At 41.4% G+C, this 288,358-nt stretch overlaps 1 protein-coding gene across 1 annotated transcript; it reads left to right on the plus strand.

The window, feature by feature from the left end:
- The first annotated feature begins 84,182 nt into the window (after positions 1-84,182).
- Positions 84,183-186,583, plus strand: LOC118359008 (BMP/retinoic acid-inducible neural-specific protein 3-like). The gene is made up of 9 exons (XM_035737132.2): positions 84,183-84,572; positions 84,714-84,770; positions 85,201-85,532; positions 118,697-118,887; positions 119,087-119,271; positions 130,763-130,868; positions 131,248-131,484; positions 139,160-139,382; positions 184,741-186,583. The coding sequence occupies exons 3-9, from the start codon at positions 85,255-85,257 to the stop codon at positions 185,855-185,857; spliced, it is 2,337 nt and encodes a 778-aa protein (XP_035593025.1). The 5' UTR covers positions 84,183-84,572; positions 84,714-84,770; positions 85,201-85,254; the 3' UTR covers positions 185,858-186,583.
- Positions 186,584-288,358: the final 101,775 nt, after the last annotated feature.

Genomic DNA, 288,358 nt, shown 5'->3' on the forward strand with positions numbered 1-288,358 from the left:
CGTGATGTTTTGTAGCAATAGCCATATGATTGCTTATGCCCTCTTGTGGGAATTTCCGGGACATGGGAAAAATGACATAAATCTTATTATTTTTGTAAAACGGAAACCGAATGTCCGACAACGTTCATTTGATGACTTCCTGGTAGGTCCGGCCCTGCCGCTCGGCCCGACGCCGTCCGCGAATTTTACAAACGATTTCGGACGTCTAGTAAGGGACCGTACATTTGCAATATGGACTTTCTCACTAACCATACAGGTACTGCCGAATTCTTCCCTTAAGGTAATGTTTTACATAGAATTAAACATAAACGTGTTATTATTGCAACTGCTGTGTCAGATTTCAAAATGCTTTACGGCAAAAGCACAATATTCAATAATGTTAGAACAGTGTTCAGCCACAAAAATAAGCCATACAGTTAACCGCCAAGTTGTGGAGTCAACAAAAGTCATAAATAGCATTATAAATCTTCACTTACCTTTGCTGATCTTCATCGGAATGCACTCCCAGGACTCCCACAAGAAATGTTTGTTTTGTTCGATTACGTCCATATTTATGTCCAAATACACACGTTTTGTTCGCGCATTTAGTTCACTATTCCAAAGGCACAATGCACAAAATCCAGACGAACAGTCAGAACAGTTCCATTACAGTTTGTAGAAAGATGTCAAACGATGTTTACAATCAATTCTTAGGGTATTTTATAATAAATCTTCAATAATATTCCAACCGGACAATAGCGTATTCATTACAGATGAAAAATAAGGAACAGCGTGACCGCGCAGTAAACAACTGATTGGTCACAGCCTAGTCCACTTGTTGAAACAGCTCTTATTCGACACCATTCCACAATAGAAGCCTCAAACAACTTTCTAAAGACTGTTGACATCTGCTGGAAGCCTTGGGAAGTGCAATCTGTCCCCATAGACACAGAATATTGGATAGGCAATCACTTAAATGAAACTACAAACCTTAGATTTCCCACATCCTGATTGGATTTGTCTCAGGTTTTCGCCTGCCATATGAGTTATGTTATACTCACAGACATCATTCAAACAGTTTTAAACTTCAGAGTGTTTTCTATCCAATACTACTTATAATATGCATATATTAGCATCTGGGACAGAGTAGCAGGCAGTTTACTCTGGGGACCATATTCATCCAAGCTACTCAATACTGCCCCCCCTGTCACCAAGAAGTTAAGCATCTCCAATCCAAAATTAAATCTAGAATTGGCTTCCTATATCGCAACAAAGCATCTTTCACTCATGCTGCCAAACATACCCTTGTAAAACTGACTATCCTACCGATCCTCAACTTCGGTGATGTCATCTATAAAATAGCCTCCAACACTCTACTCAACAAACTGAGTGCAGTCTATCACAGTGCCATCTGTTTTGGTCAGCAAAGCCCCATACACTACCCACTATTGCGACCTGTACGCTCCCGTTGGTTAGCCCTCGCTTCATACTTGTCGGCAAACCCACTGGCTACAGGTTATCTACAAGTCTCTGCTAGGTAAAGCCCCACCTTATCTCAGCGCACTGGTCACCATAGCAGCACCCACTCGTAGCACCCGCTCCAGCAGGTATATCTCACTGGACACCCCCAAAGCCAATTCCTCATTTGGTCGTCTTTCCTTCCAGTTCTCTGCCTCCAATGACTGGAATGAACTGCAAAAATCTCTGAAGCTGGAGACTCATAGCTCCCTCACCAGCTTTAAGCACCAGATGTCAGAGCAGCTCACATATCACTGCACCTGTACATAGCCCATCTATCTACCTACCTCATCCCCACACAGTATTTATTTATTTATCGTGCTCCTTTTCACCCCAGTAACTCTACTTGCACATTCATCTTCTGCACATCTACCATTCCAGTTTTATTTGCTATATTGTAATTACTTTGCCACCTGCTCCTTTGCACCCCAGTATCTCTATATACACATTCATCTTCTGCACATCTACCATTCCAGTGTTTAATTGCTATATTGTCTTACTTCGCCACCATGGCTTATTTATTGCCTTAAAACTCCCGTATCTTATCTTACCTCATTTGCACTCACTGTATATTGACTTTTTGTTTTCTTTTGTTCTACTGTATTATTGACTATGTTTTTTTTTTCCATGTCGAACTCTGTGTTGTTGTATGTGTCGTATTGCTATGCGTTATCTTGGCCAGTTCGCAGTTTCAAATAAGAACTTGTTAAATAACGGTGAAAAAAATACCCTTCAACCTAAAAGGTCAGTTTCTGCCTTGGTACGTGTGTCTGTATGTGGGTGCTTGCGTACATGCATGTGTGAGAACGTAAATTGTGCAATTAAGGCGGTTTCTTTTGATAATGCCCAGTCTGCTTCATTGCCTCTCCTCTCCTACAGCAAATGAATTACTATTTGTAATAACAGCCACGGAGGACATCTGTGAGGAGGAGTAATAAAAGCAACAATAGAGAGAGAGGGCAAAAAAAAACTCTCCCTTCTGCACAGTCTTTTAATGGACTTGACTCAAGTTACATTTCTTCCTGCACAATAAGCAATTCTGCTCCAGTCGATAGAAGGCGGCACTAAATGGTTTACTTCCCTTGCAAGTAAATCATTAATTTTGTGCTTGATATTAAGGCCTTTCCCTGAGAGCGTGTAGCCCGGGTCCTGGGTGATTACAAAGCAAACTGCTACAACCTCTCTCAGGAATCATATGGACCTCTGCACTAATTACCATCTCTCCTCTCTTTCTTGCCTCAGGAACCAGAAAATTACCCAGGTGTATTAAAGTATTGTATTTAAATGTTTGAATAAAACCAGTGGATATATAAAGCTGAGCAAGATAGGACCAACCAACCATGTGCAGCTGAGTATAAGATCTGCGTGAAGAAAACATGGACGGAATCATGGAATCCAGAAATGACTCCTTAAGAGTCATTGACCCACCCGTGCGTCAATCTAAGTAACATAATGAAAAAAATCCACATCGCAATCCGTCAGTTTAAGCTAGAGATATAATTTTTTTTTGCATGGGCTGCATGTCAATCTGCCGTATCCACCTTAGTTGGCCTTCTGCATCTGTGGCCGAGCTACAGCGGAATTTGTCAGACCATGTGACATCCATAAAATAGTTTTTCTCACAAAAACTGCTGTAGCGTCGAACGCTTTGGCCTATAAACTAATATAACCACTCTATGGGACTTGTCTGAAGGTAACCTACACAAATTAATGGAAGTACTGTATGTAGGTAGTTTTGTGCAAAGAAAAATAAGGGGTCAAATGTGTGTCCAAAATATATATACAATACCGTTCAAAAGTTTGGAGTCACTTAGAAATGTCCTTGATTTTGAAGAAAAAGCTAACATTTTTGTCCATTCAAATAACATAAATTTATCAGAAACACAGTGTAGACATTGTTAATGTTGTAAATAACTATTGTAGTTGGAAACGGCAGATAAAAAAAAAGAAGGAATATCTACAGAGGCGCATTATCAGCAAACATCACTCCTTTGTTCCAATGGCACGTTGTGTTAGCTAATCCAAGTGTATCATTTTAAAAGTCTAATTGATCATTTAGAAAACCCATTTGAAATTATGTTAGCACAGCTTTTGTGCTGATTAACCTGTTCAGGATACCACGGTTTACTACCCCTTCTGGAGGATTTGGGTACCCATATAAAACATGATACATTTTTGTCAAAAAGTTACTAATATATGCAAATAAAAATATTATCGAATAGAAAACACTCTAAAGCTTTTAAAACCGTTTAAATTATGTCTCTATGTATAGCAGAACTCTCAAAATCTGCATTTTCCCAAAATATCTATTCTCATCTGAAAAGTTGGGTCACCTTTGACCTCATCGCAAACACCCTTCCCAACCAGTCACAGCACCCGGAAGAGTCTCCACGTGTTCAGCGTGATCTCAGCTTTCAATGGGACTTCACATTGTGAGAATCGCCCGCTCGCTCGCAAGAGTTTGAGCACGCGGTAAGCTCTCAGTCACTCAAAAAACCTGTGCGCAATGGTCAAGTCCTCTCTCTTTTCCAAGATCGATTGAACCGTGCTTGTGTTTCTGTTTGTTCTCAAAATTGCTGTACACCTTTATAACATGTTAAAGCTTGATTATGAAGTTAGTTTGACAAGTTTACTGGACATATTATATATACTTTCGAAGTTTTGGTGGGCAACCATTTCAATTTTGACTACATTTTTACCAAAATCAGGCTATTTTGAGAACCGAAAGACGCAGACTTGAAAACTGAACGCTAATTTGGTGAGTATAATCCCTTACAGGTCGTTTGATGGAAGAATAACAAAGGTAAGGGAATATTTAATGTATTAATTTTGGGTTTCTGTCGACTCCAAGATAGAGGAGTCATTATGCTACTGTGGGAACGCCGACTCCATATTATAGTCTAGTGAACGCAAAATGTAACGTTAAAATTAAATGTAACAATGCAATTGCATTTAGAAGAAGTGTATCTTGCTATACATATGTAAAACATGCATATTTAGTCAAAGTTTATGATGTGTATTCCTTGTTAGCTGACGTTATCTGCCGGGGCAATCGTCATTTCTCAGGACATTTGGGTAGCATTTTTTGAACGATGCATCATTGTAAACAGAGATTTATGGATATATATAGCATATTATTGAAAAAAATGAATGTACTGTGTAACATGTTATATTACTGTCATCTGATGAAGATTTCAAAAGGTTAGTGAAATGATTTTTCTTTTAATCCTGCGTTTGTTGATTGCACATTTTTTCTACTTGGCTATGCTAATGAGCTATGTCTGCGGTGGTGGTTTGACATAAATATGTGCTATGTTTTCGCCGTAAAACATTTTAGAAATCTGACTTGCTGGCTAGATAAACAACTTGTTTATCTTTCATTTGAGCTATTTTACTTGTTAATGTGTGGAGGTTAAATATTTTTAGGAATATTTTTGCGCATTGTGCGTTATGGTAATGAGCTTGAGCTGTAGTCACGCTACCAGCAGAGGAATTGTCCTTCTTTAGACTAGTTGAGTATCTGGAGCATCAGAATTTGTGGATTCTATTACAGGCTCAAAAAAAAAAAAAAGAAAAACTTCTGAAACTCGTCAGTCTATTCTTGTTCTGAGAAATTAAGGCTATTCCATGAGAGAAATTGGCAAGAAACGGGAGATCTGGTACAACTCTGTGTACTACTCCCTTCACAGAAAAGAGATAACTGTCTTTAACCTCTCTGAGCACGGAACCCGGTAGCGGACTGAAATTCCACAACATACGGTGATCGCTACATAAATAGTCGTATTAAACATTCATGAAAATACAAGTGTCTCACATGTATCGAAAGCCTAGAATTTTGCTAATCCAACTGCGTGTTCAGATTTAAAAAAGGATTTACTAGTGAAAGAATACGATGCGATTATCTGAGTATAGAGCCCCATAAAAAACAGCCGTAACATAATCACAAACTGCATTAAAATAAATAATTTACCTTTGACGATCTTCGTATGTTTGCAATCCCAATGCTCATTGTTACACAATTAATGATCTTTTGTTTGATAAAATCTGTTTTTATAGCCTAACACGAAACATTTTGTGAACCGCTCGTGTCGTGAATTCCGTCTCATTCCATTTTCGACGACGAATTCCAGGTAAATAACCCACACAGAACTTGACTATTCCAGTCATGTTTGGTTTCAATGCAATCAACTGGTTTGTTTGTAACACAATCAAACCTGATGGGTCATTTCGTGGGACGTATTGACTGAAAGAAACCGATTTGAAGACAACAAGTAATGACATTATTGTGCACCAATGATTTGCCCTCTGTTTGGTTGATTGACTGTATTTTAGCCCAATGACCACTGATCATCTTGAAATCTAGCTGGCTAGATATCCAATGAGCTGAGGAAAATGGCAATAGGTCATGTTTATGAGTTGCAAGACCAACACATGTAGTAAGCTCCAGTGTAAAGAGAGTAATTCGCTATTGAAGTTTCATACCGGAAGGAGCAGCACATATTACGCACAGCGTTGTTTCGCATATTCAGCTGTTTATATATCAATCGTTATGGCTACTAAGTCAGGGTAAGCTAAATCTAAGTCTAGATATACAGATGTACACACAATTTTAGAAGAAATTGATTGGGAAAGTGAGACAGAGAATGTTGTAGGATGATTCATTTAGCGATTCCCAAGTGGAAGAATATATTTTGAACGGGAGAGGACATCGTTTTGGACTGGTAAGTTCTTCTCATGCTAATGCCCTTGTTTGAAATTAATAATATAAAATATTATTTGTGATTTATTTTAAATTTATTTTAGAAGCAATATATAAACATGTAATGTCATGAAATGTGAGATGCTTGTGTCTGCCGCCCCACCCCAACCAACATTAAATAGCCTATTTAAGGCTGTTGAGGGGAGGAGGGGAGGGCAGGCCCACAACAATGGCCAAAGTGAAATGGAGACAGTAGATGCAGCTAGTCTGTTGTAATACAATAAAGACAGTAGATCTAGCTGGTCTGTCATAATATATTCAACCTTATGTTCCCTGTACTCATATATATATATATATCTGTTTATTATACCTGTTGATACAGGGCTCATATGTGAAACTATTCTAACTGAACATTTTCTTTCACAGTGACACTGACTCCGAATGGAAGCCCCCATGGCCAAGGTGTCCATCCCCCACTGAAGTTGGTTCATCCAGCTCCTGCCACAAGTGGTGTTAATCTGCCCAAATGTATTTCTGCAGGCATGGATGTGCCTCAGGGCCAAAAGGGCACAGCATGGCGGCGTCGCTGTGTTCTTTGCAAAATTAAGTCCCCCATCACTTGCCCCACATGCTTGGTGACCCTCTGCTTTACAGCAGAAAGAGACTGGTATGGCACCTGGCATCAGCAGCACAATATTGTGTAGAGCTTTGGCAAAGTGGGTGGGGTTATATCCTGCCTGTTTGGCCCTGTCCGGGGGTCTCATTGGATGGGGCCACAGTGTCTCCTGACCCCTCCTGTCTCAGCCTCCAGTATTCATTCTGCAGTAGTTTATGTGTCGGGGGGCTCGGGTCAGTTTGTTATATCTGGAGTACTGCTTCTGTCTTATCTGATGTCATGTGTGAATTTAAGTATGCTCTCTCTAATTCTCTCTTTCTCTCTCTCGGAGGACCTGAGCCCTAGGACCATGCGTCAGGACGACCTGGCATGATGACTCCTTGCTGTCCCCAGTCCACCTGTCCTTGCTGCTGTTCCAGTTTCAACTGTTCTGCCTGCAGCTATGGAACCCTAAACTGTTAATATTTACTCTTGAGGGGCTGTCCTGTTGCATCCTCTACAACTACTGTGACTATTATTATTTGACCCTGCTGGTCATTTATGAACATTTGAACATCTTGGCCATGTTCTGTTATAATCTCCATCCGGCACAGCCAGAAGAGGACTGGCCACCCCTCATAGCCTGGTTCCTCTCTAGGTTCCTTCCTAGGTTTTGGCCTTTCTAGGAGTTTTTCCTAGCCACCGTGCTTCTACACCTGTATTGCTTGCTGTTTGGGGTTTTAGGCTGGGTTTCTGTACAGCACTTTGACATATTAGCTGATGTACGAAGGGCTATACATTTGATTTGATAGAGGACTGAGGGTCTTCCAAATATTGAGGGTGTGTAAATAGTTACCCATGTTATTTTATAAATGTATATATTTTTTTCTTCATATTTTTTTCCCCATATTTTTTCTCCATTTTTTTGTGGGGGTTTGTCAGAATACCATTTTGGTATTTTGTATATAGTTTTTTGTTTCAAAATGTATACCTTCACCAATTTGGGCACTTGGGTACATTTGGGCTACTTGTGTGGGACACCTGGGTGACTTCATGACAAATGTCATCTAGCACACTCATTTTGGAAGTTATCATTCTGAAAATGTTGCCATCTTGTGTTTTTCACCGAAATTGTCCCCATCATCTGAATGTTTGTTTTATCTTGTTCATTTTGAAGATGATGATACAAAAAGAAAAAACGTGTTTTTTTTCATTGTATTATCTAAACCAGATCTATTGTGTTATATTCTCCTACATTCAATTCACATTTACACAAACTTCAGAGTGTTTTCTTTCAAATGGTACCAAGAATATGCCTGAGCTACAGGCAGTTAGATTTGGGTATGTCTTCAGGCGGAATTTGAAAAAAAGTAGGGGGGTAGCTCTAAGTTAACCTCTAGTGACTCCCCATCCCGCATGCGGGAGCGTAATCATCGCCTGACACTAATTAGCAAAAATGCAACGGACATAAATATCCCTAGAAAATATTACTATTCATGAAAATCACAATGAAATATATTGAGACACAGTTTAGCCTTTTGTTAATATGTCATTTCAGATTTTCAAAATATGCTTTACAGCCAAAGCTAGACTCGCTTTTACATCTGCTAACCATGTGTATATGACAAATACAATTTGATTTGATTTAGACAAGCATTTGTGTAAGTTTATCGATAGCCTAGCATAGCATTTTGTCCAGCTAGCAGCAGGTAACTTGGTCACGGAAATCAGAAAAGCAATCAAATTAAATCATTTACCTTTGAGCTTTGGATGTTTTCACTCATGAGACTCCCAGTTAGATAGCAAAGGTTCCTTTATCCCAAAATATTATTTTTGTAGGCGAAATAGCTCCGTTTGTTCTTCACGTTTGGCTGAGATATCGCCGGGAAATTGCAGTCACGAAAACGGCGAAAAATATTCCAAATTAGCTCCATAATATCGACAGAAACATGGCAAACGTTTATAATCAATCCTCAAGGTGTTTTTCAAATATCTATTCAATAATATATCCACCGGGACAATTGGTTTTTCAGTAGGACCGATTGGAATAATGGCTACCTCTGTATTTTACGCGAGAATCTCTCTGGGAGCATCAACTGACCACTTGTGCAATGTAGCCGCTTACGGGTATTCTTCAACATAAATGCGTAAAACTACATCACCATGCTGTAGACACCTTCGGGAATACGGAGAAAAAGTAATCTGGTTGATAGCCCATTCACTGCTCAATAGGGACTCATTGGAACGCAGCGCTTTCAAAACAGGAGGTACGTCCGGATTGGATTTTTCTCAGCCTTTCGCCTGCAACATCAGTTCTGTTATACTCACAGACAATATATTTACAGTTTTAGAAACGTTAGAGTGCTTTCTATCCTAAGCTGTCAATTATATGCATATTCTAGTATCTTGTCCTGACAAAATATCCCGTATACAACTTGTTCAGGTGTTTTTTCCCCAAAAATGAAAATACTGCCCCCTAGTTACAACTTAAGGAGAGGTACAGTATATCTATAATTCCATGTGTATAACTTGTATTATCATCTACATTTATGATGAGTATTTCTGTTGAAACAATGTGGCTATGCAAAATCACTTGATGGTTTTGGAACTAGTGAATCTAAATAGCCAATCTAAACTCAGATTTTTAAAAATAAATATGAACATTATCAAACAAAACATGCATGTATTGTGTAACATGAAGTCATATGAGTGTCATCTGTTGAAGATAATTCAAGGTTAGTGATTCATTTTATCTCTATTTCGGCTTTTTGTGAATGCTATATTTCGCTGGAAAATGGCTGTGCTTATTGTGGTTTGGTGGAGACCTAACATATTCGTTTGTAGTGTTTTCACTGAAAAGCCTATTTGAAATCGGACACTTTGGTGGGATTAACAACGAGAATAGCTTTAAAAATGTATGTTTTAGGAATTGTAATTATGAGATTTCTGTGGTTTGAATTTGGCGCCCTCTATTTTCACTGGTAGTTGTCATATCGATCCCATTACCGGCATTGCAGCCATGACAAGTTAACAAGAAGTTAAGCTTTAATTTGATGTTTCACACATACATTTTCAAGAATGTTAAATATTTGAATTTAGTATTTTTGAATTTTGCGCTCTGCAATTTCACCGGATGTTTGCCAGGTGGGAACTACTGTCCCTCCTGCCCATAATAAGTTTTAAAGGTCTTGTTCACATCGGCTATGGAGAGCGTGATCACACAGTCATCCGGAACAGCTGGTGCTCTCATGCATGCTTGAGTGTTGCTTGCCTCGAAGTGAGCAGCTCGTGACTCGGTTTCCCTTTGGTGTCCGTAATAGTTTTCAAGCTCTGCCACATCCGGCGATGATATTCGTCTAAAATGAGCATTCACATCAGCTGATTTACAGTAGGCTTGCACCTACTGTGCATTGGTATATGCATTTCCTGTTTTCAATAATTTAACATCTGTGTGACCGATACAGCAGAGAGGTTTTCAATCATAGGAAGTGCATGAGAAGTTGGGCTAGATCTGGAAAATCTAGGCATATATTTCCCCCACTGAATGTCCATTTGTCTCGCTAGCTGTCCATTAATAACAAACAGGGCGTGCCAAGCTGTTAATCAGCCTAACGTTACATTCTTTATTCATATCCCATCGCTCCCGACACACACAAACATTATATTATATTCCAGAACACAGGCACACACACACACACACACACACACCTCAGTGTTCACTCATCCCCTCCTCCCTCTATTAAATCAACCTTCAGCTCCACATGTCAAGATAATTTGTCCTTATAGTGTAGGAAAATAAACCATCAAAAGACAAGCAGGCATTCATTTTTGTGACTCGACCACATCCTCATGAAATATTGAAACTATGAAGGCGAACTTACTTGTGTTGTAATGGAAATGCCACAGGCTGCGCTGGAATAATTGCGACATCACGTTCATCACTGTAGACTAGAGTGAAAAAATACAACCTTATCCGGTATGATCATTATTTAATCAACATATCTTGTTTTATCATCATGTATCTTTAATGTTCTTTTGATGACGTTGTTGGCTTCTGGAGTGCTCATCATGGCAACACACACCCCTGCTGATTAGAATCCACCTCAGAGGCAACACACACAGACACGCAAACAAACAGACGCACACACGTACTCACACCTAGCTAGGGGGATAATTACAGACTGTATGTTAGTACAGTACTTTATACCAGCGGTGGAGTGGACCACTGGTTTTCATGGCACTGTAATCTACGATGGCGGCTGGGTGGCAGGGACAGAGAGGGGTGGGTATAGGGTAGAGTAAAGTCTGGATAAGAGTTTAAAGCAGGACATGGCCAGAGGTTTCCTCCAAGGTTTTGTCAGTCACACTGGAATCGATTGACTCATACGTGCATCAATCTAATTAACATAATTGAATAATTTCCATCAAAATCTGTCTGTTCAACTTATACACATGATCATCCTGTAGGGTACACATGATCCATCTCTCTCTGACAGGACACAGGGAGGGGTTGGTGGAGTTGACAGTACTTTGAAATATAGTGGCTACATTATGAGGTAGAACATAATACTGTTATAGACATAATATAATATAAACTTTCATGGCAGCTAGTGTCAGTTAATGATTGGTATAGCTAGCGCCCAGAAAGCCATACGAGGAAATGTTCGAATAAAGTATTGCCATCGACACTCAATGGACAATTTATTTGGGAGCGATCAAAATGTACACAATTGTTACCTGGAGGAAAATGGGGGAGGGTCATGCTTTTTAAATTTCAGTTAGGTGAGGGTTTAGTATAATTTTGGGGCGGGTCCAGGGGAGGGTCATGTAATTTGTTAGCAATTAAATGTTGCCGTGTCTTTACTATCATTAATTGAAGACTATTAGTTTTAATCAAAGATTCTCTGTAGTTAGTCAGTTTGAGAATGATTTGCTTATTACAGTATCTCCTGCCCGATGATGCCCCTCATCCCTGATTCTCTGCTGGGCACCCAAAATCAATTGTGCCTAGTGTGGTCTCAATACAAATAATCCATAACCTATACTATAGGCTATAGGCCTAAGCTATTTGAAGAGCATGCTCGGAGAAGCACAGCACAAAGTTATATTTTTAAGAAAATGTACAGTACCAGTCAAAGGTTTGGACACGCCTACTCAATTTAAGGGTTTTTCTTAATTTTTTAAAATATTTTCTATATTGTCAATAATAGTGAAGATATCAAAACTATAAAATAAGTTTTAAACAAATCAAAATATATTTTATATTGTAGATTCTTCAAAGTAGCCACCCTTTGACGTGTTGACAGCTTTGCAAACTCTTGTCATTTTCTCAACCAGCTTCACCTGGAATGCTTTTCCAAAAGTCTTGAAGGAGTTCCCACATATTCTGAGAACTTGTTGGCCGTTTTTTCTACACTCTGTGGTCCAACTCATCCCAAACCACCTCATTTGGGTTGAGGTCGGGGGATTGTGGAGGTCAGGTCATCTGCTGCAGCACTCCATCACTGGTCAACTAGCCTTTACACAGTCTGGAGGTGTGTTGGGTTATTGTCTTGTTGAAAATGATAGTCCCACTAAGCGCAAACCAGATGGGAGGGTGTATCGCTGCAGAATGCTGTGGTAGCCATGCTGGTTAATTGTGCCTTGAATTCTAAATAAATCACTGACCGTGTCACCAGCAAAGCACCCCCACACCATCACACCTCGTTCTCCATGCTTCACAGTGGGAACCATACATGCGGCGACCTACTCTGCATCTCACAAAGACACGGCGGTTGGAACCAAAAATCTCAAATGTGAACTCATCAGACCAAATGACAGATTTCCACCAGTTTAATGACCATTGCTCATGTTCCTTGGCCCAAGCAAGTCTGTTCTTCTTATCGGTGTCCTTTAGTAGTGGTTTCTTTGCTGCAATTTGACCATGAAGGCCAGATTCACACAGTCTCCTCTGAACCGTTAATGTTGAGATGTGTCTGTTACTTGAACTCTGTGAAGCATTTATTTGGGCTGCTGAGGCAGGTAACAGGTAATGAATTTATCCTTTGTAGCAGAAGTAACTCTGGGTCTTAATTTCCTATGTCGGTCATCATGAGAGCCAGTTTCATCATAGCACTTGATGGTTTTTCCGGATTTACTGACCTTCATGTCTTAAAGTGATGATGGACTGTCGTTTCTCTTTGCTTATTTGAGCTGTTCTTGCCTTATAACACGGACCTTGTCTTTTAACAAATAGGGCTATCTTCTGCATACCACCCCTACCTTGTCACAAATCAAATCAAATGTATTTATATAGCCCTTCGTACATCAGCTGATATCTCAAAGTGCTGTACAGAAACCCAGCCTAAAACCCCAAACAGCAAACAATGCAGGTGTAAAAGCACGGTGGCTAGGAAAAACTCCCTAGAAAGGCCAAAACCTAGGAAGAAACCTAGAGAGGAACCGGGCTATGTGGGGTGGCCAGTCCTCTTCTGGCTGTGCCGTGTAGAGATTATAACAGAACATGACCAAGATGTTCAAATGTTCATAAATGACCAGCATGGTCGAATAATAATAAGGCAGAACAGTTGAAACTGGAGCAGCAGCACAGTCAGGTGGACTGGGGACAGCAAGGAGCCATCATGTCAGGTAGTCCTGGGGCACGGTCCTAGGGCTCAGGTCCTCCGAGAGAGAGAAAGAAAGAGAGAATTAGAGAGAGCATATGTGGGGTGGCCAGTCCTCTTCAGTTCACAACACAACTGATTGGCTCAAACACATTAAGAAGGAAAGAAATTCCACAAAATAACTTTTAACAAAGGCACACCTGTTAATTGAAATGCATTTCAGGTGACTACCTCATGAAGCTGGTTGAGAGAATGCCAAGAGTGTGCAAAGCTATCATCAACGCAAAGAGTGCCTATTTTGAAGAATCTCTAATATAAAATGTATTTTGATTTGTTTAACAATTTTGGGTTACTAAATGATTCCATATGTGTTATTTCGTAGAAAATAGTAAAAAATATAGAAAAATCCTGGAATGAGTAGGTGTCTAAACTTTTGACTGGTACTGTACTTCCTTCCCTAATTTTTGAGTTGCTAGGATGGTGTACTGTATATAAAACTAGGATACACTGCATTACACACTGCAATGGATAGACTTTCCCAATCATGAGCCCCGGACCTGCCCTGCTCTTGCTGATGTAAATCTTTGTGTGCTGCCTAACCAACCAATGACTGTGCTGTAAACGGTGGCACATCAGGAATCAAAGGCTTCTTCCAAAAATAATGTTTTAATTGTCCAAAAAATGCAATATCTGTGCACACGGACTAGGCCTACTAATTTCCTGTTCAGTTTGAGTGGGAGAGTGCGAAGATGATAGGAAGGACCAGAGGTAAGCTTGCTACGGATATGATTGATGTTAATAGAATCCACATGTTTCGTTGCCAATAATGAAGCTATTTATCAGAGTTATTGACCTCCCAATAAGCTATATTTGAGTAATTTACATAACTTACATTACTATGAAGCGGCAGGCACGAAGATGGACAACGCATGGGTGCTGAGTAGGCTAATTTGAGAAGGCCTAACTCATTTAAACAATCTTCATTTGAATTTGACTTTAGGCTATTAACATTAAGAGGGCTTTGGGATGCCTTTGGTCATGCGATGAGTTATGCATGTCTAGTTTTGTTTATTTAGCCAAGCAGATGCTCTTATATTCCCATGCTCTAATCACAGAAAACACATCTATTTCTTAACAACAATATCATGGAAAAAATATATAATAAATTACAAAATTATAGTTTCCCAAATGAACATTTTTACAAGTGCATATAGGTCTATCTGATGATATGCCTCTGTTGTGTTAAAACAAATGGCTTTTTTCTCAAATTCATTGATGATCAGATACTTCAGTTAAAAGTGATTATGTTGCTCTAATTTTTTACAGTTGATAGTCTAAGTTTGGAACAGTCCAAAAGTTGTCTCCTATTTTTTAACAATAGCTTGTATAGAAATCTAAATGTCTTCGTTGTTATGCTCTGCTGGGGTATTAAAATGGAGTCTGCTTGTCTTCAGTCATGTAAAATTACGTAGAATTGCATGAAATGCGTTTATAAAAAGCATTTATTTCTTGGATCGCAAATAAGATGATAGATTCATACAGTGCTTTTATTATAATGGATATCTCTTCACCCCTACCATTGTCCGCAGTGGTCCGCAAATCCACAACATTCTGGCTAGTTTGCCATGTAATGCTTATAAACCTAAAACTGCATGCCAACAGGATCCAGCACCTCTCAGTTTTGACTTGTTCATTCCGGGAGGTATTTGCCCGGATCCGTTACCTTCGCAGCATGATGTATTAATTGTTTCACTGTTCGCACTGTAAACATTTAGAATAACAGCGTTAAATCAAGTTGCCTCCTCATTATTTCTCCCGCCCCCAGATAGACAATTAAGTCTCCATTTTGTTGCTCTCAGCCTATAGACAGAAACTAAAACAGGAAACGCCCGTGCTCAGGTCTGTTCAAAGTTGGTCCGACCAATCTGATTCCACACTTCAAGATTGCTTTGATCACGTGGACTGGAATATGTTACGGATAGCGTCAAACAACAACATCGAAGTATACGCTGATTCGGTGAGCGAGTTTATTAGCAAATGCATCAGTGATGTTGTACCCACGGTGACTATTAAAACCTTCCCCAACTAGAAACCATGGATTGATGGCAGCATTTGTGCAAAACTGAAAGTGCAAACCACTGCTTTAATCAGGGCAAGGCGACCGGAAACATGATCGAAAACAATCAAACAAGCTAAGAGTCATAATAGAGACAAAGTAGAGTCGCAATTTAACGGCGCAGACACAAGAGGTATGTGGAAATGTCTACAGTCAATCACAGACTACAAAAAGAAAACCAGCCCCGTCACGGACCCCAATGTCTTGCTCCCAGACAAACTAAACAGTTTCTTTGCTCACTTTGAGGACATTACAGTGCCACCAACACGGCCCGCTACTAAAACCTGCGGGCTCTCCTTCACTGCAGCTAATGTGAGTAAAACATTTAAATGTGTTAACCCTCACAAGGCTGCCGGCCCAGACGGCATCCCTAGCCGTGTCCTCAGAGCATGCATAGACCAGCTGTCTGGTGTGTTTACGGACATATTCAATCAATCCCTATCCCAGTCTGCTGTTCCCACATGCTTCAAGAGGGTAAACATGGTTCCTGATCCCAAGAAAGCTAAGGTAACTAAGCTAAATGACTATCGCCACGTAGCACTCACTTCCGTCATCATCATCGTGCTTTGAGAGACTAGTCAAGGATCATATCACCTCCACCCTACCTGGCACCCTAGACCCACTCCAATTTGCTTAATGCCCCAATAGGTCGACAGACGAGGCAATCGTAATCACACTGCACACTGCCCTAATCCATCTGGACAATACCTATGTAAGAATGTTGTCCATCGACTACAGCTCAGCATTTAACACCATAGTACCCTCCAAACTTGTCATTAAGCTTGAGACCCTGGGTCTCGACCCTGCCCTGTGCAACCGGGTCTTGGACTTTTTGAAGGCACGCTCCCAGGTGGTGAGGGTAGGAAACCACAACTCCACCCCGCTGATCCTCAACACCGGGGCCCCGCAAGGGTGTGTTCTCAGCCCTCTACTGTACTCCCTGTTCACCCATATGACTGCGTGGCCATACACGCCTCCATGTCAATCATCAAGTTTGCAGTCTACACTACAGTGGTAGGCTTGATTCCCAACAACGACGAGACGACCTACAGGGAGGAGGTGAGGGCCCTCGGAGTGTGGTGTCAGGAAAACAACCTCACACTCAATGTCAACAAAACAAAGGAGATAATCTTATACTTCAGGAAACAGTAGAGGGAGCACCCCCCTATCCACATCGACAGGACAGTAGTGGAGAAGATTGAAAGTTTTAAGTTCCTTGGAGTACACATCACGGACAAACTGAAATGGTCCACCCACACAGACAGCGTGGTGACGAAGGCGCAACATTGCCTCGTCAACCTCAGGAGGCTGAATAAATGTGGCTTGTCACCTAAAACACTCACTAACTTTTACATATGCACAATTGAGAGCATCCTGTCGGGCTGTATCACCGCCTGGTACGGCAACTGCTCCACACACAACCATTAAGGCTCTCCAGAGGGTAGTGAGGTCTGCACAACGCATCACCTGGGGCAAACTGCTTGCACTCCAGGACACCAACATCATCCGATGTCACAAGAAGGTCAAAAAGATCATCAAGGACAACAATCACCCGAGCCACTGCCTGTTCACCCTGCTCTCATCCAGAAGGCGAGGTCAGTACAGGTGCATCAAAGCTGGGACCGAGAGACTGAAAAACAGCTTCTATCTCAATGCCATCAGACTGTTAAACAGCCATCACTAACATTTAGTGGCTGCTGTCAACATACTGACTCAAATCTCTAGCCACTTAAGCCTAAGCAGTAACAAGTGTATTTTACATAACTTTGTCAGTCGTCAGATAATACATTTGATGTCTAATGACACGCCCAGCTTATAAAATACTGATGTGTGGGTTTCTTTGATAAAACTAGGTAGACATTGCTTGGGCCTTATTGATTAAAATAATTATTGGTTAGATTTATTACTACTACTACGCTGCTGTTCATTGATTTCCATTACCATCTTTCTATTTATCCTGCTACTGGTCAATATTACTCCTGTTTTACATTTCAGTCATTTAGCAGACACTCTTATACAATGCAATTTACAGTACATGAGCAATTAGGATTAAGTGCCTTGCTCAAGGCCACATATTGTTCAACTAGTCAGCTCTGGGATTTGAACCAGTGATCTTTCAGTTACTGGCCCAATGCTCTATCCGCTACATTACATACATTTAAATCATTTGGCAGACGCTCTTATCCAGAGCGACTTACAAATTGGTGCATTCACCTTATGACATCCAGTGGAACAGCCACTTTACAATAGTGCATCTAAATCTTTTAAGGGGGGTGAGAAGGATTACTTTATCCTATCCTAGGTATTCCTTAAAGAGGTGGGGTTTCAGGTGTCTCCGGAAGGTGGTGATTGACTCCGCTGTCCTGGCATCGTGAGGGCGTGTGTTCCACCATTGGGGAGCCAGAGCAGCGAACAGTTTTGACTGGGCTGAGCGGGAACTGTACTTCCTCAGTGGTAGGGAGGTGAGCAGGCCAGAGGTGGATGAACGCAGTGCCCTTGTTTGGGTGTAGGGCCTGATCAGAGCCTGGAGGTACTGAGGTGCCGTTCCCCTCACAGCTCCGTAGGCAAGCACCATGGTCTTGTAGCGGATGCGAGCTTCAACTGGAAGCCAGTGGAGAGAGCGGAGGAGCGGGGTGACGTGAGAGAACTTGGGAAGGTTGAACACCAGACGGGCTGCGGCGTTCTGGATGAGTTGTAGGGGTTTAATGGCACAGGCAGGGAGCCCAGCCAACAGCGAGTTGCAGTAATCCAGACGGGAGATGACAAGTGCCTGGATTAGGACCTGCGCCGCTTCCTGTGTGAGGCAGGGTCGTACTCTGCGGATGTTGTAGAGCATGAACCTACAGGAACGGGCCACCGCCTTGATGTTAGTTGAGAACGACAGGGTGTTGTTCAGGAGCTTAGAATAGTTCTTAGAACAGGTACTTCCTATTTGAGTTTCTGCCTATAGGAAGGGAGGAGCAAAATGGAGTCGTGATCAGATTTGCCGAAGGGAGGGGGGAGGGCCTTGTAGTCATCCCAGAAGTTGGATTAGCAGTGGTCGAGTGTTTTAGCAGTGCGAGTACTGCAGTCAATATGTTGATAGAACTTCGGTAGCTTTTTCCTCAAATTTGCTTAGTTAAATTCCCAATCTACAATAAATGCCGCCACGGGATATGTGGTTTCCAGTTTGCATAAAGACCAGTGAAGTTCTTTGAGGGCCGTCATTCTAGGTCGGGTGAACAAAAGACTTGAGTTCCTGTATGTTATCACAACCACACCATGAGTAGTTAATCATGAAAGCTGATTATCTCTTTCCGTAGAGATATTTATTCCTGTCTGCGTGATGAACTGAGAACCCAACTGGCTGTACGGACTCAGACAGTATATCCCGGTAGACCCATGTTTCCGTGAAACAGACTATTTTACAATCCCCGATGTCTCTCTGGAAGGAAATCCTCTCCCTCAGCTTGTCAACTTTATAATCCAGAGACTGAACATTAGCGAGTAATATACTCGGAAGCGGTGGGTGGTGTGCGCGTCTCTTGAGTCGGACTAGAAGTCCACTCCAAGTACCTCTTCCCCTTCTGGTGATGTTTTGGGTCAGCCCCTGGAATCAGTTCAACTGCCCTGGATGGTACGAACGAAGGATCCGATTCGGGAAAGTCGAATTCCTGGTCATTTACATTTACATTTAAGTCATTTAGCAGACGCTCTTATCCAGAGCGACTTACAAATTGGTGCATTCACCTTATGACATCCAGTGGAACAGCCACTTTACAATAGTGCATCTAAATATTTTAAGGGGGGTGAGAAGGATTACTTTATCCTATCCTAGGTATTCCTTAAAGAGCTAGCTAGGTACATGATTATTAGTATGTTACCATAAGTATTTATATATTCCTGCTACCAGTCACTTTTCAGCCCTGTTTACAAATACAGTGCATTCGGAAAGTATTTTGACCCCTTGACTTTCCCCTTTGCTACTGTGGTGGATGAATCAGAATTAGTTGGGTAACATAAGTAATTAAGATGTCTTATCTGCATAATATTCTTATGCGATATACTTTTATTAGAATGTATTTCTAATGACTCTGGTGTTGGCAGTTGCATTTCTTCCCTCAGTTGTGGCTCAGTCACCTGGGGCCCAGAGAGGGAGAGGTCAGGCTTGTCTTTTACATGTCTCTGGTGCTATGCAGAATATCAGAAAGCGAAGAGGACAGGATGGAACATTGTCTTCGTATGTGAATGTGTCTTTACCTATTCTTAAACCATGTGAAGGGATGGCGTGATTAATGGGGAACCAATTACTTGTCTCCACAATGTCTGTGTGCCAGTCACTCCCTATATTAGACCACCACCGAAACAAAGACAAGAGGCAGCCATTTTGTCCCAGAAAATATAAAATTATCAAAGCAGGATTAAAAATAAATAATTCACTAACCTTTTGAAAATCTTCATCAGATGACAGTCATATGACATGTTACACAGTACATTTATGTTTTGTACAATAATATGCATTTATATCCATAAACCACAGTTTACATTGACGCCATGTTCATAAAATTATCAAAAATGTCCGGAGAAATTATGGAAAGCTACGCCAGATAACAGAAATACTCATCATAAACTTTGACTAAAGATACATGTTTTACATATAGTTAGAAAGATACACTGGTTCTGAATGCAACCGCTGTGTCAGATTTGTTTTTAACGTTACAGAATTAGTTGACTATGCAATAACCTGAGACGGCGCTCAGATGTAAGCAATATTTCTCCGCTATGTTGGAGTCAACAGAAAGACAAAATTACAACATAAATATTCCCTTACCTTTGATGGTCTTCAATCAGAATGTAGTGGAAGGAGTCATACTTACCCAATACATCGTTTTGTTTCAGTTTGTGTGTCCTTATAGTAGCATCTGCTACCACTTTCAGCTGAAATGCATCCAAAATGACTTCTGGTCCCAAACAGTTGCGTATCAAAACATCCAAATTACATATTATATGTCGACTAAACTGGTCAAACTAAGTGCAGAATCAAGCTTTAGGATGTTATAAACGTACAAAACAATTCTCAATTCAACCGGACAATCATACTTCTTCTCAGGCAAGCTGGAACAGAGGAAGGTCTGTGTCCAATTCGCACCCTAACGCACATGTATTTTCTCGTGACATCCACTCTTTTGCCTCCCAAAGGGTCAAAGCTCGCGGGATTTGCACAATTAAACACTCTACTGAATGAGGACATCTAGTGGAAGACATAGAAAGTGTCTGCAGATCCATAGCTGGTTGGGAAGGGTGGTGGCGATGACGTCAAAGTTGCCCCAAGTTTCAGGCTTCCAAAACTAGTTTGGGAGATTGCCTGCCCTGTGAGTTCTGCGACAGACATAATTCAAACGGTTTGAGAAGCTTTAGATTGTTTTCTATCCAATAATAATTATTACATGCATATATTAGCAATTTTGGACAGATTTCTTTTCAGTATACTATGGGCACGCAATTCATCCAAAGGGGGCAGTATCATGCCTAGCCTTAACACGTTAAGTAAAAGTCCCTTTGTGAAGAGTTCCTAACATCTGTGGTTCGTCATGTAAGTTAAGAGGGGTGTATCTTGGCTAAAAAATATCTTTGTATGTTTCTGTAGTCACTCTCAATGGTTCATTATAGATAGTGAATTGTTGAAAGTCAAATGCTATTACAAAGCTTACTAAAGATGTAGTTTAAGTATAACTCTGACTGGTGTGTAGTATGTAACTCTACTCATTTGGTAAATCTACACACAATACCCCGTGACAAAGCAAAAACAGATTTTTAGAAATGTACTGACACTCTTACACACACACTCACCACTTATACTGCTGCCATAAGGTTTGCTATCATTATTACTTATCCCACTACCAGTCACTTTCTCCTAATCCCTGCCTACATGCATTTATCTCAAATGGTCCAGTATCCCTGCACACTATAAAACATATTTGTTTTAATTAGTTATACTATTTTCATATTGAATGCTGCACTTGTTCATGTGAAAATTAATACTATTATGAATTCAGCTCCTCTCTCTCATACAGCAAGTCAGTTAACCTTAAGACTTTTTGCTAAGACACAGTCCAGGGATTGTTCAGTGAATTAACCAAACTCCCACCGCAGTAGTGTCAGGTAATGATTTCCCTAATTATTCTTTAATTCAATTTTATCATATATTTCTCTCTCTCGCTCTCACTCTAAGACGTTCAGTGCTGATATCTTTCCTTCATGCTCGGCCAGTGTCTGCTCTAGTATATGGCCCTCTCCGTTTCTGCTCTGGTTCATCTATCTGTTCTTCCGTCTGCTTTCCGCAGTGCAAAGATATCTTTATTTTAACAAATCTTAGCAAATGTGCCAAGGATCAGCAAACCATCTGCGACTGGGATCCTTGAGAACTACTATACTGCCTCCCTAATATAGCATCATAGAAACTGTAATAAACTCAGTTGAATGTACGGAGGCATTAAGCATACATTAACACACAGAGAGACACAGAATAAGGAACAATCTATACTTTAACAAGCAGTCTGTTTTCCTCACCCAAACCATTGTTGGGGGAATTTGCATAGGGCTAGCTGCCAGTGGATTTTCTGAAAGGCACCTCGCAGTGAGAAGAAACAAAACGTGGGGGAAAGAAATAAAGAGGGAATTCGAGTCAGGCTAAGAGAGAGAGCTGGAACAGGTGCAAATGTACTGGTCACAGAGGCCAAACAGAGCAGCCAGTGTGGAGCTAGTGGAGGCTGTGGTGTGAGGGGAAAAATAGTTTGTGGTCTGGAAACAGTGGATGCTACTTAGCCTTCACAAACATCAGTGAGGAGACTGCTGTATTTGTTCAAAGCAGAACCATGAGCTTGTGTGAGTGGACTGCAAAGTCAGAGAGAGAGACAGAGAGATAGACAGTTTAACAACCCCTTTACAATCAGACATGAAAGCTCAATGTAAACCGCTAGAACATTCCAGTGGTGTCAGCCCAGGAGAAATGGATGAGTTTATAGTAATTGTGTGGGCCAGGTTTATTCTTTAAAAAAAAGTTCATTGACGGTAATAAAAATTAAAATAAATGAACTTTGATACAACAACAGGATATCTGAAAATCTTTGGCCAGGCCTTTGGTGTCTGGCATTGTATTCTACAGGTTTAGCTTCAAATCTAAGAATACCTGCACACAGCCATGCTCAACTCATTAAAGATGGAGACCGCATCATGGGAAACAGTGCCACGGTCCACTCCAGCACCTTTGTTATTGTTTGTGGACAAAACTGAAGTGATCGAGGTGTGTTGAGCTGTGTGCAAAAAAACAAAATCACTACATATGCTGCTGTTCTATCGTGCGTGCAATTGATGTCAGAGGGGAAGAAATACTGTTCGTTGTCGGCAGTAACTTCTTTGTTGTTGTAATATCCCAAACGAACGAGGCAGTTTCAGCGTTAATTTCTTGGTGACTGGGGGCAGTATTGAGTAGCTTGGATGAATAAGGTGCCCAGAGTAAACTGCCTGCTACTTAGCCATAAAAGCTAGAATATACATATGGTATATTTGGATAGAACACACTCTGAAGTTTCTAATACTGTTTGAATAATGTCTGTGAGTATAACAGAACCCATGTGGCAGGCGAAAACCTGAGAAAAATCCAACAAAGAAGTGGGAAATCTGAGGTTTGTAGTTTTTCAACTCATAGCCTATCGAAGATACAGTGGGATATTGGTCATGTTGCACTTCCTAAGGCTTCCACTGGATGTCAACAGTCTTTAGCCTTTTTTGATGCTTCTACTGTGAAGTGGGGACGAATGAGAGAGGATTGAGCCAGGTGTCTGGCAGATTGCCACGAGCTTGTGACGTGCGGTCAAGTGAAAGTTAGCTTGCGTTCCATTGCTTTTCTACAGACTAAGGAATTCTCCAGTTGGAACATTGTTGAAGATTTATGATAAAACATCCTAAAGATTGATTCTATACTTTGTTTGACATGTTTCTACGACCTGTATTATAACTTTTTGGACCTTTCGTCCAATCTTTCGTCTGGACGCGCGTTTGATTTGTTTACCAAACACCCTAACAAAAGGAGGTATTTGGACATATATTATGAACTTTATCGAACAAATCAAACATTTATTGTTGAACTGGAATTCCTGGGAGTGCATTCTGATCAAGATCATCAAAGCTAAGTTCATGTTTAAAATTGTATTTCTGACTTCTGTTGACTGCACAATATGGCAGTTATCTTTTGGCTTGTTTGGGCTCTGAGCGCCGTACTCAGATTATTGCATGGTATGCTTTTTCCATAAAGTTATTAAAAAATCTTTCACAGTTGCATTAAGGAGAAATGTATCTAAAGTTCCATGTATAATAGTTGTATCTTTTATCAATGGTTATTATGAGTATTTCTGTAAATTTATGTGTTTCTCTGCAAAATCACAGCATGTTTTGGAACTACTGAACATAACACGCCAATGTAGAATTAGATTCTTGCATATAAATATGCACTTTATCGAATGAAACATACATGTATTGTGTAGCATGATATTCTATGAGTGTTATCTGATGAAGATCATCAAAGGTTAGTGATTAATATGATATATATTTCTGCTTTTGTGACTCCTTCCTTTGGCTGGAAAAAACCTAACATATTAATTTGGGGTGCTTTCGCTGTAAAGCCTTTTTGAAATCAGACACTGTGGCTGGATTTTGACGGGAAATGTCTCTGGAGACAAAGCACATGTAACGGCGTTCGTTTGTTGAAGGAGAGTCGGACCAAAATGCAGCGTGGTGGTTACTCATGTTCGTTAATGACAAATAGCGAATACATGAAATAACTATACAAATACAAAAACAACAAACGGAACGAGAAAACCTAATTACAGCCTATCTGGTGAACACTACACAGAGACAGGAACAATCACCCACAAAATACACAGTGAAACCCCGGCTACCTAAATATGGTTCCCAATCAGAGACAAAGAGAATCACCTGACTCTGATTGAGAACCGTCTCAGGCAGCAAAACCTATGCTACACCCCTACTCAGCCGCAATCCCAATACCTACAAAACCCCAATACGAAACACAAGAAAATAAACCCATGTCACACCCTAGCCTGACCAAATATATAACGAAAACACAAAATACTATGACCAAGGCGTGACAGAACCCCCTAAGGTGCGGACTCCCGGACGCACCTCAAAACCATAGGGAGGGTCCGGGTGGGCGTCTGTCCATGGTGGCGGCTCCGGCTCAGGACGTGGACCCCACTCCATTAATGTCATAGTTCCTCCCCTTCGCGTCCTGGGATAATCCACCCTACCTACAAAACCCCAATACGAAACACAACAAAATAAACCCATGTCACACCCTGGCCTGACCAAATGTATAACGAAAACACAAAATACTATGACCAAGGCGTGACAGCACATTCCTTTATGAATTTGGAGGGGGATACACTGGATCTCCTCTCCTGTAGTTTACAACAGGGTGTGAGTTGTAACCCCCCAACAGTTCCTTCTCCCCCCTCTGCGTGAAAGAGAGGGTCTGGCCGAAGTGATACACTGCAAAGCTGAACTGACCCATCTAGATCCTCACAGGAGAGTTCTGAATGCTGATCAATGTGTTGTCATGGCAGCACAAAGTGAGTGATAAGAAAGCGTGCAGCAGGCAGATTTTGTGGAGACGAAAAAGAGAGAAGCTCATTGAGTTCTTCTTCAGATATTTTTTTCTCTGAAATGGGTTGTGTTAAACAAAAAGGGACAGACGCTTTACTATGATGCACACCAAGCTGACAGAAATCTATTTACTATTTCCAGACAACTCTGGAACTTTGTTTCTCCCGCTGTTAACTTCATAATTGCAACCAACAGCTTGAGCAGGTAAGGCCCAGGCACCAATATTTACAGCTGATGTAACGTGGATAGGAAGTTAAACGAATGTTAACTGCATGCTAGTTTTAACAAAGTTTAAGACATTTGTCCTTGAGGAATGGTTTCTTATTTGATAATTAAGTTTTGACATTTTGTGATTGGCAATGAAGATACTTTGTTTTGTCTGTCTGTGCAATGGAGGAGTTTTTTTAGACTATTTATGTGATGATGACCTTGTTTGAAGACATGTGTTAACCCCACAAGCTAATGCCTAGGGTTTAGCTCAGGAAACTAATACCATTGTGATACTGGTGAGGTAACACATAGAATGTGGTCCAAAATTATCGACACAATATTGACTGTATAACTTTGAGCTATATTGTGCGCTCAAAAAATAAGGGAATTACATTATACTTGTAATGTACTAATACAATTGCTCAAAGAAACATTACTTTTCAATAATATTTTATTTCTAAGTTGGGGTCAAAATTATTATTATTAACACTAACGATTCTTATGAATCAAGTAATCAAAGTTATTCCTACGACACAATATCTACATCAAGCTTGTGACTCTTTGCAGTTTATTTTGGTTGTGTTCCAGATAGTTTTAAGCCCAATAGAAACAGATGGTGCATAATGTATTGTGTCATTTTGGAGTCACATTTATCGTAAATAAGATTCTAGTATGTTTCTGAACACTTCTACATGAATGTGAATCCTACCATGATAACAGATAATCCTGAATTAATTGTAAATAATGATGTCTGTAACTTACTCAGAGGGTCAAAGATCATGCTAATCTCCCCTGTTATTGGTAATAGTGAGAGGATGATTTTTGGCCCTCACTTTCTCATTCCTCATTATTCACAATTCATTCAGGATTATCCATTAAACTAAATTCAGTTAAATCCGTTGAACTGCATCTGGTTACCCACTAATGCAGCATATCATTTACCTAGCACGCTTGCATAATGCGACACGGCATGTAAACATATTGAAAGTATTAATTAATTCACTGTTCGGCAAAAGAATGTTGATAACAGTTACTTTACAAAATAAGACGCCAGGTAGCTTGCAAAATAAGTTACATTCAGTCTTAGAAAGCTAACTTTGGTAGCTATCTTACAGCTGAATCAAAAGTGAGATAACTACCCTAGAAATTAATTTGTAATACGATGCAAACCATCCTGTACCTGTCCTGCAGATGATGTTTGGATGTACCAATCCTGTGCAGGTGTTGTTTCACCTGGTCTGCCACTGCGAGGAAGATCAGCTGTCCGTCTTCTCTCCCTGCAGCGCTGTCTTAGGTGTCTCACAGTACGAACATTGCAATTTATTGCCCTGGCCACATCTGCAGTCCTCATGCCTCCTTGCAGCATGCCTAAGGCACGTTTATGCAGATGAGCAGGGACCCTGGGCATCTTTCTTTTGGTGTATTTCAGAGTCAGTAGAAAGCCCTCTTTAGTGTCCTAACTGTGACCTTAATTGCCTACCGTAAGCTGTTTGGGTCTTAAAGACCGTTCCACAGGTGAATGTTCATTAATTGTTTTTGGTTCATTGATCAAGCATGGTAAACAGTGTTTAACCTCACTAGGGGGTGTGGGATGCTAGCGTCCCACCTGGCCAACATCCAGTGAAATTGCAGAGCGCCAAATTCAAAACCAGAAATCCTAATTATAAAAATTAATGAAACATACAAGTGTTACACGTGGGTTTAAAGATAAACTTCTTGTTAATCCAACCACGGTGTCAGATTTCAAAAGGGCTTTACGGCAAAAGCATACCATGTGATTATATGAGAACAGTGCCCAGCAGACAAATCATTACAAACAGTAACAACCCAAGTAGAGGAGTTACAGAAATAGTGATACAATTAATCACTTACCTCTTGTGACTCCCCATCCCGCGTGAGGGAGTGTAATCATCGACTGACACTAATAAGCATAACGCAATGGACATAAATGTTCCTAGAAAATATTCCTATTCATGAAAATCACAAGTGAAATATATTGAGACACAGCTTAGACTTTTGTTAATCACCCTGTCATCTCAGATGTTCAAAATATGCTTTACAGCCAAACCTAGACAAGAATTTGTGTAAATTTATCAATAGCCTTGAATAGCATTTTGTCCAGCTAGCAGCAGGTAACTTGGTCATGGAAATCAGAAAAGCAATCAACTTGAATGGTTTACCTTTGATGAGCTTCGGATGTTTTCACTCATGAGAATCCCAGTTAGATAGCCAATGTTTCTTTTTTCCAAAAATATTATTTTTGTAGGCGAAATACTGTAGCTCCGTTTGTTCTTCACGTTTGGCTGAGAAATCGCCCGGAAATTGCAGTCGCAAAAACGCCGAAAAAAAATCAAAATTAGCTCCATAATATCGACAGAAACATGGCAAATGTTGTTTATAATCAATCCTCAAGGTGTTTTTCAAATATCTATTCGATAATATATCCACCGGGACAATTGTTTTTTCAGTAGGACCGATTGGAATAATGGCTACCTCTGTATTTTACGTGAGAATCACTCTGGGAGCCATCAGGTGACCAGTTGCGCAATGTAGCGGCTTACGGGTATTCCTCAACATTAATGCGTGCAACTACGTCACAATGCTGTAGACACCTTCGGGAATACGGAGAAAAATTGGATACATTTTATCGCTATTTCTGACTCTTGTTTCTCCTCTTCTTGGCTGCTAACTGTGTGTAATGATTGGTCTGCTGGGCGCTGTTCTTAAATAATCACATGATTTTCTTTCATCGTAAAGCCTTTTTGAATTCTGACACAGCGGTTGGATTAACCTTTTGTGACTAGGGGGCAGTATTTTCATTTTTGGAAAAATAACTTTCCCAAAGTAAACAGGCTATTTTGTCAGGACAAGATTCTAGAATATGCATATAATTGACGGCTTAGGATAGAAAACACTCTAAAGTTTCCAAAACTGTAAAAAATATTGTCTGTGAGTATAACAGAACTGATATTGCAGGCGAAAGCCTGAGAAAAATCCAATCCGGAAGAGACTCTTATTTACAAAGCTCTGCATTCCTATGCGTCCCTATTGAACAGTGAATGAGATATCAACCAGATTCCTTTTTCTATGGCTTCCCTAATGTGTCTAGTGTCACAATACATAGTTTCAGACTTTTATTTTGAAAAATGAGGCTGAATGTTAACATTGCATCAGTGGTCAGCTGGAGTCTCTCAGAGTGTTTTGTGCGTAAGAGACAAATGCGGCCATTAACTCTCTCTTTCCTACTAAGAAGCCTTCTGTCCCGGTTGATATATTATCGAATAGATATTTGGAAAACACCTTGGGGATTGATTATAAACAACGTTTGCCATGTTTCTGTCGATATTATGTATCTAATTTGGAATATTTTTCGGTGTTGTCGTGGCCGCAATTTCCGGTCGATTTCTCAGCCAAACGTGAAGAACAAACTGAGCTTTTTCGCCTACAGAAATAATCTTTATGGAAAAAAGGAACATTTGCTATCTAAGCTATTGAAACCAAAGACTTCCACCTCCCAAATTGCAGTTCCTATGGCGTCCACTGGATATCAACAGTCTTTATACATGGTTTCAGGCTTGTATTCTGAAAAACCAATGAGGAATAGTTGTTTATACTCAGGAAGTCCTATGGCAAAACTCGTCTCATTGAGCGCATGACAGAGGGTGTGCGCTGCGTTCTTTTCCTTTCCTATTGAAAATAGTTCACTCCGTATGAACAATTATAATTTATTTAGATATTAGAGTACTAGAATTTGGAGCTCTGCAATTTTACCAGATGTTTTCGAGGTTGGTCGCTAGCGGGACCCCTGCGCCAGAAAGGTTAAAGCGTTCTGTCAGCTACAGTTGTAGTCGGAAGTTGATATCCCATTCACTGCTCAATAGGGCGCATAGGAAGGGTCTCTTATTTAGAAACCACTGCCCCCTAGTTTCAAGAGGTTAACTTGCAATGAAAACAACTTTGACAAAATTAGAAATATATCTGAAACTGTAGCTAGACTCTTAGCCATATACATGGTTGAACGCTTCACTGCAGACTGCAACCACTTTCATTAAATAAAATGTCCTGTGTGGTTTCCTTTTTGTTTGTACAGCTTGCTTGTCCCGTTGTGTCAAGTCACATTGACTGTGTGCAATGCAATAAGAATCATCAGATATATGTCTCCTTCTGTCACGGATGCCCTTAGTTTGAAGATATAATCCGGAGACAGGTGTTTTATACAATACATAGCCTTCTGTGTTCTCTTTTCAACTCCCTCTGCATTTGCAATCTAACACCAGCATGGTATTCATCTCCTTATCATACTGTGGCTAAACCAACTAGTCTCATATTTTAACAACTTTATTCATATTTACAGATGGCATACATATTTGTTATTAAGACACATGACAGTTCAAGTGTTCTAGAAGGCATTTCTGCAAAAAAATATTATAAAAAATAAACATTCAAATGCCTCTCCTGTGAAGTGACTTGCGACATATGCCTAGTTTCCTGAAACAAGTCACATATATCATTCTGGTTCATTCTGCGGTTTAAAAAAAATCTATAAATGTCATAATTTTTATTTTGTATCTGTTTTTCCATGTATGAATGTGTCATTCAATGCATTTCAATGGACTATTGGCCAAATTCAATATTTCAAACAATAACACAATAATTGATAACTACAAGGGTCCTAAAATTCCAAAACAAATAGCTAAATGATCCATGGTATGACCAGTGTGGTGGAAGAATCAGAATTAGTTGGGTAACATAGATAATTAAGATGTCTTATCTGCATACTATGCTTATATGATACACTTGTTATTAGAATGTATCCCTCCGGACTCAGTTGCACTTCTTCCCTCAGCTGGGGCTCAGTCACCTGGGGCCCAGAGAGGGGAGAGGTCAGGCTTGTCTTTCACATGTCCCTGGTGCTATGCAGAATATCAGAAAGGGAAGAGTACAGGGGGAACATTGTTTTCATATCTGAATATGTCTTTACCTATTCTTAAACCATGTGAAGGTATGGCTTGATTAATGGGGAACCAATTACCTGTCTCCACAATGTATGTGCACCAGTCACTCCCTCCTTTGGCATTGGGGGATGTGTGTGGTAGTGTCTGGACCCATTATATGTCATATCTTATGTTCCACTTATCCTGGGATAGTGTATGACCTAGAGGCTCACTCCACTCAGTGAGCTTTTCCAGGTGTGTGGTCAAGAAGGGGTTTTACTTGAGATGGGAGTATCTGGAGTTGGCAATTGATTTAAGCCATTGGATGAGTTGGTGTTTTTGTGCTATGAGATCGGAACCTCGTCTTAGGGGCCAAACTGAACGATCATTTATAGCGAATGCTCCCTGGCTGTGGGATGCTCCTTTCTCATTTAAAAAGTCTCATCTTGTGACCTGTTCCAAACATCTGTGGTTTGTTATGTAGACTAGGGGGTGTATCTTTGCTTTAAAAGATCTCAGTAGCCTTTGTGTTGTGGCTCTTCGCTTCAAGTTCCTTGGTGTTCACATCAACAACAAACTAGAATGGTCCAAACACACCAAGACAGTCGTGAAGAGGGCACAACAAAGCCTATTCCCCCTCAGGAAACAAAAAATATTTGGCATGGGTCGTTCAAAGGTTCTACAGCTGTAACATCGAAAGCATCCTGACAGGTTGCATCACTGCCTGGTACGGTAATTGCTCGGCCTCCGACCGCAAGGCACTTCAAAGGGTAGTGCGTACGGTCCAGTACATCACTGGGGCAAAGCTGCCTGCCATTCAGGACCTCTACAGTGGAAGACCCTAGAAATTGTCTAAGTCCCCAGCCAACCCAGTCATAGACTGTTCTCTCTACTACCGCATGGCAAGAGATACCGGAGTACTAAGTCTAGGACAAAAATGCTTCTCAACAGTTTTTACCCCCAAGCCATAAGACACCTGAACAGGTAACCAAATGGTTACCCGGACGATTTGCATTGTGTACGCCCCCCACCTCCCGCCCAACCCTCTATTACGCTACTGCTACTCTCTGTTTATCATTCATATATGCATAGTCACTTTAACCATACATTCATGTACATACTACTACTACCTCAATTGGCCCGACCAGCCAGTGCTCCTGCACATTGGCTATCAGCATTGTGTCCCACCACCTGCCAACCCCTCTTTTACGCTACTGCTACACTCTGTTCATCATATATGCATAGTCACTTTAACCATACCTACATTGTCACGCCCTGGTCGAAGTATTTTGTGTTTATCTTTATTTATTTGGTCAGGCCAGGGTGTGGCATGGGTTTGTGTATGTGGTGTGTATGTATTGGGATTGTAGCTAGTGGGGTGTTCTGGTTAAGTCTATGGCTGTCTGAAGTGGTTCTCAATCAGAGGCAGGTGTTTATCGTTGTCTCTGATTGGGAACCATATTTAGGCAGCCATATTCTTTGAGTTTGTCGTGGGTGATTGTCCTTAGTGTCTTTGTTCCTTGTTCTGTGTGTATGTGCACCAGTATTAGGCTGTTTCGGTTTTCATTACGTTTATTGTTTTGTAGGTTTTGTATTTAGATTCGTGTTACGTTTGTTCATTAAACATGGATCGCAATCTACACGCTGCATTTTGGTCCGACTCTCCTTCACCGCAAGAGAACCGTTACAGAATCACCCACCACAAACGGACCAAGCAGCGTGTCGACAGGCAGGAGCCACAGGAGAAGCAACAAAGGCAGCAACAGCGGCGCAATGAGGATTGGACATGGGACGATATATTGGATGGCAAGGGTTGCTACACATGGGAGGAGATCTTGGCGGGAAGGGATCGCTTTCCATAGGAACAGGTGGAGGCACTTAGGAGAGCAGAGGCAGCCGGAGAGAGGAGCCGGCGATACGAGGGAACACGGTTGGCAAGGAAGCCCGGGAGTCAGCCCCAAAAATTTATTGGGGGGCTCACAGGGGGTATGGCTACGCCAGGTAGGAGACCTGTGCAAACTCCCTGTGCTTACCGGGGGCTAGAGAGACCGGGCAGAAACCGTGTTATGCTGTGGTGCGCACGGTGTCTCCAGTGCGGATGCATAGCCCGGTGCGGTATATTCCAGCTCTGCGTATCGGCCGGGCTAGATTGAGCGTCGAGCCAAATGCCATGAAGCCGGCTCTACGCATCTGGCCCCCAGTGCGTCTCCTTGGGCCGGCTTACATGGCACCAGCCTTGCGCTCGGTGTCTCCGGTTCGCCTGCGTAGCCCAGTGCGGGCTATTCCACCTAGCCGCAATGGCAGGGCGACCGAGAGCATTCAACCGGGTAAGGTTGGGCAGGCTCGGTGCTCAAGAGCTCCAGTTCGCCTGCACGGTCAGGTCTATCCAGTACCACCTCCACACCCCAGCCCTCCGGTAGCAGCTTCCCGCACCAGGCTTCCTGTGTGTGTCCTCGGTCCAGTACCACCAGTACCAGCACCACGCATCAGGCCTACAGTGCGCCTCGCCTCTCCAGCGCTGTCGGAGCCTTTCTCCTCTCCTGCGCTGCCGGAGCCTTCCTCCTCTCCTGCGCTGCCGGACTCTCCTGCCTGTTCAGCGCAGCCAGAGCTGCCAGCCTGCATGGAGCAGCCAGAGCTGCCAGCCTGCATGGAGCAGCCAGAGCTGCCAGCCTGCATGGAGCAGCCAGAGCTGTCAGTCTGCATGGAGCAGCCAGAGCTGTCAGTCTGCATGAAGCAGCCAGAGCTGTCAGTCTGCATGGAGCAGCCAGAGCTGTCAGTCTGCAAGGAGCTGTCAGTCTGCAAGGAGCTGTCAGTCTGCAAGGAGCCGCCAGTCTGCAAGGAGCTGCCAGTCTGCAAGGAACTGCCAGTCAGCCGGGATCTGCCAGAACTGCCAGTCGGTCAGGATCCGCCAGTCAGCCAGGATCCGCCAGTCAGCCAGGATCCGCCAGTCAGCCAGGATCTGCCAGTCAGCCAGGATCTGCCGAAACCACCAGCCAGCCAGGATCTGGTAGATCCATCAACCTGCCTGAGCTTCCTCTCACTCCTGAGCTTCCTCTCACTCCTGAGTTTCCTCTCACTCCTGAGCTTCCTCTCACTCCTGAGCTTCCTCTCACTCCTGAGCTTCCACTCACTCCCGAGCTTCCTCTCACTCCCGAGCTTCCCCTCAGTCCCGAGCTGCCTTAGTCCCGAGCTGCCCCTCAGTCCCGATCTGCTCCTCAAGTCCAGTGGGGTTCTGGGTGAGGACTACTAGGCCATGGTCGGCGGCGAGGGTGGACTATCGAAGGACGCGAGGAGAGGGGACTAAGACATTGATTGAGTGGGGTCCACATCCCGCGCCGGAACCGCCACCATGGACATACGCCCACCCGGACCCTCCCTATTGTTTTGAGGTGCGTTCGGGAGTCTGCACCTTAGGGGGGGGGGTTCTGTCATGCCCTGGTCTGAGTATTTTGTGTTTATCTTTATTTATTTGGTCAGGCCAGGGTGTGGCATGGGTTTGTGTATCTGGTGTGTATGTATTGGGATTGTAGCTAGTGGGGTGTTCTGGTTAAGTCTATGGCTGTCTGAAGTGGTTCTCAATCAGAGGTAGGTGTTTATCGTTGTCTCTGATTGGGAACCATATTTAGGCAGCCATATTCTTTGAGTTTGTCGTGGGTGATTGTCCTTTGTGTCTTTGTTCCTTGTTCTGTGTGTATGTGCACCAGTATTAGGCTGTTTCGGTTTTCATTACGTTTATTGTTTTGTAGGTTTTGTATTTAGATTCGTGTTACGTTTGTTCATTAAACATGGATCGCAATCTACACGCTGCATTTTGGTCCGACTCTCCTTCACCACAAGAGAACTGTTACATACATGTACGTACTACCTCAATAAGCCTGACTAACCCGTGTCTGTATATAGCCTTGCTACTGTTATTTTCAAATGTCTTTTTGCTGTTATTTTATTTCTTTACTTTACCGACACACAACACCTTTTTCGCACTATTGGTTAGAGCCTGTAAGTAAGCATTTCACTGTAAGGTCTACAAATATTGTATTCGGCGCACGTGACAAATAAACTTTGATTTGATTTGCAGGGTTTAAAGAGACATTATACCTTTTTTTTTATTGTTTGTACTCTGTACCCTCAGACTACACTGAAATCATCCAAACCATCTCAAATACATGCACACACTCATGCATTCACCCGTATTATGAGTAGGCCTATGCCTTCTTGATTTACCCAGTTTAATCAAGAGATTTACCATTCGAATACCATTATTACCATTTTTTATGTAGTTAGATAGTTTTTACCAAAGTCAAATTGATTGTATGATTCATTAATGCATACATTGCTGTCCCTGGGATAAGTTGACATAACATTTTTCAAATGAAATAATATTGAATATCAGCCTCCTTGACCCCCCCAAAAAAAAAAAAATAGTTATCAGCCCTAATAAAATCTACTTTGGTGGTACTTTGTCTTCAGGACTGCTGGAGGAAAATGGCAAGAGAGAGAATGTAATAGAGAAAGAGGTTTGGAGAATAGTAGAAGGGAGAAGGTGAAGTTACACACAGTTATCAGTCAGAGCACGTATACATCCATGATGGGAATGCTGTTAGAGAGAGGCCTGGCTATAGCAGAGGTAGGGTGGATGCTGTTGTCTTTAATTGTGAACTGTGCTGGACAGTCATTTTCATACCAATTTGCTATACATGACATTTTGTTATCTGGCAGGGCCTTTCTATTTACTGGATTCATATTGTTCCTTGAATGTCAAGGATATTTATTTTGCTCTTTTGGAGGAAAATAAAGGAGTGATCTGTAAATGAGATTGTCATGGCTACAATACAGACATTCATGTCCCTGTTAGTAATGAAGAAATATTGAATCAAGATTAAGACAACAAGACCATTATAATGCAAGTTACTGAAAGTTACTATGCAAGTTACTGAATGAAAACACAGAAAACCCCAAATCGATAACATGAAACATGTTGAGAAAGTTTGAGAGCACCAAGTGTTCCCATGAAGTCATGCACATCAAATACTGTAGAATCCTCAATATGGTGTGGTTGCTGGTGCTAGTGAGCCCCCCCGCAAACACACACACACACACACACAAAACTCCTCTGCTTTCGCTAGGAATACAGGATGGAGAGGAGAACCAATTCAGTTGGAAAAGCTGGTTTGCTCACCTCTGAACAGGAATGTGTACCATACAGGAGCTGATTCTTTGGCTGCTGCAGAAGCAATCCAACTTGAACTTGAACAAATAAAGACAGACAACACTCACAGTTGTTAGCCATTTTGTGAGTGCTGGCCGTCTCTGTAATGGTTGGACTCAGTGTCACATACTGATCTGTTTCACCTATCTTTGTGATTGTCTACCCCCCTGCAGTTGTTGCCCATCTTCCCCATCATCCCCAGTGTATTTATACCTGTGTTCTCTGTTTGTCTGTTGCCAGTTCGCTTTGTTTTGTGAAACCTACCAGCGGTTTTCCCCTTGTGCCTGGCTGTTCTAGTTCCTGTTTTCTAGTTTGACTATTCTGACTGCCCTTACCCAGAGCCTGCCTGCCATTCTGTACCTTGCCACACGACACTGGATTATTCACCCTTGCCTGGTCTGACCCTGAGATTGCCTGCTGTTCTGGACCTTTTGCAACCTATCTGGATTACTGACCTCTGCCTGCCCTTGACCTGTTGTTTTGCCTGTCCGTGTACTAGTAATACACTATTGTTACTTCAACACTGTCTGCATCTGGGTGTTACCTGAAACATCATACTCAGTGGCTGGTACAAAACCATATTCAATTATTGTTCAGTGAAGATCATTCCCACTACCAGTACATTAACATGTACGGGGGAAACTCAGAGTGGGGCAGCGATCCAAGGCACTGCATCTCAGTTCTGCAGATGGCACTACAGACCTTGGTTCGATTCCAAGCTGTATCACAACCGGCCCTGATTGGGAGTCCCATAGGGCGGCGCACATTCGCCCATTGTCGTTAAAGTTTGACTGGGGTAAGTCGTCATTGTAAATAAGAATTTGTTCTTAACTGACTTGCCTAGTTAAATAATTAAATAAAAAAACAGCCATGTTGTTCCTCACCATGCTAGCCCTGAGCACGACAGGCAAGATTCCACCTTGTTTTATACATACTCTTTCTAACATCCTATGGTCGCCCAACTCTATCCTCTAGTTTTATCTGTAACCCACAACCCACTGCTTCCCCCTGTTTCCTATAGTGTGAAATACAAAGATTAGATTGTAATTACAGTATACTGTATACCCCATTCCTTTAGCATCCTTGTGAAAGCCTGTTCCTCTTTATTGAATATCCAATGAAATAACATTCTGTTTGGTGGGGTTGGGACTATTTGATGTTTTTATTGCTTTTCTATGCATTGACTGGCCTGGCTCCTGTTGGAGATTATTTGATCCTATAAAAACGTACACATGTGTTATTAATGAATGAAATCAAACGGCATATCTTCTGCTGATGTCTAAACTATGAAGTTTTAAATTTGAAATAAAAACATAGCCGTTTCTTCTTTTATTAATTTACAGGCAGGTAATTCTCTTGAACTTTGTTTCCCCAACCCAACTGTTTCCCACTAGAACAGCCAGAACATACTGAGCTTAGGAAACAATTTGGGATATTGTTTTCCTGAAGCAACATATTTTTCCCAGGATATGTATCTCCCAAAAAGTATTTACATATATTGAATATCACTTGTGCTTTCAGATGTACGACTTGATTACTTGCGATGTGCATTGGAAAGTAATAAAAAACTTGCTATAATTCATATGCAAAGAAAACAGATCTCTAGTACACGTCTGCTATACTGTGTGTGGACCATGTTGTGAATATAGAACAATTTCATGCCCAAGCAAGTTTTCAGAAAGTCAGTCACATGGAGTAACTTCGAGAGAAAGCGTCAATCGAGAGAGAAGGAAGAACGAAAAAAGACAAAATGCACAAACAAAACAATATAGATGTACAGAAATAAAACTGGCAGCATTTTTGCAGGGCTGGGCCTCCATTCAAATGGTTTCCTTTGTTAATAAAAAAACGTATTGTAATTCCAAGAGATTTGCAGAGATTTGCATGTGGCAAATGCTGCAGAGATATATTAGGTACACACATCTATTACTGGGTCGGACCCCCCATTGCCTCCAGAACAGCCTAAATTCTTATGGGTATAGATTCTACAAGGTGTGGCATTCAAACATTGATCAATTGGTGTCAAGGGGCCTAACGTGTGCCAGAAAATCATTCCCCACACCATTGCACCACCGCCACCCGCCTGTACCAGTGACACCAGGCAGGATAGGGCCATGGACTCATGCTTCTTATGCCGAATCCGGACTTTGCGCTCAGCATGACTCAACAGGAACCGGAATTCGTCGAACCACGTGATGTTTGCCCACTCCTCAATTGTCCAGTGTTGGTGATCGCATGCCCACTGGAGCCGCTTGTCATGACTTCTGCCGAAGTCGGTTCCTATCCTTGTTCGGGCGGTGTTCGGCATTTTCATTTTCCATTTGTTTTGTCTCGTTTTCCACACACCTGGTTTTCATTCCCTCATTACGTGTTGTGTATTTAACCCTCTGTTCCCCCATGTCTTTGTGCGGTATTGTTTGTCTTACATGTGTGATTTAATCAAAGTTTGATATTTATATCATTTTATTTGAATTTGCCGCGCTGCATTTTCCCTGGCTTTTGTACCATAAGATGTTAAGCGGGAAAATTGTAATCAGCAACCACTGAATAGCATAGCGCCACAGTCAAATAATATTACTAAAACTATTCCTATTCATGAAATCATAAGGCAATATTGCAAAACACAGTTTACATTTACATTTACATTTAAGTCATTTAGCAGACGCTCTTATCCAGAGCGACTTACAAATTGGTGCATTCACCTTATGACATCCAGTGGAACAGCCACTTTACAATAGTGCATCTAAATCTTTTAAGGGGGTGAGAAGGATTACTTTATCCTATCCTAGGTATTCCTTAAAGAGGTGGGGTTTCAGGTGTCTCCGGAAGGTGGTGAATGACTCCGCTGTCCTGGCGTCGTGAGGGAGTATGTTCCACCATTGGGGGCCAGAGCAGCGAACAGTTTTGACTGGGCTGAGCGGGAACTGTACTTCCTCAGTGGTAGGGAGGCGAGCAGGCCAGAGGTGGATGAACGCAGTGCCCTTGTTTGGGTGTAGGGCCTGATCAGAGCCTGGAGGTACTGAAGTGCCGTTCCCCTCACAGCTCCGTAGGCAAGCACCATGGTCTTGTAGCGGATGCGAGCTTCAACTGGAAGCCAGTGGAGAGAGCGGAGGAGCGGGGTGACGTGAGAGAACTTGGGAAGGTTGAACACCAGACGGGCTGCGGCGTTCTGGATGAGTTGTAGGGGTTTAATGGCACAGGCAGGGAGCCCAGCCAACAGCGAGTTGCAGTAGTCCAGACGGGAGATGACAAGTGCCTGGATTAGGACATGCGCCGCTTCCTGTGTGAGGCAGGGTCGTACTCTGCAGATGTTGTAGAGCATGAACCTACAGGAACGGGCCACCGCCTTGATGTTAGTTGAGAACGACAGGGTGTTGTCCAGGATCACGCCAAGGTACTTAGCGCTCTGGGAGGAGGACACAATGGAGTTGTCAACCGTGATGGCGAGATCATGGAACGGGCAGTCCTTCCCCGGGAGGAAGAGCAGCTCCGTCTTGCCGAGGTTCAGCTTGAGGTGGTGATCCGTCATCCACACTGATATGTCTGCCAGACATGCAGAGATGCGATTCGCCACCTGGTCATCAGAAGGGGAAAGGAGAAGATTAATTGTGTGTCGTCTGCATAGCAATGATAGGAGAGACCATGTGAGGTTATGACAGAGCCAAGTGACTTGGTGTATAGCGAGAATAGGAGAGGGCCTAGAACAGAGCCCTGGGGGACACCAGTGGTGAGAGCGCGTGGTGAGGAGACAGATTCTCGCCACGCCACCTGGTAGGAGCGACCTGTCAGGTAGGACGCAATCCAAGCGTGGGCCGCCCTGGAGATGCCCAACTCGGAGAGGGTGGAGAGGAGGATCTGATGGTTCACAGTATCGAAGGCAGCCGATAGGTCTAGAAGGATGAGAACAGAGGAGAGAGAGTTAGCTTTAGCAGTGCGGAGCGCCTCCGTGATACAGAGAAGAGCAGTCTCAGTTGAATGACTAGTCTTGAAACCTGACTGATTTGGATCAAGAAGGTCGTTCTGAGAGAGATAGCGGGAGAGCTGGCCAAGGACGGCACGTTCAAGAGTTTTGGAGAGAAAAGAAAGAAGGGATACTGGTCTGTAGTTGTTGACATCGGAGGGATCGAGTGTAGGTTTTTTCAGGAGGGTGCAACTCTCGCTCTCTTGAAGACGGAAGGGACGTAGCCAGCGGTCAGGGATGAGTTGATGAGCGAGGTGAGGTAAGGGAGAAGGTCTCCGGAAATGGTCTGGAGAAGAGAGGAGGGGATAGGGTCAAGCGGGCAGGTTGTTGGGCGGCCGGCCGTCACAAGACGCAAGATTTCATCTGGAGAGAGAGGGGAGAAAGAGGTCAGAGCACAGGGTAGGGCAGTGTGAGCAGAACCAGCGGTGTCGTTTGACTTAGCAAACGAGGATCGGATGTCGTCGACCTTCTTTTCAAAATGGTTGACGAAGTCATCTGCAGAGAGGGAGGAGGGGGGAGGGGGAGGAGGATTCAGGAGGGAGGAGAAGGTGGCAAAGAGCTTCCTAGGGTTAGAGGCAGATGCTTGGAATTTAGAGTGGTAGAAAGTGGCTTTAGCAGCAGAGACAGAGGAGGAAAATGTAGAGAGGAGGGAGTGAAAGGATGCCAGGTCCGCAGGGAGGCGAGTTTTCCTTCATTTCCGCTCGGCTGCCCGGAGCGGAGTTTAGCCTTTTGTTAATCCACCTGTCGTCTCAGATTTTGAAATTATGCTTTACAGCGAAAGCAATCCAAGCGTTTGTGTAAGTTTATCGATCGCATGACAAAACATTAAGTACATTTAGAATCAGGTAGCTTGGTCACGAAAATCAGAAAAGCAATAAAATTAATCGTTTACCTTTGATGATCTTTGGATGTGTTCACTCACGTGACTCCCAGTTACACAACAAATGTTCCTTTTGTTCCAAAAATGTTATTTTTATATCCAAAATACCTCCTTTTGTTTGGTGCATTATGTTCAGAAATCCACAGGAAAGAGTGGTCACGACAACGCAGACAAATTACAAATAATATCCGTAATGTCCACAGAAACATATCAAACGTTTTTTATAATCAATCCTTAGGTTGTATCTAAAATATATAATCGATAATATATCAACCGCAAATGTCTTTCACAGTAGGAGAGGGAAAAACAATAGCTGCCCAAACTCTGTTGCGCGAGCGAAACTCATGTTACCACCTGACGCGATGTTATCTTTCTGGCTCATTTTTCAAAATAAAAGCCTGAAACTATGTCTGAAGACTGTTGACACCTTGAGGAAGCGATAGGAAAAGGAATCTGGTTGATATCCCTTTAAATGGAGTAATGGGAGGCTATGGAACATGGATTATTCAAAATAGAAGCCACTTCCTGGTTTGATTTTTCTCAGGGTTTCGCCTGCAAAATCAGTTCTGTTATACTCACAGACAATATTTTGACAGTTTTGGAAACTTTAGAGTGTTTTCTATCCTAATCTGTCAATTATATGCATATTCTAGCATCTGGTCCTGAGAAATAGGACGTTTACTTTGGGAATGTTATTTTTCCAAACATAAAAATAGTGCCCCCAGCTTCAAAAAGGTTAAACTGCTCCGGTTATTACCTAGTTCTGCTCTCCTCGTCTGACTTCCCTGCCACCAGTTACACACCCCTTACAGAATACCGCACCCGAATATGGAGGCAGCAAGAGCAGTGGTCTCCACTACTCGCTCTCCCTGCACCCGGTTCCAGTGGGATTTGCCTCGCCCTCCCCGGGGAGTACGATGGGACGGCTTCCCTCTGCCAGGGTTTCCTGCTGCAGTTGGAGTTATACCTGTCAACTGTCGACCCGGCTCCTTCGGGCCATGAAAGGGTGTCCGCCCTCGTCTTATGCCGGGGAGTACGATGGAATGGCTTTGGCCCTGGAGTGGGCCAAAGCCATGTGGGTGGAAGGAAATGCGGTGCTGGACCACTTTGAGGAGTTTACCCGTCATTTCCGGGCAGTCTTGACCACCCGCCCGAGGGCAGAACGGCAGGTGAACGTCTTTTCCACCTGCGGCAGGGGACGAGGAGCGCACAGGAGTTGGCTTTGGTCATTCAGACCCTGGCCGCCAGAGCGGGATGGACTGACAGGGCCCTGATCGACCACTATCACTGTTTGCGAGGATGTCCGTCAAGAGTGGGCCTGCAGGCACACCACCCTCACTTTTGACCAGCTGGTAGACCTGTCCATTCGGCTGTATAACCTGCTGGCTACCATCGGACGTCCAGATCGGGGTCTGTTGGTTCCATCTCCCCAGCACCACTGCTCCGATGCCCATGGAGCTGGGAGGTGCTGTACTCAGGGAGACCGGAGGAGGTTCTGTCTCGTGCACCATCCGACTGCTGGTCGGTGTCCGGTTGGTTCCTCTGGGGGTCGTGGCAGCAGACATGGCACTCTGGCGTCACCCCAGGTGAGAAGGCACCATTCTCACCCAGATCCCTCTGTTGGACACATGGTTTTGTTTGTAACTTTTCCTGAGTTTTCCCCTCTTTCCCAGCATAAGGCACTAGTCGATTCAGGCGCGGTTGGGAATTTTATTGAATTTTATTCCCATTGTTTAGGGATCCCCATCGTTTCTGTGGCTATGCCCTGCCCAGTTCACGCCTTAGATAGTCGACCAGGGTCAGGGTTGAGTAGGGAGGCCACCTCTCCTCCCCTTCGTCGGGAGCTGACCTGCAGGGATACCACCCCTACCCTCGACCAGCTGATGGATTTATCCATCCGGTTGGATAACCTGTTGGCCACCCGCGGACGTCCGGATTCGGGGTCCGTCCATTCCATCCCACAACACCTCCGTAGATACACCTATGGAGCACGGAGGTGCTGCTCTAAGAGTGATCGGAGGGGCTGTCACCTGCACTACCTGTGGCCGCAGAGGACACACTGCTGGTCGGTGCTGGATAGGTTTCCCAGGAAGTCGAGACAGCAGGCAGGGCTCTGGTGGATCATACCAGGTGAGTATGCACCGAACACACCCAGAGCCTCCTGTTGCGCACCTGTTTATCTATAGAATCTATAGAATTTCCTGAGTTTTCCCCGCATTCCCAGCATAAGTTGCTAGTAGATTCAGGCGCAGCTGGGAACTTTATTGACTGTTCATTTGCACTTAGATTAGGGATCCCTATTGTTCCTGTTAATGTGCCTTTCCCTGTACATGCCTTAGATAGTCATCCTTTAGGGTAGGGTCTGATTAGGAGGTCACGGCTCCACTATATATGATAACGCAGGGGGTTCATGAGGAAAGGATTAGTGTATTCTTGATCGATTCTCCTGTGTTTCCTGTTGTGTTGGGGTTTCCCTGGTTGGCCCATCATGACCCCACTATTTTGTGGCAACAGAGGGCTCTCAAGGGATGGTCACATCAGTGTTCAGGGAGGTGTATAGGTGTTTCCATAGGTGCAACTACGGTGGAAAGTCCAAACCAGGTCTCCGTCATGCACATCCCCCCTGAATATGCCGATTTGGCTCTCACCTTCTGTAAAAAGAAGGCGACTCAACTACCACCCCATCGACGGGGGGATTGTGTGATAAATCTCCAGATAGACGCAGCACTTCCCAGGAGTCAAGTGTATCAAGTGTCACGGCGGCTATGGAAACATATGTCACCGAATCTCTGGGACAGGGATACATTCGACCTTCCACTTCACCTGCCTCCTCGAGTTTCTTTTTTGTGAAGAAGAAGGATGGTGGTTTACGCCTGTGCATTGACTATAGGGGTTTAAATCAGATCACAGTGAAGTATAGTTACCCTCTGCCTCTCATAGCCAGTCTGACCGAGTCATTGCATGTGGCGCGCTTCTTCAACAAATTGGAACTCAAGAATGCTTACAACCTGGTGTGTATCTGGGAGGGGGATGTGTGGAAGACAGCATTTAGTACCACCTCTGGGCACTATGAGTATCATGCCGTACGGGTGGATGAATTCTCCATCTGTCTTCCAATCCTTTGTCGACGAGAGGGTGTAGTGGTGTATATAGACGACATTCTAATGTACTCCGCTACACACACCGAGCATGTGTCTCTGGTGCGCAAGATGCTTGGTCGACTGTTGGAGCGAGCATGACTTGTACGTTAAGGCTGAGAATTGTCTGTTCTTCCAACAGTCCGTCTCCTCCCTAGGGTACCGCCTGTCCTAGTCAGGGGTGGAGATGGAGAATGACCGCATTTCAGCTGTGATAAATTGGCCGACTCAACCACAGTAAAGGAGGTGCAGCGGTTCTTAGGGTTTGCCAACTACTACCGGAGGTTTATCCGGGGCTTTGGTCAGGTAGCAGCTCCCATTACCTCTTTGCTGAAGGGGGACCGGTGCGACTGCAGTGGTCAGCTGGGGCGAACAGAGCTTTTTGTCAACTGAAGGCAATGTTTACCTCGGCTCCTGTCTTGGCTCATCCTGATCCCTCCTTAGTGTTCATAGTTGAGGTAGACTCGTCTGAGTCTGGGATAGGAGCGCTCGGGGACCGGGAGCTGTTGGCTTTTGTCAAGGTTCTGAAAGTGTGGAGGCATTGGCTTGAGGGGGCTCAACAACCTTTTCTCATTTTGACTAACCACCGCAATCTGGAGTACATCCGGGCGGCCAGGAGAATGAATCCTCGCCAGGCAAGGTGGGCCATGTTTTTCACCCATTTTGTGTTCACTCTATCATACAGACCAGGTTCCCAGAACGCTAAGGTAGACGCACTGTCTTGGATGTATGACACAGAGGAGAGGTCCACGGATCCTACTCCCATACTTCCGGCTTATTGCCTGGTGGCACCGGTGGTATGGGAGGTTAGGCGCGCGGACATTGAGCGGGCATTACAAGAGGACCCCACTCCCACACAGTGTCCAGTTGGATGTAAGTACGTTCCGTCTGTTGTTCGTGATCGATTGATTTGTTGGGCTCATACGTCACCTTCCTCTGGTCATCCTGGCATCGGTCGGACACTGCGCTGAGTTAGTGGGTAGTACTGGTGGCCCACTTTAGCTAAGGACGTGAGGGTGTATGTTTCCTCCTGCTCGGTGTGTGTTCAGTGAAAGGCACCTAGACACCTCCCCGAGGAAATTACAACCCCTACCCATTCCACAACGGCAGTGGTCCCACCTATCTGTGGATTTCGTGACGGATCTTCCTCCGTCACAAGGGAACACTACAATTCTGGTTGTTCTGGATCGGTCCTGCCGTCTCATTCCTTTGCTCGGTCTCCCTACGGCTCTACAGACTGTGGAGGCCCTGTTTACACACGTCTTCCAGCACTACAGGGTGCCTGAAGATATAGTGTCTGAACAGGGTCCCAGTTCACATCAAGGGTCTGGAGGGCGTTCATGGAACGTCTGGGGGTCTCGGTCAGTCTTACCTCAGGGTTTCACCCCGAAAGTAATGGCCAGATGGAGAGAGTTAACCAGGAGGTTTCTGTGGTCTTATTGCCAGGACCGGCCGGGGCAGTGGTCTGTTTTCATCCCCTGGGCAGAGATGGTCCAAAACTCTCTCCGCCACTCCTGCACTAACCTGTCTCCGTTTCAGTGTGTACTAGGTTATCAGCCGGTTCTGGCACCATGGCATCAGAGCTAGATCGAAGCAGTTGCGGTGGATGATTGGTTTTGGCGCTTGGAGGAAACCTGGGACGCAGGGCATGTACGCCTGCAACGCACATCAGGCGACAGAAGTCGAGCGCCGACCACCCCCAGCAGTAAGGCCCAGGAGTATGCACCGGGAGACCGGGTCTGGCTCTCGACCCGAAACCTGCCCCTTCGCCTGCACTGCCGGAAGCTGGGTCCGCGGTTTGTGGGGACATTTAAAGTCATGAAGAGACTGAACGAGGTATGTTATAGATTATTGTATTAACCCCTCGGCCCATGTGTCTCTCCCCAGGCCGGTGGTGGCTGGTCCGCTCCAGCAGTCCGTGGTGCGGGAGGAAATCGAGGGGGTCCCAGCGTATACTGTGCGGGCCATCATGGACTCTAGGCATCGGCCTTCAGTACCTCGTGGAGTGGGAGGGTACGGTACAGAGGAGAGATGCTGGGTGCTGGGGAGAACATGCTGGACCCTTCCTTACTATAGGAATTTCATCGTCTCCACCCAGATCGCCCTGCGATCTGTGTCGGCGTGCTGCTGGTGCCGCGCATCAAGGGGGGTACTGTCACGACTTCCCCGAAGTTGGTGCCCTCGTCGTTCGGCGGTCATCGTCACTGGCTTTCTCGCTGCCACTGATCCACATTTCTTTTTCCATTTGTTATGTCTTGATTGTACACACCTGGTTCCCATTACGTTATTTATATTTCCCTATTTAACCCTCTGGTTCTCATTATGTTTTGTGCGTGATTGTTCCTGTTTTGTGTTAGTCTTGTGTGTTAGGGTTTGTTATCCCTACGTGGATATATTGTACTGTTTATTTTTTCCCCGAGTAAGGACGTTTATTTTACTCGGTTCTGTTTCCTGCGCTTGACTCCGTCCTCACCTATACACCACTGACGCTGACAGTTACTTACCCTTCGGCCCTCCCTAGACCTCTATATACAAATAAGAGCAGTCTGGAATCAGTGTGTGGCAGGATATAATAATTGCACAGAAGGATCACTGTGCTTTTACTTCAAATCAAATGTTATTGGTCACATACACATGGTTAGCAGATGCTAATAATAATAATAATAATAATGCGAGTGTTGCGAAATGCTTGTGCTTCTAGTTACGACCATACAGTAATATATAACAATTTCACAACAACTACCTTCTACACACAAGTGTAAAGGAATTAATAAGAATATGTACATATAAATATATGGATGAGCGATGGCATAGGCAAAATGCAGTAGATGGTACAGAGTACAGTATATACATATGAGACGAGTAATATAAAGTGGCATTGTTAAAAGTGACTAGTGATACATTTATTACATTCAATTTTTTTTTATTATTAACCAAATAACCACCTATCTCTGTCCCAGTGTTGGTGACAGCTGATGGGTTGTCGTACAGTCATCCTACCAGTGACCTATGGCGAATAAAGCTCTATTACAGCCTGGCTATGTAATCCCCGTCAGCATCTGGCCCAGGCTTCCACTCCCTACCGACCTCTCAGGCAGACATACTGCCCCACTGTCTCCATATAAACCCACTATATTAGACACCATAGCCCTATTACCTCCATCTATTCTCACTATATTAGGAACCATACCCCCATCTGAATGTTATAACCACACAGATGCAGTTTTACTGGTACAGTACCTCAATGCTACTAAGCCAATCAACTCAAGGGTTTGTATTTAGTTGTGTCATCATGTATAAGCCCTTGACATGGCCCGAGGAGATGTGCACAGTAAAACTAGACAATCAGCCATGGAGCCTCATATCATCATGATGGTTGGGATGACGTTATCCACAACCCAGCAAGATGTCAATGTTGTTGGGATCATGATTCTGAACAGGATGCTTGCACAAACACACAGATTGAAAATCAAAATTATATCAGGATGCTGGTAACCTAAGGTGAACTCTTACCAGATAAAAAAGAGTAAAAAACACAATCAGTTTACTGATCCAACATAATCACAGACTTCTCATGCCAGGATTATCTCCAATATTCAACTGCACCCTGTTCCTTGCATATTGAGCAATAGTCATTCAACCATTGCTGGTTATTGAACAAATGACACACACACACACACACACACACACACACACACACACACACACACACACACACACACACACACACACACACTGTATATACAACAAACCAATCAGAATATTCAACATGTTGCTAATCCCAAACAGTACAGAACAAAAATATAAGTGCAACATGTAAAGCGTTTGTACTATTTATTTTTCATGAGCTGAAATAAAATATTGCAGAAATGTTCCATACGCACAAAAAAACATATTTCTCTGAAATGTTGGGCACAAATTTGCATAAAGCCCTGTTACTGAACATTTCTCCTTTGACAAGATGTGCTATATCAAGAAGCTGATTAAAACATCTTCTGGATAGGACCCTTCATCTCAGTTTCAACTTAAAAATGACATACCCAAATCTATCCTGAAGCAAGCATATGCATATTCTTGATACTATGTGAAAGGAAACACTTTGAAGTTTGTGGAGATGTGAAATGAATGTAAGAAAATAAAACAGATCTGGTAAAAGATAAAACAAACAAAGAAACATGGGTTTTCATCTTTGAAATGCAAAATAAAGGCCATACATTGAGATAAGTAGCTGGGGGTAATTTAGATGTTGTCCACAAAATGGCAAAAGTGTGTGTAAAACGTTTCAGACTGTTATATTCAAGAATGAGAGAGCTATATAATATTTAGTATGAAGTCTCCCACGTGTCCCTCACGAGTTTGCTCAAATGTACTCAAGTGGCCGAATTGGTCAATTGATACATTTTCAGGTAGATAACTATAATGAACATACAAAAATGCTATGGTAATAAAACATTTAAGATTACACACAAAGATGAAGGGGGCTGTACTTTACAGACATGTCCATCTGAGGTCCTGGCTGATTCTAGCACAGTGTGCCAACGGTCCTCGCCCTCAGCGGTAGTTGCCGATGGTGCACTGGCCCTCCTCCGCTTCTGGGCTGGCCTCTTCAGAGCTCTAGATGGCCAGGCAGGGTTGGATGTGGAGCCAGAGACAGCAGCAGGGGTCAGACTGGAGGATCCAGTTCCTATGTTTGAATGAGTGTGGCATGGAGAACTTGAATGGGGTCTCTTTGGAGTTACCTCTACCACTATTGAGGATTTATTTTAAAACAGTTAGAACTCAAGTTCACTATTACTTATTTTTTTTGCAGGGTGAGCCCTGTATGAGTACTTTTACGGATGATCCCTGCATCAATACATCAAATACACAACACATATCTATAAACATATATATTATATAGAGTATGGGGAACACCATCACTATAATGAAAAATGTGGACCAATAGGCAATAAGACACTCAAAAACCACAGCCACAGCAATTAATTGGCAACATGACATACACATAAGCTATTCTATGCCTCAGGTCTATATATACACAGTGTGTATGTATATATAGAGTACCAGTCGAAAGTTTGGACACACCTATTCATTCAATGGTTTTTCATCAGACCAAAGGACAGATTTCCACCGGTCACTGTCCATTGCTCGTGTTTCTTTGCTTTGATGACAGTTTTCCACGTGCTTGGCATTCTCTCAACCAACTTCATGAGGTAGTTAACTGGAATGCATTTAAATTAACAGGTGTGCCTTGTTAAAAGTTAAATACTGAAATGTATTTCCTTCTTAATGTGTTTGAGCCAATCAGTCCTGTTGTGACAAGGTAGGGTTGGTATCCAGAACATAGTCATATTTGGTAAAAGACCAAGTCCATATTATGGCAAGAATAGCTCAAATAAGCAAAGAGAAATGACAGTCCATCATTACTTTAAGACGTGAAGATCAGTCAATCCAGAACATTTCAAGAACTTTGAAAGTTTCTTCAATTGCAGTAGCAAAAACCATCAAGCTGAGTTGCTATGATGAAACTGGCTCGTGAAGACCACCACAGGAAAGGAAGACCCAGAGTTACCTCTACTGCAGAAGATAACTCTAATGAACTTACCTGCCCATTAGATTGCAGCCCAAATAAATTATTCACAGAGTTCAAGTAACAGACACATCTCAACATCAACTGTTCAGAAGAGACTGCGTGAATCAGGCCATCATGGTCGAATTGCTGCAAAGAAACCTCTATTAAAGGACACAATTAAGAAGAATAGACTTACTTGGGCCAAGAAACATGAACAATGGACATTAGACTGGTGTAAATCTGTCCTTTGGCCTGATGAGTCCAAATGTGGGATTTTTTGGTTCCAACCGCCGTGTATTTGTGAGATGCAGAGTAGGTGAACGGATGATCTCCACATGTGTGGTTCACACCGTGAAGCATGGAGGAGGAGGTGTGATTGTGGTGGTGATTTCCTGGTGACAATGTCTGTGATTCCTTTAGAATTCAAGGCACACTTAAACAGCATGGACACCACAGTATTCTGCAGTGATACGCCATCCCTTCTGGTTTGAGCTTAGTGGGACTGTCATTTGTTTTTCAACAGGAAAATGACCCAACATACCTCCAGGCTGTGTAAGGGCTATTTGACCAAAAGTTGAGTGATAGACTGCTGCATCAGATGACCCGATCTCCAAAATCACCTGACCTCAACCCGATTGAGATGGTTTGGGATGAATTGGATGCAGAGTGAAGGAAAAGCAGCCAAAAGAGCTCAGCATATGTGGCCACGACTTCAAGACTGTTGGAAAATCATTCCAGATGAATCGGTTTGAGAGAATGGTAAGAGTTTGCAAAGCTGTCATCAGCTGTCGTCAAGGCAAAGGGTGGCTAATTTGATGTTTCTAAAATATATTTTGATTTGTGTAACACTTTTTGTTACTAAATGATTCCATGTATGTTTCACAGTTTTGATATCTTCACCATACCACAGACAATAGTAAAGATAAAGACAAACACTTGAATGAGTAGGTCACATCAAATAAAATGTATTGGTCATATACACGTGTTGAGCAGATGCTATTGTGGGGTTAGCGAAATGCTTGCATTTATATCTCCGACAGTGCAGTAATATCTAACAAGTAATATCTAACAATTTCACAACAATAAACACAATACACACAATTCTAGGGTGAAGGAATGGAATTCAGAATATATAAATATTTGGATGAGCAATGTCAGAGCGGCATAGACTAAGAGACAGTAGAATAGAAAACAGCATATACATATCAGATGAGTAATTCAAAATACAGTTGAAGTCGGAAGTTTACCCGCGTTCATCTGTACAAGCAATAATGTGCAAGTATAAACACCATGGGACCACTCAGCTGTCATACTGCTCAGGAAAGAGACGAGTTCTGTCTCCTAGAGATGAACGTACTTTGCTGTGAAAAGTGCAAATCAATTCCAGAACAACAGCCAAGGACCTTGTGAAGATGCTGGAGGAAACAGGTAAAAAAGTATCTATATCCAAAGTAAAACGTGTCCTATATCGACATAACCTGAAAGGCTACTCAGCAAGGAAGAAGCCACTGCTCCAAACGCCATAAAAAAAGCAGACTACGGTTGCAACTACACATGGGGACAAAATCGTACTTTTTGGAGAAATGTCCTCTGGTCTGATGAAACAAAAATAGAACTGTTTGGCCATAATGACCATTGTTATGTTTGGAGGAAAAAAAGGGGAGGCTTGCAAGACAAAGAACACCATCCCAACAATGAAGCACGGGGTGGCAGCATCATGTTGTAGGGGTGCTTTTGCTGCAGGAGGGCTGGTGCACATCACAACATAGATGTCTTCATGAGAAAGGAAAATTACGTGGATATATTGAAGCAACATCTCAAGACATCAGTCAGGAAGTTAAAGCTTGGTCGCAAATAGGTCTTTCAAATGGACAATGACCCCAAGCCTTCTTCCAAAGTTGTGGCAAAATGGCTTAAGGACAACAAAGTCAAGGTATTGGAGTGGCCAACACAAAGCCCTGACCTCAATCCCATAGAAAATGTGTGGGCAGAATTAAAAAAGCATGTGCGAGCAAGGAGGCCTACAAACCTGACTCAGTTCCACCAGCTCTGTCAGGAGGAATGGGCCAAAATTCACCCAACTTATTGTGGGAAGCTTGTGGAAGGCTACCCAAAATGTTGAACCCAAGTTAAACAAATTAAAGGCAATGCTACCAAATACTAATCAAAAGAAAGGAGGGCCAAGGCACTCTTCATATAATTAATTAAAATGCCTTTATTAGTATGGCATGTTCAATTGAAACAAAGTTTTAAAATTCTGACGCGTTTAGCCTGTATGGCCTTTGTCAGGGAGTACGAAAAAAATAATACAATGTCCTCTTTTGAACAGCTTTTCCAATTAGCCCTAATTAGAAGAGCGAGTGGTTACAAAATCTATTGGACACACCTAGTAAGCAATAATATACACATTAAAAAGTGAAATACTGTAGCTATGTTATCATAAAAATACAACTCCAAGCTAGAAGTATCAGGACACTTAGAAAGGTAGTTCTAACCTTAAATATGACTGGGAGAAGTGTCAAGGATAAGAAAGCAATATATTCCATAGTACACTAGAACACAGCAAAACATGTCTACTACATGACAGCAAATGGACCTATCACAACCCTACAGGAAGGGTGAGAAATCCTTATCTTTATTTAAACCAGGGTATTTAGTGGCCTGTAGTTTGTATATTCAAAAACTTTCCCTTTGCTTTAACTGTTGAAGACGGTCCTCTTTTCTAATAGAGGCCGGAATATGATCAATACCCATAGCTTGTAGGGAGGCAGGGTTGCCATGGCGTAAGGACTTGTAGTGCCTTGCCATGGGGTAGTCTTCATTGCCTACCCGTATGGCGTACTTGTGTTCTGCTAAGCAGTCTTGAAGGCGTCTCTTTGTCCGTCCAATGTAGAACACCTTGCACTGTGGACATTCCAGTCCATAGATGACATGAGTGGTTTTGCAGTTCATGAAATGCTTGACGTAATACTCCATTTTGGAATCTGTGTCAACAAAATAGTTCTTCTGTGCAATATTTCTGCAATGGTTACATTTAAAAGAGCCCTGTTTGTGGTCAAGTCAAGTTTTTTGTGGTCAACCCAAGTCACCCAGAAGATAACTGTGGACTAATTTGTCATTCAGGGTAGGACATCTCTTAAAGCTTATGACTAGTGGCTCAGGAAAGTCTTGGCGTAGTAGTGTATCACTTTGGATGATTCCCCAACTATTGTTAATGATTCTAGCGGACCCCCCCCCCCCCACACACACACACCATTTGAAGGATAAAATTCTCGTTAATCCAGCCACAGTGTCTGATTTCAAAAAGGATTTACAGCGAAAGCACCACAAACGATTATGTTAGGTCACCACCAAGCCACAGAAAAACACAGCCAGTTTTTCAGCCAAAGAGAGGAGTTACAAAAAGCAGAAAAATAGATAAAATGTATCAGTAACCTATGTTGATCTTCATCAGATGACACTCATAGCACTTCATGTTACACAATACATGTATGTTTTGTTTGATAAAGTTCATATTTATATAAAAAAAATCTGAGTTTACATCGGATGATATTGCAGAGAGCCACATCAATTTACAGAAATACTCAAAATTAACATTGATAAAGATATGACTATTATACATGGAACTTTAGATAAACATTTCCTTAATGCAAACACTGTGTCAGATTTAAAAAAATCTTTACGGAGAAAGTAATCCGTGCAATAATCTGAGTACAGCCTTTAGACAACAAAGCAGACAAAAAGATACCTGCCATATTGGGTAGTCAACATTACTCAGAAATAGCATTATAAATATTCACTTACCTTTGATGATCTTCATCAGAAGGCTCTCCCAGAAATCCCAGTTCCACCAAAAAATGTTTGAATTGTTTGATAATGTCCATCAATTATGTCCAAATATCTTATTTTGTTAGGGCGTTTGGTAAACAAATCCAAAAGCACGTTCAGGTCGCGACGAATGTCGGACGAAAAGTTTAAAAGGTTCCGTTACAGCTTAGGATAGAAAACACTCTAAAGTTTCCAAAACTGTACAAATATTGTCTGTGAGTATGACAGAACTGATATTGCAGGCGAAAGCCTGAGAAAAATCAATCCGGAAGTGCCTCATATTTTGAAAGCGTTGCGTTCCAATGCGTCCCTATTGAGCAGTGAATGGGCTATCAACCAGATTACCTTTTCTCCGTATTCCCCAAGGTGTCTACAGCATTGTGACGTAGTTTTACGCATTTATGTTGAAGAATACCCGTAGCGGCCACATTGCGCAACTGGTCACCTGATGGCTCCCAGAGTGATTCTCGCGTAAATTACAGAGGTAGCCAATCGGTCCTACTGAAAAACCAATTGTCCCGGTGGATATATTATCGAATAGATATTTGAAAAAAACCTTGAGGCTTCATTATAAAAAACATTTGCCATGTTTTTGTCGATATTATGGAGCTAATTTGGAATAATTTTCAACGTTTTCGTGACTGCAATTTCCGGGCGATTTCTTCAGCCAAATGTGAAGACAAACGTGAAGAACAAACGGAGCTATTTCGCCTACAAACATAATATTTTTGGAAAAAAGGAACATTGGCTATCTAACTGGGTGTCCCGTGAGTGAAAACATCCGAAGCTCATCAAAGGTAAACAATTTAATTTGATTACTTTTCTGATTTCCGTGACCAAGTTACCTGCTGCTAGCTGGACAAAATGCTATGCTAGGCTATCGATAAAGTTACACAAATTCTTGTCTAGCTTTGGCTGTAAAGCATATTTTGAAAATCTGAGATGACAGGGTGATTAACAAAAGGCTAAGCTGTGTCTCAATATATTTCACTTGTGATTTTCATGAATAGGAATAATTTCTAGGAATATTTATGTCCGTTGCGTTATGCTAATTAGTGTCAGTCGATCATTACGCTCCCTCATGCGGGATGGGGAGTCATTAGAGGTTTTAACAGAAAACTTCATTAATGTTTCAACCGGACAATTCCTTTGTCTGTACAAATGAAGTGGAACATAGCTACCTTTCATGTGAGCGTGCCAGACCACTCACTCAAAGAGCCCTTATGGGCCCCTCCTTTAGAGTAGAATCCTCAAAACAGGTTCTAAATACGGTTGACCTCTAGTGGAAGCCTTGAGAAGTGAAACATAACTAACATCACCCTGTATCTGCAATGGGGCTGAGTTGAAAAACTACAAACCTTAGATTTCCCACTTCCTGGTTGGATTTTTCAGGTTTTCACCTGCCATATGAGTTCTGTTATACTCACAGACATCATTCAAACAGTTTTATAAACTTTGGAGTGTTTTCTACCCAATACTACTAATAATATGCATATATTAGCTTCTGGGACAGAGTAGGAGGCAGTTCACTCTGGGCACGCGATTCATCCAAAAGTGAAAATGCTGCCCCCTATCCCAAAAAGGTTATGAATCTTCAGTGCTGTATTTTGTAACAAAATACACTCTCTCTGATGTATCACGAGGCACTCCCCTTCACAACAAGTTCAGTAATCCAGCCCTTTCACCTGCATATTTTAGGACCTGAACGCTGTAGCCCCGATTCAAGAAGTGATTCTCCAATTCAGCAGATTTGACACTGTAGTCTGTTTCCTGATCGCAAATTCTGCGGACTCGTTGGAATTGGCCATATGGAATATTCTCTTTTAGCCTTTTGGGGTGAAAGATTTCTGCCCTCAGAATGATATTCCCATCTGTAGGCTTCCTAAAGGTTGATGTGTGCAAACAACCTTTATCATTTTTACTAATGTTGAGGTCCAAAAAATGAAAGTTATCCTTGCTGTACTCCATAGTTAGTTTGATGTTAGGGTTAATACTGTTAAGGTATTGGTGGAAGGAAATACGTTCATCTTCTGAGGTGGACCAAAACAGGCAAACATCATCAATATAGCCTCCCCACCATATAATCCAGTCAAAGAAATGATTATTAGAAGGATCCAAAATGAAGTCATTTTACCATTTACCCAAGTACAAACCAGCATAGGAAGGGCTGTAGCTCCCATGGCACACCCTTTGACCTGTTTAAAAATACTGTCCTGAAAGATAAAGATGTTATGATTAAGAGTCCATTCAGTCAGTAAGACAATGAGTTCTGTAGGAGGCATCTCAGTTTCAGGTCGGGTACTCAAGAAATGGTGCATAGCTGCCAAACCTTGTTCATGCTCAATGGTGGTGTATAGAGACTCCACATCCATGGTGACTAAAAATGAAGCTGTACCTATATTGTTCAAATCCTTAATTTTATTCAACACATCTGTGGTATCTTGAAGATAGGCTGGAAGTGATGTCAGAAAAAGTTTAATAAATTAATCAATGTACTTAGAGATGGGTTCTGTCAGACTTTCATTACCACTAATGACTGGTCTGTCTGGAAGATTTTCAAGATTTTTGTGGACTTTTGGAAGAAGGTAAAAAGAAGCCATACGAGAACTGCCATTGAAAAGAAATTTGAACTCATTGTCTGAAATGTAGCCATTCTCCTGTGAGGATCCCTTTCAATTCAGTTTTTAGGTCCTCTGTAGGGTTAAAGGTAAGAGATTGGTAGAGTTCATCATTGTCTAATTGACAGTAGGCTTCTGTCACATATTTGTCTTTACTCCACACTACTGTAGCTCCACCTTTGTCTGCTTTTTTAACCAAGATTACGTTGTGTTTGGTTGGAGTCAATTTTACCCTTAAACAGATTCTCCACTTCAAAATTCACTTTCTTGGCAAATATATTTAGTGTGGCATTCTGGATGATGGGACAAAAGGTGGATTTAGGCTTAAAAGGTGTTTTTAGGGAAGAGAAACTGCCTGACCTGAGACACTTCAGATGTAGATTCCTGTAGAAACTACATAGGTCAATCTTTGTATTAAATTCATTAGTTGAATATGGGGGCAAAGGACAGTCCTTTAGACAATACCCTTGTGCAATCATCAGAAAGGGGTTCTCCAGAAATGTTGATCACAGCCTTGTTCTGGTCCTGCCCCGTGTGGTTGGATAGTCTTGATTTCTTCCTCCTCCTCCGTGTTGGCCTCTTCCGTGTCCTCTCCCTCTCTTGTTGAGGAACCTGCATAACTCCTATTCCTGATCTAAAAAGTATTTGGGAGGAGCTGGCCTCTGACTGTCTGGGGTGATCGTCATCGTCACTTCTTGTAAAGTTAAAAGAAACAGATCTAGGCTTTCTTCTCTGCGGATGTGATTCTGAATTCTTGAGTGTTGGTTTTCTCCAGGCAAAGACCTTGCCATCTCTATAGTCTACTTCATCTCTTCTAAATGTTATTTTCTTGTCTTGCTTCAATGTCAGAGTGAATGTGTCTACTTTCTCTTTCAACATCTCATCACATTGTGCTTTGTTAGAATTGTCACGGTGTTCTGTGATTTTCCTTTTTACTTCTTCAATTTCTGTTTGGACTACTTGTCTGTCCTTTTGAGATTATTCTATTAGAAGTAGCATTCGGTCAAAAGAACACTTGTTGAGAATAGCCTCCCATTTATCTCTAAATTCAGTTTTACCTTGTGCTCCATTAGCTGGAAACTTCATAATATGGAGCCCTCTGAAAATTAGGCCTTTCCTCCAAAAAGTCAGACAAGGTGATAGAATGGAGGTCAAGTTTGGTATCTTTCTCCATCCATCTTTCGCCATGCCTTACTCCCCCTTGCTGGTGACTCTTAGCGCAGAGAACATTGGTGCCTCTTGCTGCTTTTAAGTCCATTCCAGTATTCTCTGTGACTGTCATCTCATCTAGCAATGAGGTAGTGTCACGACTTCCACCGAAGGTGGCTCCTCTCCCTGTTCGGGCGGCGCTTGGAGGTCGTCGTCACCGTTCTACTAGCTGCCACCGATTCCTTTTTCCTTTTCTGTTGGTTTTGTCTTGAATGCTTTCATCTGTACCTTATGTGTTGTTAATTCAGGGATATTTAACCTCTAGTGACGAGCAATCCTGTATCCGGGAGCGTAATCATAGCCTCAAGCACATTACCATAACGCAATGTTTCCTATTCATGAAAATCGCAAATGAAATGAAATAAGTATATTCAAACACAAGCGTAGCCTTTTGTTAACAACACTGTCATCTCAGATTTTCAAAATATGCGTTACAGCCAACGCTAGACAAGCATTTGTGTAAGTTTAGCATGGCATAATGCTATGCTAGGCTGTGCTGGCAGCAGGCAACATTTTCACAAAAATAAGAAAAGCAACCAAATTAAATAATTTACCTTTGAAGAACTTCAGATGCTTTCACTCAGGAGAATCCCAGTTAGATAGCAAATGTTCCTTTTTCCCAAAATAATATTTTTGTAGCTGAAAACGTCACGTTTGTTCATCCTGCTTGGCTGAGAAATCGACAGAAAAATACTTCAACTATAACGCATTAGCATAACGCAACTTTTTCTATTCATGAAAATCGCAAATTAAATTAAATAAATATATTGAAACACAAGCTTAGCCTTTTGTTAACAACACTGTCATCTCAGATTTTCAAAATATGCTTTTCAACCAAAGCTACACAAGCATTTGTGTAAGAGTATTGAATGCCTAGCATAGCATTAAGCCTAGCATTCAAATAAAACCATTTACCTTTGAAGAAATTCGGATGTTTCCAATGAGGAGACTCTCAGTTAGATAGCAAATGTTCATTTTTTCCAAAATATTATTTGTGTAGGAGAAATCGCTCCGTTTTGTTCATCACTTTTGGCTAAAAAAAAAAACGAAAATTCATTCACTACAACGCCAAACTTTTTTCCAAATGAACTCCATAATATCGACAGAAACATGGCAAACGTTGTTTAGAATCATCCTCAAGGTGTTTTTCACATATCTATTCGATGATAAATCCATCGTGGCAGTTGGGTTTCTCCTCAGTAGCAAACGGAAAAGTACTTGAAGCTGGAGATTACGCAATAATTGCAACGGAGGACACCAAGCGACCACCTGGTAAATGTAGTCTCTTAGGGTCAATCTTCCAATGATATGCCTACAAATACGTCACAATGCTGCAGACACCTTGGGAAAACGTGGAAAAGGTAAGCTGACTCCTAGCTCCTCCACAGCCATATAAGGAGTCATTGCCATGAGGCGGTTTTAAAAATGCGGCACTTCCTGATTGTATTTTTATCTGGGTTTTTTCTGTAACATCAGTTCTGTGGCACTCACAGACAGTATCTTTGCAGTTTTGGAAACGTCAGAGTGTTTTCTTTCCAAAGCTGTCAATTATATGCATAGTCGAGCATCCTTTCGTGACAAAATATCTTGTTTAAACGGGTACGTTTTCAAATTAAAAGAGCGCCCCCTATATTCGAAGAAGTTAAGCCTTCAGGGCCTGCCTGATTTTGTGCGGGCTTATTTCCTTTCTGTCAGTGGATGTTTGTGTTTTGTTCCTATATGGATTGTTTGCTGTCCCGTTTTTGTGGCCATTGTGCCTGTTGTTTTGGCTTGACACAGCTTGGAATAAATACATCTCATTTGGAAACTTTGCTCTCTGCGCCTGACTCCACACCCAGTTATCGTGTCAGGTAGTGGTAATAATCCTTTGGCCCTCTTCATAGGAATAGGAAAATCTTGTAGCCTCTTAGGTAAAATCCATAGTTTGAGTTGTAAAATGTCCTCAAAAACACAGAACAAATTACTGTGGAGCTGCTTCCTCTAAACACCACCCAAGTGCTATGCTTAACTAGTAGAAAGAGGAGGAAGCGCTACTAAGGTACACAATAGTACATTTTGGTAGACAGAAGGTGCTCTTTGGTAAAAGGGGTAAGTTGGTCATCAAAAGAAAGGAGGACCAAGGCACTCTTCATATAATTAATTAAAATGCCTTTATTAGTATGGCATGTTCTATAGAAACAAAGTGTTAAAAATCCGACATGTTTCGGCTGCATGGCCTTCGTCAGGGAGTACAAAGAAATACAATTTCCTCCAAATACTAATTGTGTATGTAAACTTTTGACCCACTGGGAAAGTGATGAAAGAAATAAAATCTTAAATATATCTTAAATATATTCTCTCTACTATTATTCTGACATTTCACATTCTTAAAATAAAGTGGTGATCCTAACTGACCTAAGTCAGGGAATTTTTACTCAGAGTAAATGTCAGGAACTGTGAAAAACTGAGTTTAAATGTATTTGGCTAAGGTGTATGTAAACTTCCAACTTCAACTGTATACTGAGATCATGTGACAGATCATGTGACACTTAGATTGCACACAAGTGGACTTTATTTAACCAATTATGTGACTTCTGAAGGTAATTTGTTGCACCAGATCTTATTTAGGGGCTTCATAGCAAACTGGGTGAATACATACCTACATGGGACATGGAAATCAGAAGAGGTAGTTGACAGAGATAGGTGGGACTGAGAGTAGCTGAGGGGGCGTGTTTAAAAGCTAATTATAGGTATGACTGAAAACATTATGTATAATGTATAAGTACTATCTATTTTGATGTAACTTATCAAAATATCAAATTACTTTATTCTTGCTATGTAACTAATTTTAAAAATAATAATAAAAAAGTATCATGTATGTCAAATGTGTATAGAATGTACATGTAACAACAAACGAAACAGCTGGAAAATATGTTTTTATTTGAAGTACATTAGAGTGTCTAGTTTGAGAAATAGATGCCTCACAAGTCCTCAACTGGCAGCTTTAAATAGTACCAGCAAAACACCAGTCTCAACTTCAACAGTGAATGGACAGACAATTCTTTGAGGTGTTCGGATCACAAAGAGGAACATTTGTGAGAAACAGAAAAAATGAAAAGATACTGGAGGAATGCTTGACGCCATCTGTCAAGCATGGTGGAGGCAATGTGATGGTCTGGGGGTGCTTTGGTGGTGGTAAACTGGTAGATTTGTAAAGGGTAAAAGGGATCTTGAAGAAGGAAGGCTATCAATCCATTTTGCAGTGCCATGCCATACCCTGTGGATGGTGCTTAATTGGAACAGGACAATGACCCAAAGTACAGCTCCAACCTATGCAAGAACTATTTAGCGAAGAAGCAGTTAGCTTCTTTTCTGTCTATAATGGAGTGACCAGCACAGTCACCGGATCTCAACCCTATTAAGATTTTGTGGGAGCAGCTTGACCGTATGATATGTAAAAAGTGGCCATCAAGCCAATCCAACTTGTGGGATGTGCTTCAGGAAGCATGGGGTGAAATCTCTTCAGATGACCGCAACAAATTGACATCTAGAATGCCAAAGGTCTGCAAGGCTGTAATTGCTGCAAATGGAGGATTCTTTGACGAAATTACACAATTATTAAAAATCATTATTTATAACCTTGTCAATGTCTTGACTATATTTCCTATTAATTTTGCAACTAATTTTATGTATGTTTTCATGGAAAACAAGTACATTTCTAAGTGAACTCAAACTTTTTAACAAATCAAAAAACGGAAAAATTGGGCGTGCAAAATGATTCAGCCCCCTTAAGTTAATACTTTGTAGCGCCACCTTTTGCTGCGATTACAGTTGTAAGTCGCTTGGGGTATGTCTCTATCAGTTTTGCACATCGAGAGACTGAAATATTTTCCCATTCCTCCTTGAAAAACAGCTCGAGCTCAGTGAGGTTGGATGGAGAGCATTTGCGAACAGCAGTTTTCAGTTCTTTCCACAGATTGGATTCAGGTCTGGACTTTGACTTGGCCATTCTAACACCTGGATATGTTTATTTTTGAACCATTCCATTGTAGATTTTGCTTTATGTTTTGGATCATTGTCTTGTTGAAAGACAAATCTCCGTCCCAGTCTCAGGTCTTTTGCAGAATCCATCAGGTTTTCTTCCAGAATGGTCCTGTATTTGGCTCCATCCATCTTCCCATCAATTTTAACCATCTTCCCTGTCCCTGCTGAAGAAAAGCAGGCCCAAACCATGATGCTGCCACCACCATGTTTGACAGCGGGGATGGTGTGTTCAGGTGATGAGCTGTGTTGCTTTTACGCCAAACATAACGTTTTGCATTGTTGCCAAAATGTTCAATTTTGGTTTCATCTGACCAGAGCACCTTCTTCCACATGTTTGGTGTGTCTCCCAGGTGGCTTTTGGCAAACTTTAAACAACACTTTTTATGGATATATTTAAGAAATGGCTTTCTTCTTGCCACTCTTCCATAAAGGCCAGATTTGTGCAATATACGACTGATTGTTGTCCTATGGACAGAGTCTCCCACCTCAGCTGTAGATCTCTGCAGTTCATACAGAGTGATCATGGGCCTCTTGGCTGCATCTCTGATCAGTCTTCTCCTTGTATGAGCTGAAAGTTTAGAGGGACGGCCAGGTCTTGGTAGATTTGCAGTGGTCTGATACTCCTTCCATTTCAATATTATCGCTTGCACAGTGCTCCTTGGGATGTTTAAAGCTTGGGAAATCTTTTTGTATCCAAACCGGCTTTAAACTTCTTCACAACAGTATCTCGGACCTGCCTGGTGTGTTCCTTGTTCTTCATGATGCTCTCTGCGCTTTTAACGGACCTCTGAGACTATCACAGTGCAGGTGCATTTATACGGAGACTTGATTACACACAGGTGGATTGTATTTATCATCATCAGTCATTTAGGTCAACATTGGATCATTCAAAGATCCTCACTGAACTTCTGGAGAGAGTTTGCTGCACTGAAAGTAAAGGGGCTGAATAATTTTGCAAGCCCAATTTTTCAGTTTTTGATTTGTTAAAAAGTTTGAAATATCCAATAAATGTCGTTCCACTTCATGATTGTGTCCCACTTGTTGTTGATTCTTCACAATATCTTTATGTTTGAAGCCTGAAATGTGGCAAAAGGTCGCAAAGTTCAAGGGGGCCGAATACTTTCGCAAGGCACTGTATATATCATTTTTCGGATTAGCAACATGTTAAATATTCTTATTGGTTTATTTGCGGTCCTCGTCCTCAGGTATATCTGCATTCCACACGGAGGTGTGTGTGATGCAGAGCAGAGCAGATTGGGATTCTAGCAAGCTGTTAGCGTTACTGCTGTAATGATAATTATGACAGTCAGCCAGTAATCAGCCCAGGCTTCACTGCTGCATGGACAAACCTCTATGATAAGGTCACTGTCCTACAAGCTCACAGCTTTCTGAACCAAAGTAATTTATCACTGGGCTACCGCATTACCCAGCTGCAGCAATACTTTATGTCAGTGACCTATATGCCCCATAAACCCACACCACAGAGTAGTAAAGTCCTCCTAATGCTGCTTTTTTAACCAGAAAAATATGCTCTCAAGATGCTCTATCAGTCTGCATCCTGTTTGTTTCTGTTAAACTGTGTTTGACTCTTGCGAAAGTAGGCTCATTTCAAAATGGAAGGCTTTGGAGATGGAAAAAAATAAATAAATTACTGTAGATTTTTAGGATTCCCTCTTAAAACCACTCGAAATGGTAAATGTTTTGTTGTGCAACATGGTATGCATCCCATCCTAGAAATGTATAGGTTTCTATCCGGAGTGGATGCATTCCTTTTTTAGATTCTTCGGACCACAAATGGTGTTTGTTCCATGGTGGTTAGAATGTCTGGTAGTGGCTGTTCAACAGCTTAACCTCAGCATATTACCACAGTGTGTTTGGCCAGCCCTCAGGCCCCAATTCCCTTCCCTGATAAATGGCCAGCGGTAATTTGAGGTGACGTATTCCCTTCTGAAACATTTCATGCCTTAACTGTCAATAGATACTGCTGCTTTGTATCTGAGTGGAATCATACTGCTGCTGGGGATGAAATTTGGTTTCTAGAGCGCTACAGGACTGTAGTGCAGGGTATATGGCCTTAGAATAGAAGTGGTTAATTATGCATGGTATTTGTTGTCATGTTGTTTGCCTCAATTGTGCAATTCTAAACTGTAAATTGTATGGATCAGGTCCAAAACATCTTGTGTCCCCTTACGAAAAAACACATGATTTCACACATTTATTTATGTTACTATTTTCTACATTGTGGAATAACAGTGAAGACATCAAAACTATGAAATAACACATATGGTATCATGTAGTAACCCAAAAAGTGTTAAACAAATTAAAATATATTTTATAGGCTGGAACCCCTCCACAACATTCCGCAGAAAAGGCAGCGTGCGAAATTCAAAAGAATATTTTTTAAATATGTAACTTTCACACATTAACAAGTCCAATACAGCAAATGAAATATACACTTCTTGTTAATCTACCCATCGTGTCCGATTTAAAAAATGCTTTACAGCGAAAGCACAACATATGATTATGTTAGATCACCGCCAAGTCAAAAAAACACACAGCCATTTTTCCAGCTGAAGATAGAAGTCACAAAAAGCAGAAATATAATAATAATAATATATGCCATTTAGCAGACGCTTTTATCCAAAGCGACTTACGGTCATGTGTGCATACATTCTACGTATGGGTGGTCCCGGGAATCGAACCCACTACCCTGGCGTTACAAGCGCCATGCTCTACCAACTGAGCTACAGAAGGACAAATAAAATTACAATTAATCACTAAACCTTTGATCTTCATCAGATGACACTAATAGGACATCATGTTACACAATACATATATATTTAGTTCAATAATGTGCATATTTATATCCAAAAATCTGAGTTTATATTGGCGCATTACGTGCAGTAATGTTTTGATTCCAAAACATCTGGAGATTAAAAAAAAATACTAATAATAAACATTGATAAAAGATACAAGTGTTATTCACAGAATTAAAGATCGACTTCTACTTAAGGGTGCCTAACATTTTGAATCTGACTGTAGAGGGACTGTTTGGGGTTTACTGCAAGTGGATTCCTTGATATGTACAATATAACGAGTATGTAATTTGATGTAATGTTTGACAAAAGGGAGAGAAATAGCCATCATTATTTCTGTATCTGTTTTTGTTTAGATGATGGGTGTTGGACAGCCGAATGCTTAATTTATGCTCAACAACATCATGTGCTTAACATAGTCAGCAACTCTTACAATAGCAGTGGTCTTCTATTGTTAAAAGTAAGCTGTTTTGACCTGTAGCCTTCTCTAGGGCATCTTCAACATCTCCTGTACTCTTCTTGATAATCATTCTTTATGGAATTCTTCAAGGGCAGGTCTCCCTTGATTGTTATTCTGAAAGTATCAATTCTACTGTATAAATCAGTTACTCCTTACTCCTTACTAGTCTGAGTACCTAAATCGCTGGGTATCCAAATCCAATGTTAATTTATTAATTCATTATATTAATGTATTTACTAGATAAATACTACACTACTGATTGGAGAAATATTGTTATCTGCTTTTCCCTTTTTGTGCTTTTAATGCTAATCAAAAACCACTGTGCTTCATTGTGCAGAATGTAGCTTTGTTTGAGGTGAACTCATTGTATTGTGCACATGTTCACTCTAGTTCCCTGCCGAAGGCTTCAAGACTGTTTGAACCCTCACAGTATCTTCAGCACTCTAAGACAGGAAAGTGAGGTACTGTAGATTCATTCACTCAACTTTCCTTTTGAAGACAGTTAAAACTGGAAGGCATACATGAACTTCAAAGTTAGGCTGTACCGAGTCAGCCCAACATTGCTGATTTTGACTCACAAGTAAAAATATGTTATGTGGAACAGGGAGACCTTCTCTAGTCAATTAAGCAGAATATTTAATTGAATTATAATATGTAGGTGATTAATGGTTTGGAAAATATAAAACAATGTTGATGATATGCTGAACCTGACGATCCAAATGGCTTATTTCTCCTTGTTGAATGTAAATCCAGAGTACAGTAGGCAATGGCGCAATTAGTAACATCAAGGGCTTGACCCTTACAGAAACACACATTAATGTCACATGTGAACATATGTTATTCTGCCCTGGAATTGCGTTCTCATGCAAAACTAGACAGACAGCTAACAACTGAGTCTTCAATAAAACTCCCAAGGCGTGACTTTTCTTGAACTAATATATTGAAAACGTTTATGTTATGACACTGCAAAATACAGAAAATAATATACTTTAGTTTTCAATTCACACTGATATACTGTAGCTGTACATTATACATTTCAAGTTGAAGTTGCATAAATACAAAGCACATGCCAAGGTATCATGTGTTTGGCATGATGCCAAACCAGATAGATGATTACCATATGAGTAGCAACTAGCCAACTCCTTTCATTACTCTAATAATGTGCAAACACCTCTGTACGATAACAAAGCATATTACACTAAAAACATTAACAAAACTATAGTATGTTTTACAATTCGCTTACATGATGCACAAGCAAACTAATACAGCTGACGTCAATACATGAAAGGGAAAGCAATTTGCGTGAGTAAATGTAGCCAACTAACATTGATAAGTAATCAATTCTATCAATAAGAATATTATCATCACTAGAAATATGCTTGAATTGAACTTACAAACAAATAACAGCACTGTAGCATTGTTTTTAGCTGTTTGTCTGCGTGTCGAATATCTACCCTACTTCCTGTTTTCATGCAGTCTTTCTAAGTACCAGAAGCTCCACTAGTGGCCATAAACACCATGGAACACAATGAAAGTCCATCTTAACCACTATAATAAAATGTGACTTTAAATCTCATGTGACTTTATGTGACATTAATGTGATAGCGTGACAACATGGGACGCAATATGTGATACCATAAAACTACATGTGACAACATTTGAGCACATTAAATAAATGTGACAACATGGGGATGCAAAATGTTTACATGTGATACCATAAAACTACATGTGACAAAATGTGAAACTGCATGTGTCAAATGTAATTGAGAATATTTTACTTTAAAAGGCATAATTGACATTAATTCATTTTAAACAGTCATGGTCCCTTGCAGGTTTTCCAGGGATGTCCCCAATAACCTTTTTTAGGGCATTATTAGATGTTTGTGTCATGGTCCCCTGGAGGATTTGATATAGTTACAGTGAAAATACTGTAAATCTTCAACAAGTAACTGTATTTTTACAGCTAAATTAAGGTGTTAATGCTGTTGTATGTTCATCACTTGGGACTCAACCTCACTTGGGATTTGAAATCTCAACCTCTTGGTTGATTGCTACCTGAAGTTCATGCAGTGTCCCCAGATCAGGCCACATAAAGGCGATTGTCTTTACGTATATTATTGCGCCAACCCTCAGCTTTTCACCGTGCCAGGGGCAGGAAGCCTCATTGTTATTGTTTCTATTGCTGATTGCCACTTTAAAGGGATACTTAGAGATTTTGTCAATGAGGCTCTTTATCTACTTTACCAGAGTCAGATTAACTCATGGATACCATTTTTATATCTGCGTGCAGTTTGTAGGAAGTTGCTAACTAGCGCTAGCACAATTGTCATCTAGCATTAGCATTGGCTCACAAAACTACCTCTAACTTCCTTCATACTGGACACAGAGACATACAATTATATTCACACGTTCATATGTCTCGGTTGAAGTAGTTAAAGGGCGTCATTGCTAAAATCCGATGTATCCCTCGAACTAGGATTTGAACTTGTAACCTCTTGGTCACTAGCAAACTGAAATGTCCTGCTACACCATCAGCTTTCTGGGCATAAAAGAGATAGGGCCACAGACACAGTGAATTGGCAAGAGTACATTTCTTCCCAGAATATGCTAATGCCAGTTGAGTACCTCCTCTGACACTGTCTCTTTTGCAAACTCTGTAAGAGTATGTGTCAGTCATGAGCTGCACTGTAAAGATGTTCATGTGTATTTTCAATTAACTTAGTGGCAACGTGTTGCTGTGAAGTTATAATTTCTTAAACTGCCTATTACTCCGGTCCAAAAGCTAGGATATACATATAATTGGTAGATTTGGATAGAAAACAGTACTATAAAAAAAAGCCCAAGTCAGTTCCTAGGGCTTCCACTAGATGTCAACAGTATTTAGAAAGAGTTTCAGGCTGGTGTTTGGAAAAATGACCCAGAAAGTGTAGTTTTTCTAGGTCGCTCCCATTTAGGCTGTAGTGTTTCCTAGCGTGTGAATGAGAGCGTGTTCTTTCTTGTTTATCTCCGGTAAAGACAATAACGATTATCCGTCTTTCATTTTATTGTTTAATGGCATATTAGGATACCTAAGGTTTGATTCTAAATGTTGTTTGGGATTCATTTTATATGCATTTTGACGGAGGTAAACTGAGTGGATTATTGACTGAAGCACGCCAGCTAAACTGAGTTTTTATGGATATAAAGAAGGACATATCCGAACAAAATGACCATTTGTGATGTAACTGGGACCTTTTGGAGTGCCAACAAAAGAAGATCATTAAAGATAAGGCATTTTTTATATCGCTATTTCTGACATTCGTGTGGCACCTCCCTGGTTTGTCATGCATTTGCATGATGGGGCACTGTCCTCAGATAACCGCATGGTTTGCTTTCGCCGTAAAGCCTTTTTGAAATCTGACATGGTGGCTGGATTAACAAGAAGTTAAGCTTTATTTTGATGTATTACACTTGTGATGTTATGAAAGTTAAATATTTTTCATAATTTAATCTGAATTTCACGCTCTTCAATTTCACCGGATGTTGTCGAGATGTTCCGCTAGCGGAACGTCTTTAACTGAAATCCATTTTTCAGTAAGATATTGTAAAATTGTCAATAACTTACTTGCAAATTGTTGCCAGTAACCTACAGGCAACTTGCTGCCACTAGCAATACATGCCATTAACCTACTCTGCCTTCAGCAACATTACTTGCTAACATGTTAACTTGGAAGCTAAGATATGCATATTAATAGTAGATTTGGATAGAAAACACTCTGAAGTTTCTAAAAATGTTTTAATCATGTCAGTGAGTATAACAGAACATATTTGGCAGGTGAAACCCCAAGGACAAACCGTTCAGATTTTCTTCTTTTGAGGTCACTCTCTTTTCAATTATATTTCATTGGGAATCCAGATTTCTAATCGACTTTCCTGCAGTTCCTACCACTTCCACTGGATGTCAACAGTGTTTAGAAATTGGTTGAGGTTTTTGCTTTGAGAAATGAAGAAGTAACACTGTTCAGAATGAGGCTCGAGGGAAGTGTAATCTTTGTTAGAGGCGCATAACCTGAAAGCACGCTCCACTTTGTTTTCCTCCGGTATTGAACACAGTATATCCCGTCTTCAATTTTATTGATTATTGACATTAAAAAGTACCTAAAGTTGTATTACAAAAGTAGTTTGAAATGTTTGGTCAATGCTTACAGGTAACTTTTGAGATATTTTGTAGCCATGTTGCGCAAGTTGGAACCAGGGTATTTCTGGATCAAACGCTCCAAATAAATGGAAATTTTGGATATATATCGACGGAATTAATCAAACAAAATGACTATTTGTGATGTTTATGGGACACATTGGAGTGCCAACAGAAGAAGCTCATCAAAGGTAAGGCATGAATTATATTTTTATTTCTGCGTTTTGTGTCACGCCTGCAGGGTTGAAATATGTTTTTCTCGCTTTGTTTACTGTTGTGCTATCCTTAGATAATAGCATTGTTTGCTTTCGCCGCTAAGCAGTTTCGAAATCTGACACGTTGGCTGGATTCAAAACAAGTGTAGCTTTAATTTGGTATATTGAATCTGTGATTTCATCAAGTTTAATAATTATAGTAATTTATTTGAATTTGGAGCTCTGCATTTTCACTGGATGTTGGCCAGGTGGGACGTACCGTCCCACATATCCCAGACAGGGATATAAAGATGATCAAGAAATGCTGTATAAAATAAATAATACAAATACTGAGCTACAGTGCCTTCGGTAAGTATTCAGAACCATTGACTTTTTCCACATTTTGTTACGTTACAACCTTAATTCTAAAATGTATTAAATTGTTTTCCCCTTCATCAATCGTCACACAATAACCCATAATGACAAAGAAAAAATAGGTTTTTATACATTTTTGCTAATTTATTTAAAAAAATCTAACTGACATATTATATTTAAATTGGTATTCAAACCCTTTACGTGATTATAGCATTGAGTCTTCATGGGTATGACGCTACAATCCTGGCATAAAAAGAAATCTAGATGGCGCCAACGGAGATGGCAGAATCGCGACTAGCTCTTAAAAAACTTTGCAGTAATTTGTTGTTCTTATCTACTATTTTTTTAACATTATTAGCTCAGGAAATGTTTTGTGTCATTCCATACAGCCGGGAAGAACTATTGTATATTAGAGCAACGGTAACTCACCAGAACTACCAGCATTACGACCAGGAATACGATTTCCCTGGAGTAGGTCTTTTGTTCACTCTCCCCCAGAGAAATGGAACTTATTCCAGAGGCCAACCCGAAACATCACCGGCGGAGGAGAGGCACTCGAGGCGGCCTGTTGGTTCGATTTAGGAGGCGCGCACACCACCCACCGCTACCAAGTATAGTACTCGCTAATGTTCAGTCTTTGGATAACAAAGTTAATGACCTTAGAGCAAAGATTTCTTTTCAGAGACATCGGGGCCTGTAACATACTTTGTTTCACGGAAACATGGCTCTCTCGGGATACTCTGTCGAAGTCAGTAAAGCCAGCAGGATTCTCAGAACATCCGCACACAGGAACAAATATCTGTCTGGGAAGCAGAAGTGCGGAGGGGTGTGTTTCATGATTAACGACTCGTGGTGTAATTCTAGGAACATACAGGAACTCAAGTAATTTTCTTCACCCAACTTAGAATACCTCACAATTAAATGCCGACCATATTATCTCCCTAGAGAATTGATGATTTATATTTTATTTCTAAGTTTTGTGTGGTGCCTGCAGAGTTGAAATATGCTATTCTCTCTTTGTTTACTGTTGTGCTGTCATCAGATACTAGCTTATAATGATTTCGCCAAAAAGCCATTTTAAAATCTGACATGTTGGCTAGATTCACAATGAGTGTCGCTTTAATTTGGTATCGTACATGTGTGATTTAACGAAAGTTTGACTTTTATAGCTTTTTTTTTATTTGGCGCTCTGCATTTTTCCTGGCAATTGGCCAGTTGAGACATTTGCATCCCGCCTATCCCAGAGAGGTTTTAAGGAGAAGTTTAACTAAATTTCCATGTATAATAGTCGTATCTTTATCAATGTTTAGTATGAGTATTTCTGTAAATTGATGTTGCTCTCTGCAATATCACCGCATGTTTTAGAACTATTGAACGTAACCCACCAATGTAAACTCTGATTTTTTTATGTAAATATTATTTTTATCAAACAAAACATACATGTGTTGTGTAACATGAAGTCCCATGAGTGTCATCTGATGAAGAGCATCAAAGGTTAGTGTTAATTTGATCTCCATTTGTGCTTTTTGTGTCTCCTCTCTTTGGCTGGAAAAATTGCTGAGTGTTTCTGTGGCTTGGTGGTGACCTAACATAATCGTTTGTGGTGCTTTCGCTGTAAATCCTTTTTGCACTCACCTCTGTCATCATCAAATCAAACTTTATTTGTCTCATGCGCAAGTGTAGACCTTACCGTGAAACACTTACTTACAAGTCCTTAACAAGTCCTTGACCAAATAGAATAATGTGAAAAATAATCAAAAGTTACACAATAACATAACAATAATGAGGCTATATACAGGGGTTACCGGTACCAAGTCAGTTTGCGGGGGTACAGGTTAGAGGTAATTTGTACATGTATGTAGGGGTGAAGTGACTCTGCATAGATAATAAACAATGAGTAGCAGCAGTGTACAAAGCAAATGGAGGGCGGGGGGTGGAGGTTAATGTAATAGTCATGGACCATATGATTAATTGTTCAGCATTTTTATGGCTTGGGTGTAGAAGCTATTAACCTTTCTAGCGCAGGGGTTCGTCTAGCGGAACACCTCGACAACATTCCACTGAAAAGGCAGCGTGCGAAATTCCCAAAATATTTTTTTTAAATAAGTAACTTTCACACAAACTGGTTAAAGGGATATCAACCAGATTCATTTTTCTATGGCTCCCTAAGGTGTCAACAGTCGTTAGACATAGTTTTAGGCTTTTATTTTGAAAAATGATCGTGAAAGATAACATTGCGTAAGTGGCTAGTTGGGAGCTCTCAGAGTGAGTTTTTGCGCTACAGAATAAAGCGGCCATTGTTCCACCCGGTGTTATTGAAAAACCTACACACTTGGTTGATATATTATCGAATATGTATTTTAAAAACAACCTGAGGAATGATTCTAAAAAACGTTTGACATGTTTTTGTGGACATCATGGAGACTATTTTGAATTTCTGTCTGCATTGCTCTTTCCTGTGGATTTCTGAACATAACGCGACAAACAAACGGAGGTAGTTTGGGTATAAAAATAATCTTTATGGAACAAAAGGAACATTTGTGTAACTGGGAGTCTCTTGAGTGAAAACATCAAAGGTAAACGGTTAATTTGATTGCTTTTCTGATTTTGGTGACCAAGCTTCCTGATGCTAAGTGTACATAATGCTATGCTAGGCTATCGATAAACTTACACAAACACTTGGATTGCTTTCGGTATAAAGCATCATTTCAAAATCTGAGACGGCAGGTGGATTAACAAAATGCTAAGCTGTATTTTGCTATATTGAACTTGTGATTTCATGAATATTAATATTTTTTTGTAATATTACTTGACTGTGGCGCTATGCTATTCAGCGGTTGCTTACGAAAATGATCCTGTGACAGGGATGGGTAGCGTCAAGAAGTCTCTTGGATATTCGGGACAGGAGCATCCCACCTCAACAACAACCAGTGAAAGTGCAGGGCGCCAAATTCAAAACAACAGAATCCCATAATTAAAATTCCTCCAACATACAAGTATTTCACACCATTTTAAAGATGAACTTGTTGTAAATCCAGCCACAGTGTCCGATTTCAAAAAGGCTTTACGACGAATGCACAGCAAACGATTATGCTAGGTCAGTATCTAGTCACAGAAAAACACAGCCATTTTTCCAGCCAAAGAGAGGAGTCACAAAAAGCAGAAATAGAGATAGAATGAATCACTAACCTTTGATGATCTTCATCAGATGACACTAATAAGACTTCATGTTACACAACACATGTATGTTTTGTTCGATAAGGTTCATATTTATATCCAAAAATCTCAGTTTACATTGGCGCGTTACGTTCAGTAGTTCCAAAACATCCGGTGATTTTGCAGAGAGCCACATCAATTTACAGAGATAATCACAATAAACATTGCTAAAATATACAATTGTTATGCATTGAATTTTCAATCCGCTTTTCCTTAACCTGTTACTCCTACCCCCTACTTTTTCGAACATTCTGTTAAAAATCGCGCAACATTTCAGCGCCCTGCTACTCATGCCAGGAATATAGTATATGCATATGATTAGTATGTGTGGATAGAAAACACTCAGACGTTTATAAAACTGGTTAAATCACGGCTGTGACTATAACTGAACGTGCGTTTCATTGAAAAGTGCAGGAAAATCTGATCACTGAAAACGGAAAAATATATCCATGCGCCACTTCAACCGATTGATAAAGGTGATCCACATTAAATGGGGCCGAGGTTGCAATACCTACAACTTCCACACGATGTCAACAGTCTTGTCATTTGCCTAGGCTTTGTTTCTTGGTCAAACGAAGAAGAGACAGCCCATTTCTTCAGGTCTCCGACCGGATATTTTGTTTGAGATTTATCCGGACATTATTTCCAGACGTACAGCTATAGAATATACATCGCCTCGTGATCAATTTGATCGCTTATTAACGTTTACTAATACCTAAAGTTGCATTACAAAAGTATTTTGAAGTGTTTTGTGAAAGTTTATCGTCAACTTTTTTCATTTTAAAAAATGACATTACGTTATAAAACGCTATTTTTTTCGTTGATCACACAGTCTTCATAGATCGATATCTAGGCTATATATGGACTGATTTAATCGAAAAAAAGACCCAATAGTGTTTATGGGACATCTAGGAGTGCCAACAAAGAAGATGGTCAAAGGTAATGAATGTTTTATATTTTATTTGTGCGTTTTGTGTAGCGCCGACTATGCTAATTATTTAGTTTACATCCCCTGCGGGTCTTTTGGGGTGTTACATGCTATCAGATAATAGCTTCTCATGCTTTCGCTGAAAAGCATTTTAAAAATCTGACTTATTGCCTGGATTCACAACGAGTGTAGCTTTAATTCAATACCCTGCATGTGTATTTTAATGAACGTTTGAGTTTTAACGAGTGCTATTAGCATTTGCATTTCTAGATGGGACGCCTGCGTGTGAGGTAGGAGCAAGAGGTTAATGCAACCGCTGTGTCAGATTTAAAAAAAGCTTTACCGAAAAAGCACACCATGCAATAATCTGAGTACAGCCTTCGTAGACCAAAACAAGCCTTATAGATACCCGCCATGGTGTGGAGTCAACAAAGTCAGAAATAGCATTATAAATATTCACTTACCTTTGATGGTCTTCATCAGAATGCACTCCCAGGAATCCCAGTTCGACAATAAATGTTTGATTTGTTCGATAAAGTCCATCATTCATGTCAAAATACTTCCTTTTTGTTTGCGCGTTTAGCCCAGTAATCAAAATTCATGAGGCGCGAGCAGACAAAGTCAAAAAGTTCCTTTACAGTCCGTAGAAACATGTTAAATGATGTATAGAATCAATCTTTAGCATGTAATACATTTAATCCATTATAGACATGTTTGCGCAATGGTGAGCTTATAGGCCTGAAAAGGACAGCAACTGTAATATCAGCGCACTCATGTAGCGGAGTGCACTTTTTGTAAAACACAACAACACAAATGGCCAGTTGTGTAGTTGAGGCAATACGCAGGTATAAATGTGTACCCACCTTTTTCAGCGGGCATTGCGTATACTCACCCCTTAATCCCTATTGATGCATATCAATGTAGTGTAGTGGAGCTATACAATTGATAAATTATGTAGTCAAATAGACAAATCATGCACAAAGTAGCCTACACAATCACAAAGTACATGAAATATATTCACATGTGTGCCATACAGAGCCTAGTTTCAATGGAAGTCAGCAAGGGTGTGCAGTCAGCAAGGGTGCGCAGCTCTCAACTGGTTTAGCTAAAGTCTACCTAAAGTTAGCGAGCTAGCTAACGTTAGCCACCTAGCTAGAATTTGTAACATATCATACATTTAGCAAATTCACAACATATTGTACGTTTTACGGATCATATCATACGAAATGATCCGGTCCTCTGGCAGTCTCTATGGGGGTGCCACAGGGTTCAATTCTCGGGCCGACTCTTTTCTCTGTATATATCAATGATGTTGCTCTTGCTGCGGGCGATTCCCTGATCCACCTCTACGCAGACGACACCATTCTATATACTTTCGGCCCGTCATTGGACACTGTGCTATCTAACCTCCAAACGAGCTTCAATGCCATACAACACTCCTTCCGTGGCCTCCAACTGCTCTTAAACGCTAGTAAAACCAAATGCATGCTTTTCAACCGATCGCTGCCTGCACCCGCATGCCCGACTAGCATCACCACCCTGGATGGTTCCGACCTTGAATTTCTGGACACCTATAAGTACCTAGGTGTCTGGCTAGACTGCAAACTCTCCTTCCAGACTCATATCAAACATCTCCAATCGAAAATCAAATCAAGAGTCGGCTTTCTATTCCGCAACAAAGCCTCCTTCACTCACGCCGCCAAGCTTACCCTAGTAAAACTGACTATCCTACCGATCCTCGACTTCGGCGATGTCATCTACAAAATTGCTTCCAACACTCTACTCAGCAAACTGGATGCAGTTTATCACAGTGCCATCCGTTTTGTCACTAAAGCACCTTATACCACCCACCACTGCGACTTGTATGCTCTAGTCGGCTGGCCCTCGCTACATATTCGTCGCCAGACCCACTGGCTCCAGGTCATCTACAAGTCCATGCTAGGTAAAGCTCCGCCTTATCTCAGTTCACTGGTCACGATGGCAACACCCATCCATAGCACGCGCTCCAGCAGGTGTATCTCAATGATCATCCCTAAAGCCAACACCTCATTTGGCCGCCTTTCGTTCCAGTACTCTGCTGCCTGTGACTGGAACGAATTGCAAAAATCGCTGAAGTTGGAGACTTTCATCTCCCTCAACAACTTCAAACATCAGTTATCTGAGCAGCTAACCGATCGCTGCAGCTGTACATAGTCTATTGGTAAATAGCCCACCCATTTTCACCTACCTCATCCCCACACTGTTTTTATTTATTTACTTTTCTGCTCTTTTGCACACCAATATCTCTACCTGTACATGACCATCTGATCATTTATCACTCCAGTGTTAATCTGCAATATTATAATTATTCGCCTACCTCCTCATGCCTTTTGCACACATTGTATATAGACTCCCCTTTTTTCTACTGTGTTATTGACTTGTTAATTGTTTACTCCATGTGTAACTCTGTGTTGTCTGTTCACACTGCTAAGCTTTATCTTGGCCAGGTCGCAGTTGCAAATGAGAACTTGTTCTCAACTAGCCTACCTGGTTAAATAAAGGTGAAATAAAAATAAAAAAATTGACGGACATCCACAAATTAACACATATATTACTAAACGTAACATATACTAAATGGAGTGTCTTGGAATTATGTACAGAATGATATGAAATGTTCTGAGACCAGATTGAAGCACCGGTTCTAGTCCAAGTGTCAATACCGTTTCGCCATCTCCAGATTTTTCCATTTGTTGGATGACATGAAAATAGAACTTAGTGGTATGTTTCATGTAGAAAAGACGATGCATGAGCAAAATATAACAGTAAAATATAGTGGGGCTGTTTTGCTTCCACTGGTCCTGGGACCCTTGTTAAGGTCAACGGCATCATGAACTTTACCCAGTACCAGGACATTTTTTCCCAAAACCTGATTGCCTCTGCCACGAGGCTGAAACTTGGCCTCAAGTGGATCTTCCAGCAAATAAAGAACACCAAAGACTCATCAAATCATCAATCTACAAAAAAGGGTTTTTGGACCACATTTAAAACCTGCAGTTGAAATTGAAGAGGGCAGTCCCTAAGCCCAGACAAAGGATACCAAAGATCTGGAAAGATTCTGCATGGAGGAAGGGTCTAAGACCCCCCCCCTCCCAATGTGTTCTCCAATCTCATAAAACATTAGAAAAAGGATCAGTGTCATTATCCAGTATTGAAAGATATTGGAAACAGGGGTGGCAATAAAATTGACCCCTATCAACAAAAATCTCTATCTCGGTGCAATTCTATTGGTATAAAATAATGTAATTTTAAAAATTTTCTGAGCATACAATATAGCTCTGTATTTGCATTACTTATTTTATACAATCTTTTTTTGCTCTTCTTTATAAAGGGTGACAATCATTTTGGACCTGACTGTATGTCTGTGCAGCAGCATGACTTCAAAGGTCTATTTTGGGATGTATATTCCTTTCAAGCGTCTGTACTGTAACCACCCAGCATGCTGGCTTCACTGAACAAAAGATAAAACACATGGTACTGATCTGGATAAGCACTGACAAAAGCTGTCAAGAATCTGGCTAATTAAAATATCCTCTTTGGAATCTCTTCCTGATTGCTTGTCACAGAGACACTTCAGTGGTGTTATTGAACAGTCTCAGCCTAAAGTGAATATTTACCTCTTCAAATGACTGCTTGGCAGAGCGTCCGTAGAGGAAATAGTGACACATTATTGGAGGGTGTGCTTATAAGCTGTTTATCAAGATAATTTTTTGGTTTATTTGCCATTATTATCAAATAAATGAAAACTGACATTGATATTCCAACCGTTTTTAACAAGCCAACTTTCATATCAATGTTATCCTCACCTCACTTGCAGTTGCTCAGGAAAATGTTTTCTGCAAACAGCAACTTCTGCAACCCAAACCTATCCAGGCAAGTCCTGGAAAGCGAACCTGTGCTTTCTGTCCGTATAATGAATCCTTTTGACACACTTTGATTTCCAGCCGAGATTGCTCTGTTTCCAACTGTTATTTGCATGGTCAATAAGATCTATTAGCAATCAATTTCAAATCACTTTTGACCTATGAAAAAAAAAAACTTTAAGTTTCTCCACCATTGCATAGTTATGCCATGTGGAGACTAAATAGTACATGTCACCTTTTCTTGCACCAAGTAGAAGCAGGTGGACCGGCCATGACCAGAGCAGAATCTGGGTCTTATCCAAAGAAAGTGAAGAATCATAGTGAAGGGTCCAACATCTGTCTTATTATCAAAGGACCCCAGTGCTACAGAGTTGGCTGTGTTCCTTTGTAATAGCCTGGACACAAACAGGGCTTTGGTCAAAACTGGTGTACTAGGCGTATGGGGATTATGGTGTCAGTTGACACATTCCCTATGATAGTTTAATATCGATGAGGAAGTATTTGGTGTTATTTCAGAAGATTGGAGAGAAGGCACAACTTTAAGAGAATTCTATTTCTATGAGCTCAACTTTCTGAGAGCTGCTGACAAGTTTGAGAATCAACTCAGTCTTCCACTTCAGCCTGTGAAGAAACTGTGCTATGGGATTTCAGCTCTTCTTTGAACAGCACAGCATCACGATTCAATATTTCCTCTCTTGAACGTCTGCAGGAAGGCATAATTTCCTCTTCCCTATCTCGGTGTGGCATGCTCAGTGTCAATCGTATCAATTCAGAGGAATAGCAAAAGTAGGCTAATGTTTGAGACCTGGATTAGCTTTCAAATTAGGTCTGAATAACATAGGCCTGTAGATACACCAAAGTGGTGTTCTGATGATATTAACCATAGTCATAATCAATCCACCTCTCCGCTCACCATTGTCATCATCATGGGGTTAAGCTGTGGCCTACAGAATAAAGGAAGCATACACGTTTCTACACACAACTAGCTAGGCTTGAACACTTGTTTCTTGTATGCGCTGCCACATAATCCATCCACCCATGCACTTAATTTATTACACAGTCTTTTTCATAGCATTTGTTTTTTGGCTAGTCGGAAAATGCCTACCGGCAGCTTTATTTTGACATTGGGTCCTAGCACATCTCAATGTTATCTTATTATTGCATATTCATTACATTTTTTTTTTTATTAAATTTTACCTTTATTTAACCAGGCAAGTCAGTTAAGAACACATTCTTATCTTCAATGACGGCCTGGGTTAACTGCCTGTTCAGGGGCAGAACGACAGATTTGTACCTTGTCAGCTCGGGGATTTGAACTCGCAACCTTCTGGTTACTAGTCCAACGCTCTAACCACTAGGCTACGCTGCCGCCCCACATGTGTTTATATCAACAATAATAGTTTCAGATTTGGAAATCATATAGTTGTTATTTTAAGTAATTTATATATTTTTTGCCGCCAAAAGTTTGTCTTCGTCCAAACAGGAAGTGGCAAACCTAAATTGGGAGATTCCAAGGACATTAGTAGAAGAGTTCCCGGGGTTTAAACCAATATCCCGACATGCTTGGTTTGAACCCAGGAAACCCTCTACTACTATCCGTGGAAACTTCCCAACCCAGGTTTGTCACTTCCTGATTGGGATACGTGTCAAAGATGGTTTAGTATGAAGCTATGAAAAAACTGCTTCTCCAGTAATAACATAGTAATAACATGTGGAGTAATAACATGTTCAATGACATTGGCTCAAATCTAAGTTGTGCTTTTAGATTTTGAGAAAATTAACAAATAATACAACACCATTTGCATCTGCATTTAATAAAATCACAATTAAAGAAGATATCAGGTTTGGAAATGTTGTTAACTGTGTTAAAGCATTCTCAACAAACACTCTTTTCAGACCAGGTTCTTACTACACTTTCCAAAGTCAAGACAGAATATAATTTATTGATTGAGAGAGAGAGCAGAATTGGACATCTATCGAGTTAGACTCAACCATTACTTCCATGGTAATCATCTCAGTCGTTTACTGGCCAACAAGTTAAGCAGTAATGATCAATTAGCAACTATTGAATCTGAAACAAGGAAATTACTATCAGAACCCAAATGAATCAAATAATTTCCTGCTTCTATAAGGAACTGTACATCTCTGATTGTAAATCCACAACAAGCCAGACTAAGTCCTTTCTAAAATAATTAACAACTCCTCTTCTCTCAACAGACGAAGCCAACTCACTCACCAAATCTCATCTCAAGGAAGTCAAAAGGAAATAGAATAGCATGAATAAAGGAAAATCAACTGGATGGGATGGTATTCCCCCTGAGGTCTATTTAACATTGTGGAATCAATTAGGTCCACTATTGCTTAGCTATTCACAAAGGTTAATTTGGGAGAGATGTGAATACTGCACTGATTCTGCATTTATTAAAAAAAAGGTAAGGATGCTAAAAAGTCTTCTCACTATCTTTGATAAACACAGATATTAAACTGTTTTACAAAATGTTGTCGTCCCATCTCAAGATTTACTTATCCAAATTGGTCCATATGGACCAAAGCTGGTTTGTTAAAGAGTTTATCAGATAACCTCCTTTGACTATTACATATCTTAGATGCAGCTCTTTGGGATGTATTATCTCTCGCTGTAGAAAAAGCTTTACATAGACTAGAATTCTCATATCTCTGGTCGGTCTTGGAACATATGGGAACTGGCTCCAATTTCATAAATATGATTTTGGACCCAATTTTTTATTTCATCTTTTATTTGTGAAACATGGGACCAACACTTTACATGTTGTGTTTACATTTTTGTTCACAGCATTCGGAAAGTATTCCGAACCCTTGACTTTCCACATTTTGCTATGTTACAACCTTATTCTAAAATGGATTACATTGTTTGTACCCCCTATTGACAAAGCAAAAACAGCTTTATAGAATTGTTTTCATTTTTTTTTATATCACATTTACATAAGTACTTTGATGAAATACCTTTGACAATGATTACAGCCAAGGCTTCTTGGATTGGGGAGTTTATCCCATTCTTCTCTGCAGATCCTCTCAAGCTCTGTCAGGTTGGATTGGGAGCGTCGCTGTACAGCTATTTTCAGGTGTCTCCAGGGAGGTGTTTGATCAGTCTGGGCTCTGGCATGGCCACACAAGGGCAATCAGAGACCGAACCCACTCCTACGTTGTCTTTGCTGTTTTCTTAGGGTCGTATTAGGGAGGTATTTATGTTCTTTATTTTTAAAACATTTGCAAAAATCTTTCTATATATACAGTACAAGCTAAAAGTTGGAACACACCTACTCATTCAAGTGTTTTTCTTTATTTTTCTACATTGTAGAATAAGAGTGAAGACATCAAAACTATGAAATACAAGAAGAATCATAAAACACGGGACGAGATGTTAAAAACTGTCCATTGTGTCGATAGATGGAATGCACTCACATGAGATTTGCCGTGATGTTGACAGAGTGGCATGGGAGGTTTATTTCTTAGACTGGGGTAAGATGTCAATTTTGGGACACATCCTCAGTAGTGTGCCTTCGAATCAGTGGGTGTTTCGGCCTTTAATCACTAAACACCCTCATCAAAGGTGGCCAGCTAAAGGGTAATCAAGCCTTAGCTTGTGTCCCATGCCCAATTAAGATGTACTAACTTACATTCGCTGGGGGTATGTCCATAGGAGAATTAGGCTCCAGAACAGAAAGATCAGAAAGATCTACTGCAATATTTTTCACTGCAGTAGATCTTAAATTGCCCATGGACATGCTCCCAGCCAATGTAAGTTAGTCTTTTGTATCATTTAGCTAGCTAGTTCCTGAACATTAAGTCCTTAACTTCTTGAATCTAGGGGCACTATTTTCATTTTTGGAAAAATAACGTTCCCAAAGTAAACGGGCTATTTTGTCAGGACAAGATGCTAGAATATGCATATAATTGACAGCTTAGGATTGGAAACACTCTAAAGTTTCCAAAACTCTAAAAATATTGTCTGTGAGTATAACAGAACTAATATTGCAGGCGTAAGCCTGAGAAAAATCCAATCCGGAAGGGACTCTTTAGAAAGCTCTGCGTTCCTATGCGTCCCTATTAAGCATTGAATGACATATCAACCAGATTCCTTTTTCTATGGCTTCCCTCATGTGTCTAGTGTCACAATACATAGTTTCAGGCTTTTATGTAGAAAAATGAGCCTGAACGTCAACATTGTGTCAGTGGTCAGCTGGAGTCTCTCAGAGTGTTTTGTGCGTAAGGGGCAAATGCGGCCATTGTTTCTCTCTTTCCTACTAAGAAGCCATCTGTCCCGGTTGATATATTATTGAATAGATATTTGAAAAACACCTTGAGGATTGATTATTAACAATGTTTGCCATGTTTCTGTCAATATTTATGGAGCTAATTTGGAACATTTTTCGGCGTTGTCGTGACAACAATTTCGGTTGAATTCTCAGCCAAACGTGAAGAACTAATGAAGTTATTTCAGCTACAAAAAATATATTTTTGTCTTGTGAGTGAAAACATCCAAAGCTCATCAAAGGTAAACAATTTAATTTGATTGTTTTTCTGATTTTCGTGACCAGGTTGAATAAACTGGTCAAGCTAAGTAGAGAATTAATCTTCAGGATGTTATTATCATATATATCCAATAACGTTCCAACCGGAGCATTCGTTTTGTCTACAGAGTAATGGAATGCAAGGAGATATAATGACTACTGTGCATAACCAGGAACTGGCATTCTGCCAGACCAGTGACTCAAATAGCTGCCATCCAGTCCCACATCACACTAGAGGCTTTATTCCACCTTCTAATGACTGTTGACATCTAGTGGAAGGTGTAGGAAGTGCGAACAGATCCATATCTTATTAGGATGTGAATAGGCGATGAGTTGTAAATCAACCAGCCCCAGAATTTCCACTTCCTGTTTGGAAGTTCTGTTATACTCACAGACATAATTCAAACAGTTTTAGAAACTTCGGAGTGTTTTCTATCCAATAGTAATAATAATATGCATATATTAGCATCTGAGACAGTGTAGGAGGCAGTTTACTATGGGCACGTAATTCATCCAAAGTGAAAATGCTGCCCCCTATCCCTAAAAGGTAACAAAAATGTAGGCTTTTAGCTCATGTAAGACACTTGTATGTACCTAAATGTTTAATATCCATAATTTGGTTTGATTATTTATTTTAATTGCTCGCCCTCTGGTTTCATCGGAAGTTGTCCCTCTCGCAGGACACCTAGCCTTATTAACAAACTATAGTTTAGGCAAGTCGGTTAGGACATCTACTTTGTTCATGACACAAGTAATTTTTACAACAATTATTAACAGACAAATTATTTCACTCATAATTCACTGTATCACAATTCCAGTGGGTCAGATGTTTACATAAGCTAAGTTGACTGTGCCTATAAACAGCTTAGAGAATTCCAGAAAATTATGTCATGGCTTTAGAAGCTTCTGATAGGCAATTTGACATAATTTGAGTCAATTGGAGGTGTACCTGTGGATGTATTTCAAGGCCTACCTTCAAACTCAGTGCCTCTTTGCTTGACATCATGGGGAAATCTAAAGAAATGTAAAAACCTTCACAAGTCTGGTTCATCCTTGGGAGCAATTTCCAAATGCCTGAAGGTACCACGTTCATCTGTACAAACAAAGGTATGCAAGTATAAACACCATGGGACCACGCAGCAATCATACCGCTCAGGAAGTAGACGCCTTCTGTCTCCTAGAGCTGAACATACTTTGGAGTATAAAGTGAAAATCAATCCCAGAACAACAGCAAAGGACCTTGTGAAGATGCTGGAGGAAACAGGTAAAAAAGTATCTATATCCACAGTGTCGTGTCTTTGGCTATGCCGGATTAAGTGATACGACATGCAATTCTATAAAATCCTTTCTCTGTAATTGATATTACCTGATTGAGCTAGTCATGTAAATGTAATTAACTAGTAAGTCGGGACACCACGAAATAGTGTTTATAGAGCTTTTATCTCCCGAAAAAACTTGGCGGGATCATTTTCATCAACACCTGCTGAATTGCAGCGTGCCAAATTCAAATTAAATTACTAAAAATATTAAATTTTCATGAAATCACAAGTGCAATATAGCAAAACACAGCTTAGCTTGTTGTTAATCCACCTGGCGTGTCAGATTTCAATTCAGCTTTTCGGCAAAAGCATTACGAGCGTTTATGTAAGAACAGCTCTCTCAGTAGACAATGGGAGGGATACACGCTGCACCTGCAGGACAGAACCGCACATTCCGGTAAAGCTGCCTGCCATCCAGGACCTCTACACCAGGCGATGTCAGAGGAAGGCCCTAAAAATGGTCAAAGACCCCAGCCACCCCAATCATAGACTGTTCTCTCTACTACCACATAGCAAGTGGTACCGGAGTGCCAAGTCTAGGACAAAAAGGCTTCTCAACAGTTTTTAGCCCCAAGCCATAAGACTCCTGAACAGGTAACCAAATGGTTACCTGGATTATTTGCATTGTGTGCCACCCCCAACCCCCTTTTTACGCTGCTGCTACTCTCTGTTTATCTTATATGCATAGTCACTTTAACTATACATTCATGTACATGCTACCTAAAATGGCCCGACCAACCAGTGCTCCCACTATCTGCATTGTGTCCCACCACCTACCAACCCCTCTTTTACGCTTCTGCTACTCTCTGTTCATCATATATGCATAGTCACTTTAATGATAGCTACATGTACATACTACCTCAATAAGCCTGACTAACAGGTGTCTGTATATAGCCTTGCTACTCTTTTTTTCAAATGTCTTTTTACTGTTGTTTTATTTCTTTATTTACCTACTCACACACACACACACACACACACACACACACACACACACACACACACACACACACACACACACACACACACACACACACACACACACACACACACACACACACACACACCTTTTTTCCCGCACCATTGGTTAGAGCCTGTAAGTAAGCATTTCACTGTAAGGTCTACTACACGTGTTGTATTCGGCGTACGTGACAAATAAACTTTGATTTGATTGAACAATTCAGCATGATACATGTGGTGCAAAAATGTATTTAATTTACATATATATTTTATTTTTTGACATACAATGATGTGCTCAATTTATACCTTTAATCAATATATTCTGGACATATATGTAAATGTATGTTTAATTCCCCCGCATATATGTACATATACATTTTCTCTGGGTACTCACATTTTTGTCTGGGTAAGCACATTGACCATCGATCCTGTTATACAGCCAGACCTAAACCATGCCTCTCTTATCTCGCTTCAGCCAATGGGGAGTGGAGGAGGCTCGGTTTAGGAATAACTTGGACATTTTAATAGTGCTAGAGAGCAAGCAAGCGAATATCAGTCAGATGCATGCCACTACACTGACGGGAGTATAAGAAAGCATTGCACTGACTCGAGTGCACAGTGCTCCAAGTGAGTCTCTCCAATCAAATTTAAAAACAAATAGAAAAGAGGATCATTTGGCTTTTTTTCACGAGGAGGGGGAAAAAATAGCTATTAGTGCATGCATGCGTTGTTTATTCTATGGAACATCATAAATAACCTATTTTATCCCTGGAAAAACACAAGATTCACCTGCAGAAGGTGACATTTGTTTTCCTTCGTTGGAACGAGCGACGCGCGCTTGTTCGACTGTCGGGTGCGCTGTGTTGCCTTCTCCTTCCTTTGGATTTTACACCATCGAGGGTACCCACTCATTCAGTGAGAGAGGGATCCAGCCATTCAGGTGGATGTCGCTCACTTTGCTCATTCATCAACTTTCCGTGGCCTTATAGCAGTATGCGCATCTGACCCAGTGAAAATGTTTTTTTCTCGTTTGGTCTCCTGTGCATTGTGCTGATAACAACTTCACCTTCTGGTCTACCAGGGAGACATTGTAACAACTTCAGTGATCAGCATAGTACAACACAGCTTGCAGAATCAGGTAAACAATACTTTACTAATGTATGAAAATACAATAGCCGATTAAATGCAGTCAATTTGACACCTTTGTAGAAATTGCTATTTACCTAATTATATGAAGTAGACTGTTTATTGATGGGAAACCATTGAACATTTACAGAACACATTATAATATAGTATTTAAATTGCATCATGGTAATTCAGGAGATCATCTTAAAAGGACATCATTTTAAAAGCCTACTTGATTATTGAAACATGTCAGGAAGACTACAGTAAAGCAGAAGGTCAAGAAATAACAAGGTCCTGAACCTACATTATTTCACTAAGATCTCACACAAACACACACGCAGTGACAACATGTTAGCCTCTGTACATTATTCTCATTCCAACACACACACATATCCCCCTCTCTAACATCTAACCATCCTTTCTGTCTCCATTCTTTCCTCCAGGACACTGGGAGAGAAGTTTGGGGAGAATGAAGAGTCGTCGGGTGCGGGGGAAGCATGAGTGGCCGGTGTATCACTGTTAGACGGGCGGCTCTGATGGTTCTATGGGAGTGTACAACTCTAAGCCTCCTCCAGTGCTGGGTGGTAGTGGCGGCGGCCGCGGGGGCCAGCCGTACTGGAGTTGGGGCCGCTGCAGATGCAGGGGGCTCCAGCAATGCCACGGGGCCCTTTGCCTGGCTCCTGTCTGACAAAGGGCCCTTTCATCACTCCCAGGAGTTTTCTGACTTTACGGAGCGCTACCAGCAAGGATTCACCACCAAGTACACGATATACAGGTGAGTCTAGCTGAGGGAATTAATTAAAGATGGCGGCAAGGTTAAGTGATATACGTGTGAGATCATCAAGAGTTTGTTGAGCAGCAAGGTTCAGTGTAAAATTGACACTATGCTTTAGAGATACCTGTAAAGGTGAAATTGCTGCATGGGAGATTGTTTGTATTACAAAACAAATTGGTTTAGCCTTGCACCTACCTACGCTGGCATGTACCTCTAGTTTCAAAATAATGGGAAGGGCGAGGCAGTTTGCAAAGTCTAACAGAGTAGCCTCACATATCGTAGCTCACATCCAGTGGTCTTCATCAATAGCATGTGCTGCTCTGACTACTGACAAGGTCAGGGGTTGAATACTGGGGTTGTTTGATGTAGTGAGTGCTGGTCGCTTTCTCTCCTGTCCATACCCATAGTTTGTAGTTGTTTGTTTCCATTCAGATGCAGGGCGTGCTCATGAGTGTTTGTGCGGTGTGTCCCAGGTGCAATTGTGTGTGCGTGTGCCAGGTCATATGAATAGTGTTGAGTGTGATGTTGTTGGGCATGGCATAGCTGGAACAGCATAGTGGATGATACCAGCTGAAGGGTCCTAATTGACACACACTGGTGTTTGGCAGCCGGCTGAGGTGACACGGCCAGGCACAGATGGGGAATGTAAGACTGCACTGGTTACTCTGATCTCTCTGTCTATCTGATCAGTATATTTATCCGTCTGTCTTTCTGTCTCCCTCCCCATTCTCTGGCTCTGTGTACCTTCCCCAACACACACTCTCTGTCTTACACTCTCACACTCGTGAATATTCTCCAGTGTTCCAGTGACCTTTTTAAGTCGGGACCAGGGAAAGGGAGTCAAGAGGAGTGTGATAGTGTTAACTCTCCCTCTCGCTCTGTCTCGGTGCCTTACTCCCCCCTGCCGGTGACTCTTAGCGCAGAGAACATTGGTGCCTCTGCCACACTGCCTACTCTAGAAGTGAAAGAGGAATAGTATCTTGGCATTGCAACACCTCATTAATTCTCATCCCTTATCGGGGATAAACTCTCCCTTCTCATGTCATAAACATAGTTATTTTAATTAAGATAAGAAGTAGTAGAGACTATGAATTAACCATAGGAGTTGAATATTACTATGTAATATGTGCTTTTACATATTATATTATTATCTGTCTTTTGTATCCACATTGTTGTGTTATGTTTGTGGTTGAGCCTATATAATGTGAGACAAAGACACCCTGAATCGACTAAAGCTTTGAATGGAATATTATTGATGACATTCCTCACCCAGTCCAGGGATAGTGTAGTAGCTGTGGGTATTTGTCGAGAGCAGGGATTACTTTGGTGCTGTGACAGATTAGCTTTGTGACTGTCGGCCAAAACATGCCAACTCCTATAACATACAAATGTACAAAATTGGTAGAATTAACCAAGAGCTACTGTATTTAATTTCCTTTCATTTGTGCACATATCACCACACTTTAATTCTGACCATCGTCTCAGCTGAAAATGACCTTGAATCTGGTTGATCTAAGAAGTGATTGCGTGTAATTAGGGAGTAATTGCTGTTTAATTAGATACACAACCATGTTTGTTAGGAAGAGGCACACAGCCTTGATAAACCCCTACAAGATTGAATCATACACTAAATAGTAATGGGGATATGAATGGTAAATGTAACTCTGCATGCCACCGCCTTTATAAAAAAAAAAAAAACACGTGAAAAAAGTCTGTGGTTTTAGGACACGTGATAATATATGTTCTTGTGTCATTTTCACCAGTTAGACATGTGGTTTTGGGACACAAATGAAGTTTCATATATTTGTTTTTCACGTTTTTGCCTCATAAAACAAATCAGACAGCAAATTTTCTTCTCTGTTTATTTTTAACACTTCCCGCTACATCTAGTCTTCCATCCAAGGACCAACCAGGACCAACCCTGCTTAACTTCAGAGGAAAACTAGCAGTGGGATGCAGGAATGAATGTGCCAAAACTTGCAAAAGGAAAAAAGGCAACGAAATCAAAACCAGGGTAAAATAACCTGTCACGGTTTTCTTCCATCTCCTCCTCTGATGAAGAGGTGTAGCAAGGATCGGACCAAAATACAGCGTGGTAATTTTCATACATGTTTAATAACGAATAAACACGAACAATACAAAAACCAAGAAACGTAACACGAAAACCGAAACAGCCTATACTGGTGCAAACTAACACAGAGACAGGAACAATCACCCACGAAACACTCAAAGAATATGGCTGCCTAAATATGGTTCCCAATCAGAGACAACGATAAACACCTGCCTCTGATTGAGAACCACTTCAGGCAACCATAGACTTTTCTAGATAACCCTACTAATTCACAATCCCAATACCTACAAAAACCCAAGACAAAACACACCACATAAATAAACCCATGTCACACCCTGGCCTGACCAAAATAATAAAGAAAACACAAAATACTAAGACCAGGGCGTGACATAACCAAAGATAGGGAAAATTGCAGGAAAGAGAGTGTGTCATTTTTCTTATCGCATAATTTTTTTTTCTACTGTGTTATTGACTTGTTAATTGTTTACTCCATGTGTAACTCTGGGTTGTCTGTTCACACTGCTATGCTTTATCTTGGCCAGGTCGCAGTTGCAAATGAGAACTTGTTCTCAACTAGCCTACCTAGTTAAATAAAGGTGAAAAAAATAAATAAAAAATCATAACAAAAGTAAAAAATATATATAAAAAAATAACATTTGTATCCAGTTATGAGAGGGGGGAAAAAATCTATTATTTCCTTGAACTATTTTCTTTCACTATCAGTACTTTGGGTTTTACGTTTTGCTTTCAATATCATTAATTTTGTTTGAAATACTAAGAATTTTGTCATCGACTTCAGAAATCTTGCTTGATATTAATGGCACAAACTTAACTCACTCACTAGAGGATTGCACCATATAATAACACAATTACTTTATTACACTATTACTCCTACCACAGTTTCAGTAGGGAGCTAAGGTATGTGGCTGGAGAAATGCAACCACTCTCAAATCCATAGTCTACGCTATTGGATGCAAGGATTGACCATACATGAAATAAAGCTTTTAGTTTTAAGCATGTTTTGTAGGCTGGTTGTTTACACTTAGTTTGTTTACAAACATTGAAGTAAAACAAGCTTATATTTGGGGTTCTGATGGGGTATGAAAGTTGAACTAAACTCATGAGGCCTTTATACATTTTTTCTTCAAGAAGCAATGGGTTGATATTATTATCAGCTAATCCCTACCATTGTGTTGCAGAGTTGTCATAATGCTTCAGCAATTGTATATTACACCGGGCGTCAGTAGGCATAATTTTAGTAACCTAATGTATGTCCCTTTAACTGAATGATTTTACTGATTCTACAGCTATTGTATGCAGTAATCATGCACCTAGATGTATACTGTTAGCACTGAGCCGGTAAAGCAATGAAAGAAAGTAAGCATCCCGGAAGAAAAGTGCTCAAAATAGCTCACATTAATATATTTAGCTTAAGAAACAAGGTTCATTAATAATTTGCTAGTAAAAGATGACATTCATATCTCTGAAACTCACTTAGATAATACCTTTGACAATATAGTGGTGGCAATACAAGGTTATAACATTTATAGAAAAAATATATATGCCAATGGTGGATGTGTTGCTGTTTATATTCAAAACCACATTACTGTAAAGATTAGAGAGGATCTCATGTCAAATACTTACTTCTTACTTCTAATTAGTTAGAAGTAATATGGCTACAGGTTAAACGTCCTCACCTAATTCCCATTCTGATCGGAAGCTGCTATAGACCACCATGTTCTAACAGTCAGTATCTGGATATGTGTGAAATGCTTGAAAATGTGTGTGATACCAACAGAGAGGTATATTTTCTGGGTGATTTAAATATTGATTGGCTTTCATCAAGCTGCCCACTCAAGAAAAAGCTTCAAACTGTAATTAGTGCCTGCAACCTGGTTCATGTTATCAGTCAACCTACCAGGGTAGTTACAAACAGCACAGGAATGAAATCATCAACATGTATTGATCGCATCTTTGTTAATGCTGCAGAAATTAGCTTGAAAGCAGTATCCAGATTCATCGGATGTAGTGATCACAATATAGTAGCCATATCTAGGAAAACCAAAGTTTCAAAGGCTGGGCCAAATATAGTAAATAAGAGGTCATACAGTTTTGTAGTGATTCCTATGTTACTAAAGAATATATGTTGGTCTGTGGTGAGTAAAGATGAGCAAACAGGCACTGTACTTGACACATTTATGAAATTGTTTATTCCAGTCGCTAATACAGTGCCTTGCAAAGGTATTCATCCCCCTTGGGGTTTTTCCTATTTTGTTGCATTACAACCTGTAATTTAAATAGATTTTTATTTGGATTTCATGTAATGGACATACACAAAGAAGTCCAAATTGGTGAAGTGAAAAAGAAAACTTGTTTCAAAACATAAAAAATAAAAAAAAATGGAAAAGTGGTGCGTGCATATGTATTCACCCCCTTTGCTATGAAGCTCCTAATTAAGATCTGGTGCAACCAATTACCTTCAGAAGTCACATATTTGTTAGATTGCACACAGGTGGACTTTATTTAAGTGTCACATGATCTCAGTGAAAATATACACCTGTTCTGAAAGGCCCCAGTGTCTGCAACACCATTAAGCAAGGGGCACCACCAAGCAAGCTGCACCATGAAGACCAAGGAGCTCTCCAACCAGGACGGGGACAAAGTTGTGGAGAATTACAGATCAGGGTTGGCTTAAAAAGAAATATCAGAAACTTTGAGCATCCCACAGAGCATGATTAAATCCCATTATAAACAAAAATGGAAAGAATATGGCGCCACAACAAACCTGCCAAGAGAGGACCAAGTGACAACAAAACTCACAGACCAGCCAAGGAGGCAGAGAGGCAACAAAGACACCAACAATAACACTGAAGTAGCTGCAAAGCTTCACAGTGGAGATGGGAGTGTCTGTCCATAAGACAACTTTAAACCGTACACTCCACAGAGCTGGACTTTGCGGAAGAGTGGCCAGAAAAAGACATTGCTTAAGAAAGAAGTAAGCAAACATATTTTGTGTTTGTGGGAGATGTGGGCATGTGAGAGACTCCCCAAACATATGGAAGAAGGTATGTCTGGCGCAAACCCAACAACTCTCATCACCCTGAGAACACCATTCCCACAGTGAAGCATGGTGGTGGCCTCATCATGCTATGGGGATGTTTTTCATGGTCAGAATTGAAGGAATGATGGATGGCACTAAATACAGAGAAATTCAATTCAATCCAATTGAGAATCTGTAGTATGACTTAAAGATTGCTGTACACCAGTGGATCCCATCCAACTTAAAGGAGCTGGAGCAGTTTTGCCTTGAAGAATTGGCAAAAATCCCAGTGGCTAGATATGCCAAGCTTATAGAGACATGCCCCAAGAGACTTGCAGCTGTAATTGCTGCAATAGGTGGCTCTACAAAGTATTGACTTTGGGCGGTGAAAAGTTATGCACGCTCAAGTTCTGGTTTTTGTCTTATTTCTTGTTTGTTTCACAATAAAACATATTTTTCATCGTCAAAGTGGTATGCATGTTGTGTAAATCAAATGATACAAACTCCCTCCCCAAATATCTATTTTAATTCCAGATTGTAAGGCAACAAAATAGTAAAAATCCCAAGGTGGGTGAATACTTTCTCAAGCCACTGTAAGCATGCACCCATTAAGAAAATGACTGTAAAACTGTTAAATCCCCATGTCTTGATGAGGAATTGAAAAAAGTGTATGGTTGAGCGAGATGAGGCAAAAGGAATGGCAAGTAAGTCTGGCTGCATAACCGATTGGAAAATCGCGTGACTAAACTGAATAAAAAGAAGAAGAAGAAACTAAACTATGAAACCAAGATAAATAAAATGAACAATGATTGTAAAAAGCTTTGGAGCACCTTCATTGAAATTCCGGGATAAAAGGCTCCATCATTCATTGAAACAGATGGCTCATTCATAACAAAACCAACTGATATTGCCAACTACTTTAATGATTTTTTTCATTGGCAGGATTATCAGACATGCCAGCAACAAATTCTGACTCTACACATGCAAGTATATCTGACCAAAGTATGATTGACAAGCATTGTAATTTTAAATTCTGTAATGTTAATGTGGAAGAGGTGGACAATTATTGTTGTCAATGAACAATGACAAGCCACCGGGGTCTGACAACTTGGATGGAAAATTACAGAGCATAATAGCGGACAATATTGCCACATCTTCAATTTAAGCCTACTAGAAGGTGTGTGCCCGCAGGCTTGGAGGGAAGCTAAAATAATTCCAATACCTAAGAATAGTAATGCCCCCTTTACTGGCTCAAAAAGCCGACCAACCAGCCTGTTACCAACCAGCCTGTTACCAACCCTTAGTAAACTTTTGTAAAAAATTGTGTTTGACCAGATACAATGCTATTTTACAGTAAACAAATTGACAACAAACTTTCAGCATGCTTATAGAGAAGGACATTCAACAAGCACAGCAGAAACACAAATGACTGATTAGCTGAGAGAAATTGATGTTAAAAAGATTGTGTGGGCTGTTTTATGATGGTGCCACGGTGAAAGTCACTGCGGCAGTATGGGCCATTCTACTGTCAATGTTTCTCTGTGGAGATTGCATGGCTGTGTGCTTGATTTCATACACCTGTCAGCAATGGGTGTGGCTAAAGTAGGCGAATCCACTAATTTGAAGGGGTGTCCACATTTTGGCCATGTAGTGTATGTCTCCATTTCAATGTGATCCATTAACCTGACCCACAAAATGTAATCATTGCACTGTTCTGTGAATGTCCCGCAAAATTGTTCCCTTGTCTCACATTTGGACATTTTAGATGTGGTCACCCTAATTCTACCCGTGGAAACATTGTTTCTGCAACATATTAACACCATCTTTGCACATGTGAGGAGAATAACATTATTTGACATTCATATGTGAAAATCACATGTGGAAATGTACATCTGCAATTCCACAGTCTTTTGACATGTAAAATGGCAAATGTGATTTTCACATGTGAAACTGCAATTCAAATGAGGGGAAAATATGTTATTCTCCTTGCATGTGAAAACGTGGTGCTAACAGGTGAACTATTTTTTCACTGTTTTAAATTTAAGCTCGACATGTGAAAATAACTTTTGTTTTTTTATTAGGGATGTCCTTCTATGGCAAAAGCCACTCCACATTGCCTATATAATATAATTCTATATTGTCTTTCAAGAGGGACATCATTTTAAGACTCCTTAAAATCACCAAACATAGTCACACATCCATTTTCAAGTCACATAACATTTACTACTTCAAATGGTTAATATATAGACTCATGATGTACTGCGGAGCATGACCTCTTCTCTGCCTCAGGACAGTCACAGTAGCGTTTCCCTGTAGCTCGAGGAGTCGTGACAGGGAGCTCATAGAGCACAGGGCTTATTGTTCTTGACAAGTGCGTGATTGGGGGAAGTTATATGGGGCAGAGGTCCGTGGTGGTGTCTCCGCTGCCATGTCCACAGCCATTGCCTGTGTGTGTGTTTGTTTGTGGAGCAGAGGTCCGTGGTAGCGTTTATTCCAGATCCTGAGCTTTGTGTCGGTGGTGACAGAGCTTTCATTCTCAAGGACAGCTGAGTGAGGAGTGTTGATGGCACTCTGGTCCAGAAATGTAGCCGATACAGTACATTCATTCTTTGTAACAATTACGTCTTTCATTGCTTTAAACTAGTACCTAGTTCATCTTGATCATGTGCTGTTCCGTATCAATCAATCAATCAATCAAATGTATTTATAAAGCCCTTTTTATATAAGCCAATGTCACAAAGTGCTATACAGAAACCCAGCCTAAACCCCCAAACAGCAAGCAATACAGATGTAGAAGCACGATGGCTAGGAAAAATTCCCTAGAAAGGCAGGAACCTAGGAAGATACCTAAATAAGAACCAGGCTCTGAGTGGTGGCCAGTCCTATTCTGGCTGTGCCGGGTTGAGATTGTAACAGTACATGGCCAAGATGTTCATAGATGACCAGCAGGGACAAATAATAATAATAATCACAGTGGTTGTAGAGGGTGCAACAGGTCAGCACCTCAGGAGTAAATGTCAGTTGGCTTTTCATAGCTAAGCATTCAGAGTTAGACAGCAGGTGTAGTAGAGAGAGAGAGTTGAAAACAGCAGGTCCGGGACAAGGTAGCACATCCGGTGAACAGATCAGGTTTCCATAGGCAGAACAGTTGAAACTGGAGCAGCAGCACGACCAGGTGGTCTGGGGACAGCAAGGAGTCATCAGGCCAGGTAGTCCTGGGTGATGGTCCCAGGGCTCAGGTCCTCTGGGAGGGGAGGAAGAGGGAGAGAGAATTAGATGGAGCATACTTAAATTCACACAGGACACCGGATAAGACAAGAGAAATACTCCAGATATAACAGACTGACTCTAGCCTCCCGCCACAAACTATTGCAGCATAAATACTGAAGGCTGAGACAGGAGGGGTCGGGAGAAACTGTGGCCCCGTCCGACGATACCACCAGACAGGGCCAACCAGGCAGGATATAACCCCACCCACTTTGTCAACCACAGCCACCATACCACTAGAGAAATATCTTCAACAACCAACTTACTACCCTGAGACAAAGCTGAGTATAGGCAACAAAGATCTTCCCCAAGGCACGAACCCGAGAAGCCAAACCTGGACAGGAAGATCATGTTGGTGACTCAACCCACTCAAGTGACGCACCCCTCCTAGGGACGGGATGGAAGAGCACCAGTAAGCCAGTGACTCGTAATAGGATTAGAGGCAGAGAATCCCGATGGAGAGAGGGGAACCGGCCTGGCAGAGACCGCAAGGGTGGTTCGTCTTTCCAGTGCCTTTCCGTTCATCTTCACACCCCTGGGCCAGACTACACTCAATCATGGGATATACTGAAGAGATGAGTCTTCAATAAAGACTTAAAGGTTGAGACCGAGTCTGCGTCTCTCACGTGGATAGGCAGATCATTCCATAAAAAATGTTGCTCTATAGGAGAAAGCCCTGCCTCCAGCTTTTTGCTTTGAAATTAAAGGGACAATTAGGAGGCCTGCGTCTTGTGTCTGTAGTGTAAGGTATTTACGCAGGGCCAGCCCTCCCATTAGGTTAGATTAGGCCGCCGCCTACGGAGGCCCCTAAATTTGAGGTAGAATTTTGACAATTGGCTGCCGCCCTCCGGCACCCCTGATCGTCTACGACACCACCCGCGGCACCCCAGTTACCAGCTCATAGAGTTTCTGCAGTCCTACCACCCCCACTCCATTCCCGCTTCTCCCAAAATTCACTCCACTTTCCTTGGTAGCTATGGTGATGTGTGTGTTTAATGGGATTATCCAATTGTGAAACAATTATCCAATTGTGAAACAAAAATGAATCTGACAAATAAATTATTGTATTTTTTTTGTGTGCGACAAAGACGATTAGTGATTAAGGCAGTAGCCTAACCTAGCCTGTTAACGTTAGCTGTCTACTTTTAGCTAAAATGTTATCGACTAGTAGTAATCTATGGAGATTTGAAATAATTTGCAACCATGTCTAGGAGACAAAAATTATCAGGAAGCGAATAGTTAAAAAAACTATGAGTAAAGAGGCACAATCTCTAAACAAAATAAATTCGCTGGGGAAATGTATCAGTGTGCAGCAATGTCCATCAGCCTGTCTGGAGAATGACAAGCCTCCTTGGACAGGCCTTTCATTTGCCGAGAAAGACAAGCCCCCGTTCGTTCGTTCGCTGATTCTAGCAGCGAAGAGGGCAAACCGGAGGAGTCCTAGCCATGCACTTCCACCGATGATGACAGCTCTCTGGCTGAACAGGTGGTCACCAGGCCTAACCACACTTTAAAACAATGTCGGCGAAGACCCTACTATCTTGGACCCAGACTGAGATTCATCGCTCCCCGTCCCCGATGACAGTGGTGGTGCTGCTGCTGCTAAATCCAACTCCCAGACCGAAAACATAAAAGATCCCGGGGAGTGGCCAAAATATATGAATGTCTCTTTACTTGATATGTTAGTGCAGGCTGAGCCACATCAGGATTAAGGAGGGAATTTCCCAAGAGATGAAGGGCAGTGAAAGTTTTTGTTTGCTCACTACAATAGGAGGATAGCGAACGGGGAGAGAGTGGAGAGACCAAGGCTTGTCTATTCCAAGAAAAGCGATGCTGCCATCTATTTTTGCTGCAAACTTTTGTCACACAAGTGCAAATCTGCGCTGGTCAGGGATAGAACCAGGGACTGGAAGAATCCGTGACACCTCCTCAGTTCGCATGATAAGTCGCATGACCACCTAGAAAGTTTCCAGAGGTGGAAGGAGCTGGAGATCAGGCTGGTGTCCAAGCAGACTCAGATTTGTACTTAATGCAGAGATCAAGGCCAATGAATGGACAGCTTTTCAAAGATACATTGAATGATTCAAATCTGGCCTCTTTGTTTCCAAAGTTTTGAGGGTAAGTAAAACTGAAAAATTAACTTGAGAGTGGAGACAGAAGGGGGAAACAGATTTTCATTGACCCTGTGTAAAACAGCATCTACGTCTTCCACATTGTCATCGATAACCAATAGTACAACCTTAATTTAAACTTAAAAGACTTAACTTCAACAGAGCCTCTTAGAACCAGCCCCGTTGGGTCTAGATACATTACATGCACAGCTACCCTAGATAGTCTGGCCATTTTACCATACTTGCTTTATTGGTCATTTGCACAAATATTCTTTCACAGTGACCAACCTGACACACAACACACATATCAAAGGATGGGAGCAGCTCATAAGCACTTAGGGGTAAACTGCCTTGCTCAAGGGCACAACATCAGCAGGTAGTGTAGAGATATTGTAGTTGGTAACTCTGGCTGACGATCACTCCCTGCAGATTTCCCCACAGGCATCTCAGGCGTTTGAAAAGGGGACTGCCTTTCTAACCTCAAATCTTTGGCTATCCCTATTAATTTAGCTCCTTCCTCAATCCCTTGCATTTTTCAACCAATTGACCTGGCTTATTAACATTTCCATCAAAGTATTTATCTAGAAATGTGGGTGAAATTATCCCTTACAGTCTCCCCCTAGCGGTTAAGTCTAGCACTTAACTTCAGAGCTTTTGGCCATTAACTGATAGTTCGCTGTTTCGAATCCCTGAGCCAGCAAAGTGGAAAAATATGCCATTCTACCCTTGAGCAAGGCAGCTAACCCCCAACAACAACTGCTCCCTGGACACCGAAGACGTGGATGTCGATTTAAGGCAGCCCGCTGCACCTCTGATTGGTCTGCCAGACACATTTCAGTTTAATGCATTCAGTTGTGCAGCTGATTAGGTACCCCCTTCCCTTTTAACTCATTATTTTTCAGCAGAAGAGCTGGACCAGGAAACACTCTTGCTTTTGAACGATTCAACTTTTTTTCTTATACACGGTGGGAGATCCTCGGGACACAAATATAAATACATATATGTTGTGGACACACCAAGCTTGAACAGTAGCCGGGTCTTGCCAGGTACATATTGAAATTTTTGCTGTGTTATTTGAAAACGTATTGTTAGAAGGAATTTATAATTAATTGAATACTTTGTGCTGAAATGTGAGATGTGAGAGAGGGCAGCCCAGATGACCAAGTGGCTGAACATCATCTGGCTGGCAAACCAGGTTGCGCAGTACATGAAGGAGATTCCGATCCAGACAAGACAGAATGGGGCCACGACAGTCGAGATTGTCCAGGAGTATCCACATCTGCTGGATACTCCAGGCATGGTGTGCTCTTTTTTTTAACAAAAACATTAGACTTAAATCTTAATCTGTTTTCTGTGATTAACTAGCCTGGCTGACACCACCCACGTGACTCACAGCGCAGGGAGAGCTGTGACTAGTGATGCACCGATATGGCATTTTTTGGCCGATACCAATATCCAATATTTTCCTTGCCAAAAAAAACGATACCAATAACCGATATTATAAATTTTAGCGGCCTTTTAAGCATTCTAGTACAGTTAAATAGTTAACACACACACACATGGATGCAGCGTTCTAAGGCAATTTATCCCCAGTGTCACGAACCTCGCTGAAGAGGGTGCCTCTTCCTATTCGGGCAGGGCTCGGAGGTCGTCGTCACCGGCCTATTAGCTACAATCGATTCATTTTCGTTTGTGTTGGTTAGTGGTTAATTGGGTACACCTGTTTTGTATTAGGGTTTGATTGTGGGGTATTTAAGGGCACTAGGCCCTTAAAAATAACCACATAAATATTCCCTTACCTTTGATGTTCTTCGATCAGAAGACGTAGAAGGAGTCATACTTACCCAATACATCGTTTGGTTTCAAGTTGTGTTTCTCTGTATTAGCATATGCTAACAGCTTCAGCTGAAATGCACGCAAAATGACTTCTGGTCCCGCACTCTTGCGCATCAAAACTTCAAAATTACAAATTATATGTCGACTAAACCGGTCAAACTAAGTGCATAATCGAGATTTATGATGTTTTTAACACGTAAAACAATGATCAGCGCGAACAAACAAACCGACATCAATTGGTGTTTCTTGGAAAAGAAAGCGCCCCAAATCGGCCGCGCGCAATAGAGTGCATGTATTTTCGAGTGACCCGAACGTTTTTGCCCGCCAAAGGACGAGGGCGCGCGAGATTCTCACAATGAACGCGCCATTTGAAAGCAGACATCGCGCTGAACACATACATACAAACTGTTCCCAGATCGCTAGCTGCTTGGGCAGGGTGGGGGCGATGACGTCAAAGTTGGCCCAACTTTTCTGTTGCCAAGAGAGAGTTTGGGAGAATGGCTGCCCTGAGAGTACTGCTTTACATACAGACATAATTTAAACGGTTTTAGAAACTTTAGAGTGTTTTCTATTCAATAATAATTATTATATGCATATATTAGCAATTTTGGGAAAAAATATTTTCAGTTTACTATGGGCACGCACTTCCTCCAAAGGGGCAGTATTCAGCCCTATCTCCAAGAGGTTAAAGGCAAACTGCAAATTCCACTATTGTGCCTAATCTTTATTGTGGCTAGCTTCACAACACATAACCCATGCTTGTTGAGCCTGGCTACTGATAACGTTAGCTTTGGGCAACAGGGTTAAGTAGCTGGTTAGCTACTTATTTTCATGAACTGAAGTTCAATTTCAATAAGCGAACAACTAGTGGCAACTTAGCTAATACTTACTCACAAGGATTCCTAAATGATTGCTAAGAATATTGAAAATGAATGCAGTTTCTACTGGTCATTGTTTTCAGGCTGGTTGTATTGGTTCTAGCTAGGTACCAAGCTAAAGTTATCTACTGATCCACACAACAGTCAGAGTTATACTTAAACTTCATCTTTAATTCATATGAGCTTCACCATAGCCCTTTGACTCTCAGAACAATTCAGTGCTCATAAATTAATTCTGACAGTGCTTACAAAATAATACGAGTATATTTTATAGCCCAGATACACCCCTTTAAACTCACATGACGAACCACAGATCTCAGGAACTTCACAAAGGGCCTTTTACTTGAGAAAGGAGTATCCCATAGCCAGATAGCAGTAGCTATAAATTACCGTTCAGTTTGGTCTCTTATATGAGGTTCTAATCTCATTCTTGGTACTTCATAGTACCAACACATTACCTCATCCAATGGTACATATCAATTGTCAATTCTATATACACCCATTTCAAATACACTCCCTCCTGGATAAGCTCACTGAGGGGAGTGAGCCTGTAGGTCATATACTATGAAAGATAATGTCAACATCAGAGGGGTAATACAATGGTTCCAGACACTGCCATACTCCTTCCCCCAATGGGAAAAGGAGGGAGTGACTGGTGTACAGACATTGTGGAGCCCTTCACATGGTTTAACAGATACATTCACATACGAAGACAATGTTAAATTCTGACTTTCTGAAATTCTACATTTTACCAGACATGTAAAAGACAAGCCTGACCTCTCCCCTCTCTGGGCCCCAAGTGACTGAGCCCTAGCTGAGAAGGGACAACTGCAACTGTCAACAGTATAGTCCAAAAGAAGACACTCTAATGACAAGTATCTCACATAAGCATATTATGAAAGTAAATAAAACATCTTATTTATCTATGTTACCTAACTAATTCTGATTCATCCCCAACACAATATAGTCCAATTTATCCAGCAGTTGGGTCAAGTGCTCAACCCAAGGCACTGGGTTAGAAGCAAAACCCAAACCCGCTCAGTTGAATTGACCCAATGTTGCGTTTGTCCCATATTGACACAGCGCTGGGTTGTTGAAATTACCCAAATTAGGTTATTTTTAGCCCAGCATTTCTTTGAGGAACAATACTTCATTTTGGAAAAATAATATGAATGTCCATATTAGACGTAACTCCAATTTCTACTTTTTTTAAGATGCAAAACTCAGTAAATGTTTTCATTATCCTAATTTTATTTTGTTTTTCTGATTGTTTCAGTGCATGCATTCAACAAGCATTGGAAGAATGACTTCTCCAAATTTCAATCAAAACGGAATTGTTCTGAACTGGGTTTGATATGTTTTTTGTTGTAATTATTACAATTGTGTTAATTATCTTTTAAACTTCCATTGGTTCATCTATTGCTCAGTTATCACTTGACTCATGTAAATAATGATGTAGTTGTCCCTAACATCCTAAGGTCAACATCCCCATAATGTTCACATTTCTCACGTGTAAATGTTGTAGCTGCATTAAAATATTAAACAATTTAGTTGGGAAATATGATGATTTCAAATTATATTGGATTTATTTGCATCTGTTAAAGACATTGAATACATGTTGTTTAGTGTATTTACTACATTTAGTATGTTTCTCTGTGAAGTAAGTTAATTTAAAGTTGTGTTTAAAGTTGGTTTATGTAGATACATTCAATGTTGTTCTACACACAGTAACCAAAAACCTGATCTAATGTGTATATTCATACTGAGTGTGCAGCAAACAGATTGTTGCCACACGCTTCCCAGAATTGTTTGCCAGAAGTTCACAAGTGGCAGCAAATTGGCCAAAGGTTTGCCACAACTGACTTTTTCGGTAAGGGTACTGTACCCTATTATAAAACACCACAGGGCACATTTCCATAAAGTACGCCTTGTATTGAATAAGTTGTACATAAACAACCAACTCTTTAGAGACTCCAAGATAACAACCTGGTTGTGAGTAACCCTTTTTTGATGTGAGGAGATGTGATGTGGTTGGTCGGGGAACCAGTTGGTGGAGTGGGGGATCAGAGTTGGGTTTCCTGTGTAGAACATGGGTGGGAAAAGTGCATTTTAGCCCACCCATGTTTCAGTAGGCCTTCCCTTTCTTTACAACATTGATATTTGTGACTCATTTCAGGAAGCTAGACATATGTCGCGCATCACTTCACAGGAGTGCCTTATTAACAAACGTGTATGCCATCTGTAATTATGAAAAAAGTTGTTAAATTACGAGCCAAGTTGGTTTAGCCATGGAAAAAGCCAGCAACCGTTACGCAAGCCATGATTGGCAGAGATAATGAGTGGGCTGGACATGCAGAGAGATGAGTTCGGATTGGTCTGCCATGTAGCACGCTTCTGTCTATAACTGGTCAGCAGGTGTAGGTAATCGTTTCGAACGCGGCTTTTAAAAATAATATATCACGTAGTAGAACTGCATAAGTGTTGCTCTCCACTTTCTGTAGGACCTAGTTTTGAAATCAGTGGAATTAGAGTATTATTGCTAAGGAGATGGAGAGAGTTCTGCTGTTTTGATTGCAAATATGCAGAAGGAGTCGAAAGCGAACACACAAAAGGTTCCTTACATCTTCAAACTAAGGGCAACCATGGCATCCGAGAGCGAGATGCATCCACTGTTAGCTAGCTAGCTAACGTTATGTTTATAAGCTGTGTAGTAATATTATTTGTATCTCAGAGCCATTTGCATTGCTAGTTATAGCCTCATTTTAGCTAGCTAACATTAAACCTGGTTGGTTAGCTACCTGCAGATTCATTCAGGGTAGTAATGTTATGAGTTGGGATTATGGTTAATTGTTTAGCGAGCTAGTTAGCTACATGTCTAAACAAAATACTCCACTATGCAAGTAACTATTTCAGTAGAATGTTTATAATGTCACTGCGCCAACTGTCAATAGAAGTAGCTGGTAAAAAAATTATACTCCCCTTTCAGAGCACTCTTGTTGAATATAGCCCGTGTCAGTAAACGTTGGGGGGGGGGGGGATCATGATTAAATTGTTGCCAAGCAGCACAGTTGATGGTCACCAACGTTCTGGATAACATAAAAACAGCCTAACCAGCTCTGCTAGGGCGAGTAAAATGGTCACAGTGAGCTGTTCTCTCATTTGTGTCTGGAAGTAGCTAGCAAGCTAGCCAACGTTAGCTAGTTAGCCTGGGTGCTTGACTGTTGCTGTTCGGTCAGAACGCTCGGATCAACCTTATTTTTCAGCCAGAGCGTCCAGAAACGCTCTGAGTTTATGAACGCCCAGAGCACTCTGGCACTCCAGATTAAATTACGAACACACCTGTATATTAAACCAGCATTTAAGTTTTGACATTTTTGGTTGTTTAGTACATAGCCTCACATGTGAATCCTTAAAGAGATGGATGGGGCTAAAGCTAAAAAGGGTGTTGAATGTAGACAAAAAGCTCTCCGGTAGGTATCAACCGATCAATAGACGACGCAATCTCAATTGCACTCCACACTGCCCTCACCCACCTAGATAAGAGGAAAACCTTAGCTCAACATCTTTGTCCCCTCCAATCTCATCACCAAGCTAAGGACCCTGGGACTGAACACCTACCTCTGAAACTGGATCCTGGACTTCTTGACTGGCCACCCGAGGTGGTGAGGGTAGGAAATATCACCTCTACCACACTGACCCTCATCACGGGTGTCTCACGGGCAAATATGAGACAGCCTACATGGAGAAGGTCAGTGACTTGGCAGTGTGGTGATGGAAAAACAAGCTCTCCCTCAACGTCAGTAAGACCAAGGAGATCACACCCCCATCCACATTGACTGGGATGCAGTATACTTAAAATGGTCCAAATACATGTACAGTCGTGAAGAAGGCGGGACAGCGCCTTTTACCCCTCAGGAGGTTGAAAAGTATTGGCATTGGCCTTCAAAATCCTCAAAAATGTCTACATCTGTACAATTGAGAGCATCTTGACTGGCTGCATCACTGCTTGGTATAGCACCGCCCTCGATCACATGACACTACAGAGGGTGGTGCAGACAGCCTACTACATCACTGGTGCCGAGCTCCCTGCCATCCAAGGTGGTGTGAAAGAAAGTCCAGGAAAATTGTTGACTCCAGCCACCCAAGCCATAGACTGCTCTCTCTGCTTCCTCGTGGCAAGTGGTACCAGTACATTCATTTTGACACCAACATGTTCCTGAACAACTTCTATCACCAAGCCATAAGACTTCTAAATAGTTAACTATTGTATAGCTAGCAAAATTGCTACACGGACTATCTAAATTTACCCTTTTATTTAATTACATTTTTACACTGTCTCTATGACACTCCAACACACACACACACACACACACAAACACTCACTCCATCATTTTCAAACATACACATACACTTAATATGCATATACATTTATACTGACACTACACACACACCCACTCGCATAGAATCATCACAAACGCTGCTGCTACGCTGTTTATCATATATCCTAAAACCTAGTTACAGTGCCTTGCAAAGGTATTCATCCCCCTTGGCTTTTGTCCTATTTTGTTGCATTACAACCTGTAATTTAAATAGATTTTTATTTGGATTTCATGTAATGGACTGTCACGCCCTGGCCATAGAGAGGCTTTTATTCTCTATTTTAGGTAGGCCAGGGTGTGACTATGGTGGGCATTCTAGCTTCTTTATTTCTATGTTTTGGCCATACTTAATCATACTTAGGCAGCCTTTTTTCCTTTGTATTTTGTGGATAGTTGACTTTGTTAGTGGCACTATAGCTAAAACTTCACGGTTGTTTATACACTGCTCAAAAAATAAAGGGAACACTAAAATAACACATCCTAGATCTGAATTAATGAAATATTCTTATTAAATACTTTTTTCTTTACATAGTTGAATGTGCTGACAACAAAATCACACAAAAATGATCAATGGAAATCACATTTATCAACCCACGGAGGTCTGGATTTGGAGTCACACTCAAAATTAAAGTGGAAAACCACACTACAGGCTGATCCAACTTTGATGTAATGTCCTTAAAACAAGTCAAAAGGAGGCTCAGTAGTGTGTGTGGCCTTCACGTGCCTGTATGACCACCCTACAACGCCTGGGCATGCTCCTGATGAGGTGGTGGATGGTCTCCTGAGGGATCTCCTCCCAGACCTGGACTAAAGCATCCCCCAAGTCCTGGACAGTCTGTTGGAGGATGGAGCGAGACATGTTCCCCAGACCTGAATCCAATTGAGCACATCTGGGACATCCTGTCTCGCTCCATCCACCAATGCCACGTTGCACCACAGACTGTCCAGGAGCATCCGCCACCTCATCAGGAGCATGCCCAGGCGTTGTAGGGAGGTCATACAGGCACGTGGAGGCCACACACACTACTGAGCCTCATTTTGAAAGTTGGATCAGCCTGGAGTGTGGTTTTCCACTTTAATTTTGTTATTTTAGTGTTCCCTTTATTTTTTTGAGCAGTGTATAACAACGCCATTCAGGGAGCTGTACATTCAGAAGGGTTCACAAAGCAAAGCACTGCAGAGGTGTCTAAAATTGTATTCAAAGTTAAAACATACACTGAAGGCCATGTTGTAATGGGAGAAAATTATGACGGATACGCATTTGAAAAGATCACTGATTCTCACTGATTCTGGTCAAAGAATCACAGGTTCATTTAATTGTTGGGATGTATCAGTCTGTGTCACTGGTCGATCTGGGGCCAGATTCTCTGATTAATTATGTGTGTGTTAATGAAGATAGTCTTAGTAATTATTAACCACTATCAGTTTATAAAGTGTTAGGTTTCTCTATTGTTTCCCTGCATTTCTCAGTGTGTTCACCTTAAACCAGTGTAGGCATGGAGAGTCTTCAAGATGCAATTAAACACCAATTGCTCGAGATGGAGACAGAGATGGTGAGCTCTTTGTCAGAGCATCTGAGGGCAAGTGTTGGAGTCGAGAACATTAACAACCTTTGAATATGTTCAGCCGGAGGACATAAAATACCATTTGACGCCAATATAGTGCCGGGAATTGCTTCAGTCCTTCAACCAAAGAGGTGAGATCTTGATTGATAAATGTAACAAATATATGTAATTGTTATGAAAAAAAGGTGCTATCTTGAACCTAAAATGGTTACTTGGCTGTCCCCATAAGAGAACCCTTTGAAGATCTCTTTTTGATTCCAGGTACATGTATAACCCTTTTGGTTCCTCCCTTTCCACAGAGGGTTCTACATGGAACCCAAAGGGGTTCTGCTTGGAACCAAAAAGGGTTCTCCTTTAGGGACAACCAAAGAACCCTTTCGGAACCCTTTTTTCTAAGAGTGTACACACACACACACACACACACACACACACACACACACACACACACACACACACACACACACACACACACACACACACACACACACACACACACACACACAAGGTTAAAAAGGTTCTGTAAATAGTTAGTTTGTTTGCCCTCAAAATAAATGGTTTATGATATGAGGTAGTGAGGCATATTACAAAAACACAGAAATGTACAGAAATATACAAATGTTTCTGTAAATTGTTTGTCCTCTTGTGATGATATGGAGTGCAGCGCATAGCCTAACAGAGTGTTTTTCTTTGTGCTTTTTTGAAAGAAAATTAAAATGGATAGGACACATTCTTTTCACCAAGTTATTGCTCTGCAACCACTTCAATACTCTTGATTGACAGTCTCTAGACTCAAGCTCTCCTGAACAAGGGTAAGAGAATTGTCAACTTTTTTAAAAGCCAAAAGTTGAGAAGAGAGATCCAGTGCCTGCTGAATGAAATTGACGGTTACATAAAAGGCAATGACGATCTAACAGCCACTGCTGCCATTCTTTTGTTGATGACCCACTTCAAAGAGAAGGGCGAATCTCTGTTCCTCTTGGTAGATGTAAGGAAGTGTTTTTATACTTATAAATTGTATATGATTAATGGTGTTTATACTGTACTATTACACATTATTTGAATATTTTAGATGTGTTTTGTGATTTTAGGTCACTGCGACTCGGGTTGATGTCAAATCGCAAATTCCTTTGCCAGACACACCAAGGCTGATCATGCTTGGTAATACATTTATTTGATTTAAGGTGGAACAGAATATACTATCTATAGTATTGTGGTACCTAGAGATGTGTACACTAACACCCTTACTTTTGTGAATTATGGTATGCTCTATTTGGGTTCCACAAAATGGATGGTGTCGACCGAGGGGAGAGTGGTCTGTGTTTTGGACAGTGAGTCCAACTTTGCTGCTGCCCTCTCTATGCTCTTCAGCACTTTCTATGTTTTTAACATAGAATACCAGGAGTCGGCCTCTGCAACCTTGGAGCTGATACAGAGGCAAGCATTGAACGTTCACTGATCCAGCACTTACATTTAGCATTTGTTAGTTACATTGCAATGATATTTCTTATTGTTATTTTTTCAATGCCTCAACTGATTTAATATATTCTATGTTGGGTTGTGCAGGTTCCTGGTTCGAATAAACCCTGAAGCACAGCGAAAGCGGGAGTGAGCCGCAAGACCAGAAAGGTTGTTCAGAGGAAGCCATTGCCAATTGACCCACATGTTAAACGCTTCTCGCAGACCTGAAGGAGTTTGAGTGGAAAAACTCCAACTTGTAAGTAAACAAACACACACACCTGATGAACACAAACTTTATTTGTCATTTGTCATCTGCCTTTTTACCCAGCGAGTAACAGTAGTAGTATTGATAGTAGTAGTGATAGCAATAGTAGTAGTAGTGATAGTAGTAGAGATAGTGATAGCAATCTCTCTTTATATTTCCATGTTTATCCTAGTTGACATATCAGACCTAAGGAGGATCAGAGTTTCAAAGATTGGGGTGATAATCTGAATGCCAACGAGACTTGTTTGCATCTCTCATTCTCTCATAAATCCTGCAATGCAGGTTGGGTCAGCAAATGATCTGCTTGCGCCATCCCGGAGCCTGTGTTGGCTTGCGGTAGGTAGCGTGCTTCTCTGGCTCCAGTCTAGCCCTGCTTGCTCCTCTCTATCCATCCTTCTCTCTCAGCCCATTTCTCGCTCGATCTCTCTCTCAAAGACAGGCAGGCAAGCAGTTGTTGTTATAGTTTTTTGTACAACTGTTGTTTTCCTATTTTTCATTGATCTGTTTAGATTTTTTTTCTTATATAATCCTGTATTTACAAGAATGACCTATTCTGATGTCTTGGTTTATGTTTGGTAGATTATTGGCCAGTATTTGTCAAGGTTGATATCACTGTATCTCTCTCTGACTCTCTCTCTCCCCTACTATCTGGAGTAGTGTTGCTCTTGTCAAATGTAGATCTTTGTGGATAAAGCGCAATTCATGTCATGAATTTGAATAAATATATATATTTGTACACGTATTGTTTTTTTGTTTTTTACAATATTACATTTCAGGGAGCTGTCTTAAAAGACAACCTGCAATGCTGCTTAGTACTGTAAAATAATTGTATATTACTGTAGGTATTTCCCTGTAAATGTACAGCATTAAACTGGCACCACAGTTGCCAGTTTAATACTGTAATTTTGCTTTACATCAGTGATGCTGTAATATAGTTTACAGCATGATTTTCCTTGCTGTAAAACCTATTACAGCATCCCGCTGATAGATTTACAGCATGGATGCAGTAATATGCTATGTTACCTCATCCCTAGGTGTAAAATAAAAATAATCCAGGAGGGTTTCCAAATAAAAATAAACCAGGGCTTCCAAATAAAAGTGTCAATGTATGCAATGTATGTAAGACTTTCAAATTTCCTCTTAAGTCTGCAAACTGGATCCCTGCATAGTCTCATTGAAGATGTCGATCACTTCTCCAGCCTCTCTGGACTGTACCATATTACGTATTGGATCGTTAACTGAGATAACTTTTACAATACCCCTTTGTTCATGAACACATTATTCCATGTCTGTGGAACTTGTTCAGTTTATGTTTCAGTTGTTGAATCTTCTTATGTTCATACAAATATTTACACGTTTAGTTTTCTGAAAATTAACGTAGTTGACAGTGAGAGGACATTTATTTTTTTGCTGAGTTTATATTGTGATCACTACATCCGATGGATCTCGATACTGCTGTAAAGCACATTTCTGTAGCATTTGTAGTGATATGTCATGACTGGCTTGTTCGGGTCAGGTTACCGTGGACCACACTCCTACAAGAGACATATCTCACACCCACCAGAGGGGGGAGATCGAGAAGTATGGAGGTGAGGGGTTTTATGACACCTCACCCCCATTGTAAATCTTAAGGCAGCAGACAAAAGCCTTTGTCCTCTCAGTTTGGAGGAATGGAATGCATGATGGGCCTATGGAGAACATACCTCAGAACAATAACATGCAATAAATGGACTTAGGGACAATATGTTTCGTCAGCCAAAATGGTAGTAATGACGGTAGATGGAATATGAAAATGAATATGAAAATGAATATGTTATTACAATTTAAATGACAATATTATAACAAAAAATTGTAACTTGACGAGTTTTCACATTATGTACCTGACGTTTTTGTGAGGAAAATGTCCAGATCAAAGATAATGTTTTCATAAAGATGAAATGTGAAGTTAGTTGTCTAAATTGGATCTGAGTAAAATCCAGACCTTGCCTCGTAACTAGAGAGAACTTGCCTTAAAACCTCTTAGAGCTACCCCACTACTTTTTAAAATTTCCACCTGAAGACATACGCAAATCTAACTGCCTGTAGCTCTGGCTCAGAAGCAAGGATATGCATATTCTTGGTACCATTTGAAAGAAAACCCTCTGAAGTTTGTGTAAATGGGAATTGAATGTAGGAGAATATAACACAATAGATCTGGTTTAGATAATACATTGAAAAAAAACATGCATTTTTTATTTTTATTGTTGTATCATCATCTTTAAAATGAACAAGATAAAACAAACATTCAGATAGGATGATGGGGACAATTTCAGTAAAACATATAAGAGGGCAGCAGTACTTGTGCAAAGTTTCAGAGTGATAACTTCCAAAATGAGCGTGCTACATGACATTTATCATGAAGTCACCCCGGTGTCCCACACAAGTAGCCCAATGTACCCAAGTGGTCAAATTGGTGAAGGTATACATTTTGAAACAAATAACTATATACAAAATGCCAAAATGGTATTCTAACACACACACCCCCAAAATTGAGAAAGAAATATGAAGAAAAAAATATACATTTACAAAATAACATGGGTAACTATTTACACACTTTCAATATTTGGAAGACCCTCAGTCCTCTATCAAATCAAATGTATTTATATAGCCCTTCGTACATCAGCTAATATCTCAAAGTGCTGTACAGAAACCCAGCCTAAAACCCCAAACAGCAAGCAATGCTGGTGTAGAAGCACGGTGGCTAGGAAAAACTCCTTAGAAAGGCCTAAACCTAGGAAGAAACATAGAGAGGAACCAGGCTATGAGGGGTGGCCAGTCCTCTTCTGGCTGTGCCGGGTGGAGATTATAGCAGAACATGGCAGAGATTTTCAAACGTTCATAGATGACCAGCAGGGTCAAATATTAATAATCACAGTAGTTGTAGAGGGTGCAACAGGACAGCACCTCTAGAGTAAATATGAACAGTTTAGGGTTCCATAGCCAGAACAGTTGAAACTGGAAGAGCAGCAAGGACAGGTGGACTGGGGACAGCAAGGAGTCATCATGCCAGGTAGTCCTGACACATGGTCCTAGGGCTCAGGTCCTCCGAGAGAGAGAAAGAGAGAATTAGAGAGAGCATACTTAAATTCACACAGAACACAGGATAAGACAGAAGAAGTACTCCAGATATAACAAATTGACTCTAGCCCCCCGAAAAACTACCGCAGCATAAATACTGGAGGCTGAGACAGGAGGGGTCAGTAGACACTGTGGCCCTATCCGATGAGACCCCCGGAGAGGGCCAAACAGCAAGGATATAACCCCACCCACTTTGCCAAAGCTCTACACAATATTGTGCTGCTGATGCCAGGTGCTATAGCAGTCTCTTTCTGCTGTAAAGCAGAGGGTCACCAAGCATGTGGCGCAGGTGATGGGGGACTTCATTTTGCAAAGGACACAGCGACGCCTCCATGCTGTGCCCTTTTGGCCCTGAGGCACATCCATTCCTGCAGAAATAAATTTGGGCAGATGAACACCACTTGTGGCAGGAGCTGGATGAACCAACTTCAGTGGGGGATGGACACCTTGGCCCTGAGGGCTGCCATTCGGAGTCAGTGTCTCTGTGAAAGAGAATGTTCAGTTAGAATAGTTTCACATATGAGCCCTGTATCAACAGATATATATAGAGTACAGGGAACATAAGGTTGAATATATTATTATAGACCTGCTAGATCTACTGTCTCTGTTATAGTATGACATTTCAGCTAGATCTACTGTATTTATTGTATTACAACAGACCAGCTGTATCTACTGTCTCCATTTCACTTTGGCCATTGTTGTGTGCCTGCCCTCCTCTCGACAGCCTCAAATAGGCTATTTCATGTGGGTTGGGGTGGGGCGGCAGACACACGCATCTCACATTTCATTAGATTACATTTTTATATATTGCACCTGCAAATTAGATTGCTCAGATGTGCGAGTGCCTTTTTGAATTTTATATATTGCTTCTGAAAAAAAAACACAAATAATATTTTATATCATTAATTTCAAACAAGGGCATAAGCATGAGAATAACTAATCAGTCCAAAACGATGTCCTCTCTGTTCAAATAAATATTCCTCCACTTGGGAATCCCTAAATGAACCTGAACCAGGTTGCAGGCACTTGTTACAGTTTGAAGCTTTTTCGTGAGTGGACGGCTTGATGAAAGCCAGAATCACCCAGAAAATATACCTCTCTGTTAATATGACATACATCATCAAGCATTTCACACATATTAACTAGATGCTGACTGTTAGCACTTGGTCTATAGGAGCTTCCATAAGAATGGGCTTTAGGTGAGGCAGATTAACCTGTAGCCATATCACTTAAACAGTATTTAACATGAAATCTTCTCTTAAGTTTTACAGGAATCTGGTTCTGAATATAGACTGACACAGTCCCCATCGGCATTTCTTTCTTTTCTGTAAATGTTATAACCATGTTTTGCTACCACTGTGTAATCAAAGGTATTATCTAAGTGAGTTTCAGAGATAGTCAGAATATGAATGTAATCTGTTTCAAGGAGTTTATTGATTTCATGAATCTTGTTTCTTAGGCTACATTTGTTTATGTGGGCTATTTTTTTTATTTTTCTGGGATACTGCTTAGTTAAAAAAAAAACTTTACTGGGAAGTTTATCAGAAGTAGACATGCCAATGTTATTTATCTTTGAGCTGATATTGCAGGGTGAGCTGCACACAGTGGACTTCCTACTACGGCACACAGCCGCAGTTCTAACAGTATAACTATGGTTCATAGGCACATGATTACTGCATACAATAGCTGTAGGACCAACAGAGGCATTCAGGGAAGTTAGAGGGACATAAATTAAGTTATTTACATTGTGTCTGCCAACACCCCTGGGGCAATGTACATTTTCAGTAGCAGAGACACAATGGTAGGGCTTATCTGAGCTGGGCTTGGGTCATTGATAAGTCAATGTCTCAACGTAGCCTTGAAGTGCGCGGACAGAAGTCCAGGAGCCAAGATGATTTGGATGGACTTCGTCATTCATCTTTTGTATACAAAAGGTGTCAAAATGATCTGTAAAAATGATTCCAAAAGAGCTACAATAATGTTTTAGCCAGGTGTGTTTTGCAAGTAGCTTGCTGAATCTTTCACATTTGCAGCCCAACAATGGTACCAAATCTGAAATAATTAGCCACTTTTTGGAATCTTTCAGTGCTGGAATTGGTTCTTTAAAATACATTTTCAGACTTTCCCGAGCTGTCCTCCTAATGCCGTTTGACTCCACATGGACTACTACAGCGTCAGCTCCCGGCAACTATCGTAGAACGGTCGGAAACAGCCTCGGAACGGACGGAAACAGTCTTTCAAATGTCCTTTTGATGTTGTTGGGGGCATGTTCACTCATGGGATGATTGATTCCATTGGGATCATAGCTGTTAACCATTCCCATACTTCTCTCTTTCATCTCTGTATCCCACTTTAGTCTCTCTCTATCTCTCTTTTGTCTCTCTTGCATCTCACTCTCTTTCGTCACTCTCCCTTGCTCACTTTCATGCTCACTTTTCATCTCTCTCTTCTTCATCTCTCTCATCTCTCTTTCTCATTCGTCTCTCTTTCTCTTTCGTATCTCTCTCTTTCGTCCCTCTAGTCTCTCTTTTGTCTTTCTCTTTTGTAAGTGTTTGTAAGGGTAAGTTCTTTTGATGTTGTTGGTATATCATGTTCACTCATGGGATCATTGCTTTTGTTATTATCAAAGCTGTTAACCATCCCGATACTCCATCACTGATTTCGTCTCTCTCCAGCTCCTTCATCTCTGTCCCTCTCTCTCATGTCTTTCATCTCTGTATCCCTTGTCTCTCTTTGTCTCTCTCTCTTTCAATTCTCCATCTCTCGTCTCCCTCGCTCTTTCATTTCTGTTACTCTTTCATCTCTCTCTTTCCTCTCTCCCTCTCTTGTCGCTCTCTCTCTCTCGTCTCCCACTCTCTCATTTCGCTCTCTCTCGTCACTCTCTTTCATCTCTTTTCTCTTTAGTGTTTCTGTCTTTCGTGTCTCTCTCATCCCTCTCTTTCGTCTCTCTCTGGCATCTCTCTCTGTCGTTGCTTTCCTCTCTCTCCTCACTATCTTTTGTCTCTCTCTCTTTTGTCTCTCTCTCTTGCTTTTGTATTGATCTCTCTCATATCACTCCCTTTTGTCTCTCTCTCCCTTTTCATCTCTTCATGTCATCTCTTTTTCTCTTTTGGCTCTTTACTTTGACTTCAGGTATGACGACTTTGAAGTCTTTGCAAGCAAAAGGATCTTTCTTCCTGATCTGAAAATGGTCAACTATTCTTCTGTTGCTGATTCCACGTTGTGCACGTTGAACATTCAGAGGGATCAGTGTCAAATAATATTGAACACAGAGCACAGTAGTAGTAAAATAATATCTTCAACTTGTAAAAGAGCAAAGATTGTACAGTATAAGCTCTACTGTGTGAGAGAGCGAGAGAGTTTGTGTCCTAAGATCCCTGTAGCTGGTTCCTCCACTCTGATTTCACATTTCCCCAGCACTACTTTTCAATACATTTGAAAACAAATAATAACATAAGCTTAATTTGAAAGAAAAGTAGTTGAATATTGGAATGTTTCTCAAAATACAATTTGTAAAGTATTGGCATGTATTTACAATTACTTCAAATACATATCGTTGGAAATATTTTAAAGACAGTATTTTCAAATAAATATTTGGTATACACTACCGTTCAAAAGTTTGGGATCACTTAGAAATGTCCTTGTTTTTGAAAGAAAAGCACATTTTTGGTCCATTAATAATAACATAACATTGATGAGAAATACAGTGTAGACATTGTTACTATTGGAGCTGGAAATGTTTGATATGTAATGGAATATCTACATAGGCGTACAGAGGCCCATTATCAGCGACCATCACTCCTGTGTTACAATGGCACGTTGTGTTAGCTAATCCAAGTTTATAATTTTAAATGGCTAATTGATCTTTAGAAAACTATTTTGCAATTATGTTAGAATGGCTGAAAACTGTTGTCCTGATTAAAGAAGCAATAAAACTGGCATTTAGACTCGTTGAGTATCTGGAGCATCAGCCTTTGTGGGTTTGATTACAGACTAAAAGAAAGCACTTTCTTCTGAAACTCGTCAGTCTATTCTTATTCTGAGAAATGAAAGCTATTCCATGCGAGAATTTGCCAAGAAACTGAAGATCTCGTACAACGCTATGTACTCCCTTCACAGAACAGCACAAACGTGTTCTAACCAGAATAGAACGAGGAGTGGGAGGCCCCGGTGCACAACTGATCAAGAGGACAGGTATATTACAGTGTCTAGTTTGAGAAACAGATGCCTCACAAGTCCTCAACTGGCAGCTTCATTAAATAGTACCCTTCAAAACACCAGTCTCAATGTCAACAGTGAAGAGGCGACTCCAGGATGCTGGCCTTCAATGCAGAATTGCAAAGAAAAAGCCAATTAAAAGACAAGATTAAGATGGGCAAAAGAACACAGACTCTGGACAGAGACATGGCTTCTTCTTTGCAACTCTGCCTAGAAGGCCAACTTTTACTTTGCTTTTGGTGGGGGATCATCCTGTGTTTTGCTAGTGAACTTTGTGGCAAGATCGATGATATCTGCAGTAAGGACAGCCTTCTCAGTGGCATTGCACCATGGCAGTTTAAATTGTGGATCCAAGACTGAGGCAATCTGGTATGGGTTAATCTGCTCATAAACAGTCAGGCGCTTATCAACAACTTATTTTGACAAGCTTTTCATTGTACCTGGTAGAGCAATTGGTGAGATGTTTAGTCAGTCCTCTGCATAGGAATGATGATGTTGGCAATGATTATGTTGAATCCTTGCTCACACAATCTGTGGCAACATCAAAGGGGTTAGGATGTCCACAGCATCAGCGAGGATATACGTTTTATGCATGGATAGCTTGGTGACAGGCAGTGTGTCAACATTTTCAGTTGATCATTCTACCTTGTGACAGTGGCTGGTTGCAGACAATTCTCCCCTTCAAGGCGATCCTGTGCAAATGTTGACTTGCGTTAGTGGGAGACAATGTTAACGTCTTTGGAAACGGCTTTCATAAGGTTATATACAGACTGAAAGCAATCTTTAATGGTGAGCAGTATTGTGTGAGTATAGCAACGTTCATGCTGTGAAAAGTGAACTTCATCAAGGTCAATGGAACTTACAGGTTGCAGACCTTTCTCCTCTTCATCACCAGTATCCTCTTTTTTTTAGAGGATGTGTCAACTTCAAAATTAGCAAAAGAAGCAACCATGTACTTATAGAATTTTAAATACATATTTTATTTTTAGTCTAACTTTGAGAGCAGAGTATTTGAGGCTATTTGAAATATGTTTTGGTAAAATATGTTTGAAAGGGTTTCAAATAGTACCCCAGGAAAGTTTGTGAAAGTATTTTTGCTAGACTATTTGGTTTTTACAAATAACCATTCACATATTCAAATAAAATAAATTGTTTTGGGCTATGTATTTGAAAATACTCAAATAAGTATTTTCAATAACTATTACTAAATACACATGTATTTGAACCTAGGTCTGACACTCACAGACACACACTAGTTGGAATCCCTGTTGCTCACATACTGCCAGGGGCCAGTGGTGGAATTGCCCAGCTAACCCACCAGTATGTGTGTGTGTGTGTTTGTCCTTGATAACCTGCAGCGGAATCCATAACTGTCCATCAGAAATCCCCAGAAGCTTTGTGTCGATTACGGTTAAGCTCTCCTCCACTCCCTCGCTCATTTATTCCCTTGTTCCCTCTCCCTCCCTCCCTTTCTCCCCCTCAGCTTAGTGGAAGGAGTACCATTAATGGCCCCTCGTTATAGAGAAATCCGTCATGAAACAGGCCCTAATGAACTGATTCCCGTTGGCTACTTTATTTTTTCACTTGTTTTTTCCTCTGTGGAAATTCTCATTGGTGAGATTTTGATTGACAGTTAGCACAGACTCTTGGGGGTGTTCTCTCCAGAAATAAATGAGTGTTGCTGTGTGTGTGCGCAAGTGTATATACGTGCATATCTGCTTGTTGTAAATTCCACGACAGAACACCCAGTGTAATGGCAGTGTGTAACATCACATCAGCATGCGTCTCTACACAGCACATATGAGATCAGAATTTTTACACTCACAGTGTTTTAATATTGCAGTTTGTAAAGCTTTATTTGCATATTTTCCATTATGCCTTTCAAGTGAATGTGAGGGATACCCACCCATGACTGTGTTTGTAAGTGACAGAGACATGGTTGTTGCATTCAATACATTCTATTCCTGAAGTGTTTACCAAGTGACTTCCTAAGTGAATGTGTTTGAAGTAAAAGTAAACCCTTATGACGATATAGTATATTCTGAAAGTATTCAGACCCCTTCACTTTTCCCACATTTTGTACATTATAGCCTTATTCTAAAATGTATTAAACATGTTTTCCTTATCAATCTACACCCCATAAAGAAGTAAGCATAAACATGATTTTAGATATTTCTGAAAATGTATTCCCAATAAAATCAGAATCACCTTATTTACATAAGTATTCAGACCCTTTGCTATGAGACTCTAAATTGAGCTCAGGTGCAAACTGTTTCCATTGATCATCCGTGAGATGTTTCTAAAACTTGGGGTAAATCTAATTGATTGGGCATGATATGGAAAGGCACACACCTGTCTATGTAAGGTTCCACAGTTGTCAGAGCAAAAACCAAGCCATGAGGTTGAAGGAATTGTTCGTATAGAGTTGCACTTCTTCCCTCATATGGGTCTCAGTCACCTGGGGTCCAGAGAGGGGAGAAGTCAAACTTGTCTATCACATGTCCCTGGTGCTATGCAAGAATATCAGATAGAGAGGAGGACAGGAGGAAACATTGTCTTCATATGTGAATGTGTCTTTACCTATTTTAAACCATGTGAAGGGATGGCGTGATTAATGGGGAACCAATTATTGTGTCCACAATGTTTGTGTGCCAGTCACTCCCTCCTTTGGCCTTGGGGAAGGTAAGGCGTGACAAGATGTGTGGGGTAGTGTCTGGAACAATTGTACGCCATCTCTGATGTACAATTGTACGTCATCCTATACCTAGTGAATAACCCAGAGACTCACTCCCCTCGGGACATTACATTTGATTTATGCCATAGAATGAGTTGGTGTCTCTGTACTGTGAAGTACAAGGGACGAGATCAGAGCCGTGTCTTAGGGGCCAAACTCTGTACAATAAGAACAGTTTTCATAACAAAAGCAATCTGGCTGGGGGACACTCCTTTCTCATATATCAAGTCTCACCATTTGACCCATTCCATGCATCTGTTGTTTGTCATGTAGACCAAGATGGTGTATCTTTAATATAAAATCAATGTTTTATTATTTGTATCAGAGCTGCTCGCCACAACACTTGGGAGTGTTGAGTCGACCAGCCTCAATATTGTGGAAGCAAATTGCTCTATGCTCCCCTATTAATAAGGTTTGAATAATGCAATATCCTGATTGATGATTGACCTTGTCTCTCCTCATTATTGATTAGAATTTCCACGACAATATACAATCCATGTCTCAATTGTCTCAATTATTCTTTAACCTGTCTCCTCCCCATCATATACTCTGATTGAAGTGGATTTAACATGTGACATCAATATGAGATCATAACTTTCACCTGGTCAGTCTGTCATGGGAGGAACTGTTCTTAATGTTTTGTATACTCTGTACATTTCATAATGACTTTAGTTATGGCCTAGTTATCCTCAACATTGTGGTCTGAAACTCTTGGCTCATGGGCCACATCAGACCTCCAAGTCACAATAATATGGTTTGTGAAGTGATTAGTAATTCCCACCGGAATCCAGCCAGAGTGAGGATATCCAACAATTTGACTATTTTATCACCCACAACCTGTATTCAAAATGACTGCTATTGTGAAGGACTTGACAAAAAAAACTACCTAAACCATCTAAATTGTAACAACCATCTCAGTAACAGGTGCAATTACAGATTGGATTAGTTTAGTTCAAATAATCAATCAATGTTTATGCAGAAACACAAATATTACAATACATTTCTATAAATCAACCTGCAACAAAGTATTCTGGGAAAATGTGAACAAGGCCCCTTCCACGTCTTTTTTACTCAGAGTTAATGGAAATTAACTCAACACAGTTGAGTAACAACACCACACAGTGTTGATTCCAAAGTGATTCGTTTAACACTTTGTGTATTCACCACATGTGGTGTCAATTGCAATCCCACTGGTGTTAAAGCTGCAATATGTAACTTTTTGGGTGACCTGACCAAATTCACATAGAAATGTGAGGTATAAATATAGTATCCTTGCTGTGGTGGAACACTCACAACATGGACTGCTTATAATGGAATAATACACCTCAGCAGCACTCATGTCGGACAGTTTTACAATTCTGCTTTCTTCTTTCCATAACAGGCTTGACCACTAAACCCTGGTTATTATGGGCTATTTGAGCCACATGGTAATCTAGATAAAGACTGTTGGAACCCTGCTCTGCCAGCATGGATATCAAGACCCTTTATCCTCATCAGAGGGTCTTAGCCTCTACAGAGGACCCTCGAGAGCAGCTCATCAGCACAGTGTGTGTGTGTGTGTGTGTGTGTGCTTGCGCCCTTTGAGCAGAATGTCTTCCCCAGTGATTACAAACCAGTCCAGCCGCAGGGCATCACAAGTCACTCTACACAACCGAGATTGCACCATTGTGTAAAAAGTGTTGGGGAAGGACAGTGTTTTCACGATAGGCACAGAGTAATTATCAGAACACATTGAAAACAGCATGGTACCATTCATCTTTTAGGAAATGGCACATAAAGATCCAAATGCCACCGGAGTTGCTGTGCAGACATGATATTTTCCACCCAGCATGGCCTGAATATGAATATGAGTATTCTAATGCAGCCCAAGCTGTGTCGTTCTGTCCACTCTGCAATTGGAACAGTATAATCCTATGTTGTATTCTTCTTTCAATACTCAGAGCACAGATAAACATTGGCCTCATTCTGGGGCGGTGCCAGGGACTCTGCAGACCTTTAGACGGTCCACTCTTCATTTTGGCAGAGTTGGCACTGGGGTTGTGCGCTGGGTCTGGCTGTAACATGCTCTTGAGCCCTTTTTCTCTCTCTTCACTATGACTATGATAGAGGGTGTTTGCTAATGGAGTGTGCCCTGCCAGTGTGTGTGTGTGTGTGTGTGTGCATCCCGGCCTGTGAGCTTGTTTGTGTGTGTGTGTGCGTACTAATGTTTGTGTGTGACATTGCAGGGAGTTTGGCCGCTGGAAGGTGAACAGTCTGGCTCTAGAGAGACAGGATAACAATGGTCTGGCTCTGCCTCTGGACCCCGAGTTCCTTCAGACCATAAGGCACCTGGGCAGACGGCCCAGCCTCAGCTCTATCACAGACAGCATCATCAGGAAGTACGGAACACACTTTCTACTCTCAGCCACCCTGGGGGGTAAGAATAATAAACCTTTTATTTATTGGTGGAATGATTGGAAGGCCTATTTCTTTCCACTCAATCTTTATGCTGCTGATTCTCAGGTTCAGAAACACATTCTCTCTGTGCTGTATAGGTGTCGTGTTGGATGTGGACTATTCCCGGCCCAGTTCTCAGTGCATATTCTGCGCCGTTCTGTGCCCTTGTTTGTGTTTAGGGGAGGAGTCGTTAATGATCTTTGTGGACAAGCGGAGGTTGAGTAGGACAGTGGAGGCAAGCGAGGCCAACGGTACGGCCGTGACTCTGGAGGCACTCCACCAGCTGGCTGCATCCTACTTCATCGACAGGGAAGGCACCTTGCGCAAGCTACACCACATCCAAATAGCATCCACAGCCATCAAGGTAACCATACAATGGTTAGAATAAACCTAGCAGTTTTGCTTTGTAGTTCCATCTGTGATGTGTGCTGTAGTTGTGTCTGTTGGCGCCAGGATGAAAGTTTCCTAAATAGCAGGATGTGTGTTTGATTTAAATATCATCAATTCATTCCGTCTTTCATTCCCAGAGCTCTCTAGGTGGGACCATCATTATTACTGAATAATGAGTCTGATCGGCTGAGGTTGCCCTTTTCACAGCAGGACGTTTGGCAGTTTCCATGTGAGCCTGTGGTATATTTACATGTACCTGTGACAATGACAGGATTATCAATGAGGAATTTCCCTAGCACAGGCACCTTGTATTAGAGCGATGTTTCCCAAATGGTAGTTTTGGACCAGCTGGTAAGTCATCCCAGCTAATTTAAGTTTCTTTAAGTAATTGTATAAAACTACACTGCTGGACTGTTTTGCTCATAATGGGGCTTTGGGAACCACTGTGATGGTCGTCCCTAACAAAATTATACAACTGGGTGTTGATTCCTAACATTATCTGAGATTAATTAAAAACTCACTTGCTGTTCTGTAAGCGTCCTTCCATTTTTCATTGACTCATCCCAGTGCTATCCCATCATGGGCAACCACAGACAGATAAGGCATAGTCATTAAATTGGCAAAAGGACACACCATGGCTGTGTTGGAAGTGTCCTCGTGGACAAAGTGTTGCTAAAATCCTCTGATTAAGATGAATGGAGCAGAAGTTCTCGGGAGTTGCATTTGTTGGGAGGCAGTTTCAGGTGACTGATGTGAAATATTCACAGCATCAGCAGGCTTTAATTCAGGCCATGGATTTCTACCTCACTTAATGTGAAGACGGATGGCAAGACAAAAGCTTCTCAGAGAGAGCACCGGACAATGGCTTTTAGAGATTTTCAAGAGGAGAAAACCCTGTAGCTACTGAATTGAATTTAATTGCACCTTTATTTAACCAGGTAGGCTTAGTTGAGAACAAGTTCTCATTTATAACTGCGACCTGGCCAAGATAAAGCAAAACAGTGCGACAAAAACAACAACAGAGTTCCACATCGGATAAACAAATGTACAGTCAGTAACAAAATAGAAAAGTCTATGTACAGTGTGTGCAAACATAGTAATAATTAAGGAGGTAAGGCAACAAATAGGCCATAGAGGCAAAATAATTACAATTTAGCATTAACAATGGAGTGATAGACGTGCAGATGGTGACGTGCAAGTAGAGATTCTGGGGTGCAAAAGAACAACAACAAAAAATACAATATGGGGATGAGGTAGTTGGGTGTGCTACTTACAGAGGGGCTGTGTATAGGTACAATGACCGGTAAGCTGCTCTGACAGCTGATGCTTAAAGTTAGAGAGGGAGATATGTCTCCAACTTCAGTGATTTTTACAATTTGTTCCAGTCAATGGCAGCAGAGAACTGGAAGGAAAGGCGGCCAAATTAGGTGTTAGGCTTTGGGATTGACCAGTGAAATATACCTGCTGGAGCATGTGCTACGGGTGGGTGTTGCTATGGTGACCAGTGAGCTGAGATAAGGCAGGGCTTTACCTAGATGACCAGGAGCCAGTGGGTTTGGCGACGAATATGTAGCGAAGGCCAGCCAACAAGGGCATACAGGTCGCAGTGGTCAGTAGTATATGGGGCGTAGGTGACAAAACAGATGGTACTGTAATAGACTAAATCCAATTTGCTGAGTAAAGTGTTAGATGCTGTTTTGTAAATGTCATCGCTGAAGTCAAGCATCGGTAGGATAGTCAGTTTTATGAGGGTACGTTTGGCAGAATGAGTGAAGGAGGCTTTGTTGCCAAATAGGAAGCCAATTCAAAATTACATTTTGAATTGGAGATGCTTAATGTGAGTCTGGAGGAGAGTTTACAGTCTAAACAGACACCTAGGTATTTGTAGTTGTCCACATATTATAAGTAAGAACCGTCCAGAGTAGTGATGCTAGTCGGGTGGGCGGGTGCGGGTAGCAATCGGTTGAAGGACATGCATTTAGTTTTACTTGCATTTAAAAGCAGTTGGAGGCCACGGAAGGAGTGTTGTATGGTATTGAAGCTCGTTTGTAGGTTTGTTAACACAGTGTCCAAAGAAGGGCTAGATGTATACAGACACAGAATGGTGATTCAGAGAATCACCAGCAGCAAGAGCGGCGTCATTGATATATACAGAGAAAATAGTCAGCCCAAGAATTCAACCTTGTGGCACCCCCATAGAGACTGCCAGAGGTCCAGACAACAGGCCCTCCGATTTGCACACTGAACTCTATCTGAGAAGTAGTTGGTGAACCAGGCGAGGCAGTCATATGATAAACTAAGGCTATTGAGTCTGCCGAAAAGAATGCGGTGATTGACAGAGTTAAAGGCCTTGGCCAGGTCGATGAAGATGGCTGCACAGTACTGTCTTTTTTCGATGGCGGTTATGATATCGTTTAGGACCTTGAGCGTGGCTGAGTTGCACCCATGACCAGCTCGGAAAGCAGATTGCATAGTGGAGAAGGTACGTTGGGATTCGAAATGGTCGGTGATCTGTTTGTTAACTTGGCTTTCTAAGATTTTAGAAAGGTAGGGCAGGATGAATAGAGGTCTATAACAGTTTGGGTCTAGAGTGTCTCCCCATTCGAAGAGGGGGCTGACCGCGGCAGCTTTCCAATCTTTGGGGATCTCAGACGATACGAAAGAGAGGTTGAAGACTAGTCATTTTTTAAAATATTTTTCTTACAATTCTAGCACAGGCGTTCCGCAAGAAACATGTCAAATGAATTCCATTGGAACGAGAGCTAACTCTGTCTGGACCGCTCGTCACGAGTCTGACACTCTGCAAGACCCATGACTCATTCAGCTCCCATTCCCCCCTCCTTTATAGCAGAAGCCTAAAACAAGTTTCAAAGATGGTTGACATCTAGTGGAAGCCTTAGGAAGTGCAACTTGACCCCATAGACACTGTGTATTCGGTAGGCCAGGCTTTGAAAAACTACAAACCTCAGATTTCTCACTTCCTGGTTGGATTTTTCTTAGGTTTTCACCTGCCATATGAGTTCTATATACTCACAGACAAGACATCATTCAAACAGTTTTAGAAACTTCAGGGTGTTTTCTATCCAATACTACTAATAATATGCATGTATTAGCATCTGGAACTGAGTAGAATGCAGTTTACTCGGGATATGCATTTCATCCAAAAGTGAAAATGCTGCCCCCTATCCCAGGTTAATTAAAAAAATATTTATATATTTGGACCCTCTAATAGGTGTTGCAACAAATAATTTTAGAAAGAGAGGGTCCAGATTGTCCAGCCCAGCTGATTTGTAGGGATACGGATTTTGCTGCTCTTTCAGAAAATCAGCTGTCTGGATTTGGGTGAAGGATAACCAGGGGGGAGGGGGCTTGGGCACATTTCTGCGGGGGGTACAGAGCTGTTGGCCAGGGTAGGTGTAGCCAGGTGGCCGTAAGAAAAATGCTTACTGAAATTATCGTAGATTTATCAGTGGTGCCAGTGTTTCCTTGCCTCAGTGCAGTGGGCAGCTGGGAGGAGCTCTTATTCTCCAGTGTCCCAAAACTTTTTAGAAGTGTAACACGCCGGGTAAAAACGAAAGGGAATGAGAAAATGAAATAGATGAGGAGGGGAAGTGGTGCCTCTACAATTACGCATGAGAGACAAATCATCGGTTCCATTTCAATAATTTCTTCGAGAGCTTGCCCCATTTGTCAGCCATTTTGGGTATGAGTTAAGGTGTCTCACGCTGTCCGTAATAAATCGTTCTTTAACCTACCAGTGAGTACGGAACACAAACAGGAAACACTAAAAGCACCAGGTGGACATAAATCAGGTGGTTTGATTTACAACTCTGGTCAATTTCTACTTCTATTGCAATTAGCTTGAAAAACAACTAGCCATCGATGTGAGAAAGGATAGAGGAGTGTTTTTCACCCAATGTTCTGGTCTGCTAGGATGTGGTGTTTAGTCATTCATGTCCTGTTATGGTTCATTTGTAGGAGAATTAAGATTTGTTATGGTTAAGCTTTGGAACGCAAGATAAATATAGTGAAGAATGACAGTAGCAGCAGTTCAAGATGTAGAACGGATTTGATGGAAAAACTAGCTATTTCAATATGTAAATGATAGACACTAGTTTGCCAAGATAGTCAGAACACATCATCAAATACATAAAGAAAGGTATTATGATCATCAGACAAATTACTGTCATCACTGAATGATGGGACAACATTATTTACTTGAAGATTTATTATACTTTAAGATTTTGCTTGTTGGCTAGACTAGCTCAGACCAGGGATGGGCAGCTACACTCCTCGGGGACAGATTGTAAACATACCCCCCATCCCTAGCAAACACAGCTGATTAAACTAATTGCCTTCTAAACTGAAGATCATGATTAGTTGATTATTGGTGTCAGGTGTGTAAGCTGGTGCTGGGACAAAAGTGACACCAATCAGGACTCCGGGGACTGGGGTTGTCTACACCTGGCCAAGACCATACTTAGCGGCAGATGGCAAAGAGATGGTCTGATTGGCCTGTCTGAATTTGTTAAGGCTTGTGATTCAATGTCAGATAGAACCGTATAGAGCCAATGGGTTCAAATGGGTTTATGCAGATCAAATTTACTAGTTTTTCCTTTTTTTCACTTTACTTTTTCAAAAATCTAACTTCACAGATATATGAAGAACCATCTGAAGATATGTTACTGACAGATTTTTGACAGAAATGTCAGATAGAACCTTACAGTATTGCCGTGTCTTTACTATCATTGAATTGAAGACTTAGTTTTTATCAAAGATTCTCTGTAATTAGTATTACGCGAAACTGATTAATCAATTAATTAGGAAGTCGGGGCACCAAGGAAAAAATTCAGATTACAAAGTTATCATTTCCTAAAATAACTTTTCAGATATTTTCATATCTAATCCATAGTCTTCTGATTAATGAATTATTTACTGTACCTCACGTTAGTCTCATTCCAAACGTCGTAAATTGTTGGTTATCTGCACGAACCCAGTCATTTAAATCATGTATTTATTACTTACTAAGTAATTCACAGAAATGCATAAACAAAGCACAAAGTAAATATAGTTACAAGAAATGATGAGGGAATGTGCCCTAGTGGGCTAAACCGGCATCACGGCTTGGTGGACAAAACGGGGAGTGGGGGTCAGCTGAGAAGTCACAACAGAGTTGATAATTATAACAATTGAAATGATAATCCTTTGCGCTCACTCATTCGGGAACAATTGCAATCAATATATAAATATTTACCCTCAGTGTGTGGTCTTGATCGCTGGTGAAAAGTCTGTTTCCTTTGTAGAATTCTCTCTCTCTCTCTGGGGATAGTTCTGAGTGACATTCATTCATGTTGTTGTTGAATGGATGTTTCGGCGGTTGTCGTTCTTCGCGTTCAATGATACCGAATTACTAGCTGCAGACTAGTAATTAATATCAAAGATTGTTCTTATTCTGTCGGTATCGATAGTCTGAGATTTTAACCACGTGGTATGGTTAAAAGATTCAGCAATGGTCTGCAATCTTTGTACTCCCGTGATTGAAAGAAACATGGTCTGACTGAGTTGGGTTTTATTTGGAATTGCAGAAAAGGGGCTGTCCCAGGATGCCTGACCCTAACTGGGCTCAGGGGCGGTCCTCTGATTAAGTTCAACTCAAAAGGGAATTGGAGTTTCCTTCATTAAACAGTCCAAAATCACATTACACAATTTTACAAACAGTATCATACTCATTCATCTTACACAACAATTAGATGTAAACCTCATATATGAGGCTATTATATAAACAGCGTTATGATAATGTGGCCACACTGTCTCCCATGAGCTTTCCCAAGTTGTAACAAACAGACCAGTTTGTAGCTTGATTCTTCACCGATCTTTTATACCTTCTCCGGAACATGAAATTTGTTCGGACCTCAAGTTCTGTGAGGTGGAAGAAATTCCTTTGTTCTCTATGAATTTTCACTCTGTCTCTTATACTGTGTGGCCATGAGGCAGGGTCTTCTCCTCCGGAATTTACGACCTCTCTCTGACCACAGCAGTTTGGTTGTAGAAGCAGAGAGCGGGGGATGGTGCTCGCTGTACCCAAAGAGGGCAACGTCATGACAGTATTAAGGTCTCGATGTCCTCCCCCTCAATAAAAAGGTACCCTTGGATGCAAAAAAAAAGAGTAACTTTGTTATTTTCTATCAAGGTCATAGAATCTTGGGGAACTTTACAAATTTAGATAAAGGTATGAGCTGTAGCCAGCTTAGCTTACCGTTAAACCTCTGTCTAGGTCGTCAGTCAAGCTTCTCAATTGCAAGCTGTGAGTATACTTTAACTTTAACCAGCTCGGTTTACTCTCTGCAACGTTGTCTGGTCAGAGCACCTGAATCATTCAGCTCTGAGAGAAGGGAAGAGCAACGCTCAATCACTCCATTACTGTTACTAGTAAAGTTAATTAAAAATAGCTAGCAATGCTAATGTTAGCTAGAAAAAATTCAGTGGTCCCCTCAATCTTGGTTAGCTGGCTACATTTTTACTGCATGTAAAGTCAATCTGGCAACATCACAATCATGACAAAATGTTTTCCTTCTAATTTTCCTTCTAAATGTTATCATGTTTCAAAGCCAAATCCACGTTGCAATGAAGTAGGCTAACCTTAGCTTGTTAAGGTAGCTAGCTAATGTCAGCTCTGCTGGTGATGATAGTGTAAGCCAGGAAAACAGTGGTTTTAAAACATCTGGCCGGAATCCTCAAAGAATGTCTCAACAATCATTACATTTACATTTACATTTAAGTAATTTAGCAGACGCTCTTATCCAGAGCGACTTACAAATTGGTGCATTCACCTTATGACATCCAGTGGAACAGCCACTTTACAATAGTGCATCTAAATCTTTTAAGGGGGGGGGGTGAGAAGGATTACTTTATCCTATCCTAGGTATTCCTTAAAGAGGTGGGGTTTCAGGTGTCTCCGGAAGGTGGTGATTGACTCCGCTGTCCTGGCGTCGTGAGGGAGTTTGTTCCACCATTGGGGGGCCAGAGCAGCGAACAGTTTTGACTGGGCTGAGCGGGAACTGTACTTGAACACCAGACGGGCTGCGGCGTTCTGGATGAGTTGTAGGGGTTTAATGGCACAGGCAGGGAGCCCAGCCAACAGCGAGTTCCAGTAATCCAGACGGGAGATGACAAGTGCCTGGATTAGGACCTGCGCCGCTTCCTGTGTGAGGCAGGGTCGTACTTTGCGGATGTTGTAGAGCATGAACCTACAGGAACGGGCCACCGCCTTGATGTTAGTTGAGAACGACAGGGTGTTGTCCAGGATCACGCCAAGGTTCTTAGCGCTCTGGGAGGAGGACACAATGGAGTTGTCAACCGTGATGGCGAGATCATGGAACGGGCAGTCCTTCCCGGGAGGAAGAGCAGCTCCGTCTTGCCGAGGTTCAGCTTGAGGTGGTGATCCGTCATCCACACTGATATGTCTGCCAGACATGCAGAGATGCGATTCGCCACCTGGTCATCAGAAGGGGGAAAGGAGAAGATTAATTGTGTGTCGTCTGCATAGCAATGATAGGAGAGACCATGTGAGGTTATGACAGAGCCAAGTGACTTGGTGTATAGCGAGAATAGGAGAGGGCCTAGAACCGAGCCCTGGGGGACACCAGTGGTGAGAGCGCGTGGTGAGGAGACAGATTCTCGCCACGCCACCTGGTAGGAGCGACCTGTCAGGTAGGACGCAATCCAAGCGTGGGCCGCGCCGGAGATGCCCAACTCGGAGAGGGTGGAGAGGAGGATCTGATGGTTCACAGTATCGAAGGCAGCCGATAGGTCTAGAAGGATGAGAGCAGAGGAGAGAGAGTTAGCTTTAGCAGTGTGGAGCGCCTCCGTGATACAGAGAAGAGCAGTCTCAGTTGAATGACTAGTCTTGAAACCTGACTGATTTGGATCAAGTTGCAATGAGGTTAGTGGAAGAACAGCATCTAGTAAAGATGAGGTCGAGCGTATTGCCTGCCTTGTGAGTAGGGGGGGGAAGGTGAGAGGGTGAGGTCCAAAGAGGAGAGGAGTGGAAAGAAGGAGGCAGAGAGGAATGAGTCAAAGGTAGACGTGGGGAGGTTAAAGTCGCCCAGAACTGTGAGAGGTGAGCCGTCCTCAGGAAAGGAGCTTATCAAGGCATCAAGCTCATTGATGAACTCTCCGAGGGGACCTGGAGGGCGATAAATGATAAGGATGTTAAGCTTGAAAGGGCTGGTAACTGTGACAGCATGAAATTCAAAGGAGGCGATAGACAGATGGGTAAGGGGAGAAAGAGAGAATGACCACTTGGGAGAGATGAGGATCCCGGTGCCACCACCCCGCTGACCAGAAGCTCTCGGGGTGTGCGAGAACACGTGGGCGGACGAAGAGAGAGCAGTAGGAGTAGCAGTGTTATCTGTGGTGATCCATGTTTCCGTCAGTGCCAAGAAGTCGAGGGACTGGAGGGAGGCATAGGCTGAGATGAACTCTGCCTTGTTGGCCGCAGATCGGCAGTTCCAGAGGCTACCGGAGACCTGGAACTCCACGTGGGTCGTGCGCGCTGGGACCACCAGATTAGGGTGGCCGCGGCCACGCGGTGTGGAGCGTTTGTATGATCTGTACAGAGAGGATAAATCATAAACACATCTAGGATGTAAATGGGGATATGCAGCATTGACTAAGGCTATGCCCCAGTGATAAGAAATGGGCCGATTCTTTGGCGCTGTGAAAGAAGCAATTTCCAAGAATCGCCATTCCTTATGAAACATTACTGGCATTCCATATATTCCTAAACAGGTTGGAGTACAGGCCTCTTAATACCCATTGTTATTCAAATACATGACATCTCTGGCACATTTAGTGGCATTTTATCCTGCTTTTGTGGAATTATACATTGGTTGAATTAACAAAAGGCATGATTCTTTCAGTTTCAATGCCTCTGCCTTAGTGGTATTATAATAATATGAATGCTTCCATTTAGAAAATAATTGAGCTTCCAAGACACTTGAGGCAATGCACCATGCATATTAAAATATGAAAGGGTTGTTACTGCACTACTTTTGAGCACTTTTTCCATCCTCCCTTAAAACCATTAGCTATTCCAAAACACTAACCGCTAGTTAGACCTTTAAACAAGTCCCCAGTGGCAGATTCTTTGGCTGAGGCATTTTAAAACATCCTTGCCCGAATCAGAGGAGGAATGCATGCTTCATGAGGAGTGAGTGAAAGAATGCTGGTGCTGACTAATAGTACTGTTTGATGATGCATACTAGACACATCCCCTCCCATGGCCGGCCCTAGCCTTTTGAGGGCCCTAAGAGAGATTTGGTTGGGGACCCCTCCAGCTCATGGGAAAAACGTTTTAATGGCTCTACTCTTGATTATTTTCCCCTCTCCAGAGTAAGAAAAAGTTAATTTGCTGCAATTTGACCATTTCTTTACATGGCGATGTTAATTTGATATCATACTGAGCGTGACTAACAAAATCAATGGGGGCCTCCACAGGGTTCATGCCCTTTGTGCCTGCTTGGTAATTCGGCCATGATTACCACAAGTTCAGATAGCTGGCTAGATTAATTTACCAATCTAAAAATATATATGTTGACATGGGCTAATTGACAACTGTTGATGCACAACCACATTTTGAAATTGTACCTTGTGTATTCTACTATTCTAATTCTCAACAGTAAGTAGTTTTTTTCATTTTTTTGCCGGCCCCCTAATGACCACTTATGTCGCTCATACCTGGGGCCGGCCCTGTCCCCTCCTAATCACATAACCAAGCAACACAAACAAATGATTCCAGGAAATCCTTTAAGAGCAATCAAACAGCTACAATTAGAATGTCTGATAGTCAGCGTGATTTAATTGCACTCGATTTTGGCATATTAATATAATCCTCCCTCTCTCCACCCACTCTCCCCATCTCCAATCCATCTCATTTAAATGTTTCAATTTGTATTCAGGCAATTTCCCAGTTAATGACAGCGCCCAAATCCCCCGTAAGTTACTGTCCATACTGAAATATACAAATCACTGTTTAGAGTATTTTTTTTCTAAATCAATTTCTTATAGAAACGACTAAGTGTGCACGTGTTCTGCTCCGCTGGGTCCTTGTTGCAGATGGTCTCATTGCTATGCATTGAAAACCCAACTTTAGATTTGCATTCGGTCAATTTTCCCTTTAAGTCGGACATCTGTCTGTGTTTTGAAATTAATCTGCCCATCCCTGTAGACACATCTGGGATTTTAATTAACTGTGTCGAAGCATCAATAAAAAAAAAGAATGGAAATGCTGGCGATGGGCCTGGTAAAGTTCTGGTTCTTTTCCCCCTCTTTCTCCCACCCTCGCTTTGTCTCGTTGTCTCTTTCTCACACACTCTTTCTCTCCCCCGCTCCTCCGTTTCAAAGTAACTCAAACCTCAATGTTGAGTGAAATTTTGTATGAACATCGTGTGATTTTCATATAATGAATAACTGCTACTTATGTCATTGATAAGGTTATCATGGTTCTGGTGTCTCAATGCTTTGAAGGATAGAGAACTTTTGACACAGTTCAGTTTATTTTATTTTTCTTTCTCGTGTCTCACCCTTCCCTTAGTTTTTTCCCAGTGACCTTAAAGTAGGTGTCAAAGAAATCTGACTGTTCTGCTCACAGACGGAAAGGAAAAGTGTGTCCTTTCTGCTGGATGTACAGTATAATTACAGGTACTCATTAAGGAGCCACTGTGGTGGAAGGGGAGAACCATTTTTAAGTGACAGGGAGGGAGATGGATAAGCCTGCAGGCTGCCAGTTTGTCTTGGGAGGATGGCAGAGGAACCTTGATATACGGGAGCTTTAAATCAGCCTTTTGTCAATGATGATTGAGCTGTGATTGTGAACAATCTAACCACCCACTCAAAGAACAGAGATCCTGTCTTCCAGGTTTGTCAGCGTGAATCTAGTGATTTCTTTTCTTTCTTCCCTTTGTCTCCGAAAATGTTTTTTTTTTTTTTTTTTGGGGGGATCCACATCATCTCCCCTGTGTCAGATGACAGGACTTTTGGGTTGCATTGCTACTGTATGTCTTCACATTCTCTGAGTAGACAAACAAACCTACTCTGCACCTTTAAGCTTCTTCGTGTACCATACTTTTTGGATATAATCTCACGTGGCCTCTGAGTTTTCATATAACAGACTATACTAAATGTCAAAACGCACATCCTTGGTGTTGCGTCATACATCAAATAACTGAAATACTGTATCTAGACTATTTGTAATGTCTGTAGATGTGAACATTTAATTGTGTCTAAATAAGGTGTAATATATATAGTCCTGTGGAAGGGCAGATGGGAGAAAGTGAGTGTACTATTAGTTGTTCATCTCATTCCACATGACATTCAACTCCGCATCCCTGCATTTTTAATGACTTTAGTGGCTCTCTCTCACAGTGCAGTGGATTATTGCCATGTGCCTCTGTCTTTCTCTTTAGGTGACCGAAACAAGGACAGGCCCTCTTGGATGCAGTAACTATGACAACCTGGACTCAGTCAGCTCTGTTCTGGTTCAGAGCCCTGAAAACAAGATCAATCTGCAAGGTCGGCCATCCAGAATTGAACACACCCAGACATTCTGATGGAATTGTCACAGTTTCTATTTTCTGCCAAGCATTAGACGAGGCACCAGAGTGTCAGAAGGAATTTAGCTTCAATCTGTGTTTCAGTCTGGCATTGGAAACCAAACCACTGGATTCCAAAGTGAATCACAGGGATTGATAGACATGTATGAACAAGCCAGTGGAAATGTGTCTATAAAGTGACTAGAAAGTACCTAATTCTGTCCTATATAAACGTATATAGCAATATGCTATAGTTACTACAGTATTTGAGTCTAGTTAATATTACAGTAATTTGTTTTGTAGTTTACCCATTATTGTAAAATACGGTATAAACAGTACCATATCCTCTCCTCTGCCAGGTCTCCAGACCATCCTACCAGAGTACCTGAGGTCTAGGTTTGTCCAGGCGGCTCTGAACTACATTGGCTGTAATGAGGAGGGTCAGTTTGTGTGCCGGGACAATGACTGTTGGTGCCGCTGCAGCCCAGGCTTCCCCCAGTGTAACTGCCCCGATGTGGACCTGAGGGCAATGGAGGCCAGCCTAATGCACATCAGGGACACCTGGAAGATAGCCAACCAGGACTTTGAGGAGTCAGGTAGGGAGCATGAGATTGACGATACACTCAGAGTATGGAAAGAGTTTGTAACATTAAAGATACTTGCACACAGAGCCAAGTACTGTAGGTAGGCCACAGAACATTACACAACACAGAGATTAATGTGACATCTGACAAGATATATGGGTTCATGTCTACACTGAGTGTTCAAAATAATAGAACCACCTTCCTAATATTGAGTTCCACCCCTTTTGCCCTCAGAACAGCCTCAATATATGGGGGCATGGACTTTACAATGTGTCAAAAACGTTTCACAGGGATGCTGGCCCATGTTGACGCCAATGCTTCTCACAGTTGTGTCATGTTGGCTGGATGTCCTTTGGGTGGTGGCCCATTCTTGATACACACAGGAAACTGTTGAGCGTGAAAGTACCTTGGCATCATACTTGATTCCAACCTCTCTTTTAAAAAGCATGTGAAAAAGGTCATTCAAATAACTAAATTCAATCTAGCTAATTTCCAATTTATACGAAATTGTTTGACTACAGAGGTAGCAAAACTGTACTTCAGATCTATGATACTCCCCCACTTAACATACTGCTTGACGAGTTGGGCCCAAGCTTGCTGTACAACATTAAAACCTATTCAGTCTGTCTACAAACAGGCTCTCAAAGTGCTTGATAGGAAGCCCAATATAGCCATCATCATTGTCACATCCTTAGAAAACATGAGCTCTTGAGTTGGGAAAATCTTGTGCAATACACCGACGCATGTCTTGTATTCAAGATCCTTAATGGCCTGGCTCCCCATCCACTCAATATTTTTGTTAAACAGAAAACCCAGACATATGGCAGCAGATCCACAAGGTCTGCCATGAGAGGTGACTGTATAGTTCCCCTAAGGAAAAGCACCTTTAGTAAATCTGCATTCTCTGTGAGAGCTTCCCATGTCTGGAATACACTGCCATCAGACACACATAACTGCACCACATATCACACTTTCACAAAATGCTTGAAGACATGGCTAAAGGTCAATCAGATTTGTGAACATGGTCCCTAGCTGTGTGTTGCCGCTTTCCATGTTGTCTGTTGTCTGTAGCTTGTGAGGTGTGGAAACACTTTGTTGCTTTTATGAATTTTGTCTTGCTGCTTTTTGTTCTATGTTGCTCTGTCTGTATGCTATGTCTTGCTTGTCCTATGTTGCTATGTTGCTATGTCTATGGTGCTATTGTCTATATTGTAATTGTTTTTAATAACCTGCCCAGGGACTGCGGTTGAAAATTAGCCGGCTGGCTAAAACCGTCACTTTTACTGAAACGTTGATTAATGTGCACTGTCCCTGTAAAAATAAAATAAACTAAAAAAAATATATATATAAAAAAAAAAAACAGCAACGTTACAGTTCATGACACACTCAAACTGGTGTGCCAGGCACCTACTACCATACCCATTTTAAAGGCACTTCAATCTTTTGTCGTGCCCATTCACCCTCTGAATATTACAAATACATAATTCAAATCTCTATTGTCCCGGTTTAATAATCCTTCTTTAACCTATCTCATCCCCATAATCTACACTGGTTGAAGTGGATTTAACAAGTGACATCAATATGGGATCATAGCTTTCACCTGGTCAGTCTATGTCATTGAAATATCAGGTGTTCCTAATGTTTCGTACACTCAATATGTACTTTAAGGAGTAATTATACAAATTAAATGTTAGGTCAATATTGATGAGTCTAGAGTGTCTGCTTTGTGTCAGTAAACACATTTCATTAATATGGCCCATATGTGGGACTGAATCCACAACATTGATGTTGACAGCATTATACTGTAAGGGTGGATCACAACAAAGACGCAGAACTTTGCATTGGACCACCGTGTTAGCGCTTGTTTTCTTAAAACAATACTAAATGGGAGATTACATGCACCTGCGTGCTAATATAAAATAGCTTGATTGCAATGAAAACCCCACAAGAATAATCCAGTGATTTGAGCTGATCTTACATTGACACCAGAAATATGTAACCTTCGTTGTCTAGGATTTCAATATCCGCCCCAATGAAATAATGACCTTTCAAGAGCATCGGAAAACATAAGGCTGATAAATGGAAAATATTTATACTACTATAGGAGTAGTAGGCCTATACTTCATTCCAACATTTCATCTGAAATGGCAAATCAATGTGTGTGCCATTGGAAACATCTTAATTATACTACATTTTCATTAGATAACTAATCAGGATTGACTTGATTTATTTACACATTTCAAATATGGCGAGTGTAGGGATAATTCCCCCCGGTCTTGATACCAAATTACTATACTTTTTAAAGACATATTGTAATTAACCTCTTGGTCCTACCTGGCACGCAGGCGTCCCATCTAGAGCTCTGGAAATGCAAATGCGCTACGCTAAATGCTAATAGTATTAGTTAAAACTCAAATGTTCATTAAAATACACATGCAGGGTATTGAATTAATGCTACACTCGTTGTGAATCCAGGCAACAAGTCAGATTTTTAAAATGCTTTTCGGCGAAAGCATGAGAAGCTATTATCTGATAGCATGTAACACCCCAAAAGACCCGCAGGGGACGTAAACAAAATAATTAGCATAGTCGTCGCTACACAAACCCGCACAAATAAAATATAAAAAATTAATTACCTTTGACCATCTTCTTTGTTGGCACTCCTAGATGTCCCATAATCAGTATTGGGTCTTTTTTTTCGATTAAATCGGTCCATATATAGCCTAGATATCGATCTATGAAGACTGTGTGATAAACGGAAAAAATAGCGTTTCATAACGTAACGTCATTTTTAAAATTCAAAAGTTGACGATAAACTTTCACAAAACACTTCGAAATACTTTTGTAATGCAACTTTAGGTATTAGTACACGTTAATAAGCGATAAAATTCATCAGGAGGCGATGTCAATTCTATAGATGTCTGTTTCGAAAAAATGTCTAGGAGAGAGCTCGACCAAAACATCCGGTCGGAGACCGGAGGGAATCGATTCCCTTGATTCGGTTGGACCAAGAATCAATTGCGAATCAAATGACAAGACTCTAGACAACGTGTGGAAGCTGTAGGCACTGCAACCTCGGCCTCATTTAATTCGATTCACTTTGAACAATTCCTTGAAGTCGCGGATGGATATTTTTTTCCATTTTCAGTGATCAGATATTCCTGCACTTTTCGATGAAACGCACGTTCTGTTATAGTCACAGCCGTGATTTAACCAGTTTTATAAACGTCTGAGTGTTTTCTATCCACACATACTAACCATATGCATATACTATATTCCTGGCATGAGTAGCAGGGCGCTGAAATGTTGCACGATTTTTAACAGAATGTTCGAAAAAGTAGAGGGTAGACTGAAGAGGTTTTAAGGCACATGAAGGTTCACAGGTTCGAGAAGGCATTTCTGGAAAAAAAACGCATTCTGATTTTTAAAAATAGTTCACATTCAAACGGCTCTCCTGTGAAGTAGTGACGCGTGACATACACCTAGTTTCCTGAAACAGGTCACATACAGTTGAAGTTGGAAGTTTACATACACCTTAGCCTAATACGGTTAAACTCAGTTTTTCACAATTCCTGACATTTAATCAGAGTAAAAATTCCCTGTCTTAGGTCAGTTAAGATCACCACTTTATTTTAAGAATGTGAAATGTCAAAATAATAGTAGAGAGAAATATTTATTTCAGCTGTTATATATTTCATCACATTCCCTAAGGGTCAGATGTTTGCATGCACTCAATTAGTATTTGGTAGCATTGCCTTTAAATTGTTTAACTTGTGTCAAAGGTTTCGGGTAGCCATCCACAAGCTTCCCACAATAAGTTTTTTGAATTTTGGCCCATTTCCTCCTGACAGAGCTGGTATAACTTTGTCAGGTTTGTAGGCCTCCTTGCTCGCACACACTTTTTCAGTTCTGACCCAAATTTTCTATAGGATTGAGGTCAGGGCTTTGTGATGGCCACTCCAATACCTTGACTTTGTTGTCCTTAAGCCATCTTGCCACAACTTTGGAAGAATGCCTGGGGTCATTGTTGATTTGGAAGACCCATTTGCGACCAAGCTTTAACTTCCTGACTGATGTTGCTTCAATATATCCACATACTTTTCCTCCTTCATGATGCCATCTGTTTTGTGAAGTGCACCAGTCCCTTCTGCAGCAAAGCACCCCCACAACATGATGCTGCCACCCCCGTGCTTCACAGTTGGGATGGTGTTCTTCAGCTTTTTGTTTCATCAGACCAGAGGACGTTTCTCCAAAAAGTAAGATCTTTGTCCCCTTGTGCAGTTGCAAACCGTAGTCTGGCTGTTTTATGGTGGTTTTGGAATGGTGGCTTCTTCCTTGCTGAGAGGCCTTTCAGGTTACGTCGATATAGGACTCCTTTTACTGTGGCAATAAATAGTTTTGTACCGTTTTCCTCCATCTTCACGAAGTCCTTTGCTGTTGTTCTGGGGTTGATTTCCACTTTCACACCAAAGTACGTTCATCTCTAGGAGACAGAACATGTCTCCTTCCTGAGCGGTTTGACAGCTGTGTGGTCCCATTGTGTTTATACTTGCATACTATTGTTTGTACAGATGAATGTGGTACCTTCAGGGGTTTGGAAATTGCTCCCAAGGATGAACCAGATTACTATGAAGTCTACAATGTTTTCTGAGGTCTTGGTGGATTTCTTTTGATTTTCCCATGATGTCAAGCAAAGAGGCACTGAGTTTGAAGGTAGGCCTTGAAATACATCCACAGGTACACTTCCAATTGACTCAAATGATGTCAATTACCCTATCAGAAGCTTCTAAAGCTATGACATAATTTTCTGGAATTTTCCAAGCTGTTTAAAGGCACAGTCAGCTTTGTGTATGTAAACGTCTGACCCACTGGAATTGTGATATATATTGAAATAATCTGTCTGTGAACAATTGTTGGAAAAATGACTTGTCATGCACAAAGTAGATGTCCAAACCGACTTGACAAAACTATAGTTTGTTAACTTCTTGATGCTACCCATCCATTTTGCGGGATAATTGTCATCAACAACCGCTGAATTGCATAGCGTCACATTCAAATAATATTACTAAAAATATTTATTTTCATGAAATCACAAGTGCAATATAGCAAAACACAGCTTAGCCCTTTGTTAATCCACCTGTCGTGTCAGATTTTGAAAATATGCTTTACAGCGAAAGCAATCCAAGGGTTTGTGTAAGTTTATCGATCGCTCGACAAAACATTATGAACACTTAACATCAAGTAGCTTGGTCACGAAAATCAGAAAAGCAATCAAATTAATTGTTTACCTTTGATGATCTTCAGATGTTTTCACTCACGAGACTCCCAGGTACACAATAAATGTTCCTTTTGTTACATAAATATTATTGTTATATCCAAAATACCTCTGTTTGTTTGACGCGTTATGTTAAAAAATCCACAGGAAAGAGTGGTCACGACAACACAGACAAATTCCAAATAGTATCCGTAATGTCCACAGAAACATGTCAAACGTTTTTTATAATCAACCCTCAGGTTGTTTTTAAAATATATAATCAATAATATATCACTGCAACCTTCTTTGTCAGTAGGAGAGGGAAAGGCAATAGCTACCCAAATTCTGTTGCACCAAGTAAAACGCTCCTGGCACCCGGCCATACAATGACACAATGTTATCTTTCTCGCTCATTTTTCAACATAAAAGCCTGAAACTATGTCTAAAGACTGTTGCACCTTGAGGAAGTGATAGGAAAAGTAATCTGGTTGATATCCCTTTGAATGGAGCAAAGGCAGGCTATGGAACATGGAGTTTTCAAAATAGAAGCCACTTCCTGGTTTGATTTTCCTCAGGGTTTCGCCTGCAATATCAGTTCTGTTATACTCACAGACAATATTTTGACAGTTTTGGAAACCTTAGAGTGTTTTCTATCCAAATCTGCCGATTACAGGCATATTCTAGCATCTAGTCATATTCTAGCATTTGGTGCAAGTCATGTTCTTCACATTACTGTCTGGTAAACACACACTATTTAAAATTAAATGTATGTTTATTTGTCACATGCACAGGATACAGAAGCTGTAAATGGTTACTTGTATAGTGGATTCATTTATTTAGACAGGTAGCTAGCCAATAAAAAACTTTCTGACTAAATAGAGAAACGTATAATATCTGAAAATGTTGCTAGCTAGACTCTTACAGTATACATGGATGAGCACTTCTACGTCTCTGTCACAGATGTCATGCTTCCCCTTAGTTTGAAGATGTAATCCAGATTCAGGTGTTTTATACATCAGCCTTCTGTGTGTTCTCTTTTCAACTCCCTCTGCATATTTGCAATAAAACTTCAGAATTTTCTTAATCTCCTTAGCTATCATACTACGCTTCCACAGATTTAAAAACTCAGTGCACTTCCTCTGTGACAACAACACTGTCCATCGCTGTTCCAGAAGACTCCACAATGTCTGGTTCAATGAAAATATTTTTACTTAAATCAGGGATTTCCTCATCGTCTGACTAATTTTCAGAGTCAGAGAGAGTAAGAATGGCATGATCGTCTTCCAGAAATTGGAGAGCATTATCAACGCATTTGCAGTTTTTCGTGATATCCTTAAAAAAGAGTTGTTAGAAAGGATTACCTACACATACTGAGCAGCTCATGTTCTAGACAGAAGCATGTTACATGACAGACCAATTCAAACTCATCCATTGGCATGTCTAGCCCATCCATTATCTCAGCCAATCATGGCTAGCGGGATGGTTCTTATCTTTTTCTGTGGTTAACCTCTCTAGGATATGTGGGACGCATCCCACCTCAACAACAGCCAGTGAAATTGCAGGGCGCCAAATTCAAAACAACAGAAATCTCATAATTAAAAGTATTATACACCATTTTAAAGATAAGTCACAGTGTCTGATTTCAAAAAGGCTTTACGGCGAAAGCACACCTTGCGATTATGTTTGGTCAGCGCCAAGTCACAGAAAAACATACAGCCATTTTCCAAAGAAGGAGAGGTGTCACAAAACTCAGAAATAGCGTTATAAATATTCACTTACCTTTGATCTTCATCGGAATGCACTCCCCGGAATCCCAGTTCCACAATAAATGTTTGTTTTGTTCGAAAAAGTCCATATTTTATGGGGGACCAACTCCATATTAATGCCCATGATTTTGGAATGAAATGTTCAACAAGCAGAGTCCACATACTTATGGTCATGTAGTGTATTACAAAATGGCTAATCTGAGAACAAATGCCTATTGTAATCAGATAGAAATCCACACCACTGTTAATTGTAAATATCACAGTCACTTATTAGATTAGGTTGGATTTATTCAATGGCTATTGATAGCTCTGAAAATATTTTGGTTAATTCCTGTTATGCCCCTATTCACTCATTAAACCGGATACCCTGAAGCAAGGTAACATTTTCAGTTTCTGTTTGGCCTTCACACACAGAGATGAGCTTGATCTGCTAGGACATTTCATACACAAACCCACATTTAGTTCAGCCTCTCCCCATTTATCATATGTGTCAAATAGTATCTCTTCCAGTTTCCCCCACGGTGGCCCAGCAAAACAATTCCCATGTGCCATCTCCCTAAAGTGATCCGTTTGACTATGAGCCAAAATTAACAGAATCATATAAAGTACTAAGCGGAGCAGAACTGCAATGGAGCATTAAACCTCTTCACACCTGTCTGCCTTGCAGAGGAGTTCCAGAACTTTGTACGGAGACTACCGACATTCTACGCCCTCAACACATCTGCCATCCAGTACTTCTGGAAAATGGAGCCTGCCGTCCATCAGCGCTACAGACAGCTAGATCTCAGCAGCAGACAGCTTATCGCCAAATCCAGACGGATCGTTGACAAACTCTTCACCCTCAGCAAGAGGTGTCGGACACAGCTGACAGTCATTGTGCTGAGAAAGAGGTGAGAACATGTTATGATAAATGATAAACAGTCCCTGTGAGGAGTGAATGTCCAGTCATAATGTCTGTTCCACTATCAGATGGACATACAGAAAGTACTGTAAGGAGATCTGAAAAAAATACAATTGATCATTGGGAAAGTATTTATTTTTAGTGCAATCAGTAGAAATTTGACAAATGGAGTTTCAAGGCCCTCGTAAGACATCATAGTAAAATAGGATGTATTGCAAAAGGAAATAGTAAAATGGTGGTGTACTGGGTGTTACATTCCCCAATAAGAAACCAAAAATAGTGACCCAACAGAAAAATGGAACTAACAAATGAGCCACTGACAACCAAAAGAAAACAGTTGAGGTTTTAAAAGGGGTTCTGAAAGGGAACCATGGGGATGCTGGTCAAGCGAAATCGAGAAGCGTCTTAACACCCACCATGGATGACCACTAGATTCCCTTAATTAATAGACAAATTAAAGGAAAAGGAAAACCCCACAAATTTACCATATGGTGTAAAAACAAACATGGAGCAAACCAAACAGGGGAGACACAAGCACTGGGCAAAAAGGGTCCATAATCAGGGGATATTACATAACACATTTTTGATATTCTAAAGAATACAGACCATTTCCAATGCATATTTTTGGATATGCACTATGTCCTGAGAATTTCAGAATCCAGATGTGCCTTTTAGACATGTATGCTATTGGGATTACTCTGAATATCACACATGGACATTTCCTATGGCTGGATATGGACTCATTCAATATCCTGAAATATGTGACAACCTATTTTCTCTCATGTTGACAAATACTGACTGTATACATTGCATATCTGTGTTTTCTCAGCAAATTCAAGATATGAAACTATATTGATTCGAAATATGCTTCTCTTGGCTGTCCATATGCAAATGTTGATATGCTGAAAATAAAGATGATTTCAGAGGCATTACTGAGTTGTCACCACATACTCAATAATTGGACAAATATTAAACCCATATTTTTCTTTCATGCACAAATCACTTTTGGATTCCCTCTGGATTTCCGTATATACTGACTGTAGGCCTACATAGTATATTTTCTCAGCACATACAATGCATAGACTCTTGACTGAGGTCCATATCAGGATCTTGATATACATTTTGATATGCTCAATAAGGACAATTTCTGATGCTTATTTGAGTTTTGAGGACATGCTCAATAATTTGACAAATATTAAATCCATATAATTATTTCAGACACAAGCTATACTTTTAAAGGCACCTGCAATCCGCAAGCTAAAAAGCACTGTAACTGGTAGCCTAGCAACAACAATCACTTATTTTCAGAGTTCCAACTGTAATTTTTGAATCTGGGTGCCATAAATGAGTGTGTAAATGATGTATGGTTGACAACTGGAGAAACACAGACTTGAGAAGCTGTTTAGAAAATACTTCAAAGAAGTTAACGCTAAATTGAATAGCTAATTTGAGTTGTTTTATTTATCTTATTAACTACAATCAAGAATGTTGGTTTGACCGGCAGCCAGTAGGGCTAGCTAGATTCATAGAGGTATAAAAGCTAATTGGTCATCTAGCTAGTAAAGAATTGGAGATTATTTTTACCCCCTATCAAGCCTCAATGTGACAGCTAAGGTTTTAAAAGGTTTAAGCATATTTTGTATTACTGGTTAATACAAGCTGTCTAACTTAGCTAGCAACTTGGCTATCTAGCTAGTTAGTTAACTAGCAACTTGGCTAGCAACTTGGCTAGCTAGCTAGTTAGTTAACTAGCAACTTGGCTAGCAACTTGGCTAGCTAGCTAGTTAGTTAACTAGCAACTTGGCTAGCAACTTGGCTAGGCTAGCTATTTTGTTAGTTAGCTAACTAGCAACTAGCTAGGCTAGCTAGCTAGTTAGTTAGCTAACTAGCAACTTGGCTAGCTAGCTAGTTAGTTAACTAGCAACTTGGCTAGCAACTTGGCTAGCTAGGCAACTTGGCTAGCTAGCTAGTTAGTTAGCTAACTAGCAACTTGGCTAGCTAGCTAGTTAGTTTTCTCATCATGAATGTAGCAGGTAGAGTAGCTAAATTATACAGTACCAGTCAAAAAGTTGACACCTACTCACTCCAGGGTTTTTAGTGAATAGTGAAGACATCAAAACTATGAAATAACACATTTGTTATCATGTAGTAACCAAAAAAGTGTTAAACAAACCTAAATATATTTTATATTTGAGTTTCTTCAAAGTAACAACCCTTTGCCTTGATGACAGCTTTGCACACTCTTGGCGTTCTCTCAACCAGCTTCATGAGGTGGTCATCTGGAATGCATTTAAATTAACAGGTGGGCCTTGTTAAAAGTTAATTTGTGAAATTTCTTCCCTTAATGCCTTTGAGCCAGTTGTGTTGTGACAAGGTAAGATACCCTTATTTTGTAAAATACCAAGTCCATATTAAGGAAGGAACAGTTCAAATAAGCAAAGAGAAAAGACAATCCATCATTGCTTTACGATATGAAACATACAGAACATTTCAAGAACTTCAACACCTGCATTGCTTACTGTTTGGGGTTTTAGGCTGGGATTCTGTACAGCACTTTGTGACATCAGCGGATGTTAGAAGGACTTTATAAATACATTTGATTTATTCTGACACTGCAGTCATAAAAACCATCAAACATTATGATGAAACTAGCTCTCATGAGGACCACCACAGGAAAGGAAGTTACCCCTGCTGCAGAGGATAAATTCATCAGAATTAACTGCACCTCAGATTGCAGCCAAAACGAATGCTTCACAGAGTTCAAGTAACAGACACATCTCAACATCAACTGTTCAGAGGAGACTGCGTGAATCAGGCATTCATGGTCGATTGCTGCAAAGAAACCACTACTAAAGGACACAAAAAATAATAATGGACTTGCTAGGGCCAACAAACACAGGCAATATACATTAGATCCACAGATGATACAATCTCTATTGCACTCCACACTGCCCTTTCCCACCTGGACAAAAGGAACACCTATGTGAGAATGCTATTCATTGACTACAGCTCAGCGTTCAACACCATAGTGCCCTCAAAGCTCATCAATAAGCTAAGGACCCTTGGACTAAACACCTCCCTCCGCAACTGGATCCTGGACTTCCTGACGGGCCGCCCCCAGGTGGTATGGGTAGATAACAATACATCCGCCACGCTGATCCTCAACACAGTGGCCCCTCAGTGGTGCGTGCTCAGTCCCCTCCTGTACTCCCTGTTCACTCTTGACTGCACGGCCAGGCACGACTCCCAACATGATTAAGTTTGCTGATGACACAACAGTGTCACAACAGCCTGATCACCGACAACAACGAGACAGCCTATAGGGAGGAGGTCAGAGAACTGGCCATGTGGTGCCAGGATAACAACTTCTCCCTCAACGTGATCAAGACAAAGGAGATTGTGGACTACAGGAAAAAAAGAGGACCAAGCACACCCCCATTCTCATCGACGGCTGCATTGGAGCAGGTTGAGAGTTTCAAGTTTCTTGGTGTCCATATCACCAACAAACTAACATGGTCCAAGCACACAAGACAGTTGTGAAGAGGGCACAACAAAACCTATTGCCTATTGCCTATTGCCCCTCAGGAGACTGAAGAGCTTTGGCATGGGTCCTCAGATCATCACTGCCTGGTATGGCAACTGCTCGGCCTCCGACCACAAGGCACTACAGAGGGTAATGCGAAAGGCCCAGTACATCACTGGGGCCAAGCTTCCTGCCATCCAGGACCTATATACCAGGCAGAGGAAGGCCCTAAAAGTTGTCAAAGACTCCAGCCACCCTGTTCTCTCTGCTACAGCATGGCAAGCGGTACCGGAACACCAAATCTAGGTCCAAGAGGCTTCTAAACAGCTTCTACCTCCAAGCCATAAGACTCCTGAACATCTAATCAAATGGCTCCCCAGGCTATTTGCATTACCCCCCCCTCCCCTCTCTTTTACACCACTGCTACTCTGTTACCATCTATGCATAGTCACTCTACCTACATGTAGATATTACCTCAACTAGCCAGTGCCCCCGCACATTGGCTCTGTACCGCTAACCCTTTTATATAGTCTCGCTATTGTTATTTTAATGCTGCTCTTTAAATACTTGTTACTTGTATTTCTTATTCTTAGCTGGGGGGTTCTAAACTGCATGGTTGGTTAGGGGCTCGTAAGTAAGCATTTTACTGTAAGGTCTACAGCAGTTGTATTCGGGGCATGTGAAATACAATTTGATTTGATTTGATTTGATTTAAACTTCAAAATTCAAAAAGGCACTCGCACATCTGAGCAATAATTTTTTGCAGGTGCATGGCAACAGATGAACAAGATGAAGGAAAAAGGAAACTGTGCAGTTTCCTTTTTCCTTTGATTTGAATTAGACGGAAATCTGTCCTTTGGTTTGAATCCAAATGTGAGATTTTTGGTTCCAACCGCCATGTATTTGTGAAACACATAGCAGGTGAACGGATTATCTCTGTATGTGTGGTTCCCACCGTGATGCATGGATCATGAGGTGTGATGATGTGGTGGTGCTTTGCTTGTGACACTGTTGGTGATATATTTAGAATTCAAGTTAAGGTTAACCAGAATGGCTACCACAGCATTCTGCAGTGATACGCCATCCCATCTGGTTTGCACTTAGTGGGACTATCATTTGTTTTCCAACAGGACAATGACCCAACACACCCCCAGGCTGTGTAAGGGCTATTTGACCAAGAAGGAGAGTAATGGAGTGCTGCATCAGATGGCCTGGCCTCAACCCAATTGAGATGGTTTGGGATGACTTGGACTGCGGAGTGAAGGAAAAGCAGCCAACAAGTGCCCAGTATATGTGGGAACTCCTTCAAGACTGTTGGGAAAGCATTCCAGGTGAAGCTGGTTGAGAGAATAACAAGAGTGTGAAAGGTGTCAAGGCAAAAATACTTTTGGTTGCTACATGATTCCATATGTGTTATTTCATAGTTTTGATGTCTTCACTATTATTCTAAAATGTAGAAAATAGTAAAGTAAAGAAAAACCCTTGAATGAGTATTTGTCCAAACCTTTGAAGTCTTTGCAAGCAAAATGATCTTTCTTTCTTCCTGATATGAAAATGGAAAACTATTCTTCTGTTGCTGATTCCTCATTGTTCACATTCAACATTTCAAAAGGATCAGTGTCAAATTAGATAATATCTTCAACTTGTAAAGGAGCACAGACTGTACAGTATAAGCTACATTGTGTGTGTGTGTGTGTGTGTGTGTGTGTGTGTGTGTGTGTGTGTGTGTGTGTGTGTGTGTGTGTGTGTGTGTGTGTGTGTGTGTGTGTGTGTGTGTGTGTGTGTGTGTGAGAGTGAGTTGGTGTCTTAGAATCCCTGTAGCTGGTTCCTCCTCTTTGATTTCACATTTCCCCAGCACTCAGTGAGGTGGCTGACAGATACATATACACACGCAACGACCTGGGTTCAAATACTATTTCAGGTATTTCAATTACTTTTCAATACATTTGAAAACCAGTATTAAGATGAGCTTAATATTTGAAAGAAAAGTAGTTGAATATTGAAATGTTTTTCAAAATACAATTTGTAAAGTATTGGCAGGTGTTTACAATTACTTCAAATACATATCGTTGGAAATATTTTAAAGACAGTATTTTCAAATAAATATTTGGTATACACTACTGTTCAAAAGTTTGGGGTCACTTAGAAATGTCCTTGTTTTTGAAAGAAGAGCTCATTTTGGTCCATTAAAATAACATCAAATTGATGAGAAGTACAGTGTAGACATTGTTAATGTTGTAAATTACTATTGGAGCTGGAAACGTCTGATTTGTAATAGAATATCTACATAGGCATACAGAGGCCCATTTTCAGCAACCATCACTCCTGTGTTACAATGGCACGTTGTGTCAGCTAATCCAAGTTTATCATTTTAAAATGCTAATTGATCATTACATTTTTTTGACAATTATGTTAGCAAAGCTGAAACCTGTTGTCCTGATTTTAAAGAAGCAATAAAACTGGCATTTAGACTCGTTGAGTATCTGGAGCATCAGCATTTGTGGGTTTAATTACAGGCTCAAAACAAATAACCTTCTTCTGAAACTTGTCAGTGTACTCTTGTTCTGAGAAATGAAGGCGAGAAATTGCCAAGAAACTGAAGATCTCATACAATGCTGCGTACTACTCCCTTCACAGAACAGCGCAAAACTGTCTCTAACCAGAATAGAAAGAGTGGGAGGCCCCAGTACACAACTGATCAAGAAAACAAGTATATTAGAGTGTCTATTAGAGTGTAGAGGCAACTCCGGGATACCGGCCTTCTAAGAGTTCCTCTGCGTCTGTGTTCTTTTGACCATCTTAATCTTTTCTTTTTATTGGCCAGTGTGAGATGGCTTTTCCTTTGCAACTCTGCCTAGAAGGCCAGCATCCCGGAGTCGCCTCTTCACTGTTGACGTAAGAAAGAGACAAGTTTTGTTATGGTGGGGGGAAGCGGTCGGTCCGGAGTAGGCTACTAAGTGACTGAGAGTGAAGAGCAGAATAATCCTAACAATGATTTATCAAGAACAGTCCCCTTGTTCTTGATAAGCAGCATGAAACTGTGCTGAAATACGCGGGTAGGCTATTGCTTCAAATCCTATTATAACAATTGAATGACTTTGGGTGTTCCAGTAAGCAACAATTTGTTGCTTTCATTTGTTGCTTTCACTCCAGCACAGAGAAGAGAAAGGAGCCTTAAATAATTAAACAATAAAGCGGTTGAATTCACAAAAGCATTTGACAGTTTTTAATGTTGGCCATCAACCAAAAACACAGCATCTACCATTGTAAAAAAAACATTTCAAAATGTATGTGTTTATTAGGCTACTGTGCAGTCTGACAAGTACATATAGCCTACAGTACATACTGTAGTAAACATGGGAAAGTGCCTAATTCTTTACCTAATGGAGAGCAGGCCAGACTTTCTCATTGACCTCAACTCATAACTCGGTCTTTAATGCTTTTTCGGGTTGCATCAGTCATGGACAGAAACTTCGAGACACAGTATTAATGATGAACCCCCGAAGGTTCACTGGTAAGCCACAGTTGCTTCTGGATCCATCCTAGTTGGTATTCTGTGTCCTCTCGTATCTCTCTTTGGTTACACATCCTTGGAATAGCGGAACAGCATAAATGTCTAGACAGCCTTTGCTGTGCCTGGTGAGCAGTTCATTAAGTTCTGTTGTCAGAAGAGCAATGGAAATGTTAGGGTGAACTGACTAGTCTCAACACTAGTGCGACTTATGTCGCATACGGCAGACCTACAGTATATCTAAAATTATTTTTTAATCTCTACATGTAGGTCTCCTGATTTTAAACCCGATCAAACTTGTTTGGCATCAACTGAAAACATTAATCTGTAACTATGCGAGGCCTACAAGCAAAGATGAACTGGTGATGGCCATCAAGATGTTTTAACTTGAGAAATTGACGATACAATAATGCAACAAATACATTGATCATCTCCGCAAGGTTTTACCGTGGTCATTGAGCTGGGGGGAAGTGCAACTAAATGGTAGTTGAAATAAACATATACATTGCAAGTTTTGGGGGAATATCACACCTACAGTAGCCGGGCTATTGAATTATAATTCGGTAAATAAATCAATATATGAAGAGTCTATTGTCCTGCTAATAGCCCATCATGTAAACATTGTTTGCATGATGTGCCACACCTGCTTCAGTACACTTGTGAAAAAAAGTGTTTGTAAACATGTTTTCAAAATGCCTCCAGCTGTCCATCATTACTGTACATAAAAACACAGCATCTAAAAAAAATGCACATAATGCTTGTTTACATTCTTCATTGTTACAAATAACTGAACACACAACAGGAGCAGATCATTTTTCGTAACGGCAAATCTGGTATATGAGAATATCTAAGGGGCTTTTATATAATAATGCATGGTTAATTACAGTATAACAATAATAATCGTTGGATAACAGATCGGCTCTCGGGATCTCATTAAGAGGCGGCTTCTATCTTCAATATAATAATTCATTCAGAAGGTTAACCCTCCTGCTGTGTTCCGGTCGAATTGGCCGATTTACAAGTTCTCTCTGAAAAATGTAGTCGATTTAATCGGATTGTCATAATGTTCCATGACTTTGTCCACATAGGGCATCTGAACACACAAAATACATTTTGATGATTTTCATAAAATTTGGGGTGTTTTATTTAACTGTTATACACCTGTGGTGTTCCCGGTCAAAAATGACCGGTCATTAGAAATGAATGGGTGAGACTACAATTGGTGTATAAAATTTAGTTCAGGCACATGCCCATTCATCGGATGGACACACTTCCTCTCCCAGACCCTCACATGCATGTTTGAGCAAACACACACACACTTCACTCCCCTTCTTGGCTTCCATGGCAACCCCCACGTGAACCTTTCCCCAATAGAACCTTTCCCCCACGGGAACCACACCTGTTGGCATCCCCTCCCAGACCCTCACATGCATGTGTGTTTGAGCACATACATTCACACCTCACACCCCTTCTTGGCTTCCATAGCAACTCCCACAGGGACCTTTCCTCAATAGAATCTTTCCCCCACAGGAACCACACTTGCTGGCATTCTCACAAACAATCGCAACATTGTTTCAATAATATATAGAACTTTTGTCACAGCTCTGGTATATAAAGCTTTTTTAGGCCTTGCTCACAATTAATTCTATGGCAGCACAATAACCAAACGATATACTGTATGTGAGGCTCTTGATCATATATTTGGTGATGAGGAGAAAGGCCAGGAAACTGACAGTGAAGATGCGTTAGAGGAGGAAGTGTCAGAAGTTGAAGACAACACAGAATATGATCCAGACCAAGAGACAACCGATGTGGAACAATCCAGTGATGAGGAAGAGGGCCCTGCTGAGGTTGTTACATTCCAGTCAAAGAATGGGAATTGGTCCTGGTCTTCATCCCCACCTGAGAGAAGAGGTCGGATGTCGGCTGAAAATGTGATCAGGGTGACTGACCCCAGGGCCAACGAGATACACCATATCCCGGGTTGATGACAATATCTAGTCAATATATATATATACATATATATATAATTTTTTTATGAAATGGTTTCAAAACAAAAGTCCTTGTTAAACTTTGACACAAAGTAGTCTGATAAAGATCACAATATGTTGAATCTGAGTATTTGTTATAGTCCATACATTGTGCTTTTTTTTACTCAAAACGAGTTATATGAGCTCAAGTCAATGAGGCCTGCAGCCCATACCAAATACAAGTTCAAAACTTGTAACGTACACAAGAACTTCAGTTGATAAACATTTCTAAAACAACATTAGGTGATCTGTATTATGGATTTATAATCAGCTATAATGGAGCGGTCATTTAGGACTGGGAACACAGAATTAATTAACATGAAACGAACCCAACAGGAGGGTTAAACCCATAGGTTTTAAGCCTGCAGTAGGTTATAATAAATGGAAAATTGCGTGTCAATTCATAAAGCCTGTGCCATGGAATCGGTACATCGAAAAGCTCTTCCCAACTATGTTGCAATCTATATGGCACAGATGTCAATGTTTTGTTTCTTAAATGAAACTGTTATATTTCTATTTATCACAATTCACTTTTAAAAAATGGGTATTTTAATGCAGGGCCGACAGACAAGTTCCTTTTTTTCTGAAACCAACTTTGTATGGCTTGTTTAAAAAATAATATTGGAGATATTAATAAAGGGGAAAAGGCTATTGAACATTTTAAATAAATAAATAATTTTCAATAAAGCCAGTTTGTTATTTAGAATAATTTATTTCTGTTTTTAGAGGGAGAGAAACCAAAAGCCCACCGTGCCTATTTCAAAAATCTTCAGTCCACATGTCAAGTGACATTGCCTCATTGTATTTACCCAAGTTCGCTCAACTCCATGACCACCGACAGTTTTTGTTGTTGCCTGATGCAGGACTCTAGTGCCAGAGGAGAGACTGACTCAGAACGTCTCCATTAAATGCCACAGATTAGAATACCGATAGAACAGCATTGTGAGCAGTGTGGTGCAATGACAGAATGCCACCATCTACCACTAACGGTTGCGGCATAAGCTCGTAACATTTAAAGAAAGAACCAATGTACTAATTCAAGGGTTTTTCTTTGTTTTCCTATTTTCTACATTGTAGAATAGTGAAGACATCAAAATACATATGTGACCGACCTGCTCAAATCGGTCTTATGTAGCAAAATTAGAAATTTAGTTTTTTTTACATTGGATAAAAGTAGAGACTCAGAGCTACACAATGGTATATCATACACTGCAATTGTATGGGAAAAACATCTTGCTTTATAAGTTGATAAACTTGTAAACTCACTTTTGAATGTACTAACAATAGCAGTCAAGCACCCAAGCTAGCTACTTCCAGACATCTAAGTGAGCGAGAACAGCTCAATGAACATTACTCGCCCTAGCAGAGCTGGTTAGGCTGTTATGTTTTCCAGAGCATTGGTGACTGCAACTGTGCTATCAGATTGTCCGTTCGTAAATTCAGAGCGCACACTGGACGTCCTGGCAGATGAGTAGGGTTGAGCTGAATTGTCTGACAGGCAGTCAAGCACCCAAGCTAACTGGCTAACGTTGGATAGCTTGCTCGCTACTTGAAGACACAATGAGAAAACACCCCACTCGCCCTAGCAGAACTGGTTATGCTGTTTTCATGTTATCGTCGGTGACTAACTCTTATCACGAACCGGCTCGAAGTTCGTAACAAAAGGGAGACAGCGTAGAGATAAGGAATAAAATATATTTGTTAACTAAAGTAAACTAAATACAATTAACAATGATGTGTGTAGTCAGTAATTAGTAGAGTAAGTGAGTGTTTGCGTGCATAAATGTGATAATTAGGGGTGTTGAAAGGTGCCAAAGTAATCAACCAAAACAGCCACAAAAGTGCCACAACCAAAATCTATCAGTGTCTGCATGGAGAGAGTCTCCCGAATGGGGAAGTGGTGTATTTATCCCGGGACTCACCCGAGCCCAAGTGTGTCCCAATTTGCTGACGACCCTCCCGGCTCCGCCCACTGACATCCTATTAAGGAAAACAAGAGCAAAGAGAAAGTCAGCAGACAGAGTGGGAGGGTCATCATCCCCCCATAAAACCGGGGACCAACAAGGACCCCGGAACACCATACCAGTCACACAAACAAAATACTACCCTGTATCCTAATAGAAGACCCCCTCTGCATCCCAAATGACCCAGCCTGCATCCTAAATCCATGAGGGGGGGTACGTGTTCACACATCCACTTTCCCCAGCCAACCGCATCCTCCCCGGACCTCAGCAACCTTTGCACACAGGAAGCAACCTTTAAGAGGAAAGAAGAAAACGAGACCAGAAGGGAACAGACAGAAGTGATAGAACAGGACAATACCAAACAAAATAACTGGTCAGTCACATGGACATTCAGGAACAGGGCGCACGAGAGCGCGTCAGCAACAACATTATCAGTCCCATCCGGTTTACTGACCAAGATACATGGAGAAGCCCAACTGGAGAAAGGAGGCTCTGGTATATCACTCTTCAGCATGTACCTGACCTCAACATACAGACAACTCAGTTACTCTTAAGGAACTATATAGAACCAAATGGGTTTAGCATCTCCAACATCAATATCGTGTTCTATTAAGTTTGTACATGTAGGTGTATCAGCAAACAAATGAGGAAATCTCAGAATCAGACCGACCATCTCTTCCCGCCCGTCAACAGGTAGATAAGCGAGAAGGCTGTCTAAAATATCCAACGTCTCTGAAGTTTTCAATCTACTCTGCAGTATGCAATCGTCGGGACCAGGAACATATTCCTCCCCATGCACGGACCTGGCATGACAAGAACCCTGCGAAATAACGGTATCGGCCAAAAGAACAGGTTTACCGTCCTCTGTAGACTCCCACTGTTCGGCCTCAGGAACGTGCATAATAGGGTTTTAACAGATTTACATGGCACAGATGGTGTGCTTTTCTCCCTTCTGGAGTGGCAACTAAATCGTTTTGCTTAGTGCACACAACCGTATATGGACCTTGAAATCTTGCTTGAAAAGGAGGACCAACAATTGACAGCAGAGCAAGAACCTGGTCACCTGGACTAAAGTGACAAGGCTCAGTTCGCCGATCAAATATGCCCTTCATCCTTTCTTGTGAAAATATCTTCTCTTTAGCCATTTCACCAATGTCGTACAGGCGTCACCGGAAATCACACACATAAGATAACAGGGACTGAGGTGGCTCGGGAGACTTCCAGTCATCCTGGAGAACAGATTTGTCTAGCGCTTGATAGGTGCTAGACAAATTGTGTTTAATATGGAGCTGTTGGAGAACCTGACCAAACAGATGAGGTGAAATTAGATTCTTGATCACTCTGAATGACCATAGGGATTCCAAACAGTGAGATCAACTGAGTCAAAAGTTTTAGCATACATACTTAGTGGTGATAGACTGTAAAGGATAGGCAGCAGGAAACCTAGTGGTCTGACACATCACAGAAAACAGGTAACTAATACCCTTTGTAGAACGAGGCAGAGGACCAACACAGTCAATAATCACATACTCAAAAGGTTGGCTGAGTACAGGAAAAGGAAACAGTGGTACCAACTTAATAGCTTGATGAGGTTTACCAAATAATTGAAAGGTGTGACAAGTTAATGAACTCAGAAATATCCCTCTTTAACCTAGGCCAAAAGAAATGTCTTAATATGCGATTGTCAGGCTTCCTCCCACCCATATGTCCAGCAACGTCGTTGCGGGAAGTTGTCAACACCAACTCACAAAGCTTAACTGGTACAACAACCTGACTAATAGCCTCCCCCACAAAACAATTACCATGAGACACTGACTTCCTCATCAGGACATCCTCTTAGAGAAAATAGCCATGGGCGACATCTCCCAACTGTTCCACAGGCACAATTTGGTCATGCAACTCGTCTAATGTGGGGTCAGCCCATTGCTCCGGGGTACAGATAATGGGATAACAGGGAAAGTAGTGACAGATTTCTTTGCCATTCTCGTTAGCAGGCGTAGTGACTAGGTCGCCATGGCTCAGAACGCGTCACCGCACACACAGAGATCACATCTGGGAAAACTGTGCGCACTCTCATCAGGAATCCCTACAAATGACGGCTTAGCGGAAACCACTAGAGATGGGAACATGACAGGCAGACAGGCTCACCAGCCAAGTTACTCCCAAGGATAACGTTAATACCCTCAATAGGCAACGATGGACGCACCCCCACAACAACCTCACCTGTCACCAGTCCACAATCCAACATCAGTTTATGCAATGGAACTGACAGTATTCAAACCTATTCCCTTAATTAGAACACTACTCCCCGAATAAGGCTCAGCAAAGAAGGGTAACAGACTCAAATGATTCAGAGGCACCTGTGTCTCTCAGGATCTTAACTGGCACTAGGTCCTTACTTCCTAACATAAATAGTCTGGATCAATATGGACTTCCACATGCCCCTCGGCATGAGACAATGTGTCAGGAGTAAACTGATGTGGAACAGGTGCTGCTAACGCCGTAAGCTTAGATTAAACATAAGCGCAAGTACTGCATTTACCCCTAGCGCTGAGAACCGGACATACATTTTCCCCAATGCCCTGAACCTTGACAGTGACACTCTTGACCAAAGTCAGCTTTACCACAGAAGTCAGGCTCAACCCTAGTTGACTGAAACTCTGTCCGTGAACCAGAGTATCTAGGTGAGCCAGGCCCAAATCTCTCTAAACGCCCCCACTCACTCCGAATACGGGGCTCTACAAAGACACTTGTGTCAAAACATACTTGTCTGCCAAAACCGCAGCATCAGCAACAGTCTTTACTTTTTGTTCGTTAATGTATGTGGCTATATGATCAGGGATTTTGTCCTTAAATTGCTCTAGCATAATCCAATCACACAGCCCTTGGAAGTCATAACTGCAGAGGCGGAACACCAGCAATTAAACTGTGAAGATCATCCTTTTTAAAGTTCTAAATTGTTGGCGGTAAGCCTCAGGAACCAATTCGTAAATCTGTAACACAGCAATTTTAACCTTATCATAGCTGACACTGTCGGCTACACCTAGAGCTGAATATGCTTCCTGCACTTTAGCAGTCACACACTGCAACATTTAAATTGTGGTCAGAATCAGGCCAACTCCTAGCATCAGCAACAGGCTCAAACAATGAAAATAATGTAAATTTAGGCAACAACCGTAAGTTCCCAACAATATCAAATGTGTCCGGAGCACGACCGAAAGAGGAGCGACCCCTAAGTAAATTTGTCACCTTCCCAGAGCAAACTCTCACCCTGAGATTGTTCCTTCCCTAACCAACTCTAACCACTCTTGTTGCAGCTTGATTTTAGCACACTTCAAATCCTGTTTAAATTCCAATTCCTTTTCATACTTTACCCTATCATGCTCTAGCTTCTCACGATCATGCTCTAGCTGTAACAGAAGCAGGTTCTTACTGCTGTTCAAAAAGAAGACTACTAGGGCTTACAGATGGAGTGTCCTCAGTCCTCAGCAGAGGCTGCCCCAGTGGTAACTTCAAGAATACCACTCCATCAGATTGTCCTTCAATATCAACCTAATATTTTTTTGTTGACATTTATCACTAATTTCAACCTTGTAGTATTCCGCAATCTTCAACAGCTGTTCTTTAGTACATAATTCTAACAGTTCCTCTGATGGAAAGCAAATGAACTCGTCTACTTAAGACGCCATAGTCACAAGAAATACAAAAAAATCTCGCTCTTCCCCTCTGCTAAGCACACCAGACCAGACCACAAGAGAAATGACACAGAAGAGAGGAGTTATATATATGGAGCTTCCCTAAACCTACAATAACTCAACCCTAGTCTTCGTGCGTATTTGCGGTGGTTAGTTACACACTGTAGCCCGCTGACAATAAAAACAAAAACCAGCACGCTGGCAGATACCCCCAAGCCATGGATGTGCCCCCCGAGACAACTGCCACAAACAAAATAACCATGCGCAACGTATTCCAAAGTGAAACACGTCACTAAGCCTAACAGGGAAAATAGAAAGGCTATAGCTCCGGGTAGCAAGTGTCACTACCCTACAAAAATCTCCCACTGAGGTACACAGCCAATTGTACTCACCTCCGACCAATGTCCCAACAGTGAGTAGAGCAAGAGTTTCCAGGCTGGGCAGGGGCCTGGAAACTAACCAATGTTCCATCTCCAATGCAGCACACAATCTATTCACCACAGTGGCACGTTTACCAAACAAACAAAGGCAACCAACCCTGGGCCTACCAAATACTACAACTCAAAAGCTGTAACAAAAGTTATAAACAAAGCACCTACATCTACAGTTCTCAAACATTAACTCCACATTTTCCCCCAAACACATACTAGTAAGCTCAACGACACTAATATTAGTCCTTCATAATGCAATAAAGTGCTATATGCCAAAATGTATTTTAAGGAAAACAAGAGCAAAGAGAAAGAATTCGGCAGACAGAGTGGGAGGGTTGCCACACTGTGCTGCTGACAAAAATGTAATATTGATTATTCAACAGGTGTTGAGCGTTCTTAGATTCATCAGTTATTCTGCGCTCTCTGGCACACTCAGATGAGAGTGCTCTGAAATACGAGTAGATGGCCAGACTGAATTTACAAACGCACTGGAAATGGTTATTTGCATAGTGGTGTCTTTTTTTAAGACATGTAGCTAGCTAGCTAAACATTGAAGCATAATCCCAACTCATGACTTTACTACCCTGCATGAATCTGCAGGTAGCTATCCAACCAGGTTCAAAGTGAGCTAGCTAACATTAAGCTATAGCTAGCTAAGCAAATGGTTATGAGATATGAATAATGTCATACATGTAACATTAACTAGCGAGCCAGTCAGCTAACATTAGCTAGCTAGCTAGCTAGGTAAACAATGAACCATAATCACAACTCATGATGTTACTACTGTGCATGAATCTGCAGGTAGCTAACCAACCAGGTTTAATGTTAGCTAGCTAACATTAGGCTATAGCTAGCCAAGCAAATGGCTCTTTCAAAATTAGAAACATGTAATATCTGAAAATGTATCTAGCTAGACTATCTTACCCACATACATCATTCATGGTAGGACGCGTCTCCTGTTGGTGCCATGGTTGCCCTTAGTTTGAAGATGTAAGAAAGGTGTTTTCTCCATCTCCTTAGCTATCATATTCGAATTCCACTAATTTCAAAACTCAGTCCTCCAGAAAGTGGACAAGTGCAGTTTTAATACACAATACATAAAAATAGGGTCCAATTCTGGGTTCATTTTTTCCATCCTAAATTCTGAAATATTGCCACATGTCTTCAGGTATCTCAGCCCCAATAAAATTTGGACTAGTCTAATGTCCATTGCTTGTGTTTCTTGGCCCTAGCAAATCTCTTCTTATTATTGGTGGTTTCTTTGCAGCAATTTGACTATGAAGGCCTGATTCACACAGTCTCCTATGAACAGTTGATGTTGACATGTATCTGTTACTTGAACTCTGTGAAGCATATATTTGGGCTGCAATTTCTGAGGCTGGTAACTTATCCTCTGCAGCAGAGGTAACTCTGGGTCTTCCTTTTCTGTGGCGGCCCTCATAAGAGTCAGTTTCATCATAGCGCTTGATGGTTTCTGCGACTGCACTTGCAGAAACATTAAAAGTTCTTGACATTTTCTAGATTGACTGACCTTCATGTAATGATGGACTGTTCTTCCTCTTTGCATATTTGATGCTGAAAGACAAATTTAAGATAAAAAAATATTTTCAAATTATTAGATGAGGTTTACCCAGTTGAGATGGTTTGGGATTATTTGGACCACAGAGTGAAGGAAAAGCGGCCAAGTGCTCAGCATATGTGGGAACTCCTTCATGACTGTTGGAAAAACATTCCAGGTGAAGCTGGTTGAGAGGATGCCAAGTGTGGCAAAGCTGTCATTAAGGAAAATGGTGGCTACTTTGAAGAATCACAAATATATTGTCATTTAACACTTTTTGGGTTATCACATGATTCCATATGTGACCCGATTCAGGAAACTAGGCATATGTCGTGGGTCACTACTTCACAGGAGAGCCGTTTGAACGTTAACCTTTTTAAATCAAAATAGTTTTTTGGGGCAGAAATGCCTTATCGAACATGTGACCTTCATGTGCGTTAATAACAAACTTGTCTGGCAATGTAAATATGAATAAAATTGTTAAATTATGAGCCTAGTTAGTTTAGCCAAAGAAAAAGATAGAATCCTTCCCGCTAGCCATGATTGGCTGAGACAATGAGTGGGCTGGACATGCCGAAAGATGAGCTTGGATAGGTCTGCCATATAGCACGCTTTTGTCTATTTGAGCTGGTCAGTATGTCTACATAATCATGTCTAACGTGTCTTTTTTTTATTAAGTGGTATTGGGCTCCCGCTATGACATCATATGTTTGGGGATTGTCCATCTTTATCCCCTTTTTTGTTCCCCATTTTCAACACTTTATGCAGCATCTGCGTTCGACCAATTGACCACAACCCATACACCATCATATTTGGAATAACCCCAGGGAACAATGTCACAAATAATCTATCAGACATGATAGTATTCACATTCACATCTCAGTTAGCCCGCCGACTAATCCTTTTTAATAGAAATCTGCTTCCCCAAGACATTTTCTCTCTCCTTAAATTAGAGAAAATTAGGTTCACCACCCAAGGCACTACTGAAAAAAAGTAAAAGGTGTGGCAGCCTTTCACATTACATGTAATGAGATCCACATCTCTGGCTATTGAGTGACTGTAGATATTCATGGTCAGGCACCTACAGGTGTAGGACTACACAAAAACTATGAGTGAATAACATAAATAAACTCTCTACACAGCTATTTGTGAGCTTGAGGATATGAACAAAAAAGTATGAATGTGTATATACTGTATCATGTATAATATGTATGACTAGTTGTATATTATGTATTGTCTGCAGTGGGACCTCAGGTATTGTCTTTTATGGTTCTAAATCAATTAGACTATGCTAACTATTAGTATTATCTGTTTTTTATTTATTTATTATTTTCTATATTTACAAGAAGTGCAATGACACAAGGATTTTAACTGGGGGAAAAATATGAAATCGCGAAGGAGCAAGATTAATTTAAGTTCATCCCACCCTTCAGAGTAGGAGAGGTGTCTATTATATGTAATTTAAAAAAAATGGACTGGTTGTCCAACACGTGAAAAATCTGTTGATGTGCCCTTGAGCAAGGTACATAAGCCTAATTGCTCCTGAAAGTTGCCCTGGATAAGATTGTATGCTAAGTGACTTGAAAGTAAAACATCCAGGCTATCGAAGAAATCCACTTGAGTATCCTCTTTATAAATTATGTACAGTACTCTGCATATTGCTTTGACAGTTCTGCACTGGTGTTTTCTGTTTCTTATGTTCAAAATAGTTCAAAGGAAATCAATCAGAACATTGGATAGCTGCTCCAATTTCACCAACCCGCTTGTCGGGTAAAACTGCTGTGCTTGTAATATTTTCTCTTCATTTTCTTCTAAATGTGTTTTAGAAATGGTTTCACTTGGCAAAATCAGCACGTATTTCTTTGTTAACAATCATAGAGAACTGATTAATAAATAGGAAACTATTTCATACATTAGATATACTGTGAAAGCCTTTATTTTAATGGTGTGTCCTGTTTACTTGTCCTAGTTTATGGAGAATGTATTTTCTTCATACATGGAGAGAAAACGGTAGTTAGATTGATACTCTATAAATAAATAAAAGGGTGGTGGCATGGCCATTTGATTCTCATAAGCTTTGAAAATACTGTCACAGAAAACTAGGTCTCCTAGTACTACTGCTATTGTGGCTGTAACACAGAAGTGATCTTGTTGAAGTCTGACAGATTTGTCTGAATGGGTTTCAGTATAACAATACAAGCTGCTTCCTGCCCCTTCCATTTCAATTCTAGGTTTTCTTGACAACCTATTGTTGTTTCCCCCCTATTGTTTCATGGAGGCAATTTACAAAGTAAATCCAGTTAGTCACAGAGAATTGTGTGACAGAGCAGAGGCAAAGTAACATTTCCGGTGTCTGGCATTAGGTGTTTGTGTAAAGCGCTGACAGACCGACAGCTACATGTAACACCTCTTCAGTTGCCACCCACCTCCTCTCTCACCTCATCTCTCTTGGCAACACTACCCATGTGGGTGACAACACTCACGAAGAAAAATGTTTTATTTTCTGTATACCAGGGAGCTAGTTTCTGATGACAAAATGTTTTTAGTTTTTAGGGGTGAAACTGCATCTAGGGTATTGCGCAAGGTTAATTTGAGTTCCTCGGGTAGGTGGTTAACTGATTTTTGTCCTCTGATGTCCTTGGGTAGGCAGAGGGAGTCTGGAAGGGCATCGAGGAATCTTTGGGTCGTCTGAGAATTTATAGCACGACTTTTGATGCTCCTTGGTTGGGGTCTGGGCAGATTATTTGTTGCGATTGCAAACGTAATAAAATGGTGGTCCGATAGTCCAGGATTATGAGGAAAAACATTAAGATCCACAACATTTATTCCATGGGACAAAACTAGGTCCAGAGTATGACCTTGGCAGTGAGTAGGTCCTTAGACATGTTGGGCAAAATCCACTGAGTCGATGATGGCTCCGAAAGCCTTTGGCAGTGGGTCTGTGGACTTTTCCACGTGAATATTAAAGTCACCAAAAATGTGAATATTATCTGCTATGACTAGGACAAGGTCCGATAGGAATTCGGGGAACTCAATGAGGAAGCCTGTAAACAGTAGCTATAAACAGTAGCTATAAAAAGTGGTTGAGTAGGCTGCATAGATTTCATGACTAGAAGCTCAAAAGACGAAAACGTTGTTTTGTTTTGTAAATTGAAATTTGCTATCGTAAATGTAAGCAACACTTCCACCTTTGCGGGATATGTGGGGGATTTTTTTATTTTTTAATTTTTATTTCACCTTTATTTAACTAGGTAGGCTAGTTGAGAACAAGTTCTCATTTGCAACTGCGACCTGGCCAAGATAAAGCATAGCAGTGTGAACAGACAACACAGAGTTACACATGGAGTAAACAATTAACAAGTCAATAACACAGTAGAAAAAAAGGGGAGTCTATATACAATGTGTGCAAAAGGCATGAGGAGGTTGGCGAATAATTACAATATTGCAGATTAACACTGGAGTGATAAATGATCAGATGATCATGTACAGGTAGAGATATTGGTGTGCAAAAGAGCAGAAAAGTAAATAAATAAAAACTGTGGGGATGAGGTAGGTGAATATGGGTGGGCTATTTACCAATAGATTATGTACAGCTGCAGCGATCGGTTAGCTGCTCAGATAGCTGATGTTTGAAGTTGGTGAAGGAGATAAAAGTCTCCAACTTCAGCGATTTGTGCAATTCGTTCCAGTCACAGGCAGCAGAGTACTGGAACGAAAGGAGGCCGAATGAGGTGTTGGCTTTAGGGATGATCAGTGAGATACACCTGCGTGCTACGGATGGGTGTTGCCATCGTGACCAGTGAACTGAGATAAGGCGGAGCTTTACCTAGCATGGCCTTGTAGATGACCTGGAGCCAGTGGGTCTGGCGACGAATATGTAGCGAGGGCCAGCCGACGAGAGCATACAAGTCGCAGTGGTGGGTAGTATAAGGTGCTTTAGTGACAAAACGGATGGCACTGTGATAAACTGCATCCAGTTTGCTGAGTAGAGTGTTGGAAGCAATTTTGTAGATGACATCGCCGAAGTCGAGGATCGGTAGGATAGTCAGTTTTACTAGGGTAAGCTTGGCAGCGTGAGTGAAGGAGGCTTTGTTGCGGAATAGAAAGCTGACTCTTGATTTGATTTTCGATTGGAAATGTTTGATATGGGTCTGGAAGGAGAGTTTGCAGTCTAGCCAGACACCTAGGTACTTATAGGTATCCACATATTCAAGGTCGGAACCATCCAGGGTGGTGATGCTAGTCGTGCATGCGGGTGCAGGCAGCGATCGGTTGAAAAGCATGCATTTGGTTTTACTAGCGTTTAAGAGCAGTTGGAGGCCACGGAAGGAGTGTTGTATGGCATTGAAGCTCGTTTGGAGGTTAGATAGCACAGTGTCCAATGACGGGCCGAAAGTATATAGAATGGTGTCATCTGCGTAGAGGTGGATCAGGGAATCGCCCGCAGCAAGAGCAACATCATTGATATATACAGAGAAAAGAGTCGGCCCGAGATTTGAACCCTGTGGCACCCCCATAGAGACTGCCAGAGGACCGTACAGCATGCCCTCCGATTTGACACACTGAACTCTGTCTGCAAAGTAATTGGTGAACCAGGCAAGGCAGTCATCCGAAAAACCGAGGCTACTGAGTCTGCCGATAAGAATATGGTGATTGACAGAGTCGAAAGCCTTGGCAAGGTCGATGAAGACGGCTGCACAGTACTGTCTTTTATCGATGGCGGTTATGATGTCGTTTAGTACCTTGAGTGTGGCTGAGGTGCACCCGTGACCGGCTCGGAAACCAGATTGCATAGAGGAGAAGGTACGGTGGGATTCGAGATGGTCAGTGACCTGTTTGTTGACTTGGCTTTCGAAGACCTTAGATAGGCAGGGCAGAATGGATATAGGTCTGTAACAGTTTGGGTCCAGGGTGTCTCCCCCTTTGAAGGGGATGACTGCGGGGATGACTGCGGCAGCTTTCCAATCCTTGGGGATCTCAGACGATATGAAAGAGAGGTTGAACAGGCTGGTAATAGGGGTTTCGACAACGGCGGCAGATATTTTCAGAAATAGAGGGTCCAGATTGTCAAGCCCAGCTGATTTATACGGGTCCAGGTTTTGCAGCTCTTTCAGAACATCTGCTATCTGGATTTGGGTAAAGGAGAACCTGGAGAGGCTTGGGCGAGGAGCTGCGGGGGGGGCGGAGCTGTTGGCCGAGGTAGGAGTAGCCAGGCGGAAGGCATGGCCAGCCGTTGAGAAATGCTTGTTGAAGTTTTCGATAATCATGGATTTGTCGGTGGTGACCGTGTTCCCTAGCCTCAGTGCAGTGGGCAGCTGGGAGGAGGTGCTCTTGTTCTCCATGGACTTCACAGTGTCCCAGAACTTTTTGGAGGTGGAGCTACAGGATGCAAACTTCTGCCTGAAGAAGCTGGCCTTAGCTTTCCTGACTGACTGCGTGTATTGGTTCCTGACTTCCCTGAACAGTTGCATATCGCGGGGACTGTTCGATGCTATTGCAGTCCGCCACAGGATGTTTTTGTGCTGGTCGAGGGCAGTCAGGTCTGGAGTGAACCAAGGGCTGTATCTGTTCTTAGTTCTGCATTTTTTGAACGGAGCATGCTTATCTAAAATGGTGAGGAAGTTACTCTTAAAGAATGACCAGTCATCCTCAACTGACGGGACGAGGTCAATGTCCTTCCAGGATACCCGGGCCAGGTCGATTAGAAAGGGCTGCTCACAGAAGTGTTTTAGGGAGCGTTTGACAGTGATGAGGGGTGGTCGTTTGACTGCGGCACCGTAGCGGATACAGGCAATGAGGCAGTGGTCGCTGAGATCCTGGTTGAAGACAGCGGAGGTGTATTTGGAGGGCCAGTTGGTCAGGATGACGTCTATGAGGGTGCCCTTGCTTACAGAGTTAGGGTTGTACCTGGTGGGTTCCTTGATGATTTGTGTTAGATTGAGAGCATCTAGCTTAGATTGTAGGACTGCCGGGGTGTTAAGCATATCCCAGTTTAGGTCACCTAACAGAACAAACTCTGAAGCTAGATGGGGGGCAATCAATTCACAAATGGTGTCCAGGGCACAGCTGGGAGCTGAGGGGGGTCGGTAGCAGGCGGCAACAGTGACAGACTTATTTCTGGAGAGAGTAATTTTCAGAATTAGTAGTTCAAACTGTTTGGGTATGGACCTGGAAAGTAATGACATTACTTTGCAGGCTATCTCTGCAGTAGACTGCAACTCCTCCCCCTTTGGCAGTTCTATCTTGACGGAAGATGTTATAGTTGGGTATGGAAATCTCCATCCAAATCTCCAGAGATTTCCATACCCAACTATAACATCTTCCGTCAAGATAGAACTGCCAAAGGGGGAGGAGTTACAGTGCAGCTATTCCCTCCGCAAGGCTATTAAGCAAGCTAAGCGTCAGTACAGAGACAAAGTAGAATCTCAATTCAACGTCTCAGACACAAGAGGCATGTGGCAGGGTCTACAGTCAATCACGGACTACAAGAAGAAACCCAGCCCAGTCACGGACCAGGATGTGTTGCTCCCAGGCAGACTAAATAACTTTTTTTGCCCGCTTTGAGGACAATACAGTGCCACTGACACGGCCTGCAACGAAAACATGCGGTCTCTCCTTCACTGCAGCCGAGGGTGTTAACCCTCGCAAGGCTGCAGGCCCAGACGGCATCCCCAGCCGCGCCTTCAGAGCATACGCAGACCAGCTGGCCGGTGTGTTTACGGACATATTCAATCAGTCCCTATACCAGTCTGCTGTTCCCACATGCTTCAAGAGGGCCACCATTGTTCCTGTTCCCAAGAAAGCTAAGGTAACTGAGCTAAACGACTACCGCCCCGTAGCACTCACTTCCGTCATCATGAAGTGCTTTGAGAGACTAGTCAAGGACCATATCACCTCCACCCTACCTGACACCCTAGACCCACTCCAATTTGCTTACCGCCCAAATAGGTCCACAGACGATGCAATCTCAACCACACTGCACACTGCCCTAACCCACCTGGAAAAGAGGATAAACCTATGTGAGAGTGCTGTTCATCGACTACAGCTCGGCATTCAACACCATAGTACCCTCCAAGCTCGTCATCAAGCTCGAGACCCTGGGTCTCGACCCCGCCCTGTGCAACTGGGTACGGGACTTCCTGACGGGCCGCCCCCAGGTGGTGAGGGTAGGCAACAACATCTCCTCCCCGCTGATCCTCAACACGCGGGCCCCACAAGGGTGCGTTCTGAGCCCTCTCCTGTACTCCCTGTTCACCCACGACTGCGTGGCCACGCACGCCTCCAACTCAATCATCAAGTTTGCGGACGACACAACAGTGGTAGGCTTGATTACCAACAACGACGAGAAGGCCTACAGGGAGGAGATGAGGGCCCTCGGAGTGTGGTGTCAGGAAAATAACCTCACACTCAACGTCAACAAAACTAAGGAGATGATTGTGGACTTCAGGAAACAGCAGAGGGAACACCCCCCTATCCACATCGATGGAACAGTAGTGGAGAGGGTAGCAAGTTTTAAGTTCCTCTGCATACACATCACAGACAAACTGAATTGGTCCACTCACACTGACAGCGTCGTGAAGAAGGCGCAGCAGCGCCTCTTCAACCTCAGGAGGCTGAAGAAATTTGGCTTGTCACCAAAAGCACTCACAAACTTCTACAGATGCACAATCGAGAGCATCCTGGCGGGCTGTATCACCATCTGGTACGGCAACTGCTCCGCCCTCAACCGTAAGGCTCTTCAGAGGGTAGTGAGGTCTGCACAACGCATCACCGGGGGCAAACTACCTGCCCTCCAGGACACCTACACCACCCGATGTTACAGGAAGGCCATAAAGATCATCAAGGACATCAACCACCCGAGCCACTGCCTGTTCACCCCGCTATCATCCAGAAGGCGAGGTCAGTACAGGTGCATCAAAGCTGGGACCGAGAGACTGAAAAACAGCTTCTATCTCAAGGCCATCAGACTGTTAAACAGCCACCACTAACATTGAGTGGCTGCCAACACACTGACATTGACACTGACCCAACTCCAGCCACTTTAATAATGGGAATTGATGGGAAATTATGTAAATATATCACTAGCCACTTTAAACAATGCTACCTTATATAATGTTACTTACCCTACATTATTCATCTCATATGCATAAGTATATACTGTACTCTATATCATCGACTGCATCCTTATGTAATACATGTATCACTAGCCACTTTAACTATGCCACTTTGTTTACTTTGTCTACATACTCATCTCATATGTATATACTGTACTCGATACCATCTACTGTATGCTGCCCTGTACCATCACTCATTCATATATCCTTATGTACATATTCTTTATCCCCTTACACTGTGTATCAGACAGTAGTTTTGGAATTGTTAGTTAGATTACTTGTTGGTTATCACTGCATTGTCGGAACTAGAAGCACAAGCATTTCGCTACACTCGCAGTAACATCTGCTAACCATGTGTATGTGACAAATAAAATTTGATTTGATTTGATTTGATGACAGAGGTTTTATCTCTGGACATGCTGGTTGTAATGGGTGAGGTCACCGCATATGTGGGAGGTGGGACAAAGGAGGTACCAGGGGTATGAGGAGTGGGACTAGGGGCTCCATTGTGAACTAAAACAATGATAACTAACCTGAGCAACAGTATACAAGACATATTGACATTTGAGAGAGACATACAGCTAGGCATACAGTAATCACAGGTGTTGAATTGGGAAAGCTAGCTCAAACAGTGGGTGAGACAACAGCTAATCAGCTAGCACAACAACAGCAGGTAAAATGGCATTGACTAGGCAACGGGGCCGACAGATAAAACAAACAAGCAGAATGGAGTACCGTGATTAATGGACAGTCCAGCGTGCATCAGCTATGTAGCCAAGTGATCAGAGTCCAGGGGGCAGCGGTGGATGGGGCAGGGGGGCTGGACTGGCGAGTGTTATCCAGGTTAAAAAACTAACAATGACTAAATAGCTTGTAGCTAGTTAGCTGGTTAGCTTCTGGAGGTTCTTGAGTGTGTTCTAAAAATTAAAAATAATAGCGATTCCGTATCACATTGGGTGAGGCAGGTTGCCGGAAGGTATAAACAAATTTTTTTTTTAAATCGGGAAGAGATAGAAAGTACATATGGGCCACTGCGTGTTTGGGGCATGGCGATGCAGATGGTTAGCAGGCCTGTGCTAACAGGTAGTAGTTAGCGGACCTGGGCTAAACAAGCTAGCAGTTAGCATGCCGAATTAGCAAGCAAGGAGATAGCGAGGGCTAGAGAGTTAGCCTTTGGGGGACGTCACGATGGGGTGAGTCTGTTTATTCCTCTTCATGCGGTGTTTATTCCTCTTCATGCGGTGACATCGATAGACCGGTCGTGGGTCCGGGTATTGTAGCCCAGGAGTATGCTACGGTGGCAGCACAGGAGCTCTGGCTGGGCTAGCTTCAAGCTACGTGGGTGGAAACGCTAGCCAGGAGTAATCAACCAGGGTTGCGGTTTAGCTCGATAGCTAGTTGTGAAGATCCAGCTGAAAAATGTTCCGTTTGCGGTGGGAATCCGGGGATAAAAAAATAAATAGGTCCGTTATGCTCTGGTTAGCGTCGCGTTGTTCAAACTGGCGAGAGCTTTCCGAGCTAAAGGTTAGCTGATGACCGGTTAGCTGAAGACCGCTAGCAGAGCTGGTGGTTAGCTGCCTAGCTTCAGTTGAGGGGTTCCAGTTCATAAGTAAATATAAATACTTTAGGAAAAGTAGCTGCATTGGGTGAGAAGGGTTGCAGGAGAGTATTTGGAAGCTTAGGTTTAGCAAAATGTTTTTAAAGATATGCGAAGAAAAATATCTAAAACGAAAAAGAGACGATATATACAGAGAGACGAAACGACAGGACGACTTACTGCTACGCCATCTTGGAAAACAAGTGTAACCAGGAGGTGAGGCCTCATTTAACACAATAAATTCATCAGGCTTAACCTCATAGTCCGCCCCATCCCACATGCGGTCGCGTTACTACAGCCTCAAGCTCATTACCATAACGCAACGTTAGCGATTTCTAAAAATCGCAAATGAAATTAAATAAATATGCCTGCTCTCAAGCTTATCCTTTTCTTAACAATCCTGTCGTCTCAGATTTTCAAAATATGCTTTAGAACCAGAGAAAATCAATAATTTGTGTAAGAGTGGTGATAGCTAGCTTAGCATTTAGCGTTAGCATTTAGCACGCAACATATTCACAAAAACCAGCAAAGGGATCAAATAAAATAATTTACCTTTGAAGAACTTCAGATGTTTCAATGAGGAGACTCTCAGTTACATAGCAGATGTACAGTTTTTCCTGAAAGATTCTTGTGTAGGACACATCGTTCCGTTTGTTACTATGCATTTGGCTACCGAAACTAACCGAAAATTCAGTCACCACACGTCAAACTTTTTTCCGATTAACTCCATAATATCGACTGAAACATGGAAAACGTTGTTTGAATCAATCCTCAAGGTGTTTTGTCATATATCTCTTCATTGAAATGGCAGTCCTAGAAGCCTTCTTTGTTCTCTGATTCGGATGGAAAAATACTGGAAGCTGACTTTTTGCGCACCAATTTCCACGCAGACACCGTGCGGGACACTTGGCAATTGTAGTCTCTTATGGTCAATCTTCCAATGATATGCCTACAAATACGTCACAATGCTGCAGACACCTTGGGGAAACGCTAGAAAGTGTCCGTTCATTCCTGTCGCATTCACAGCCATATAAGGCGATCATGGAAAACGATACCTTCAGAAATCCTGTTCATTTCCTGGTCGCTCAAACATCTTGGTTTTGCCTGAAGCTTTTTGTTATAAGGCACTCACAGTGAAAATCTTGCAGTTCTGGAAACGTAAGAGTGTCTTCTTTCCAAAACTATCAATTCCAAGCATAGTCGAGCATCTTTTCGTGACAAAATATTGCGCTTAAAATGGGCACGTCTTTTTATCCAAAAATGAAATAATGCCCCTAGTGGACTAACAGGTTAAGCCATGTTTCAGTCAGGCCATTCACATCAAGATTATGATCAGTGATTAGTTCATTGACTATAACTGCCTTGGAAGTGAGGGATCTAACATTAATTATGGCTAGGAGTCCCCCAAAGTGGACACCCTCTCCCATTCAGCAGAAAAGGTGGCGTGGGAAATAAATAAAAATATTCTTTAGAAATATTTAACTTTAACACATTATTAAGTAGCCCTACTTTGAGATGTGAGGCATCACAATCTCTTTCAATAATGGCAGGAGTAGAGGAGGTCTTTATTCTAGTGAGATTGCTAAGGCGAACACCGCCATGTTTTATTTTGTCCAACCTAGGTCGAGGCACAAACACGGTCTCAATGGGGATATATGAAGCTGAACTTTAAAATATATTTTTTATTTTCTACTTTTCCACTCTCATATATTATCATGAGTTGTCCTTAATTCATCATACTCTGTTGCTGTGTGCACATATGCAGTACCAGTAAAAAGTTTGGACACACCTACTCATTCAAGGGTTTTTCTTTATTTTGACTATTTTCTGAATTGTCGAAATAATAGTGAAGACATCAAAACTTTCAAAGTAATGATGGACTGTTGTTTCTCTTTGCTTATTTGAGCTGTTCTTGCCATAATATGGACTTGGTATTTTACCAAATAGGGCTAGCTTCTGTATACCACCCCTACTTTGTCACAACACAACTGACTGGCTCAAACGCATTTAGAAGGAAAGAAATTCCACAAATTAAATTTTAGCAAAAGGTACACCTGATAATAATTTACATGCATTCCAGGTGACCACCTCATGAAGCTGGTTGAAAGAATGCCAAGAGTGTGCAAAGCTGTCATCAAGGTGAAGGGTGGCTACTTTTAAGAATCTCAAATATAAAATATATATTTTGATTTGTTTAACACTTTTTTGGTTACTACATAATTACAGTGTCTTGCAAAAGTGTTCATCCCCCTTTGCATTTTCTTATTTTGTTGCATTACAACCTGTAATTTAAATGTATTTTTATTTTTATTTCATGTAATGGTCATACAGAAAAAAGTTTAGATTGGTGTAGTGAAATTAAAAAATCACCTTGTTTCAAAAATGTCTAAAGAATGTAAAACTGAAAAGTGGTGTGTGCATATGTATTCACCCCCTTTGCTATGAAGCCCCTAAATAAGATCTGGTGCAACCAATTACCTCCAGTTCACCTGGGTGCAATCTAAGTGTCACATGATCTGTCACATGATCTCAGTATATATACAGTACACCTGTTCTGAAAGGCCCCAGAGTCAGCAACACCACTAAACAAGGGGCATCACCAAGCAAGTGGCACCATGAAGACCAAGGAGCTCTCCAAACAGGTCAGGGACAAAGTTCTGGAGAAGTACAGACCAGGATTGGGTTATAAAGAAATATCAGAAACTTTGAACATCCCACGGAGCACCATTAAATCCAATATTAAAAAATTGAAAGAATATGGCTCCACAACAAACCTGCCAAGAGAGGGCCGTCCACCAAAACTCATGGACCAGGCAAGGAGGTCATTTATCAGAGCGCAACAAAAAGTAAACCTGAAGAAGCTGCAAAGCTCCACATCGGAGATGGGAGTATCTGTCAATAGGACCACTTTAAGCTGTACACTCCACAGAGCTGGGCTTTACAGAAGAGTAACCAGAAAAAAGACATTGCTTAAAGAAGAAAATAAGCAAACACGTTTGGGGTTCGCAAAAAGGCATGTGGGACTCCCCAAACATATGGAAGAAGGTACTCTGGTCAGATGAGACTGAAATTTAGCTTTTTGATAATCAAGGAAAATGCTATGTCTGGCACAAACCCATCACCTTGAACACCATCCCTACAGTGAAGCATGGTGGTGGCAGCATCATGCTATGGGGATGTTTTTCATGGTCAGATTTGAAGGAATGATGGATGGCGTTAAATACAGGAAAATTCTTGAGGGAAACCTGTTTGTCTTGCAGAGATTTGAGACTGGGACCGAGGTTCACCTTCCAGCAGGACACTAACCCTAATCATGCTGCTAAAGCCATACATGTTTAAGGGAAACATTTAAATGTATTGAATGACCTAGTCAAAGCCCAGACCTCAATCCAATTGAGAATCTGTGGTATGACTTAAAGATTGCTGTACACCAGCAGAACCCATTCCAACTTGAATGAACTGGAGCAGTTTTGCCCTGAAGAATGGGCAAAAATCCCAGTGGCTAGATGTGCCAAGCTTATAGGGACATACCCCAAGAGACTTGCAGCTGTAGTTGCTGCAAAAGGTGGCCCCAAAAATCTACTTTAACTTCTTATAGCTGCAATCCCGTTAACGGGAGCGATTTGACAACAGCCAGTCAAAGTGTAGGGCGTCATTTTCAAAACATCAACAATCTCATAATTAACATTCCTCAAACATACATGTGTCTCATACCATTTTAAAGCTATTCTCGTTGTTAATCCCACCAAAGTGTCCGATTTCAAATATCCTTTTCAGCAAAAGCACTACAAACGATTATGTTAGTTCTCCACCAAACCACAATAAGCACAGCCATTTTCCAGCGAAATATAGATTTCACAAAAAGCAGAAATAGAGAAAATGAATCACTAACCTGGAACTATCTTCATCAGGTGACACTTATAGGACTTCATGTTACACAATACATGCATGTTTTGTTTGATAAAGTTCATATTTATATAAAAAAAATCGGAGTTTACATTGGCCTATTAGATTCACTAGTTCCAAAAACATTAAAGTGATTTTGCATAGCCACATCGTTTCAACAGAAATACTCATCATACATGTAGATGATAATAAAAGTTATACACATGGAATTATAGATATACCTCTCTTTAATGCAACCGCTGTGTCAGACTTTAAAAAAAAGTTTACGGAAAAAGCAACCCATGCAATGATCTAAAACATAGCTCAGAACAGAAGCCAAATTAACCGCCATGTTGGAGTCAACAGAAACCAGAAAATACATGATAAATGTTTCCTTACCTTTGATGAACTTCATCAGAATGCAGTCCTAGGAATCCCAGGTCCACAATAAATGCTTGATTTGTTCGAAAATGTCCGTTATTTATGTCCAATTAGTTACTTTGGTTAGCGCGTTTGGTAAACAATTCCAAAGTCACAAAGTGCGTCCACTTTAACGTGACAAAATGTCCAAAAGTTCCATAACAGTCAGTAGAAACATGTCAAATGATGTACTGAATCAATCTTTAGAATGGTGTTTACATATATCTTGAATAACGTTCCACCCGGAGAATTAGAATGACTTCAGATGACTGCGCATAGTGAAAGCATGGACTATTTCCTGTCTCATTCGACCCCCCTTCACATTAGAGTCATCAGACAAAGTTCTATTGACTGTTGACATCTAGTGTAAGGCTTTCTAAGTGAAAACACATCCATATCTCGCTGTAATTTCAAGGAGAGCTTGGTTGAAAATCTGCCACCCCCAGAAAAAATACAAACAGGAAGTGGAATTTTTCAGGTTTTTGCATGCAATATGAGATCTGTTATACTCACAGACACAATTCAAACAGTTTTAGACACGTCAGAGTGTTTTCTATCCAATACTACTACTAATAATATGCATATATTAGTATCTGGGACTGAGGAGCTGTCCGTTTACAATGGGCACCTTTTCATCCAAGCTACTCAATACTGCCCCTGCAGCCATAAAATGTTAATTCCAGGTTGTAAGACAACAAAATAGAAAAGAATGCCAAGGGAGGTGAATACATTCACAAGCCACTGTATATATGTGCTATTTTATCATATGGATTTCTTCACAATTTTTAAAATATGTTTATTTAACCTTTATTAATACAGGTTTTTGTCATTGAGAACATCTATTTTTCAAGAGAGACCTGGTCCAGTAGCAGCAGTGGGAACAACGTTTCAGACAAAACAACTTACATACACTAATGCAACTTTAAACAAAACTGCAGACACAAATACAGTAAAACAATTACAGTTGAAGTCAGACGTTTACATGCACTTAGGTTGGAGTCATGAAAACTCGTTTTTCAACCACTCCACAAATTTCTTGTTAACAAACTATAGTTTTGAAAAGTTGGTTAGGACATCTACTTTGTGCATGACACAAGTAATATTTCCAACAATTGTTTACAGACTGATTATTTCACTTATAATTCACTGAATCACAATTCCAGTGTGTCAGAAGTTTACATACACTTAGTTGACTGTGCCTTTAAACATCTTGGAAAATTCCAGAAAATTCTGTCATGGTTATAGGAGCTTCTGATAGGCTAATTGACATGATTTGAGTCAATTGGTGGTGTACCTGTGGATGTATTTCAAGGCCTACCTTCAAACCCAGTGCCTCTTCGCTTGACATCATGGGAAAATCAATAGAAATCAGCCAATATCGTAGAATGAATTGTAGATCTCCACAAGTCTGGTTCATCCTTGGGAACACTTTCCAAATGCCTGAAGGTACCACGTTCATCTGTACAAACAATAGTATGCAAGTATAAACACCATGGGACCACGAAGTTATCAAACCGCTCAGGAAGGAGATGCGTTCTGTCTCCTAGAGATGAACGTACTTTGATGCGAAAAGTCCAAATCAATCCTAGAACAACAGCAAATGGCCTTGTGTAGATGCTGGAGGAAACAGGTACAAAAGTATACCCACAGTAAAACGAGACCTATATCGACATAAGCTGAAAGGCCACTCAGTAAGGAAGAAGCCACTGCTCCAACACCACCATAAATAAGCCAGACTATGGTTTGCAACTGCACATGGGGACAAAGATCGTACTTTTTGGAGAAATGTCCTCTGGTCTGAGGAAACAAAAATAGAACTGTTGACCATAATGACCATCGTTATGTTTGGAGGGAGAGGCTTGCAAGCCGAAGAACACCATCCCAACAGTGAAGCAGGGGGGTGGCAGCATCATGTTGTGGGGTGCTTTGCTGCAGGAGTGACTTGTGCACTTCACAAAATAGATGGCATCATGAGGCTGGAATATAGGCTGGATATATTGAATCAACATCTCAAGACATCAGTCAGGAAGTTAAAGCTTGGCCGCAAATGGGTCTTCCAAATGAACAATGACCCAAAGCATACTTACAAAGTTGTGGCAAAATGGTTCTAGGACAACAAGGTCAAGGTATTGGAGTGGCCTTCACAAAGCCCTGACCTCAATCATATTGACAATTTGTGGGTGGAACTGAAAATGCGTGTGCGAGCAAGGAGGCCTACAAACCTTACATACCTTAAGGGAAGAATTCGGCAGTACCTGTATGGTTAGTGAGAAAGTCCATATTGCAAATGTACGGTCCCTTACTAGACGTCCGAAATCGTTTGTAAAGTCGCGGACGGCGTCGGGCCGAGGCGGCAGGGCCGGACCTACCAGGAAGTCATCAAATGAACGTTGTCGGACATTCGGTTTCCATTTTACAAAAATAATAAGATTTATGTCATTTTTCCCATGTCCCGGAAATTCCCACAAGAGGGCATAAGCAATCATATGGCTATTGCTACAAAACATCACGATTCACGACGGGGCCTTATCTCGAAAACTGAAAATATTTAGAAGCCGAAACTCGGTGAGCGTAGGGGGCGGCATAATGGGCAGTTATTTGAACAAGATGGCGTCTAGGCCTCAACGGTTTTTGAGTTATGGCCATTTATCTGGGATTAAAGGTCCAAAATGAAAATAGAGAAATTCTTTTTCCACTTCACGTCAAAGTCAAGGAGCCTCCGGTGTCAATAAAAAAATAACCAGCCATTTATCTATCGTCATTTAAGAGAAATCGTACAACGACACCTTGGTGATGTTCACGGATAGGTGTTTTTTTTTTTCAACGGTTACAGATCCAGTTGCAGGTTGTTCTTACGAATCTTTTTAAAGTGTGCTGCGGAGCTCTGCGAGATTTCTGTGATTTTCTATGATTTTCTGAAATAACACACACTCACTAAACCCTCTGTAAATAACTCAGTTCTTAACGTAAAGACTTAAAACTCAGGATTCTGTAAAGGCATACCCCAATCATGATATGAGTTTATTTATAGCTTCCTGTGCCAACCGGAAGTGCCTTTAATGGTGTCACAGTGGCAGTTTCCATGGGTTAAAAAGGTCAGATCTTTTCAAAACTTCATATGTGTGACTAGGTAACCCTCGTGAACTGTAAATCAGTCATTTCTCCCAACAGATGTCAAAGAAAATCTCTCACACGCACACACAGCAAGGATGGAGTGAAAAGTGCGGTTCTCAAAGACACAGAGAGCAGGCAATGGCATAAACATAATAATCTCTAGGCCGTGCCGAGTTCAACGAGATATCCCGCTTGACCGTAGCTCGCTCGGTCTAAGCGCAGCGACCATTAGAAAATTAGGCCCAAAATGAAGCCTGCCCCACAACGTCATTTGCTTTTGGGTGACAGTGAGAGAACCGTTAGGGTGAGAAGCACAATTCGACCTCAGGTACGTTCCTAAGGTCCTTCCGATCCGTGCAAGCCTAACGTTGACCGTGTGGCATTAACCCTTAATAGTTAAAGAAGGTGTTTACTTCAAAGAGTTTGCATTGACTTCTCTCCCCATAGGAATACATTGCCTTTACCCCTAAATTCAACCTGAAGTCTATATGGGTTATGAATGCCGTATGAACCTGTCTTTGGTAACAGTCCATCAGGCCAGTATGAGGTCTACCTGTGTTGATTCTAAGCTTCCTGGACCAACCGGAAGTGGTTAAAATCACCCTAAAAGTGTTTTTCCATTACCTGCCTGCAGTTTGATAGACATAGTGCATTCAACCCTGTGTAAATCAGTCAATTCTTAACGTAAGGACTTAAAACTCAGGATTCTGTAAAAGCATAGCCCAGTGAGGATATGTGTTGACTTATAGCTTCCTGTGACAACCGGAAGTGCCTTGGTGGTGTCTCAGGGGCTGTTTCGAGGGGTTAAAAAAAAGTCAGATCTGTCTAAAACTTCATATGTGTGATTAGGCAACCCCCATGAACTGTAAATCAGTCATTTTTCCCATAAAGTTTCAAAGGAAAACTAAATCACACAGACACACAACTTGGAAGGAGGGACGTATTGGGGTTTGTAGAGACAGACAGTGCCTCCAATAGTTAGCTTTGTTCGAGCTAAAAAAGAACCGTCAGACCTAGAGTTCCGAAACTTTAGAAACCTGTTCTAGACCTCGGGTTGATAGTGCGTGGTTAGTTAGGTGGCTCTAGAAGGTTCTCGGACCGAGAAATAGCCTCGTACATTTGCAATGACTTCAATTCATTTTGACCATTACGAAAATGGCGACATTTAGAAAAGTCTCAGAGACACAAGACTAGGTGCATTGAAACCGGCTCGGCCCATAGAGACGGACCCCAACGTTTCGGTCCGATAGCTCATTCAAGGACCCCATAGCAAGGCATGGAAAAAGTGGATTTTCAGCACCAATTAGGGTTTTACTCGGGCACCGAAGGACCTATCGAGCGAAACTCGGGATTGGGGTCGCCTCACATAGGCCTTCACATAATGTCCGACCTGGACCCGCAGCTAGAACGTAACTATGTGTTTTACGTTTTTATTATGTTTTTAAACTAAAGGCGCTGTGAATTATGGGCCTGCTCTGACATATATGATAGTTGGCTTCTAAATGAGTTGGAAAAGTGGGTTTGGTGTCAATTGGTATCAGTTTGGTGTCAAAATGACATCTAATTGACTGATGGACACTGACTTGCTAGTTGACTTTTGTACATTTGCAATATGTTTAAACGGAGAGGGACCATCACCAAAATGTCATTCTGAAATCAACACAAAAAATGGCATCACCATAGTCTCCAGACTGTGCCGAGTTCAACGAGACGCCCCGCTTGACCGTAGCTCGCTCTGAGTGCAGTGACCTTGAAAAAAGCAGAACCAAAATGAAGCCTGGCCCTCAATGTCATTTGCTTTTGGGTGACAGTGAGAGAACCGTTAGGGTGAGAAGCACAATTCGACCTCGGGTACGTTCCTAAGGTCCTCCCGATCCGTGCAAGCCTAACCTTGACCCTGTGGCATTAACCCTTAATAGTTAAAAGAAGGTGTTTACATCAAAGAGTTTGCATTGACTTCTCTCCCCATAGGAATACATTGCCTGCACCTCTAAATTCAACCTGAAGCCTATGTGGGTTATGAATGCCTTATGAACCTGTCTTCTATGACAGTCCATCAGACCACTATGAAGTCTACCTGTGTCGATTCTAAGCTTCCTGGAGCAACCGGAAGTGGTTAGATTGACCCAAAGGAGTTTTGATGTACATAACCTTCAAAGGTGAAAATGACTGCATTCAACACTGTGTAGATCATAGATCAGTCAATTCTTAACTTAAAGACTTAAAACTCAGGATTCTGTAAGTGTTTATGTCAATCAAGACATGTGTTTACTTATAGCTTCCTGTGCCAACCGGAAGTGCCTTTAATTGGGTCACACTGTCTGTTTTGAAGGGTTAGAAAAGTCACATCTCTCCAAAACTTCATATGTGTGACCAGGTAACCCTCCTAAACTGTAAATCAGTCATTTCTCCCAGCAGATGTCAAAGAAAAGCTCTCACACGCACACACAGCAAGGATGGAGTGAAAAAGTGTGGTTCTCAAAGACACAGAGAGCAGGCAATGGCATAAACATAATGTCTAGGCCGTGCCGAGTTCAACGAGATATCCCGCTTGACCGTAGCTCGCTCGGTCTGAGCGCAGCGACCATTAGAAAAGTAGGCCCAAAATGAAGCCTGCCCCACAACGTCATTTGCTTTTGGGTGACAGTGAGAGAACCGTTAGGGTGAGAAGCACAATTCGACCTCAGGTATGTTCCTAAGGTCCTTCCGATCCGTGCAAGCCTAACGTTGACCGTGTGGCATTAACCCTTAATAGTTAAAAGAAGGTGTTTACTTCAAAGAGTTTGCATTGACTTCTCTCCCCATAGGAATACATTGCCTGAACCCCTAAATTCAACCTGAAGTCTATATGGGTTATGAATGCCGTATGAACCTGTCTTTGATGGCAGTCCATCAGGCCAGTATGAGGTCTACCTGTGTTGATTCTAAGCTTCCTGGACCAACCGGAAGTGGTTAAAATCACCCTAAAAGTGTATATCCATTACCTGCCTGCAGTTTGATAGACATAATGCATTCAACCCTGTGTAAATCAGTCAATTCTTAACGTAAGGACTTAAAACTCAGGATTCTGTAAGTGTTTATGTCAATCAAGACATGTGTTTACTTATAGCTTCCTGTGCCAACCGGAAGTGCCTTTAATTGGGTCACACTGTCTGTTTTGAAGGGTTAGAAAAGTCACATCTCTCCAAAACTTCATATGTGTGACCAGGTAACCCTCCTAAACTGTAAATCAGTCATTTCTCCCAGCAGATGTCAAAGAAAAGCTCTCACACGCACACACAGCAAGGATGGAGTGAAAAAGTGTGGTTCTTAAAGACACAGAGAGCAGGCAATGGCATAAACATAATGTCTAGGCCGTGCCGAGTTCAACGAGATATCCCGGCTTGACCGTAGCTCGCTCGGTCTGAGCGCAGCGACCATTAGAAAAGTAGGCCCAAAATGAAGCCTGCCCCACAACATCATTTGCTTTTGGGTGACAGTGAGAGAACCGTTAGGGTGAGAAGCACAATTCGACCTCAGGTACGTTCCTAAGGTCCTTCCGATCCGTGCAAGCCTAACGTTGACCGTGTGGCATTAACCCTTAATAGTTAAAGAAGGTGTTTACTTCAAAGAGTTTGCATTGACTTCTCTCCCCATAGGAATACATTGCCTTTACCCCTAAATTCAACCTGAAGTCTATATGGGTTATGAATGCCGTATGAACCTGTCTTTGGTAACAGTCCATCAGGCCAGTGTGAGGTCTACCTGTGTTGATTCTAAGCTTCCTGGACCAACCGGAAGTGGTTAAAATCACCCTAAAAGTGTTTTCCATTACCTGCCTGCAGTTTGATAGACATAGTGCATTCAACCCTGTGTAAATCAGTCAATTCTTAACGTAAGGACTTAAAACTCAGGATTCTGTAAAAGCATAGCCCAGTGAGGATATGTGTTGACTTATAGCTTCCTGTGCCAACCGGAAGTGCCTTAATTGGTGTCTCAGGGGCTGTTTCGAGGGGTTAAAAAAGTCAGATCTGTCCAAAACTTCATATGTGTGATTAGGCAACCCCCATGAACTGTAAATCAGTCATTTTTCCCATAAAATTTCAAGGAAAACTAAATCACACAGACACACAACTTGGAAGGAGGGACGTATTGGGGTTTGTAGAGACAGACAGTGCCTCCAATAGTTAGCTTTGTTCGAGCTAAAAAAGAACCGTCAGACCTACAGTTCCGAAACTTTAGAAACCTGTTCTAGACCTCGGGTCGATAGTGCGTGGTGAGTTAGGTGGCTCTAGAAGGTTCTCGGACCGAGAAATAGCCTCGTACATTTGCAATGTCTTCAATTCATTTTGACCATTACGAAAATGGCGACATTTAGAAAAGTCTCAGAGACACAAGACTAGGTGCATTGAAACCGGCTCGGGCCATAGAGACGGACCCCAACGTTTCGGTCCGATAGCTCATTCAAGGACCCCATAGCAAGGCATTGAAAAAATTGGATTTTCAGCACCAATTAGGGTTTTACTCGGGCACCGAAGGACCTATTGAGCCGAAACTCGGGATTCGGGGTCGCCTCACATAGGCCTTCACATAATGTCTGACCTGGACCCGCAGCTAGAACGTAACTATGTGTTTTACGTTTTTATTATGTTTTAAACTAATGGCGCTGTGAATTATGGGCCTGCTCTGACATATGTGATAGTTGGCTTCTAAATGAGTTGGAAAAAGTGGGTTTGGTGTCAATTGGTATCAGTTTGGTGTCAGAATGACATCTAATTGACTGATGGACACTGACTTGCTAGTTGACTTTTGTACATTAGCAATATGTTTAAACGGAGAGGGACCATCACCAAAAGTGACATTCTGAAATCAACCCTAACGAGCCATGGAGATGAACCAGAATCACTGCCCAGCTATCCCGAGTTCATCGGGCCAGTCAATTTCACATTCCTGCAGGATTTTTATAGCATGACAAATTCGTGATGGTACCTGCCCATTGAACCATATTGCAAATGCACAGTGACTTTGCAAAAGTGAGAAAACATAAACAAATGGACATGATGAAATCAACACAACGAGTGATGGAAATGTACAACTATCACTGCTCGGCCATCCTGTGTTCATCAGACCAGTCAATTTTGCATTTTTGAGCATGTCAAATTTCATATGGTAAATGCACATTGAAACATATTGCAAATGCACGTGCACTTACAATATGATTCTATAGTGAAAAAACATCACCTAATGTTCACGATGAAATCAACACAACGAGTGATGGAAAGGAACAACTATCACTGCCCGGCCATCCTGTGTTCCCATAGCGGGCATTAATATCAGAATGACCGGTAAATGCATTCACAACCATATTTTCATTTTTGGGTTACCAGGTGCCTATTTTCAATCACCAGTTGCACAACAATGCGTATCCATCAGAATATTTTAAACAGTCCATAAAGCACTCCGGACTGCCCCCATAGATAGAGGGCCGTAGTAGGGTACTCCCATAGCGGGCATGGATAATAGGAGTCCCGGTAAATGCATTTACAACCATATTTTAATTTTTGGGTTACCAGTTGCACAACAATGCACGTGCATTTGCAATATGATTCTATAGTGAAAAACATCACCTAATGGACATGATGAAATCAACACAACAAGTGATGGAAATGTACAACTATCACTGCTCGGCCATCCTGTGTTCATCAGACCAGTCAATTTCACATTCCTGCAGGATTTTTATAGCATGACAAATTCGTGATGGTACCTGCCCATTGAACCATATTGCAAATGCACAGTGACTTTGCAAAAGTGAGAAAACATAAACAAATGGACATGATGAAATCAACACAACGAGTGATGGAAATGTACAACTATCACTGCTCAGCCATCCTGTGTTCATCAGACCAGTCAATTTTGCATTTTTGAGCATGTCAAATTTCATATGGTAAATGCACATTGAAACATATTGCAAATGCACGTGCACTTACAATATGATTCTATAGTGAAAAAAAATCACCTAACGGAGATAATGAAATCAACACAACGAGTGATGGAAATGTACAACTATCACTGCTCGGCCATCCTGTGTTCATCAGACCAGTCAATTTTGCATTTTTGAGCATGTCAAATTTCATATGGTAAATGCACATTGAAACATATTGCAAATGCGCGCGCACTTGCAATATGATTCTATAGTGTAAAAACATCACCTAATGGACATGATGAAATCAACACAACGAGTGATGGAAATGTACAACTATCACTGCCCGGCCATCCTGTGTTCCCATAGCGAGCATTAATATCAGAATGACCGGTAAATGCATTTACAACCATATTTTTATTTTTGGGTTACCAGTTGCACAACAATGCACGTGCATTTGCAATATGATTCTATAGTGAAAAAACATCACCTAATGGACATGATGAAATCAACACAACGAGTGATGGAAAGGAACAACTATCACTGCCAGGCCATCCTGTGTTCATCAGGCCAGTCAATTTCACATTCCTGCAGGATTTTTATAGCATGACAAATTCGTGATGGTACCTGCCCATTGAACCATATTGCAAATGCACAGTGACTTTGCAAAAGTGAGAAAACATAAACAAATGGACATGATGAAATCAACACAACGAGTGATGGAAAGGTACAACTCTCACTGCTCGGCCATCCTGTGTTCATCAGACCAGTCAATTTTGCATTTTTGAGCAAGGTCAAATTTCATATGGTAAATGCACATTGAAACATATTGCAAATGCACGTGCACTTACAATATGATTCTATAGTGAAACAACATCACCTAACGGAGATGATGAAATCAACACAACGAGTGATGGAAATGTACAACTATCACTGCTCGGCCATCCTGTGTTCATCAGACCAGTCAATTTTGCATTTTTGAGCAAGGTCAAATTTCATATGGTAAATGCACATTGAAACATATTGCAAATGCACGTGCACTTGCAATATGATTATATAGTGAAAAAACATCACAAAATGGACATGATGAAGTCAACACAACGAGTGATGGAAAGGAACAACTATCACTGCCCGGCCATCCCGAGTTCATCAGGCCAGTCAATTTTGCATTTCTGCAGGATTTTTGAGCATGTCAAATTTCTTACGTCATTTGGCCCACAAAAAAATTCCTTATGCACAATTTAAAAAATATATAAAAAAATATGATAATAAAATTGGACAAAAGTATATTCATACAGTTCTTACACATGATGTAATTGACAAAAAAATGAAAGAATTTCAAAAAACGGTCCAGAAAGCACTTTTTAAGGGTGTGTGAAGTTTTTACAAAATTGACATTTTTGACTTTTGACTTCCTATGAAATCATATTGGAATTGGACAAAACATATTCCTTATGCGCATGTAAAAAAATAAAAAAATAATGATAATAAAATTGGACAAAAGTATATTCATACAGTTCTTACACATGTGTAATTGACAAAAAATCGAAAGAATTTGAAAAACGGTCCAGAAAGCACTTTTTAAGGGGTGATAAGTTTTTGAAAAAATTTCATTTTTCAAAATTTTACTTTTGGACATTGACTTGGGTTACATATCAATATGAAAAACCCAGGTGGAGCGCATTTGCCCCCTGTTGAATTTTTAAAGTGTTACAACTGGCAATTGCCATATGGCATTTGCAATACACTTTGCATGAATCAACGCCGAATTGGGTGGTATTGGCCAATGTGTATATGGTTTGTCCGATGCCAATGACTTGCCATTCATTTTTGTCCAATACAGGGGGACTTCCCTTACTCAGTTACACCAGCTCTGTCAGGAGGAATGGGTAAAAAGTAATCTAACTTATTGTGGGAAGCTTGTGGAAGGCTACCTGAAACGTTTGACCCAAGTTAACTTTTTGACGCACCCCATCCCGTTAGCGGGATCATTTACATCAGCACCCGCCAAATTCAAATAAAATTGAATGAAAATTAAAAATATTTAGTACTCACAAATGCAATATAGCATAACACATCTTAACTCTTTGTTAATCCACCTGTTGTGTCAGATTGTGAAAATATGCTTTACAGCTAAAGCAATCCAAGCGTTTGTGTGAGTTTATCAATCACTAGACAAAACATTATGAACACCTAGCATCAAAGTAGCTTGGTCACGAAAATCAGAAAAGCAATAAAATGGATCGCTTACTTTTCATGATCTTCGGATGTTTTCACTCACGAGACTCCCAGTTACACAATAAATATTCCTTTTGTTCCATAAAGATCATTTTTATATCCAAAATTCCTCCATTTGTTTGGCCCGTTATGTTTAGAAATCCACAGGCTCGAGCGGTCACGACATCGCAGACGAAAATTTCAAATAGTATCCGTAATGTCCACAGAAACATGTCAAAAGTTTTTTATAATCAATCCTCAGGTTGTTTTAAAAATATATAATCAATAATATATCAACCGGGACTATCGCTTTTTCAATAGGAGAGGGAGAGACAATGGCTGCACCAACACCCAGCTATCCACTGACGCGATGTTATCTTTCTCGCTAATCTTTCAAAATAAAAGTCTAAAACTATGTCTAAAGACTGTTGACACCTTGAGGAAGCCATAGGAAAAGGAATCTGGGGATATCCCTTTAAATGGAGGCAAGGCATCCAATTGAACAGAGAGTTTTCAGGAAAAGCAGCACTTCATGGTTTGATTTTCCTCAGGTTTTCGTCTACAATATCAGTTCTGTTATACTCACAGACAATATTTTGACAGTTTTAGAAACTTTAGAGTGTTTTCTATCCCAATCTGACAAGTATATGCATATTCTAGTTTCTGGGCCTGAGATATAGGCAGTTTCAAATGGGTACGTTTTTCATCCCAAAAAATCTAAATACTGCCCCCTACACTCAACAGGTTAAACAATTTAAAGGCAAAGCTACCAAATACTAATTCTGTGTATGTAAACTTCTGACCCACTGGGAATGTGATGAAAGGAATAAAATCTGAAATAAAGAATTATCTCTAGTATTTTTCTGACATTTCACATTCTTAAAATAAAGTGGTGATCGTAACTGACCTAAAACAGGGAATTTCTACTGGGATTACATGTCAGAAATTGTGAAAACTGAGTTTAAATGTAGTTAGCTAAGGTGTATGTAAACTTCCGACTTGAACTGTATAAATAACATCACTAAAATCTGATACCGCCAGTAGTAATGTACATCGTACCAGCTCCTTCCTGGCCTCCAAAAAAACCCAAACCTCATGCCGATAATAAAAACCTATTCTAAGCTTGAGCTTCCTTATCAAGTTCTCCACGTAAACAATGAAGCTCAGCTTGTCATCAACGCACACACCAAATATTTTGACAGTTTTGGAAACTTTAGTGTGTTTTCTATCCTAATCTGACAAGTATATGCATATTCTAGTTTCTGGGCCTGAGAAATAGGCACAGTTTCAAATGGGTAGGTTTTTCATTAAAAAAAAATACTGCCCCCTACACTCAACAGGTTAAACAATTTAAAGGCAATGCTACAGAATACTAATTATGTGTATGTAAACTTCTGACCCACTGGGAATGTGATGAAAGGAATAAAAGCTGAAATAGAATTTTCTCAAGCATTTTTCTGACATTTCAAATTCTTAAAATAAAGAATAAAGAATAAAAAATAAAGAATAAAACTGCCTATTTCTTAGGCCCAGAAACTAGAATATGCATATACTTATGTTGCATATGGTGATCGTAACTGACCTAAAACAGGGAATTTCTACTAGGATTAAATGGCAGAAATTGAGAAAACTGAGTTTAAATGTACTTAGCTAAGGTGTATGTAAACTTCCGAATTGAACTGTATAAATAACATCACTAAAATCTGATGCCGCCAGTAATGTACATCGTACCAGCTCCTTCCTGGCCTCCAAAGAAAAACAAGCCTCATGCCGATAATAAAAACCTATTCTCAGCTTGAGCTTCCTCATCAAGTTCTCCACATAAACAATGAAGCTCAGCTTGCCATCAACCCACACACCTAATTATTTTTACACTTTGACTTGCTCTATAGTATGTCCAGCCAATGTAGCAATGACCATTACACATTGTGTACGATTTGATAGGTAATTTATAAACCAATCTAGAACATGACCTGTAATTCCACAACATTTTATCCTTTGCACTAACACAGCATGGTCCACGGTGTCAAATGCCTTTGACAGTCAATAAAGACAGACACACAATGTAACTTTTTGTCAAGACCACAGTGGATTTCATTTAAAACATTCAATGTTGCTGAAACAGTGCTGTGGCCAGACCTAAAGCCTGATTGCATTCCATTTAAGATGTTGTTTTCAGCTGCCTACTAACTAAGAACTCCAGTACCTTTGACAGTACTGACAATTTCGATATGGTAAATTACGAAGGATCTCCACCTTTCAGGAGAGGCAGGACAAAAGCAGATGTCAAGTGTAAGGTTAAAGATACATGTTAAGGGGGAGCAATGATGTCTGCAGCTAGGTGTAGGAAACGGGGGTCTAGATCATCAGGGCCAGGGGATTTTTTTTCTGTCAATTTCTTTCGGGGCTTTACACACTTCTGAAACAGAGAAGGATGAAAAGGAGAACCTGGCGAAGGAGTGCACAGGGGTGTCAGGTAAATTCATACGGGGCTCAGTTATACCTTTGACCTTTTCAAATAAACTGCCTGCATCTAGAAAATGTTGATTTAAGGTTTTCAGAATGGAGGTTCTCTCAGTTACAATCTGTGTGTCTACCAACAATTATTTGGGAAGCTTTGTATCTTTTTGCACTACAAACCTTTCACTACTTGCCAAAATTTGGATGGATTATTGAAATTATCCGAAGTAGATTTCAGGTAGTGATCTGCTTTCAATTTTTAGATCATAGCTATACCCATATTTCGAAGACGCTGAAAAGCCATCCAATCATTCGCCGAACCAGACCCTCTTGCGTTAGCCCACACTGCATTTAATTCCCTTATGGTTTTACTAAGTTCCTCAGTAAACCAAGGGTTCTCTCTACCATTAATCGTGCATTTTTAAAGGGGCATGACTATTGCATACATCCTATTTTCTACAATGTAGAAAAAGATAAAGATAAACCCTTGAATGAGTATGTGTGAGTATGTGTGTCCAAACTTTTGACTGGTACTGTACCTACATAGATACTGCACTTATCCTTTTTTTATGTCTCATGTGGGGTTGGGAAAATACCGTGACACCCTGCTTGCGTACATATGAAGTTAACACTCTTTGACAACCCTTTGACATGGCCAGACATAAATACTACAGGGGGATAATTTATATATTGTTATTTCTTCAGGAAAATACAGCTATAGGATGACATGAACCTATGGGAGATTAAACTATTTATTGGGGAATATGTGGTTATTCTAGTGAACCTGATATCATAGTGAAGATAGTATTCCCAGAACTGCAAAGTGCACTATACAGTGTATGGCCATACTAACTGCATTTCCCTAAAAATATAATAATAATATACTGTCTGGAAGGTGATCTGTATTTGTGTTTGAGTGTGTTTTGCAGGTCCTTCAGCTACTGGCTGAACTACATCCTGTCCATCATGTACTGCAGTGAGAACAACTACATAGGTTCCTACCTGGAGGAGACAAGGAGCTGCTCTTGCCCCTACGACCATCCGTCCTGCCAGGGTGTCATCCCTTGCACTGTGGGCGATGGCTCTTTCTGCGCCTCCTGCTCCTATGACAACCGCTCCCGCTGTGCCAGCTGCAACCCCGGGTACATGCTCAGCCAGGGGGTCTGCCGCAATGAGGTCCCAGACTCCACGGACCACTACATCAGCTTCGAGACAGACCTGCAGGACCTGGAGCTGAGATACCTGCTGCAGAAGAAAGACAGCCGTATTAGCATCCATGGGATCTTCGTCAGCAACGACGTCCGACTCAACAACTGGTTTGACCCGTCGTGGAGGAAGAGGATGCTGTTGACATTGAAGAGCAACAAGTACAAGTCCAACCACGTCCACATGCTCCTGGGGATGACCCTGCAGATCTGCCTAACTAGGAACAGCTCCCTGGAACCAGTGCTGTCTGTCTACATCAACCCCTTCGGGGGAAGTCACTCTGAGAGCTGGAACATGCCCATAGACCAGAACAGCTATCCTGATTGGGAGAGGACTAAACTAAACATTCCCCTGGACTGTTACAACTGGACATTGACTTTGGGTAACAAGTGGAAAACGTTTTTTGAGACTGTCCACTTCTACCTGCGGAGCAGGATCAGGGCTCCATTGCCCCAAGGGAACGGCTCGGTGTACTACGAACCTTTTGAGTTTCTGGAGCCCGGTAAGAACCTGGGCTACATGAAAATAAATAGCATCCAGGTGTTCGGCTATAGTATGCATTTTGACCCGGAAGCGATCCAGGACCTGATTCTGCAGCTGGACTACCCGTACACTCAGGGATCGCAGGACTCAGCCCTGCTGCAGCTGCTGGAGATCAGGGACCGGGTCAACAGACTGTCCCCTCCCGGACCTCAGCTCCTGGACCTGTTCTCCTGTCTCCTGCGCCACCGCCTCAAATTATCCACCACAGATGTTGTCCGAATACAGGCAGCGTTGCAGGCTTTCTCTGCCAAACAGCCTAACTCCATGGAATACGAAACAACCAAATTATGTAGCTAATAAGGTGCCAGTGTCCAGATATGCAGATGCTTGTGCTGCTATCACACTGACCTGATTACAGTTAAGAGCAATTTTGGAAGGCACTGAGGGACATTTTGGTTATGATCTCAAGAGATATGCATTTGGATTCATGTCAAATTATAACTTTCTAGAAATGTGTTGTGTCATAGACACATAAGGGGGCTTCACCATGTTCACTTTGCCTTTTTACATAATAACAATACAACTCAGACTTTCTGACCATTATCGATATCAAATGTATCATCACTGATATGTTGCCCATGTCCTGAAATCCTTAAATTGCACAGATCTCAATCAATTACAATGTGATGCTATTGGTGATAATGACGTGTTATCTCGACAGTGTGTTTGGTTTGACACCAGCATGGCTTTAGGTCCTTCACTTTGTTATTAAACACAACCCATGTTTTTATACTCACACTCTTCAGTTTAATCCTACCCCACCCCATGTTCAGAGCTTCATGAGTCAATATGGAAATCAACTGTTTCTTGTTTAACTTTTTTTTCATGTTTAAATTCCCACAAATTGGAGTTACAACAGTACTTCAGATGTACAGAAATAAAACACCAGAAATGCAATGGCTAGTATGTTCTGTTACATGTCATTTTATTTTTTATAATGCAGTTGTTTGTGAACAGTTACTAAGCAATGTCCATATGCTGTATAACATTCTGAATTTGTTAATTCACTAAATAAAAGTCATTTTTATGTCCTGTCTATAAATAGTGTAGATACTCCATCTAGTGGTCCTTCTGTAGCTCAGTTGGTAGAGCATGGCGCTTGTAACGCCAGGGTAGTGGGTTCGATTCCCGGGACCACCCATACATAGAATGTATGCACACATGACTGTAAGTCGCTTTGGATAAAAGCGTCTGCTAAATGGCATATATATATATATATATAGTGTCTAATTTTCTCAGACATAATATATTACTTAAATCCATCTCATATTTATATTTGATCTTTAGTTCATTAATCTAGATAATATCATATTTGATGCAAATCGAACACAATTAGACATACTAGTACTGTTAGTTGGTCCCAGATCCTATCAATTAGTACCAATTCACTAAGTGACAGTGTTACATGGAAGTGTGTCAGTTAAGATTATATTTAAATCTTAATCTCCTCTCTAAGGAGGACAAGCTTCATGCAAACCACAGAAAATATCATTAAGATGTTCCATTCATTCATTCATTTAGCGCATCGAGAGGATTTTTTATCCCATATTTTAGGACCAGGACAGATATTCCATGAAATGTTGCCTTATGTGAATCTTTACAATTCATCTGTGTAAAAGATTTAGACAAGCCTACATTGCCAGACAACAGTATAATACATTAAAGTCACAACAAACCCTAGAGCACCACTTGCTCCAGTGTTTGCCATTAAACACCAGGTGACTTGTTCTTAGACTAATGACTTTATCCCTTGGATATCCTTGAAAACAATCCAGCCAATGCATTGTGTGAGAAAAAAGTGTAAAATACTAAGAGAGGCAGCTTGGAAAGTTTTCTATAATTTATGATGGCCAGTGTGGGGGCATGTATTAGTTATTGATATACTTTATTGTCTTCATTCTGGCTGTCAATATTTAGTACCTTTTCAGAATGATGGGGAGCACGAGGTATGAATCTAAGGAATGTTAGGTGCAAATCCAGTTCAGAAAAAGAAAACACTGAGCTTACTTGGAATGTCTGATGAGATAACAGTAAAACAAAAGTGGCATGGATACACTTGAAATGGGAGTTGAAGGACTATTAATTGTGTTTGTTTCAATGACATGTAGGTGGGTGCAGGTATATGTTATGTTTGGCTATTTGTGAGACATGGCTATCCCTAAATAAATCCCATCACTCATTCCAGTGGTTTGCATAGTTGGCAGGGCAGCAGCAGGCTACACTGCGCAGAAAATTGCTTCACCAAAGGTCAGCCAGGTCTATGAAATCTAGTTTCCAGTGACAAACTGAGAATAACCCAGCTTTGGCCCTCTCTCTGTCTCTTCCATTTCCATTGATGGATGGCGGCTGGAGGAAGAGAGACAGGCAGCGTATCAAAGCTCATTATCTCAGGTGTTTTTCTCACTAGCTGGTAGTCTCTTGTAATCTGTATGTTTTGTATGTTTTACTCTGGGTCCTGGAATAAAGCTATTCAGCTGAGAGGCCTCAGAGAGAGAAAGCTTTTGGTTATCCCAACAGCGGGCCTGATGGGAGTCAAGTGTTTACATCCTGGTTTAAATCTATCAACCCTAGCTGAGCTCTTGCTCCATCACTCAGAATGACAACTGTAGGCAATGAGACAAACATTCTACAGCATTAGCTCAGACACATGCAAGGAATAATAAGGAGGGAAATAATAAATAGAAAACAGGGGTGGCCAAACCTCCTGCCGAAGAGCTACTGTAAATGCTTTAACACATCTGACTCCCCTTACAAAAATAAATGTGTTGCTGCAAACTAAATAGTGTGCCACAAAATATAACCAAAAGTTTGCCACTGGTGTTGAATCTGCAGCAAACACGAGGCAACAATAATATGTATTGACACTAGTGGGAAAACAGTTTGCCAGAGGTTTTTTTCTTGCAGACAATTCTCTCATGATTCAATTTAAATTTGTGGCAACAAGTTTTAAGGCCAGTAACCGTTGATCAAGGCGATTGGAAACATCTGTTCGAAAATGGAAACCTAGCTACCTACCAAAGTTGTCTGGTGAGTGTCCAATTTATGAATTAAACTTCCAAATAAACTTTTAAATTGTATTAGCTAAATTATGCCTAGTTAGCAATGTCATGTTTTATGGGATAGCGTGAAACACATTTTGTTGATACCAGTTTCAATCTGTCAGCTCCACTGACTGACTGGCTAGTGCTTAGTTAGCTAACATTAGCTATCATATTTCTGCTATCTAACTAATGATTTGCCTAAACACAATTTTTATGTGAACATGTTGCTGTCTTTTAATACCAATATGCTAGCGTCACGGTTCAGTAGCATGTTAGTTAGCACAACAGCTAAGGTAGGTTGATGCAGGTAGCTAGCAACAATATGAGTTGATTTGACATCAGAGCAAAACTTCCCTTTTGCAGATGGATGCCCTTCCCCTACCCGTGATGTTGAAGAGGCTGTATTGGGAGGATGATGCATCAACACCCTGGAAATATGTTTGTGGTGCACTCACTCATAACACTTTTTTGAGTGATAAATGAGTAACGTAAACTCATACATCGCCTTGGTCCAATTGCCCTTATTTTAGCGCCCCAAAAACGTAATACTTCCAGATTAACTGTAATGTCAATACCATTGTAAAGGACAATTTCTCCCCTTTCCAACCAATTCAATTACATGACCTAAACACTGCCCGTTTCTGCATAATTCAAGCAGGCAATGAGCCCCATCGGGTCTTTGAAAAATGGAGGATGGGGAAGTGAAACTAATGCGGGATAGTGATCTGTCCACCTTATCGCCTCTAAAATGTAAATAAAACACTATAAAGAGTTTATATAATGTGTCATTACATACCTATTTGAAGGTTTGTGTCGAATTTGAATCAAGTTTTTAGGGCGGTGCTAAAGTGACCTTAGAAGTAAACAGCGGCTTTGAGAATGATGATCGCATGCAATTTTGACAAAAAAAATGACCATGTATCCCCCCTTACCCCCGTCACTGTCCATTTCTTGTCTTTAAACGATGAGAGAAGTGCTACTACACCTGGTGGAGAGAGATTGTAAGATGGAAATAGTTGCTTTATGCGTGCTGTACGTTACGACATGACACGTCAAGATGTAACGGTGGGTCAGTTTTTTCAACTTTTCTCCAATACTATAGAGCCATTACCATGTCGATCAACACTTGAATAGAAACCTAGTTCACACCCCCGATTTTGAAGTCAACACAGTCACTACAGTCCCATTAGTTTTCTTTGTAGCCTCATTTGAATGTCGCAATCACGCACATTTGTACGGAATGGGATGAGTTTACATTATATCATCTTCAAGATTGATAGGGTAAGTAAATGCATGACCATGCTCGTGACGCTAGCTTACTGAAATGTTTACACAGAATATAACTAGCTAATTGTATGTTTTTTTTTGTTGACATTTGGCTAGCTAACTATGTCAGTGTCTGTAACGGAAGCTAGCTAACTTAGCTAGTTTAGTCTGACACTTCTTCTGGACTGTATCGGACACTGTTTCACTCATTAGCTAAATTAACTGGTTAGCTTGCTACGTTATCATATCTAGATTTTACTTATTCTCCATCTGGGTTCATTTAACCAAGCTATGTAGCAGGCTAATCTCAACTTGCATGGGGATTCATTGAGTTCGGCAGCATTACTGTATTGGTTTTAAATGTTTTTTGACAGTGGCAGCTTTAGTCAGACTTGTTAGGTTGTGGAGGATAGATGCAAATTCTGTAAGCTAGCTAACGTTAGACTTGACCTTAAGTTTGATGTAGCCAAGTTAGTTTCTAACATTCCTTTATTTCTGTACTTAAATGCCTAGGTCAAGGCCAATGAGCAAGAGGACAAGTACATTAGAGTGTCTAGTTTGAGAAACAGACGCCTCACAAGTCCTCAACTGGCAGCTTCTTTAAATAGTACCCCCAAAACACTAATCTCAACGTCAACAGTGAAGAGGTGACTCCGGGATGCTGGCCTTCTAGGCAGAGTTGCAGAGAAAAAGCCATATCTCAGAGTGGCCAATAAAAATACAATATTAAGATGGATAAAAGAACACAGACACTGAGCATCTCAGAGTCACCTCTTCACTGTTGACGTTGAGTCTGGTGTTTTGCGCGTACTATTTAATGAAGCTGCCAGTTGAGGACTTGTGAGGCTTCTGTTTTTCAAACTAGACACTCTATAGGCCTTGTCCTCTTGCTCAGTTGTGCACCGGGGCCACCCACTCTTTCTATTCTGGTTAGAGCCCATTTGCATCATTCTATGAAGGGAGTAGTACACTGCGTTGTAAGAGATGTTCAGTTTATTGGTAATTTCTCTCATGGAATAGCCTTCATTTCTCAGAACAAGAAAAGACTGATGAGTTTCAGAAGAAAGTTATTTGTTTCTGGCCATTTTGAGCCTGTAATCGAACCCACACATGCTGATGCTCCAGATACTCAACTAGTCTAAACAAGGCCAGTTGTATTGCTTCTTCAATCAGGACAACAGTTTTCAGCTGTGCTAACATAATTGCAAAAGGGCTTTCTAATGATCAATTAGCCTTTTAAAATTATAAACTTGGATTAGCTAACACAACGTGCCATTGTAACACAGGAGTGATGGTTGCTGATATTGGGCCTCTGTACGCCTATGTAGATATTCCATTACAAATCAGACGTTTCCAACTACACTAGTCATTTACAACATTATCAATGTCTACACTGTTATTTTAATGGACAAAAAATGTGCTTTTCTTTAAAAAACAAGGACATTTCTAAGTTACCCCAAAATCTTTAATGATAGTTAGTGTACATTAAATACACAGCTACCATAGATAGTCTGGACGTTTTACCATACTTGCTGTATTGTTATTCTGTCACAGTGACCAACCTGACACACAACATACACATCACAGGCAGCTCATGTGCACTTAGGGGTAAAGTGCCTTGCTCAAGGGCACAACAGCAGTAGGTAGTTTATAGACATATTGTAGCTGGTAACCCACTGGCTGACGGATCACGTCCTGCAGATTTCCCAGCAAGCTGCTCAGGGGTTAGAATATTGGCATGCCTTTCTAACCTTGAAGCTACTGCCACCCCTATTCATTTTGCTCTTCCCTCAGTCCCTTGCCTTTGTTCAACCATATGACCTGGCTTATCAACCCTTCCTTCAAAGTATTTCATTTAGAAATGTAGGTGAAACTATCCCTTAAAATCTCCCCCCTAGCGGTTAAGCCTAGCGATTAAGAGCGTTGGGCCAGAAACTGATAGGTCACTGGTTCGAATCCCCGAGCCAACAAGGTGGGAAAATCTGCAATTCTGCCCTTGAGCAAGGCAGTTAACCCCCAAAAACAACTGCTCCCCGATGCGTCAAAGACGTGGTGTCGATTAAGTCAGCCCTCCACACCTCTCTGATTGAGATCGTTTGGGTTAAATGCGGAAGTTGTGCAACTGATTAGGTACTCCATTTTACCCTCTCTTTTGAAGGGGAAGAGATGGGACCAGGAAACGCTCTTGCTTTTGGACACCTCGACTATAGCCTGAAGTTAAAGAAGAACATAAAAGCCTTACACGCAGTTATTGTTCTGTAGATGCCACTTTTTTATACATGGGGGGAGGTCCTCGTAACACACAGGATTGTGGACACACCAAGGGACACACCAAGGGACACACCAAGGGACACACCAAGCTTGAGCAGGAGTGGCGTAGCCAGGTACATGTCGAAAGATTTGTTGTGTATTTAAAAAAAAGATTGTTATTTGTTATGCGCATCTGCTGGATACTCCAGGCATTGTGAGTTACATATTTTACAAAAACATTAGACTTGAATATGATTCTATTTGCTGTGATTCACTAGACTGGCTGACATGGCCCACAGAGCAGGGAGAGCTAAACTGGTCTGGAAAGGAGACTGTTTGTTAATGCAATATTTGCAAATAAATTGTGCAACGGGTTTTGATTGGTTCTCTCAAGTGTTTGATTTTTCCTCGGGGTTGAGACCTCTCATTATTTGGATTTGAAAATCCAACCATTGTAATAGAAGGGGGCGGCGCTCAGGGGCTGTGGGTGTTTGAGTGAGAAAGACTCAGAGGAGAGCCAACCAGTAAAAGCACAGCCCCCTTCATTATTGACGCATTGTGCTGACAATATAAAAGAGACATTCCAGACTCTAAAGTCAGGAGGCCTTCAAGAGTTAGGTGTTAGCCAGCTTTAACTGCAATGGAAAGGTAATTGTTTCTCTGTCTACAACATAACACAATTTGAAGTCTCACAAGCATTATAAACAGCATTGGGTGTGAATACGGTGGGAACGTGGATCTGAGAAAGTGTGATATGTATGTAAATGTTAAGTTGTCTATTTACATCAATGTATTTTTTTGTTTGTAAAAAAACAAAGTAAAATCAAATGTAAAGAAATAATAATTGTCTGCTTAACTACAGATTGCACAAGACTTCTACATTTCTACAGACTGCTGAAACTAATAACTGGATTGCGGTCTTCAAGAACAAAAAACTTTGCTTCGCCAGCCCAGAGAGAAACAGTCCCAAAATCTTCTCTTTGAAGTGCAGGTATAGTTTGATATGACCCTGCTGGTGGTGACTCAGATGATAATGTATTTTTTTGCCTGAAACAATCAAGTTATTCACTAAAGATTATTCTCTCTAGACACAGAAGGTGACATCACTTTAATACTTCTGCCAGTGGTCCTCCCATCACCAGTCTACAATATCGGCAGGAAGACATTCCAACCCAGCTTCAATGAGACTAGAAAGTCCTTCAATGACTTGCAGCCTGTGAGTTTAAATAGTGGATAGGCATAGGGAGATAATGGTATTTTGTAAACCTTTAATGAAAGGAACAGCATTCCAAGATCTGTTACGGATAACTGCACACTCCAAGAGATTAGCAAGATTTCCATCTGATTCATGACAGATTTTCCAGCGAAAATTCTAAAATCTGCATCAAACAATATCCCACCATAGATGTTTCCAGCAAACAGCCTTTTTGCGGATAAAAGGCTTTGCTCAGTTATCATTTAGTTCATGTAAGTAATTCTGTAGTTGTTCCATTAAACATCCTAAGGTCAACATCCCCATAGTATTCAGATTTCTCTCTTGTAAATTTTTTAGCTACAAGAAAATATTAAATAAACGATTTGGGAAATTTCCGGTCATTGCAGATGTTGTATTGCATCTACGTTTATCTATTAGACATTGAACACAATATATTTCTACATTTAGTATACTTCATTTTTTTCCTCTGTGAAGTAAGTTAATTTAAAGTTATGCAATTTGGTTTAACACACAGTAGCCAAAAACTGGATCTAATTTGCATATTCATACTAAGTTTGTAGCAAACAGAATGTTCACCACAAGTTTCCCAGAATTGTTTGTATTTAAAAATATGAGCTTGATGGAAATGTGTGGCAAATTGGCCAAAGGTTTGCCACAACTGTTTGCCAGAAGCATGTCTTTTCGGGAAGGGGATATTTTGAGTACAAATGTTTAGGTGCATAAATTATATTTATGCTCTTTAGGATTCTCTGCCAGAGGGGCTAAGTGAAACTAATTTACTGGCAATACAACTAAATTAATGGAGTGCAGGGATCAGAACACATTAAGGGGTAATTCTATCTGAAAGTTACATTAACATCCTAAGAGTGCAATTGTGAAAAGGGAGCCCATAAAAATTGGTCTGCCAAATGCAAATTCACCTTTCACTTGGCTCAACTCTGCAACTCATCCAACTTTCAATCAATCAACATTTCCACTGGATTAGAAACGGCAAGGCTTTTCTCCAAATTGTCAGATTTGTGCATAGCTCTGAAATACATGACATGCATTTGATAATGAAGCAGAGATGAGGGGAATTCTGATTTATGTTCCTTACCTCGTTTGACACTCGTTTGACATCGTTTAGGAGTGGCATTTCAAAGGAATCTACTTTCCATTAGCTCTCCAATTACTAACATTGATTGGTGCCTTTTCTTGAAAGATAAAAAATCATGCCCATAATAAGTGTGTTAAGTAGTAAGAACATCCAGGTCCAGGCACTACTTCTATCAATGTTGTTTGGTTCTAAAGTTACTGTTAAAACACAATTATTTTCTTTTTTTATGGGGTAACTGCTATTGTGTGTTATTTCCTTGTGAAAAGCTCTACTACTGTTTGTTACAGTGATGAACCCATGCCAGGGCCCACCTGTGCCATGGTGTCGTGAATACTGTGTTGCTTTCCCTTCAGTACCAATTTCAAAGTGGTGTCAAATCTTAGTAGTAGTTGCATGGCTGGAGCAGTATTTAAATGGGACAGTGAAAACAGGAAGGTGAAATACATTCCATTACTCCAGGAAAAACTTTGGGCGAGACAAAAATACTATCTCTGTTTTTTCTCCAGACATGTGCTTCCTTTTCTTTCCCTCTCCCTTGTCCACCTTTTTCTCAACATCACAGTGCACCCTCTTGCCCAACCTAGTTACGCCTGCCAAAACACCCATAGTCTGTCGAAATAACATTTGCTTTTTCCCACTCGTCAGTCACTCAGTCGCACTAGCTAGAACTTGAATACTTGCAAATATTCTGGTGGACTTAACGGGCTAATGGCGGAAGAATTAACCTCCTGGCTGGGTCATATATCCATAGCCCAAACTTAATAACCCAGCACCAACATATCACTGTAAACCCCAATACATTTTTTTAACTCTAATTTTAACTCGTAGTTCTAGTAAATCAACTCAAACGCCACTTCAGGGCAAGATGCAATTAAGGCAGACACCCCAGTTCAACTTAACATGGAAACTAATGCAGGGGCAACATGTAGAGACTGAGCTACCATAACAGTGTTATGACTTGTTTGTGCATCTATTTTTGAAAGCATTTACGTAGGCCGGGCTCTCAGAAATCCCTCGCTGTGAAGTGTATGAAGTGCTCAGACACATGAGGAGCTGGGATGAGATTGCCTTAATTGTGACAAAGACCGGGAGGAGAGGTGTTCTGTAATATTAACCACAGGACATACTCTAATCCAATGAGCAGCAGTGGAATAATAGTTTGAGAGGAGAACCTCACTCTCCCTCTGAGGCACTGGAAAGGAAGCTCAACATAAAGGAGAAATAATTGTTTATTTTGTATAACAATGCTTCTCAGCGAGGTAAACATTCGAGAAGTGGGTACAGCGGGTGCCTCGCAGAGCTTCTGAGAGTTATTGGCATTCACAAATACCCTCTCATTTGTCCCCACTCAAAATTGCCATTTTTTTAAGGGACTCCTGTATTTCTGTGTGATTGGCACTGTGCGCTGGAAGGGGTTGCTACGGTTTGCCAAACAGAATAAAAAATATTGATGCTTGTCACTTGCACCCCTGTAGTTTCTGACCCCTAGCCCTCTTTCTCCAGGGTGTTTCCTCATTTAGGATAGGTTTTCACTCATGGATCTCTTTCCCTCTTTCTTTCTCTCCCTCAACCACCTGATTTAGGGCACATCCTCATTATGTGCATCCTGATACCTGCCACGGCTAATGAGAAGAGGGACTGGAGCAGCAAAGTTGGAGCGTTTAGATTAATGGGAGTAGTACAGCAGTGAAATTTGGGAATAGTGTCCACTCTAGTCTCCCGAGCTGTTCATTACTGTGGATATATGACATTTTAGAACAGGGAGCTGAGTCGCTGCCTAATGATACAGTGGGATAAACACTGGGGACAGGTTGGCTCGGTCAGAACTGGAGACACCTATGGAGACACCTATGGAGGTTTCTGCCAGAGGGAACAGAGTTGATCCTGTCCCATATTTTTATTAATTGATAAAGAACACATTTGTACTGTAGCGCCTTAATTAGAGAGGTACTGAAGAATAAAAGATGTTAGGAAACCTGTATAGTCATAAAAATATATATATATATATATATATTGTGATGAGAACGCATCCAACTCTTTGTTTTAGCAGCTTTTGGGGTCAGTGTTGAAACGTGTTGATCAACTCTGGAGCTTAACAGCATAAACGACAAATATCAAATGGAGGTGAAATTTTAACTGTATTGAGTCAGCGAAATCCATTTCAAAATTACTAAACCCAAACCTATTTTGGTGTCTAAATATACTGTTTAAACACAGTATTTATCACATCACAAATTTAAAAAGTCAACATTCCACCCTTTTAGCATTGCTGAGCCACTGCAAATCTGCAGTCCAATAACCTAGGCCTATCCATCCTCTCAGAACCCCAGCCCTCAAGACGGAGACAAATTATCCTTTGATTTGAAATGGACCATTTAATGAAATACCTGCATTCCTAACAAACACTCCCCCTCTTCCCCCCTCTCCTCCCCTATGGTTGTCTCTCTATTAGCGTCAGGGGACATAGCAGCGAGCCGAGCTGTACGTAGGACGTGGAGGTTGGCTGAGTGATTAACTAAACCTTGGGGCTGACAGGACTGCTATCCCCAGAGGGGGCCCCAGTTAGACTAATGTGGTTCTCTGTTTAACAAGGCTGGAAGAGACGAGAGAGGGGTGGAAGGGGAGGAGGTAGTAAGAAAAGGGAGATAAAGGGGATGAAGGGAAGGATGGAGGAAATAGGAAAGTAGTTAGAGGTGAAGAAGTGGAGAAGGAGTGTAAGGGGTTAGTTCGAGAGAAGGAGTTGGTAGAAGAAGGGGATGAGAAGAAGCACAGGTTTACAGCCAAGCCCCCTCCCCCTCCAAAAAAGCCATATTACAACCTATGTGTTGTGATAATTGCATAGTTTGCTCTATAACCTGTTAATTCATATGCCTTTTGCCCTGTTAATTCATATGCTTTAGACAATAAGACACAGTGGCAGAATAAATTCAACCACGTCTTTGTTTTATCACAAAACCGGATAGCAACCTCTGTCCAGTTTAATGCACAAAACATATTACATGTAACAGACTGTTACATGACCTACATACAGCATGGTCAGGCAAGTTAATGTTTCCGACATTTTCTGACCACTAAACAACTATTGATTTAGAAACACAAAGATTTACCGCAACTTGGAAAGAAAGCAGGAGCTGCATCTAGAGAGACATGTAGAGACAGGCGCTGTTTTGTTCGCTCGGGTACTTTCTCCTGTGAGATACGTACATTCAGCCTCTTGCGAATTGTGACCGAACAGCTCAAATCGGTCTTATTATACACTACAAAATTTGATATTGTGTTTTTTTACATTGGATTAAAGTAGAGACTGAGAGCTACAACATTGTGTATCATACACTACAGTTGAGGAACTAATTCTGCTTTAAATGTGGATAAACTTGTAAACTTGCCTTTGAATGTGTTGGTACTACTAATCGAGAGCCCATCTTTGTCTACATCCATTCAGCATCGTTCACACCCTCTTAAGCTTTAGCCCCACCCATCTCTGTTGATCCGAGCCTTCTGTACTAACAACAGCAGTCAAGCACCCCAGCAACTTTCTAGCTACTTCCAGACACAAATGAGAATAGCTCACTGAACATTACTCACCCTCGCAGAGTTGGTTAGGCTGTTATGTTATCCAGAGTGTTGGTGACTGCAACTGTGCTGTCAGATTGTATGTTCGGAAATTCAGAGGATTTTGCTCTCAGAGTACACACTGGACACTCTGGCAGATGAGTAGGGTTGATCCGAACGTTCTGAACTCATAACGGCAGTCAAGCACCCAAACTAACTGGCTAACATCGGCTAGCTTGTACTAGTATACCGGTCTGTCAGCTGGACAATGGCTGGCAACTTTCAACTTCCGGCGCTGACTGAGATGGCCGCCTCGCTTCGCGTTCCTAGGAAACTATGCAGTTTTTTGTTTTTTTACGTGTTATTTCTTACATTAGTACCCCAGGTCATCTTAGGTTTCATTACATACAGTCGAGAAGAACTACTGAATATAAGATCAGCGTCAACTCACCATCAGTACGACGAAGAATATGTTTTCCGCGACGCGGATCCTGTGTTCTGCCTTACAAACAGGACAACGGAATGGATCGCATGCAGCGACCCAAGGAAACGACTCCGAAAAAGAGGGAAACGAGGTGGTGTTCTGGTCAGACTCCGAAAAAGGGCACATCGCGCACCACTCCCCAGCATTCTTCTTGCCAATGTCCAGTCTCTTGACAACAAGGTTGATGAAATCCGAGCAAGGGTAGCATTCCAGAGGGACATCAGAGACTGCAACGTTCTCTGCTTCATGGAAATATGGCTTACTGGGAAGACGCTATCCGATGCGGTGCAGCCAACGGGTTTCTCCACGCATCGCGCCAACAGAAATAGACATCTTTCTGGTAAGAAGAGTGGTGGGGGCGTATGCCTCATGACTAACGAGACATGGTGTGATGAAGGAAACATACAGGAACTCAAATCCTTCTGTTCACCTGATTTAGAATTCCTCACAATCAAATGTAGACCGCATTATCTTCCAAGAGAATTCTCTTCGATTATAATCACAGCCGTATATATCCCCCCCAAGCAGACACATCGATGGCTCTGAACGAACTTTATTTAACTCTTTGCAAACTGGAAACCATTTATCCGGAGGCTACATTCATTGTAGCTGGGGATTTTAACAAAGCTAATCTGAAAACAAGACTCCCTAAATTTTATCAGCATATCGATTGCGCAACCAGGGGTGGTAAAACCTTGGATCATTGTTACTCTAACTTCCGCGATGCATATAAGGCCCTGCCCCGCCCCCCTTTCGGAAAAGCTGACCACGACTCCATTTTGCTGATCCCTGCCTACAGGCAGAAGCTAAAACAAGAGGCTCCCACGCTGAGGTCTGTCCAACGCTGGTCAGACCAAGCTGACTCCACACTCCAAGACTGCTTCCATCACGTGGACTGGGACATGTTTCGTATTGCGTCAGATGGAAATATTTACGAATATGCTGATTCGGTGTGCGAGTTCATTAGAACGTGCGTCGAAGATGTCGTTCCCATAGCAACGATAAAAACATTCCCAAACCAGAAACCGTGGATTGATGGCAGCATTCGGGTGAAACTGAAAGCCGAACCACTGCTTTTAATCAGGGCAAGGTGTCCGAATATAAACAATGCAGCTATTCCCTCCGCAAGGCTATTAAACAAGCTAAGGGTCAGTACAGAGACAAAGTAGAATCTCAATTCAATGGCTCAGACACAAGAGGCATGTGGCAGGGTCTACAGTCAATCACGGACTACAAGAAGAAACCCAGCCCAGTCACGGACCAGGATGTCTTGCTCCCAGGCAGACTAAATAACTTTTTTGCCTGCTTTGAGGACAATACAGTGCCACTGACACGGCCTGCAACGAAAACATGCGGTCTCTCCTTCACTGCAGCCGAGGTGAGTAAGACATTTAAACGTGTTAACCCTCGCAAGGCTGCAGGCCCAGACGGCATCCCCAGCCGCGCCCTCAGAGCATGCGCAGACCAGCTGGCCGGTGTGTTTACGGACATATTCAATCAATCCCTATACCAGTCTGCTGTTCCCACATGCTTCAAGAGGGCCACCATTGTTCCTGTTCCCAAGAAAGCTAAGGTAACTGAGCTAAACGACTACCGCCCGTAGCACTCACTTCCGTCATCATGAAGTGCTTTGAGAGACTAGTCAAGGACCATATCACCTCCACCCTACCTGACACCCTAGACCCACTCCAATTTGCTTACCGCCCAAATAGGTCCACAGACGATGCAATCTCAACCACACTGCACACTGCCCTAACCCACCTGGACAAGAGGAATACCTATGTGAGAATGCTGTTCATCGACTACAGCTCGGCATTCAACACCATAGTACCCTCCAAGCTCGTCATCAAGCTCGAGACCCTGGGTCTCGACCCCGCCCTGTGCAACTGGGTACTGGACTTCCTGACGGGCCGCCCCCAGGTGGTGAGGGTAGGCAACAACATCTCCTCCCCGCTGATCCTCAACACGGGGGCCCCAGAAGGGTGCGTTCTGAGCCCTCTCCTGTACTCCCTGTTCACCCACGACTGCGTGGCCACGCACGCCTCCAAATCAATCATCAAGTTTGTGGACGACACAACAGTGGTAGGCTTGATTACCAACAACGACGAGACGGCCTTCAGGGTGGAGGTGAGGGCCCTCGGAGTGTGGTGTCAGGAAAATAACTTCACACTCAACGTCAACAAAACTAAGGAGATGATTGTGGACTTCAGGAAACAGCAGAGGGAACACCCCCCTATCCACATCGATGGAACAGTAGTGGAGAGGGTAGCAAGTTTTAAGTTCCTCGGCATACACATCACAGACAAACTGAATTGGTCCACTCACACTGACAGCGTCGTGAAGAAGGCGCAGCAGCGCCTCTTCAACCTCAGGAGGCTGAAGAAATTCGGCTTGTCACCAAAAGCACTCACAAACTTCTACAGATGCACAATCGAGAGCATCCTGGCGGGCTGTATCACCGCCTGGTACGGCAACTGCTCCGCCCTCAACCGTAAGGCTCTCCAGAGGTTAGTGAGGTCTGCACAACGCATCACCGGGGGCAAACTACCTGCCCTCCAGGACACCTACACCACCCGATGTTACAGGAAGGCCATAAAGATCATCAAGTCCATCAACCACCCGAACCACTGCCTGTTCACCCCGCTATCATCCAGAAGGCGAGGTCAGTACAGGTGCATCAAAGCTGGGACCGAGAGACTGAAAAACAGCTTCTATCTCAAGGCCATCAGACTGTTAAACAGCCACCACTAACATTGAGTGGCTGCTGCCAACACACTGTCATTGACACTGACCCAACTCCAGCCACTTTAATAATGGGAATTGATGGGAAATTATGTAAATATATCACTAGCCACTTTAAACAATGCTACCTTATATAATGTTACTTACCCTACATTATTCATCTCATATGCATATGTATATACTGTACTCTACATCATCGACTGCATCCTTATGTAATACATGTATCACTAGCCACTTTAACTATGCCACTTTGTTTACTTTGTCTACATACTCATCTCATATGTATATACTGTACTCGATACCATCTACTGTATGCTGCTCTGTACCATCACTCATTCATATATCCTTATGTACATATTCCTTATCCCCTTACACTGTGTATAAGACAGTAGTTTTGGAATTGTTAGTTAGATTACTTGTTGGTTATCACTGCATTCTCGGAACTAGAAGCACAAGCATTTCGCTACACTCGCATTAACATCTGCTAACCATGTGTATGTGACAAATAAAATTTGATTTGATGATTTGATTTGATTTGATTTAGTAAAGTCATACTTGTAACATTAGCTAGCGATCCAGCCAGCTAACGTTAGCTAGCTAGCTACAGTGGTTGCCCCACTAAAAGTTTTGTGATTATACTGCGGGACATAGAGGTCATTTGTGATTTAATATGATACCCTGCGTTACCACTTCTTTGCTCCAGTCCAGCGCAAGGCGGAGTTAGAGCACTGATTATGATTTTGGGTCCTACTGTGTCTCTAATGACAATGAATGGGTGACATAAACCTAAATTGAAACTGATAATTGTGCATGACTTCAGTATTACATACTAAAACTGTTGTTACACTAAGGTTTTTATTATTTTATTTTATTTTTACTCTTACTGTAATACTGTAGACCACTCCCGACCGGTCACGGGATGGTCTAAAACACTGCATAGCAGTGCAATTTGTGTTGCTACAGATGCTGGTTCAATACCCATGCTGCCCTCGACTGAGAGATCCATGAAATGATTGATGGTTTTTGGTTACTCTCCCTCTAAAAACAGAAATAAGTCATTCTAAATAACAAACTGGCTTTATTTACAAATTAGTAACAATGTCTCACCCCATGTTCAAGAATAGCCTTTTTCTAGCTCATTTTACGTTTATTTGAAAACAATTATTATTATTATTATTATTATTATTAATTTAGAATTATATAAAAACCTGTTGGATATTCTGACAGATATATTATTAACCCTGTTATTAGCAGGACGATATGGCTCCCGAGTTATGCATGTTTTGTTTGATAAAGTTCATATTCATATTTAAAAAATCGGAGTTCACATTGGCGCGTTAGATTCACCAGTTCCAAAAACATCAAATGATTTCGCATAGTCACATCATTCAACAGAAATACTCATCATAAATGTAGATGATAATATAGTTATACACATGGAATTATAGATATACCTCTCCTTAACGCATCCGCTGTGTCAGATTTCAAAAAAACTTTACGGAAAAAGAAATGCATGCAATAATCTGAGACGGACCTCAATTTAAAAACACCACAGCCGCAAAGATGGCGTCAACATAAACAAGAAATTACATGATAAATATTCCTACATCAGAAAGCACTCCAGGAAATTTTGATTTGATTTGAATCCCAGGTCCACAATAAATGTCCATTATTTATGTCCAAATACCTTCTTTTGTTAGAGCGTTTGGAAAACATATCCAAACGTTAATTCTGGTCAGCGTTATATCTGACAAAAATTTTAAAAAGTGATATTACCGGTCGAAGAAACATTTCAAACTAAGTACAGAATCAATCATTAGGACGTTTTTAACATATAGCTTCAATAAAGTTCCAACTGGACTACTCCTTCTTGTCTTCGTGAGCATTGGAACGCAAGTGACTACCATGAGGAAAAAGTGGGATCACAAAATGGCTGCTTGATATAGCTGATATATTCTGCTCTCATTCACTCCCACAACAACATAGAAGCCTCATTATTACTTCAATTGATGGTTGACATCTAGTGGAACCCCTAGGCAGTGCAACATTTCATATCTCAAGGGGATTTCATTGGGGACTCTGGTGAATACATACAAGCTCAGATTTCTGACTTCCTGTTTTGATTTCAATTCAGGATTTCGCCTGCCAATGTGAGTTCTGTTATACTCACAGACATCATACAAACAGTTTTAGAAACGTGAGAGTGTTTTATATCCAATACTAATAATAATATGCAAATATTAGCAACTATGACTGAGGAGCAGGAAGTTTGATATGGGCACCTTTCATCCAAGCTACTCAATACTGCCCCTGCAGTCACAAGGTGTCAGGTGTCTGGCAGTCATCCATTTTCTGGTCATGCGCATTTCACATGATGCGACCTGCATTCCATGGCTCCTGAAGACACAAAGGAATACTCCGGTTGGAACTTTATTGAAGATTAATGATAAAAACAACCTAATGATTGATTCTGTACTTAGTTTGAAATGATTCTTCGACCTGTAATATAACTTCTTTTTTTAATTGTCCGACGTAACGCTGAACAGAACGAGCGTTTGGATATGTATACCAAACGCGCTAACAAAAGTAGCTAATTGGACATAAATAACGGACATTATCGAACAAATCAAGCATTTATTGTGGACCTGGGATTCCGTGGAGTGCATTCTGATGACGATCATCAAAGGTAAGGGAATATTTAGCATGTCATTTATGGTTTATGTTGACTACAACATGGCGGCTATTTTGACTTGATTGTTCTGAGCGCCATCTCAGATTATTGCATAGTTTGCTTTTTCCGTAAAGTTTTTTTTTAAACTGACACAGCGGTTGCATTAAGGACAGGTATATCTATAATTCCGTGTGTATAACTTGTATTATCATCTCCATTTATAATGAGTATTTCTGTTGAATTGATGTGGCTATGCAAAATCACTGGATGTTTTTAGAACTAGTAAATGTGCCAATGTAAACACTGATTGTTTTATATAAATATGAACTTTATCAAACAAAACATACATGTATTGTGTAACATGAAGTCCTGAGTGTCATCTGATGAAGATCATCAAAGGTTAGTGATTCATTTTATCTCTATTTGTGCTTTTTGTGACTCCTCTCTTTGGCTGGGAAAATGTCTGTCTTTTTCTGTGGCTTGGTGGTGACCTAACATAATTGTTTGTGGTCCTTTCGCCATAAATCCTATTTGAAATCACTGTGGTGGGATTAACAACAAGACTACATTTAAAACGGTATAAGATACATGTATGTTTGAGGAATGGTAATTATGAGATGTCTGTTGTTTTGAATTTGGCGCCCTGTACTTTCACTGGCTGTTGTCATATCAAAGCATTTACAATTGTGTAAGCTTGCCTTGCAATGCAACGGAAGTAACATAGCTAAATATTTACTTGCTTATTGTGTAGTGGAGGATAAAAATAACTGTATGCCTATGGATGTGTAGCTAGCTACAGTAGGTAGCCGATTTGTGTATGGACCCTAAAACTGTTGGTATGAATATTAGTTCAGAACCTCTCTATGAACCTCAGCTATCATAGTTGTTGTATCAACTTCAAGTCTGAGTGACATTAATGAAGCCTATGTGTAACCGGTGTGAAATGGCTGGCTAGTTAGCGGGGTACGTGCTAACGGGTACGTGTTAGCGTTTATATTGGTGACGTAACTCGCTCTGAGATCTTGAAGTAGTTGTTCACCTTGCTTTGCAAAAGCCGCGGCTTTTGTGGAGCGATGTGTAGCAATGCTTCGATGGTGGCTGTTGCCGATGTGTGCAGAGGGTCCCTGGTTCAAGCCCAGGTAGGGACGAAGAGAGGGGCGTAAGGTACACTGTTTCATATGGATAGAGTAGAATATAATAACTTTATTGTGCCAAGGAATGCAAGTCCTATATACATGTACTGTAGTTAATACCACGCATGAGATTCCCATATTGTAGCCTGTACATTGAATACATTCGCTGATCATGTACTCTTCCTTGGCAAATAAAGATGCGATGCAGGTATGAATCTCTGAGACATTATTTTTTCAGTCATATCAAACGCCATTATTTGAATGATGCTGTGTCTGCATGTACCGTATGTATTACAATTATACACTTCAACAGTGTTTACCACTTTCTAGAACCCTATATGAATGGTTCCACCAGCCTTATTAGTATTTAAAATGTAATCGCAATACATTAAATATATCGTAAGGTCTTTCTTTGAGGGTCTAATTATACACTAATACAGTGGTGTTAGGTATCTCCTGGTTTACAGGCCACGTCAGGGCTGCAAATTATGCTGGCTTGCAAAGTAATGTGGAATTATTCTTCCCCCCCAAACCTGCTTTCAGTATGACTGCCAGGGTAGGGTGATTGAATACTAAGACTACATCAATCATCTAAACTGGAACAACCATCTCAGTAATGGGTGAAATAAATCCAACATATAGGAATAGTTTCCAAAACTGTTATTTATCTTTGTGTACCATAAAATTAAGCAACTAATCAATGTACTTGCAAAAACACAGATATTACAGTAAAACAAACAATTCTGAAAATCTGCCTGAAATAGAGCATGCTGGGAAACATTATATACAGTGCATTCGGAAAGTATTCAGACCCCTTCCTCTTTTCCACATTTTGTTACATTACAGCCTTATTCTAAAATTGATTGAATATTGTTTTTCCTTATCAATCTACACAGAATTGTCACACCTGCTCCCGTTCCCCCTCTCTGGTGCTCGAGGGCGCCAAGGGGCCCATCATTACGGGCATCTGTGCAATACTGGACTCACCTGGACACCATTACTTTGTTCATTGCCCCTCTACATCTGTCTGCTCCTCAGTTTGTTCCTCGTGTCAGGACGCTGTACTTGTTTGTTTCTTGTCTATTATACATTAAATGTTCACTCCCTGTAGTTGCTTCTCATCTCCCTGCGTCGGTCCTTACACATAATACCCCATAATGACAAAGTGAAAACAGGTTTTTAGAAATGTAGGGACATTTATTAAAAATAAAACACAGAAATTCCTTTGCTTTGAGACTCAAAATTGAGTTCAGGTGCATCCTGTTTCCATTGCATCCTGTTTCCATCAACCTTGAGATGTTTCTACAACTTGATTGGAGTACACCTGTGGTAAATTCAATTGATTGGACATGATTTGGAAAGACACACACCTGTCTATATAAGGTCCCACAGATGACAGTGCATGTCATAGCAAAAACCAAGCCTTGAGGTCGAAATAATTCTCTGTAGAGCACCAAGACAGGATTGTGTCGAGGTACAGATCTGGAGAAGGGTACCAAAAAATGTCTGCAGAATTGAAGATCCCCAAGAACACAGTGGTATTCTTAAATGGAAGAAGTTTGGAACCACCAAGATTCTTCCTAGAATTGGCTGCCCGGCTAAACTGAGCATTTGAGGGTGAAGGCCCTTTGTCAGGAAGGTGACCAAGAACCCAATGGTCACTCTGACAGAGATCCATGGTTCCTCTGTGTAGATAGGAAAGCCTTCCAGAAAGACAACCATGTCTGCAGCACTTCACCAATTAGGCCTTAATGGTAGAGTGGCCAGATGGAAGCTATTTCTCATTAAAAGGCAAGTGAGAGCCTGCTGGGAGTTTGCCAAAAGGCACCTAAAGGACTCGCAGACCATGAGAAACAAGAATATCTAGTCCGATGAAACCAAGATTGAACTCTATTGCCTGAATGCCAAGTATCACATCTGGAGGAAACCTGGCACCACCCCTACAGTGAAGAATGGAGGTGGCAGCATCATGCTGTGGGGATGGGCAACTAGTCAGGATCGAGGGAAAGATGAACAGAGGAAAGTACATAGAGATTCTTGATGAAAACATGCCCCATAACGCTCACGACCTCAGACTGGGGCGAAGGTTCATCTTCCAAAAGGACAACAACCCTAAGCACACAGCCAAGACAACGCAGGAGTGGCTTTCGGCAAAGTCGCAGAATGTCCTTGAGTGGCCCAGCCAGAGCCCAGAGTTGACCTCGATCAACATCTCTGGAGAGACCTGAAAATAGCTGTGCAGCAAAGCTTCCCATCCCACCTGACAGAACTTGAGAGGATCTACAGAGAAGAATGGGAGAAACTCCCCAAATAAGGGTGTGCCAAGGTTGTAGCATCATACCCAAGAAGACTTGAGGCTGTTATTGCTGCCAAAGTGTCTGAATACTAATGTGATATTTCAGTTTTTTATTTATTTATACCTTTGCAATATATTTTGCTTTGTCATTATGGGGTATTGATACAATTCGCATTCATGGGAATATGTACCAAATAAAACTATTTAGTTCTAGCATGTATATAATGAGCAGAGCAAACACAAACAACAGAGAAGTAAGTAAATTGTTTCTTAAAGACATTCTCAACTAGAAAACTCAGCGTTTTATTGGAACAATTTACACAATGAGCCACTTGTATAATGTGTTTCCTCCTTTAAAAGTTGTGAGCTTACACCGCGGGACTTAGAGTTACCCAGTGTCACGGCTTATTGCTCCAGACCACCACAAGGGGGAGTTAGAGCACTCATTATGCATTTGGGTAACAAGGTTTTTATATAACCAATCATATCGAGTGGTTCCAATAACGAATTTGATGCGAGCCACACGCCCCTGGTGACTATCTTTAGCAGAGATGGCTGACAAAACATTATGGTGGAAGCAAATGTTAGTAGTTTTAATGTCATAGCGAGTCAAGCAAAAAATGTAGAATTGAGAGGAATATGTTTGTTAATGTAGAGACAAACGTTTGTGCATACTTGTTTGTCAAAGTAAATTTACGAAAATCGCTATTTAGCAAGTTAGTTGACTAGCTAACATTAGCTAGCTAGTGTTGTTACATGAGTAGTAATTTGTAATTCATGTGGTTTAATGGTAAAATTCTCTGTCTCAGTCATTCTTACCCGCACCTACAGTCACATACCTCTTTCACTCCAAGGGGAGTTGAGTGTAGCAGGGTGTTGCGATCCTTCCTCCAAGAGGAGTACGTAACAGCGTCACACACCAGCCTATCCACAGTCCTCTTCTTTTGCCTGACCTTTCAAAGGACATGGGCTCCTGCTCCACAGTCTAATAAGGCAGTTATCTAGCCTAGCATCACACCCCAACAACTATCCACAGGACCAGTCCTTTCACATCACCAAGCTGTGTCGTAGGAGTTGATGATGAGATGACTAAATTACCTGACCAGGAAAACTAGGGATACGTATACCTCAATTACATGATTATTGCAGGTGTTGAAGTTAAATATTATGCTTGGCAAATAAACAAAACTCATGTTACCTCCTACCTATGCTAAGACATTTGCGAAACATTCATGTACTGATATTAAGGTTTGTCATTTCTCTCTTTTGATACTCATAAATCGTATTTTCATTTGCATAGTGAGTTGATTTTGAGTGACTTGTCTTGTCGTTTTTTTACTTGTCTGAGATCTCAGGAGGAATCAGGGCAATTCATTATTATTGGTAATTTAGAGGATGTTGGGGGTGAATTTAAATGTCTGTTTATTTGACAAATATGTCTCCGGGCTTTTGTTGTTTTAGTTGCCAGGGATATGAAGTCAGTGCAGTTGATAAGTCACAATCTTCCTTACCTTGGTAAACTGATTTAGACCAACTACTACCAGAGGTGTGGACTCGAGACACGTGACTTGGACTCGAGTCACAAATATGATGACTTGCAACTGGACTTTGACTTTAACCTTTTGACTCAAACTTACTTGATACCACCCCCAAGCCCAAATATTAAAAGTGATGCTATTAAAAAAGTGTGCAGCACATCAACTCTTCCATCAACGGATTACAGTTTGAATCGGACAGCAGCCAATCAAATTGTGCCAGCTGAGTAAAAGTTGCGCATGGCAGTGCAGAGAGAACGTCGGCTGGTGAATTCAGATGGAGCGCTTGGAAAGATGATACCCCAAATTATTATTTTCGGATATAAAGACTACACTGTATTAACAAAAAAACAATTACAACTTGCAAAACATACGGGAAGAAAATGACAGACGGAGGCGCAACAACTTCCAGCTTTGTTCGCCATTTGTAGCTGCACAAAGAACGGTAAGGTGTGGCTAATATAGCCGACAGCTATATCATTCATAACTTTGCTAGTGTAGCATGTTGGCTAATGTAACATTAAATCAATGAGCCTCCACACAGTCAGTCAGTGCGGGAACGTGATCATTGCACCCAAGATTGAGCTACAACTGGTTAGGCTATTGGTGGCCTAAATCCTGCCTGATGTTACTGCTGTTCCTAAAGCAATTGACATATGTTAGCCTACTGTAACCACACACACAGTGTGTGTGTGTGTGTGTGTGTGTGTGTGTGTGTGTGTGTGTGTGTGTGTGTGTGTGTGTGTGTGTGTGTGTGTGTGTATGAGAGAGAAGGTTGGGAGATTGTGTACAGGCCTACATCGCCCGATTGCGCCCCAATCGGGGTCTTTCTTATGGCTACCCATGTATTTCCATGGCAATATAAACTTTATTTGGAAAGTAATAAATATATTTTTAAATGCATTCATGATTTGAGTAAATGTAATATACTAAGTATTACTATTGTTTAAAAATATGAAATGGTATTACATTTGGTGAAGAGCACATTATGACTTGTTTACGACTCGAAAATCAAAGTTCGGACTTGACATGGACTTGCCTGTCTTGACTTATAATAATAATAATATATGCCATTTAGCTGACGCTTTTATCCAAAGCGACTTACAGTCATGTGTGCATACATTCTACGTATGACTTGGGACTGAGTTGTGACTTGTAAAACAATGACTTGGTCCCACCTCTGACTACTACCATTAGTAAATGATCTCAGAAAACTATATCACCAGGCTAAACTGCATGTACAGAAGATGATGGTTATGTGTAAATAAATCAACCTATTGTCAGGATGGCAATATATACGATTTGTCAGGATTGCCTGAGGATAAACACATTATATTATATGATTTTTCCTCACATGCTCGTGAGCTCCCATACATTTAGAGAGACACCCCATCCATCTTCCAAACAATAAATACTTCCAGTAAGGTCTCTTCCTGTCCCAGATGGGTCACTGAGTGATTGCTGGTCATACACTTTATAAAAAAAACTATTTTCATGCCAGCTCGACCTTAGGAACTGGAAAAAATAGTGCTGACAGCAATTTGAGACTCAATGACATACACACAAACACATTGACTGAGCACATGTACTGTGAGTAAGTTGTTTAGTAGTCTAGTTGTTGTCCTAGTAAATGGGATCCCATTGATCAGGTGGCTCATCATGAAGGAAATGTGCTGGTTACCATTGAGATTCTGTAATATTCATGAATCTTAATCACAGTGAAAACATCTGTGATATACTATGGGCTTCCTGTGGATGTAGTTCTCAAAGCATTGCTTTACGAAGGGGAGTAAAATGACATGTTTCATTATATTTTGTATACAGGTGTAGGTTCTTAATTTGGAAATGTGGAACATAGTATATTTGATGTTTTAAAAGGCTTCTGGAGTTTGTAATTTCTACAATGAAATGTTAGACTTTATTTTCTCTAATGTACAATTTATCAAACCCTACAAAACTTTCCATTAATTAATCCACATAATAATTCATATTTCCTGTTGCTGCAGTATTATTTTCCTGCTATAGCATACTTGCTCAAATGAAGATGCTACATCTGTATAGTAATTGGATCCCATAGGACTATATCTAGTGCCTCTTCTGTCATAGCAGTAAGCATTTAGTGATTTATAATAATTTGACACAATGCAAATGATAGTCGGAATGGTAAATTGCCTTCAGTGTCTCTATTTTAATAATTACATTTTTATGGTAATGTGTTTGAGATATAAAACAACAATCCTTATTCTTCATCCTCCACTTTTTCCCCCCTTTCTACTACTGTATGCCTACAATTGTTTGTTGTTTTGTTAATAAGTTAACGTCAGTCTGGCAAAGTTTACTTCTGTGAGGTTACTAAATTCATCTTATTAATTTAAATTTGTCTTGCTCAAAGTGGTGTACCACAGATCTCTGGTATACCCTCTATCAAACATCACAGTACAGGACTACCATCAAGAGGTTGCTATAAATGCTCCTCATAGCATGATGTATAAATGTCATTCATTTCTACTGCCATTATATAATGGCAGGGCGAATAACTTGTAATAATGTTTGACCAGAATGAGAAACATAAAATGAATGGTATAAAATATGCTGGTGAAACACTGAGCATTTCAAATGCAGTTAGTATGTGCCCATGAGGAAAATTCGCAATGGAATCCAAACCATATTGAATGTTGAATTTGACTGTACGTGCAGCTAAATTGATGTTTTGTATCCAGATATTATTCATTACACAGAGTGAGTTGTTTATACTTGGAAAAGCAAACATTCCGTAACAGTGGACTATACCTTCGGTATCCACATTTGAGTTTTTTGGTTTGTCCTTGATCAGTGATCAATTACAAATGTGAACGACATACTGAGGCATCCACTCGATAAATGACTCAAAACACTCACAGAGCACAGACGAAAAATCTCCCTTTCTAAAACCTCTCTTTCTATCACGGACTGCTTTCTCTGTATTGCCGCCGGGGATGACGTGAACTTGGCTGTCAATGAAAAATTGAAATTGTTGGGAGCCATTTCTTCCAAACCATTTAAGGAAGGCGGGCTGCAATCTCATGCAATCATCTGTCCTATTTTTCTTGATGCTGGCTACGCTTGGGAACGGGTCACTGAAATGGAGGTGTGAATGACACAGGAATCCCAGATGACTATCTTTGCCTGGGAGAGAGGCCATGTCTAGACTTGACAGTTTAATGCAGTATTTGAATTCTGATCATGGAGTTCTGTACATGGAGCACGTCATGTGTCTACAATTACATTTAAATGTGTCCACCTTGTCCACATTGTCTCCGGATTTCCTTTTCCCGCACTATATTCAAATGCTAGTATTAATTTTGCAAATGGTGGAATAAGCGAAATATTATATCACATCAACAACTTGATAGGAAAAGTTAACTACTGAAGCTAACTAGCCAGCTAACCGCTGTAGCTAGCCAGCAAGCTAGCAAGCAAAGCTAAAGAGATTCAAAACAGGTTAGCATAACTATAGCCAAACAAAACATTTTCTTATTATAAATAGTAGCTGGGTGTTAGCATTTATGAGGCCTTTGCTCACATGCTAGGAATGTATTTCCTCCAACATTATAATTAAAAAGTGCCTCTTGCTACAAAAACACACGTTTTCTGGAGACTTGTGGGTGGAGTGCTGATGACGTCATCCACTGTGTGCGCTTTTGGTACCCTGATTGTGTCCAGACTGAGGAGAAATCCGCACAATGCGTCTCTGACCACCACCTAAGCCTCCTGAGCCAGATTTGAACACAATCAGACCTCACTGTGACTTTTGTGCATCTAGACCAGTCTTTTCAATGTGATTGTTTAATTATGATAGCAGAAGTCACATGTAAGTGTCAAGTGTAGACTCAGCGAGAGAGAGAGTAAGAAAGAGAACTCATCTCTAATGTGATAATAATAGGAAAAACTCAGCTGGTTAGAAGTGATGTCATGGGAGGGTATTGCCCTTGACTTGCAGCTAACTCACATTCCACTGTGCCATCCTAAAACCTTTCAAGTATGTACAGTACCATATAGTTTATGCACACAAAACTTTAAACATTATCAATATTCCGAGCTTGCTTCCTGTACAAATGTAAGACGATTAAGTTATTTACATGGATACCTTGGGATTTTGGCAACAAAGCCAATTACTTCCCCACAAACCATTTTTATGTCTCTGCATCCAGTATCAAAGAAGTTTTTTAATTTTATTTAACTAGGCAAGTCAGTTAAGAAGAAATTCTTATTCACAATGACGACCTACCCTGGCCAAACCTGGGCCAATTGTGCGCCGCCCTATGGGACTCCCAATCACAACCGGATGTGATACAGCCTGGATTCAAACCAGAGAATGTAGTGACACCTCTTGCACTGAGATGCCGTGCCTTAGACCGCTGCACCACTCAGGAGCCCAATGACTGGAAGTCTGTGGTATCTACTAGCATGCTAGCAGTTTCTATAAACTTCCTGTCATTGAGCTAACGCTAGTTACCAATTGTGGTTACGCTTGTGAGCAACTTCCTTCAAACTACACGCAGACATAAAATTGTATCCACAAGTTCATCTGACCCGTAAAGGGCTTTTACCGCATCACTTCAGCAGGACACAAATCCGCTCTCTCATTTAAAGACTCTTAAATTCCACATTTAGTCAGACTAAAGCAGTCAGCCTGTGATGTGCCTTGCAGGGAGGAAACAAAGACGGCTTGTCTGTCTTTCCTCTCTAATTGTTCCTCCTTGGTTTAGCTGCTGTGATAAAATTAAAAAAATGACATGCTATTACCATAAAGTATCATAAAGTACTCTCATGGCTTGCTAGAGCATTGTGAACTGTGGTGGCGCAGTGGTCAAAGCAGCATGCTCTGTGTCAGCATCATGAGTTTGTGCTTTCTTTATGAATGCAGAGAAAGGCGCAGTTGTCTAAGCTGCTCGCTCTGGCTCCGAACACCAAGGAAGGCATATATCAACATTCTAAGGACCTTTTCAAACCTCCAAAATCTAGTGATCAGGCGGACTTTTACATATCCTGTAACCTTGCATATTCCACTCCCTGGCATCCACCACAAGGCAGCTACAGCAATGAAAAGGGAGGGAACATGATAAATAGGTATACATTGTTTTGAATGTGTTGAATATACGAGAGCACAATGCTTAGATTAATTAAATAACTGGATTTTGAAAAACGCACACTGAGAAGCATGCTTTTTGGGGGGAGGGGGGCAGAGTAACTTGAAGTAAAGTTAGAGCACTGCTGCACTTTTTTCAAAGCTAGGAAATAATTGGCTGCATTCTGTGAGAGAAGGCGTATATGTCAGGCTTTATCGAGTCTGCAGCCATTGATGTGGTGAAACATATAAAAACAGCCATGTCTCGAGGTTAACTTGGTTTAGACGTAGGTGTGTTTGTAATGGATATTCCTCAGTATTGCATAGCCAAAAAACATTGAAAATAAATATTTGTTTATATCTCTCTTTAATTGTCTCTGGTCTCTATTTTCAGCTGCTGAAAAGCCAGTGCAATTTCTACCTGTTAAAACTGCCACTCTGCTATTTTCCAACCTTGCGCCAGACCTCTTTGAAATAAATCTTAAATCATTAAGTCTTTATTAAAAGATCAAATCTGGGAGCAGCAAAACAGTGTGCGAACATCCCCTTTTTATCTGTGTATTGTAGATTATCTTAGCCAGCTACTGTTACTATTTTGGATGTGCGTAAATCCCACTACGTATAGGCTACAGGTTCATATGCCCATCATGGAACAAGAAATATTAGAAAAGTCAAATAAACTACAAAATATTATGCCCAGGTCTGGAATTCTCTCTCTCAACATGAACAGCTTTTTCTTCATCTTCATGATACCTGCCTTTGTGGTGTCCCTTTAACGTTTCTATTATGCTAATTAACCGGGCTTTAACACTTCTGAGAGACTTCAAAGTCCATCTCGGGGAGAGTTGCTGCTATGGAAAGTGGCAGGTTGCAGCATTTTGATCCACACTGGTGAATTACCATTTTTTCAGAACCTCTCTCCCCAGAGTGTCTATCTGCCACTTGGATCTTTCTGATGTGATTCCTGAATTCTGCTGGTTGATAGTTCGCATTTGGAGGATAGCATTTTAAACAGAAAGTGAGAGAGAGAAAGAAAGGGGGAGAAATGAACAAGATTTTGCCTTTTGGTGTGTTTGTGGGTGATTCAAAGTAATACCATGGAAAACACATTGCATCAGAATGGCGGTTGTGCATAAAGATGGCAGAAATCAGATATGATATCCTTGTTTTAGCACTATCCACTGAGTTTGTCAACAACGGCGCGCGACATGGTTAAATGTGCCAATAAATCAGCACAATCCACCTTGAAGCCTTGAAGCTAAAATTGGGATCATGAGGTACAGTGGTTCCTACATTAAAAGTTGCGTCATACTGCGGCACACCGTGCGGGCTGCTGCAGCATTCTGTGGCACGTTATCTAATTGTCAGCCATTTCTGTTAATGAAAGTTATTGCTATTTTGACTACCAAAGGGCATTTTTGAGAAGCATTTGATAGTCTTCCATATTGCAGGCACACGGGAGACTGGGGGTTTAATTCCCCGAAGGGGAGGAAGGAGTAGGCTGTCCTTGTATCAAAAGTAATCGTCAGTATCTGGTGGGCCACCAGCTGCACTAAGTACTGCAGTACATCTCCTCCTCATGGACTGCACCAGATTTTCCAGTTCTTGCTGTGAGATGTTACCTCACTCTTCCACCAAGGCACCTGCAAGTTCCCTGACATTTCTGGGGGGGAACGGCCTTAGCCCTCAGCCTCCGATCCAGACGTGCTCAATGGGATTGCGATAAGGGCTCTTCGCTGGCCATGGCAGAACATCACGCACAAAACGAGCAGTATGGCTGCTGGAATTGTCATGCTGGAGGGTCATGTCAGGATGAGCCTGCAGGAAGGGTACCACATGAGCGAGGAGGATGTCTTCCCTGTAACGCACAGCATTGAGATTGCCTGGAATGACAACAAGCTTAATCCGATGATGCTGTGATGCAACACCCCAGACCATGAAGGACCCTCCACCTCCAAATCGATCCCGCTCCAGAGTACAGGCCTAGGTGTAACGCTCATTCCTTCAACGATAAACGCAAATCCGACCATCACCCCTGGTGAGACAAAACCGCGGCTCGTCAGTGAAGATCACTTTCTGACAGTCCTGTCTGGTCCAGCGACGGTGGGTTTGTGCCCATAGGCAACCTTGTTGCCTGTGATGTCTGGTGATGACCTGCCTTACAACAGGCCTACAAGTCCTCAGTCCAGCCTCTCTCAGCCTATTGCGGACAGTCTGAGCACTGATGGAAGGATTATGCGTTCCTGGTGTAACTCGGGCAGTTGTTGTTGCCATCCTGTACCTGTCCCGCAGGTGTGATGTTCAGATGTACCGATCCTGTGCAGGTTATGTTTGGCGTAAAAGCAACAACCTGAACACACCATCCATATACCATATTTTAACTTTTTTTATTCTTACTTATTCGTAGACAAATGTTCAATGACGTATGAAATTGGAGTTGTTCTTCATCAGCTGGTAATACATAAATAATGAAGCAAGTTAACTTCTTGAATATAGGGGGCGCTCTTTTAATTTTTGGATGAAAAACGTTCCCGTTTTAAACAAGATGTTTTTTTTCACGACAAGATGCTCGACTATGCATATAAGTGACAGCTTTGGATAGAAAACACTCTAACGTTTCCAAAACTGCAAAGATATTGTCTGTGAGTGCCACAGAACTGATGTTACAGGCGAAACCTAAGATGAAATTTCAAACAGGAAGTGCCCCAGATTTTGAAGGCGCTGTGTTCCAATGACTCCTTATATGGCTGTGAATGGGCCACGAATGAGCTTAGACTTTCTGTCGTTTCCCCATAGTGTCGACCGCATTGTGACGTATTTGGAGGCATATCATTGGAAGATTGGCCATAAGAGACTACAATTACCAGGTGGTCGCTTGGTGCCCTCCGTCGAAATTATTGCGTAATCTCCAGCTGCAGTATTTTTCCGTTTGCTCCTGAGGAGAAACCCAACTGCAACTAATTATTTATCATCAAATAGATATGTGAAAAACACCTTGAGAATTGATTCGAAACAACGAGTTAATTTGGTAAAAAGTTCGGCGTTGTAGTGACTGCATTTTCAGATTTTCTTAGCCAAACGTGATGAACAAAACAGAGCGATTTCATTTGCTATCTAACTGAGAGTCTCGTCATTGAAAACATCCGAAGTTCTTCAAAGGTAAATTATTTTATTTGAATGCTTTTCTTGTTTTTGTGAAAATGTTGCCTGCTGAATGCTAGGCTTAATGCTATGCTAGGCTATCAATACTCTTACACAAATGCTTGTCTAGCTATGGTTAAAGCATATTTTGAAAATCTGAGATGACAGTGTTGTTAACAAAAGGCTAAGTTTGTGCTTGAATATATTTATTTCATTTCATTTGCGATTTTCATGAATAGTTAACGTTGCGTTATGGTAATGAGCTTGAGGCTGTGATTACGCTCCCGGATACGGGTTTGCTTGACGCAATAAGTTAATAGGTTAAACATTTCACTTTTAATTCTAATGCTTTTTTCCCAAGATAAAACAATGTCATCTTTGGCGGTATAGATGGAATTTCAAGGAAGGTAAGTATATTATTTTGTATTCATATTGCATATTTCCCATCACCTATTGAACAATCACAATATCAATCTGGTGTTGATTGAGCTTTGTTTGCTGTACTGACGTATCCTGACAATGACATCTGCTGCTTTAGATTGTATGGTCATATCTCAAATATTGTTTTCATATCTACAAAGAAGTTGTTTTCTTTACTTTTAGAGTGCGAGCTGATCAAGGGGTCGAAAATGTAGATATTGTCAGATGTAAGTTGACTGTCTGAGGAACAGGCCGTGGAAGTGTAACAGTATAGACTTTTCTCGCCCCGACCTGGGCGTGAACCAGGGACGCTCTGCACACGTCAACAGTCAACCTCGAAGCATCGTTACCCATCGCTCCACAAAAGCCGCGGCCCTTGCAGTGCAAGGGGAACCACTAATTCAAGGTCTCAGAGCAAGTGACGTTACTTCAAGGTATCAGAGCAAGTGACGTTACCGATTGAAACGGTAGCGCGCACCACCACTAACTAGCTAGCCGTTTCACATCTGTTACAGATGATTGCAAAAGTGTCCATAACCATAGGTAATTAAACTTCCTCTCTGCCTGTTTTGCTGTACATGGAACCTGTCTCATATGCATTCATTAAAAAACCCTTAAGATGTCAGTTGCTAATTTTAAGATTTACACCACATAAACACTCAGCCTTTTTCACTGGACAATCAAGCCCCGGTTGCTGCCAAATTTATCGTCACTCATACAGATTTGTTTCTTTGAGCAAACTTCATAATGGCAAACATTTGTATTTTCCGGAGGAGGGTGAAAGGATAGCAGGCCCAGTTGTCAAAGTGAGAGAGTAGGCTATTCTGGATGAAACAGGTACTTTGTGTAGTCTATTTCTTGTGAGGTTCTCTGTCCTCATATACAGAGAGCTGTGAAAGCCTGTCTGCAGATTAAGAGGTCCCAATGAAGAGCAGCGGTTCTCAGTTCTGGTCCTGGGGATCAAAGGGGTGCACATCTTCATCTCTAGGAGACAGAACGAGTCTCCTTCCTGAGCGGTATGACGGCTGCGTGGTCCAATGGTGTTTATACTTAGGTACTATTGTTTGTACGGATGAATGTGGTACCTTCAGGCATTTGGAAATTGCTCCCAAGGATGAACCAGACTTGTAGAGGTCTACAATTTTTTGGGCTGATTTATTTTGATTTTCCCATGATGTCAAGCAAAGAGGCACTGAGTTTGAAGGTAGGCCTTGAAATACATCCACAGGTACACCTCCAATTGGCTCAAATTATGTCAATTAGCCTATCAGAAGATTCTAAAGCATAGTCAACTTAGTATATGTAAACTTCTGACCCACTGGAATTGTAATACAGGGAATTATCAGTGAAATAATCTCTCTGTAAACAATTGCACAAGGTATATGTCCTAAGTAACTTTTAAAAACTATAGTTTGTTAACAAGAAATTTGTGGAGTGGTTTAAAAACAAGTTTTAATACCTCCAACATAAGTTCATGTAAACTTCCAACTTCAACTGCATATGTGCTTTCTGTTTGGCACAGACATAAATGTGGAAGTCATTGCCTCCAAAATGGGATCACTTTTTCAGTTGGACACAACTATTGCAGAAACTGAAAGTCTCAACAAATGACACTCAGCTGAAATCCAGGGCAACCACTGAGATGAAGGAAGATATCTGGGAGCTACTACTAGAGGAGTATCCCAACATAAGAAGATGTGCTCTCAATTTATCAGCCCTTTTTGGATTAACCTAGCTCTGTGAGTCTGCATTTTCTCACATGAAGATAATAAAGTACATATCTACTGTACTATGACTAATGACCACCTTTGGCCTGCATGAGACTTGCAACAAGCTGCTACAGCCCTGACTATGAAAAACTACTTGCCTCCACCCAATGTAAAAAGTCACACTAAGGTATAAAATGAAATTAGTTGCACTAATTTGTGGAAAACATGTCATTGGTCCACATTATATTTGGGTATCAAATAGGTATCAGAATGGCAGCTGGTGTGGTGTGGTGTGGTGTGTTGCTTTTCATACATTTTGTTGGTTGGTTTAGATTTAGAGACTGGTAGATGTCATCAGGCTGGCAAATGATAAAGTAGATCTCATGTCAAAGAAGGTTGGGCACACCAGCTTCACACAATTCATGTACTGTTAAAACCAGTGAAAAAATGACACTGAAATATAAGATAAGAGAAAATTGGATCTCTCAATGGAGGACAGGCTGTTGTGGAAGTCAGATTTTTCATTGCGTCGACTTGAGGACTAGATGATGAAAACATCACTGTCCTGTATTGAGTCATAGTAAACTCAGCAAAAAAATAAACGTCCTCTCCCTGTCAACAGCGTTTATTTTCAGGAAACTTAGCATGTGTAAATATTTGAATGAACATAACAAGATTCAACAACTGAGACATAAACTGAACAAGTTCCACAGACGTGTGACTAACAGAAATGGAATAATGTGTCCCTGAACAAAGGGGGGTCAAAATCAAAGTAACAGTCAGTATCTGGTGTGGCCACCAGCTGCACTAAGTACTGCAGTGCATCTCCTCCTCATGGACTGCACCAGATTTGCCAGTTCATGCTGTGAGACATTACCCCACTCTTCCACCAAGGCACCTGCAATTTCCCAGACATTTCTGGGAGAGAAAGCCCTTCTGTGCATGTTGCTCTTCTTATGCTCTTCTACCCTTTGGTGAACATGTTTCCAATCCGTCATTCCACTCATAAAAATACTGCTGTCAGTAGGCTTCGCAAATGCCATACAAAATTAAGTATAACACATGGCTTTCTTCATTGTCTGATAGCCATTTCCGATTGGTGCCGTCTTCAAAACAGAAAACCCTCTGTACCACAGAGTTGTTTTTTAAAATTCCTGCATAGGGTGGAAACAATAAAATGTTTTTAGGTCATCTGACTTTGGTCTCTTGAAATAATCTAAAGTTGGTCTGGCATCCTGGCCTTCCCTGACTATCTATTCCACTGAAATAGGACTGGGCCTGTCATCAACATCAATGCTGACTTCCACTGAAACAGGACTGGACATATCATCATTCTGGATATGAATAAATTAATATATAAATTAACTAATGAAGTCCCAATTTTGAAAAACTACAATAACACAGCAGCAGCCCCATTATTTCATATGAAGTGAATGAATGACAACACAATACATTTTTGTGTGGATTTACCTGCCGTTCACACTGGACTGTTGGTTGTTGGTTAAAGGCTTGTAAAGTAAGCATTTCACAGTAAGGTTGAAACCTGTTGTTTTCGGTGCATGTTACAAATACAATTTGATTAAATGTTAATTTTTTTAAGACCTAAGGCACTTTTTCAGTCACATTCCTGAAGCCGAAGAAACAAACAGTTAGCTCCCTAGTAAATATGGAAATTAAAAGGTTCATGAATGACTTTTGAGGGTTATTGTCAAAATGCTTAATTACATTTAAAAAATAATACATCGATGACAGGTGCATGGGCCCCCAGAGCTCGTGCCCCCCCCGCGCGCCTTGCGTGGGCTGCAGGTTTGTCCAGTATGCCAGTGCTCATCTCTCTACACTATGCAAAACAGTGGACATGTCAAAGTGATTGGTGTCTGCTTGAGCGTCCCAGGAGAATAGAGTACACTGTTCAAATGCTTGTAAAAGATCTCCCTGCTAGAGCTTCTCTCCCTTGAGATAGAGTCACTGAACCTTGTCAGCGATGGAGCTGTCTCATCTGTGGTCCAACTCAAGGTATTTCTGTTCTGATGAGGACGTCACTCACAATCGCATGGCTTCGGGGTTATATTCGCCTTCATTGTTTTTGTGTTTTCCTTTTGTTTTGTCCTAATAGATGAAGGCTCTTGGATATTTGAGGACGAAACAAATCTGAAGTGACACTTTAAATCAGGAAGTTATCAAGAGCAAACATCTGAAAATCAGTTCACAGTGTAGGCTGGCAGTACAGGGTCACTCAACAGTCTTTTAACCATTTTGAATTCACTTTGAATTTTCTTTTGTATACTAATCTGATTTGTACACAGAAAAGTTAATCACTCCACGCAAAAAAAATTGCTATGTATATTTTTTTGCATAAAACACTATATTTTCACAGTGAACACGTTCGATTACTTTTCTGAGGAATTCATGTTTTGCAGCTAGTTGGATAATTAGAAAGCTTCTTACACAATCCACATAATACAAACAACTGAGTTAAGATATTACAAAACAGATTGTGCGATAGAAATGCAAAAGTAATTTCCAATTGAGCCCACATGCTGTACATTCGGAAGTATTCAGAACCTTTCTTTTTCACATTTTGTTACATTACAGCCTTATTCTGAAGTAGATTTTTTTTCTACACACAATACGCCATTATGACAAAGCGAAAACAGGATTTTAGAAATTTTTGCATATGTATGGTACCATTCGAAAGTTTGGACACACCTACTCATTCAAGGGTTTTTCTTATTTTTTTCTACATTGTAAAATAATAGTGAAGTCATCAAGCGATGAAATAACACATATGGAATCAAGTGTTAAACAAATCAAAATATATTTTAGATTTGAGATTCTTCAAAGTAGCGACCCTTTGCATCGATGACAGCTTTGCACACTCTTGGCATTCTCTCAACCAGCTTCATGTGGTAGTGACCTGGAATGTATTTCAATTACCATGTGTGCATTGTTAAAAGTTCAATTATGTAAATTATTTCCTTCTTAATGTGTTTCAGCCAATCAGTTGTGTTGTGACAAAGTCAGGTTGGTTTACAGTGCCTTGCAAAGTATTCACCCCCTTGGTGTTTTTCCTGTTTTGTTGCATCACAACCTGTACATTAAATTAATTTTTATTTGGATTTAAGGTAATGGATGTAAAAGTAAAATAAAAAAATAACTTGTTTCAAAAAATTATAAAAAATAAAAAACAGAAAAGTGGTGCATGCATGTATTCAACCCCTTTGCTAAGAAGCCCCTAAATAAGATCTTGTGCAACCAATTACCTTCAGAAGTTCCATAATTAGTTAAATAAAGTCCACCTGTGTGAAATCTAAGTGTCACGTGATCTCAGTATACACACACCAGTTCTGAATGGCCCCAGAGTCTGCAACACCACTAAGCAAGGGGCACCACCAAGAAAGTGGCACCATGAAGACCAAGGAGCTCTCCAAAAAGGTCAGGGACAAAGTTGTGGAGTACAGATCAGGGTTTGGTTCTAAAAAAAATATTAGAAACTTTGAACATCCCACGGAGCACCATTAAATCCGTTATTAAAAAATGGAACGAATATGGCACCACAAAAAACCTGCCAAGAGAGGGCAGCCCACCAAAACCCACGGACCAGGCAAGGAGGGCATTAATCAGAGAGGCCAAAGATGACACTGAAGGAGCTGCAAAGCCCCTCAGCGGAGATTGGAGTATCTAACAATCGGACCACTTTAAGCAGCACCCTCCACAGAGCTGAGCTTTATGGAAGAGTGGCCAGAAAAAAAGCCAAGATGAGACAGGCCACTTCAACTATGACAGACAAAATGAGAAAAAAAAATCCAGAAAATCACATTGTAGGATTTTTAATGAATTTGTTTGCAAATTATGGTGGAAAATAAGTATTTGGTCAATAAAAAAGTGTATCTCTATACTTTGCTATATACCCTTTGTTGGCAATGACAGAGGTCAAACGTTTTCTGTAAGTTTTCACAAGGTTTTCACACACTATTGCTGGTATTTTGGCCCATTCCTCCATGCAGATCTCCTCTAGAGCAGTGATGTTAGCAGTAACAAGTTCAAATAGGTGCCATTGATACAGGTAACGAGTGGAGGCCAGAGGAGCCTCTTAACTTCTTGGATATATGGGGCGCCCTTTTAATTTTTGGATATAAAAACGCTCCTGTTTTCAACAAGATATTTTGTCACGAAAAGATGCTCGACTATGCATATAATTGACAGCTTTGGAAAGAAAACACTCTGACGTTTCCAAAACTGCAAAGATATTGTCTGTGAATGCCACAGAACTCATGCTACAGGCGAAACCAAGATTACATTTCAAACAGGAAATGCCCCAGATTTTGAAGGCGCTGTGTTCCAATGTCTCCTTATATGGCAGTGAATGGGCCAGGAATGAGCTTACACATTTCTGTCGTTTCCCCAAGGTGTCTGCAGCATTGTGACGTATTTGTAGGCATATCATTGGAAGATTGACCATTTTACACTACATCTACCAGGTGCTCACTTGGTGTCCTCCGTCACAATTATTGCATAATCTCCAGCTGTGTGTATTTTTCCATTTGCTTCTGAGGAGAAACCCAACTGCCACGAATGATTTATCATCGAATAGATATGTGAAAAACACCTTGAGGATTGATTCCAAACAACGTTTGCCATTTTTCTGACGATATTATGGAGTTAATTTGGAAAAAAGTTTGGCGTTGTAATGACTGAATTTTCCTTTTTTTTCTTAGCCAAACGTGATGAACAAAAGGGAGCAATTTCTCCTACACAAATAATATTTTTGGAAAAAATGAACATTTGCTATCTAACTGAGAGTCTCCTCATTGAAAACATCCCAAGTTCTTCAAAGGTAAATGATTTTATTTGAATGCTTTTCTTGTTTTTGTGAAAATGTTGCCTGCTGAATGCTAGGCTTAATGCTATGCTAGCTATCAATAATTTTGCACGCCCAATTTTTCAGTTTTTGATTTGTTAAAAAAGTTTGAAATATCCAATAAATTTCGTTCCACTTCATGATTGTGTCCCACTTGTTGTTGATTCTTCACAAAAAAATACAGTTTTATATCTTTATGTTTGAAGCCTGAAATGTGGCAAAAGGTCGCAAAGTTCAAGGGGGCCGAATACTTTCGCAAGGCACTGTATGGTTGAAAAGCATATTTTGAAAATCTGAGATGACGGTGTTGTTACAAAAGGCTAAGCTTGTGTGAGTGAATATATTTCTTTCATTTCATTTGCGATTTTCATGAATAGTTAACGTTGCGTTATGGTAATGAGCTTGAGGCTATGATTACTCTCCCGGGTACGGGATTGCTCGACGCAAGAAGTTAAAGAAGTTACAGGTCTGTGAGAGCCAGAAATCTTGCTTGTTTGTTGGTGACCAAATACTTATTTTCCACCATAATTTGCAAATAAATTAATTAAAAATCCTACAATGTGATTTTCTGGATATTTTTTTCTTAAGGCTATGGGTTCCCCTACAGGAACTCCACCCCCCCCATTCAGCTGAAACGGTGGCGCAGGGAATGCAAAAATATTCATAGAAATATTTAACCTCCACACATTAACAAGTCCAATACCTCAAATGAAAGATAAACACCTTGTTCATCTACCCAGCGTGTCAGATGTTTAAAATGTTTTACGGCGAAAACACAGCATATATTTATGTTAGACCACCACCAAAACAAAGAAAAAACGTAGCCATTTTGTCCAACAAAAGATAAAATGACAAAAGCAGGATAAAAAAAAAATCAGTCACTAACCTCTTGAAAATCTTCATCAGATGACAGTCATATGACATGTTACACAGTACATTTATGTTTTGTTCGATTGACGCCATGTTGACGCCATGTTCAGAAAATTCTCCAAAATATCCTGAGGAATTACAGAAAGCTACGCCAGATAACAGAAATACTCATCATAAACTTTGACTAAAGATACATGTTCTACATATAATTAAAAAGATACACTGGTTTGTAATGCAACCGCTGTGTCACATTTTTTTTTAAACGTTACGGAAAAAGCCTAACATTGCAATAATCTGAGACGGCGCTGAGACATAACAATATTTCTCCGCTATGTTGGAGTCAACAGAAATACAAAATTACAACATAAATATTCACTTACCTTTGATGATCTTCCATCTGAATGTAGTGCAAGGAGTCCTAGTTCAACAATAAATCATTTTGTTTCATAATGTTCAATTCTAGTGTCCAAGTAGCAGCATTTGCTACCACTTTCAGCCCAAAAAATGACTACTGGTCCAGGATAACTTTGCATCAAAACTTCCAAATTACATATTACAGGTCAACGAAACTGGTCAAACTAATTGCAGAATCAATCTTCAGGATGTTATAATCATACAGATCGAATAGCATTCCAACCGGACCATTAATTTTCATCTGGGGCTGATTGGAACAGCCGAAGCACTCAAACGCAAACGCGCCTCAAGCACATGGAAATCTTTTGCGACATTTACTACTTTCCTTCCCATTAAGTCAAAGTTCACAGCAAATGCTCCATTACACTTTCTACCGAATGAGGACATCTAGTGGAAGACATAGGAAGTGTTTCCAGATCCATAACTTGTTGGTAAGGGAGGGCGCGATGACGTCAAAGTTGCCCCAACTTTCAGGATTTCAAAACTAGTTTGGAAGATTGCCTGCTCTGTGAGTTATGTTATACTCACAGACATATTTCAAACGGTTTTAGAAACTTCAGAGTGTTTTCTATCCAATGTTAATAATATGCATATATTAGCAATTTAGGACAGATTTTGATGCAGTTCACTATGGGCACGCAATTCATCCAAAGGGGAAATACTGCCCCCTATCTCTAACAGGTTAAAATATAATGTCATTTGTCACATGCGCCGAATACAACAGGTGTAAATCTTACAGTGAAATGCTTACTTACAAGCCCTTAGCTATCCTAAGTAAAGTATCTTCGAAATCGAATTTAAGTAGAACCATCCTGTTACTCTGCTCAAACCATCGATACAGCAAAGAACCATTTTGGACAATCAGAGCCTAACAGGTATGCCGCAAAAAGGCCCAACTCCTTTTCTAAGGCTGCCAGCCCTGTTCACCGAGAGATCCCTGGCGAACCCAGGCATTTCACGTAAATACATTCATGATTTCTTACTCAAAGCGGGCGGCGGATCGTGTGCAAAGTATATGGTTACTGTAGGTACCAATGTTAAGTGTCTCTGTCCTTCTCACTCTCTCTCCATCTCTTCTTGAAAGAGCAGCCATGTCGTTGTCATTCCGCTAGGGACCTGTTTTCAGCGTATTAAGTCACCCGTCAATAACCGATGCAAAGTCTGCATGTTTATCCTGTGTTCCCATTTAAATAATTAAACCAATTTGTGTAGTACTGCATCTTAAATAAGGCTCTGGTTTTTGCAGATGCAAGGAGGTTACAACTGTTCAGAATTATGATATGATATGAGGTTATGATTAATATGTTGACAATTTATAGATGTGATAATAAAAGGTGAAGACCTTTTAGAGGTCATTCGGGAAATGGTAACTCTTTAAAGAACCACAGTTGTTGTGCCCCAGATACTAATGAGTTAATTGTTATATCATTAGTTAGTTAGTTAGTTAGTTAGTTAGTTAGTTGGTTAGTTAGTTAATTAAATGAATAACAGTCTTCAAATTAATGGTAAAGTCAAGTCACAACACTAGTGTACCTTATTGGTTTGTAGGTTTTAGTTTTGGTTTGCATAATCATCGCATAACCATGTCTATTTTTACCTCTGCTAATATTCTTGTGAAGTTTAGGTACAGTCTTCATTAGAACTAAATGTAATTCCTCCACTTTCATGCTTGAAAGACTCATCGGCAATGAGTCATAATTTATTTGCCAATACGACATTCATTTAGCTGCGGGTTAACTGAACCAAGTTAAAAGGAATTTATCTCATGTTTCTCAAAGTAAACTTATCTGGACGACATACTTAGAGGAGACATTTGAAGTTTTTTTCCCCACAATTATATGGTAAGTACCATGTGCACTTTCTGACCATTCTGATGTTCTTGTCAACTACTAACTCACATGATCCATACAGAGAAGTAGAAGTAAAGCTACATAAATCTAAATTTATGATTTAAATTTATAAATCTATATCCTGAATGAACCGTGAATAATGATGAACAAGAACGTTACTGAGGGTCAAAGATCATACCCCAAAGAGATGCTCCACATTAATGTGGAAGTGTTAAGAAAAAATATATTCTTATTTACAATAAAAGTGACTCCATAATGACACAATACTTTATTTACCATTATTTTTGTATTGGGCAAAAAAATAATCAGAAACAACCAAAACAAACGGCAAAATAATGAATTTTATTGAACCTTTATTGAACTAGGCAAGTCAGTTAAGAACAAATTCTTATTTACAATGACGGCCTACCAAAAGGCAAAAGGCCTCCTTCGGGGACGGGGCTGGGATTACAAATAAAAAATATAGTACAAAACACACATCATGAAGAGACACCACGACACTACATAAAGAGAGACCTAAGAAAACAACATAGCATGGTAGCAACACATGATGACACAGCATGGTAGCAATACAACAACAAAAACATGGTAGCAACAACATGGCAGCAGCACAACATGGTAGCAGCACAAAGCATAGTGCAAGGTAGAGACAACAATACTTCACACAGAGCAGCCACAACTGTCAGTAAGAGTGTCCATGATTGAGTCTTTGAATGAAGAGATGGAGATAAAACTGTCCAGTTTGAGTGTTTTTTGCAGCTTGTTCCAGTTGCTAGCTGCAGAGAACAGAAAAGAAGAGCAACCCAGGGATGTGTGTGCTTTGTAGATCTTTAACAGAATGTGACTGGCGGAACGGGTGTTGTATTTTGGAGGATGAGGGCTGCAGTAGGTATCTCAGATAGGGGGAGTGAGGCTTAAGACAATTTTTATAAATAAGTATCAACCAGTGGGTCTTGCAACGGGTATACAGAGATGACCAGTTTGCAGAGGAGTATAGAGTGCAGTGATGTGTCTTTTAAGGAACATTGGTGGCAATTCTGATGCCACCCGTCCTGCCAATCTGCCACCCTTCCTGCTGATATAGCCATACTCCCAAGTACTTGTGTGAGGTGACTACCTAAATCTCTAAATCCTCAGAGGTAATAATCACACTGTTGGAGAGAGAGGTATTCTTCTTACCAAACCACATGACCTTTGTTTTGGAGGTGTTCATCAGAACAAGGTTTAGTGCAGAGAAAGCTTGTTGGGCACTAAGAAAGCTTTGTTGTAGAGCATTTAACACGAACTCTGGGGAGGGGCCAGCTGAATATAAGACTGTATTATCTTCATATCAATGGATGAGAGAGCTTCCTACTGCCTGAGCTAGGTTGTTGATGTAAATTGAGAAGAGCATGGGGCCTAAGATAGAGTCTTGGGGTACTCCCTTGGTGAAAGGCAGTGGCTGAGACAGCAGATGTTCTCACTTTATACACTGCACTCTTTGAGAGAGGTAGTTAGCAAACCAGGCCAAAAACCCATCAGAGACACAAATACTCCTTAGCTGGCCCACAAGAATGGAATGATCTACCGTATCAAAAATGTTGGGCAAGTCAATAAAAATAGCACCACAACAATGCTTAGAATCAAGGGAAATGGTGACATCATTGAGGACCTTTAACCTCTAGCGACGAGCAATCCCGTATCCGGGAGCGTAATCATAGCCTCAAGCGCATTACCATAACGCAACGTTTCCTATTCATGAAAATCGCAAATGAAATGAAATAAATATATTCAAACACAAGCTTAGCCTTTTGTTAACAACACTGTCATCGCAGATGTTCAAAATATGCTTTTCAACCAAAGCTACACAAGCATTTGTGTAAGAGTATTGATAGCCTAGCATAACATTAAGCCTAGCATTCAGCGGGCAACATTTTCACAAAAACAAGAAAAGCATTCAAATAAAATAATTTACCTTTGAAGAACTTCGGATGACTTCAATGACGAGACTTTCAGTTAGATAGCAAATGTTAATTTTTTCCAAAAAGATTATTTGTGTTGGCGAAATAGCTCCGTTTTGTTCATCACGTTTGGCTAAGAAAAAGACCCGAAAATGCAGTCACTACAACGCCAATTTTTTTTCCAAATTAGCTCCATAATATCGACAGAAACATGGCAAATGTTGTTTAGAATCAATCCTCAAGGTGTTTTTCACATATCTATTCGATAATATATCAGTCGTGACAGTTGCTTTCTCATCAGAAGCAAACTGAAAAATACTGCAGCTGGAGATTACGCAATAATTGCAACGGAGGGCACCAAGTGACCACCTGGTAGATGTAGTCTCTTATGGTCAATCTTCCAATGATATGCCTACAAATACGTCACAACGCTGTCGACACCTTGGGGAAGCGACAGAAAGCCTAAGCTCATTCGTGGCCCATTCACAGCCATATAAGGAGTCATTGACATGAAGCGGTTTCAAAAAATGCGGCACTTCCTGATTGGATTTTTATCTGGGTTTCACCTGTAACATCAGTTCTGTGGCACTCACAGACAACATCTTTGCAGTTTTGGAAACGTCAGAGTGTTTTCTTTCCAAAGCTGTCAATTATATGCATAGTCGAGCATCTTTTCGTGACAAAATATCTTGTTTAAAACGGGAACGTTTTTCATCCAAAAATTAAAATATAGAGAACCACACGACTTTACCAAGTTTGTATTTTTATCTGTTTTAAAACAGAAACGGAAAAAATAAAAATAAAAATAAATCTGCAACGGGATTTTATATTTAAAGGGGCCAAACTCCAACAACTTCCTGCACTATATCCAAGAAGTTAAGGTTGCAGTGACACATCCATTACCTTAGCAGAAATCAGATTTCATACCATAGAGAATACTATAGACATCAAGAAAGTCAGTCAGTTGATTATTGATGTCGATGTTGCAGCTGTAGAACCTTTTGAGGATCTCAGGACCCATGCCAAATCTTTTTAGTTTCCTGAGGGGGAATAGGCTTTGTCGTGCCCTCTTCACGACTGTCTTGGTGTGTTTGGACCAATCTAGCTTGTTGTTGATGTGGACACCAAGGAGTTTGAATCTCTCAACCTGCTCCACTACAGCCCCGTCGATGAGAATGGGGACGTGATCAGTGCTCCTTTTCCTGTAGTCCACAATCATCTCCTTAGTTTTGGTTATGTTGAGGGATAGGTTGTTATTCTAGCACACACCTGGCCAGGTCTCTGACCTAATCCCTATAGGCTGTCTCGTCATTGTTGGTGATCAGGCCTACCACTGTTGTGTCATCAGCAAACTTAATGATGGTGTTGGAGTCATGCCTGGCCATGCAATCGTGGGTGTACAGGGAGTACAGGAGGGGACTGAGCACACACCCCTGGGGAGCTCCAGTGTTGAGGCTCAGCGTGCCAGATATGTTGCTACCTACCCTCACCACCTGGGGGCAGCCTGACAGAAAGTCCAGGATCCAGTTGCAGAGGGAGGTGTTTAGTCCCAGGATCCTTAGCTTGGTGATGAGATTTGAGGGTACTATGGTGTTGAACGCTGAGCTGTCGTCAATGGACAGCATTCTCACATAGGTGTTCCTTTTGTCCAGGTGGGAAATGGCAGTGTAGAGTGCAATAGAGATTGCATCATCTGTGGATCTGTTTGAGCGGTATGCAAATTGGAGTGGGTCTAGCGTTTCTGTGATAATGGTGTTGAGTTGAGCCGTTACCAGCCTTTCAAAGCACTTCATGGCTACGGACGTGAGTGCTACGGGTCTATAGTCATTTAGTCAGGTTGCCTTTATGTTCTTGGGCAATGGGACTATGGTGGTCTGCTTGAAGCATGTTGGTATTACAGACTCAATCAGGGAAATGTTGAAAATGTCAGTTGGTCAGCACATGCCCAGAGCACACGTCCTGGTAATCCGTCTGACCCCGCAGCCTTGTGCATGTTGACCTGTTTAAAGGTCTTACTCACGTCGGCTACGGAGAGCGTGATCACACAGTCGTCTGGAACAGCTGATGCTCTCATGCATGCCTCAGTGTTGCTTGCCTCGAAGCGAGCATAGAAGTGATTTAGCTTGTCTGGTAGGCTCGTGTCACTGAGAAGCTCGCGGCTGTGCTTCCCTTTGTAGTCTGTAATAGTCTGCAAGCCCTGTCACATCCGACGAGCGTCAAGGCCGGTGTAGTAGGACAAACCGTGGCTGCCTTCCAAGCAATGGGAACCTCGCCAGAGAGGAGAAATAGGCTTGGCGATGATAGGGGCAGCAGCCTTAAAGAAGATAGTGTCTAAACCATCTGACCTAGATGTTCTTTTGGGGTCAAGTTTGTATATTAAAATAAAATATCTCATCACAACCAAAAAAGCCATTTATTGCATGGATATAAAATCTAGCATTCCAAATCTGAACTGACTGAAAGATCGATGTTTTTGGCATCCTAGGGTCCATTAGAATGTGAAGGGCTTATCATAATAATGGAGGTTAGATTTAGGATTACTGGGTTCAGACACATAAATCTTCTCCCGCTGTTCTCTCGTTCACTGGAGAGGTGCTGCCTTATTGGACAGCTCAATCTTCAAACTGACAACACTGTGTGCCATCTCTGCCCACACAGAAACACACACTTTCACAACTCTCTCTCAGCTTTCAACACCTTGTCTTATTGTCCACAAGTAGCCTACACAACACCTTCGTCAGATGCTCTCCAGTAGAATTTTCATGAATCTGTGATTGAAAGAGCAAACTGATATTCAGTTTGGCAAAAGCCAATCAATGCACTGAACCACGATTTTCAATTTGGCACTCCATTAGCTTCAAGGTTAGGAAACAGATGTATATGTCATTATTGGCAGCATGTCAGTTAGAGGCTAAAGGTTATTTTAGCACACAAATAGTCTAACATTTAGTTCAGAGGTACATCATTTATTTTGCAGCAATGAAGGGATGCTAATTATGGGGTCATTTAGCAAGCAGGTTGGAAAATAATGAAGGAGAAAACAAACATGGTATTTGGTAGGTGGCCTGGGTTACTATGGCAACTGTAAGTCCAACCGGCAAGCTGGAGACATGGAGTGGGCCTGTGAGTGACAGGTAAAAATTAACAAAACATTTTTGTTTTTGTGTGCATGTGTTTGAGTCTGAGTATGTGTTGGTGTGCATTCATGTTTTCAGAGAAGCCGAGAAAAGCTTTTACAGAGCTCGCTAGTTCTTCAATCTGGGCACACTTCGCCACATTTGTATCTGTCAAGATTTATAACACCAAAGAAAGTGCACTGCACCTAAATAGATTCCTGTAAATGTAATAACCTGAATGTGTATGGGACTTCGGAGCTATAGCAACTTTTAAGAACATTGTCAAAGTGTGAATTCTATAAATTCTTATAACTTTGGAGATGACGAGAGTTGATATCAAGTGCATGAGTAGCCCTCAGCACCCCAGCAGTTCCCCGCTAGCTCCCCCGCGTCTCAAATAATTGCGTCCTTCTTCAGCACCATTGGATTGCAGTTATTTAGGATCATTACAAGTTATTTAATATGAAGTGCATTGCCCTCTCGTTTTATGTATGAGGAGATATGCAATATGTACAGCAGGATGAATACTTTATTTCATGTTAGATTTAAAAAGAATGTTCAGCTCATTTCCAAGTATGCAGCCCAAATCCAGCATTGTGGTTGATACGTAGTCACATGCACACACACACATGGTTGACCCCCATACCAAGTGTATGTTCCATAAGTCAGCCTGACAGTAATGAATTGTGAAACACTGCTTAGATTTTTTTTTCAGGAACAAGAGAATTTTAACTTAATTTACTGAAAGTGACTTTTGAAATAACCTTGCTGTTTTCCATTAATTGAATAAAGCATACTGTAACGACGTTCGTCTGTTGTAAGAAGAGAGTCAGACCGAAATGCAGCGTGTAGGTTACTCATGACTTTAATGAAAGTATCGCGGTACATGAAATAACTGATAAAGAAAACAACAACGAAACGTGAAACTAATTACAGCCTATCTGGTGACAACAACACAGAGACAGGAACAAACACCCACGAAATACAAAGCGAAACTGAGGCTGTCTAAATACGGTTCCCAATCAGAGACAACGACAAGCACCTGAATCTGATTGGGAATCGCCTCAGGCAGCCAAACCTATACCACACCCCTAATCAGCCGCGATCCCAAATAATACAAAACCCAATACGAAACACAACATATAAACCCATGTCACACCCTGGCCTACCCAAACATATAACAAAAACACAAAATACAATGACCAAGGCGTGACACATACAGAGGAAGGTTGCCAAAGAGGTGGTGGGATGTTCATTATCATAAAGATGTTCAACGCAACAGCCTAATATGTCATGATGCTGTGACAATTCAAACTGTCTTCTCAGATATTGCATTTCATTATCTAATGTTCTCTGTTTCACTCAAAGACCAACAGCAAGATAACAGCGTGAAACTTCCAACAAGTTTATTTTGTTTCAGGTTTCACAAAAAGTGTTTGTGACATGAAAGCTATTCACTTTGGAGGTTTTGGAGGAGTTGTCAACATGGAAATGGGATAAATCAAGGGAGCAGCTACACAGCAAAGACACAAGGAAAGGACATTTAATCTGACTGAAGTACTACAGTTCACCTGCTGCTGGATAACAATACTTGATTATTATATACATGCAGAGACTGTATCGAATGGATTGACTGCTGAACCACAATGTAAACAATGATGCTAAAAACACAAACGTAGTGTGACTGGTGTGGTCTCAATAAAAAGGTTCATAAACGGTTTAAGCTCAACTACACCCCTGACTGTGATGCTCTTTAAGAGTGGATCCCCTCCCCCCGCTAACCCTTCCTGGTCATGTCTCGCATGCCACCCATATTGTTATTATTTTTTGTCGTTGCTCTTTTGCACCCCAGTACCCCAACTTGCACAGCATCATCTGCACATCTATCACTCCAGTGTAATTATTTCGCCTCAATTGTCACGCCCTGGCCTTAGTATTCTTTGTTTTCTTTATTATTTTGGTTAGGTCAGGGTGCGACAAGGGTGATATATGTATTTTCGTATGTTTATGGGGTTGTTACTAGTCTAGGTGTTTTTATGTCTATGGTTGCCTAGATTGGTTCTCAATCAGAGGCAGCTGTTTATCGTTGTCTCTGATTGGGAACATATTTAGGTAGCCATATTCCTTGGGTATTTCGTGGGTTATTGTCTATGTATAGTTGCCTGTGTCAGCACTCGTTGTTCATAGCGTCACGTTCATTTTGGTTAGTTTGTTTAAGTGTTCTTCGTGTTCTTCCTTCATTAAAATAAGAATGTATTCTAATCACGCTGCGCTTTGGTCTCCTTACAATGAACGTGACATCTATGGCCTATTTATTGCCTTACCTCCCTAATCTTAGAACATTTGCACACATTGTACACATATTTTTTGTTGTTTTATTGACAGTACGTTTCTTAATTCCATGTGTAACTCTTTGTTGTTTTTGTAGCACTGCTTTGCTTGATCTTGGCCAGGTCGCAGTTGTAAATGAGAAACCAAGGCTGTCAAGTCTGCCGATAAGAATGTGGTGAATGACAGAGTCGAAAGCCTTGATCAGGTCTATGAATACAGCTGCACAGTATTGTCTCTTATCGATGGAGGTTATGGTATCATTTAGGACCTTGAGCGTGGCTGAGGTGCACCCATGACCAGCTCGGAAACCCGATTGCATAGCGGAGAAGGTACGGTGGGATTCGCAATGGTTGGTGATCTGTTTGTTAACTTGGCTTTTGAAGACATTAGAAAGGCCGTGTAGGATAGTTATAGGTATGTAGCACTTTGGGCATTATGAGGGAGGAAAATTATGCAGATATATTGAAGCAACACCTCAAGACATCAGTCAGGAAGTTAAAGCTTGGTCATAAATGGTTCTTCCAAATGGACAAGGATCCCAAGCAAACTTCCAAAGTTGTGGCAAAATGGCTTAAGGACAACAAAGTCAAAGTATTGGAGTGGCCATCACAAAGCCCTGACCACAATCCTAAAGATCATTTTTTGGGAATAACTGAAAAAGTGTGTGAGAGAGCAAGGAGGCCTACAAACCTGACTCATTTACACCAGCTCTGTCTGTAGGAATGGGACAAAATCGACCCAACTTATTGTGGGAAGCTTCCCGAAACGTGTTACACAAGTTAAACAATCTAAAAGGCAATGCTACCAAATACTAATTGAGTGTCTGTGAACTTCTGACCCACTGGGAATGTGATCAAAGAAATAAAAGCTGAAATAAATAATACTCTCTACGATTATTCTGACATTTCACATTCTAAAAATAAAGTGGTGATCCTATCTGAACTAAGACAGGGAATTGTTACTAGGTTTAAATGTCAGGAATTGTGAAAAACTGAGTTTAATGTATTTGGCTATGGTGTATGTAAACTTCCGACTTCAACTGTATATACATAGACTTTTCACTGACCACAATAATTGGAACACTAGTCACTAATGTCGTTTACGTATTTTGCAATACTCATTTCCTGTATATATTTCCTATGTACACTGCTCAAAAATGTAAGGGAACACTAAAATAACACATCCTAGATCTGAATGAATTAAATATTCTTATTAAATACATTTTCTTTACATAGTTGAATGTGCTGACAACAAAATCACGCAAAATTTATCAATGGAAATCAAATTTATCAATCCATGGAGGTCTGGATTTGGAGTCACACTCAAAATTAAATTGGAAAACCACACTACAGGCTGATCCAACTTTGATGTAATGTCCTTAAAACAAGTCCAAATGAGGCTCAGTAGTGTGTGTGGCCTTCACGTGCCTGTATGACCTCCCTACAACGCCTGGGCATGCTCCTGATGAGGTGGTGGATGGTCTCCTGAGGGATCTCCTCCCAGACTTAGACTGAAGCATCCGCCAACTCCTGGACAGTCTGTGGTGCATGGAGCGAGACATGATGTCCCAGATGTGCTCAATTGGATTCAGGTCTGGGGAACGGGCGGGCCAGTCCATAGCATCAATGCCTTCGTCTTGCAGGAACTGCTGACACACTCCAGCCACATGAGGTCTAGCATTGTCTTGCAATAGGAGGAACCCAGGGCCAACCGCACCAGAATATGGTCTCACAAGGGGTTTGAGGATTTCATCTCGGTACCTCATGGCAGTCAGGCGACCTCTGGTGGGCACATGGAGGGCTGTGCAGCCCCCCAAAGAAATGCCACCCCACACCATGACTGACCCACCGCCAAACCGGTCATGCTGGAAGATGTTGCAGGCAGCAGAACGTTCTTCACGGAGTCTCCAGACTCTTTCACGTCTGTCACATGTGCTCAGTGTGAACCTGCTTTCATCTGTGAAGAGCACAGGGCACCAGTGGGGAATTTGCCAATCTTCGTGTTCTCTGGCAAATGCCAAACGTCCTGCACGGTGTTGGGCTGTAAGCACAACCCCCACCTGTGGACGTTGGGCCCTCATACCACCCTCATGGAGTCTGTTTCTGACCGTTTGAGCAGACACATGCACATTTGTGGCCTGCTGGAGGTCATTTTGCAGGGCTCTGGCAGTGCTCCTCCTGCTCATCTTGCACAAAGGCGGAGGTACCGGTCCTGCTGCTGGGTTGTTGCCCTCCTACGGCCTCCTCCACGTCTCCTGATGTACTGGCCTGTCTCCTGGTAGCGCCTCCATGCTCTGGACACTACGCTGACAGACACAGCAAACCTTCTTGCCACATCATGCCATCCTGGATGAGCTGCACTACCTGAGCCACTTGTGTGGGTTGTAGACTCCGTCTCATGCTACCACTAGAGTGAAAGCACCGCCAGCATTCAAAAGTGACCAAAACATCAGCCAGGAAGCATAGGAACTGAGAAGTGGTCAGTGGTCACCACCTGCAGAACCACTCCTTTATTGGGGGTGTCTTGCTAATTGCCTATAATTTCCACCTGTTGTCTATTCCATTTGCACAACAACATGTGACATGTATTGTCAATCAGTGTTGCTTCCTAAGTTTGATTTCACAGAAGTGTGATTGACTTGGAGGAACATTGTGTTGTTTAAGTGTTCCCTTTATTTGTTTGAGCAGTGTATACACTGTATCCTATCCTATTCTACTGTATCTTAGTCTATGCTGTTCTGTCATTGCTTGTCCAAATATTTATATATTCGTAATTCCTTTACTCTAAATTGTGTGTATTGTTAGATATTACTTGTTAGATATTACTGCACTGTTGGAGCCAGAAACACAAGCATTTCGCTATACCCGCAATAATATCTGTTAACATGTGTATGTGACAAATAACATTTGATATGATGAGTTTTGCACAGATTTGAACTGGTGGTTCTGTAACATTTGGTAGTGTTCAGACTGTACATTCAAGTTTCCTACAATTAAATTCACTGTCGTATTCAATGAGGAATATTATTATTTTTTGGGATGTACTGGTTCACCACTGAGTATTGCAAGAAGACAGATTTTCTACATTATTAATTTCCTGCATCATTTAAGTTGCCATCTGTCTACTCTAAGACATAGTCTTCCTTACAGCCAGCTGCTCAGGGTCAGCAGAACATGTAATGCTGACAATGAATTTGAAAAACAAGCCACCACCTTGTGTGATCGGTTTGCCTCCAAGGGATATGATAAGAAGTTGTTTGATACTTGTGTTTCTAAAGAACATAACGTTAGACAGGGCAGCTTATTGACCTCCAAACCTGCCCCTCCTAATGATCAACCTACTGTTTTTGTCAACTTTTCAGGCTGTTAAATCTTCCAATAAAAAGCATTGGCATGTTCTGTCTACAGACCATTCCCTCAGCATTTCCCATCTACCCTCCCCTCAGGCAATGTTTCATGTCATAATTGTGTGAACTGTAATGCAATGATCAAGGGAAATGTTCAGTACTTGAGGTTTCTGAAAGGCTTGGAAGTTTATTCATTTTCTGTTGACCTGTCAGAAACTCTGCTGCAAATTCTGTCGTCAGGACAATTTGTTACTCTCCAGGATGATTTAACTTCTTATGGCTGGGAGGCAGTATTGAGTAGTTTGGATGAATAAACTACCAGCTACTCAGGCCCAGAAGATATGCATATTATTAGTAAATATGGATAGAAAACACTCTGAAGTTTCTAAAACTGTTTGAATGATGTCTGTGAGTATAACAGAACTCAAAGGGCAGGCAAAAACCTGAGAAAAAAATCCAACCAGGAAGTGGGAAATCTGAGGTTTGTAGGTTTTCAAGTCTTTGCCTATCCAATATACAGTGGAAAATTTGGTCCGATTGCACTTCCTAAGGCTTCCACTAGATGTCCACTAGTCTTTAAAACATTGTTTCAGGCTTCTACTATGAAGGGGGAGAGAACAAGAGCTGTTTCAACCAGGTGTCTGGCAGAAGGCCATGAGTTCAGTCTCGCATGCGACCGTGAGAGTTAGCTGCGTTCCTGCTGCTACGAACTGTAATGGAACTGTCGTCAGAACTAAGTACCTGCCCCTTGTGAATTTGGATTTGTGAACTAAACGGGCGAACAAAAAGGAGGTATTTGGACATAAATGATGAACTTTATCGAGCAAAACAAACATTTATTGTGGAACTGGGATTCCTGGGAGTGCATTCTGATGAAGATCAACAAAGGTAAGTGAATATTTATAATGCTATCTGTATTGCTTATTTTGGTCTTTGAGCGCTGTACTCAGATTATTGCATGGTGTGCTTTTTCCATAAAGCTTTTTTGAAATCTGACATAGTGGTTGCATTAAAGAGAAGTCTATCTATAATTCAAAACATAACACTTCTATCTTTTATCAATGTTTATTTTGAGTATTTCTGTAAATTGATGTGGCTCTCTGCAAAATCACCGGATGTTTTGGAAGCAAAAACAATTACTGAACGTAACGCGCCAATGTAAACTGAGATTTTTGGATATAAATATAAACTTTATCGAATAAAACATACATGTATTGTGTAACATGAAGTCCTATGAGTGCCATCTGATGATGATCATCAAAGGTTAGTGATTAATTTGATCTCTATTTCTACTTTTTGTGACTCCTCTCTTTGGCTGGAAAAATGGCTGTGTTTTTCTGTGACAAGGTGCTGACCTAACATGCTAACATAATCATATGGTATGCATTCGGTGTAAAGTATTTTTGAAATCGGACACTGTGGTGGGATTAACAACAAGTTCATCTTTAAAATGGTGTATAATACTTGTATGTTTGAGGAATTTTAATTATGAGATTTCTGTTTGATTTTGGCTCCCTGCACTTTCAGTGGCTGTTGTCATATCGATCCCGTTAACGGGATTTCAGCCGTAAGAAGTTTTAAAGGGTGACGTTTCATAATGCTTAGGTTGTTACGAGTGTACTAATATAAGTAGGATACGTGACATCCCGGCAACTTTGAGAAAAAAAACTTTATCTGAGTTGTGCCTGTTGTTCACATGTGTATAGCCCTTTCATTGGCTAGAATGGTTCACCTGATCTTGCCTTCTCCCGACTGCCTTCCATTTTTGAAGATATTTATTTTCACTGTTGGACTGGCCACTATACTATCTGGTGAATATAATGGATAATCTGTGCTGAAGGCAAATGACAGTTGTCTTGGTTAATGTTGTAAACCATGATTGACCACAACCTCCAGCACAGTAGGTGGTGGAATGCACCTTATGTCTTAGCCCCACCCATCTCTTTAAGGGTTGATCTGAGCGAGCTTGCCAGCTACTTCCAGAAATTTAAGAGAGCAAGAATAGCTCACTGAACATTACTTGCCCTAGCAGAGCTGGTTAGGCTGTTATGTTACCCAGTGCGTTGGTGACTCAACTGTGCTGTCATATTGTCTGTTAGTAAAGGCAGAGCATCTCGCATTCAGAGCACACACTGGACGCCCTGGCCAATAAGTAGGGTTGATCCGAAAGCCTCACAACAACAGTCAAGCACCCAAGCTAACTGGCTAACATTGGCTGGCTACTTCCAGACACATAATGAGAGAACACCCTACTCTGACCATTTTACTCACCCTAGCAGAGCTGGTTAGGCTATTTTCATGTTATCCAGAGCATTGGTGACTATAACTGTGCTGCTGGTAACAATGCTTTGTTGCCGACGTTTACTGACACAGGACGTATTCAACAATGCATCAGGTATTCTGCGCTTTGGCACACTAAGACGAGAGTCTTTTATTAAAAATGTAGCTAAATAGCTAGCTTGGTAAAAAATGAATCCCAACGCATGACATAACGTTAGATAGCGAGCCAGCTAGCTAAGAGTACACTAACTTGAAATGAAAATACTTTGCCAAAATTAGAAATGTGTAATATCTGAAAATGTTGCTAGCTAGACTATCTTACCAGTGGTCTAAAATCGGAGTAGACAGCCAGAGAAAATTTACCAGCTAGTAGGTCTTATCAACAGTTGCAGTGAAATTCTATTGAGATGGATACTTGCATAGTGTTAACTTCTTGCGTCGAGCCATCCCGGATCCGGGATCTTGACTACAGCCTCAAGCTATTACCATAACGCAACGTTAACTATTCATGAAAATCGCAAATGAAATGAAATCAATATGCTAGCTCTCAAGCTTAGCCTTTTGTTAACAAAACTGTCATCTCAGATTTTGAAAAATATGCTTCTCTACCATAGCAAAACTAGCATTTAGCATTTAGCGTTAGCATTTAGCATTAGCATTTAGCGTTCACCAGGCAACATTTTCACAAAAACCAGCAAAAACATTCAATAAATCATTTACCTTTGAAGAACTTCGGATGTTTTCAATGAGGAGACTCTCAGTTAGATAGCAAATGTTCAGTTTTCCTGAAAGATTATTTGTGCAGGAGAAATCGGTCCGTTTTATGTGTCATGTTTGGCTACCAAAAATAAACAAAAATTCAGTTATAAAAACGCCAAACTTTTTCCAAAATAACTCCATAATATCGACTGAAACATGGGAAACGTTGTTTAGAATTAATCCTCAAGGTGTTTTTCTACATATCTCTTCAATGATGTATCGTTCCTGGAAGTGTGCTTCTATGTCTGTATCGCATGGTAAAATGATTGCCACTGAGAATTACGCACCAACTTAGACAAAGGACACCGGACGGGCCCCTGGCAAATGTAGTCTCTTATGGCCAATCTTCCAATGATATGCCTACAAATACGTCACAATGCTGCAGACATCTTGGACGAACGGCAGAGAGCATAAGCTCGTTCACAGGACATTCACAGCCATATAAGGAGACGATAGTAAAACAGAGCTTCAAAAATTCAGCTAATTTCCTGTTTGAGGTTACATCTTGGTTTCGCCTGAAGCATCATTTCTGGGGCACTCACAGATAATATCTTTGCAGTTTTGAAAACGTCAGAGTGTTTTCTTTCCAAAGCTGCCAATTATATGCATAGTCGAGCATCTTTTCGTGACAAAATATTGCGCTTAAAACGGGCACGTTTTTTAATCCAATAATGAAATAGCGCCCCCATAGCTTCAAGAGGTTAAACTATTTGACCCAAGTAGGGAATTCAGTGAATACGACAACATGATATCCACTACATGATCAGATTCATACATTTATGTAATTTTGCTCTTATCCAGACCAATTTATTGTAGTGCATACATTTTTCATACTGGTCCCCTGTGGGAGTCAAATCCACAATCCTGGCATTGCAAGCACCATGCTCTGCCAACAGAGCTACACAGGCCTTCAACTACCTGTTGATTCTGTCGACACACACTTGAGACATGGCCATACTTTTAGAAATTTCGTCACTGTAGCAGTTTATTTATTAAGGTTCTTACAGCACATCTCACATATCTCATCATATCATGTGTAGGCAGATACTCTTCATCAAACATCAATAAAACCGACATTCTTCCTTCTTTCCATATACTACACGGTGCAGGCGCCGTCGTCCCACCACTCCTGGAATCTTCTTCATAAAAAATCCCATAAGAGTCTATTGATGAACAATACAAGTAACATAATAAAAATGGTGGTTGAGCTACAGTAGTGTTTGTCAGACCATGAGACATCCCGGGAAATTAGTCTTCTCACGAAAACATCTGTAGCGCCCAGACCATTTGGCCTACAAACCTAATGACCAGTAAATATGACACATTTAAAACCTTCTTCCTTTATGATTTTTTTTTACTGTATGTTTTGCCATTTATGTTTTCAATGCATGTGTTATTCAATGCATTTCTATGGGCTACTAATTAAATACCAAATTCAATATTTGATCAAATGCTTATACCTAAAATTCCAAATAAAATAGCAAACACAATATGTTAGCTTAGTAAAACCCTTAAATCAAATTTCTCCACTTCAGATGTCGCCAACTTATGGAGCCACAGAGCTTTCTCATTCTCCTATTCTGAGACTTGTGAAATCAGAACAAAACCACTCCTGGTAATGCTGACTGATTCGACCTTTCCTCATGCATCCATTAATATCTTTGTGACATCTAATGGATCTTACAAGTATATAAACTCAGCAAAAAAAGAAATGTCCCTTTTTCAGGACCCTGTCTTTCAAAGATAAGTTGTAAACATCCAAATAACTTCACAGATCTTCATTGTAAAGGGTTTAAACACGGTTTGTCATGCTTGTTCAATGAACCATAAACAATAAATGAACATGTGTAACGGCTGTCGTCGGCAGAAGAAGGTGAGGACCAAGGTGCAGCATAGTAAGTGTTCATCATTTTTAATAATAATCAAAGCTGAACACTGAATAACAAAACAACAAAGAAACAACCAAAACAGTTCTGTCTGGTGTAGACACACAAAGACTGAAAAACAACCACCCACAAAACACAATGGAAAACAGGCTACCTAAATATGGTTCTCAATCAGGGACAACGATTGACAGTTGCCTCTGATTGAGAACCATACCAGGCCAAACAGAGAAATAGAAAATCATAGACAAACTAACATAGACAACCCACCCAACTCACGCCCTGACCATACTAAAACAAAAGACAAAACAAAGGAACTAAGGTCAGAACGTGACAACATGCACCTGTGGAACGGTCATTAAGACACTTACAGCTTACAGACGGTAGGCAATTAAGGTCACAGTTATGAAAACTTAGGACACTAAAGAGGCCTTTCTACTGACTCTGAAAAACACCAAAACAAAAGATGCCCAGGGTCCCTGCTCATCTGTGTGAATGTGCCTTAGGCATGCTGCAAGGAGGCATGAGGACTGCAGATCTGGCCAGGGCAATACATTGCAATGTCTGTACTGTAAGACGCATAAGACAGCGCTACAAGGAGACAGGACGGACAGCTGATCATCCCCGTAGTGGCAGACCACGTGCAACAACACCTGCACAGTGTTTATCGTCAAAGGAATGAGCATTACACCTAGGCCTGTACTCTGGAGTGGGATCGATGTGGAGGTGGAGGGTCCATCATAGTCTGGGGCAGTGTATCACAGCAACATTGGCCTGAGCTTGTAGTCATTGCAGGCAATCTCAACGCTGTGAGTTACAGGGAAGATGTCCTCCTCCCTCATGTGGTACCCTTCCTGAAGGCGTGATCTTCCTGTCTGGCTTGTACGTTGGAGGAGATCTTTATGGGCTATACTCAACCTTGTCTCAGGATAGTAAGTTGGTGGTCTGTTGATATTCCACTGATATCCCTCTGCCCCATTTCAATCACTGCTGTCATCATGAAGTGCTTTGATAGACTAGTCAAGGACCATATCACCTCCACCCTACCTGATACCCTATACCCACTCTAATTTGATTACCACCCCAATAGGTTTACTGACGATGCAATCGCCATCACACTGTACACTACCCTATCCCATCTGGACAAGAGGAATAACTATGTAAGATTCTGTTCATTGACTACAGCTCAGCTTTTAACCCCATAGTACCCTCCAAACTTGTTTTTTAGTTCGAGACCCTGGGTCTCCATCCCACCTTATGTAACTGGGTCCTTGACTTTCTGACAGGCCACCCCCTGGTGGTGAAGGTAGGAAACAATATCTCCACCGCGCTGATCCTCAACACTGGGGCCCCACAAGGGTGCGTTCTCAGCTTTCTCCTGTACTCCCTGTTCATCCATGACTGCGTGGCCATGCACGCTTCCATCTCAATCATCAAGTTTGCAGACGACTCAACAGTGGTAGGCCTGGTTACCAACAATGACAAGACAGCCTACAGGGAGGAGGCGAGGGACCTCGGAGTGTGGTGTCAGGAAAATAACCTCTCACTCATCGTCAACAAAGCAAAGGAGATGATCGTGGACTTCAGGAAACAGCAGAGGGAGTGCCCCCCTATCCACATCGACGGGACATTAGTGGAGAAGGTGGAACGTTTTAAGTTCCTTGGTGTACACATCACGGACAAACTGAAATGGTCCACCCACACAGACAGTGTGGTGAAGAAGGCGCAACAGCGCATCTTCAACCTCAGGAGGCTGAAGAATTGTGGCTTGGCATCTAACACTCACAAACTTTTTTAAATGCACAATCGAGAGCATCCTGTCGGGCTGTATGCGTGGTGCGGCAATTGAACCACCCTCAACCGCAAGGCTCTCCAACGCCTCACCCGGGGTAAACTACCTGCCCTCCAGGACACCTACACCACCCGATGTCACAGGAAGGCCAAAAAGATCATCAAGGACAACAACCAGCCGAGCCACTGCCTGTTCACCCTGTTATCATCTAGAAGGTGAGGTCAGCACAGGTGCATCAAAGCTGGGACCAAGAGGCTGAAAAACAGCTTCTATCTCAAGGCCATCAGACTGTTAAACAGCCATCACTAACATAGAGAGGCTGCTGCCAACATACAGACTCAAATCTCTGGTCACTTAAATAAATTGACTTAATAAAGGTATCACTAGTCACTTTAAATAATGCCACTTTAATAATGTTTACATATCCTACATTACTCATCTCATATGTATATACTGTATTCTACACCATCTACTGCATCTTGCCTATGCCGCACCCCATCACTCATCCATGTATTTATATGTACATATTCTTATTCATCCCTTTACATTTGTGTGTATTTGTGTGTATAAGGCAGTAGTTGTGAATTTGTTAGATTACTTGTTAGATTTTCCTGCATAGTCGGAACTAGAAGCACAAGCATTTTGCTACACTCACATGAATATCTGCTAACCATGTGTATGTGACCAATAACATTTGATTTGATTTAAGGTACTGTAGCTAGCTAGATATCGTTGTTTCCAATTTCCAAAATATGTTTCAAATCTACTTGATTGATTGGTCATAAGCGGTTACTGGTCTTGGAATATATGTGTTCATCAGAAACGGCCTCTAGTGGCAATAGATATTATTATTATTCAACTTCTGGCAACATTTTGTGGCACACTATTTCGTTTGCAGCAAATTTGCCATAAACTTGCGGGAAGTTTGCATCAACAAATCAGTTTTTGTTAAGGATGTCTCTATTCTTCACTAAACACATCCCACCTTTCATTCACCCTTCTATCCATATGTTATACTCCCTGAAATACCAATGGACACAGGTCGTTTTAGTGTCTAAACAGACAGATGGACAAAGTAGGGCCTAAGGAAGTAGAGAGGACACTGTCTGTCTACTACCCAACCGCCCCTGGTTTCATCCACTGTCCTGGTCATAGACATCTGGTGGGGGCTGTTGTTGATGAGATGTCCTCAGATGACACTTTTAAGAGGGGGCAGGTATTTAAGTGTCACAGCCATCCTTTCCCTCTCTCTCTCCTGCCTGCTCCTCCGCAGTCTTTGTGGGAAGCGCTGTATGCTAATTAACCCAAACTAAAATGCAATGGAGTAAATCATGCAGCTGTTTTTATCTCCCTGTCATTACATTGTGGCAGATGTACAATGATCCGTTATAATGGTAAGTATGCAACAATATCTCAGAGCCATAACGGGGGACATTATCTGCATGAAGGCACCATACCGCGTTGCTCGAGACGCTTGTTAGAAACAACGACACAGGAAGGATTCAGAACAGCAATGATAAAGAAAGTGAGAGAGAGAGAGAGAGACAGAAAGAGAGAGAGACATAGACAGATAAAGAGCATCAGCTGTACACAATGCACAACACTACTTCAGGTTGTAATGGGTTTGTTTGTCTCTAGCCATTCACTGTTGTCATTGTCTCATGACATCAATGACTACACAATGTGACCCTCTGAATTCCTGGGCTTATGCAAGGCTTGTGATGCTGTGTTGACAACCTTGCAGAGTTATGATCCAAAGCACTCCACGTCTTACTAAATAACCAGAACTAGCTGTGACTACACCATGTAGCACTACATGACCTGTGAAATGATGAGAGGAAATTGATTATTTCTTGCAGCCCTATACATACAGTTGAAGTTGGAAGTTTACATACACCTCAGCCAAATACATTTAAACTGAATTTTTTTTCACAATTCCTGACATTTAATCCTAGTAAAAATTCCCTATCTTTTATTTTTTTAACCAGGTATGCAAGTTGAGAAAAGTTCTAATTTACAATTGCGACCTGGCCAAGATAAAGCAAAGCAGTTCGACACATACAACGACACAGTTACACATGGAGTAAAACAAACATACAGTCAATAATACAGTAGAAAAATAAGTCTATATACAATGTGAGCAAGTGAGGTGAGATAAGGGAGGTAAAGGTAAAAAAGGCCATGGTGGCGAAGTAAATAGAATATAGCAAGTAAAACACTGGAATGGTAGATTTGCAGTGGAAGAATGTGCAAAGTAGAGATATAAATAATGGCGTGCAAAGGAGCAAAATAAATACATACTGCAGGGGAAGAGGTAGTTGCTTGGGCTAAATCATAGATGGGCTATGTACAGGTGCAGTAATCTGTGAGCTGCTCTGACAGCTGGTGCTTAAAGCTAGTGAGGGAGATAAGTGTTTCCAGTTTCAGAGATTTTTGTAGTTCGTTCCAGTCATTGGCAGCAGAGAACTGGAAAGAGAGGCGGCTAAAGGAAGAATTGGTTTTGGGAGTGACCAGAGAGATATACCTGCTGGAGCGCGTGCTACAGGTGGGTGCTGCTATGGTGACCAGCGAGCTGAGATAAGGGGGGACTTTACCTAGCAGGATGTGGGTTTGGTGACGAGTATGAAGCGAGGGCCAACCAACGAGAGCGTACAGGTCGCAGTGGTGGGTTGTGTATGGGGCTTTGGCAGTGGTGGGCCATCAGGGCCAGCAAGGCCTTCTCTGCTGGCCTAAACATCATCAGAATATATATATTTTTTTAAATATATTTTCCCACAAATATGTATTCAATTATTCCCCAGAGTAAGAGTTATACTCTTCATTTCATAGCTTTCCTCTTGGTTGCACTGCTTCCAGCCCCAGGTTGAGATTTGGAGGGCTGGTCTTTATGTTAGATCTTTTATCCAATCATATTCAGCCATCATGTGTTGCCAGGGGTCTAAAATATGCCGTCAGGCCTTCAGAATCAACAGTGCGGGCGCTTGTATCTTAAAGTGAATGGAAGTGAAAATGTAGTGTCATCCAATCAGATATAGAGTTGGCTATTGTACGCCTGCTGGCTGGCTCCAGTGTTACACAGGAGCCAGCTAGCAGGCGCAGTGCTTGCACGTCTTTTGATTGGATTACCAATATTGAGAGGCAGGTCCTATGGGCAGGTCTATGCAGAACCTCAGAACTAGGAAACTGAATTTGATGAACTAACTCATTTGCGTACTACTAAGCTGTTTTTTCAACCCACAATGGCGGAAGGAGTAGAAGATATCGATTTGGTCGAGGATATAATTATAACGCCATTCTCAAGACGAACTAAGGAGAGATTGTAAGACATTGTAAGGAGAGGTCGCCCGACGCCGACGCTACAAAGCCTGTCACAGGCGGGAAAGGGGTTCGTTCGCCACTTTCAAAGTTCCAACTACGAGCGCTATCAATGGCTCACAGGCTCCGAGAAGCACTACAAACTGTACTGCTGGGAATGCCTATTATTACAATTGAGCGAGAGAGGTGCAGGTTCAGTCAAATCTACGATGACACAGCGCGCATCTCAAGTTCACCCAGCTCACGCAGAGGCCCAGCACAAGGAGACCCTCGCACATACTACCAACAACTCCACAGCAATATTCTGGACAACATTCTTTGCCAGATACGAAACAGGTTTCAAGACCACGAAAAATGTATGTTTCTCTCCCTCCTGAACCCCCAAAGTCCCGAAGCTCGTCTGGAGGGTTGTTAAAAACCTCTTGGAACTACCCATCCCGGATCCGGAAGAATTGTCATCAACTGACACTAATTAGCATAACGCAACAGACAAAAATTATTACTAGAAAATATTCATGTTCAAGAAATCACACATGAAATATATTGAAACACAGCTTAGCCTTTTCTTAATCACCCTGTCTTCTCAGATTTTGAAATTATGCTTTACAGCCAAAGCAAGACAAGCATTTGTGTAAGTTTATCGATAGCCTAGCATAGCATTATACCAAGCTAGCAGCAGGCAACCTGGTCACGAAAATCAGAAAAGCAATCAAATGAAATCGTTTACCTTTGATGAGCTTCAGATGTTTTCACTCACGAGACTCCCAGTTAGATAGCAAATGTTCCTTTTTTCAAAAAATATTATTTTTGTAGCCGAAATAACTCCGTTAGTTCTCCACGTTTGGCTGTGAATTCGACCGGAAATTGCGGTCACGACAACGCCGAAAAATATTCCAAATTAGCTCCATAATATCGACAGAAACTTGGCAAACGTTGTTTATAATCAATCCTCGAGGTGTTTTTCAAATATCTATTCGATAATATATCAACCGGAACAGGTGGCTTCTTAGTAGGAAAGAGAGAAACAATGGCCACATTTGTTTTTTTACACACAAAACAATCTGAGAGCCTCCAGCTGACCACTGACGCAATGTTGATGTTCAGGCTCATTTTTCAAAATAAAAGCCTGAAACTATGTATTGTGACACTAGACACATTACGGAAGCCATCGACAAAGGAATCTGGTTGATATCTCATTTTATGCTCAGTAGGGACGCATAGGAACACAGAGCTTTCTAAATAAGAGTCCCTTCTTGATGTGATTTTTCTCAGGCTTTCGCCTGCAATATCAGTTCTGTTATACTCACAGACAATATTTGTACAGTTTTGGAAACTTTAGAGTGTTTTCTATCCTAAGCTGTCAATTATATGCATATTCTAGCATCTTGTCCTGACAAAATAGCCCGTTTACTTTGGGAAAGTTATTTTTCCAAAAATGAAAATAGTGTCCCCTAGATTCAAAAGGGCCAGTGTCACGCCCTGACCTTAGAGCTTTTTAGGTCTCTATTTTGGTTTTGCCAGGGTGTGATTTGGGTGGGCATTCTATGTAATTTTTTCTATGTTTTCTGTATAGTTTAGTTTCCTTACAGAACTGTTAGTTTTCCTCTTTTTTATTTTTGTTCAAGTGTTCTGATTTAAATAAATATCATGAACACGTACCACGCTGCGCTGTGGTCCAGTCATTTACAGGAAGAGCATCGTTACAGGTTACAAAGGCTTTGGAGTCTGCCGATGAGGATGTGGTGTTTGACAGAGTCGAAAGCCTTGGCCAGGTCAAGGAATACGGCAGCACAGTACTTTTTCTTATCGACGGCGGTTAAGATATGACCAGCTCTGAAACCAGATTGCATAGCGGAGAAGGTGCCGTGGGATTCTAAATCGTTGGAAATCTGTTTGTTGACTTTTCTTTCGAAGACCTTAGAAAGGCAGGGTAGGATAGATATAGGTCTGTAGCAGTTTGGGTCAAGAGTGTCCCTCCCTTTGAAGAGAGGGATGACCGCAGCTGCTTTCCAATCTTTGGGAATCTCAGACGACACGAAAGAGAGGTTGAACAGGCTAGTAAATGGGGGTTGCAACAATTTTGGCAGATCATTTTTAGAAAGAAAGGGTCCAGATTGTCTAGCCTGGCTGATTTGTAGGGGTCCAGATTTTGCAGCTATTTCAGAACATCAGCTGACTGGATTTGGGAGAAGGAGAAATGGGGAAGGCTTGGGTGAGTTGCTGTGGGGGGTGCAGTGCTGTTGCCTGGGATAGGGGTAGCCAGGTGGAAAGTATGGCCAGACGTAGAAAAATGCTTCTTGAAATTCTCAATTATAGTGGATTTATCAGTGGTGACAGAGTTTCCTATCCTCAGTGCAGTGGGCAGCTGGGAGGTGTTGTTCTTATTCTCCATGGACTTTAAAGTGTCCCAGAACCTTTTTGATTTTGTGTTGCAAGAAGCACATTTCTGCTTGAAAAAGCTAGCCTTGGCTTTTCTAACTGCCTGTGTATATTGGTTTCTAGCTTTCCTGAAAAGTTGCATATCACAGGGGCTGTTCGATACTAATGCAGAACGCCAAAGGATGTTCTTGTCTTTGTTAAGGGCAGTCAGATCTGGAGAGAACCAAGGGCTATATCTGTTCCTGGTTCTACATTTCTTGAATGGGGCATGCTTATTTAAGATGGTGAGGAAGGCATTTTATTTTAAATAACCAGGCATCCTCTACTGACGGGATGAGGTTAATATCCTTCCAGGTTACCCGGGCCAGGTCGATTAGAAAGGCCTGCTCGCTGAAGTGTTTCAGGGAGCGTTCAACAGTGATGAGAGGAGGTCGTTTGAACTCTGACCCATTACGGATGCAGGCACTGAGGCAGTGACCGCTGAGATCTTGGTTGAAAATAGCAGAGGTGTATTTAGAGGGCAAGTTGGTTAGGATGATATCTATGAGGGTTCCCGTGTTTACGGCTTTGGGGTGGTACCTGGTTGGTTCATTGATAATTTATGTGAGATTAAGGGCATCAAGCTTAGATTGTAGGTGTTAACTTCTTGGATATAGGGGGCGCTCTTTTAATTTATGGATAAAAAAACGTTCCCGTTTTAAACAAGATATTTTGTCACGAAAAGATGCTTGTCTATGCATGTAATTGACAGCGTTGGAAAGAAAACACTCTGACGTTTCCAAAACTGCAAAGATATTGTCTGTGAGTGCCACAGAACTAATGCTACAGGCGAAACCAAGATGAAATTTCATACAGGAAGTACCCCAGATTTTGAATGCGCTGTGTTCCAATGACTCTTTATATGGCTGTGTATGGGTCACGAATGAGCTTAGACTTTCTGTCGTTTCCCCAAGGTGTCGACAGCATTGTGACATATTTGTAGGCAAATCATTGGAAGATAAGACTACATCTACCAGGTGGCCGCTTGGTGTCCTCCGTTGCAATTATTGCGTAATCTCCAGCTGCGTCTATTTTTAATTTGCTTCGAGGAGAAACACAGCTGCCACGAATGATTTATCATCGAATAGATATGTGAAAAACACCTTGAGGATTGATTCTAAACAACGTTTGCCATGTTTCTGTCGATATTATGGAGTTAATTTGGTAAAAAGTTTGGCCTTGTAGAGACTGCATTTTCAGATTTCTTTCTTAGCCAAACGTGATGAACAAAACGGAGCGATTTCTCCTACACAAATAATATTTTTGGAAAAAATGAACATTTGCTATCTAACTGGGAGTCTCCTCATTGAAAACACCCGAAGTTCTTCAAAGGTAAAGGTTTTTATTTGAATGCTTTTCTTGTTTTTGTGAAAATGTTGCCTGCTGAATGCTAGGCTTAATGCTATGCTAGCTATCAATACTCTTACACTAATGCTTGTGTAGCTATGGTTGAAAAGCATATTTTGAAAATCTGAGATGACAGTGTTGTTAACAAAAGGCTAAGCTTGTGAGTGAATATATTTCTTTCATTTCATTTGCGATTTTCATGAATAGTTAACGTTGCGTTATGGTAATGAGCTTGAGGCTATAATTACGCTCCCGGATACGGGATTGCACGACGCTAGAGGTTAAGCATGTTCCAGTTTAGGTCACCTAGCAGCACGAGCTCTGAAGATAGATGGGGGGCAATCAGTTCACATATGTTGTCCAGGGCACAACTGGGGGCAGAGGGTGGTCTATAGCAGGCAGCAAGGGTGAGAGACTTGTTTTTAGAGAGGTGGATTTTTAAAAGTAGAAGTTCAAATTGTTTGGGTACAGACCTGGATAGTAGGCCAGAACTCTGCAGTAGATTGCAACCCTGCCTCCTTTGGCCGTTCAATCTGGTCTGAAAATGTTGTAGTTAGGGATAGAGATTTCAGGGTTTTTGGTGGTCTTCCTAAGCCAGGATTCAGACACGGCTAGGACATCCGTGTTGGCAGAGTGTGCTAAAGCAGTGAATAAAACAAACTTAGGGAGGAGGCTTCTAATGTTAACATGCATGAAACCAAGGCTATTACAGTTACAGAAGTCATCAAAAGAGAGCACCTGGGGAATAGGAGTGGAGCTAGGCACAGCAGGGCCTGGATTCACCTCTACATCACCAGAGGAACAGAGGAGGAGTATGATACGGGTACGGCTGAAAGCAATGTGAACTGGTCGTCTAGGACGTCCGGAACAGAGACTAAAAGGAGGTTTCTGGGGCGATAAAATAGCTTCAAGGTGTAATGTACAGACAAAGGTATGGTAGGATGTGAACACAGTGGAGGTAAACCTAGGTATTGAGTGATGATGAGAGAGATATTGTCTCTAGAAACATCATTGAAACCAGGTGATGTCATCGCATGTGTGGGTGGTGGAACTGAAAGGTTGGATAAGGTATAATGAGCAGGGCTAGAGGCTCTACAGTGAAATTAGCCAATAAACACTAACCAAAACAGCAATGGACAAGGCATATTGACATTAAGGAGAGGCATGCGTAGCCGAATGATCATAAGGGTCCAGTGAGTAGTGAGGTTGGTTGGGGTCATGGCGACTCAGACAGCTAGCGGGGCCATGGGTAGCAAGCTGGCAGAGGATGGAGGTCTGTTTTTATCCACCTTGTGCGTTTCCGTCAAAAGATTAGTGGGGTTCCGTGTGGTAGAGGGAACCAATCTAATTGGCAAAATAGATCAAGTTAAAGTGCCCCAACAAAATTGTCCGATAGACCTATTCAGATAGCAGCCGATAAGACAGCTATCGATTAGCGGGCCGCAGATGGGCGTTCAGGTAATGTCGTGACGGAGGGGCCAGTTGGATAACTCCCTCGGGCAGATAACGTCGGTAGTCCAGTCATGAAGGCCTGGTGGGGCTCCGCATCGGCAGTAAAACGTGTCCGGATAGGTGATAGTAGCCCAGGAGTGTCTGATGGAACTCTTCAGCTGGCTAGCTCCGGAATAATTGATGTTTGCTCTGGGACCGACGTAAGCCAATAGTCACTCGGATAGCAGCTAGCGAGCTGCAAGATCCAGGTGTAAATGCCCAGAGCTTGCGGTAGATATCCGGGGATATGGAGAGAAAATAGGTCCGGTATGCTCTGGTCTAAGTCGCGTTGTACAAAACTGGCGATAGCTTTTCGAGCCAACCGTGGTTAGCTGAATACTAAAGTTAGCCAGTAAACTGGCTAGCTTCTATTGTGGATTTCAGATTTGAGGTGAATAATAATTTATTTATTTTTTAAATTGGTGAGTTGGATTGCAGGAGAGTGTTTTGAAGTTGAGTTTTTAGAAAATAAAATATATAAAAAGATGTAAATACATAAACATACACGGGACACCACAAGACGAGGACAAAGAACGTCTGACTGCTATGCCATCTTGGTTTAGTAATTTAGTAAAGGTTTAGTCTTACCACTTTATTTTAAGAATGTTAAATGTCAGAATAATAGGAGATCATTATTTATTCAGCTTTTATTTATTTTATCACATTCCCAGTGGGTCAGAAGTTTACATACACTCAATTAGTATTTGGTAGCGTTGCCTGTTTATATTGGTTTATACTGTTTATATTGGGTCATTTCGGGTAGACTTCCACAAGCTTTCCACAATAAGTTGGGTGAATTTTGGCCCATTCCTCCTGACAGAGCTGGTGTAACTGAGTCAGAAATGTAGGCCTCCTTGCTCGCAAACGTTTTTCAGTTCTGCCCACAAATTTTCTATGGGATTGAGGTCAGAGCTTTGTGATGACCACTCCAATATCTTGACTTTGTTGTCCTTAAGCCATTTTACCACAACTTTGGAAGTATGCTTTGGGTCATTGTCCATTTGCGACCAGTTTTAACTTCCAGACAGATGTCTTGAGACGTTGCATCAATATACCCACATAATTTCCCCCCCTCATGATGGCATCTATTTTGTGAAGTGCACCAGTCCTTCCTGCCGCAAAGCACCCCACAACATGATGCTGCCACCCCCGTACTTGGGATGGTGTTCTTCGGCTTGCAAGCCTCACCCTTTTTCCTCCAAACATAATGATGGTCATTATGGCCAAATAGTTCCGTTTTTGTTTCATCAGACCAGAGGACATTTCTCCCAAAAATACGATCTTTGTCCCCATGTGCAGTTGCAAACCATAGTCTGGCTTTTTTATGGCGGTCTTGGAGCAGTGTCTTCTTTCTTGCTGAGCGGCCTTTCAGGTTATGTCGACATATGACTCCTTTTATATAGATACTTTTGTACCTGTTTCCTCCAGCATTTTCATCTTCACAAGGTCCGTTGCTGTTGTTCTGGGCTTAATTTGCACTTTTCGCACCAAAGTACATGCATGTCTAGGAGACAGAACGCATCTCCTTCCTGAACGGTATGATGGCTGCGTGGTCCCATGGTGTTTATACTTGTGCACTGTTGTTTGTACAGATGAACGTGGTACCTTCAGGTGTTTGGAAATTGCTCTCATGGATGAACCAGACTTGTGGAAGTCTACAATTTCTTTCTGAGGTCTTGGCTGATTTATTTTGATTTTCCCATGATGTCAAGCAAAGAGGCACTGAGTTTGAAGGTAGGCCTTGAAATACATCCACAGGTACACCTCCAATTGACTCAAATGATTTCAATTAGCCTGTCAGAAGCTTCTAAAGCCATGACATAATTTTCTGAAATTTTCCAAGCTGTTTAAAGGCACTTAGTGTATGTAAACTTCTGACCCACTGAAATTGTGATACAGTGAATTATAAGTGAAATAATCTGTTCTTGTTAACAATTGTTGTGTGCACAAATTACATGTCCTAACCGACTTGCCAAAACTGTAGTTTGTTAACAAGAAATTTGTGGAGTTGCTGAAAAATGAGTTTTAATGACTCCAATCTAAGTGCATGTAAACTTCCGACTTCAACTGTATGTATATAATGGTCCTATGATGTATAGATCAGACTGATAGACTGTTTATATTACTTACTCTAGCGCTGAAAGAAACTGTTTTATTTAGAGGTGTTTCACTGATCAATGTGTGCTTCTGATATTATAATGGTTTCTGATTCGCATGTAAATATATCAGCTCAACGGTACCCTGTTCAGGATGACAAAAGAAATGTCCCATCCTCCCAAGCCAACCCAGACATGCATAATCCATAACATGTTTCAAAAGTCAATTAAGGACATTAATCAGGACGAGAAGAGGATGAAGTGACAGACTAGGAGGCAGCAATTTAGGGGTTGTTGCAGTGAGGCTAAACCCAGTCAACAAAACGGTTCCTATTTTACGTTACTGTTACTACTAAAAAGTGACAGGTGGGATGTTTATGGTGAGTGTGTGTATGTCTCCTGTATCCTTAATTGTTCACCTCTCGACCAAGCAAGTTTTTTATTTTAATAGAGGGCGATTCCACACCAGCGTGAACGCAAAATATTTTTGGTATCTCAGATTGTTTTGGCAAATCTCACATAGAAATTTAATTGGGAAGAAGGATGTTTGACATGGTTTTTACATTTGTATCACAAACCAGTTTTGAGAAAATCATGACGAAAGTAGCCAATTTAGGTCATTTTTAAACCTATACATACCTGCTCGAAGACCCTATGATCTGTGAACCGTACATGATACAGACAACATATTGGTGATATTCTACTCCAAATAGTGTTCTCTCAAATGGAGTATGTATAGATTCTGAAATTCTATTTTTCGCGTTCATATATTCAACATCTGAATGTCTCAAATCTACCCTTTTCGATTTTGCTTATTCTAAGAGTTGTTTTTGGGAATAATATACTCTTCAAACACGTTACATTTCCAGAGCTGTCTCCTTGCTACTTTTAATTATATGACCCAATTTATAAATAGACATTAACATTATAGGTCATCAACCAATCACAGCACTCTTTTTGGATTAGACATTCAGCAAATCACCAGCAGAGGGAGTTCCCTTTAAATCCATTTACCATTCACTGTGTTGGTGATGCTCATAAAATGTATCATAACTTCTGAATTAGCAAAGAGCCCACTCTGAAAATGTCATGTACTTGTAGAGTATATTGTTCTAAACAATATGTCTTCAAATTAACATAGTGTAAAAGGGAAGTTTTGTGATATTCATATTCATATTGTTTATGTTGAGTAAATTAATGTGAAAATGTGTATTTCAGAATCTAGGCACATTCCATATGTTAATGCATACAAAAAAGACTATATAACCAACATGTCTGTATCATGTACGGTTCACGGATCATTAGGTCCCACAGGAGGCATGTATGGGTCTGAAAAGGGGTTAAGATGGCAGATTTCCTCTGGATATTCTCAAAAATGGTTTGTGATACCAATGTAAAAAGCATGTTAAAAATCTTATGTGAAAATTGCCTGTACAATCCGCTTCTACTAGAATGGAATCACCCGGAAATCTAATTTGTCTGCAATTATTTACCGGTTCAAATGAACAAACCATACTTGAACTTGGTGATGCCACTCATATATAATCTAGCTCATTCCATTTCTATTAATCTATGTTTTCTGGAGAAGAGCCTCTTGTTGTTCAGAGTGTCTTGATTCAATCTGAGTGCTGTTGCTCTGGCTCATTTTAAAAGATTCACCTCCAACACTTTATGAGACATTCCTCAAATGACTTTATTTTTATTTATTTAAGAAGTGCTGCCTGGTATATGACATCCATTATCAAAGCTAATCCAATCCTGTTAATGCCGGAAACATCTAAAATCGTAACAGCTAACCTGCAGAATTTTTTTTTTCAACAAGCTAGGATATTGGGGCCAAGCTTGCTGACATTCAGGACCTATACACCAGAGGAAGTGTCAGAGGAAGGCCCCAAAAATTGTCAGACATGACATGCAGACTGTGTGTCTGTGATTCAGTCTGGTACATACATTTTGAATGACATGATCTCAGTATCTCAGCTATGAACACAATGGATGTGCAGTAGTTGTAGTAGAATATTCAAGGGCATCTGTTTTTCATTACGACAACATACAATTCTGAATCAAAGCACAGCAGCTAATGGTTTATCACGAGAGTGTATACTAATTTAAACATAATTGCATCAATAAATTTTGCATAGCATTAACCTGACAGTGCATCATAAATACTCCACAACAAACACACACACACACACACACACACACACACACACACACACACACACACACACACACACACACACACACACACACACACACACACACACACACACACACACACACACACACACACACACACACACACACACACACTATTTGATAATATACATTAAGAAAAGAGGATTCCTCAAGGGTTATTTGGTAAGGGTTCTATGTGGAACCATAATAACTGAAATAACCATTTGAGCCCTTCAATATTTCTTTGCATTTCAGAAAAGGGTAATTTTTTCACTGTAAGAACATTTTGGGGCGTGGTTTGCTCAGCGCTTTCTGTGCAACAGTGAGTGAGTGTCATTACAGTTTATCTAATCTGTTGTGTGTTATGCTATTAATTGTCATGCATTAGGCTATTGACCAATCCTCAAAAAGGCTTTAGTTCTTGAAATACCCCTACCTGAGTTATAACAAAGCACAACCATGTTTTTCCATACGGAATCTCGAAGGTCTCCCAAATATGGAATGGATGGTTGTATAAAACTGTTTTACTGCAAAAAGTGGTCACATTGACAGATAGTGACTCATCCCCTTGCAGAATAGTGCATGGCTTTAGGGGGGCGGGGGCCATAAGTTCATGTAACCAAATATTGCAATCTCTGCTATTGCTACAATTTAGAATACAAGTAGTCAATTGTCTGCCCTACATATACTAACAAATAGCGTTAGGATTTCTCAAAGCATTTTGGAAATATAGACCTGTAAACAAATAGATAAAATAGGCGTAAATTTCAACTATGAATTTTTATGATGAATATATACTTCACTTTTTGGTAGCTGTTTAATACACAACTTTCCCAATCAAATTTGAAAGCTCTTTGCACACTACACTCTTACAGCAGATGGGTGCTCATGTCAGCCAATTTCAAGAACCAGCAATTACCAACACATTTGCATTCATATACCGAACACCTCTCCATTCCCCTCTGTACTTCCCCTCCTCTCAAACCATCTTACTGGGTGTTTTACATTTATCCCACTGGGGTTCTGACTTTGCAGGTGGTCAAGCGCTTATTGAGGATGTCGAGTGGATTCCAGAGTGAAAAATCCAAAGTCTAAATGTCAAATCCCCCAAATAGTTTTAATGCACTTCAGACAGGAACCTGGAATGACACCATTTACATTATTAAAATGTTATGTTACTAGAGCTCTGCTCTGAATATGAGACAAGGGGTTTAATTAAAACAACCTGGTCTGCAGGATTCTCACAGTAGTTGTATAATGAGGTAGTACACGTTTTAATGGCACTGTAAAAACAGACAACATGAGACTTACAGTTTTCAGTGTGTGGTTGCTAGGCACTCCAAGAAAAGCTTAATTGAATCCGTCTCAAAATGTTGGTGTTGCTACCATTGATGTCACCATGACATCACTCCAGTTCCAATTTCTTCCCTCCCCCCTCCCAGATTTTTTTAAATTTTTTTTTTTACATGTATTTAACCTTTATACAGTGCCTTGCGAAAGTATTCGGCCCCCTTGAACTTTGCGACGTTTTGCCACATTTAAGGCTTCAAACATAAAGATATAAAACTGTATTTTTTTTTGTGAAGAATCAACAACAAGTGGGACACAATCATGAAGTGGAACGACATTTATTGGATATTTCAATTTTTTCTTTAACAAATCAAAAACTGAAAAATTGGGCGTGCAAAATTATTCAGCCCCTTTACTCTCAGTGCAGCAAACTCTCTCCAGAAGTTCAGTGAGGATGTCTGAATGATCCAATGTTGACCTAAATGACTAATGATGATAAATACAATCCACCTGTGTGTAATCAAGTCTCCGTATAAATGCACCTGCACTGTGATAGTCTCAGAGGTCCGTTAAAAGCGCAGAGAGCATCATGAAGAACAAGCAACACACCAGGCAGGTACGGGATACTGTTGTGAAGAAGTTTAAAGCCGGATTTGGATACAAAAAGATTGCCCAAGCTTTAAACATACCAAGGAGCACTGTGCAAGCGATAATATTGAAATGGAAGGAGTATCAGACCACTGCAAATCTACAAGACCTGGCCGTCCCTCTAAACTTTCAGCTCATACAAGGAGAAGACTGATCAGAGATGCAGCCAAGAGGCCCATGATCACACAGGATGAACTGCAGAGATCTACAGCTGAGGTGGGAGACTCTGTCCATAGGACAACAATCAGTTGTATATTGCACAAATCTGGCCTTTATGTAAGAGTGGCAAGAAGAAAGCCATTTCTTAAAGATATCCATAAAAAGTGTTGTTTAAAGTTTGCCACAAGCCACCTGGGAGACACACCAAACATGTGGAAGAAGGTGCTCTGGTCAGATGAAACCAAAATTGAACTTTTTGGCAACAATGCAAAACGTTATTTTTGGCGTAAAAGCAACACAGCTCATCACCCTGAACACACCATCCCCACTGTCAAACATAGTGGTGGCAGCATCATGGTTTGGGCCTGCTTTTCTTCAGCAGGGACAGGGAAGATGGTTAAAATTGTTGGGAAGATGGATGGAGCCAAATACAGGACCATTCTGGAAGAAAACCTGATGGAGTCGGCAAAAGACCTGAGACTGGGACGGGGATTTGTCTTCCAACAAGACAATGATCCAAAACATAAAGCAAAATCTACAATGGAATGGTTCAAAAATAAACATATCCAGGTGTTAGAATGGCCAAGTCAAAGCCCAGACCTGAATCCAATCGAGAATCTGTGGAAAGAACTGAAAACTGCTGTTCACAAATGCTCTCCATCCAACCTCATTGAGCTCGAGCTGTTTCGCAAGGAGGAATGGGAAAAAATGTCAGTCTCTCGATGTGCAAAACTGATAGAGACATACCCCAAGCGACTTTCAGCTGTAATCGCAGCAAAAGGTGGCGCTACAAAGTATTAACTTAAGGGGGCTGAATAATTTTGCATGCCCAATTTTTCATTTTTTGATTTGTTAAAAAAGTTTGAAATATCCAATAAATGTCGTTCCACTTCATGATTGTGTCCCACTTGTTGTTGATTCTTCACAAAAAATACAGTTTTATATCTTTATGTTTGAAGCCTGTGTCACGCCCTGGTCGAAGTAATGTATACTTGTCTTCATTTATTTGGTCAGGCCAGGGTGTGACATGGGTTATTGTGGTGCGTTTTTGTCATGGGGTTTTTGTGGGGTGTCTAGCATAGTCTATGGCTGCCTGAGGCGGTTCTCAATCAGAGTCAGGTGATTATCGTTGTCTCTGATTGGGAACCATTTTTAGGCAGCCATATTCTTTGAGTATTTTGTGGGTGATTGTTCCTGTCTCTGTGTTAGTTGTCACCAGATAGGCTGTATAGGTTTTCACATTTCCGTTTGTTGTTTTTGTATTGTTCGTGTTTTTTTTTGGTCCGACTCTCCTTCAACGGAAGAAAGCCGTAACAGCCTGAAATGTGGAGAAAGGTCGCAAAGTTCAAGGGGGCCGAATACTTTCGCAAGGCACTGTATAACTAGGCAAGTCAGTTAAGAACAAATTATTATTTACGATGACAGCCTACACCAGCCAAACCCGGGTGATTCTGGGCCAATTGTGCACCGCCCTATGGGACTCCCAATCACAGCCGGTTGTGATACAGCCTGGATTCAAACCAGCGTGTCTGTAGTGATGCTTCAAGCACTGAGATGCAGTGCCTTAGACCGCTGCGCCACTCGGGAGCCCTAAGTGACACCACTACATAAATCCATCTTTCAAACTCCGGAAAGCAATCACAGTAGCATGTAACCCAAACCCCTGCGGTTTGTTGGTGCTTGGGAAAAGTATGAGAGGCTGGCCAAAGTAAAAAAAAATGATGGGAGACTCGTTCATCTTGAATTCTGCTGTTCATTGTTTAGTACATATAACTACTTTTTTGAAAGTATACTTTATAAGCTTCCATTCATCATTCTAACTGTTTAGGTAATTTACTGCTGTAGTTTATTGGGCAGTCCTGAGACCTTTAACTACTCCACCATGATGGATCCATGTTCAGATCACAATGGAGAGGGTCACCTCAAATGTAAGCTAACCTTTATATAGCTACACGTAAAACATTTAAGTAAGTTTATTTCAAAATAACAACCTTGATGTACTATAATATCTAATTCCTTGTCACATTCCAATGATGGCGTTGTCTGGGGACTACCATAAAGGGCAAGATGAAGAAAGAAAAAATGTATCCTCATGACAAAAATATATTGTTTTGTTAGAATTCTCATTTAACATTGAATTATTCATCCAGGTTAGGCTTGCTGAGAGAAAAACATGTTTTAAAAGAGAGACCAACTTTTTTTTCACTGACCATATAAATCAAGTTGTCATTGGAGCCACATCAAGGAAAATATAAAGAAAGGAATTGTCTCTCCTGGTGACAACTCAGCTTTATTGAAGCAAATGGTGGTCACACCAGATACTAACTGGTTTTCTGATCCACGCCCACTTTCTTTAAGGTATCTGTGACCAGCAGATGCATATCTGTATTCCCAGTCGTGAAATCAATAGATTAGGGCCTAATTAATTTCATTAAATTGACTGATTTCTTTATATGAACTGTAACTCAGTAATATCTTTGAAATTGTTGCATTTTGCATCTATATTTGTCTTCAGTATAGTATCACTCTTGCCTCTATGAAAGGATTTCAACTCCCTGGCCCCAACATTATGTCCATTCAATACTCTCTCCTTCAAAACCCAAATGAAAAAAGTATTTTATGAAATAGCACCCAGATGGTATTGATCTCTAGATATTTACCATGTCATTTTGCACCTGTGGCCAATACTCTCCGCTCCACGCCTGATCCATGTATTGTGCTGTCACAGACTTCACTGACTCCTACCTGTAAAGGAAAAGCAATTACCTATTTTGACCTCGCTTTCCTTTCTCATTCCCGGGTAATATGTTCTCATGCAATTTCAAAGGAATCCCACACAACCATTTTTTTTCCTGTGTTGACTCTGTTGTTGCATCTTAATAGTGAACAGTGGCTTCCACTCTTCATCTCTTTTCCATAATTGACGCTACTGACAAAGAACAAGAATCCTGAAACTATTAGGCATCGACCATTAATGCATTCACCTGTTGTATATTTTCAGGTCAGTACAGATGAAAAGGAAGAGGTGAATCAGTATTGAGATGCACCCCATAGATTCCCCAGTGTAGAGCAAAGCAGCAAAGGCACCTGGGTGATTGGCATGGTTTCAATGGTTTCCAGGGGCTGGCTTTGATTAAGTATGCGGTGTGGCGTGCCTGCCAGCCGCACTGCCCGACTGTGGCCTTGCTAAAATAAGCAATCAACAGCAATTGCTGTGGCTCCCCCAGAGCTTTCACTCTGTGTGTGTGTGTGTGTGTGTGTGTGTGTGTGTGTGTGTGTGTGTGTGTGTGTGTGTGTGTGTGTGTGTGTGTGTGTGTGTGTGTGTGTGTGTGTGTGTGTGTGTGTGTGTGTGTGTGTGTGTGTGTGTGTGTGTGTGTGTGTGTGTGTGGTGGTGGGGGATTTGGTGGTTGGCCTTATAATAAGGAACTAGTTGCATCTGACGCGTCCTTGCTCTTAACCTTTATGCAGCATAGATTATCTGCTGAGGTAAAGTAGAGGGCACTGGACACATACTGAAACACACACACACACACAGACCTGAGTGGTGTCAAACGCTGGAGGGGCTGAGTCCCGCTCGGACAGCAGGTACAGCAGGTGCTCACTGTAGCCTTCCTGACCGGAGCCCCCTCTTTCACACACACACACACACACACACACACACACACACACACACACACACACACACACACACACACACACACACACACACACACACACACACACACACACACACAGTCATCCTGACACCCCATGAACCAAAAGAGACTTTCACAAATGGCAAGATAATATTTGGGACTCATCAACTGGTACTCATTACAGTCAGGCATACTGTCCAATAAGGGTACAGTGCCACCTATAGGTAATGGCCTGTAATAAAGCAGGGGAGGTACAGGTGAAATTATATCCATCTCTGTTCTGTTACTGTTAGCCTACGGCCACACTCAGAAGACACATGAACACAGAGGTAATTGAGTTTCATTCCAAAATGCTATATATCTGCCTCACTCTCAGAGAAATAAGTAGTACTATTTCACAGTCATGTAAAAAATTATAACAATTTTAATGATACATGTGACATCAATATATATATATATATATATATATATATATATATATATATATATATATATATATATATATATACCCCACACACACTCACTAGACTATATATACACACCATATACACACTCACATACACACTACATTGACATTCCCACACAAAACCCACATTCACACACACTACATACGCATACACACATACACACATACCGACACAACACAAACACACATATATATACACATCAGTGGAGGCTGCTGAGGTGAGGACGACTCATAATAATGTCTGGAACGAAATAAATGGAATGGGATCAAACACATGGAAACAATGTGGCCACCTATTGAGTTGGATCATGAGTTCTGAGCATAACAATGGACCAGACAATACTTAATTGAAAATATACAATTTTATAACTATATAGTTTCTCTTTAAGTTACCATCAAAAAAAAACACTAGCACTTTCTGTTTGTTAGTTTCGTACCATCAGTAATCAATCAATAATTAATACCTAAATAGTAGTCTCTCTAGACCCCTCAATCTCAACTCTGGACGTCAAAGCCAGTGCCACTGCTTTTGTTCATTGTTCCCCTCTAATCAAGGACTGATTTAGACCTGGGACACCAGGTGGGTGCAATTAATTATCAAGTAGAACAGAAAACCAGCGGGCTCCGGACATTCCACCTGGAAGCCAAAGACAGACCGGGCCAGGCCGGGGTGAAGCTCTAGATTCACCTGGCTCGACCAAAAGGTTATGCGGTGGGATCTAGCTGGGGTCACTATGAAGGAGGTAGGAGACCACAGGGCACCTAGGGTGGAGGCAGGGAGAGATGAATGGAAGGGAAAGGGAGAGTGGAGTATCTGTGTGTAGAGTGCTGTCAATATAAGGACCGTTCAACTGTGTGTGTGTGTGTGTGTGTGTGTGTGTGTGTGTGTGTGTGTGTGTGTGTGTGTGTGTGTGTGCGTGCGTGCGTGCGTGCGTGTGTGTGTGTGTGTATCTCTGCCCTGCCTGACAACCTGTCAGTCAGTTGCTACTGAAAGCATAGTCTACCTCAGTCAGTAGAGCATTGCATGGGGATGTGGTGCAACGGCTCCTACGTTGGCTGGCAGACTTATTCCTGGCCTCAGTGATGGTCAGCAGACTACACCAAGGGTTGAAGGACAGCAGGAGATCTGATAGGTGCTCACTTCACCTGCAATAGAAGTGTTGAATGCATCTCTCATGGTAATTGGATGTCAAATAAATAATTGCCAATAGTTGAAGAGCTTCTGTTCCTAGGATAGTCCCAGATCAGTATGTCCACTCACCCACATCTACTAATGTAATGGACCAGAAGTAGTGCTGCGGCAGTCATTACATTTTGTCAGCCGGTCATTGTCATGCAAAAGACTGCTGGTCTCACGGTAATTGACCATTAGTTGACATAAACACGTTTAGCATTTCCAGGACTCCATTCAAACAAGCCGCTGATGAGCACCTTTGGAAGATCTACATTAATAAAATGGTTTATTTATTTAACCTCTATTTAACTAGGCAAGTCAGTTAAGAACAAATTTGTATTTAAAATGACAGCCTACCCCCGACAAACCCTAACCCGTACGACGCCAATTGTGCTCCGCCCTATGCGACTCCCAACCACGGCCGGTTGTGATACAGCCTGGAATCAAACCAGGGTCTGTAGTGACGCCTCTAGCACTGAGATGCAGTTCCTTAGACCGTTGCACTACTTGGGAGCAGAGTTCTGTGATCAGAATGAAGGAACATAATTAGAGCCCTGGATGATGCAGCACAGTCAACGACACAGACCTGCACACACACGCACATGAACGCACGCACACACTTGCTCAGGCATGCACACACACAAACACACATCAACGGTGCCTCTCAGTCCCCTTTAGAAACAGTGAAGTGAAGCTGGATTTCATCTCTTAAAGCTCTATCTGTATCCCCTCTATCCAATGCAAATCATACTCTGTGCCACAATCCCAGTCAACCTTACAGGCAAACTCTCAGAGGCAGCAACAATGACCGAGACAGAGACAAATGAACAGCTCAGGTAGAGAGAGGGGGAGAGAGATAAGGGAAGAAAAAGAGAATAAGGGAGACGGGCAGTGAGACACCGGTGCTCCAGAGAACTGAGCCTGTGAAACGTTTTACGACGGTGAAGATGTTTTAAGAAGTTAAATTATAGCCAGTGTTGCTGAGGGCCAGAATAGTCATAAAACACATAAAACAGAGCCACCCTGGCCACAGCAGATTAGGTGGACGTTAAATAAACGTTAAAAAAAATGCTCTTACACTTACAGGGTTTATAATGTTACTTTCTGACCCAGAACCAACCCATTCCTTTGATTAGAACTAAGAGGACTAATGATTTCAGAAACACCTGAGTTGATGTCAAAGCCTTATGTTGAGTTGTAATTCGTTTTAATCCAATTTAACACTGAGTTAATTTACAGTTATGGTGCCACAGTCATTGGGGATAGTTCAGTGGCTGAGGGAACATAAACTGTGCTGGATTTAAAACTCAATACACAAGATTATAGGCATAGGGCAAGCGGGTGAAATGGGTTCAGCACTGGTACAAGGTATTACTCATATAGAACTTTTTTATTCCAAAATGAAATATGAAAAGTGCATACAGTTACTTCAGAGAGTAGTCATACCCCTTTACTTATTCCACAATTGTTGTTTTACAGCCTGAATTAAAAAATAATCTCACCCATCTACACACAATAATCCAAAGTGAAAACCTTTTTTTAAACATTTTTGCACATGTATTGAAAAGGAAATGCATAAATATCTAATTTACATAAGTATTCACATCCCTGAGTCACAGCTGTGAGTCTTTCTGGGTCTCTAAATCCTTTGCACTCCTGGATTGTACAATATTTGCACATTTATTCTTAAAAAATTCTTCAAGCTCTGTCAAGTTGGTTGTTGATCATTGCTAGATATTAATTTTCAAGTCTTGCCATATATTTTCAAGTCGATTTAAGTCAAAGTTGTACAGGAACATTCAATGTTGTCTCGGTTAGCGACTCCAGTGTATATATGGCTTTGTGTTTTAGGTTATTGTCCTGCTGAAAGGTCAATTTGTCTCCCAGTGTCTGTTGGAAAGCAGACTGAACCAGGTTTTCCTCTAGGTTTCTTTTTTATCTTTAATAAAAACACCTTTGTCCTTGCCGATGACAAGCGAACCCATAATTTGATGCAGCTACCACCATGCTTGAAACTATGAAGAGTGGTACTCAGTGAGATGTTGTCTTGGATTTTCCCCAAACATAACCCTTTGTATTCAGTTAATTTCTTTGCCACATTCTTTGCAGTTGCAAACAGGATGCATGTTTTGGAATATTTTTATTCTGTAGTGATGCAATGTGAATTTACTCAATTTCTAATTCAGGCTTTAACTCAACAAAATTTGGAAAAAGTCAAGGGGTGTGAATACTTTCTGAATGCATTGTATTTCGTGTGTCAAAGTGTGTGTTTGTGTATGGTGTGGTGTGATAAACCGTAATTTTAACATGAGCAAGCTGAGACGGATGTAGCCTATTCGTTCATCACTTTTGAAATGGACAGCGATAGAATTCAGAACATTGACCGTTCTTCTCCCTTTACACCAAGTCAGAACCATAGGATAAATAACGGTGGCAAGTAAGCAGACAATGAAAGGTACTCACAATATTCAATGATGACATTTCTCTAAAACAGGCTATAGGCTACATGTGCACCACCAAGTCAACACAGTAAGCTAAATTCTGAGGGGGAGAGGGGCCGAATTCTTAGAGTGAGACACATGGGCTACTAACAGCTTACCTACTACACAACATACACTTAGTGTTACATTATATATACTGTAGCTAAGAAAGTATCTCCCTGGCACATTACATCACTTATGCAGCAGCATACAAGACATTCTGGACTAATTGTTGTGCTCACTTGAACAGGAAGGTGGCGCTGCGGTGCTTCATGTGGGTAAACTTCCCAATGACTGTCATCAAGTCTGCCATTCAATGGATGAACTTGACGTCAAGCTGGATTGACAGCATGGCCAATGCATTCAACCTTTTCTGACCATGGTGTTCCATGGAAGGTTTTAATCCATTTAAGGGTGTTTGTTTTGGATTTTGCATGATGTAGGTTGGTTGCCTTAACCTGTAATCTCCTTCACGCATGGTCTCAAAAATACACCTGAACATTCCTGGGCAGGAGTCGGCTGACTCGTCATGGCCCCGCAGTGCTGTCTCAAATTAGCCACACAATTTAATGCATTCTAAAATTCTGGCAAGCACGTGCCTATTCTCCTCCCTTTTTTGGTTTTGAAGGTTGATGGCTCGTTTACATGCGGTGTCGAGCTGAGCCACAACGTAGGTTTTCCCCAGTAATCTGAGTTTAACAGAGTTATCTATACGTGATGCACAATTCATTAAACCCAGACATGGACCATACACCCTCTCCAACAAATAACAGGCAGGGGAAGCAAAATAGTGATTGCTTTTCCACGTTCGGCAGTTAGCCACTGCTTCCTTCCAAACCGTTGTGTTGTCTTTGGCATCATTAAACTGAAGACTTAGTTTATCAAATCAATTCTCTGTACTTATTATTACGTGATTAACTACTCAGGTAAATGTAATTAACTAGGAAGTCGGGGCACCAAGGAAAATATTCAGATTACAGTTATAATTTTCCTAATATAACTTTCAGATATTTTAATATCTGATCAATTAGTCTTCTAATGAATTACTTATTCTTTCCCTCACATTAGTCTCATTCCAAACATCGTAAATTGTTGGTTATCTGCACAAACCCAGTCTTCACTATTAATCATCCATACATCATTTGTCTGAATCATTTACTTATTGACTAGCTAAATAATCACAGAAATGCACACACAAACAAACAAAGTAGATATGATTACAAGGAAATGATAGGGGATGTGCTCTAGTGGGCTAAACCGGTATCACGCCTTGGTTGACAAAGGGACTGAGAAGGGCGCGAAAGATAAAAGACACCCCAAAGTTGATAATTATAACCATTGAAATGCTAATCATTTGCACATGAACGCTTACTCATTTGGGAATAATTGCAATCAATATATATATTTTACGCTCACTGTGTCGTCATGATCTCTGTTTGAAGTTCATCCGCCCCTCTCTGTGCGTCCCCGGAGTCTTTGATTAGAATGGCTACTCCAGAGTAACATTCAGAAATGTTGTAATAGAATAGATGTTTCGGCGGTTGTTGGCTTTCGCAGTCAATGGTATAGAATTCCTAGCTGCAGACTAGTAATTAGTATGAAAGATTTGCTCTTATTCTGTCGGATCGATAGTCTCAGAGTTTAACCACGTGGTATTGTTAAACTATTCAGCAATCTACTCAAACCTTAGCTCCCTCTGTGATGAGGTACTGGTCTGGTCTCAAACCTTAGCCCTCTCGTGGTAATCGAGGTAAGCTGGTCTGAAGGGAATTCCTCCAGGTGGGGGTTATATTCGTAACAGTAGAAAGGGGCTGTCCCATGACGCCAGATCAATGTCTGTGGAGCGAGCCAATAATTTAGTTAAACTTTAAAGGGAATTAGTTTCTCTTTCATTAAAGAGTTTACATTCAATAGGGTAGGGGCACTATTTTTACCTCCTGCTACTCAGGCCCGGAAGCTAGAATATGCATATAATTAGTAGATTTGGATAGAAAACACTCCAAAGTTTCTAAAACTGTAATAATGTCTGTAATGGCAGGCAAAAACCTGAGGAAAATCCATCCAGGAAGTGCCATTATTTTGAAATGACTGTTTTTCAATGAAAGCTATCCTCCATTTAAAGGGATAGGACCCAGATTTCGTTCCCTATGGCTTCCACTAGTTGTGAACAGTCTTTAGACACTGTTTCAGGCCTTTATTCTGAAAAATGAGGGAGAATGAGAACTTTGAGTGAGTGGATAGTGGGATGTCCACAGAACTGTTTGCTGCCAAGAGCGCGCCTTTCTTGTTTTTCTTTTATATTGACGACGCTATTGTCCGGTTCAAATATTATTGATTATTTAGGAGAAAAAAACGGAGGATTGATTATAAACATGTTTCTACGAACTTTACAGGTACTATTTGGAATTTTCATCTGCCTGTTGTGACCGAATTTGAGCCATTGGATTACTGAACAAAACGTGCCAACTAAATTGAGGTTTTTGGATATAAAGAAGGACTTTATCAAACAAAACTAACATGTATTGTGTAACTGGGAGTCTTGTGAGTGCAACCATACGAAGATCATCAAAGGTAAGTGATTCATTTTATTGCTATTTCTGACTTTCGTGACTAATCTACTTGGCTGGTATTGTAATGTTTTGTGTGCCGAGCGCTGTCCTCAGATTATCGCATGGTTTGCTTTCGCCGTAAAGCCTTTTTGAAATCTGACACGGCGGCTGGATTAACAACAAGTTAAGCTTTATTTTGATGTTTTACGATTGTGATTTGATGAAAGTTAAACATTTATAGTAATTTAATTTGAATTTGGCGCTCTGCAATTCCACCGGATGTTGGCCAGGTGGGACTGTAGCGTCCCACACCCCCTAGAGAGGCTAAAATCACATTACATTATTTCACAAACAGTTTCATATTTACTCATTCATTTTATTCAACAATTAGATGCAAGCTTCAAAACTGAGACTCTTGTATAAACAGAGTTATGGTAATGTGGCTGTATTGTCTCTCGTGAGTTTTACAAACATTAACCTCTCTTGGGTAGGGGGCAGTTTTTTCACGTCCGGATGAAAAGCGTGCCCAAAGTAAACTGCATGTTACTCAGGCCCAGAAGCTAGGATATGCATATAATTGGATAGAAAACCCTCTAAAGTTTCTAAACCTGGTAAAATGATCTATGTGAGTATAACAGAACTGATATGGCAGGCGAAACCCCAAGGACAAACCATTAAAAAAATAGTAATTCAGCCTTCCACTGTTTCCAATGGCTTTCATGTTAATTATGAGGCAAAGTTCTTCCAGATTGTAGTTCCTAGGGCTTCCACTAGATGTCAACAGTTTTTTAAGGAAGAGTTTCAGGATGTTTTTTTTTTTTTTAACCTCATAGTCCGCCCCATCCCCTTATGCGGTCGTGTTACTACAGCCTCAAGCTCATTACCATAACGCAACGTTAGCGATTTCTAAAAAGCGCAAATGAAATGAAATAAATATGCCTGCTCTCAAGCTTATCCTTTACTTAACAATCCTGTCGTCTCAAAATATGCTTTAGAACCAGAGAAAATCAATAATTTGTGTAAGAGTGGTGATAGCTAGCTTAGCATTTAGCGTTAGCATTTAGCACGCAACATATTCACAAAAGCCAGCAAAGGGATCAAATAAAATAATTTACCTTTGAAGAACTTCAGATGTTTCAATGAGGAGACTCTCAGTTACATAGCAGATGTCCAGTTTTTCCTGAAAGATTCTTGTGTAGGACACATCGTTCCGTTTGTTACTATGCATTTGGCTACCGAAACTAACCGAAAATTCAGTCACCTACACGTCAAACTTTTTTCCGAATTAACTCCATAATATCGACTGAAACATGGAAAACGTTGTTTGAATCAATCCTCAAGGTGTTTTGTCATATATCTCTTCATTGAAATGGCAGTCCTAGAAGCCTTCTTTGTTCTCTGATTCGGATGGAAAAATACTGGTAGCTGAATTTTGCGCACCAATTTCCACGCAGACACCGTGCGGGACACTTGGCAATTGTAGTCTCTTATGGTCAATCTTCCAATGATATGCCTACAAATACGTCACAATGCTGCAGACACCTTGGGGAAACGCTAGAAAGTGTCCGTTCATTCCTGTCGCATTCACAGCCATATAAGGCGATCATGGAAAACGTACCTTCAGAAATCCTGTTAATTTCCTGGTCGCTCAAACATCTTGGTTTTGCCTGAAGCTTTTGTTATAAGGCACTCACAGTGAAAATCTTTGCAGTTCTGGAAACGTAAGAGTGTCTTCTTTCCAAAACTATCAATTCCAAGCATAGTCGAGCATCTTTTCGTGACAAAATATTGCGCTTAAAATGGGCACGTCTTTTATCCAAAAATGAAATAATGCCCCTAGAGGACTAACAGGTTAAATAGCTAGAAGTTGGCTCCCATTTTGGCTGTAGTGTTTCCATGCGCGTGGGTGAAAGTGCGTTCTTTGTTATTTATCTCTGGTAATGAACATACTATTCTCCGTCTTAAATTGTGTCTATTTACGTATTATGGTACCTGAGTGTCACGCCCTGGTCGAAGTATATGTATGTTTGTCTTCATTTATTTGGTCAGGCCAGGGTGTGAGGACAGAATCACCCACCACAACTGGACCAAGCGGCGTGTCAACAGGCAGGAGCAGCAGGTGAAGCAACAGCGGCAGCAGGAGATACGTAATAAGGAATTCTGGACATGGGAGGAAATTCTCGAGAGGACTCTGGGCTAAACCAGGGGAGTGCAGCTTCCCCAAGGTGCAGCAGGAGAAGAGGCAACAGGAGCAGCCCAAAGAGGAGTACGGTTTGGACTACAAGAGTATGGACTATACTTTTTGGGAGGAGATAGACAGGTGGGCGGTCGATCCAGAGAGCGTGCCGGAGCCCGCCTGGGATTCGCTGGAGCAGTGCGAAGCAAGTTATCGGAGAATGGAGTTGGCGAAGCAGGCATGGCGGCACGGACGGAAGACCGAGAATCAGCCCCAAACATTTCTTGGGGGCTCAGGGAGAGTGTGGCAGAGTCAGGGTTCAGACCTGAGCCAACTCCCCCTGTTTACCGTATGGAGCTGTGGATGTTATCGGAGCTATCGGCAAAACTGAGGGCTGAGTCTGAGAGCGTCGAGGAATTATTGGACAGAATGGAGGAGAGTGAACAGATGGGAGATGAGGAGACACTCGAGGAGTTGTGCATAGAATTGGAGGAGAGTGAAGGGAGAGAGCAGTTGATTTGGCGTAGTATGCAAGATAGTCGCCCGCGGAGCGTGTCAGGGATTTGATGGCACCTGGGCCAGCGCTCCATACTCGTCCTGAGGTGCGCGTTAGTCGGCTGGTGAAGATTGTGCCAGTCTCAAAGAATCAGGCCTTCTGTGCACCTCCCTATCCTTGCACGTCCTATGCCAGTCCTGCTCTCAGGCTCTCCAGTACGCCTTCACGGTCCGGTCCATCATGTGCCACCTTCACACACCAGTCCTCCGGTGGCAGCTCCCCGCACCAGGCTTCCTGTGCGTGTCCTCGGTCCAGTACCACCAGTACCAGCACCACGCACCAGGCCTTCAGTGCGTCCCGCCTGTTTAGCGCTGCCAGAGCCTTTCTCCTCTCCTGCACTGTCGGAGCATCCCGCCTGTTCAGCGCTGTCGGAGCCTTTCTCCTCTACAGCACTACTGGAGTCTCCCGCCTGTTTAGCGCTGCCAGAGCCTTCCTCCTCTACAGCGCTGCTGGAGTCTCCCGCCTGTTCAGCGCAGCCAGAGCCTTCCTCCTCTACAGCGCTGCCGGAGCCTCCCGCCTGTTCAGCGCAGCCAGAGCCTTCCTCCTCTCCAGCGCTGCTGGACTCTCCCGCCTGTTCAGCACAGCCAGAGCTGCCAGCCTGCATGAAGCAGCCTGAGCTGTCAGTCTGCATGGAGCAGCCTGAGCTGTCAGTCTGCATGGAGCAGCCAGATGTGTCAGTCTGCATGGAGCAGCCAGAGCTGTCAGTCTGCATGGAGCAGCCAGAGCTGCCAGTTTGCATAGAGCAGCCAGAGCTGCCAGTCTGCATGGAGCTGCCAGTCTGCATAGAGCAGCCAGAGCTGCCAGTCTGCATGGAGCAGCCAGAGCTGTCTGTCTGCATGGAGCAGCCAGAGCTGCCAGTCTGCATAGAGTAGCCAGAGATGCCAGTCTGCATGGAGCAGCCAGTCAGCCAGACTCTTCCAGATCTGCCAGTCAGCCAGACTCTTCCAGATCTGCCAGTCAGCCAGACTCTTCCAGATCTGTCAGTCAGCCAGACTCTTCCAGATCTGCCAGTCAACCAGACTCTTCCAGATCTGCCAGTCAACCAGACTCTTCCAGGTCCGCCAGTCAACCAGACTCTCTTCCAGATCCGCCAGCCAGCCAGGATTTGCCGGATCCAACTACCTGCCTGAGCTTCCTCTCATTGCTGAGCTTCCTCTCAGTGCTGGGCTTCCTCTCAGTGCTGACCTTCCCCTCAATGCTGAGCTTCCCCTCAGTGCCGAGCTTCTCCTCAGTCCCGAGCTTCCCCTCAGTCCCGAGCTACCCCTCAGTCCCGAGCTGCCTCAGTCCCGAGCTGCCCCTTAGTCCCGAGCTGCCCCTCAGTCCAGTGGAGTTCTGGGTGAGGACTACTAGGCCATGGTCGGCGGTGAGGGTGGACTATCCTAGGACGCGAGGGGGAGGAACTAAGACATTAATGGAGTGGGGTCCACGTCCCGAGCCGGAGCCGCCACCATGGACAGACGCCCACCCGGACCCTCCCTATTGTTTTGATGTGCGTCCGGGAGTCCGCACCTTAGGAGGGGGTTCTGTCATGCCCTGGTCGAAGTATATGTATGTTTATCTTTATTTGGTCAGGCCAGGGTGTGACATAGGTTATTGTGGTGCGTTTTTGTCATGGGGTTTTTGTGGGGTGTCTAGCAGAGTCTATGGCTGCCTGAGGCGGTTCTCAATCAGAGTCAGGTGATTATCGTTGTCTCTGATTGGGAACCATATTTAGGCAGCCATATTCTTTGAGTATTTCGTGGGTGATTGTTCCTGTCTTTGTGTTTGCACCAGATAGGGCTGTTTCGGTTTTCACATTTCATTATTTTGTAGTTTCTTCATGTATAGTTTTTTCCTTCATTAAAATATCATGAATCATCATCACGCTGCAACCAGAAACCAGTAAGCCTTGCTCTCAAAAAACAAAGCATTGGTTCAATTGCCAGACAATATAACTGCCCTGAAATTGGGCATCCCTGCCTGATACCCCGTTGGATGGGGATAGGGCAAATCAAACCAACCCCCACCTTCACCATACATGAGGCCCCAGCATACAATAAACACATCCAAGACAAAAAAGATCCCCAAACCCAAAGGCTTTCATTGTTTTGAACAAGTACTGGCGGTCCACACGGTCAAAGGCCTTCTCCTGATTCAAAGAAAGTAATGTCTAAATGTCTAAAACATCTCTTATTAGAAACAAGTTATCAACAAATAAGCGGTCAGGTACACAGTAAGACGGGTCCTTGTTTGACCAACAGCCCCAGATACTCTTTCAAACTGTTTGGGAGACATATAGATACAATGTTATATTCTGCACACAGCAATGCAACAGGTCGCCAATTATTAGAAGAGCCAAATCCCCCTTTTTTTGGCAACAATGAAAGCACAGCACGATGACAGGATACAGGAAGAGAACCCTCATGAAAAGATTCACACAACACTTCATAAAAATCCCCCCCAACAAGACCCCCAAAAGTGCTTATAGAAACCATCGATGCCAGGGGCTCGGCCTGATCAAAATCAAATCAAATCAAATCAAATTTTATTTGTCACATACACATGGTTAGCAGATGTTAAATGCGAGTGTAGCGAAATGCTTGTGCTTCTAGTTCCGACAATGCAGTGATAACCAACAAGTAATCTAACTAACAATTCCAAAACTACTGTCTTATACACAGTGTAAGGGGATAAGGGATATGTACATAAGGATATATGAATGAGTGATGGTACAGAGCAGCATACAGTAGATGGTATCGAGTACAGTATATACATATGAGATGAGTGTGTAGACAAAGTAAACAAAGTGGCATAGTTAAAGTGGCTAGTGATACATGTGTTACATAAGGATGCAGTCGATGATGTAGAGTACAGTATATACATATGCATATGAGATGAATAATGTAGGGTAAGTAACATTATATAAGGTAGCATTGTTTAAAGTGGCTAGTGATATATTTACATAATTCCCATCAATTCCCATTATTAAAATGGCTGGAGTTGGGTCAGTGTCAATGACAGTGTGTTGGCAGCAGCCACTCACACTGTTAGTGGTGGCTGTTTAACAGTCTGATGGCCTTGAGATAGAAGCTGTTTTTCAGTCTCTCGGTCCCAGCTTTGATGCACCTGTACTGACCTCGCCTTCTGGATGATAGCGGGGTGAACAGGCAGTGGTTCGGGTGGTTGATGTCCTTGATGATCTTTATGGCCTTCCTGTAACAACGGGTGGTGTAGGTGTCCTGGAGGGCAGGTAGTTTGCCCCCGGTGATGCGTTGTGCAGTCCTCACTACCCTCTGGAGAGCCTTACGGTTGAGGGCGGAGCAGTTGCCGTACCAGGCGGTGATACAGCCCGCCAGGATGCTCTCGATTGTGCATCTGTAGAAGTTTGTGAGTGCTTTTGGTGACAAGCCGAATTTCTTCAGCCTCCTGAGGTTGAATAGGCGCTGCTGCGCCTTCTTCACGACGCTGTCAGTGTGAGTGGACCAATTCAGTTTGTCTGTGATGTGTATGCCGAGGAACTTAAAACTAGCTACCCTCTCCACTACTGTTCCATCGATGTGGATAGGGGGTGTTCCCTCTGCTGTTTCCTGAAGTCCACAATCATCTCCTTAGTTTTGTTGACGTTGAGTGTGAGGTTATTTTCCTGACACCACACTCCGAGGGCCCTCACCTCCTCCCTGTAGGCCGTCTCGTCGTTGTTGGTAATCAAGCCTACCACTGTTGTGTCGTCCGCAAACTTGATGATTGAGTTGGAGGCGTGCGTGGCCACGCAGTCGTGGGTGAACAGGGAGTACAGGAGAGGGCTCAGAACGCACCCTTGTGGGGCCCCGTGTTGAGGATCAGCGGGGAGGAGATGTTGTTGCCTACCCTCACCACCTGGGGGCGGCCCGTCAGGAAGTCCAGTACCCAGTTGCACAGGGCGGGTCGAGACCCAGGGTCTCGAGCTTGATGACGAGCTTGGAGGGTACTATGGTGTTGAATGCCGAGCTGTAGTCGATGAACAGCATTCTCACATAGGTATTCCTCTTGTCCAGGTGGGTTAGGGCAGTGTGCAGTGTGGTTGAGATTGCATCGTCTGTGGACCTATTTGGGCGGTAAGCAAATTGGAGTGGGTCTAGGGTGTCAGGTAGGGTGGAGGTGATATGGTCCTTGACTAGTCTCTCAAAGCACTTCATGATGACGGAAGTGAGTGCTACGGGGCGGTAGTCGTTTAGCTCAGTTACCTTAGCTTTCTTGGGAACAGGAACAATGGTGGCCCTCTTGAAGCATGTGGGAACAGCAGACTGGTATAGGGATTGATTGAATATGTCCGTAAACACACCGGCCAGCTGGTCTGCGCATGCTCTGAGGGCGCGGCTGGGGATGCCGTCTGGGCCTGCAGCCTTGCGAGGGTTAACACGTTTAAATGTCTTACTCACCTCGGCTGCAGTGAAGGAGAGACCGCATGTTTCCGTTGCAGGCCGTGTCAGTGGCACTGTATTGTCCTCAAAGCGGGCAAAAAGTTATTTAGTCTGCCTGGGAGCAAGACATCCTGGTCCGTGACTGGGCTGGATTTCATCTTGTAGTCCGTGATTGACTGTAGACCCTGCCACATGCCTCTTGTGTCTGAGCCGTTGAATTGAGATTCCACTTTGTCTCTGTACTGACGCTTAGCTTGTTTAATAGCCTTGCGGAGGGAATAGCTGCACTGTTTGTATTCAGTCATGTTGCCAGACACCTTGCCCTGATTAAAAGCAGTGGTTCGCGCTTTCAGTTTCACGCGAATGCTGCCATCAATCCACGGTTTCTGGTTAGGGAATGTTTTTATCGTTGCTATGGGAACGACATCTTCGACGCACGTTCTAATGAACTCGCACACCGAATCAGCGTATTCGTCAATATTCCCATCTGACGCAATACGAAACATGTCCCAGTCCACGTGATGGAAGCAGTCTTGGAGTGTAGAGTCAGCTTGGTCTGACCAGCGTTGGACAGACCTCAGCGTGGGAGCCTCTTGTTTTAATTTCTGCCTGTAGGCAGGGATCAGCAAAATGGAGTCGTGGTCAGCTTTTCCGAAAGGGGGCGGGGCAGGGCCTTATATGCGTCGCGGAAGTTAGAGTAACAATGATCCAAGGTTTTACCACCCCTGGTTGCGCAATCGATATGCTGATAAAATTTAGGGAGTCTTGTTTTCAGATTGGCTTTGTTAAAATCCCCAGCTACAATGAATGCAGCCTCCGGATAAATGGTTTCCAGTTTGCAAAGAGTTAAATAAAGTTCGTTCAGAGCCATCGATGTGTCTGCTTGGGGGGATATATACGGCTGTGATTATAATCGAAGAGAATTCTCTTGGAAGATAATGCGGTCTACATTTGATTGTGAGGAATTCTAAATCAGGTGAACAGAAGGATTTGAGTTCCTGTATGTTTCCTTCATCACACCATGTCCCGTTAGTCATGAGGCATACGCCCCCGCCACTCTTCTTACCAGAGAGATGTTTGTTTCTGTCCGCGCGATGCGTGGAGAAACCCGTTGGCTGTACCGCCCTGGATAGCGTCTTCCCAGTAAGCCATGTTTCCGTAAAGCAAAGAACGTTACAGTCTCTGATGTCCCTCTGGAATGCCACCCTTGCTCGGATTTCATCAACCTTGTTGTCGAGAGACTGGACATTGGCAAGAAGAATACTGGGAAGTGGTGCGCGATGTGCCCTTTTTCGGAGTCTGACCAGAACACCGCCGCGTTTCCCTCTCTTTCGTAGTCGTTTCCTTGGGTCGCTGCAAGCGATGAGAGCTGATGAGAGCTGCATAACTGCTGTGGACAGCTCTTGCAGAGGAGGAGCTGTTCTCCTCTTTAAAAAAAAAAAAAAAACAACAAAAAACATTTGCCTTGACCAATAAAACATGACCCTTGACAATTTATTTTGTACATACCACAGTCACCCCTAAGCCTGAGGAAAACAAAATTGCCACCCCAGCACTGAAATTAGTACCATGACTAATTGACTAGCATGAGTATATGCTGACCCTCCCACCACATACCTCAGTCAACCTCACTAGGCTCATCACTATGTGTCCCCTGTAGAAAAACAACATTAAGCCTTTTCTGTTTTATTACTTTTAAAACCCAAGCCCTCTTATTCCTGTCCCTTCCCCCATTAATATTGAGAGAACCTACACTTAGTACCTCCATACAGAAAAGCAGAAGAAACCACAGAGAAACCAGACAAATAGAAAGAAATACCCTATGAGGCATGATCATCATCACCGTTTTAATTTTCTATTAACTTTACCACGTTTCCCACTACCTTTTTCTGCCGTGACAGCAGTAACACATTTCCTCAAGTGAAAACGCTTCTCACTCAACTGGTCTAACCCCACCACCTTCTGTAACATCACAGCTGACCTCACAAACTTATCAACATAAAAAAATCCCCAAAGTCTGATCTAGAAACCCATTTACCTCCTCTAAATTGAGTCGTCACCAGCTGATATCATATCAAGAGAGATATCCATATCCTTCTCCTGATCCTCCTCAACCGAGGCCACAGACCCCTTTCTCCCCTCTGCCACATCCCTCTCAACACTCCCCACTTGCACCCCATCACTCCTACCGGGCATCTCCTCTAAAGCCTGGGAGACTAGCCCCACCAGAACCCCTGCTGTACCCCATTGCTCGTAGTGGGCATCTCCTCACCAGTCTGAGGAAATGGCTCTCCAGATCCGTCCTTATCTCCTAAACTTTATTTGTCATATGCACCGAATACAACAAAAAATACAGTTTTATATCTTTATGTTTGAAGCCTGAACTGTGGCAAAAGGTCGCAAAGTTCAAGGGGGCCGAATACTTTCGCAAGGCACTGTAAATATATGTTGTGTTTTCGCTGTAAAATGTTAAAATCGGACACATTGGGTAGATTAACAAGATGTTTATCTTTCATTTGCTGTATTGGACTTGTTAATGTGTGAAAGTTAAATATTGAATATATTTTTTTTTAAATCCTGCGCTGCCTTTTCAGCAGAATGCTGAAATATGTGGTGTTAAAGACTCTGGTGACTATGGATTCTCATTAAGGTGCTGATTTGAATTGGAGTTAAAACCCCTGGCACCCAGCCGCCGCTCCATCGTACTCCCTCGGGGGATCAAGTGCGCTGGAGCCGGACGCCACCGGAGGAGTAGGTTGACTCATCGGAGGAGCCGGAGATGAGGTGGGGAGACCACTCCTCTGCCATCGGTCCATTCGCTCCATCATCTGGTCCATTGCAGACCCAATCCGATGGTGGTATGGTGGAGGACGTGGTCCTCCATCGATGGAAGGGGGGTGGTCGCGGCTCCTGCTGACTCCATTCTTGGTGGTGAGGGCTTCTGTGACGCACTTAAGCGTCGTGGATGCGGAGTCAGGCTCAGGAGGCAGAGAGTACTGAGTAGTGCTTTATTTAGGCAGGGGAAAATTGTGCGTGCCAAAACTCACGGGCTCAACAAACACGATACCCAAAACCGGGAAAAGTGTAAAGCCCTGAAAGAAATTGATTTTTAAAAATCCCCTGGCCCTGATGAACTAGAACCCCGCCTCCTACACCTAGCCGCCGACATTATTGCTCCCCTTTAACATGTATTTTTAACCTCACTCTTGATGTTAAGGAAATTCCCAAGTTATGGAAATCTGCTTTTGTACTGCCTCTCCTGAAAGGTGGAGATCCCTCGCTACTTGACAACTACTTGGAATTACTGGTCATGCTCTAAATTGGTTTATAAACTACCTATCAAATCGTACACAATGTGTAATGGCGGATGGTTGTAAATCTGAGTCCATGGAGGTGTGCTCAGGTATTCCATAAGGTTCTATTTTGGGCCAACTGTTGTTCATTTTGTATATCAACCACATTGGGGATCTTCTTGAAATAGCGGATGTTCATTTTTATGCAGATGATACTGTTATTTATTCAAGTTGTAGTAGGTTATCTTTAGCTTTTGAAAAAGACAAAAGAGCATTTAACATCATACAGCATAATCTGTCTGATTTAAAGCTGATTCTAAATTCGGGTCAAATAAAATGCCTGGTATTTTCAAATGCCAGGCATGTTACAAATCATGTCATTGCTACATTGGCTGGACATACTATAGAGCAAGTTAAAGTGTGCACATATTTGGGTGTGTGGGTTGATGATAAGCTGAGCTTCACTGTGCATGTAGAGAACTTGATAAGGAAGCTCAAGCTGAAAATAGGATTTTATTACAGACAAAAGGCTTGTTTTTCTTTTCAGGCCAGGAAGGAGCTGGTACGATGTACATTACTGTCGGTTTTAGATTTTACTGATGTTATATATATGCAGGCCTCAGCCACTACCCTGAGAGAACTTGATTCAGTGTATCATGAAGCCCTAGGGTTCATTACAAATCGGAAATGTCTAACACATCATTGTGATCTCTACAGCGCTGTTGGCTAGTCGACATTGACCTTGCGTAGGCTTAAACACTGGTATACACTGATTTATAAGGCCATATTGGGTAATATGCCATTTTATCTCTGTTCTTTTTTAGTCAGGTCAGTAAATAAATATAAATTACGGTCCCATTCTGATTAGCTTCTAACAAGTACCAAAAATTAGAGCAGGTCATGGTAGAAATAGTTTTAGTTACTTAGCTCCATGGTCCTGGAATTCTCTCCTGAACATTTTAAAATGTGATGATCTAGTTTCGTTGGTGGAGTTTAAACACTTGATCGATGTATAGAAGAGTGTAATTGTTTTTATGCCAGCTGTTTTTAGTCAAGATGTTTGTGTTTTTAATGTAATACGTAATTGTTGTACTGTATGTGTGTTTATAGTTTTGTTGTGTTAGCGTATGTAAGTTGTTTTGTCTGAAATGTTGTTCCCCCTGCTGCTATTGGACCAGGTCTCTCTTGGATAAGAGATATTATCTCAATGAGAAAAATCCTGTATAAATAAAGGTAAAAAAAACATACCTAAAGCTGTGCCGAAGTGACAGGGACGGTGTCCTCATGTGGGTCACCATCCCCGCCAAAGCCAGGGCGATTTTGACAAGAAAAACAAAATTCTCCCACAACAAATAAATAAAAATAAATAATCACCTTAATCATGCATAGAAAAAGGAAAACCACCAAAGAAAGTAAAACGAAGGAATAACAGGTGATCTAACTCCAGACATCACTCGCTCATACAATTCCCAGCATGACCAAAAAAACTCCCAGCATGCAGAGAGAGAGAGAGAGAGAGAGAGAGAGAGAGAGAGAGAGAGAGAGAGAGAGAGAGAGAGAGAGAGAGAGACTTACAGCTTATGCATTTATTGATGCATAATTACAATGATACCAGATGGGACACAGTGGAAATCAAAGAATTACATATTTGCAGTCTTTTCATCAAAATGGCAATAAAAGTATCCCTCTTGTCTGTCCATTGAGTAACATTGGCATATTTTAATTATCTGAAACATCCACAAATCTGAACTACTATGTATACTGAACAGAAATATAAGCGCAACATGTAAAGTGTTGGTCTCATGTTTCATGAGCTGAAATAACGTTTTCCATCAGCACAAAAAGCTTATTTCTCTCAAATTGTGTGCACAAATGTATTTACATCCCTGTTAGTGAGCATTTCTCATTTGCCAAGATAATCCATCAACCTGACAGGTGAAGCATATCAAGAAGCTGATTAAAGAGCATGATCATTCCACAGGTGCACCTTGTACCGGGGACAATAAAAAGCCACAAAAATGTGCACTTTTGTCACACAACACAATGCCACAGATGTAGCAAGTTTTGAGGGACCATGCAATTGGCGTGCTGACTGCAAGCATGTCCACTAGAGCTGTTGTCAGAGAATTGAACATTATTTTCTCTACCGTAAGCCGCCTCCAAAGTTGTTTTAGAGAATTTGGAAGCACGTCCAACCAGCCTTACAACCGCAGACCATGTGTAACCACGCCATCCCAGGACCTCCACATCTGACTTCTTCACCTGCGGGATCGTCTGAGACCAGCCACCCAGACGGCTGATAAAACTGAGGAGTATTTCTGTCTGTAATAAAGCCCCTTTGTGCGGAAACACTCATTATGATTGGCTGGGCCCCTGCCCAGTCATGTGAAATCCATAGATTAGGGCAATCAATTGACTGATTTCCTTATATGAACTGTAAAATTGTTGAAATTGTTGCATTTATATTTTTGTTCAGTATACATCATTTGTGAATTGCAGCACTTACATTACTTTTTCAGTGATGCCACAAGGTTCACTGATCAGACAATCAAACTCCTACTAGTCTGTAAACAGCCAAATGTTCTGCATCTGTTTTTTATGTAGTTTACTTCAGAAATAATCCACCCAGAGAAGGCAGATACAGCCATATGCAAAGGTATCTGTTTCCCCCTCCAGCCCAGACTGATAAAGACCCACAGAGGGCTGTACTATCTGCTGCCTGTTATATTCACAGTGGATGACAAGGCAAGCACCTCCGGTCTTGCTGCAGATAGTGTCCTATTTCCAGTCCCATTTCCCCTTGGTCGCACTGTGGCAGACAGACCAGAACCTGCATAAAAAAAAATAACCAGAATAGAATATCAATGGACCTCAATGGAGGTGAAACATGTCAGCAGGTGGATGCAGCCAGGGAAATATTGCATAATTAAGTTTGGAAGGGAATGGGAGCCTGTTTAGTACACAGACCAAATCTCCAATGACTCTGTATTCCCCATGTACTGTAGTTCAATACTGAACTTTTGGCCAGAGCCGTATACAAAGAAATAGGGCTCTGCCAACAGTAGTATAGGGAATTTAAAATCCTTGGAGACACAACCAGAAAAATGACATCAAAAGCTAAGACCAGCTTTGGGAGAATGGTACAGTGTGTGGGCGTCGGTGAATGAGTGTGTGAGTGCATGTGTGTCACCAGGCTCTTGAATGTACAGACCCCCAGGGTTCTCTGCTCTTCTGCTAATGAGATACTAATGAACTGGAGTTTAACATAAGAGCAACAACATGTGAGGTTACACCTTGTTGCAATTATGTGCTTGTGACGAGGGACCCGCATGCTTGAAAACGTACAATACCACATGCATCAAACATATGCTCCTGGCCTGGTCTCATTGGAGCCCACACAGGGTTGTCATTTTTAAAGTGAAGTTGTTAAATGTGGGGCTATCATTGAAGCGATAGTAAGTTAGCAGCTAAAAGTAGTGTTGCCTGGCTGGGTCAGCCATCAGGCTGTGTTCATATTAAACACAGTGCATTAAACGATCAACATCAGTGGAGGAGTAGATAATGTGGGGTAGAGAATATTTGGTGCTTAGCAGCGATCAAAGAAGTGGACGCCAGCCAGGCAACTAATGCAGAACTGGATCCAGATACGCTTTTTATCCTGTTGAAGTGGACAGATTTATAATTGCAGAGTGTAATGGATTTATTCTACTCAATAAAGTTTGGAGAGCGTCCACTGCAGTATGCAGTGTGTAGTGTATGAAAGCAGAGCTACCCCCTCTTCTCTCCAACTTGGCCCCTCTGATCAGATCCAATAGAGGTTTAGTCAGACTAGAGAGAAGCTAATTTATGCTCCGTTTTCTTCTAACTCTAATAAATGTTTACCTCTATGATAACCCTGCTCTTATCTCTGCTCCTCTCATTATGCTATTTTGAATAATTTTTCCTCAGCCTTGACAGAGGGCTTGTCCAGGTCAGTATACCTCTACGACCATTTCATACCCACCTTCCATTACCAGTTATGGTGCCGGAGCTATAAACATGCAGTGATATTCATCATTGTTATGATTGTGTGACAGGGTCGGCTCTCTCTGCCTGGGAAGCAGGCTTGTAAAGAGCAGTCAGCGTGAACCGGACGTCTTTTATAAGGCATTAATTGGCTAATTGGCAGGGGTGAGAAAGCAGTGCTGTCTCGTGAATGGATGGCCAATAAGGTGTGTGTGTGTGTAGGGAGTGAGTATGTATGTGTTCCCCAGGGTAAGCTCGAACCTATTAAGGGCTGTTTTCTGCTCCACTCTCATTGTTACAGTACCAGGTCCTGTGTGATTCATTCACCCTGATTGTCTCCTTCCTCACAGCCCAGTAAACTATCAACCCAAATTGCTGACCGTTTTCCAAACTATAATTTGCCTGGGCATTGCTCGATGTTCACCTACCCTTTTTCTTTGTGCTTCTCTTGCCAGGGGCCCCTGTGTCTCTTTTGCTGCTTTCACAAGCGCAATAATAATAGCTCAAAGACCATTAGACCTATACATAATTTTTCCACTGTCAATCAGCTCTTTTATATATTGCATTAGCTTTTCCCAGTAGGGCTATGTGGAATGTAGAGAGGGCAAGCAGAGCTGTAAACAGCATGTCTTCCTGTCTAGATTATCTATGCTCCTTTTAGGCAGCGCTCAAGGCTTGTTTTGTTTAATAGAAGGCAGATTAATGAATGAAGGAGAGAAATCCACTAATGGAGCAGCGATCAGGAGATTGATATCAGAAAGGTCCCAGTCCTGCTGTCTTCCCTCCATTCTGATGAATTTACCTGTTTTTCTTCCTTTCTTCCTTTCTTTCTTTTTGTTGTTGTCTGTCAGTCTGGCAACAAGTAAACAAGAACATCACTCCACGACATGAAGCATCTCTAAAGAGCACAATGATCCTGCAGGTTTACTGTCTCGGGACCTTTTTATCAGACAGTGGATGACAGAACGATAGAATTATGCTGCTTAGACAGGTACATTACTGTATATCCACCTCGTTTTTGAACGTTGCTATGGGCACAGCCAAACAAGTGATGGATTCAACTTCTGCTTTTACCTCCCTACTGCAATGCTCCGGTGGCAAACTTGCCAGAGTAAATTATTTGAAGGAGTCAATTTATAGAGTTTAAAAGTCAAGTAAAAAGTATAAGTGCATACATGTAATTTTATATTCATTGAACTTAAGTTCGCTAAAGTTAGCTAGACCTAGTTATTATGTTGTGATAATAACGTTAGTTGTGTTGTGTCAGTGTTAAGCACCATGAACCAAGTTAATAACTATAACGATAACTATAATGATGAAATATAGGCAACTTAACTATAAAATGTTGGTGAGAATCCACACTAAAGGAACGTTTATGGTTCTACAGTCCTATACCTGTTAATCAACTGATCAACGCATCCTACTGCATGCTGGCTATTAATACGGTGGTGACACAAGACCATTCATAGCTTTGGAACACAACATTGGGAGTCTGTGTATTGGTGTCCCAAAGCTAGAAGATTCAGTACTTTTAGGGTTCATTGTCATCGTGACAACTGCAAATAACACTTCAATGTACATGCAGGCCTAATAAACATAATTCAGTAACTCATATTTAAATGTAGTAATTTAACAACAAACATTGTTTATCATATTTTACAGCATGTCATTGCCTCCGTGTTCAAGTGGTTTGCAAGTGATTTCCATTTTTTCTAATCTTTCTTTTCAGCAAATATGCACTTTCTCAACTGAACTTTTCCCAACATGCATTTTCCATGCTGTAGCCTAGGCCTGTTTTACATTCAGCAATTAGCAAGAGGAAGCCCGCTTCTTTCCCCGAATAGTCTAATAGGCCTAGTATTTTTTTTTATCCTGGGATTTCACAAAAAGAGGCTTGCATTGCCTATAGACTATTTTACACGGGAACAGCTAGAAGAGAGAGTCAAGTGATGTGTAGCTGAAATAAGAAGTTAAATATTAGCTAGATATTACCCCATTCACGAGCTAAACATTAGGGCTATAGGCTAAATATTTATCTGTCAAAGTCCAAGAAAAATACGTTTACAGATTATAAAATGACAGATCTGTAGTGCATTCTTCCCTCTGTGGTCCCCGGGCATGCAACACTCCGATTAGGACAACATAGACAATAAAAACACTATGACAGGGCTGCAACAACAAAGTGCAATGAGGATTTTAGTATTGTTATCAAGTCAGTTATTTTCCATAGGCTGTAAACTGCAGTGATGTAGGCGAATTTGAATAACCTCTCAAACGTCCTGTAATGGCTCAAACATACTGTTAGGCATACAGCCTTGGCCTGATTATGCAATCCATTTGGATCAGTTTTGTTCTATACTTGACAGTCCAGAAGGGTACATCAGCAGGCCACTCGTATAGTGTATTTTGTCAGGATGTAGACTATCAATGTAAAGATAGTCATACTGTAGGAAATATGGGCTTCGCCTTTCCAACTCCCCATTCTTAATGGTGTAGCCTATTTTATATTCAGCAAGGAAGAGCAAGCGTGCCTTTCTCCTTCAATAGGCTTTTAGTAGGATAAAGAAAATAAGTTGAAATAAATGTCCAACAAGCTTTTGTAGTCTGTCTTTTCCTAGGACTCCACAAGATGTAATAGAAGTAGCCATGGCAGCACAGAGGCCAGATGCATAATTGCGCAACATAACAATGAAGACAGACAGGCTCGAGATATAACCTAAGTTATATATGGGACGGCAGGTAGCCTTGTGGTTATAGTGTTGGACTAGTAACTGAAAGGCTGCAAGATCGAATCCCTACAACAACACAATGCAATGAACAATGTTATTGTTGCTTTCAAGTGATTACAAAACTATAGTCTATGCTGTAAACTGCAGTGAACAGCCTATGTCATTTAAATAACAGCTCAAAAGCCTGCATTTTGAATGCATATTCATTTCAAAATAACTGCATCTCGACTGCCTGACTGGGCAACCATTTTGATCAGTTATGGAGTTTAGCCTAGAAGGTCCAGGCACATCAAGGTTGATGTTCGCGCCCCGAGGAAATCTAATTGGCATAATAAAAAAATACCCATAAAAAAATGGGTCAGTTTAAGCTACAAATGCACAATATATGGCACTATATATGCAAAAGTATGTGGACAGCCCTTCAAATCAGTGGCTTCGGCTATTTCAGCCACACCCATAGCTGACAGGTGTATAAAATTGAGCACTCCGCCACGCGACCTCCATAGAAATATTGGCAGTAGAATGGCCTTACTGAAGAACTCAGTGACTTTCAACATGACACTGTCATAGGATGTCAGTTCCACACATTTCTGCCCTGTTAGAGCTGCCCGGTCAACTGTAAGTGCTGTTATTGTGAAGTGGAAACGTCTAGGAGCAACAATGGCTCAGCCATAAAGTGGTATGCTACACAATCTCATAGGACGGGACCGCAGAGTGCTGAAGCACGTAGCCTGTAAAAATGGTCTGTCCTCGGTTGTAACACTCACTCCCGAATTCCAAACTGCCTCTGGAAGCAACATCAGCGCAATAACTTTTCATCGGGAGCTTCATGAAATGAGTTTCCATGGCTGAGCAGCCACACACAAGCCTAATAACACCATGCACAAAGCCAAGCGTCGGCTGGAGTGGTGTAAAGCTCGCCGCTATTGGACTCTAGAGCAGTGGAAATCCGTTATCTGGAGTGATGAATCACACTTCACCATCTGGCAGTCCGTCTGTGTTTGGCAGATGCCAGATGAACGCTACCTGCCCCAACGCCTACTGCCAACTGTAAAGTTTACTGGAGGAGGAATAATGGTCTGGGGTTGTTTTTTATGGTTCAGGCAAGGACCCTTAGTTCCAGTGAAGGGAAAACTTAACATTCTGACAATTCTGTACTTTGGGGAAGGCCCTTTCCTGTTCAGCATGACAATGTCCCTGTGTGCAAAGCAAGATCCACACAGAAATGGTTTAGCGAGATCGGTGTGGAAGAACTTGACTGGCCTGCACAGAACCCTGACCACAACCCCATTGAACACCTCTGGGATGAATTG

This window comes from Oncorhynchus keta, chromosome 26 (genome assembly GCF_023373465.1).
Source record: "Oncorhynchus keta strain PuntledgeMale-10-30-2019 chromosome 26, Oket_V2, whole genome shotgun sequence".
NCBI classification, from domain to species: Eukaryota; Metazoa; Chordata; class Actinopteri; order Salmoniformes; family Salmonidae; genus Oncorhynchus; species Oncorhynchus keta.

Excerpts from the sequence above, each read along its gene's own strand:
- LOC118359008 (XM_035737132.2), top strand. The coding sequence starts at position 85,255 with ATGAGTGGCCGGTGTATCACTGTTAGACGGGCGGCTCTGATGGTTCTA. Across the intron at positions 85,533-118,696 it reads ACCAAGTACACGATATACAG|GGAGTTTGGCCGCTGGAAGG; the intron begins GTGAGTCTAGCT and ends GTGACATTGCAG. Across the intron at positions 119,272-130,762 it reads TAGCATCCACAGCCATCAAG|GTGACCGAAACAAGGACAGG; the intron begins GTAACCATACAA and ends CTTTCTCTTTAG.